Genomic DNA, 288,358 nt, shown 5'->3' with positions numbered 1-288,358 from the left:
CCATTTGCCTCTTTGGTAGGTACCCACCTGTTCACCTGTCTGTGGTTACCCTGCATCTTTCTATCTCTTCCCTCTCTAGTGTGCATTCTGGATCAGCTTTCTAAAAAGTTCGTCCCTTGCTTTGGAACAGCCTTTCACTGGAGGTGTTCTACTCTGTTGCCCATACAGAAAAGCTATGGCAGATCTATTTCAGTGGGCTTTCCAGGGCTAATGAGTAGGTGATCTGTGGACCAGGGAAATAGAAGAAGAATTGTTGTATAAGAAGCAACTAAGATATGACTGGCTTTTACAGTCACCAACAGTTGTTTTTAGGGTATATTGGTTCATATTGTATTTATTATATGGACTTAGTTTTAGTTGCCTTGAGATTGTTGACTCACAGTGCAATCCTATGGAGAGTTACTCCAGTCTAAGGCCATTGACTTCAATGGGCTTAGACTGGTGTAACTCTGCATAGGATTGCACTGTTAGTGTTTTAATTTTTAGTTGCCTTGAGATTGTTGACTTAGTGTTTTAATTTTTGTGACCCACCTTCCTCCCCCCACTCCCCAATTTTGTTGTGGGAAAGGTGGGCTTATGAATAGTTTACTAAATAAATGGACCCTGTGTGTGTTGGCAGGAGTAATGCGATATTTCAGAGAATATGTTGAGGCACTGGTGCCTTCTGTCGTGAGGCTTGAGGAGGTGTTTCATGAGTAAGTCGCACAGTTCCCTGCTGACTTTTTGAATCTGAAATAAGGAATGAGGAGTCCATCACTAGAAGGCCCTTTACTGCTCAATTGCACCCTCTGTTTATGGTTAGGGAGGAATTAGACCGCTAGGGTCACACGTTTTTGAGATCTTAGGAGTCTGCTGCTTTACCTACTCCACGTAAAACTTGAATTTGTTGTACTTGAGCGAAATACCTCCTTACTATAACCTATACGTTCTGATTTAGCCACAATTTCTAGATCCTTGAGTCAGGCAAAAAGCTTATGATTCTTTGTTGCTTTTGTACAAACTATGCCTACATTAGCTAACACTGAAGATCTGGTAACGGGCATCACAAAGGAGCCACTTCTCAGTGTTGTGGGCCTGTCTCTGTTGGGGTGTTTGTAATATACTTCACCTCCAGAGGCTATTGCAGCAGTGTGAAACCTGCTGTTTTCATCTGCCAAAACTAAAATCCTGCCCTCAGTTCTCCATGCATACCCCAGTCTGCAGAACACATAAGATGTCTACCAGGAGAGGGGGGCATACCTTGAAGTATCTGTAGCAGAGGAATAACAATTCAGCTATACAGCTGCTGCTAGCCAACTTGGCTAGCCTACTCTTCCCAGTTACAAGCATAGCTTTACCTTCCACCCTATTCATTTTCATCTGTAAAATGAGGGATTGGCTTACATGTCGTTGTAGTTGTTATCAGGCATGGAGATACACGGAAATTTTATCTAGAACATTTTCTTGTTTAATGTTTTATATTTGTTTTCTTGTTCCTCCTGTTCAGATAATTTTTTTCCTATTCAGTTACACACCTCCACTCGAACCTTCTTTTCTACCCAAGCATGATGACATTTGCAGGAACTGGATCATTCACACACATTCACTGTCCACTTTCATACAGAGAGCAAAATTGCTCAGAGTACAGGGAGATGTGAATTGTCAGATGAGTATTTTTCTCCTTGGTCCTAAAGCAGGCAGATCCGGGGGGGGGGGGGGGGAATGTCTAATTCTAAGGAAAACTGTGGAAGGGGATCCTCCTGTTACAGAACATGTTCACTCACACCAACAAACACCCCCCTTTTCTTCAGGTGAATAGAGGTTGCCTGTAATTTTTCCCTAGCAATCTAAAAGTAGTGGGAGGGGGGGGAATAAAGGATTTTTATGAAGGAAAAGGTAAGAGGGCTTATTTTTGTCAGTGAAGTAAGCGAAGAACAGGGAGTCATTCCAGGAATTAATCATAAGGTATGAGTTGGTGATTTCTTGGAGCAAGGAGAAAGCTGGGGAAGGGGGCAAGGAAAAGCAGGGACCCTGGTATCAGATAGTCTAAGCAGAGAGGCCAGAATGTCCAGTCAGGAGCCCAACAGCAACATCACAAACAGGAATCTGTGGGCCAACCAAGAACTGAAAAGGTAAATTCATAGAGTTTAGACACAAGTTAAGCAATCCAGCGGTCATCTTGTAGGTGCCTAGTTGATAATGGAAATCCATGTTAGGTCTGAAGAGAGCACTAAATAGGTATGACTTAGCCAAATCCTTAAGACTTTTGGTTTTAGCCTTACATCTACTACCTCTTCTCTATTCACTTCCATAGAAGAGGTACGTGAGTACTGTGTATGCAGAACATATTCTACCACTAAAGTATGTGAGGAAGCCTTTAGGGGGAAAAAACCTATACATTTTAGTTGCTTTTTGTTTGCAAATGAATACCTAGGTCAGCAAAGTTAATTTAATTTTGGTTTGCTTATTTCCAATGATTCTGAAGGCAGCTGTTTGTTCCGTTCCAGATGACCAAGCTGGGACACACTAAAAGGCTTGCTTTGCAAGAAGAAACATAATTCTTAGATGGAAAGATGTTTCTAGGATCTTCCAATAGGCTAAGGACCAAACATTCCAGCAACCAAGCTACAAGATAGTCTGGGTTGCATGAGCATCTCAGTACAAATGTCTGGTTTGGGTTGTTTTGAGATCAAAACCTTTGCAGAGGCCTTGAGAAGGCCGAAGTGAAGCATTTTTTCTCTCATGAATTGCCTTCTCAAAGAGCTCTTTGTATCTGATAGAATATTGAAACAGGACAAAGAGCATCGCAAAAGACGGTGACCTTTCTCCTGAGTTAATATTTAATCAGGCACTTGACCTCCTGGATTACAAATTAACAGTAATTGAGCCCCAAAAGGTTTTCATTTTCTTAATAGATTTCCCTCCTTTAGAACATGTTACTAGAAAAGGATGTGTTGTTTTTAATATAGGCAAAATACAGTGTAAAATTGACTCCCCCATGTCTTCTTACCATTTTCCCTTTATAAATATCACTCATCTACTTTGACTTGCTCCCTAGCTAGATTTTAAAATTTAAGCAGAATTTTGGGCTCCAGCAGAGCCATCCTGTGGTCCTGCTGTGCTGGTCATCAGTGTGGCACAATGGAAATCCTGAGCACTCCAAACTGCATAGATTAAAGAGAAACGATAGTTGCTTAAACTAGAGCTAAGATGGTAACGCGGGCAGGCACAGAAGAATGGTGTCTAAGAATGGTACACCTGTAAGAAGCCATTAGACAGATGAGATGTTGTGTTTCAGTGATATTCCTTTTCCCTATGTTCAATACATGTTTTTATCTAAATTGATTATAATACTCCACAGTAGCAGCAATTTCTGATCCAAATTATTTAATTAGCAATTGTGCAGTCTGTGCCTTAAAAGCAATTGTGTGCCTTAAAAGGAGTGAGGTGCAAAGGAGGAGTCTTGGATGACACCAATTCATGTTTAACCCCAACACAAAAACACGCATCCACACAGATGTAATGCTTTGGTATTGTATTGTATGAAAACAAGAAGTGATACAACATCAATGTTCTAGCATTTCTGCATCCTTGCAAACAGCAGTGTGTTCGGTGAGGGGCCGTGGCTCAGTGGTAGAGCATTTGCTTGGCAAGCCCAGTTTCAATCCCCAGCATCTCCAGGTAAAAAGATCAGATAGTAGGTGATGTGAAAGACCTCATCCTAAGAGGAGAGCTGCTGCCAATCCGAGTAGACAATACTGATCTTGATGGACCAGCGTCTGATTCACTGTAATGCAGCTTCATGTGTTCAGTCTTTGCAGTAGAGTGCGGAAAACATTATCATGATAACACACCACACACTCCTTGAATGACAGCCAGTGTTGTAGTTAAACTGTTGGTCTAGGGAGACCTGTGTTTATATCCCCATTCAGCCATGAAAGCTTGCTGGGAGATCTTCAACCATTCACTCCTTCTGAAAATAACCTGCATCAGGGGGGTGTTGCAGAATGAAATGGGAAAAGACGGACTATGTAAGCCACCTTTTGTTCCTTGAAGATCATAGCAGGATAGACAAAAACAAACACCATGTTACTGCCCCAGTTGAGAGACAAGGTCAGATACAGACTGCAGCGCTCGTGCTTCTTCCTCTGCTTTATATTTGGGGGGCTGAAGAAATCCAATTTACAAGGTATGCAAAGCCACTGTCAATATTTATTGCAGTAAATGAGATTCTAGAGATCATAGATTTTAACATGATTTACCCATTTTTCCCCAGTGCTCTTGACTGAGCTATTGAAGGAAGGCTGTGAAAGTAGTATTTCTTTTCGCATATGTATCCCATTCATATACAAACTGGGACTGGCCAGACTTACTTTGTAAAATGTAAAAGGAATTTGGGACATTGACCTCTCTCCATCCTCTGCACCTGACTTTTACCTTCCCTTGGTGGGGTTCTCCAACCTGTTCATTCCAGGCTTATCTCTGGGAATACAACCCAAAAGGAGGGGAGCAGCCAGAGTTACCGACTGCAGGAAGTTAAGGTGGGAGGTTTCAGTGTCATTTATTGATCACTTGCATTTCTCAGTAGCTCTGTGACCACTATTTGTCTGATGTCCATTTGTCTCTGGTCAAATTACTGTGGGATTCAAGAGAGTTTTGCCCATTATAAAACTTCCTTTCAGCAACCTCTCCTAACATTTTCCTTCTCAGCAGCTCCTCTTTTCTATTTCTTTCACAAGTACCCACCCAAATATTAAGTCTTTTAGTTAGGTGCACTTAACGATTGTTGACTTGCTCTTTGGCAGCATATAGAATTTCCTCACTGCATTAAGAGTTAGTGTAGTTCTTTGATGCCTTCTGATTGATTCCGTGTTCTTAGTGACACATCAACATTTGATGATCTTCACATGTTCTTGCTGCTTGTTCAGATTATCGGGTTGTGTGTTTTCTTAATTAGTACATGCTATTTTGACTAGACATTTGACATCATCACCAGGTGACGCTGTGCTGGCTGGAAGTTCAGAATCATGGTGTGTTTTTGTGCTTCCAAAAAGTACATGTTTGCTGTACCCCAGCAGTGTGTTTCCAGGTCTTTTACTGCTTTTCTCCCTCCCCCATCAATGATTTATGGCTGGTTTCAGCTTTGAAGTTACAACCAAAGAGAAAATCAGGAATTGTGTACTGCCACATGCAAGGCCTGCTTAGCATCTTTTTATTGTTTGCACGTACAGTTCTCTGCCATTGCGTTTGTTATATTAACCACATGTATAATGCACAAAAAAGGAGAGCCATATCTTTGCAACAACAAATCTCCCATTCGCCTGGTGAAAGCTTGTTGTTTTCCTTTGACAAGGCAAAAGAAGTTGAGGCATAGATGCTTCTGAGTTTCAGAGCTTTCCATCATCTGTCACACTAGTTTCCAAACTCTCTATCTGCTGGAAACAATTTCTACATCGATTGGTCTGCCGTGGAACCCGTGTATCTATGTTAGAGAGCCACTGCCCGTTGCAGAGGATTCTGCCCATTGCAAAGAATTCTAGGATGTACACACCATTCGCAGGGCATTTTGAGCCTAATGTATTGGGCCTAATGCATTGTCCCAGTTGAAGTGAGAGAATACTTAGAACACTCCAACATTTCCCTAAGACTGCACATCGCAGAACAAGATCAGTAGTGGTAGATAAACTGTATCCCAGGGCAAAGCTACATATAAAGAACTATCCTAAGCAGGTCTACTCTGAATCCTACTCAGGAGTATTCAGTGGTGCTCAGTCTCAGGAAAGTGTTCTTAGGACTGCACTGATAATGTGGGAATGCAAAAATACAAGCGGAGAACCACAAATGACGGTAAGAACAATTAGATAATTAACAATAATATATTACACCATGTAAGTGAATCCAGTAAACAAGTAGGATAATAACTGAAAACACCACAGTCAAGAAATAGTTAACAAACAAATCCAATGTGGCTAATATCGGTATGAAATGAAATGACCAGTACTCAAAAATTCCTGGTGCAAGAAAATACGAGAAAGTCCAAATGAAGGAAGATATCCAACAGATAAATAGTTAAGTAAGGCAATTCGGTTATATGAACATTTCTGTTAACAATTTCTTTCTTCCTCGTTCTGTTTTATTCTTTTAGGTGGTTCAGTGGAAATCAGGACGCCCAGAGGATGCAGCCCACCTGCCCTTATATTACATGGTGTAATATATTATTGTTAATTATTTAATTGTTCTTGCCTTCATTTGTGGTTCTCCACTCGTATTTTTGCATTGTACTGTTTGAAGGCGCCTCCCCGTCCCCTTTTTTTCAGTCTGATAATGTGGGAAAGCAATAATTAAGTTTTACAGCACTTTTATTTTTACTTTTAAAGGGGCTATTTGCAGGCTCCACCAAACAATTCAGTCATTGTTTTCTATGGGAAAATCATTTTGGGGGCTCTGGTGGGCGGGGGGGGAGTAAATTTTTCAACCCAGAGACACAAAATATGGACAGAACCTACTCCTGACTGTTCTCTACAGTCTCCCCATGTTTCATGAAGATTGGACTCCCGTAGCCAATTTTATGGGCCCCCCCAAAAAGGTGCCCCACCCACTTGTCATTATTCTCTTTGGTGAAAAATATCTGGGGGGGAGTATCTGGGGAGCTGGGAGTGGCATTTTTAAGTCAAACTCCACCAAATTTATAGGGGGCCTACTATGGACTGCCTTTAAATATCCCTCCAGGTTTCAGGAAGATTGGACCCTGGGGGTAAATTCTATGGTCCCCTGAACAAGGTGCCCCCAGCCACTCCATTGTTTCCTAAGGGGGGGAAAATCAAAGCTGACTCCCATTGCAGAAACACACTGGGGAAAGGCTGCCATGGCCAAGGCACACTCCGAAATGCAAACTGAGCTCATCCCAGAGAAAGCCCAACAGAACCAAACTGAAGCACGGGAATGGAATCTCCCCAGAACCAAAGTGAAGCAAGGGGGCCAACACCACACTAGAGAATCACACATTTTTCACCCAAACCAAACTGAAGCAAGGAACACTGTAGCAACTTAGCCCAATAGAGCCAGTGTCATTCGCAGCAGCCAGGCACTGTGTTCAGCCAGTGGAGAAACACCACATAAAAGAAGCACCAAGCACTACTAGCCACAAGCACAAAGTATTCTCTTGCTTCAGTTTGCTTACGTTGAGCTACATTGCAACAATGTCCCTTTCTTCAGTTTGGTTTGGGTGAAATGGATGTGATTCTTTTGTGTGATAACCCACAGATATTTTTCTCATAGGAAATAGTGGAAAGTGGGGGGCACCTTCTTTAGGGGCCCGTAAAATGGGTCCCCGGAGTCCAATCTTCACAAAGCTGGGGAGCTCTTTAGGGGACAGTCAGGAGTAGCTTCCCTCCAAACTTGATGATGTTTGGTTGAAAAATGACCCCTCCCCAGCCCACTGAATAGAAAAAAGGAAACAATGGCAGAATTTTCCCACAGAAAAGAATGGCAGAATTTTACCAAAATTTTTCAAGAAACAGGTGAATTGAATTAGAGAATCCATTCTGAATTCAGGGAATTCTGAATTTTTTTTCTCAGATTCAGTAAAAAAAATAGATTTACCAAAATGCCCTTACTTTCTACTGGACTTGAGTACAGCAGACAGTAGAAGGGAAAGAAGTAAATGGCCCTGGCATATACTCTTTGCACAGCAAATTTTTCCTAGGCAACTTCCATTAAAATGAATGGAACATGCACAGGAACACAACAATGCAATCCTAAGTGCAAACCATGACCAGGAAGATTCTACCTACTACCCAAAATCCACAAACCAGGTAACCCAGGACGCCCCATTGTTTCAGGAATAGGCACTATCACAGTAGGAGTCTCAGGATACATGGACTCTATCCTCAGGCCCTATGCCACCAGCACACCCAGCTATTTACGGAACACCACTGACTTCCTCAGGAAAATACAGTCCATTGACAACCTACCAGATGACACCATCCTAGCAACCATGGATGTGGAGGCTCTGTACACCAATATCCCACATGCAGATGGACTGCAAGCCATCAGGAATATTATCCTGCACAAAACCACAGAACATCTCACCACTGAACTTTGCCACTCCGTACTCACTCACAATTACTTCGAATTTGGTGACAGCTTATATCTACAGGTTAATGGCACAGCTATGGGCACATGCATGACACCATAATATGCTAACATATTCATGGCAGACTTGGAGCAACGCTTACTCAGCTCCCATCCACTGAAACCACTACTATACTTAAGATTCTTGGATGACATCTTCATCATTTGGACCCATAGGAAGGAAGCCCTTGAGAGATTTCATCAGGACTTCAACAACTTTCACCCTACTATCAACCTGAGCCTGGACCACTCTATACAACAGGTACACTTCCTGGACACCACTGTACAACTACATAATGGACGGATAAGTACCACCTTATACCGGAAACCCACAGACCGATACTCATATCTACATGCCTCCAGCTACCACCCTAAACATACCACTCGGTCAATTGTCTACAGCCAAGCCTTACTTTACAATCGTATCTGCTCCAATGTTCTTGATCGGGACTCCCACTTAAGAGATTTACAACAAGCATTTTTGGGACTACAGTACCCACCGAATGAAGTGAGGAAACAAATCGACAGGGCCAGACTAGTACTCAGAAACAGACTGCTCCAGGACAAACCTAAAGGAACTAACAACAGAACACCACTGGTTGTCACCTATAGTTCCCAGCTCAAACCCATCCAATGTATCATCAGTGATCTACAACCCATCCTGGAAAATGATGCCTCTCTCTCAGAAGCCCTGGGTGGAAGACCTCTCCTTGCCTACAAAAAGCCCCCCAACCTGAAATGACTTCTCACTTACAATCATGAATCAGCTAGCAGAGTCACCAGCACAGGTACCAGGCCCTGCAACAGACCCAGATGCCATCTCTGCCTTTATATCTACCCAGGAAATACAATTACAGGACCCAATGGCGTCAACTACACTGTCTGTGGCTCTTACAACTGCTCATCCTCCAATGTGATATATGCCCTCATGTGCCAACAATGTCCATCTGCTCTGTACATTGGACAAACCAGCCAATCTCTGTGCAAAAGAATAAATGGACACAAACCTGACATTAGAAATGACAACATCCAGAAACCAGTGGGAGAACACTTCAATTTACCAGGACATTCCATCAAGGACTTAAAGGTCACTGTAGTTCAACAGAAACCTTTCAAAAACAAAATCCAATGGGAAGCTGCTGAATTGGAATTCATATGTAAATTTGACTCAGTCAGGCTGGAATTGAATAGAGACTATGAATGGTTATCTCATTATCAGAAGTAACTGACTTCCTTAACAGAAGCAAACTGATCTCCATATCAGAAGCTACTGTTTGCATCTACTTCGCCCTCCCCTCTCCACCTATATATCTGACCAGTTTCTTCTTGCCCTCCATGCATCTGACGAAGAGAACTGTGATTCTCAAAAGCTTATGCTACAATAAAGTTGGTTAGTCTTAAAGGTGCTACTGGACTCTTTTTGATTTTGCTACTACAGACTAACACAGCTAACTCCTCTGCATCCTAAGAAGAGTTACACCCTTTTACGTCTATTGAAGTCAATGGCCTTCTAAGGGTTGGGGTTCAAATCTAAATTGGAACGTACTATATAAACCAGCAACAGACCAACTTCGACAATTCTGTGCATGATTTCATATTGTAAAACTGTGCAGACCAGATTTATTAATATGTTTAGCTGGTATATTCCTCTGTCTATCAATATATATTATTACTTCTGAAACCTTTTTAAAAAACTGGTGTTACACATGGAAATTCACTTTTCCTAGGTGCTTGTCTATAGACAGACAACTTTAAGAATGATTTGAATTGAAAGAGCTTAAATCTATAAGGAAGACTGAAATCAAAGTAACTTAAGTGGTGTTTAAGTTTGGGATGCCTTTGCCTAATCTCCTTTTCATAAGGACCATGAAAAGTTTGTTCTAAAAGGTAGGACTTTAATTCTAAGAAACTTGGTTTGTTTCTATATGCCTCTTTTTATTTGAAAGTAAAATATACTCACTGCCATCATATCCCTCTGTGCATTTCAGCTGCACATAGAATAGTTACAATCCATAACATGAACAAAATCCGCATTCATATCATACAAACCAGTAAGTTCCTCATAATGCAGAAAGATGCTGCTATGCTCAAACAAGGCAGATATTGCATCTCTGAATGACTATTACACATTCTGGATACCCCACGTCCAAACTGCTTATACAGACCTCTGAGACAAACCAGGCTTAAATGGATCATTAGACTGTTTTAAGAAAAGAAATAACCTCCAGTTCTGAAAAAGTAATAAAAATTGACTCCTTTGTGTTTCCTTATTGTGTTTTCCCAGGCAAATTTGTCTTTGACAGCCCATCTATGTCCTTTCAAACAGATCCATAACTCTTCAAATAACCCACCTCATTTCCTCCTCAATCTCTCTCTCCTCCTTTCCCCTCAATCCTTCTCTGTCTCCCTTTTTAATGCCCACATCTCCACTATCAGGAACAAATATGATTTCTGATTGAACATCACTTTATTTGCCAGTTCTGTGGTCTTTTCTTATCTTGTTCCACACTTCTCAGGCTTTGTGGTTAAATTATGTATTAAGGTCAATGTCAAAACACGGAAGATCTGTAATCTACAGGGAGCTCCCTTTTATTCGTTATTACAGTGAAGGCTGCGCACAACTGTCAGGGAGCTTGGGATGTGCTCGGCATGGAGGCATGCTACACAGCAGGGCTCTACAAAGCCTCTCTCCTTGTTCTCCCAGGACGAACCCTTGATAGATTTACCCAGATAACCCATCTCACTTTAAAGCTCTCGTGCCTCTGCTTCAATCTGAAAGCTGTCAAGTGCACCTATATAGTAATGTCATAAATCAAACGTAAAATGTGTACACTAGAGACATTGCGAGTGTCATGTATTCACTTGTACTTTGAGATTTTCTAAAGTAAAATGGTGTCAGAAGAAAGAAGGCTGGGAAGGAGGGCGTCTTTTCTCTCCCCCCTTTAAAAAACACCAGACTGTTTGAAAAGGTTCACTGTAAACTTTCTTTTTATTGAAAGGGGGGGGGGGCTAGTAGCTATAAATTTTCATTTGTCTTAAATTAAGCAGCTATTTAGTAAACAGAAAAAGAGAGATCTCTAAATCCTGTGATTTAATGCAAGACTGTGTATTGATTTTATTTCTTTGGTTTTCTTCCTGACAAGCATTTGTCAACATGGATTTGTATTAGTTCCCAGGTTTGTTTATTAAAGACACATCTTTTTTTTTTCGTGCACCAGAAACAAAGAGGATACCTAAAACAAGACACCAGGCAGGGCAAGCCAGAAGCCCTGGCTTGGGAATGTGCTAAAATAAAATTTCCTTTAGCCACAATTCAAGGGAACTTTTATTTTGTATTGCCAGAAAAGGATGCTCAGTGCTTCAGAACAGGAGGTTGCTGTGGATTTTTTTCCTAATGTTCCTCTATGTAATATCTAATCTGTTTCATAACCAAATAGCTCAGGGCAAAGCTATGTATGATGCTGCAGTTCAGATTATCTTGACTTAGTATTGCCACAAGACTGCTAAAACGTAGTATTTAAAATTTCATGCAGAGAACAATTCTAAGCATTTTTAATTTCAGTAAATGATTATATTTTTTCCACATTACTAATAATTCTATAGGCGGCACACCTGGCTAAAATTAGTTACAATTGTCTCCTGTGAAATCACCACTTAAATCCTAACTTTAGTTGAAGTGTATCTAACAATGTTCCAGGAAGGCAGTTCACACATCCATCTGCAAGTCATCAAATAATGCATGCATGTGTAAACAAGCCATTGTTTTTTGTTATATTTTATTTATTTACTTAATGTGTTTTTAGGCTGAGCTCTCTACCAACACAGTTGGGACACAAGGTAGAATGGATAAAACAACAATAACAACAATCAATATAGCAAGCAGAACTAATATATCAAAATCTATACTATCTATAAAAGTATGGTGCAATTTAAACAGTAGTCTGTTGATTACCGTTCTCAGAACCCAGAAAAAAGTTCTTGGGGAAGATATTCTCCTGTGTCCCTAAAAGTGCCTGATCCTTTGTAAGTCTACTAAGTGAAATCCACGGAGTTCAATTAAAGTTCCTCGGGAGTATAGTTAGGAACGGATCATAACCCAAATAAACCCCCATGTTACAGGCACACGATTACAACTTATTCACGCACTCAAGGATGGCAGAACTCTCTTCTTGTTATTTTGGCTGTGAACCATGACAACAGAACGGGAAAATAAAACCAACCACAAATCATCAAGAACAAAACGCCTAGGGCTATCCCTGCTCCCCACACATTAAAAACAAGATTAATTCTCCATTAAGTGTTTCCCAGATGTTTGATTGTCTTCTACGAAATATGGAGCCCATCAAACCTGATTCTCTGTTGAGCTCCAGTTCAATATGAGGAAACTGGAAACAAAAGGCACAGATGTACTTTTCCAGAGTTGTGTCTGGGTTCCCGTTTTGTTAAGTCATATGGGGGAGACAAATGCTTGAACAGCAGCTTTCTCTGCCCACTGCTGCCCGGATTCTTCTTTCATGTATTACGAGGGGGAAAGTCACAGGCCAATCATCCTCACTTCAAGTAATCCAACCTATTGTGTTCCCATCACAAATTCTATTTTCTGTGATAAAAAACCCTAAAAACAGCTGGAAGACACAAGTGAAAGCAGCAATAAGTATCTGCTGTACAAAGCTGACCAGGCACTTCTAATATAAGGAAAAGAGCTAAAATATTTTTAAGCAAAAGAATGAAATCAGAAAGATATGGCTAGATGGATGAAACTTGTATTTTTAAAAGCTTGACAGAAATATTTAAATAAGTACACAGATAAAGCTGATAACTGGAACTGAAACTTCATTTTGTTATTTTTTAATTATAAGTATATTGATTCCATTTTCTCTACACAAGAGAGGCTGGTTATTACATGTGAGGCAGGTTTACATGTGACTATATCAGGATTCTGATGTATCTTGAGTGCTGGTCATGCAAGAAAGCTGAGTCACAACTGGATTCCAATCTTCCTACACTTTCTAATGCACATGTGATTTCAGTCTGATAGATCTCAATTTTCTGCCCAAGAAGCATCATAATGGGATTTTTTTTAAAAAAAATTCTAAAAGCATGCTTTTTTAGAAAGTTTCCTCAGCCTTTTCTTCTTTAAGGGTATACAGTCACACTTTTGTAAGCAATATGAGTTGATTAGAAAATTAGAATATATACACAATGTTGTTTTTTTAGAAAATATTCCACAGTGTTATGCAGTATTCATATTTTCCACTTTAAATTTATTTTGGATATTGTTGTACTTAAAAGTGCTAATTGTGAAGAAAAGGACCCAAAACACACTCCACTTTCCACAGATCGGTGCAGACAGTGTGTGAGTTTAGGACTTTCTTGAGCTGCACCATTTTAGATTCGTAGGATGCTCATGTTGTCGGCTTCACTGATACTCTGCTTTGCATATCTGCTTGCACTTCACAAGTGAAAAGCCATGGCGCATCTGAAGCAACCCATTTGAAGAGCCACAAAAATATCTTCTGACGACCAGGCCTAATTAATGCCTCTACAATGACCTCTACATCCAGCCCATATCAAAAATATTACAGCTGAGCTGATTCAACATGAACTTGGGATCAGGAAAGACTTGGTACTAATGAATACTAATGAAGAGTAATTACTGGAACTCTGCCACTGAAACCCATGGCAGAAGCATATGGTAATTGGATTAATACAACAATTTGCAGAACTTCATGCTACAAAAAACTCAATCAAAAGCAGGAAGAATCACAATAACTCATATGATGATCCTATTTGTATTTATTTCTCACCCCCCCCTTCAGTCCTGGCCCAGGCAGAGTTCTACAAACAGTGCCAACCAACAGGTGTTCAATAGCATAAACAGTGGCATAACTATAGCATAAAACAAAGTTTTCCTGATGCTGCCCGTCATATATACTCATGCATGAGCTTAGCCTAAACAGAAAATAAACCGGAACATTATGAATTAGATGAATGGTCATGGTGCATCAAAGGCTTGTTCAGCACTTTACAACAGTTATTAAATTCTGACAAATACTGAAGATGGAGCCTTTGTTAAAAAAAACACGGAAATGCATTAATGGCCTCTTCACACATGTTGGCTGCAATCTTAAGAACACTTCCCTGGGACTAAAGCCCAATGAGTAAAATAGGACTTGGAGTAGAACTATTAAGGATTGACCCCAGCAAGCACTGAGAAAAAGTTGCAGGACTGAGCCATTAATTAAATCACAGTGCAATCCCAAGAACAGTTTACTGGGAATACGCCCAACTGAGTAGACTGGAGCAAAATTCTGAGTAGACATGTTTAGGATTGCTCCCGTGGTTAAGTTTCTTGAATGTCCCAGAAAAAGCTTGTCTAAATGTTATGTCTTGAGTCCTTCTACAGAGCAGTTTATCCCAGCTGTTCATGTAACTGCTGAGTCACTGTTTCAAATATGGAATGCTGAAAACCCTTCATAGCATTCTATGACCCTCGGGGTCTACTTCCAGTTCCTCCAAAGGCTTTGCTCCAAATTTATCAGCAGAACAATCCCCATAGCACACATAAGCAAGGCTTTATTTCAGAAGATATGCACTGGTACAGAGTGTGAGCAGTCCGCCTAGCTCTCCGGCATTATGATTAGCAAAATCATATGTGCTGCAAGCCGCAGTAGAAAGCCACCCACCTAAGCAAAATGTTGCCGGCTTCCGCCCGGAATACTAAAACATGAATGGAATGCCAAGTGATTAGGTGTGATTGGTTCCTGCCCTCCCTGCTGCGGACGTGCAAGACTCTGTCCTGACCAGAAAGGTGCTTGAAAGATTTTCCTTTACAACACCCTTTGTACATTCCACCTTCCTTTATCCCATAGATCAGAATCCCAGCTCAAATCTATCCAGCAATCAAGGGCCATCTGATAAGTTTAAACTCTTCCTGGGAAACCTTAATCTAAACTTTAAATTCTTTATCCAGCCCCGGAGACACTTAATTAAAACTACAGTTTCATTGTCCAGCACCAGGAACAACTAATCTAAACCTCTCCAGCTCACATTGTCACACCTCAGAATGCAATCAAGGCCTTGCAATCCCTTAATCTATCCCAGGAGATAACTATTAAGGCCATTGTCAGGCTGAAGTCACATTCCAGCCCCAGGGTTCATTTTGCCCTATGCTTGGGCTTTGCCCCAGCCAGAGTTGGCGGGTTTACTTGGATCCAAGTGCCATACCCTCAGAATTCCTCTGAGCTTCCTGGCAGACATCGTCACACCTCAGAATGCGACATTTGAGCCTCCGCAGACCTCTCTACTCCTCTGAAGTTTATTACCCAAACCCTACAACCTATATTCAATTTCCTCACTGCTTTTCCTAGGACTCTGGCATGCCTGTGATTTTAATATATTTGCCTCTTGCTGTGTGTGTGAATTTCCTCTTTAAATAAAATATTTTTTGCTTTGGAAAGAACACCAATCTAGTCAGTTTCCTCAGGGAAGGAACCTGATACACTTTGGTGGAGGATCTCGCTTATTACCTCCTCTTGCAGATTTCTCCTTGTTTGCTAATTCCCTCTACTCACAAGGAGACCCATCTAGGTAACACAGAGTACTGGCACCTCTTTATGGAGTGCCGGTACCTCTTGAGCATTCGGGACTCGGGCAGAGAAGGGAAACGTTGCCTCTTTTTTGTTTTTTAGGGAAAAAGCACTGCAGATAGTATCTTAGTCCTTCCTTGAGTCTTTTCCTCCTCCCCCCACCCCCACTTAGCTTTCAGAACACTAAGGTCCTTCCCAGGGGGAAAGGACTATAGCACTCATTCAGCAATAGGGACTAAGATGTTGGGAATGGGAGGAGAGGGGAAGGAGTTTTTTTTCAAAATCCTGTAATCAGTTTTGAGGAATTTATGATTCTACAACAGAATATAAATATGATAATAAATGTAAATATACAAAAAAGAAAATCCCAATCCTAAATATGTTTATTTGAAATCACCACTGAATTCAGTATGGCTAAAAGCCACTTTTAGACCTATACATGGATCAGTTCATGTGCAAATGCTTTTCTCATATGTTGTTTTTATTATTGTTTTAGTTCTGGTTGAACAATCCACTGATCTGTTCTTTTTGCTCAGAGTTTCTTTCTGGCATAAGAGATGTAGGAAGGATTTTAAAAATGTAATGAAGGGGATGTTGGGAAGATATATTTTCTATTTTGTACACTTTGTCATATATAATAATCTTTGATTCATATAACTATATTTAATCCCTTTTTTACTTTTTGTACCCTCCTATACTGTTACTTTGTTTTCTTGTCTGAGGGTAAAGAAGGGTAGGGGGCAAGGCAACAAAATCAGACCCACATGTAACTGGAATGAAAACTGGCCACAACTTAATCGACTACAGCATGAAGGAGCACTGGCGATGCATGTAGGTCGGATCCAAAACATCAGCTGACCCGCCTGCCAGCCAATGACCCTCACCCCCCCAGACGACAGCTGAAGAAGTGACATTAAGGGGGAGATCACATGGGTGTACACCCCTGTGTGATTCCCCTGCCACCTGGGAGTGAGTATGCCCTGGCAGCCCCTGAGCTGGGCATGCACCTCCATAACTCACTCCCAAGATTCCATAAGGGAATCCCCTTAATGGGGAGCCTGGGTGCGCAGGTCCTGCCTTCCCTCCAAAGGAGATCCGATCCAATGACAAACCACCTGACAAAGTTGTGACAAAGAAAAACAACTAACATGAAAACAGGGAGAGGTGGGAGGGTTTTTATTGGCAAGAGCAAAGTATGGAGGAGTGGGGCCCACAGCTCCATAAATACCAGGCTGCTGGACCAGAGGGAGAACTGCCTCTCTGAGGTCCAGAGCCAGGCCCTGTCCCCAACCAGCTCACCCTAGCCACTCCTGATTGGTCAGCCAGGGATTTGAACTAATTGGTTAAGGGCTCACCCAAGGATGCCAGGCAAGCCCTCCAACATGGCGGCTGCCATGTTCCGTCCCCCTCTCCACTCGATGGCAGCAACCTGGCCCCCAGGTAAGTCTGGTGGTCAATATTTCTATTTTGCCAGACATTTGTCAGCTGTTGAAAGAAGGATTTTATCATTGTTTTGATGTTTATTTCTTACACTTTATAGTTTTACTTCTTTGATTTTGATGCTGTTGAATTGGAAGTTGAAGTTTTTATGCTGTATTTTTATATGTTTAATTTTTATTCTGCTGCATTTATCTTATTAGGTTACTTTTGTATGTTTTTACTGTTTTGTGTTTTGTAAGCTCTCTGTAATTAACTAATGGTCTGCTTTTAATTGATGTGGAATATAAAATTTTACATAAACAAAAAATATATTTATTTTTGTAGAACAGTCCTGAGCTGGTCAGATATCACAAGTCTGTCCTTTCTGCTGCTGTTTTGGAATCTTAACTAACCATGGAAATCGAGATCTGGCAGTGGCCTGATGTGCATCTACAGTACTACACGTAAGAAGATTGTGCAGGGGAAAGGGGATTTGAATGTATAATGGGAAGGCAGACAATTACCACAGCATCAGTGTGATGCTGTGAGGGTAGAAGTGGAAGAGTTAGAAGGTCAGCAATCATGGCTGAATCCACACTCAGAGCCAAGCTACAAGTGACGCCTAACACAGGTTGGACTCTTGTCAGCTTCCCTCAAGTTTTGATGGGAAATGTAGGCATCCTGGTCTTGCAGATGTAATGGAGAGCCAAGCTGTAAAACCAGGACGCCTACATTTCCCATCAAAACTTGAGGTAAGCTGACAAGTGTCCAACCTGTGTGAGGCGTCACTTGTAGCTTGGCTGTCACTGGCACAGTGCTAAACAGGCAGAGTGAGAGCGTCTTTCTGGCACGTTTTATGATGTCATCGCCCCATGATGCCGCTCTCATGGCGCAATGACATCATAAAACACGCCAGAAAGACACTCTCACTCTGCCTGTTTAGCACTGTGCCAGTGAGTGTGGATTCAGCCCATATATAGCTTCTCTCTGGGATGTTGCAGAAGTGACAAAAATGAGAAGTGGAGACTACAGGCTCCATAACTTCCTTTCCCCCATACTTGGTGTAGTGGTTAAGAGCAGCAGGACTCTAATCTGGAGAGCCAGGCTTGATTCCCCACTCCTCCACTTGAAGCCAGCTGGGTGACCTTGGGTCAGTCACAGCTCTTTCAGAGCTCTCTCAGCCCCACCCACCTCACAGGGGTGATTGTACCACGACTCTTGCCATCACCGGAACTGTGTCATTAGCATAACTGATTTGCATACGCCACAAACCCCTGACACCACTTATTCTGGCTGTTTTGAGCCCAATCCTGGCCATTCAGGGCGGAAGTTGGGCCCAAAATGGCAAAAAGGGGCTGAAAATGGCTGAAAAGGGGCCCAGAATGGTCAGGATCAGCCCGCTGCTGAACAGGAGCGTGATCCACCACCCGTCAGAGGCCCGATCCAGGCCATTTTGGCCCCAATCCAGGCTGTAATGGACCCAAAATGGCCGAGAGTCAGGTGGGCGGGGCCACCTGACATGTGACCTCTTTGGGGAACTTCTGGAACTGCGTTCCTGTGCGTTCCCCCTCGAAATGAGCCCTGAATGTCATTATTATATAATTATTATTATATATTATATATAATTGAATGTTATTATTATAATTACTATTCATTTTATCCATAACTGATTTTAGGTATCTCTTCTGGAGCACAGCCTGACCCTGCAGTCCTTCTAGGAAACATACACAAAATCATTGTTGGATGACAGATCAGTACAAAGAGCTGGAAACAAAAGGCAATAGCACATCCTTTTTACTTGCCCCGTCCCATTCATTTGCCATGTTAAAAGGGCTGCATCACCCCATTCCTTTCAGCTGATGTTAATCACATAATGGGATGAATGCAAGATGGCATTGCTCTGCTAGATCAATGCCATCCTTTGAAATTAACGGAGTTATTCACCATCTCTGTCTCTATAATGTGCACGCACACTTTGGCAGGTGCTTGTAGTTCGAGTCAGAATGACCCATGTTGTTGCCAGATGCAGAAAAATACCCTTGACTACATGCCAGCTATCAACTATATTAAACTAATCTAAAACAAATACAATCTAATATGTCCCTTCAAGTGCCAACTTTAAGATTCTCTCTTGTCTGTGTCAAAAAGTGTCTGTTTCTTTCGTTCCCCTGCTAGATTCTCAGGCCACCATTTCCATCTCAAATACAGAGCCCTGATGGTCTTTCTCTTTCAAGTATTTACTGTGATCCCTCTGGCTGCAGTGTTTACTAAAACAGGTGTTCATTTTTCTTCAGAGCAGAATTTTAATCAAGTGTTGTTCTTTCTTTCTTTTACTCTAAAAGTAATTGAGCAATCAATTCAATTAAAATGTCTTGGCCCAAACCAAGGCTACTTCTGGAAAACCTCTTTGTCTCTTTAATCAGTGGTTGCAAAGCTGAAAAAACAAGTACACCATCTCTCTCTGATACTCTTTATTCATTTACAAAAGACAAAGCTCTCATATCACATAATAAAAGAACCATTAAGTCAAGTAGTTATGTAACTGGGCACCCTGTGATGCTACTTTTTCAGAATCAAAAATACTATCATGGGCATGGAATAAATATTTCTGTAGATTCAATATTATCAATCAGGTCTTTCCCATAATCTGATAGAAGAGAGTATCACATAGCCTCCAAACACAATAAAATTAATGTGATTGGAGATGGGGAACATATGGAGTCTTGCATGTAATCCATGTCTATTCAAGTCTATTCTGAGCTAACCTACATCTGTTGATCAATATTCTGCTGCTGTGAATTCAGCCTGTTGCAACTGCTGTAGAATTTATATCACCTGGGACTCTTATAACTGTCGTTATTTTGAACAGAGTCTTTGTAGACAGAATCAAAAAGAGTCCAGTAGCACCTTTAAGACTAACCAATTTTATTGTAGCATAAGCTTTCGAGAATCAAGTTCTCTTCGTCAGATGCCTGATACAGATACTGGCCAAATACAGAAGAGCAGGAGAGAGAAGAGAACTTGATTCTCAAAAGCTTATGCTACAATAAAATTGGTTAGTCTTAAAGGTGCTACTGGACTCTTTTTGATTTTGCTACCACAGACTAACACGGCTAACTCCTCTGCGTTTGTAGACAGAGAAAGGAAGTCCCTTTCCGAAACTATTGCTAAACTAAGAGAAAATTTACTTAATGCAACTTAATTATACCAAGCATACTTTAAATATCCTACCATGGTCAGGGTGTTATAAAGGGATATAAAGAAAGAGAGGCTTCCAAAAAGGATTTTTAAAAAATACCCCTAAGACAGTGATTCCTAAACATGGAATAGATGAGACAAAGGCTGTTTCCACATGCAGTTAAAGCGATGGGCTACTTACTGAATGCTGGCGGGGGGTGTTGCACAGATTCCAGGTGCCTCCGATTTCAAAGTGGACGCAGGCAGTTTCACTTTCGTTTGTTCAGCGTCTTTTGTGAGAACAGGATTTCCCACTCTTTCCTGTGCCGGGTAAAGGACGCTGAACAAACGAAAGCCAAATTGCCTGCTTCCATTTTGAAATTGGAGGTGTCTAGAATCTGTGGGAGGAGAACGCCAGCATTCAGTAAGTAGCCCGTCGCTTTAACAGCATGTGGAAACGGCCATAATTCACCCCAAGCACATAATTCTCTCATTGGAATGTAGTAGAATTCCCCATCCTTAGAATGGTTCTGTGTGGGCTGCTGTTCGGGGTATACTTCTGAACTGGGTGTGCCAGAGAAGGAAGAGATGTAACCTTAGAGGGTGAATACCTCTAGCATCTCTTCACATTGGGTGTAATTGGATAATTCATTCCCTCTAGATGGAGACAGAAGAATTGTGAGGGGCCCTCACAGGCTTATATGAAGAAGGCTAGTCACTCACAGAAGCCTTTAACAATTCACATTTATGTGTTTCTCATCGCATATGCATGGTTATCTCACCAACACTCATAGTCTGCCCTAAGAAATTCCTTGATCCTAAGAAAATATTCTGTATAAAGAAACTCAAAGTAAATACAAACCTCTCGGGGCTTTCCACACAGGCAACAACTTGAGTGTTTTGGGGTCTCCACTTAAAGACAACTAAGTATTTGACATCCTTGCTACAGTCACAGCATGATTTACTTGCCTACAGCAGATGAGAGATTATTCCCCTATCATCTCTCATCTATCAGATTACTACAATGGCTCCCACAGAAAGCCTCGCTGAAGATGGTAGCAAAGAAGATCTTTCCTTAGATTCCCCTCCTCTTAACAGCTGGCAGCTTGTCCTGAAAATCCTCTCCCATGTCAGGGGACCATCATGAAAAAAAGGCACAAGGGGCTGCAGTGAGAAGAGGGAACTGGATCTTCCTTCTCGTCTTTTTGCTGGTAAATTCTCAAAATATGTAGAAAAATGTAGGAGGAGGTGTTTCATTCAGGGCCTTTTGTTTATGAAGCCCCTCCCCCAGTCCTCAAATATACTTTTCAGAACAAGCCACAGACTGTTGCCAGGGGAGGGGTGATAAAGAAAGCTCCATTCTGTCTTCTTCCATGAATTTTTTTTTTACATGATCCAGGCCATTGTATCTGTCATATTATTATACTTTGAGATAGGAGAAAAAGGCCGCTGCATAAGATTCAAATTTCTAGCCTCTCCAGTTAAAGGATCTTAGGTGGCAGATGTTCAAGAAAGATCTTTCTTTGCCTGAAACCCTGATGAACCTCTGCCAGTCAGTGGAAAATATTGAACTCAACAGACTAATGATCTGACTTGGTGGAAGGCAGCTTCACATGTTCTTATTATGACTAGTTATATCATAGAATATTTATTTAGTGCAATCATTTTGCTTAGTCACCTTGAGCATGAACATGGAGAGATGGAATGCACACCAGCTTCTAAATTAGTAAACAAAACCTAACTGCAAGACATATTTGTTACCCATATTCTTCATCTAAGGATCAGTGACTTTCTAGCATCCCATTATCCATAACATGCTCTGGAGCTTGCCATCAAATCTGTTTTAGCATCACACAGTAAAATCCTCAGACTTGGGAAATCTATTCATATCATAACCACAAGATGTGATTAGAAAGACAACTAAAACTGTCATGGCAGCTGAACCAAGTTCAAATAAGAGGGCAGAAGGAAAATTGCACCACAGTTAATATGAAGGACAACCTGCTGTGGTAAAGCAAGCAGGCAATGAATAACTGTTATCATCAGAACCATGTGAGTAAGCTGACAGAAACATCTGAAAGGACACTCCTCCATTGTTAGAAACATGGTGCATTCATCAAGGCCCTAGAAGGGAATGAGGAAATGGCTGTAATAGAAAATCCTACTGTCCTGAACAAGAACTCCGTGTGTAGCTATTAATGAACTTCAACTGTTTCCAATTATGGATCTTGCCTATGAAATATTTGCTCCCAACACAGCACAATAGCACCCGGATTTTCATAGGCAACCTCCCTCATGCTCCCACCCGACTATTGACATTTTGTATCTCTTAACACATTCCCATTGCCTCTTAAATCTGCCAAAAAGGCCATTTTATAGAGTGTGAGTGGCTAAAGGGATGCCTCAACAATGGAAAGATGTCAGCAGAGGTGATGGCATCACCAGGTCCATCGAGGTATATATTTTTTAAAAAAAACCTATTCTTCCAAGGAAGTAAAATTATGCTGAGGGATTGCAAGGACTATTGATAAATTGCCCTTCCGAGGTGAGCTATAACACAGAACATGCATGCAGAGGAGAGATGATGGATGAATGATGAAGAGATAAAGAAAATTAACCATGTTTTCAATGAATGCCAAATTCCAAAAATGGATGGGTTTATTCAGATACTGAAGACACTGGGGTAAAGGGCAGCATATTCATGGCTAGGATACAATAAAACCCTTTCAAGGGCTGTGGTGTAAGATGCAAAGAAATCTTTCCTCTTAAATCTGTCAGAGAACTAGTGCTTAAAGAGGACACATCTGCAAGTCCATCAGTCTATGACTGTATGTTCTCTTTCTTCCCAGCAGAGACAGAGAGAGTTCAGCTGGATCAGTACAATGTAATAGCAACTTGCAGGAAGGAAGGTAGCAAGCAGCAAAAGCTTTAAGCTATAATTTCAGTTTACTCGTATGCTTATGCTTACCCAGGGTATCCAACACTCTTCTGGCTTTGGGGACGGGGGGCGGGGGGGGGGAGAAGGTTTGATATGCAAGTGGTGAGTACTTGGGGCTTGACTAGAGTGAGGAGTGAAGAACCTTTTCGTTGTTGCAATGGGCCTTAGATAAGAAGAGGGTGGGATTTAGGCAACATCCTTGATGCTCCTTCTCCTTTCACAGAAAGAACTCTGCAGCCTGTCATGTAATCAAGCAGATCCTACTTGTCCTTTCTGCATGAAAGCCTTACAAAAGCCTCTTCTCTCCAGGAACTCCTCCTCCTGAAGGGCCACCCTCTGTTCTTGCTTGGTGTTTTGCCATGGCATCCCCTCTCAAAACATGGAATTGCAATCCTAATGCCAGCATGCCTGTTGCCCTGATGATCCAATACTGGCATTGGCTTCTAGCTCTACCCCACTCAGGCCCCTTGAGCTTGCTTGACTTGGTACTATCTCCTTGACCTGAGGATCTGTTGTGCTAGATGGGAGTGATCACTCATGCATAATGCTAATAGCAAAATGTGCATACAGGCCAAAATAACAGACTGAATCCTCCATAAGCAATATACCTCTTTCCCTCCTAATGTTACAGTACCATCTATGGCAAGGGAACCAAAAAGTAGACTCTTGAGTTTATATTCTGAACATCTCTATTGGACATAGACATATGAATTGCTGAACAACATTTGAATTTTTCCTGCTGCATTGATATAAAGGGTGATCTTGGGTTATGGAAGAAATGATAAATAAACATATGAGGACCTCTTGGCTGGCATATTTTTTAACGCAGTATCCTTTTATAATGCGCCTTTATGTTGATCACTCTTTGCCAGAGACAAAGGTAAATAGGCTGAAAAGGTCGTCACTGACTTCAGTAAAGCTTTCTATGGTCATGTGCAAGAATCTAAAGCAGGTGAAGTTGAAAATCTAGATAGGAGGACAGCTGAGCCAAACCCTTAATGGCTCAGTAGGTACTTCAGACATTCAGAGAGAGAGGCTGAGCTTAAAATGCCTACACAGAAAATGGCAGATGCAGAAATTCATTAATGCAGAAAAGGTCTCAGTTTTTACAAGAAACCACAGGGCAAGAATAAGGCACTATCCAACACCACTTTTACCACTACTATATAGTAGTTTGACCTAGACTGCAGTGTTTTTGTTATCTTTTCTGCTACTGTTGGCAGTCTAGATCTGAGTCCTGTGGCTGGTCTACTTTCTCCTCCTTCTCCTCCTCCTCCCCCTGCCCATATTCTGGGTTTTAGGTTTCACTAGCGTGTAGCTACACTAGCATGTAGCTCACCAACTTCACCAATGATGTGTGTTTGTGTGGCTAACCCACATTATCCTAAGTCTGTTTGTGCCCACAAGACAGTGCAACTCATAGGACTGGTCTGTACAAAACAATCTTGAAGTAGTAGTATGAATAAATGTCATCAGGCCTCTAGGATCACTGTTATTCTATATGGTGAAAATTTTAAAAGTTTTCTTACTGTGTAGCTTGTGCTAGATTGATCAAAGGAAATGAAAAATCCTTTATTTGATTTCATAGTTCCAACAGACACACTGCTGTAATGAGAAATACATTTCACAATTGGTTGTCTGAATTATCTAACATAATTACAGTTTCCTATTTGTTAGTTACCTCATTATCTTACTCATAATGACTCTGAATCATTGCTGCAAATGGTATTTCAGAAATCCTTGGTCCACCATGGAAAGTTTTGAATAGCATTCCTTCCCTTTAAGTCCTTTTGAATACTATTTTGATTAATAGTTACCCTGTCCTCATTTAAACATGTTAAAACACTCACCTCTTCTGATTAGCACAGTCTGCCATGCAAATCCTTTGTGTTGGGGTTTCTAATGATTTATACTGCGTCGCATTCAGATCCTAACGTGTGCCTACTTTTTTCCTACTGAGCTCATTTTGTCTTTGACGGTCAGCCTCTCATATGCATTTGGTGTCAAGTGCCACCGAATGAAGCAGCCACAGAGATGCCTCCATTCCCCATTGCTCATCATTTTTGGAGGCGTTATGGACTTGGTCCTTTCAAGTTCAAGGCAAAACCATAGCTAATTAGCCACAGTTAGAATTGAAAACATTGTGTGAAATAAAGAATTCTTTTTCTGACAAGATGGCCATTATGGAGATGGAAGAGCCAAAGAAAAGAAAATGAGACCACTCTGAGCTACGGCAGAACACAGCCCATCTGTGGGTCAAGTGGCCACAGGACAGTTACAACATCAATCCGTATGGATAAAACCATTGCTAGCCTGGAATATAAAATGGCCTTGGATGCCTCATAATTCCAAGTGAACTAGAATAGGGTTGATCATATAATCAGGATAACCAGCACTACTGTGCTGCGTGACTCTACAGCACTGTTTTTGAATGTGGGAGATTCAAGCTCAAAGTTTTGTGACTTATGATGGTCCCTGTAACCATTGGACAAGTCATTCTCTGTCTGTCTGTCTGTCTGTCTGTCTTCTAGGCTTAGCATAAATAAAATGAGACTTGTGAATTACTTGGTATCCTGGAAACTGTGTTGAAAATAATAAAAACTGAATAGTTCATGGCAGAATGGGGAAATATTTCCAATTCAAAGTTGCAAGCCTTCATTTTTCTGGGATTCTGATTTGGTTTTCTGAGGGCCCAGGAGTGCAGCAGACTTTCCTACACCTAATAAAGCACCTTCAGTTATGTTTATCATGCCTTTCCTTGAATCTTCTGGGTGAGACTCCAATATGTCCCCAAGCAGATTGTTCTGTAGCAAGCCCGCTCGTTTATATATTTATTTTTGTTGGTTTTGTTACTCCCATTTGTATCCCTTTCCTCTGAGTAGCAAGTTTGGAATTATCTTATTTTATCTTCACAACAATCTATGAAGTATGTTGAGAGTGTGATCTGACAGACAGATAGCTCCATGGTTGGATGGGGGTTAAAACTTAGATTCTTCCCAATCTAAACCTAATGTTCTATACATTACATCATACTGTTTCTAATTTCAATGAATATTTTATATTGGCCTGGATTTAGACAATATGTTTTAAAGAACTGGAAGACTGCTTGGGAAACTGGAGGTTTGTGACCTCACAAGAGGTGCTAAGTAATTGGTTCCAGCCAAACCACCAAAGCTACCCTAAGACATCCATAGGATCTTTACACTTTCCCCTCCTGTTCCCCCATCAATTCTCTTCCTGGGGATCAGAGAATCTGTGGGAGTGAGTTACAGGGAAGTGTCTGCAGTAGGGTGGGGAAAATGCTGGCAATCACTTCTCCTATTCCAAAAATGGGAATTACATCCTGTTAGAGAAACTGCATGGTTTGGTATATGCTATTTCAACTGAGCATGGCGAAGAGGCTTCCAACCCACCATCTAATATTACATCTTTTTTCACTCTGATGACTATCTATGGCAAACATGTAGTGCAGATGCATGGGGATCTTGGTCGTGTAAACACTCAATGCTTCTTTCCCATTAAAATGCCTGATGGAAGGTGTTCTTTCATCTGGCATTTGATACGCAAATGTACTTCCACATTCTCAGTTGGATGGAGATTTTTCAAGTTCAGCCCTAATTTATTTATCTTAAAACCAGCAATGTACTATAATTTTACAATAAAGGCCTCCCAATCAAAGCTTACCTTATCCAGAGGTAATTAATACAAAGATTGTTGAATTAAAGATGTGAGTCTTGACACTTTGGCAGGGGGTAAGGGACATGGTCTCAAAGGCCCAAATTATGCCTGAAACAGACCAATTAACACCATGTATCTTCTTTTATGTTAACTTCAATTAAGGTTTCTTAAAATTTTTGAAGTTATTTTCTTCTTTACAGACTAAGAATGTCAGAAATGTACATCAAAGAAAAACGCTTCAGCACGAACACCATAGGTAACGCTCATTTGCACACAAATCTGCATATTGCAAAGGAGTTCAGAGCCCATTTTGCATGCATTATTGCAAGATGGAAGTCAATGATGTAAAAAACTTAAAAGATAACAACTATGCAAAAGGGTAGCACGCATTCAATTCTGTTTACAAAATGAACTTCCAAAAAGAAAGGCAGACTCAGAATTCAGGTTCCAAGAAGCAAACCTACAAGGAGACAGACAGACAGACAGACAGACAGACAGACAGACAGACAGACAGACAGACAGACAGACAGACAGACAGACAGACAGACAGACAGACAGACAGACAGATAGATAGATAGATAGATAGATAGATAGATAGATAGATAGATAGATAGATAGATAGATAGATAGATAGATAGATAGAGAGGCAGGCAGGCAGGCAGGCAGGCAGGCAGGCAGGCAGGCAGGCAGGCAGGCACATTTCCTTCATTAATTCATTCATAGGTAGGTAGGTAGGTATCAATTTGCTGTTTGGGACTCCTGTGTGCTTGAAACTCTTGTGCAAAAAATTTAAAGTGCATTATCTATATTATAGATTTATACTGGGATAATAGCCTTCCTTCTCCTTGGATGCTGTGATTTTGAGAGAGAGAATAGAGAATTCTCAGCACCTCTTTAAACTACAATTCCCAAGATTCTTTGTATGAATCATGACCACTAAATTGGCAGAATAGCAGCATAGATCTGCCTTCTGAGATCATGTATCAATGCCCTTGTACCTTGAAAATTCTATCTGAGGACAAATCACACCAATTATCAGGTTCTGTATGACAGGAAATGTGTACTTATGCTCATTAAACTGAGTGAATGGCTTTGATTATCTAGCTGTCTGTGAGTAGCATCAGTTTGCCTTTTTTGCAATTTTTTCCAAACAAATTCTGGCACATAGCTGGTCAAATGTAGGAGTGTCATATGTTGTCATTCACTAAATGAGAGCAGGACTTTGCAAGTTTTACTACTAACTTTATACCTGTATCACTACAGCTTCCCATTAGCCCGCTCACAAAAATTACTAATCACACAATTCAGCCACCTTGCCAAAAAAGGAAAAAGCTAAATCAGCTAAAACTGCAAGAGCTCAACTTCCATCTGCTGAAGCTCATTTTTAAAGATGTCAATCTTTTTCTACAAGACCAACTATGATAAACCTAATCTTTGATCAACAGTTCTGAAAACATTGGACCTTGGCCAGACTTCATCTATTGCTCAGCTTAGGCTCCATTCTATCCTGCCATGAAACTTCTGAAGAACTGCAAATACCACTGGAAAGATATTAAGTCCACAAGCATTACAGTCTAAACCTCCCTATCTTTCCAGCTGAGCTAAGCAATAAGCTAAATGCTCCCCCTTTCAAAAAAAGACATCATTCAGGAATCACTGTTTCCACACTCTGGGATATACCTAGAGTTCCCAAAAAACGGAGAAATGTTGAACCAGAACAAAGAGAAACGGCTAAATTTCTTAAATATGGGTCACATTAACTCTGACCTATTTTATCTGTTTGAACAATTTATATAATGCCTTTCTATTGTAAAGAGATACACTGCCAGGCAGTATCTATGGATTAAATGCTTTTCTATTCTGAATAGATACATAACCAGGTGGTATCCCAGCCAAATATGTCACAAAGATGTATTTATTTGTTTGTCAGTGTAAGTATCTATATACCACTTTTCTTCCTAGAATAGACAAGGTTGCCCACCAGAGTTCTAGCCCCATTGCTCAAGCCCCCACCCTCTCAGTGGAGCATTGGAAGAAAACTGGCAGGGGCAGGGGGGATGACAATGTTGCATGATGCCAGGAGTACCTGCAAGTGACCTTGTGGCATCACACTATGTTATTTCCCCAGTCCCCACCATTTCAAAGGATCCCACCTCTTCAACACTTCTGGCTAACTACCCTACTCCACCAGAGGGACCCTCAACAGAAGGACCTGAAGAGATTATAATTGCTACATGTGCCACCATTTTCCAATTTTTTTAAAAAAAAATGTTGCCAAATAGGCCACAGTGCCGCAATGAAAGTATTACACTTCTATTTACATTACTCTGAGTATCTAACTCAAGAAAGAAGGTTTAGTTGGAATGCCAGCAGTTGGTATGCAGTTCTAGAGTTTGAGCTAGACACAAGCATTAGAATAACAGTGCAATCCTAAGAATAATTACTCCAATCTAAGCCCGTTGATTGTAAGGCCGTAGAACTGTGTTATTAGCATCTGAGTGGTTAATGTGAGAGCCTAAGATCTTGGTCAAGGGACTAGCATGAAGAGAGGAATAGCTCAATTTTAGGGAATAGAGGACTGAAAGGAATCAGACAGAAGCTACAACAAGACGTAGTGCATGCTATCTCTCAGCAAAAAAGGCCAGGCTCCTAAGATGGTTTGATAATCCTCTAGTAGCAAATTTCAAGACAAATAAAAGAACAGTAAAGTCTGTTGTCACAGTGAATTCCTTGCTTTTAGCTCACGCCCAGCAATTCCAGTCCTCTAAATGTACAAAAACTATTCCCATGAGCAGAATTCCAGGTACCCAAAAATTCTAGGGTACCTCCTTTTAGAGGAGAAACATGTATGCAGTCCATCAGCTTGTTGACAGTCACATATCCATTCAAAAGGACACAATAATAGCCTTCTGATCTTTATTTGCCACCCAAGGGCAATAAAAAAATTCATGTTGGAGATCATGGATTGCCATCGTTGCATAAGTAAATTACACTATATGCAGAACATATCATATGGAAAACTGGATTAGATCTAGAAGAAGGGGGAGTGCAGATTGGTGAGAGGAACATTAACAGTTTGAGATATGCAGGTGACATTACATTACTGGCAGAAAATAATGGAGACTAATTAGTGACTACTGATGAAGGTTAAAAGAGAAACTGACAAAGCAGGATTGCAGCTGAACATCAAGAAGACAAACTACCAAAGAATTACACAAGGTTGACAATGAAGACATTGAAATTGTTAGAGTTCTGTACCTTAGTTCAATCGTCAACCAAAACAGAGACTGCAATCAAGAAATCAGAAGGAGACTGAGATTCGGAAAGGTAGTCATGAATAAACTAGAAAAGATCCGTAAGTGTAAGGAAGTGTTTCTGGAGACCAAGATCAAGATAATTGTTACTATAGTATTCCACCTTACTACATATAAGTTGGACAATGAAGTTGATTCATTTGAAATGTGGTATTGGAGGAGAGTTTTATGGATACTGTAGATCACCAAAAAGACAAGTGGATTCTATATAATATCAAGCCTGAATTCTCCCTAGTGTTAAGGTCAGAACTGCCCCCATTGGTTATGGCTATGCCACGAAACCCTTCTCTGAATATGCTTCCAGCACTAAAACTACTGCCCAAGTAGGCAGAAAACAAAGAAGCCGCTGCCCAAGCAAGCAGAAAACATAGAAGTTGCTGCCCAAACAGGCAAGCTAGATCCCGCCTGGGAGATGGAACGTGTAAACATGGGGAGAACAGGTGAGGCCAGCTCGTCCCCCACCCCCAGTGAGGACTATGTCCCCTGCAAATTTGGTGGGTATTGGACATTGGGAAGGTCAGTTTGTGGGGTGTTTAAAGGGCCCTGCCTTGCATGTGGCAGGAAAGGGCCCTTTAAACTATCAGCTGGCAGGTGGGAGGGGCCACAAACAACGAACATGCTTGTGAACAGAGTCATGTTCATTACTGTTCGTTCATTGTTCGTGGATGGCAACGAACAATGAGCAGCTTGTTCGGGTTTTTTCCCGTTCGTGCCCATGTCTAGCCACCCATGCTGTTGTTAATGTATAAAAGGGTAAAAAGACCCAGTGTTTTAAAACCACTTTACCACACTAATAATACTGTGGGAAACAAAATGGAATGGGGTTGAAGGGTTAAATCCTGTTCCCATGTAGTCCAATCCAAATCATGGCTGTGCATTCCACTTATAGACCAAGATCTGTGATCTTTGCTTTGGCCCACAGTTCTTAAAAAAAATCAAAGGAGAGATGGACATTAAAAATGAAACCCAGTCAACAGAATCTGAGACAGTTACTGATCATATAATATGCTGTTCAAAATATGATAAGGCACAACTTGGTCCAGACCTGAAGAACTTGAATAAAAGTCAAAGGGCTTCTTTCATAGGGGGCTTGTATCAACATGACCCCTTTAATATTACTTGTGCGGTTTTTCCACCTCAAAAATTCTATCCAACTAATTAGCGTCAGGCAAGAAAGACATTGAGTTACTATGGGAAGGGGTGATGCTACTGGAATATCTCTGGGTAGTTGAAGCACAGCTTCCTGAAAGAGCTTCTTTGTCTATTTTGTCACAACCCCACTTCTAACACTGTGGAAGAAGCTATAGCCATTTGCAGAAATTATTTACATTTATCTAGAAATCCCACAATCCACGTATTTCAATGTATGTATATACATAGAGCTGCTATACTACATGGCTTTTCAAAAAGACTACTAGGAAAATATATATGATCAACAGCTGTTATCACTTCTAGTAAAATGGAACCTTCTTGTACAGAACTCTATCTATGAATATCAAAAGGGGATCATGCTTATCAGCTTAATGTGAACTTTCAAAGGTCTCCGGCTTGCTGACGTTGGACACCGAAAGCTGGATTAGTTTAGTAGCTCTTGTAGCAGTGAATGCCGCATGTCCAGTGTGTGTTATGTGAAGTACTTACATTATGTGAAGTACTTTCTTTTAAAATCAAGCATGTCCCCAAACCCAAATCACTCCCAAAATTCTGGTAGATAAATTATAATTACTGTTAGAATTTCAGGAGTGTTTGGAGGCATTTCAGATATTCCTGAGCTGACCTGGAACGACTAATATTGGGTTTTGTTTCATCTCAGGGATATCCAAATGCACAACCGTACAAGTCACAGTAATTAAATGAAGTCATTCAGGTTTTGAGGGGACATTTATGTCAGGTGACTAAACTGTCATTCTAGACTACGTACAGGTTTCCTGTGATGGTTTTGCCATATGTTTTAATAATAAAATTGCTGGCATCCACTATGACTTGGATGCCACAGGGGGTTGTTCAATTTACGGATACTACTGGTCTCCTCTTCATTGCACGACTTTTTAGTTGGTGAAGCCTGAAAACATAGACAAACACATCCAAGCTCAACCCTTGCCCACATGGCTGATAGTTTCTAGCTGAGATAAGTGGGTCAAGTGGGTCGGGAAGGTAATAAACACCTCTCTGTGGCAGTGGGTATTTCTGACCCCTTTGAAAGAAACAGTTGTCATGGGTATGCCAGAAATATTAGGCAGTATTTGCTGGATATGACCAAGAAGGTTATAGAGGATATCTCTGTACACAGAAAGAGAGCTAGCCTGACCTTTCAGATTAACATACCAAAAAAAGAGTGTAGTGACCTAGTATAGAATAGCCTTGGAGAGGGGCAAGAAACCAAGAACTTACACAATTATATGGCCTTGTTATTAGAAGCTATCTAACCCACAACAATAGATATTATGTGTTGAGGCTCAGGTGTAAAAGTGTCTGAGAATGGCAAGAATGCCTAACTTCACAGAAGTGAAAATATAGTTCAAAGATGGGGTGTATTAGTGGAGGGCTGAAAAATATTCACGTGTGAGAAAGTTGTAATCACTGTTTTTAAATAGACTTTGTTAAGATTAAAAGTAGCAAGAATGAACTAACAATTTTCATATATTTTAAGAAGACGTTTCAAGTATACCTAACCTTGTAAAGTGTTTGAAGTTATAAGATAATTAGCTAGCCAAGAATATGTACTCTTCTCTAGTGGGACAGTTAGCTATTGTTAACAGATAATTTAAAAAACCTATAAATATGAAATGTTGAATTGATTGGGAGTTTCTTCTTAAAATGGGATCTTTGCTTGGGATCTGCTAATCTTTGGGTAAGATACTTTTATGAACTCATATAATTGTTCTCCTTTAATTATCTATGTAACAGTAATTGATGGTATAATTTCCTGTTGATTTAGACAATGGCCGTCATCACACGGGCTTTTATTTAGCGCTAAAATGGAGCTATTTCCCAGCAAACACCCACCTTATTCCAACACTGTAGCGATTTTCTCTCTTCTGCTTTGTGCTTGATAGTCACGCTATTTTGTGCCTCAGTGTGAATGCCTCACATCGATGTATTTCGCCTCGCAACGTCCTATGCCCTCCCTTCAATCCCAGAATCCATTTCTTCCTGCGACTCCCCTTTTTTTATTTTATTATGTCCTTATAATGCCATAACGACATAACACAATGCAAACTTTCTGCTGAAGTAAAAATGACTCAATCGCCATGGCAGAGTCTTCAGCGATGGGGATCACGTCAGACAGGGAGTTTTCTGCGGGCAAAGGGCTATTTATATAATTTCAAAGTTGGAAAAACAAAAAGGTCGTAATGTTTTGCTCTAACGGAATGTTTATATGCTGTTATTCCGTTATAGCGGAATTAAACGCCAGAATAATAAAAAAAATGGGGAGGAGCTGCTTCTGCGCGGTTAGAGAGAACAGAACAGAGTGCTTCAGTGTGGACAGCTGGTGGCGCGAAGAGCCGTTAGGTGACCCAAAGAAACGTTACGGTGCCGATAACAGGTAGGACGCTATATGCTGTAAATTTAACGGAAGAGATGCCCGTGTGACGACGGCCAATGTTAAAAATGTACTAGTTACGTTTCAATAAAAGCTTATAATGGAAGCAGAGATTTGCTTATAGTGTTACTTGTGTACTGTACCCATTATGAACCTAAGACATTATTGAAGTGTACCTCTTGCCAGGAATTAAATGATTTGATATACAAAACCACACTAGACGCGTAAGACTTCTTAAGTGTACAGATTCATCTGAATTAGACCTCACAAGAACTATCCAGAATGCAGTCACACTACTCTTTCCTGAAGAAGGCATTCCTGGATCTGAATGACCCAAATAATCACTTCCTAGGGGGCCAACATTCTATTCTTAAACAAGGTGCTTGAGTGGGTGGAGAAGACACACAGCTTCAGGCAGTCTTGGAGGTGACAGATGCTCTAGATCCATTTTAATTCTGATTCAGACCTGGGTTTATGGAAACAACCTTGATCACCCTGACTAATGAAGTTTGCTGGGAGAATGACATTCCCTGTTGATTTTTCTGGACCTTTTAATGGCTTTGGATACAGAACCACAGAGTCTTTATGAACAGGCTGGCAGAATTGGGAGGGGGTGCACCATGCTTGCTCTTACTTGCCTGACCCATTCCAGAAGTGGATGCAGGGATAGGGACATATGCAAAAAAAAAAAAACCTGTTATAATTTTGGATCTGGGCTATGTGGGGGGTGTTTTTTTCCCATGATTGCTTATTTCCAGGTAGGACATGATGACTGATTTGGGATTCAAATCTGTGTGGTTTGGGGGGTTCTGGAGTTTACAATGGAGAATGTATATGAGGGTCTGGAGCAGCTGTTTATAGCAATAGCACCAAATTTGCACAGAACACAGTCTAATCTAATGATCCCCTAAATTTAAACAGATTGAAAAAAGGGGATAGATTTTAAAGACTCCCAAAGTATGAGCCTCTATGTACATGTGCACTTCTCTCTACTGATTCCTAAAATAGCAGTCAAATGGCAGCGTAGCAGGACAGCACCAGCCGTCCCCTAGCATATTTTTTAAAAAACATTTTGGGTTCATTTAATTTTCCTGCTCTTACAGTGACTGACTGACAATTTTTTTAAAGTACTTTTCCACTGAAAACTATATTTAACATTGCTCTTTGTCATGAGATCTCCTGTCCTTGATTGAGGAGCTAATCAAATGACATTCATAAGTATTTACAGTTCATTCCTGGGAACGTATATTCCCCAACTAAATTCATCAACTAACGTCCGGTGGATTTCATTAACAGACTACCCCTTTTGTGCAGCGCTAGAACAAATTTGGCATTCTCTTTCACACACCCCAGCAACTACCAATCAAGGTAATCAAACCTTTTGTTGGTCCCAGGAACTGGCTGTTGGAGTCTTTGTTCTAACAGCTAGGTGGGCCACCCCACCTCAGGGCACGTTTTACCCTATCAAGTAGGGACCCTGGCCCCATCTGAAGTGTGCACGCTTCCTGGCTGCTCCCTTAGGGTTGCTTCCGTAAGTCTCTCTCTCTCCATACACACTTATTGGATCCGTAGTGCTGCTTCCCTAAGGTTATTCCTAGCCTCTTCCTATCTTAGCCAAGAACGCTGGCATTTGAAGCTCTCCCTCCAGACTTCCCTGCTCTCCAGATAGGTAATTATCATCTTGCAATCCCTCAAATCTATTTCACCTTCACCACAGCTTTTTCTAGGCCTCCTGTGTGTTTGCGTGCAATCTTGTGTGTATGCATTTGGCCCTCGAATAAAACAATTATCCTTTAATTAAGAACACCGGCCTCATGTGTGTATCCTTGGCAAAGGACTCCATAAATTATTAGTGAGAAAGATCCCATGGTTACCAGCCTCTCGCATAGCTGTCTTCCTTGCTTGCTAATTCCCCCACTCTTATTTATTCGCAAGAAGACCACTCCAGGTAACAATCCTATCCTGAATGTTTGCCATTATTCTCTATTAGGGACTTTTTACAGAGGGGGTTACTATTATTCAAATAAATAACACCAAAATTGCCATAGAGCTAGCGCTGCTTATCAGCTAAAAAACTCCCACATTTCAAGATAATTAAACCAAGGGTCCAGTTATATGGATCCCCTGATTAAGGCATCCCCAGCCATTATCCTTGCAAAGAACTGCACCTCTTCTGTTATTTCCCAAAGGGGACTTTTTTCAGGAGGGCTGGAGTGGCTGTTTTTTCAACCAAATAACACCAAAATTGCCATGCATTTAGTTCTGCTGGTCCACTATAGATTCCCCGAGTTTCAAGAGAATTGGATCAAGGGGTCCAATTCTATGGGTCCCTGAAGAAGGTGCTCCCAGCCATCATACTTGCAAAGAGAAAAGTGCTCCACTCCCACAAAGAGGAAAGGAAGAAGAACTGTGGGTTTCAGTGGCTTGTCTCCAAAGGTGATTGTCTAGGAGCAATCTATGCTTGCCTCTTACAAGGATCCAATTGGAAGGGAGACATGCCACTGCCTAGGAAATCAGTAGAATCAAAGAAAAAAGAGAAACCTGCTGCAGTGCTGATGGTAAGCAAGCACCCAAACACACACAAAACCCCATGGATCTTGTGGGGGGGGGTTTGTAATACATAAGAATCCTGGATTTAGGTTACCAAGTCCCCCCTGCACAATCTTTCCCAGTGATTTCAAATGTTAATCAGCACAAGGGATGCTATAGCACAGTGGTTAAGTGGTTTGGCTGCGAATCAGCACTCTACTGGTTAGAATCCCAATACTGCCATGAACTCAGTAGGAGGCCTTGGGTAAGCCACTCCTCTCAGTCCCTGCTCCCCAGCTGTACTGTGGGGATAATAATAACACAAACTTGTTCACCACTCTGGGTGAGACACTAATCTGTCTAGAAGAGCGGTATATAAGCACAGTTGTTGTTGTTGTTGTTGTTGTTGTTGTTGTTGTTGTTGTTGTTGTTGTTGTTGTTGTTGTTGTTAAATAGAATCAGGCATGAGAGAGCCGGACTAGATGTCCCCAAGGAACATGTTCTGGTATCAGTCATCAAAATACGACTTAAATCACCTGAACGGGATGCCTCCAATAACCATCTCAGCAAGTCAAACTAGAAGGATATTATAATCAACTGGAATCAAAAGCTACTGAGAGGTCCAGGATGATCAACAGGTTGTACTTCTCTTGTTTCCCTCCTGAACAGGAAATTCATCAGCATGGCCAAGGTGTTTTCTGTTCCAAAACCAGGCTTGAAGTTGGATTGACCTTTCATCCAAGAAAGCCTGGAGTTGTATAGCCACAACATGCTCAAGTGCCTCATCCAAAAAGGGCATATTGCCCACTAGCTGATCACTCAGGTCACTATCATCATGTGTACCTCAATAATACTGTTAGAGGGCAATCCTGCACACAGAGATATTCATATTTTATTATAATATAGTACCTAGTTTATGTTTAAGTGCTAGATATCACATACATCATCATCTGCAGCATTGTACAATCCAGGAGCTTGCTTTTTACAGTTACTACATAGCAACTCGTTGGTCTATATGACCTATGGGGCATCCCAAATAGAAAAGTGCTGGCTAGCTTCAAAACCAAAATAAGTAATGTTCATAAGTGGAACTCAATTGTACTTCCAATTGGGTTGCACATTTTTTAAATAACAGAGTGCTTGAATTTAATAATATCTCTGTGTGTGTGCGTGCGTGCGCGTGCGTGTGGCATGTGTGTTTTTTCTTCTCCTGGAACTTTAATTCTGACAAATGGCTGCAAGTGCCAACCTATGCTTGTCATTAAAAAAGATCTATTGTCTACGATGCTTTCTTCAGTTGGGGTATATAGGCCTGTCAACATCAGCAACAGTTTGTATGTGTGAGCGCTCATACACACATGCACTTACCTCTGAGATCTGCAAGTTTCATTTTAAACTCACCAATATAATAAGACATGACACTCAGCACTATGGGAAATTCAATCATTTCTGACCCACTTGCATGCTTGGCTTGTCAAGGCCATGTGAATAAGGGATCAGCCAGCTTTTAACACTGCTGATGTGTGCAGTGCTAGGAGTAACAGCAGACACACTTTCACACACACAATTATAGCAAGCTATCAAACTAGCTTGCTAGAGAGCTGTAGAAGATTAAACTATTAATAAATAAAAACATAAGGAAGATCTCAACAAGACATGATCAAAATTCCACCCAGACCATCAGCAGCCAGCCATGTTCTTCAGAGAAATGCATAAGTAGTAAATTAAGACCACACCACAACCCTTTGCTCCCTAACCATTGATATTCAGAGGCAAATTGTCTCTGGACCTGGAGTTTCCAGTTATATACCAAAGGAAATAGTCACTGGTAGATTTATTTCTCTAATTCTGTTTCAGTGCCAGTTTTTAAGCCTTTGATAGGGCTAAAGAAATTATTATACCTGATCCCAAATCACGCCATTTACATTCCCAGACAACCAACAATGCTCAGAAAAAATGATGTAGGCTTGGCTTGGCTTGGCTAAAGGAGGTGGGGCCTAGGCTCTTGGGAAGAAAATGCTTCAAAGTCAGGAACGGGATGGCACATTTATTTTACTTCATTTATATGCTGCCTTTCTCTCCTCTGGGGACCTAAAGTGCCTTACATGGTTCTCCTCTCCTCCAATTATTCCTCACAACATCCCCGTGGAGTAGCTTAGGCTGAAACTGCATGACTGGCCCTGGGTCATTCAGTGAGCTTCCATGGCAGACTAAGGGCCAAGCTACACATGACGAATGACACTTGAACAGCAAGTGTATTTCTCCCTGTTCACTTGCCCTCCACTCAATCCACTTGCCATTCAAGTGTCATTTGTCATGTGTAGCTTGGCCCCGAGGATTTGAGCCTGGGTCTCCTAGATTCTAGTTTTGACACTCTAGCCACTACACCACACTGGCTCTCTCACACATTTTTGGTGCATGGACCTGGCTGATATAGAACTGATGCCTATACACTATGTTATATATATATTGTTGGATGTTGTAAAAAGTATTTTGTCAGTGCAGTCTATTCAGAACCCCAACCTTCACAAGTTTATACTATTTCCATACATTCCAACTTAGTTCTTCCGACTCAGTCCTTGCTCTACTTTGAGCCCAGGTAAACTACTCCTAAACATAAATCCTATGAATTAGAAGCTAAGCATGCAGCCCAGCAAAGTGCGGCAATATTTGTTCTTCATCTGGATTAAAATTAGAACCACGTAATATTTTCTCCCTAGAAATTTGAGTCAATATTTCACCTTCTTTATGCTTAGAAGGCAAAAGTAAACCTAATGCTTATAGACAACAAGGACAGCACATTTCCTGCAACTTCCCTATTTTCTTCCCATGTGGCCACTAGAGCACCTTTGTCTTCTGATGTTTTATTTGGATCTTGGGTATGCTAACCTGGAGCAGGTAACCCTCAAAGAGATAGCACAGAATAGTCCACCCCGCAAAACCTGCACAGACCACAGTGCTATGGTTGCAGCAGATGCACAGGAATTGTGGGCTGTATAACCTATATATGGAAAAGAGTTATCAGGGCCTGCAAAACTATTTTGAGTCCTCTTTCCTGCTTTTCTACCTGTGTACTTAGGCTTCGGGAGCCGCAGTGCAGATCTGCTCCTTGTTCATCTTGCCCATCAAACAGTTAAATGATGTGGAAATCACAGGTGCTAGGATGTTGCAATCTTAAAGCTTCCATTGTTTGGTCTCCTTCTCTGTTGAATTTTTTTTCTTACTTCTGTATATGCTGTGATCCTTGAAGTCTGGTGTAGAAGACAGCATTTTTAAAGCCAAGCAGCTCTCAGGTATCAGAGCTCTTTCGGGTGGGCTTTGAATGAACTAGCTCCACATCTTCCTGTACAGGTCAAAGTAAAACATCTTCCTTTCATTCTGACTATGTTTTTAAATAGAAATGTGAACCTAAGACCTCTTTTAAATGTTCTCGTATCTCCCCCGGATTGTAAAGATGTAAGGCACATATGAACGCTGCAGGAAAATGGCCACTGTCAAAGCTTATGAGTAAGACCTGCTGACATTTGAACAGTTGGCCGCTGATCGTCATTTGGGAATCTTTGCAGGTTACGTCCTCTCTGTAGAATTTACAGATGTTTACAGTGTAGACGAACACTTCTTTCTTCAGCATGAAGGATTTGTTTCATTTTCGCAAAAGACTTAGTAACTGTATGTTTTAAGAATGGGAGGAAATCCCTCTTTTGTCTCATGTAAAGCTTTTAAATCAATACAGAGGCAAACAGGAGAACATTGTCTGCAATCACGGCTCATGCTAGAGGTCTCCCATGACCACAAGCTGAATTAATGTAATGGCAACTAGAATATTGAGAGAGGAAAAATCATCCTCAGGATTTAAAAAACATTGTTGGGTGCCAACTCTACTACAAATTATTTATATACAGTCTAATGGTGGTTGGTCCAGAGATAGAAATCAAATTTGAATTCAACCACAGACGTTCAAATTCAGCTTTAATGGAGGTAAGATGATACATTTCTCAGAACAAAACTCAAATTGATTTTTCTTGCTCATGCAAACCCTTTTCATTGATGCTGGATGGGATGTGTCCAGAGGTTAACATTATAATCACAGCAATAATTTTATCAATCAGAAAGTACCAAAACGGCCACAGAAATTTCAGTCAGAGCAATTGGATTTCTATACAGCATAGAAAAGTGAGAGGGTAGCATCCCATCAGCAAAAACAAGTCAAGTCAATGATAGGTGAACAATGAAATGTATTAGAAAGAAGCTTCCAAGTTACTATACTCAAAGGAAAGGAAACAGAAATATGGCTGTTTACCTCTTGTAAAGAGCTCGGGATCACAAGCCAGTTTGCATTTGTTATTCTTTGCTGAATTTTTGCATGGCATACAAGGAATTTTGTGAATAAAATGGACATTCTAAACAGGCATTTGTCTTTTTAAATCTATGGATGTCATTCGGCAAAACCATTGCACTCTCTCCAGTTACTTTAATAATCCTCAACCCAATTCTGAAAATAACATTACATGGAAAAAATGAGTAATAAAGAAAAGCCCAACATCTCATGAGGAGCATAAAGCAGAATAAAAAGTTCATGGGTGATTTTTAAAAAATTAACTATTTATTTGTCACCTTCCTTGTAACCTGTATAGGATGAAAAAAATATTTGATTAAAGTGATTTTTATAGCACTCAAGACAACTATAATGCTGGACACAACAGACAGCTTAATTCCTGTGGGCTTCAATGACATTTAAACATTCTATGTATGGGATTGTATAACCACTGTATTTACATTGACTGAAAGCAAACATATTCTGATAGACAAGGAAGAAAGCATTTATTAATTAATCCACAATCTTGATCTTCAGGGATTTGTCCAGAAGCCTATCAGTAACACAGAGCCACACTGCACAACACATTCTGTCTTGCGACTTGCTTTTACAGTTGTTGATTTGGTTTCTTTTTGTTCATTTACTCGAGCATTTTTAATATTGAGAATGAAAATATTTTAGACAGCTGATGCACAGGCCATGCTAGGTTTACAGTCACACAGAATTCTCTATCAGACAGATTGGAATGGAAACTAAATTTCACTCAAATTTAATTAGTAACTTAGGTCTTGATCCCATGCACACTTACTTGGGAGTAAGCCCTAGTGAGTATATATGCATGGGACCAGGCTATAAATGGAGTTACGTTTCACAGCCAACTTATCTGACTAAATTGGCATGGTAAGAGCGTACATGAATTCATAACAATCTATAAGTTACCACATAAGCACAAAGCCATCAAATGAAATACGAGCAGCAGCTTAATGAGAATAAGCTGAGATGCAAGTTGTACAGGCAACGAAGCAACTGCATAATGCTTCAAGTTTAGTCAGTTTTCAGTGAGTTTTGAATCTTTTCCACTACACTTTTTAAAAAAGGATAGCACATTTGTGAACTGAACCCAAGCACAAATATCCAATGAGTAATAAGCAATATATTTTTCTCTAAAGACGGAAGCTATTTTATTACTTTTTGTGCTGCTCACAAACTCTCACAAGGTTCTTAGGAAACCCAGCTTTCATCTTAGAGATGCAAGTTTCTAATCCCTTTGATTGCAGAGAAAAGCGAGAAGAAAATGCAACAGCAGTGTTTATACCAAAATCTGTCGTTAAAACATAGCTTGTAGTTTCCTTTCCCGATTTTAAGTGCCACTGTACATGTGACAGGTTTTCACTCACAAGAAAAGCCTATTAAAACTGTAATGTTTTAAGTGTTGACACTTAAAAAAAATGCTAAGCACATAGTGATAAACACTATGTGTTTATCCCGTCTCATGGTTCGGAATGGTTTAAAACTGCTTCACATTTGACTGAAAATAAGCAGGGCTCTTGATAGATTCCAATGCGCCCCCCCCCCCTTCATGTGACAATTTTTAGCCATAGTCTTACCTTGGTCTAAGGTTGCCAAATGGGGGAGGGATTCCTGTCCCTATAACAGAAATTTAATGAGTAGAAATGGCCAGCTGAAGCTTTTTGTGGCATAAAGCTAGATAGCATCACCTGGTAATTGCTAGCAGATCAAACTGATATTAGTGGGGCCAGTTTAAAAACTGGCAACACTACCCTTATTCTCACAAGCACTGCAATGCTAGGGTAAGCCAAATTCATGCTAGACTTTCCGCAGATTCTTTCACCAGGCAACTAGTCAAAGGAAACTTGCAACAAAGCTGGTCTCTTGGGAAAGTGTCTTCCAGAGCTGATGTTGGGCTTTTCTGGTGCATGTGTGGCTGTGTGTATTATACATCTACACACTCAGCATGCATTTTCTTGCTTCCACATTAATAAATGTAAACTAAGATCACAGATTTTTAAAGATTATAATTTCCCTGCACCTCCTAAGAAGAGCTGCTGCTTCTACTCTCATGCCGCAAACAGCACAGATGGCATCACAGGAGTACAACATGTCCACCACATTCATACAACTTTTATGCAATTTTGTTAATTATGCATACATGAATGAATGCAAATGAGCTGCAGCCCTCCAGCTCTTGATATGTTACCTTGAAGCAGAATATAGTTCAGATTCAACATCCACCCGAAATCGGTACCCTAATTCTATTAACTGAACTGAAACTGATTGCCAACAAGTTACAATTTCCCAGTTAACTATCCTGCTACCCATTTATTAGCAGTTTGACTCACAAATCAAAATAGATCTCTGCAAACATAGTATTTTGAAGATATTTAAAATAATACAATGGACAGTCATTTCAGTAAATTGGCACAGATTCTTTTGATTGATTTGCCGATCTGGATTTTTTTAATGTCTATAGATAATTTTAAGCCACAACATCAGCCATAATCGTGGCTTGAAAGGGGAAACGTCCAATTAAAATCTGGTGGAGAAACTTGATGTTTTGAATCTGTAAGCAATTAAGTAATTAACCCAGTGAATAATCCCATTAATACTTCCAGTCCTAAAACTGGCTTGCAATACGCTATTGGTAGATTGCACTGCCATCTAGTGATCGTTACATAATGTTGCTTGGGCTCCCACCCACCCCCACTCCCAATCAAAGGCCATAGAAGCCTTTTAAAATAAAGGTGGCCAAAGTTTTGAAAAACAGGTTACACATACAAAAATGGCAATGGCTAAGCCTCCAAAGCACGCACCCAGATGCTCCTCTTAAGCTCAACAACAGCCCTGCCTTTCCCTCTGGAGCCTACAAGCCTTATGCTGCCCTCATCTGTGTCTTTTATTTTATCTTATACTCATTTGGCCACCAAATGCTTTTTCTAGTGCACATTTCCTCTTCCTTTTGGTCTTCCACAGACCTAGTACGTAGCTAGTGGGAAAGGTCAAGTCAGTGTACACCTAGTTCCTAGACACTATGAAGGAAGTTGGGAAGGGCTTGCTAACAGCAGCCAAGTTACATCTGGTCTAACTTTGTTTTCTCCTCTGCCTGCAGATACTTAAGTCTGGCGTGGACAGGGATTATCTGGTTTTGGATTTTTAGTGATAGTGACAAGCTTTCTATAAAGTCTTTTAATGCACAAAATACTTTTTAAAAATTTCATTTACAGTGCAATCCTAAACAGAGTTGCACTCTTCTAAGGTCACTGAAGGAAGTCACTATAATTCTTTTCAGGATTGAACAACTAATCCCACAATAACCTTGAGAAGTTAGAGTTGATTTAAACATTAAAAAATTCACATAGTGTAGTTCTCTGGATACACACCACTTCAAAATGCAGATGGAAGGATCCATATTAGAATTTTCCATTAACCTGTCAAAAACTACTACTTCTGGCAAGGAAGCATATCAGGAAGTGCTGTAGCCTAGACTTGCCACAGAGATACTTTTGTAATTTATTTACATGCAGGAATATTTGATTATACAACTCTCTTTCCACACACGCAATCAGCTTTCAGGTACAGAAGGGCAATACCACGATTCTTCAGAATACGCCGTTTAAGCCTCACAGGGAACATCTATTTCCTTTCTGGAGTGGGAGGGAGACATTTAATCATACAATTCCCTCTTCTGAACTCTCAAAAAGGAATATCATTTTTTTTCGAAATAATATATGAGAGGTACTGTGTTGCTTAGGCTACACAACTGAGTCACTGGCTGAGGTAGGATTTGAACATGGATTTCACCATATCAGAGTACAGCATTTGAGGAGGAGGGTGGCCATGAATCTGCATTTGAGGAGGAGGGTGGTCCCAGGTTCAAGCCTCAACATCTTCAGATCAAAGGATCGGGCTGTAAGCGATGTAAAAGACCTCAACCAAAGACCCCAGAGAGCTCCTGCCAATCAGAGTAGACCTTGTGGACCAACAGCCTGACTTGGTGTAAGACAGCTTCATGTGTTCATGTGCTTATTCATGTATTATTCCTGGATCCACACCACAGTCATTCAGTTCATCTTTAAGTTTGTTTTATATATTGATGTAACAAGTGCATCTCATTCCTTTCTCAGCTCATGTATCCTAATTTATTTATATATTGCTCTAATATGAGCAAATTAAATGATCTCCCAGAAGGAATTTTCATGAAGATTGTGTTTGTAGCAACATTAAAGAAATTTCCAAACTAAATAGCATTTTGAGTACAGCAAGCCATTTAATACACATCCTCTTTGTTAAAATTAAGCAATGTTAGCTTATCACTGAACAAGAAAAAAGAGAAACAATATCTGACTGTCAATTAACTCTACAGTATTTAATTTATTTATAATACACTTCATCTGTACCTCACCTTTCTCCCCAATGGGGAACCAAGGTAGCCTACATAATTCTCTCCATTTTATCCTCACAGCAACCCTGTGAGGTAGATTAGCCCGAGTCTGTGTAACTTGCCCAAGGTCACCCACCCAGCAAGCTTCCATGGCAGAGTGGGGATTCAGTTTGTGGATATCCTCCTGAAGCTCTTCACAGTTGGCCTTGGTTTTTGCCATTCTGAATAATTTTTTGTCATCTGCAAACTTGGCCCCTACACTGTTCACCACCAGTTCCAGATCATTTATTAACACATTAAATACTAGCACTAACCCCAATACCAACCCTTGCGGGACCCCACTGCTTATTTCCCTTCATCATGAGAAGAACTGTCCATTTATTCCTACTCTCTGCTTTCTTCGTTCAACCAATTTTTAATCCATAAAAGGACCCATCCTCTTATTCTGTGACTGCTAACTTTTTTGACTCTATGCCCTCTTTGATATACAATGCAGCACCTCCCCCATCACATCCCTCTAGGGTTGCCAGCCTCCAGGTGGTTACACAAAATGAAGGGGTAACAAGCTTCAAATGATACAACAACAAGAGCAGAAAAAAGCACGCCCCAGACGGAAAAATTACACATAAACCAATGTGAAAAATGTAATTACAATATTTCATCAAAGTTGTACATAATTATACAAAAACATTTAATATATCCCAAGGACGCACAGAGTCAGAATGATGTGCATATATATATCAACAGAGTCCAAAGGAAACCAGAGCAGTATTACTGAGAAGATAGTCCGTCCAATTGTAGTCAATAAACTTCCCAAGTACGTACAAATAAGATGAAAAACACTGTATATCCCGGGGCAATCACCCAGAAAACCGCTGAGGGTTAATGTGAGCTGCTGCGATAGAAAGGCAAAGCAACCGCTGAAGATGAACTTGAGCTGCTGCAAGGCAAGGCAAGGCGACGAGCGTCAGCCGGCCAAAAATTCTTTTTTTCTCTCGTTTCAGACCTGAGGGTCCTTCTTCAGGCCACCATATCTAAAAATAATATTAATATCAGACAAGGTTATCCCCGCTGTGCCCATGTAGGGGGCCCCGATAATTCCGCTAATACTTACATACAGAGTCATATGAGCAATTCATTTCCCAACAAGTCATATCCATGTATGTCAGAGTGAGGAGGGTGTGTCACACGACATAATTTATACAAAATTGAAAAGAACAATCAATTTAAAGCTGTAGGTGCATAATTAGAACCGATCATATTAAAGGTACAGACACATAATCATATACCTATACTGATTACAAGCAAATGCAAATAAATATATATACACCATTACAGTTAATCAATACAATAAGTAATATATTCTAATCCCATACCGGGGATGAAACAAAGAGAGCCAAGAACGGGAAGGGAGACAAGGACGGGAGGGGAGGGGAGGGGCGACAAAACCAGATCGCGCAGGGAAGAGGACCATCTAAAGAAAAGGGGAAAATTCTATATGATGATTAAGGCCCGCTGGCATTAGGGACCCGAGTCTAAGAATCCACCTGGTTTCAGATTGTAAAAGAAACCGGTTCCTGAAGCCAGGTTTCAAAACAACTTCTAGGACCGAAAAACGAAAGGGTCTGTCGCATAAATGCTGTGCCCTAAGATGTTCATAGAGAGGCAGATCCACTGTGTGGGCTCTGCATCTAGAGATGTGTTCCTGGATGCGGACTCGCAGCGGCCGGGAAGTGCAGCCAATATAAATTCGATTACAGTCACACATCAAAAGATAAACAACATTAGTGGTGCTACAAGTAGAAAAGGATCTAGAATACAGTTGTTTCCCGGTTAGAGGATGAGTGATCCTAGACAATTCCATGCTCAAGGAGCATACGCCGCAGTGACCACAGGGAAAATGACCCTGTGGTAAATTAGAGATCGGCTTCTTGCTGCTAAAGTCTGAGTGGACTAAAAGATCCTTTAAACTCTTTGTGCGTCGGTAGCCAATCTGTGGCAGATCACTACACCCAGGCAAATCCGATATGATATGCCAGTTTCTCCTGATCACGTTGGAGATGGCGCCCGATAAAGGTGAGTAATCTAGGGCCCAGGATATTTTACTCGAAAGGGGCTCCCGGCTACGGTACTCTAAAAGTTGGGACCGGGGAATGATGTCTGCTTTTTGACTCGCCCTGGTAATGACCCAAGAGGGGTAACCTCGCATGGCAAACGCTGAACTCATACGGGCTGCCTCCTGGCAGTAATCTTGCCAAAATGTCGCATTTCTCTTGGCGCGTAAGAACTGGCCCACCGGGATGTTTTTCTTTAAGACAGGTCGGTGATGAGATGTGTATTCAAGATAGGCCGACCTGTCTGTCGGTTTCCGATAGGGTTTAACCCCTAATGCACCGGTGGACCGTTTAAAAATAATAACATCGAGAAAAGGAATAGTATCCAGACTACTCTGATGTGTGAACTTAATATTAGGGTCCAGACCATTAGCCCACTTCATAAAGTCCATAATTGTATCAGAAGAACGCAGCATACAAAAAATGTCATCTATGTAGCGCCGATAACAAATAATATCTGAGTGGAAAGGATTGGCTGCCAAATCATAAATAAATTGTTCTTCTAAATGAGCCATATACAGTATCGCTATACTGGGGGCCGCAGGGCACCCCATAGCGACCCCCTTGACTTGATAAAAGAACTGTGAGTCAAATCTGAAATAGTTCTTCTCCATGATGATATCTAACAAATCAAGCAGTCCTCGTCTCAGGACTGGGACTGTCTCACTGAACAATTGATGAAACAAACAAAGTTGACTTTGCATGCCGCTTCTCTTATTGAATATAGCAAAGAGAACATCATCCCTAGGGGGCTTCGTATGCATAAGCCCCCGGGCATGTATAAGGAGGATGAGAATTTCAAAAAGAGATGGGCTTCAATACTTAATAAATGTTCTTTCGATCTTATGTTATTATTGATCGAACGTATAGCCCAGGAGAAGGACGAAGTGGAGATGGAGGTGGAAAATCTTAAGAAAGATCTACAGTCTAATTACAGTGAGGAAGAATTTAAAAATAGGACTAGTGAGATCAACAGATTAATTAAGGATAGTGAATTGAAGTTGAAGGATTTGAAAATGAGGAAACTTAGTAGGGATAAACGTGATTATTCTACTGGGAATGTGTACAACTGGAAGGAGCCCACCTTTAAGAAGCGAGTCACTTGGGCCGCGTCTACGTCCGGGGGCCATGATTTTGATACCACCGACCCCTCGGACACTGAACAGTCTGGGGACGAAGGGGGACGTACTCTGAGGAATAGAACAGTCCCTACCCAACAATCTCGACGTCCTTTTTTGTCCAGGGGTCGTCTGTCCCGCAGGGGGAGATACAAGACATAATTTTTAATTTGTCCTCTCATGTTCTGTCCCCTGTTGAACGTAACGTTTTGAACAAAGGCCTGGGCTATGTTCCGACCCCTCGATATAGCACTCTTAACACCCGCATTGACTTGTTTAAGCTCTTCAGACAGCTGAAATTAAAGAAATACTTTGGCAATTCTGGTCTGGATTCTTCATATGGACTTAAAAGTAAGTCCACCTTTATTCCTCTGGTATCGGATGTTCGGTTGGACACCTTTGAAAAACTAGTTGTTAAAGAGGTAGAGGAATTGGAAAGACGCGACTATCACCGGCGGTATAATCTTACGTCCCAAGAACTAGCAGCCTTACGCTCTTTACAGCGGGACTCGAATTTGATTATTAAACCTGCTGACAAAGGGGGAGGGATCGTTCTGCTCAACCGAGCAGACTACCAGAGGGAGGCTTTGCGACAATTGGCAGACAGGGACTTTTATCTCCCCATAGATCATGATCCGACAGATGAGATCCGACGGGTGGTCAAGATAGTAATTGACAACGCCCTAAGTAATAACTTTATAAGTCAGTCGATCCATCGTGCTTTACTTATCTCTGATCCTAGGGTGCCTGTCTTCTATTGCCTTCCTAAGATTCATAAATCCTTGACATCGCCCCCTGGCCGTCCGATCATTTCGGCTTGTAATTCCCTCCTCGAACCTCTAGCACTTTATTTAGACCAATTATTACAACCCTTTGTGGCTAATGTCAAATCTTTTATCAAAGATACTACTGATCTTATACATTTGGTTGAGGACATGGAAGTCCCAAAGGGAGCGGCATTACTAACTATGGATGTCCAAGCCCTGTATACCTCTATCCCCCATTCCGATGCGAGAACAGTTATAGAAGGGGTTTTGAATCAACGCATTCACCAATTTCCTCCCACTAGTTTCCTGCTTGATTTGTTAGATATCATCATGGAGAAGAACTATTTCAGATTTGACTCACAGTTCTTTTATCAAGTCAAGGGGGTCGCTATGGGGTGCCCTGCGGCCCCCAGTATAGCGATACTGTATATGGCTCATTTAGAAGAACAATTTATTTATGATTTGGCAGCCAATCCTTTCCACTCAGATATTATTTGTTATCGGCGCTACATAGATGACATTTTTTGTATGCTGCGTTCTTCTGATACAATTATGGACTTTATGAAGTGGGCTAATGGTCTGGACCCTAATATTAAGTTCACACATCAGAGTAGTCTGGATACTATTCCTTTTCTCGATGTTATTATTTTTAAACGGTCCACCGGTGCATTAGGGGTTAAACCCTATCGGAAACCGACAGACAGGTCGGCCTATCTTGAATACACATCTCATCACCGACCTGTCTTAAAGAAAAACATCCCGGTGGGCCAGTTCTTACGCGCCAAGAGAAATGCGACATTTTGGCAAGATTACTGCCAGGAGGCAGCCCGTATGAGTTCAGCGTTTGCCATGCGAGGTTACCCCTCTTGGGTCATTACCAGGGCGAGACAAAAAGCAGACATCATTCCCCGGTCCCAACTTTTAGAGTACCGTAGCCGGGAGCCCCTTTCGAGTAAAATATCCTGGGCCCTAGATTACTCACCTTTATCGGGCGCCATCTCCAACGTGATCAGGAGAAACTGGCATATCATATCGGATTTGCCTGGGTGTAGTGATCTGCCACAGATTGGCTACCGACGCACAAAGAGTTTAAAGGATCTTTTAGTCCACTCAGACTTTAGCAGCAAGAAGCCGATCTCTAATTTACCACAGGGTCATTTTCCCTGTGGTCACTGCGGCGTATGCTCCTTGAGCATGGAATTGTCTAGGATCACTCATCCTCTAACCGGGAAACAACTGTATTCTAGATCCTTTTCTACTTGTAGCACCACTAATGTTGTTTATCTTTTGATGTGTGACTGTAATCGAATTTATATTGGCTGCACTTCCCGGCCGCTGCGAGTCCGCATCCAGGAACACATCTCTTGATGCAGAGCCCACACAGTGGATCTGCCTCTCTATGAACATCTTAGGGCACAGCATTTATGCGACAGACCCTTTCGTTTTTCGGTCCTAGAAGTTGTTTTGAAACCTGGCTTCAGGAACCGGTTTCTTTTACAATCTGAAACCAGGTGGATTCTTAGACTCGGGTCCCTAATGCCAGCGGGCCTTAATCATCATATAGAATTTTCCCCTTTTCTTTAGATGGTCCTCTTCCCTGCGCGATCTGGTTTTGTCGCCCCTCCCCTCCCCTCCCGTCCTTGTCTCCCTTCCCGTTCTTGGCTCTCTTTGTTTCATCCCCGGTATGGGATTAGAATATATTACTTATTGTATTGATTAACTGTAATGGTGTATATATATTTATTTGCATTTGCTTGTAATCAGTATAGGTATATGATTATGTGTCTGTACCTTTAATATGATCGGTTCTAATTATGCACCTACAGCTTTAAATTGATTGTTCTTTTCAATTTTGTATAAATTATGTCGTGTGACACACCCTCCTCACTCTGACATACATGGATATGACTTGTTGGGAAATGAATTGCTCATATGACTCTGTAATGTAAGTATTAGCGGAATTATCGGGGCCCCCTACATGGGCACAGCGGGGATAACCTTGTCTGATATTAATATTATTTTTAGATATGGTGGCCTGAAGAAGGACCCTCAGGTCTGAAACGAGAGAAAAAAAGAATTTTTGGCCGGCTGACGCTCGTCGCCTTGCCTTGCCTTGCAGCAGCTCAAGTTCATCTTCAGCGGTTGCTTTGCCTTTCTATCGCAGCAGCTCACATTAACCCTCAGCGGTTTTCTGGGTGATTGCCCCGGGATATACAGTGTTTTTCATCTTATTTGTACGTACTTGGGAAGTTTATTGACTACAATTGGACGGACTATCTTCTCAGTAATACTGCTCTGGTTTCCTTTGGACTCTGTTGATATATATATGCACATCATTCTGACTCTGTGCGTCCTTGGGATATATTAAATGTTTTTGTATAATTATGTACAACTTTGATGAAATATTGTAATTACATTTTTCACATTGGTTTATGTGTAATTTTTCCGTCTGGGGCGTGCTTTTTTCTGCTCTTGTTGTTGTAGCCTCCAGGTGGTGGCTGGAGATCTGGAATTACAACTGATCTCCAGGCCACAGAGATCAATTCCCCTGGAGAAAATGGCTGCTTTGGAGGGTGGACTCTGCCATTATACCACCATTGAGGCCCCTCCCTAAATGCCACTCTTTCCAGCTCCACCCCCAAAATCTCCAGGAACTTCCCAACCTGGACCTGGCAACCCTACATCCCTCCCTGTTCGGCCTATAGAGCATATATCCAGGGGTGAGTGTATCCCTTTGATTTCTCCCATTTCACCATGTTTCCAAGACACCTGCTGTATCTAAACTGCCATTTAGCACCAAGCACTTCAGCTCCCCCCTCTTGGTTCGGAGCTTTCTAGCATTGGCATATAGACTAGACATGGGCACAAACCAAAAAAAATTATCGAACCAGAGGATCGTGGTTCGGTGCAGGCCATGATCCCAAATTCCCGAACAGCAACGAACATCTCCCATTCCCAAACCGAACCGGATCGTGGATCGTGGAAAACTGTGGATCGTGGAAAACTGGCACCAGAGGGAAGGACTAGAGCCCTAGCCCACCACTCCCACAGACCTGAACAGATCAGGCCCTGATCAATAATCAATGTGAGCCCTCAGCCGAGATGCCCACTGAGCTTGGCCCCAGAGCCAGGCAGCAGCCCTGGAACCAGAGGAGATAGATCCCTATCCCCCAAAGCCAAGCTCAATTGTACTCTCTCAGTCTCTCTCCCCAAAGCCTAGCAGATGGCAAGCAAGAGCTCTGTCCCACTCCACTGCTAGCAGAAAGTGAAACCCAGCCTGGAAGCCCATGGCTATTTATAAGCATGGGTCCCATTCAGCAACACAGGAGGTCTGTGTTTGGCCATCAGAGCTGCCTATCAGGGTTTGCCGGGATGAGATTGGAGTGCCCATGGCTACAGAACCCCCCCCCCTTCCCCTTTCCTCCCCTGGGTGTCTTCTCCCAACTTGTAACTGCTTTGCAGCTCCGTGGTTGGAAGGAAGCCCTGCTGATCAAGGAAAGCTGGGCTTCCATTTGGGTTTCCAGGGCAACAGAAGGAGGGCAGACAGAGCTCAGGCATTCCCCTGGCTCCATTGCCAGGGGAATAGATTGCTGGCGCCTGAGTGTTTGGCTTCCTGAACCGCGTCCGAACACCCCAAACCAGGCCTCTCCCAACCGCTGGTTCGTTGGCCATGGCCGATCATGATCTGCCGGGTCACGATCGTGCAATCGCCATTTTCGTGGGTTTTTGATGTTCGTAATGCGGTTCGTGCCCATCTCTAATAAAGACACCTGTAATGTGATTGCTGCTCCAACAGCCCTCATGGCCCCGGTCCCTTTTGTCTCCATATATGGCCCTCTGTCATCCTACTGTCCCTCCCAAGTTCTGTTGTGCTCCTAGCAATATCCCGAGTATTTACACTATCATCCCTTTGGACTGAATTGTCCCAGATCAGAGGCTCCCCAGCTCCTGTTGGCTATTCCCCAGGATTAATTTAAAAGTTGGTCTGCCCCCTTTTTGTATTAAGCACCAGGGCCAGATGTCACACAAGAAGCTGCTGTTTTGGCTTTTGTGACTTATTTCCAATCAACAGAAAACTACTCTCTGAGCTGCCATCTCCTGATGCAAAGGTGTACTAGTTTTAAAACAATTGGATACATTCCATCTGCAGCCAGTAATATAAACCAGAAAATTTTCTGATACCCTAAATACTGCGTGATCTGATTTGCCATATTTATTTTGACATTTTTAGTAAACAAATTTTAAAAATACCCTATGGCTCTTTAGAATGGGAAATTTTCTGCAGAAAAATAAAGCACAGGAATTTTTTGTGCATGCCTAATGAGATATCTCAGTACACATCATATCCTGCAAGCAGAATACACTGCTAGATAATAACTATTTAGCTAAAAAGTAAGTTAAAGCTGCCATAAGGCATATTTAGTGCAAAGGGGCACCTATCTTTTCCCATTAATATCAGTGGCACAGAAATAATATTTTCTAAGGCCTCGTGTTTAATTTTGAGTCAGATGTTGCATTATCCACCAGTATCAGAGCCATGCTACTTTATTTATTTAGGAGATTTATACCCCCACATTCTTGCTGTTTTTAAAAAGCATTCAAAATGCCTTTAGCATCACCACCCCATTCTGTGATTGTCCCAAATTCTCCTCAACAACCACTAGGTGGCACTCATTACCACATGCTGAATTGTTCAAAAAGATTCCTCCCCCTTTTCGTCAAAGAACAAACTTCCCCTTTCAAGCATAGTTGTTACAAAGGCAATGTAATGGCATTTAGATTCCTCTGCATAGATAGCAACAGTAGCTACTAATAAAACGCACATCCTGTAATCATAGGCATTGCCCAATCTACATAGACTTTATGAGAGTTATACATTGTAAAGGATATCAAAGGACATACTGCATGTTCTACTGACTATGTACTACTAGGGCTGCCAGCTCCAAGTTGGGAAATTCCTGGAGATCGGGGGGGGGGGGGGTGAAACCTGGAGAAAGTGGGGTTTGGGGAGGGAAAGAAACTTGGCATGGCATAATTCCATAGAGCCCACCCCACAAAGTAGGCATTTTCTCCAAGTGAATTGATCTCTGTGGCCTGGAGACCAGTTATAATTCCGGGAGATCCCCAGCCACTTCCTGGAGGCTGGCAACCCAATGTACTACTATGTTCAATTCTTTCATCAAATCCTTGGCTAAGAAATAGGGTTGCCAGGTGGCGCCTGCGGATCTCCTGGAATTATAACTGATCTCCAGACTACAGTGATCAGTTCCCCAGAGGAAATGGCAACTTCAGAGAGTGGACTCTATGGTATGCCATAGAGTTTAAAAGAAATATAAGTCCTAGAGTGGCATCATATCCCTACTAAGCATCTTCTCTTCCCAAGCCCTGCCCTCCTCAGGCTCCACCCCAAAATCTCCAGGAATTTCGCCAATCTGGAATTGGCAAGCTTAGTTGCTGCCTCAGCAAGTAGGTGCTGCTCACAAACCAGCAATTATGTGGTGATGGAGTCAGTGCACTTGTTCCCATTCTCCCTCTTTGCTGCTTCAGTCAATGCAAGGAGGTGCTGTGTGAACAAGGCTAGACTTTATGTGCATTACCTGTGAACAGGGTCCAGTATCTATAAGACAGCTTTATGTGTTCACATGTGCTCATAAGAAATTTGCTGGGTCACTTACATTTTGCCTTATCTATGATGGATTTTATTTTTACAGAAGCCTCAAGGCCTAGTTGACAGGCAAGCTGATAGAACTGGAGCAAAACTATTCTTGTTTTAACAGTGATGTGCATGTATGTAGCAAGCTAGCATAGCATGTAATTATATCTGCATAAATGAAAATGAATTTATAATGTGTTCAAGTGAATGTTCATAAATGTGCAAGCACATGGGCAAGTGGTATACATGCATACATTTTTCAGAACAAACATGATTTCAAAGTAGTAGCATCAAAACCTTAACGAGAAAAAAAGCAAGACCGCTACTTTCCCTTCAGATTGTAAAACAAAAGAAAAGTTTGAGATAAAGAGCAAAGACTCTTAGATCAGAAAAAGAAGCACACTTTGCAAGCCCTTTTAATAACTTTTCCTGCAATAAAAGGATTGAGCTTTGTCTCAAATTATTACCAAAGCACACTTTGTCCCAGCAAAAGGCAATTATATCATCCTGTCTATGAACACAAGCAATGCAATATAAGGTAATAAAAAGGAGGCACAATACGAAGTAAAATCCAGACATATTAAATTCCTTAATGAATATATAAAAGAAAAAAGAAAGAAGGAAATGTGGTTTGCTTTATTGAGAAAATCCCTTTTTATATTTTTAATCGATAATAAAGTTCAGACTTCCTGACTTGTGACTTGATTAAAACATCCTTTCTGCCCTGAAATCACTACTTTTACTTTTTAAAAGAGAGGTAATAAGTGCAGAATTTTATTGTTCTATTATGTAGACTAATAGCATCCTAGACAGACCATTCTCTGTGTGCAGAGTGAAGTCCCATTACAGACCATTCAGAAATAGAAGCTTTGTAATGTTGAAGAAGAAAGGATTTGCCTTTTCCACTAGAGTATATAAATGTGAAACAAAGATTTCCAAAGGCATGTGGGATAAGGAAATCCTGCAGGTAATTTAGAGATACATTGCTATTTTCATTGAAATTCTCATTTTTTAAGGAATTTTTATCGTAAATATTATAAACTATCCAGACTGATACAGATAATGGCTCTGCTAGCACAAGAATTGAGTAAATGTTTGTGATTTGGAATATGGATCTTTTCCATGTGTAGTTGTACATCCCTGTTCTCAGCTCTAAACAGAGAAAATGGACACAAAATTAACATTGTGCTCATTCTTTCTTTCAAAAACATGTACTGTGGGGAACATGAACTCACAGGGAAGCCAGCCTCCCACTCCACACTATTATTCTGCTACTATTGAACTGTTTCTAGAACTACACAATGGGAGTTTATTTTTTTTAAAAAAGAGAGAGAGCATGAGCCAAAAATCTAGATTAAAAATCCAATTCCATTTGAGAGGAATGCTCAGAGGAATTCTGAAGTAAACCACCACCCAGGCAAAGTTGAGAGCTGTCACTCTTAATTTTATGATCTAATTATCAAAAATGTCTATAACTGGCATCATGTTCGGTAATCCAAAACTAATCAGGCTCCCCAAATCCAGAACACATGCTTCAGTGTTTCTATCAAATGAAATATGTTCATATAGCACCCCAAACAACTCCTTCCTAAGTTCATTCAAAAACTTTTCAAAATAAAATAAATTCTCCATCAGCCTATTTAAGCACTATCTAATATGTTCATTTTTGTACCATCTGTACTTCATTTTATCCCAATTTTTTTATTATTTTGCACTTATTGTCTGTGAATATAGTGGCATATTGATAGTACATTTAAAAAATCGCTATTATTTCCTCAAGGATCCACACTTTCTTTTCTAAAGGTGAGGAAAGTTAAGGTGCAAGAGGTATGTGAGGTAGGCCCTGAATGTGCCCAGAAAAATTCTAAAAATTCTAGAAAAGCCCATCTGTTTCTGATTTGGATGTCAGCAAACTGCAGTGTTGTTGACCACATGAAGCTGCTTTATACCAAATCAGACCATGGTTCAGTATTGCCTACCATTACCGACAGAGGCTTTTCAGGGTCTCAGTCAAATCCTACAGTTAAGCTTGTCAGTTGCCTGCCTGTGGTGAGCAAACTCCCAGTGGTTTACCTTTCTGCCTGCTGATTCCTGGTGGCTGCCCCCAACCAACAGGCAATCCAGCAAACAGGCGGCATGTGTGCTCCCGGCCAGCACTCAATGACATCACTTCCAGAAGTGACATCATTGCGCTTGACATGGGATTGCTCCCACACATTGCACAGGGCTGATACTTCAACAATCAGCCTGCTTGGGGTGAAAATCAGCTCAGTGCAAGTGCTGGAGCACTCCTGAAGCCAACACGATGACGTCACTTCCAGAAATGACATCATCATGCACCACCTGGGAGCATGTGCATGAGAAGATTGCATCCTAGTAAGTACCGTTCCCCCTGCTGGTTGCCAGGGAGACCTAGCAACCATGCCTACAATAGTCACAAGAGTTTTCTGTTCAGCATTTAGCAAGGCTTTTGGTCATACCTGCTTTTTCCAAAGAACATCCTGATTTTTCAAGTTTCCGTCACTTACATACTGTGTCACTTGTACAAATCTGTACAAGCTACTCAACAACTGTGTACATCATTTAAAAAACACATCAGTTCAAACAAAAACTTACAACAATGTTCTTATCTACTAGGAACATACATCAGTGTGTGCATGCAGCAGATTTATTAAATGTCTTGTCCCTACACTACAGAATAAATTAACACCAATCTGAGATTCAAAAATTGCTCAATTCAGAAACCAGTAGGGGAACATTTCCATCTCCCAGTGCAATCTGCTGCTCAACTGAAAGTCATCATTCTTCAACAACAGAGTTTTCTACATGAGGCGTTAGTGTGAAACTGCTGAATGGAGGCTTATTAAAAAGTTGCATATCTTCTTTTCCCTTCCTATGTTCGATCAGGGACTTGTTATTTTTTATTTTGATGCTCTCTTTGCAAAATTTGGGACACCCTACCCTGACTGGTCTCCTTAGTTTTCTAGATTAGATTTGAATGTTACATTATAACATTTCACTCTGTACTTTATGCATTCATGGCCCTCTGACCCTGCTCCCCCCCCCCATACCTCCTACACAAAATGTTGGCATAGTGAAGAGATACTTGTTACATCTGAAGAAGTGGGCTCTAGTCCATAAACGTTTACGCTGGAAAAAATGTTAGTCTGTAAAGTGCCACAAGATTGCAGCCTAATGCTAAAGGTGTCGAGGAGGAGCAGCGGCGCAGCAAGAACAACCCAAGACACAGGACATGTGGAGAGGAAATGGCCACAACTTTATTGCAAACAGAGAACAGGAGCATTGGCAGTCATGTGGATCGGATCCCCCCAAAAGCATTGGCTGACCCGCCTGCCAGCCGATGACCCCTCCCCCCTCAGACCCGCGCTGAGGGGAGGCCCAAGGAGTGGCATTCAGAGGGGAGATCATATGGGTGTACACCCCTCCATGATCCCCCCTGCCACCTGGGAGTGAGTCCGCCCTGACAGCCCCTGAGATGGGCATGCACCTCCGTCCTCACCCCCAAGATCCCTTAAGGGGTTCCCCTTCCAGGGAATCAGGGCGGGCCCTGATTCCCCCAAAAGAGATCCGATCCAATGACCCACCGCCAAACAGTTGTGACAAAAGCAGAAAAACAAAACATTTAACAAAAAAAGGGGGGGCACGGAGGGTGGGATGTCGCGCGCCGAGCCCGAATGCGGAGGCAAGGGGCCGGCGGCCGCTTTTTATGCTGTTCTGCCGGACCTGAGGGAAGACTACCTCCCCTCAGTCTGGCAGAAGCCCCGCCCCGCTGCAGGCCAGGCGGCCCACCTGATTGGCCGCTGGCCATTTGAATCGATTGGCTGCTGGCCGGCCCGCACCACGCTGGGCCGTCCAGCATGGTGGCAGCCACGCCGGCCCTCCTCTCTACCCCGCGGCCGCAAACTACTCGCCCAGTAAGTCAGGAGTTCGCACTACTTGTTTTATTCGGACTTTGGTTTCAGTCTACACTGTGCATTTACAGTGCAATCCCAAACATGTGTACTCACAGAAGTCACACTGAGTACCATGGAACTTACTCCTTAGTAAGCATGTTTAGGATTGCAGCCTTTATTTGAAATGAACACTGGAGGAAGCTGTCTTCCTATTTTAACTTTTGTTCTAGCCTGCTAGCACTCTCCGATACAACCTAGAAGTTGTCGAAGGCTTTCACGGCTGGAGAACGATGGTTGTTGTGGATTTTCCGGACTGTATCACTGTGGTCTTGGCATTGTAGTTCCTGACGTTTCGCCAGCAGCTGTGACCGGGATCTTCAGAGGTGTAGCACCGAAAGACAGAGATCTTTCAGTGTCAAACCAGAGGTGCTACACCTCTGAAGATGCCAGTCACGGCTGCTGGTGAAACGTCAGGAACTAAAATGCCAAGACCACGGCAATACAGCCCGGAAAATCCACAACAACCAACCTAGAAGTTTCCCGCCATCTCCAGTCTGCATCTGATCTCCAAAGATTTACACTCCATAAAGCTCTGCTTTTTATCCATAAATGTTGTATGTAACCTATCTATATTTCTTAACGTTTTTCCCGCTGCATTTTTGACAGCCAGTTTTCAAGAATGAAGGCAGCATTCAAGTCAGAAAAGTCACAATGATATCAGCCCGAGAAGGATACGGTGATGCTGACTCATGAGTTTTATTCTACATGCTGTACCAAAGGTATCAAATCTAATTTAAATGCAAACTGGCTTTGTTGCTGTGGACTAGATAGCAAAAGGAGGCTCAGTAGCTGAGTCTTATGACTGTCAGAGAAATTGATTTAAAAGGTAAGTTACTGGCTTCTTAGTTTGATTTTCACTTTTTCTGCCCGTATCTCTCCAGCTTTATCCTACTAAGCAATCATTGGATCATCCCAAGATTATACAAGTTTCTAAACATTAAAGTAATTGCTATTATCTCAAGTATTTCTCTGTCATCAAGTTCCTTACAATAGTGATGATAATACCAACATCCTGAGAACAACGAACAACATTAAGATATTTAAAACATGTCCGCTAATTTGTCCAATAAAATATATATGACTTTAGGGAGAATCAACATAGTATTAAAGACTGTAACTATATCTAAATGCCATTTATTTACTTTATTTAAACCCAACCTTTCTTCCTAATGGTGACATAAAGCAGCTTACATCAGTCTCCACCATTTTTACCTCACAACCACCCAGTGAGAAAGGTTGGGCTAAGAGTATATGGGTGGCCGAAGGTCCCAAAGCAATCTTCCATGGCAGTGGGGATTCAAACCTGTCTTCCAGGTCCTAGGCTGACACTCTAACCACTGCACCACAATGTCTTTCATATCGATCTCTTTCCATGAATTATGGTTGTAAGGGTATTGTGAAAAAATGTCACGAGGAATATCACTTGGGAATGCAGTTAATGTGAAACTGAAGGGAACATTTTTCAATTTTACATTCAGCACTTTGGGATATCATTTATGAACATATGAATGCCCATAAATACATGACAGAAAGTAAAAGGGAACCAATTTTAAATTAAATATAAAGTCTAGTCAAATTAAGCTTTACAGATCTGGGACAAACCAAAACCCTAAGAACAGGAATTATGGATCAGGCCAAAGGCCCCTTTCTCATCTAGCAATCTGCTTCTGGGCAGGGATTTTTTTCAAGGGGAACGCAGGGGAATGGAGTTCCGGAACCTCTTGAAAATGGTCACATGGCTGGTGGTGCCGCCCCCTGATCTCCAGACAGAGGGGAATTTAGATTGCCCTCCGTGCCGCTGAACAGCGCGGAGAGCAATCTAATCTCCCCTCTGTCTGGAGATTAGGGGGTGGCGCCTCCAGCCATGTGACCATTTTCTCAGAGGGCAACCCACTGAGTTCCACCACCTCTTTTCCCAGAAAAAAAGCCTTGCTTCTGGGAATCTTATAGGTGGGGCACAAAGACAACAGGCTGTCTTCTGCTCCTTCCTAGGAACTCTCAAGATATTTGTAGAGAATGGCAGCTATCTATGGAACAAGTCATGTCTTTGTCTGGAACTTCTATTTTATTCCCTCAACAAAAATCCTAAAATTATATAGCAATTATTAATGCTATGATCATTTTTATTTCTCCCTTCAATTTCTGAACATTTTATTTCTTTATTTTAAAGATTAGTTTGCCATCTTTCTACCCTTGTCAACTTCCAAGGCAGCTCCCCATAAACAGTAAAACAATGGCATTAAAAACAAAAATAGCAACTCACCACACCATTATGACATACTAGCAACAGCATTGAAATGATCTTTTAAAACAAAAGCATGGGTTACATAAAATTAAGAATACCGGGGACTAAAAAGTCCACAAAGGCTCAAGTGAACATGACTTTGAAGCACCTGGATGGCAAAGAAGGCACAGAGCAATCATCTTCAAGAAGGAATTCTGTAAGCAGAGTACAGCCACTGAAAAGGTCTCTCCCAGGTAGACACATAACTTTCAAGACAAACAGAGGTTCCTGAAGAAAGGCCTCCAGCAATTATGGTTCATGCAAGAGAAGGCAGTCCTTCAGATACCTGGTCCCAGAACTTTTAGGGCAACAACAGCACTTTGAATTGTTCCAGGAAATGAACTCCAAACCAAAGGAGACCTTTCAGAACTAGGAAGAGCCAATATCCTTACTGCAGTCCCAGTCCGTAATCTGGTTGCCCTCATTTTTTACTTCATTTATACCCCACTTTCTCCCCAATGTGGATTTATTGAAGCTTTCAAGAGCTTCCCATTTTCCATTTTATCATGACAACCCGGAGAAGTAGGTGAGGCTGAGAGTAAACAACTGGCCCAAGGTCACCCAGTAAGCTTCCAGAGCAGAGTGGGGATTTGAAGCTGGGTCTCCCAAATCATAGTCTGACACTATAACCACTTAGGGCTGCCAGTCTCCAGGTGGTAGCTGGAGATCTCCTGGAATTACAACTGATCTCCAGGTGACAGATATCAGTTCCCCTGGAGAAAATGGCTGCTTTGGAGGTTGCACTCTGTAGAATTATACTCACTGAGGCCCCTCCCCTCCCGAAACTCCACCCTCTCCAGGCTCCACCCCTGAAATCTCCAGGAATTTCCCAACCCAGACCTGGCAACCCTATAACCACTATACCACACAGGTGTATTGGTGATGGTGATGAAGCCAGTCAACTGATCCAGGAGAAGGCATGTGATGTCATCTTTGGTCTTCCATGCTCCTCACACACAGGTTTTATATAGTTATGGTGACGAAAGAGGAGCCAGACCACTGATCAAGGAGCAGGTGTAAGATGGCACCTGTGCTTCTCCTTTCCTTGCTCTCAGTCAGAGGATTATACTTTCAACATTGATCATCAAACAAAATATTTTTCCCATAGAAGTTACTTAAGGCAGTTGTCATATTCTCAGAATGCATGCAGTGCTGCAAATTTTACCCAAAAATGTGCTTTTTGTGAAAAAATATTAGGTATGTGTTAATTTTTAGTTTCCCTTGTTTCTTACAGATTAGTAAATTCAGTAGCTCTGTATCTCTAATTTCATTATAACAGCTTAAAATGTTCGCTGATATATATTTTGTAGAAGTTTAAACTGCTTGACAAATAGTTCATTGTGTTCATGCAGCTTGCTGCTGCCACTTGTTTGGAAAAATGAAAGGCAAGTTGAAAAATGCACATTTTCTATCTTCATCTCTAATTGAATCCTCCTCTGACCCCTTTATTCCCCATGGCTGTATTTCAGGGTTTGATGATAAGAAAAAGAATTTTGTATTTGGATAATACAATTTTCTCACTTGCCTTCAGCGACCTTCAGCTCAATTTCTTCTCCCCAGAGACACTGTATATTATGGAATTGAACCAAATTCCTTATTCATAGAAAAAAGTTCCAATTTAATCTGAATATTCAGCATTTTACACTGGTCAGGGTGATGGATGGCATATTGAAATGCTTTTGGTTTAGGTAATCAAATGGTGGAATTCAAACTTGTATTGAAAAAAAAATAATGAAGTCTATTCAATATTCTCATAAGGTGCAAAAATGCACATTACACAGGGGAAGGGAAGCTTTTTCTTATTACCTTTCTGATAACATCTCCATTGCAGAAAAGTACAGGCAGGAATTAAGAATTTATGTGGGTTAGAACATTTGTATAGCAGCAGCAGCTGACAGTGTCAAGGAGGAGAATACATTTCAAATGAATATGTACTAAAACACTGGACATATATACTCTGGCAATGATAAAATATAGATCCCCCATAATGGCTTCACGTTTTCTTAAAAGACATTTGTATAAAAATTCTCTTTTGAGGGGACAGCAATAGCAGAGCTTTGAAAAACATAATGTATCCACAGCATTTTAAAATAAAACTTGGAAGAATAAATTCTGAAACTATACACATTGGGTACAAACAGGTCCTGTTCTGAAAATGCATCATGGGGTCCCAAACGGGATTGAAACTCCTACGAACTGCACAAAGGATCATGGCAGAGTTGAGTTGCCAGCCCCTCACAGGTCTTCCCAGAAGCGGCTTCATGTCATTGGTTGATTTTTTTTAGATCTTTCAGCCAGTTCCTAGAAAGGCACAACATCACTTCGGGTTTTCCCAGAAGGAATGTCACGCCATCAACCAAATGCCATATCGCCACAATCCTTATTGGATCTGCTCACAAGATTTGCATCAAAAATGCAAAGATACATGCACTCACTCAAAAATGACCTAATATTCTGGACATCTTTCTAAAGTGATTGCAGTATCTTTTAGCATAGAAAGGATTTCACAACTTGTGATGCTGCATTCATGGGAAATAGCCAAAGCCAACAACGATCTTCTTTTTTCAATCCTGCCTTTCCTCCAAGGAACTCAGGGTGGCCTACATGGGACTCTCGTCCCCCATTTTTATCCTCAAAACAATCCTATGGATAAATTATGCTGAGAGAGACTTAGTTACCTGCATCCAACAATCCACAACTTTCAACCTTTTCTCCAATTGTGTGGCTCTTTTCCCAGAGGTAGAGCTACTTAAGGTGGATGAAGGCTCCTTCATCTGGAGGAAAGCTCCAAACTATGCTGAGTGGAGTGGTAGGATCCAAGCCATTAACTCAGTGCCACCCAGTGAGCATCATGGCAACGTAAGAATTTGAATTTAGTCCCCATAATCTTAGTTCAGCATAGTTACCATTGCAACATAGTTCCCATCTGCTGGTTGAGCAGAGCCTAGATCTCTCACGTCAGAATCCAACAACATTATGACCACAATCCAACAGAGCAATCAGCATAAACTCAATTACAATAGATTTAAATTAATTGTGTGGGGAGTTGCATTATGGCTTCTCTATATGGTTCTCTACTGAAGGATACATATAATGGATTGTATTAGATTATGTGGTTGACAGGTTCATGTATAACATTTTCATGCATACATGTATGCCCATCAATGGTTAACAATGAAATATTTTTCCTCTCTTAGAGCAGAACTACAAGTGACAAAAGACACAGGTTGGACACTTGTCAGCTTCCCTCAAGTTTTGATGGGAAATATAGGCAGCTTGGCGGAATGTTGGACAAGTGACAGTTGAAGAGTCCATTGGACAGCAGTTAGAGAGCCAAGCTGCAAGACCAGGATGCCTATATTTCCCATCAAAACTTGAGGGAAGCTGACAAGTGTCCAACTTGTGCCTTTTGTCAGTTGTAGTTCCGCTCTCAGAAGTCCAGATCTTTGGTGGCATTCTACCCTTCTCCAGGGCTGATTCCAGACGGGCACAAATAAAGCGAGTGCTTTCGCTTTTTCAGCGACAGCACTCGTAAAAACCCGCAATTTCCCGTCCCGGCTTACCTGCAGTCCATGGCGCTCAGTTGCGCTATATAAGCGGACGGTGTGAACGCAGTATGGTGGGTTTGCACACTTCTGGACGCTTCGTCACCGCAGAGAGGCCCTCGCCTTTTTCTCTTTCCTTTGCCGGCCAGCCGGCAACAATATTCCCTTAATTTTTTTTTAAAACCGGGCGCCATTTGCACATCAAACTGTGCAAATGCGCACAAATGCACAAATGCACAAAAGCGCACAAACATCGACGCTGCGTATTTGCATACCTGCACGTTTGCGCATTTGCGCAAAACACGTAAAAAATTTTTTTTAAAAAAACGAAATGCGAACCAATGAAGGCCCCCGACGTCAACTGTGACAGGGAGGAAACAACCAATCCCGGGTACCTCAGTTGGCCGTGCGAACATCCGGAAGCGGGACGGCATGGCACGCTGCGAGACAAAACGGATGGAGACGAAAGTGAACGCGTGGCCGGTAAGCGATTATTTCCGCAGAAAAACCGCAATTTCTGGCCATCTGGAATCGGCCCAGGTTAGATCACAGGGTGATGGTGCCTGTCAGGTCATCTCTCTTGCTCAGCCTCCCAATCTCCTCTCTTCCAGCCCCACCCTTCTCACTTCCTTCTGATGCTCTGCCCCAAGGTAGGAGTCCTGCCAATATCAGTTCCTTGCCTTCCTTCACCCCACTTGTTTCTATTTCCAAATGGGCCAAGAAAGCCTGTACAATGCCAAGCCTTTGTGGTATCGCCACATCTGAGAGAAGACTGGCTGCTGGGACATAATTGCAAGACTGCCATGGGACTCTCAGAGAGTTGGTGGAGGCAGGTCCTTACCCCTGGGACCACCCAGGGTTCCTACCTCCTACCATATTTTTAAAAAAAAACTGTAAACACACAACAACCAATAATGCTGTGTAGATGGCAGTATGTATGTTGCTGATTAAGTTATATAAGAGTGAGCGTAGAGGCTAATGTGTTGGGCAAGGTTCTGGGAGACCTGAGTTCAAATCCTTGCTCAGTCATAAAGCTCAGTGGGTGATCTTGAGCCAGTCACTCTGTCAACCTAACCTACCTCATAGTAGAGCCAGAGGGAGGAGGGGCTGTTTAACCTTAATTTCCTTTGCCCAAAACTGCCCCTTCAGCTTCCTTCCTATCCTTGCAAGTGTTTTGCTATTTAACTGAAAAATTGTGAACCTAGTCACATAGTGTCATCTGCAGATTTACTCTGGTGCTTGGAATGCCACTGTAAGTGTACCATCTTCTGCAGGATGCTTTAGCAATAGGGAAAGCCACACCTGCTAAATTCTTCTTACCATGTGTACCTGGCAAAGATTTGGCCATCCTAATCACAAGCCTACTTCACTGCAGAGGCTAGGCATCCAGTAATGCTGAATCCAAAGTTTCCGCTGATGTACAACATGATGAGAAGCAAATTTCATGATGTATTCAACATGATGAGAAGCAAATTTGGTTTCATAGCAGTAAACAGGAAAAGAGAATTAATCACCTTTCAGACGCAGCATAAACATCCTTACACAAACCATCTAGGACTTGACCCTAGAGACTGCATTTTCTTCCCAGATTACCTTTGAATCTAGGTGTGTTACTGAGTGAAATTCTTCAGCAATATGGATACATCTCAGATCAGAAGATTAGGTTAATTCAGTGGAAAGTCACCTTTTAAAATCTATATGGCTGTGATTGTGATCAAGGCCAATACCCCTTCCACCCACTGTCCAAAATAAAAAAAAAACCCTGCATATACTTAATTCTGTGAAGTCCAAAGTCATTCAACTGTTTACCATTGCGATGATGGAGAAATGAATTATTCCAAACAGACAGCTGACAAACTGATTTTATGGGTGCACCTGGATTTGCAGCAACAACACATTTTAATTTTGTTTTTCTTCTTTATAAATATAAATGTTCTCATGTAGCAGTGACTGTTCACATAAAGCAATGACCTGAGGTGATGCATCAATCCATAAACACTCATTTTCTTAACCAGCAAAATTTGCTTTCAAGAGCAGTGCTCTAAATAGCTTCTAATCCAGCAAAGCAAACTGTCAAACAGCAAAAGTAATTCATAATTAAATCCAGAATCGTGATTTGCTTCAATAGTTTTGTTTCCAAGTAAATTACCCCATCTTTTTTCTCCTGAAATACCTAGCTGAGGACGACAGAATGGAATAAAGCGAAAGACTAGACAGAAAGGCTGATAAGAGTTGCATTTTTCCCAAGGTGGGAACTCGTGTAGTACTAAGTCAGCATTGTTCACATTTTTTGTCTGCATATGATGCTACTTCTGGAGGGCATATGATCTGTAGCTAACCATTCTAATTCTATTTTGGGTAGACAGCTGCAAGAGAGGCTAAAGTGGCATCGTTGGTTGATGTGGGTGGGTTCCCAAACTATTCCATTCACTCTGCCACCCGCAACCATGCTTAGAACATCCCACTGTCCTCAGCCCTCGATGGTAGAATTCCCAGATATTCTCCAAATATAAGGTGCTGAATTACATTGTCTTTTACATGGAGAGCTAAGCAACTGCAGTGTTCTGAATCTGTAGCTGGCCCTATAGCCTGAGGGGTGGGGGCTACAGAACTGTGGAATAAATGTGCCCCAGGTATTGCATGTAGATAAAAAACAGTGAAAGCTGCTCAAGTTAGTGAGAGGTTGTATACTGTAAGAACATGGTACTTTTTCAAGGCACTGTACAAATTCCTATCCTTATTGACAGCTGCCAAAACAAATTAAACACAGTCTAAGAAACATATAGACAGCAAATAAAATGCAGATTAATCTTAACCGCCATTAAAGACTTGTACAAACATCTTAGACTTGTACTGCAATTCTTAGGAGAGTTACATCCTTCTAAATCCAAGATGAGACTCTGTTTAGGACTGCACTGCTAACGTGGCATCTGGCCACACAGGTGAATAGGATTCAGGAGGTTTCAGAAGTGGGGTACCACTGCCAAGAAATTCCCAGCTCTAATAGCCAGCCCATTTTATTCCAGGAGGAGGGAAGTCTCAGCTGAAGATTTCAGCTGATGAACTGACTTGTATGGGAAAGCAATCTTTTAGAAATTTGTGTTCGCGTTTTAAATTGTTGTACGGCACTGAATGTTTGTGTAGTTCAGTGATTCCATGTTACACTCCTAGCAGCATCATAATTTGCTTTGCTGTGGTGTGATTCCATATTGCTAAAGAATTTATTTGATCGATCCAATCACAGTGATTATTTAATCAGTGGAATATCCTTGGTGAGACCATTAGGAGTTCATTCTCTAATAAGAGATGTGAAGGCCTGGAATGAAATGGGTTTTTTGCCTCCTCAGTTTTTTTTTGGGGGGGGGGATTTGGAGGGCCAAAAAACCCCTATGAAATATTTTCTCTTTAGCAACGAGGGTCATGCTTCTTAAGCAAGCTTTTACTCACTCAAAATTAGTAGCATGACATTTTGATATAATGCAATCTACAGCCTAATGATACACATAATAATTCCTATTAGAGATGTAGAGGTATAAGGAAAAATGAAAAATTGTAGAGTCTGTTCCCCCTCTCAGGATTTCCCCCTAGTTTTTTTGAAAAGGTTTTTCTCACCCAAATGTATAGCATGAACATTTTTATGTAAAATAGTCTACAGCATTAGATAAGAATTCCTTTGTATACTGTATGTATATTCAACATACCTTGAAGGATATGTTTACTGTTAAATTGTAAATAATTTTGGCAACAATAAATATACAATAATGTGTTTGACAACATTAAAGAGTTCCGCACTTTCAGTATTGCAATTAGGGTGCTTGGTTGCTGCTCTGGTGCGCCATGGATTTCTGCTGTCTGCTGCTGCCTGCCTGGGAAGACCGTCTTCTTGTCCTGTGGCTGGACATTTTCAGGACTAGAAGAATAGAAAGCAGTTCTGCTGCTCCCCCACTGTTACCTGAATTGGTCTTCTTGCAAATAAGAGAATTGTGGGGGAATTAGCAGCAAAGAAGAAGGCTATGTGAGAGGTGGTAACTACGGTATCTTTTCCACCAATTTTTATTAAAAGAGGAAACTGTACACACACATACAAGAGTAAATAGCAAAAATGGTTATATACATACACACACAGAGTCCTAGGAAGCTAGTCAGAAGTTGGAAGAGAGTGAAGGAGGGGAATTATATCTACCTATCCTGAAGAGTAGTCCAGTCAACGGAGGAAGAGAGTAGCTTCAAACAGCCAGCATCCTTGGCCAAGAGAGCAAGAGGCTTAGAGTAACCTCAAGGGATCAGCACTTTGGATCCAATAAGTGTGCACTACTTGATTTGAATGGGGCAAGGGCACTAGTCTTATAGGGTAAAACATGCCCTGAGGTGGGAGAGTCCTCCCATCCATTGGGACAAAGACTCCAACAGTCAGTTCCTGGGAATGACAAAGTTTGATTACCTTGATTACTTGCTGCAGGGATGTGTGAAAGAGAATGCAAAGTCTCTCCTGGAACTACACAAAAGGGACAGTTTGTTAATGGAGTCCACCGAAGCGAAGTTCATGAATTTAGTTGGGGAATGTACCTTTCCCTGGAATGAATTATAAGAGCCTATGAATGCTAATTGATTTTCTCCTCAATCATGGGCAGCAGATCTCATCATGGAAGGAGGGGAAAGGAATGTGTTAAGTGGGATGACTCTGAGAGGCCTTTGTTGCTCTGGATTCCTTTCGGAGCGGAGAGTACTGTAAACGAATCACCACTGGTCACTCTGCATTTACATTTGGCATTCCATTCATGCCTGGGTCTTCTGAGCGGGACTCAGCAACTGCTAACTGGAATTCCCCTGTTTGCAAACCAAACTACATTTTAATCCAGGGGCCTTGTGATTTTATATCACAGGTAGCTATATTAAATAGCTATTAAAGATGGCGGAGTCCGGGCCTACTGCTTACACCACCACTTCCTCTTTTGGGCAGTTTCTCTCCACAGCCACTCCTGAGATGTCCAAGGTGACGGTCATCAGGGAAGCACCAATGGGAACATGAGGTACATGACTCACACTTCAGCAGATGTAATGGCGAGGGACTAGCTATCTGAGCACTATGAGTCCTACTGCACCAGGAAAGCGATGGTGTGGCCAAACCTCTCTCTTCTAGCTCAGAGACTGCTCTCGTGCCCTCCAATGCACATGCAGAGTGACCATGTTTTATCCCAGACACAAAACCTTGTCAGCTTGCATGATTCACATCTGCTCCCCTGGATGCCAGCCCTGGACTTTGCTTGTGCCAACATCCTCTCAGCCTGTGCTGGAGAGTCAGGGAAAAACGCTTTCCCCAAAACTTGAAATTCAGAAGTAGAAAGAAACAGCAGGGACATTATCCAGCTTGACCGACACTATATAAAATTTACATTCCAAATTGTGTTTTTTTTAAAAAAAAAATCTTCGACTAAACCTGAGGTGCTGTGGACGGAGGGTGGGTGGGTGTTGGTGGAGCTCAGCATTTGTCAGCATAATTCTGTGCAGAAAATAAATACAATGCCAAAAATGTTGTCCTTCCCATTCTCATAAAGAACACACACATACCCCCACACACAAATATCATTTGAACAACAGATGTTAGAAAAGTAGATGATTATGTCAATGAATACAAGCAGAACCCACAGAGGCACCTAAAATGAAGCTCATGTATGCTTCTTTGCAGGGTGGGAGCGAACAGGAGAACCAATGATGAAGGGCAGCTGCAGCTTCTGAGGTTCCTCCTGACATTGGTTGTGTTGGACTTGCCACATTGGACTGTAGTTCTGCTGGGAGCCTCTGGTTTGACACAGGTTCTGTTGAGCTTCTTGGTTCTGTTTGCATTGGGAGACTTTTGGCCAGTGATTGCTCTTGTGCACTTTGCTATTGGCTTCTTTGCCCTGGAAAAAGCATGGAATTCTTTCCCAATAGAAAACAATGGAGACAAGAAGGATGGCTGGGTGAACCTTTTTCAGGGGTTAAACCCCTTGAAGCTGGGACCTTTGATCCAATTCACTTGCAACTTGGCGGGGAGGACTATGTTCCCTGAAATTTCAATGTCAGTTGCTTGAAAAACAGCCACTATAGCCCCCCAGAAAACAACCCCCTTAGGGAATGGTGGAAGTGCCACTGGATTCAAATCCAACAATAACATAAAATACAATAAAACTATATACAAGACATATAGTGGTAGGGGAGACTGCTGTTAACTCATAGCTGACTTATAGCGACTCCTGGTAAGATTTTCATGGTGAAAGACTAACAGAGGTGATTTGCCATTGCCTGCCTCTGCAATCCTGGTCTTCGTTGGAGGTCTCTTATCCAACTAAGGCTGACCCTGCTTGGCTTCTGAGAGCTGATGAGATCGGGCTCACCTGGGCTATTCAGGTCAGGGTATATAAGACAAGTAAAAATAACTAAGTGAAAATACATTCAAACTACATTAACATATATAATCTAAAATATATTATGCAACATGAAAAGGGATTTTATATAACATAAAAATATTTCTATATATTACATTTCTATTCTACTTTCCTCCCCTCAATGGGACACAAAAAAGATTATATACCTTTAAAAACAAATACAGTGTTACATTGGCAGAAAATATTAATAAAAGGAAATAAGCCACAGCCTTCACTCATGGGCTACCGTAGGCACAAGAGCTCTGCTCTGCAAGATCTCAAACTCAGGGCCTTCCTCACATCCTCCAAAAGCCCATCCCGCAGCACAGGGGCAGCCACCAAGAAAGTATGAGCCCAACTTGCAACAAGTTTGTACTGACCTAAGCAGGTGGACTGCTAATAATGCCTGGTCTGATGTTCAGAGTTGCCTTGTGGAGACATATGGGTGAAGACAGTGAGGGTCCGAGGTCAGGAAGGGCTTTAAATATTAATACCCCCCTTTACCCAGCCTCAGACAACCCCAAAGCTCAAGGGAAGTTCATTGTAGGTAAGCGTAAGTTGATGCACACTGGAACATAAAATCAGAGGCAGGCCGTGGCCTCTCTGACCAGTATATTGGCCCTCCGGGGCAAGTGGTTAGCCAGTGTTTGAAACAGCTACCTAGATTAGATGGACCATTGGTTTGATCCAGCAAGGTTCTCTAGAATAATTCTCTTTCAGTCTTACCAAAAAGTTCAAAGAAAGAAAAGCCCCATACCACTTCTGGGAGGCAGTTCCACACATATGGTGCAGCCAGTAATAAAGCCCAATCCCAGGGCATTGCAGAACATACCCTCTGCAAAAAAAGGATGGGGAAAGCAAAACTGCTGCATGGGAACATGCACGAAGAGAGAGTCTTTCTAGTATACAAGCCCTAAATCATAATAGGCTTTAAAGGCAATCACCAGCACCTTGAATAGAACCTGGAACTGACTAGGCAGCCAAACTGGAAACAGTTTAGATATCATCCATATCTAGCCCTTCATAACAAATAGGCTGCTGCTTTTTGCACCAAATGCAGTTTCCAGATTATCTTCAAGGATAGCCCCACGTAGACCATAGTACAGTAATCTAGCTTCAAGATTACTGAAACAAGTTTAGTGTATGTAGATCAGGTGTTTGCAAATAGGGAGCTGACTTCCTAACTCAATGAAGCTGGAAAAAAGCATTTTCCCAGTCCTACTCCGTTTCTCCAACAGGACTTGCATGCAGAGTCTTTCAGCAAAAGTTGCACATATCAGTGATAGGGAGGACAATCCACTTTCATAAAACACCAGTTCATCCAATCAAGAATCAGTTTCAATTTGCTTTCCCACTCAAATTTTGCTTCTCTACTCTTCAGGGTTCAGTCTGATGACTGTCTATTTTGAATGTTTTTGTGAGGGGAGTTTAGGGTTTTTTTTATTTGTAGAGGGGGAGGGATAGTAGAGATCCTCATCATTTGATAAGTTGTCCCTTTAGAAGGGAGGGTGCTTTAAATACCTAGAGTGCGCGAAACTGAATACTAATCATTTTTCATTGCAACAAAAAGCTAATTTTAAAAAACTCATGCAGATAAAAACATTGTCAAATTTGCTGGCTTTATTTGACTTAAAATTTTAGGCACTGCTTACTAAAATGATTTCTCCTCTCTGCATTTATGCTAAAGCACAACATAAATTTACAAGAAAGATTCCCCTTAATATTCTTTTTCTCCAGCCATGACATTTCTTTCCTTCACCTTGTATGTTTTCTCTCACTGGATATCCTCAATGCCACTTTCCAAGGATGTTATTTCAGTCCAGATCCAAAACTCTTGTTAGCTACTTTTCTGATCTCTATACTGCCATCTGTCTTCAATGTACTCACTGTAGCCACTGAGGAATGCTTCAAAGCTTTTCACAATGTCTACAGATTTCTTTGTTCCGTGGCTGTAAGTTGCTTCATACTCTTTTTAATCAACCCAAAAGTGTCATTAAAAAAAATTGTAAGACACTTCAAGCAGGATTCGGATGATGTGTCATAGAAATCTCGTAAAAAAAATTACACATTGCAGGAGCTCTACAGGTTCATCCCACTCCACTGCAGTAACATTTAAAAGTTTGCAACAATGTGGCAGGAGTGATTCTTTGGCTCCTTCTCACAAATTCTGAACAAAAAAAAAGCTCTAAGATGAAGCCCAAAAGGAAAACACACTGAAAAGTACCCCCATAGAACTTCTGCAAAATATGAAAGGTACATATTGTGGATATTTCACTAACAGCACACAACAGCAAGCATTCACCTCCACACAGGAAGATCCAGTTGTAATAAAGCAGTTGGAACCCAGCTGCAAACTCATTGCTGAGCTTGAGGAGGGGGCCAGGGAGGAGCCATTAAGCCCCAAGTGCAGAGGACTTTAGTGTTTACAGATGCTAGCGGCTCTGGCCACAGTAGAACAATACGTTCACCATCTCACACCTTGCTAGAATGTCATGTCAGGGTTGAAATCTGGCAACCTATTTACAATAGTTTAATCCAATGTCAAATTTCTTAGCTCAACATTTGGTAAATCCAGCTTAACAGCATTCGCAAGAGCTAATATTAATCAAAAGGGATGTTGCTAAATGCCACAATACATTTTCACACAGGTCAGTATCAGCCCCAACGCTTCCCAATATATTTAAATTGAAAATCCAGGTCAAGCAGTTATGCCCAGCCTGACTGAGCTCAGGAAGTCACTCCCTCCCTGTTCCTGGAAATTCATCCATGTTAAGGATGTTTCAGATACCAATGGCAGTTTTCTTTACTTGATTGCTGAACCAGACACATGCTCCAAATGTTTCATAGTAGTAGATAATGGAGATGTCATTGACTATAGATTTTGGTGTTTTGCTTGAATAGTGGCGCTTGCCCATCTACAATTGTGCTATTCTGCATTTTTATTGCAAATGCCAGGGCCCCTTCATAATCAAGTTCCACCTACATTTACTTTCCTAGAATACTGATGGTGGTAGAGAGAGTGACATGGGCAGGAATCGAAATACGCATCAAATTTTGTGATGAATCGGGCTGATACGTATTTTTTTTAATGCATTTCGTGGGGCCACAGTTTTCACGAAATTCACAACTTTTGGGGCCAATTCGATTGATTCATGAATGATTTGTGATGCCAGACAGGCCGGTGCCAATCCATTGATTCCCTAGGCAACATAGGCCCGGAGTATCTGCAGACCTTTTGTTGTCATTGGAAACCCCAATCTTAGCCCACATAACCTTGATAGGCAGTTCTCCCTGCCAACTGGAGAGCTTCCATTCTGCCCTATACAGCAAGGAGCAGGGGGGTTAATGCTCTAGGCAACTGAGGAGATGGGCCTTCTGTAGCCATGGGAACACCAATCTCATCCCTCCAAACCCTGTTAGGCAGGTCTGTCTGCCAACCAGAGACCTCCTGTTCTGCTCTATGTGAGCATTTCTTATATAAAGCACAGCTCTCTGCCTTGTGCTTTTCAGTTCCAGTAGACAGAAGGGAGATGGAGGACCTGTTGATGGGATTTGGAGTGAGAGAGTGGAATTGGGAGCTTTTGGCTGGATTTGCTGCTGCTTTAAATGAGACTGAAAAGCCTCTTCCTTATTTTCAGCTCTTGGCCTTGCTGGGAAGGTTGTTGGATGAGGGTGCCTTCTTTCTCCACCCCACCCCACCCCAGTATCAGGGCATTGCCTGGCTGGGACCTAGCTTGACTGAGGCCTACCATTTTTTTCTTTAATTTTCTTTGCTTATATTCTTATTTGGAGCATTTGTTCTTGCTGGCTTGTTGGGTGAGGGTGGGTGGAGGAGAGCCTGCTGAAGTCTCTCTGTGAGTTTGGCATCTCTGGGTATGAAGGAGGCCATTGAAGTGCCCTAGGTTCTGATGAATCACAAAACTAACAAATCGTTTTGTGAAACGGGACAATTTCATGAAAGTTCATGATTTGTGGAATGTGATGAAACACGAAACGCTCGTTTTGTTTTTTCCCATTTTGTGCCCATCTCTAGTGGAGAGTGCCATCAAGTCATAGTTGACTTATAGCAACCCCTGCTGGAGTTTTCAAGGCAAGAGACTAACACAGGTGGTTTGCCATTGCCTGCCTCTGCAACCCTGGTCTTCGTTGGAGGTCTCCCATCCAATTACTAACCAAGGCCAACTTTGCTTAGCTTCCAAGACCTAATGAAATCAGGCTTGCCTGAGCTAATCAGGTCAGGGCTCCTACAATGTTACTGTTTACAAAATAATTGCACTATAATATATATTATTTTGTATTTTAAAATATAACTATACGGGTATTTTTTAAAATCAAAGGCTGTAACAAGAAAGGGCAAAATCCTGCACTTCTGTTCACTTCTGCCACAGCATACAGTAGTGGATGAGGCACCAGTCTGCATGTTGAAGTGACAGAGCTATTACTGGCTCCCTAACACAGAATCCAATGGCCATTTGACCCTGACATGGCAAAAGTTTCAGGAAGCAGTAAGTATGGGGATTGCCTAGCATAATAATACTTAAGTACTTTGAATTGCACAAATAGTAACATAAGTCATCTTAGGAATTCTTACAGCAAGACTGTAAGATAGTGCAGTATTATGATGCCATTACTGCAGAAAGAGGAAAGCCTGAGATACTGATAGGCTTTAGGCAGTGATTTTCATATTTCAAGGTTTATTTCAGTGCAACCCTAAACAGAAATACATCTTTTTAAGTCCAATATAGAACTTAAAGTATACTGAAACAGAGCACAGGCAATTAAACATATTATACAATGACGAAACTACCCAATAGGAACATACTGACTGCAAGAGACACTACATAGTAGTACAGGCTACAGTCTCTATCCCTTTACTAATGCATCTCTCTGAACCATTTTGTTAGAGTACGACCATCCTACCACATTTTTTTTATATATATTTCAATTTATATACCGCCCATCCCCAGGGGCTCTGGGCGGTGAACAGTTAAAATCGATAAAAACAAGAACTAAAATCAATATACAAACAATAAAACAAATTAACAAAGTGCAATGGTGGGGAGAACCCTCCCCCACCCCAAAGGTGGGAGGCTCAGATTTGACTGAGATTTCATTGAATTCAAGAGTATATATTCCCAGGTGATGTAAGCAAATAACAGCCAACAACGAGCCTAAAGTGACTGCCAGAGTTTCCTTTTTGAAGCAAAGTAAGACTGGATCTGATAAATAATTTGAAGAACCTCTTGTGCACTGAGATCTCTAGAATGCTAATAGAATAATAAAGATTAAGGGGCAAACTACACATAATAAATTACTGAAGTTCACTACAGGGACTACCAGCCATACTGCAGCTGTGAGTACTCAGTGGCGACTCAATTTAGAAGCATCATTTTGATCGTGACTTAAGTGTTGGGGAGTGAAGCACCTGCCCTCCTCCTGAACCACAATGGCACACATGTCCCACTGAGAGGCTGCATGTGCAAGCACTTGATTAAGGCATGATTAAAGAAACAACTAAATAAATGAAACATAAATACAATTAATAACATATTTGTATTTTATTATTATTTATTTTATTTGCAACAGAAAAAAATCATAAATCTAAATAACAAATGGTTACATTCCTATGGCATCAGTCACTCCTTATCACCTCCAGCCCACTTAGAGCAGAACCACAAGTGACAAAAGGCACAGATTGGACACTTGTCAGCTTCCCTCAAGTTTTGATGGGAAATGTAGGCATCCTGGTCTCGCAGCTTCGCTCTCTGACTGCTGTCCAATGGACTTTTCAACTGTCACTTGTCCAACATTCCGCCAAGCTGCCTACATTTCCATCAAAACTTGAGGGAAGCATACAAGTGTCCAACCTGTGCCTTTTGTCACTTGTGGTTCTGCTCTTAGTTACAAGCTAAGCTTTCTATAATCCAAGGCAAGTTCCGGAAGCTCTGCAGCTGGGTGTTCTAGTTCCACAGCTTCAGTGTGGACCCTTCAGTTGCACAATGCAGGCAAAAATCGGTAATGGTGTGCCATACATCTTCAAGAGATACTTTCCTGCTCTTCCTACTGATAACTCACAGGCTTCCTCAGAACACAGTTTGAAAAACACTGGCTTGAACACTGTGTTCGTAGCTGAGGTGAGATCTGAACCATAGACTTTTGTTCTAAAGCTTATCTATGTGTTCTATGAACAGAATGCCAGATGTGTAATTTGATGTTAAAAGAAGCCATTTGCGTTATTGTATATGTCATTTATTTTCTTTCTTTTTTTAAAGTTTTAATAATTTTAATAACATTAACAGCTATCATCAAACTAAACAACAATATACTCAAATTAAAACCAAAGATGGATACAAGGTTGTCAGTATCAATACAAGAAACCATTAATACTTATTTTAAATATGTAACAAACAGAACAATCTTAACAGTAGAGATATTAATAGTAATATAACAATCTGCACAAAAGGTCACCACAAACCCCACGTTTCCATATCAATAACTTCTTGGTAAGGTAGCTTTGTCAAAAGTAGATCATTTTTAGAAAGAAATTCGAGGAAAGGCTCCCACTTAACATAAAAATTCGAAGTACCAGTGGGGTTTTTCTGTAGGTATAGCTTTTCTGTTATTTTTTCCATTATTAGAAAATCCCATATCTTGTTGAACCAGGTGTTAATTGTAGGAACTGATTGTGACTTCCAAAATGAAGCGAGTGAGGATTTAGCTGCATGAAATAGTATATTTAGATCGTCCCAATTATCCAAAAAAGAATTTCTGGTTTTAGAGGAATCTTATAAGAAGTTATAAGTTCTACTTGATATAAAATCTTTTCCCAAAATTCTTTTACATACTTGCAGTTCCACCAACAATGTACATAATTACCTAGTTCCCCACATTGTTTCCAACATAGGGGGGAACTTTTTGAATAGATTTTTGACAACTTATAGGGTGTGAGGTACCAGCAATTAATAATTTTGTATGATTGTAAATAAGGATTGATCACGTGTGTATTAAATGAATTAGAGACCCAAATTTGTTCCCAATCAGTATTTGAAATAGTGATTTCCCAATCTTTTTGCCATCTGAAATATAGATTGTCATTTATTTTCAATGGTTTTAATGTTTGCCACCCTGAGGAACCTTTTTGGGTGAAAAAGCAGCACAATGTTTATATAAACAAAATACTACACCACCCAGGTTTATAATGTTATGATAGATTCTACTCTGCTATAATGCTACTACAATTGCTGCAGCACCAGCGTCCTTGGTTATACTGATCTGTGGAATATATACCAGCGAGATATTATTCAAATGATCATCACTAGGTTTTACATTTAGTCCTGTAGGCTGGAACTTCACAGGACGAAAACTAAAGCACAAGAAAATATTAAACTATAATAATTAAATAGGAAAGGGGTCTCACAATTATATTGTACAATGCACACTAATTAGATGGATTGAGCTGTGCATCATACCCCATGCCCTATTTTATCTGATCCCACCTCTGCTCTCATTTGCCATCATATGCACTGCATTCTGTTCAATTTACAATCCCTATAGCAACTGCAGCAGCTGTTTACATGACAACACAATAGGAAAATATTTAACGTATTTTTAAACTTCACTTTAATGGAATTTAGCAGCTGGAAACACAAAGAAGAGCCAAAAGATTTCAACAGTTAATTCCGTTGTTAGTTATCAGCACACTCTTAAGGACCATGGACCAAAAACTGAGAACTAATATTACATGTGGAAATCTTTAGAACATGGAACTCTGTCGCTCAGCAAACCACAGAACGGGGAAACGTGTGTTGGGATGTCTTAATCTAATTTCCCCACACTCTATTACACACATGTTATACTGTTATCTATAGCACATCTGTGGTCCAACATTCATAAGCAGTCTTGATGCCTCACCAATGTTTACACCATTCTAGCAAACTATTCAGTCAATCTACTGCTTAGACTGGTAGTACACAGTCTGTGGTTCGTGGACTGCCACTTTCACAATTACTGTCACCCGAAAGCCACATTTACTTCCATCGCTGGCTTGAGGTCTGCATCTCAGAGAGACTCACAGCTTATCCCTTTCCTTCAGCAGTGGCTGTTTCAAGGTGGGAACCACTTGCTAACCACAAGCCCCATTGGGCAAAGGCCTTGCCTCCTTTCCTGAAACAAGGGACAGGTACCACATTGGGGAATAGTGCTCAGAAGAGCCACATGTGGCTTCCAAACCACTGAGTATCACTGGCCTAGACAGTTTGAAAACACTATTCAGACAGTGTTTCATAGTGGATAGAGCATCAGACTAGGGTCTGGGAGGACCAGGTTCTAATTTCCCACTCTGTCATGGAAGCTCACTTTGTGTCCTTGGGCCAGTCGCACCCTCTCAGACTAACCTATCTTATAGGGTTGTTGTGAGAAAAAAAGGGAGGAGGAGAGAACAATGTGAGCTGCTTTGGGGAGAAAGGCAGAGTATAAATTTTAAAAGTAAATAAATTTTCAGAAGGCATATAACACAAGGATTCTCAACAGCTTGAGAAAATATATACAATGAGGAACCAATTCTTTATCTGTTGCTTTTGAGTGTATTGGTGCCTATAAAATGTGGCTATAGGTGACTTGGATGTTATGTACAGACACTATAGAAATTCAGTCCTTCTGGATGGCTGCTGAATTTTTTAGGACATGTTAGGATTTTATGCAACCGAGTTTGGAAGAAGGACAGGAAAATGGGTGATAACCAAGGAACCTGATTATTTGGAGATGCTCCCTTAAAACCACTGTGTAAGATACCATGATCATCCAGTATGTTTTAATGTGCATTTCTTTGGACACATATATGACCAAAGGCTAAACACCAATGCAATGCCCTTGTAAACATTCCTAATTTATTTCTGTGATTTAAGATTTAAACTGCTATTGAGTAACTACATTGGCAACATCTGCTGCTGTTGTTGTTGTTGTTGTTAGTGTGGGAGATCATAAAACATCCCTGTGATTACTGGAGTGAACTTGCCCTGTTACCTGTGCTAGATTCCCTGATGCATCTCTAGATAAAATTCCATGTGCCAGTGCCTTCTCTTAGGACTGTTTGTATGGCACCAACTTTCTCCCAGAGTAGGTGCAGAAGGTGAAGAAGGCGAAACGTCAGGAACTACAATGCCAAGACCACGGCTATACAGCCCGGAAAATCCACAACAACTAACCTTATTAGATCAACAGCCACATGGGACAGCCCAGTTCCCTGAACTCTAAGACTAGAACAAAGAACCTTCTCTGCTTTGCAAAAGAAACACACATCAATAGTCTGTCAGGCCTGACATAGGAACAGAATCCCACACTGACTTAGGAAAGCCCACAATGCTTATCAGGTGCTTATTGCACCTGTGGAAAATCCTTTCATTTAAATGGCGCCAATAACAAGTCCTGCCTTACAACAGCCCCACCCACTTTCTGAAAAGTTGAGTGGGTGCCAGGGGAAGTAGTAGTGGACACTACAGCAACCATTGGCGCCACTTTAGAGAACCCTGCATTAAGCCTTTTCACCCAAACTGTTCTCCACAGCTAGGGAAAGAATGTCCCTTTACTTTCATTTAAGCCTTTCTGATTCCATTGCAGTCCAAATGGCTGTAACCTGTGAAAATATTGAGCATGTGCAATTAGTCTAAGGCTGTTCAGCAGCATCAACCAAAGCTGATTTGTACTTTTATCTTGCTGTCAGTGTGGTAGGAGTTATATGCTCATATGGGAGAAAGCGGTCCTTAAGGCATGCTGGTTGCAAGGTGCATAAGGCTTTAAAGTTCAATATCAGCAAACTAACATGGTCCTAGACAAATTGGAGGGACAGTATAGATGGAACAAACTGGAGTGATGCAGTCCCTACAACCCACTCTAGTCAACATTCTGACTGCAGCTGTAGCAACTGTAGCTTCTGGACAGTCTTCAAGGGCAGCCCATGAGATGTTACCAGCACAAAGACCACAGTGCCAAGATCTTTCTCGCCAAGAAAGGACTGTAGCTGACTCATGATCAGTGCTGGTGAAAAGTACCCCGAACCACCACTGCACCCCAGTTTATCCAACAGGAAGCTCAGGTCCCCAAACTAAGAACTGCTCCTTTGAACAGTTCCTAAGAACTGCAGCCCCATCCAGAACAGGAATTATCCCATTCCTCAATCAACTCTTTCCGCCCACCAATAGCACCTTCATTTTGAAGGCATTAAGTTTGTCATCCCTCAGCCATCCCAAAATTGCCTCCAGGCACCTGTTCATAATTTCCACACCATTCTTGGGATCTGCTGGAAGTAGGGTTGCCAAGTTTAGGTTAGAAAATTCCTGGAGATTTGGAGGATGGAGACTGGGAAGGGCGTGGTGTGAGGAGGGTTCAGTGGAATAAAATGCCATATAGTCCGCCTTCTAAAGCAGGCATTTTCCCCAGGAGAACATAGCAAAGTCAGCTGGAGATCAGTTGTAATTCTGGGAAATCTCCAGATCGCATTTGGAGGTTGGCAACCCTATCTGGAAGCACAAGATTGAGCTGAGTGTCATCTTCATATTGGTGGCAGCTCAGCACAAATCTCCAGACGACTTTTACCAGTGTCTTCTTGGAGATGTTAAAAAGCATAGGAGACAAGTGGGAACCTTGCAGAACCCCTAAGGCAAGAGACCAAGGGGCAGAGCAGTAGCTCCCCAGCAAAAAATTCTAAAACCTACCTTGAGTTAGGACTGAAACCACCGCTGAACAGTGCCTCCCTTGTCAACTGCGAAAAGCAATTTAGAAGGATGACATGCTCAATGGCATTAACAGCTGCCAAGGTCCAGCAGGCAGGGTATACATTTTGTAAATAAAGAAGAAATCAGAATTAATAGGACTGCATTCCCCTTGTCCCTTTAGTGCACTCAGGCAGGTGCACTGAGCACCAGATCGCGTAATTGTATGCAACATATTTAGACAACTAGCAACAAAATAAAGCAGAGCCCAGTGGCACTTGACAGACTAACAGAATTCATTCCAGCATAATCTTTTATGAGTCAGTTAGAGTTGCCGACCTCTAGGTGTGGATCTGGAGATTTCCCAAAATCATAACTCATTTTCAGACAAGAGATCAGTCCTCCTGAAGAAATGGCTGCTTTAAAAGTGCACTACATGGCATAATACCCTGCTGAGGATTAGTGCTACTACAGACTAACACGGCAAACTCCTTTGAACCTTTACACAAACTGATCCCCACATCAAAAGGAGCTGTTTGCATCTCCATATCAAAGGAGTTGTTTACATCCCTCCTCTCCTCCTCTCTCCTCCTCTATATTTGACCAGTTTCTCTTTTTGCCCTCCATGCATCTGACGAAGAGAACTGTGATTCTCGAAAGCTTATGCTACAATAAATTTGGTTAGTCTTAAAGGTGCTACTGGACTCTTTTTGATTCTGCTGAGGATTCTCCACTATCCAACTACATCCTCCCCAGGAATTTCACCCACCTGGAGTTGGCAACCCTAGTTCAGTTCCCCAAACGTATTAATGTTTACCGCAACTAATGAAGTGAGTTCTGACTCTGGTCCTAGAATAAACTTTAAGGGCTCCTATTTCACTTTTATATTCAACATGGTATTAAGAAATTAACTGTTTAGATATCGCAGAGGAGTAACCGTGCTAGCTGTTGGAAAATGGGAGGAAAAAAAATAACGAAGCATCTTAAAACCTAATAACCCTAGGGTTTCTAACCGGGCTAAGGAAAGCAGCTCGAAACCTTCCCACGTTAGCTGGATGACTGAAGGCGCCTGGACGGCCACTTTACGTTACTTTCACTGGAGAGCCAGTTTCCAGAGCCGAGGAACCAATCAGACTCCTTCTGCCCGCCCACTGCCCTGCCAATTGCGGCCAATCTCGTCGTGCTCCAGCTCCACCGCGGTAGTTTCAACTCCACCAATAGGTGTCATCACTACGCGATACGGAAGCGCGCGTGCGCGCGCACAAATCTCCGTAGCTCTAACTTCCTGGGTTTTTCCCCAGTCCAGTACGCATGCGTATAATATATACGCTTGCGCAAAGCTAAGACAAATATAAATATTTGCTTTGAAAAAAGGCTACGGAAGAGTAGGTGTGGGAGTGATCAGACCGGTTTGAGACTCTTTGTTTTGGGGGGTGGGCGGGATCCGCGCCTCAGAAACGGGCCAGGCCAGTAGGTTTCAGTTTGGGTTGCCTACTAGTTTTGAAAGGTGAGTGCAGCTGCTGGTCATGCTAAATTCTCCCGCCCGCTGACTCACCTGTCTCGTTGCACCTGTTCTCAGGCAAGGGAAGCGCCCATAACAACCGTTTTGCTGTTGGGAAAATAATGACGGGAATGAAGCATGTGTGTAGGCTGTGGTTTTATTCTTAGTGGCAGAAACTCCTGTGTAAGTCTGAGTGGGAGCGCTCTTATCGTGAGGACTCTGTAACATATCTTCTCTTGCTACGTTGTGAAGATGTCAGCAGCCCAGTGGGGGGTTGGTTGATGCCTGTGCAGAGGTTTATGAGTTTGTGGGGGGGGGGGTCATTTACCTTGCTGCCTTTAGTCTGCCTTCTTTAGTTCTAGGACAAGTTAAGTTCAACAAGTGAAGCCTTTGGTTTGCACTGAGAAAAAAGTCATTGCTGTTTGTCAGATAGCTATTAAAGACACCACTTGCAAAAGGGGGGCAATGTAAGGATAATACGTTTGGAAAACCTGGAGTTATTAGCTCCACCTGTGGAATTGGTTTTGTGTTCACTGACACAGTGAGGTGTACAAGATAACCTTCCTTTTATAGGTATTTCTGTGTTTTCTTATTCTGTGAGCTAAGTCTCGAGTCTGGTGTGCTTTGACAAAAAGTTCTGAGGAAAGACTGACTTGGGAAAATAGATTTTGACAGAAAGCCACTCTTAACCTCAGCTCTTCTTACTTAACTTTCTCCAAGGAAATAATAACCATTGGAGACTGACAGACGATTGTCATTGCTAGTGACTAAGGCCTGGCTTGTATGCCTTTTAATTCAAGTTACCCTGAATCCATTTGTGGGTCTGCTTACCAAACTGCTGACAAAGTTTGGTAAACATCCTCTGCTGGTAAACTGAAAGTTGAGTGGGGCTTAATAAGAGATGCCTTTTAGCTCTACACTCTTTCCTGTCTGGCCTCCAGCCCTAGAATTTGTGAAGCAATGAAGAACAGGGCCCTCCTTTTAATACTGAATAACTTCAGTTTATTTGCATACATTTAAGATTAGAGTCTACTTCGAACTTGCTGTATTACTTTCTTGCTCTATTGCTGGTTCTCTCCTTCTCTCTCTCAGAATCCCTCTACATAAGACATCTTACATGGGGACGCTCAAGTGACTTTCAGCGTGGTCTTATATTCAAGGGTACTCAGTCTCCCTAGCAGTGCATGTGTATCCACAATGGGAGAACAAGTGTAAGATCTTTCACTTGAGCATCCCCATATAAGATGTCTTGTATAGAGAGAGACTCAGTATTAAAACTTTTTAAAGAAAACATTATATTAATCCCATAAGGCACGTCAGTGTTATTCCCAGGTTTGAATGCCCACTCTGCCATGGAAGCTCACTAGGTGACCTTGGACCAGTCACAGTGTCTCAGCATAAGGTACCTGACTGGGTTGTTAAGACAAAATGGAGGCAAGGAGAATGATGTAAGCTGCTTTAGGTCCTCATGGAGAGAAAGGCAGGGTAAAAATGACACAAAAAAAATGAAAGTAGACTCTGTGCTACAGCAAATACAGTATTTGTTAGGGTCGCCAAGTTGTAGTTAGTTCAAAAGTTTATTTGTATAAAATACCTGTAAGTGTAGAATAGTAAGCTGCAGTACTGCAGCCCAAGCTCTGCTCACAACCTAAGTTCGATCCTGGCGGAAGCTGCATTAATATAAGCAACTCAAGGTTGACTCAGTCTTCCATCCTTCCGGGGTCAGTAAAATGAGTACCCAGTTTCCTGGAAGTAAAGTGTAGATGACTGGGGAAGGCAATGGCAAACCACCCCGTAACAAAAAGTCTGCCAAGAAAACATTGTGATGCGACATTCCCCCCCCCCCCCAATGGGTCAGTAATGACTCGGTGCTTGCACAGGAGAGGGGACTACCTTTACCAAATACACTGGGGTAGAGAGAACAAATCAGAAAATCAAACTAATAACGCAAAAACAAGATAAACAAGCAAAATGAGTACAAAAATACTGCAGGATCCAGCATCGGTGCTTTAACAGACAAAAAGGACAACCTAACAATCAATATCTCCAGTTTGGTATTGGTAACTAAATCAAAAACCTGATGAAAAAAGAAGTTTCATGACCATCATCCTAAAGGACAGATTAGGTGGCAGTAGGTGTCTCATAGGAGATTGAATTCTAAATTCAAACTCTGGCAGTGGCAAACAAAGCAGGGCCTCACCAGATAACCTCAGTGTCTAGGTAGGGTGTTGCCTGTATGCTCCTTTTCTTTGCAAAATCTGATTAACTGGACAGAGCTAATAAAATGAGAAATAATCAGAGTGAACAAAAAATTATCTATGTAGATACCAGTCCAAATCTGCATAGAATTGTTTAATGTATTTGCAAAGAATTTTTAGCATATTTTGTCTGCTTGCATAGTTGCAGAGAGAGAGAGAGAGAGAGAGAGAGAGATAATTAGCTTTAATTTTCTCTCACTCCAAAATTTGACCATAATGTTAAATATTTTTGCAGTCTTTTTTAATATATTTTGTCTTGATAATTTATTATCTGGGGTTTATTACAATCTTAGTGAGGCCTTCTAATAATTATGTTCTCAAATGAAATCTTTTTAACTAGAAATTTTATGTTGTAGGAAACTGGAAAACAGTTGGAATTGAATTGCTAACTGGGAATCTTTTGCTGAGGAAAAATGCCAGCTGTGAAAGTTTTGCAGCCTGTACTAAAAATGAAAGTGGATGAGCTCTTTTTGTGCTGGTTGAGTGAGACTGCAACACAGATGATGCTCAAGGACTATTTAAGAAGCATAACCAGTGAAGAGAAAATTGAAATTGGTTCTGGTGATGCTGGGGACAATAAACATATTTTTACTGAGATAAATTGTCTCTCCAAGCAGAGCATGTTAGGCAATTTGATGTCTCCTTTAATTCCTACAAGTCCTCCTGTTCTTTCTGCTGCTCTTCCATTGGGAACACCAACAAGCCCTCGAAGCTTTTCCAGTAGTCGAGGAGTTCGTAGACCTTCAAGTACCAGAATGGTAAGCGCTGTTACTATTATATCAACATAAGCAACAGATGGATTTTTGCATTGTAATATTAGCTGTTTTAATAGTTGAATATACCCCAACCTATTTTGAGCCTGTGGGCTTCTTTGGAATTTTGAGAGGGGGTGTTGAGTGCCTCTCCAAAATGTCTGCCACAGGAGGCAGAGCCAAACGTAATACCTTCCTCCTCACTGTGTAAAAGAATCACTGGAGGGTAATAAAGGGAAATAAAGGGGGTAGAGAGATTGAAGAATAAAACAATGGAAAGCCTGAAAGGAGGATCAAACCACAAGCATGGGTGCTTACCAGCCTTCCTGCTCGTCCAGTGGCTGCTCCTGTTACTGCAGCTGTGGAATAACAAGCCCTGCCTTACGATGGCCCTGCCCACTTCCTGAAAAACAGGTGCCATGGCACTTATGAGCATCATATTGAGGAACCCTGGTGTCTAATCTTCGTGAACAGAACATGGTCTTTCTTATCCTTGCTAAATGCTTAACCTAAAGCAAATCAGAAGCTTGTCCCTAGGTGCTATAGTTCGAAGAAATCTGCTCTTGCTTCAAAAACTTAACATTCCTTTTAAAAGTGATGTGATTTGAACTCATAAATCTAAGGAAACTTCCAGGCAGTTGCTTTGTCAAGTAATGGTAGAACAATAAAGGAAAAGGGTTTGAAAAGTATCTACTGGAGAAAAGCTGATGTTTAAATTTGGTGATCTTATCTAACCTCCAGCTGGTCCACTTTGCTCAGCAACTGTGTGCATCCTTGAATGGAACGCATAGTATGCGACTGCATATACTGAAGGAAAACATCACAGTAGTAACTAGCTGCTCCATCATACACCTTGCTATGTAAGCATTTAATTGTTTTAGCTGTGGATACTGGCCACTGTGTCAGTATAAAACATGCATATGCTTAAAATTTATGAGCTGGGATATTGTCCATTCCTTCCACTGATTATACTGGGAACTATCCAGGGGATTACTGGATCACTAATAGAAACTTGGTTCACCGTGAAACACATAACTGCACTCTCTAAGGCCTAGTCCCATACGGTAGTCTTCTGTCTCACTGATGAATTTTGAGCTGGGTAGAGCATTCCTTCAAACATGAGCTATTATGCAGCTTTTATAGTCTACAGTTGTCATCACTCCTTCCCTTGCATGGTACCTTCCATCATGTGTCAATATTCTTTTTGTCTGTTGTGATGTCATTGATGGTCCAGGGCCTCAGACATGGCTTCACAAATAATTTGTTTTAACTAGTGCTTCTAATGTTCACCAAGGGCTTTGTACTACCGTGTAGCAAATAGAATGTTTAGTTAGTGAATTTGAGCATTGGCAAGGTAATCTCTTGAGAGTGGGTCCGGATTAGTGTTTCCATGATTGAGGGGCTCATGGAATGGTCATACAAGTAAGTATACCAAAGTTCTCCAAGAATTACAGCAGGGAATGACTGCTTCAGCAGGCAGATTCTCTGGGATCATATCACTGAAGAATGGGGCAGATTGGCCATTATGGCCACTAAGACTTGTCTCTGTGGGCTAATACCTGCCCCCACAATGGCCCAGACCACTAACAGAAGGCTGGTGTCCAGCTTGCTTGACCCTGGCATGGGCGAAGCAGCACCCAACCAGCTGGTTAAAAAGGCTGCCTCTCTGTCCCCTTTCCCTTTTGGTGAATGGGACCCTTTTCCAAGGCCAATTTTTCCCTCTCAGTCTACCCTTGCTGCTGAGCTCACCCCCAAATTTCCAGGAATTTCTGGAGCCAGAGTTGACAACCTTGTGTACAAAGCAATAAAAATTATGCATGCTTTGAAAGGCTGTGTGCTTTGGTTGCAGATCTATTTGTGCAGTGCTTCAGTTGTAATACAATTACTAACTTCTTGAGTTCATTGACAGCATTGCACTTAGCGTTTTAGCTTTACTCTGATCTGTGTTTGGAAGAGAGAAAATAAAATTACTGGTATACAATGAAGTGGGGCGGAAAATGATCCAGAACTTTCTGATGTTATATTTTTCTGTGGAAAATTTTCTGCTTCACATATATAAATACAGTTTATTGTTAGTTGTCAGGGTTGTTGTGCTACAAATCAAGCATGTTAGATGGGCTAAATGTCGAATATGAAGCATGGACAAACCCCATTACTTGTACATGGTCCAGGCTTGTACATGGTGTAGTTTGCTTCTTTTGCTAATATTATTTAAATATTTCAATTATTTATTTAAATTGGAGTTGTAAAAGGCTATATGCATGATTTGGGTTGCTGGCCAGTGGCTGGCAACTGGTTGGAGTGGCAGGGGGGCAGAGATATGGGGGGTGCCATTGGGCAATGGTGTGACATCACTTCTAGGAAAAACTCAGATGTGATGGTAGGAATTGCTGGAAACTTATGGTAAAACCGGTGTTCTCTAGTGATTCCTAGACAGAATTGATGTAACTTCCAGTTTTCCTCCTGAAAATGACATCACACCATTTTCAAATGGCAGTTTTTCCAGGCAGCTGCAAGGGCAAGGGCAGGAAGCAGGAGCCACTGGGGAGAGGATTCCCCCAGCAAAAATCTGGCAAGTCTAGCATGAACTTTATGTTACAAAATTTTTGTTGCAAATTTTCCTGGAAAACTGAGATCACTGCTGCTATGTCTGAGTCTGGGCATTTTGCAGCCTGAATAATAGTGGTTGATGGCAAGCCTACCACATGGTAAGGGTTTCTGTCATATGATTGCTTGATTTCCCCCCCCCCCCCCGCCCCACACCCACCCACCCACCCACAAACACACACACACACACACACACACACACACACACTCAAGAAAAAGTTTGGTTCCATGACTTCAAAATTTCCAGAAACTTTGCATCTGTAGCTTAATAAAACATGCTTTTAGTAGGCCCAGATTGGGGGCAGCACCACTGTGGAACCAGGAATCTCTTTGCCTGACATTATGTCTAGTTGAGTAAAAGAACAGGGGACATCTGGAATAACCCTTGGAGAAGAGAGTTGGACATGCTTTTCAAGTTGGAGATGGGAAGGAGTGATCCATAAATAAGAATATTTAATGAAAGGACTTCTTTCTAACAGCTGTGGGAATGCATACCTGCCTTATGAATGATGGCTCATATGCACAGTTGCCTTCAAGGGCAAGCATCAAATGCCTCTTGTTAATCATCTTGTTAAAAATAGATCTCTTCATTTTATTCCCAGGGACATATGTTCTTCAAGTTCTAGTATATGTTCATACTAGAGAGGGAGGTCAACCTATGTAGGAAAAGATTCCTGGTAGTCACAAGAGCCTGGGAACTTTCTCCAAGTAGAGACTCCTTCTTTCTCCCTGATTTCCTCCCCCCCCCCCCCGCAGCCCACCCCACACTCCTGGAAGTCGGGGGCAGTATCCTGAGCATTTATTCACAAATTTGGCCTTGCATTTAAACACAAAAATGTCATGTTAGGATAGGGTGGCTCATTCCAAAATACCCTTAGGGAAATGACAACTGATACAGTTTTAAGAAAACATTACAAGTAGAAAGGGTGACAAGAAACCAAGAACTCTGCTCATGTTTTGTTTGTTTATTTTAAAATGCATAGCCCACTTTCCATGCATTCAAAGTAGAACAGTTTTATTTTGCATGGGAAATTTATGTGAATTTATTTTGCATGGAAAATTTATGGAAACATTTTGCTTAGTTTTATTCAGATGGAAAAGAAAGTTTTCAAAAACTGACAGTGAAAAAGATGTATAAATGCTGGAACAAATTTTGTTAGTCTTTAAGGACTAGTTTTATTTTGCTGCTACTAAAATAATAAGGCTACCTATCTGGAATTTGCATTCCAGGCATTTTATACTGTATTATAAAATACAATAAAAACTGAATCTACACCATTATGAATTATAAGATGTATAGTGATACTTTTTTTTACCTTATGTCCAATATATCTCCTAAGTTTATATTTTTGTCTTTAATATTTTATTGTTACCTGTGTTTAATGTGGTATTGTAAGCTCCCTTGAGCTTTTGAAAAGGCAGGATGTTTTTATTTAAAAAATAATTTTCAAAAAGCTGTGTATACAAACACCTGTTCTTCTGGCTTCAGAAAAGTCTCTGTAGTCATTCTGACATTGAAGAAAGAGGAATTAATCAAAGAGATTGATTAACAGTTGCAGAACAAGCTGAAATTAAAGGTGCAGGAGAAAGTCACCTTAAATGTGTCTTGGATTCATTTGGCTTCTACAGAAATTGACATTCTCTTGTCTAAACTGTTTCGGGGGAAGGACTATATTTTGTCATATGCTGAAGGCTGCCTTTACAAAATAGAGCTCTATAATAAAGTCAGCTCCACCTAACATTATGGGGCTGCCAAATTGTGGGGAATGCCTAGGCCATTCTATCTTGAAGTACTTTGTATGTAACTTGTAGATTCCCTCTCACTTGCGTTTCTAAAAACATACAATTTTTCTTATGTTTAAAAGTTTGTATTGGATGAGGCAATATACAATAATTGATTAATACATTAATCTTATCCTAATTAACCCTTCAACTTAGATATATACCCCACCATCCTCCCCCCCCCTTTTCTTTGTTGACTTCCAACAACACTCAACCCCCCCTTTTATTCATAGATATTATTACTACATTGTATTACTATTACTCTTACCCTGATAAAGATCTTAATATATTTTTCTTTCGTTAAAGTCTTTTTATATAAAATTTAAAATCCCTCCAAAGACCACAATTGTCCTTTAACATCGCATTTCTTTTCTAAATATTCCTTAAGCTTCTTCCAATCTTCCAAAAAAGTATCTGGATCTTGCTCATTCAGATTTCTCGTTATTTTATCCATTTCGGCCATGTACAACAGTTTCCTTGTCCATTCTTCAACATTCGGTATTTCTTTTTTTTCCCAATATTGAGCATATAAAATTCTTGCCGCTACTAACATATAATATAACAATGTCTTATCATTTCTATTGACCTCTTCTAAGTGTAAAGATAGTAATAGCATTTCAGGATTTTTAGCAACATTATATTGTAATATCAAAGACATTTCGGCACATATTTTAGACCAGAAGTCTCTAGCCTTTTGGCAAGTCCACCACATATGAAATAGAGAACCTTCATGCTCCTTACATTTCCAACATTTGTTTAATAACTGTTTGTTAGCTATGGCTAATTTTTTCGGTGTTAAATACCGTCTATACATCATTTTATATCCATTCTCTTTAATGCTGATACAAGTTGATATTTTTAAGGTATTTTTTCATAATTGTTCCCATGCTTCCATGGCTATCTCCTTGTTACAATTTATAGCCCACTTTACCATTTGAACCTTAACTGTTTCATCTTCTGTGAACCACTTCAATAGCAACTTATACATTTTGGATATTACCTTAGTATTATCTCCCAATAATATCTCTTCCAAATCTGAATTTTTGATTCTAAAACCTACCTTCCTTTGATCTGAGTCAAATAAGTCTTTTATTTGTCTATATCGTAACCTAAAAACATACAATTTTTCCATCTGAGTGAAACTGAGCAAAATATTACATTACTTGATAAATGTTTAATGTGGCTGATGGAGAATGAATTTAAAATTGCTTTGAAAGTAGTTCTGGTTTTGGCCCTATCTGTTGGTTCTGTTGCCAGGTACCCTCAAGGTAAAAGGGTCCAGGCGCCAGAGGGCAATAGATAGCCATCTGTGTGTGCGTGTGCGTGTGCTCATGCGCGCGCTGCATGCATCCACATCTCTGGTTGATTATGTCATTTCTGGTATAACCTGGAAGTGATGGGTTGTGCCAGGGACAATTCAGTAAAAATCAACCCAAAACATAATCACTTCCAGGTTGCAATGGAAATGATGTCATCAACTAGGGATGTGGATGCACATGTGTCCCTGGCCTGTGTCCTGGCCAGCCTTGCCCTATTTCCCTTTCATTCCCCCCCCCCACTTGCCAGGTGAACAGCTGTTGGGAGCAGGGGACCTCTGCCATAGCGGGGCCCATACCTTGGAAGGGCCCATACCTTGGCAAGCCTGTCTTTTGGGTATCTCCAGACTAAATATTATCATTACATAAAATGCTGGGTTTACTCATATTCTTCAATTCAGATGCTCCTGTCAGTTTTGCAATAGCAGATTTTGAAGCATATGCGTGGCTTTTAAGATGCTGACTGTAAGTTCCAAGTTTTCATTGCCTAAATTGTAGGAACATCATGGAAAGAGTAGGAAAGAACATACAGGAAACGTTCCTGAACCTATCATTAAAGTGAGGTTACTAAACTGAATCTTTGCAGGCCAAAACTGAATAAAAGTTTTTGTATGCAATGCTTATATTAAGGTGAAACCTGTGTGGCTTCTCACAAAAGATTGGAAGTTCTAAGTAGGTTTCAGCCCCATTCTAAGATTCCAACGCTGGTATATCACTGTTCTTGGAATGTTGTCAACACTTGCGGTCACTAACCTGTGCCCACTGTGCAGAAGAGATACAAGAGGAAAAAAAGACCTAACAGCAGGATGTGCAGAACATAGCTATTACACTAAAGTCTCCAGCAAACCTGCTGCAACCTATCAGTCATGGCACAGCATGCCTCTCCCCAATGACAGGCAGACAAGAAAGCAGCATCTAACTTATGAACACTAACCTAGCCCTACACGCCGCTAGATCAGGCTGCCGCTGCTCCTGTACACTACTGAACAAAAGAGTCTAAGACACAGAAGGAGCAAAAATGTCATGAACTTCTATAAAGATAGGTTCAAGTCCACGTCTGCAGCTAGTTCCCAGTAGCTGGTGCTTGAGGGAAATGAAAGTTGCAAACCCTCCTTCAGCTTGGAGGGGGGAGTCATGTCTAGTCTGGCTGTAAGAGAGACACAGTTGTGACATGATGCATACATTTTTTTTAAAACATCACCAACAAATACAACAGTACAGAATAAAAGTCGAATTATTGGTTTGCCAGCATTGACCCAAAGTTCTGCTGTAGCAGTGAACATCATACGGGCTCCCAGTCTGTATGTGATGATGTTGCAGTCTTTCTCTTCCATCTCCTCCTTGGAAATTCCCACCTGATGGAATGCTTGTGTGAGGGGATAGTCATTGAGACACTACATACCATACCTTTAGCACCAGAGCTGTGTCTTCACTGTCTGGAGGAGTTGCTTTGTAGAGTTATCATAAGTGTTTTACCAGCAGAAGCTTTATTCGCATAGTAACTTAGCACTGTGGTTGCGCTACCTGGTACATTGGCATGATACTGCACTGACAGTGCAGTGATATGCTGCCAGCAAGACTGCAAGGGGGACACCCCACCCCCTTTTTCCTTTTTGCACTGTGAATTTGCGTGTTGAGGGAGGGACATGGTTGAACTAGCATGGTGGTTTAGTGGCTGAGCTGCAAAAAACAAAAGAGGTTAATTGGTTGGTGACAATCCCCCACCTCCCAGAGCACCAAAAACCCTTGGGCCATCTCTGTTGCCTGTTACCAGAACTGCTCTTTATTATAATGGGGAATTAGCTATAGCAGTCTGTAACTTAAAATTAAGCGCGGATCATAACCTATGTATACGGAGGTCCCGATCCCAGACACTCTAGTGAAAAAGAGGCAGACTACAAATAAATTCCAAACACGTGTATTTAGTGTGGCGTAAGCCTAAACTTGCACAAGCATACAAGAGAACATACAAGATCTGAGAAATACAGAGTAGGAAATACAGAGACGTTCGCATTAGCTGGTTCCCAACGATGATAGGGGGAATACTCACTTATCCTGGAGCGAAGCAGAGATACAGCAGCGAGGGTGGCCCAATGCCAGCACTGGGACCACAGACGGACAGCAAGGAAGTCTGGATAGGAATGGCCTAAGCACCGAGTGGTCTGGGAGACCAGCTTAAATACCCCAAAACGTACCCTGGGGCTGGTGCTGTACTTGGTGGTTCTCACAGATTAAAACAAAGGGTCTAATGGGCTACTGAATGGCTTGGATGGGCCACTTTGGTAATCAGATTGTGATAAGTGACACCTCAGGAAGAGGGGACAAAAGAGGGAGGGGGGAAATCCAAGTGGGCTGAAAGGATGTTCCAGCGGACAGGGCTCGTCCTGATGTCATCAGCTTCTGGAATGCGGAGGTTTCTTTGAGATGCATTCTCTAAGTGCTTGGGATGGTCGGCACTTAGTTCTTCTCCGGGGCGGCTCCTAAGATATGCAGAGCGGGGCGAGGGGCTCTCGCTGCGGACGTGGTGTGCCCGCTTCGCCGAAATGGCTTCCCAAAGCAGTCTTCTTCCCAGGGTCTTCTGGCTGCCTGAGAACATGGATGCCGGCTGGGCATAGCTGGGGCTGGATAGCAGGCTGCCCGGTAGCGAGGGCAAGCTCGGCGACCGGCTCGCGGGAGGCTCCAGGCGGGAACTGACCAGGGAGCGCCTAGCCAGGCTCGCTGGAGGTTTCCCCGGCGGGCGCCCGGCTGCTAGCAGCGGCGTGGGCCCATATGAGGCAGGCTTCCATGGAGGCAGGGGGAGCAACACTTTAAAACACAGTCCAAAGCAGGGAACAGGCACGGTCCGTGGCAGATGGAAATGCAGGCACGGGGCACACTTGTAATAAAGTCCAAACACACACTGGGAATTCCAGATGCAGGTCAGGGCAGGGTTGCCCAGGAAAAGAGTCCTTTGTGCAGTTAACCAAACATGGAGTCAGTAAACTACACAGTCTATTACAGCAGCAGGGTACTTGACACGCAGGCAGGAAATTGACACGTGTATCAGGACACACACGTGCAAAGCAGTCTTTGGTGCAGCAGTGAAACAGCAATGCAGGAAACTTTAACACAGTTCATAGCAGGCTTTAAAGCAGGGGAGGGGGCCTACTTGGCAACATGCCCTGCGTTCCACTTTGATCCTAACACAACACTTCTTCTTACAAGTAAGCATTAAAGGAATACAAGGAACCTCTAATTTGGCTTTAATACATCCTTCTGTATTTAAGTACTTATTAAAGAGCAAAGGAGAGTCCAGATAATATTTATTAAAGTTCGCTTAGAATGCACCATAGACTTCAAAAATAAAGCTATACAGCTAAGTCAATCTGGTTCAGTCTGGTTCTTAGAGTTTTACTGTATTTGAATTTACTGGGAAGATACCTATAAAGTTAAACATAACATAAAATATAGCCATCCTTTTAAAGGGGTAGTAGTTTGCCAATATTTTACTTGCAAAACAATTATGGAACTGTAAACTTGTCACAGAAAAAGATTCATGGTTAACTTAGTACATAAAACTCTGACACTATTGCCTAAGAGTTGTGGTTCTGAGTTTCTCCAGCCTGTCTAACTTTGGGATAAGCAGTTGGAAGTGAATAGACTGTGTCATTCTGCAGTTGCATTGATGCTGCATTGTGGTGTTGATTACGCAAATGCTCTGTGCTCTAATTGGATTCTTACATCTTACTCGGTTTTATGGCCTAATGTTATCCTCCAACCTATATTTTCATTAGTATGTTTGGGTACAGATACATGATAATTCCTGCGAAGTTGAATATTTTGCTTTAGGCCTCGAGCCTGTGCATAGTCACTTGAGAACTGTGTGTTGCTGAACTCAGTGGGTCTTGCTTCTGAATATCACAAGCTGTTTATCTTGAAAAAGATCAGATTCTTTCTTCCACTCTTATTTTACCAAGTAGAATTGTAGAAAATGTCTGTTCTACAAGATTCTTGCATTATAAAGCATAGTTAAACTAAGAGAAACTTAATGTTGTCTGCTTAAAACCTGTAATAGTAAATCCCATTAAGAAAGCATAAATGCTGCGGAAATATAAATTACATCTTGCTAATCATAGCCTAGCGGGCAGTAAAGCAGCTGTGTCAAAATTACTCTTACTTTCCAAATTTAGCCTGCAGGCCACCAGTTCTAACTAGACTTAAGCTGAACGCATTCTGGAGAATTTTAGTTATCCATTGGCCTGCACGAAGGAATATCTTGTATAGAGTTGCTTGTGTTCCCTGAAAAGGGTTATGACCAGCACTGAAAACTGCTTTATAAAGCTTGTGTTCCTGTCGATCAATTTAATTGTATTAATATCATAACTTTTTATCCTCTTGGTTGTAATAGTTTCAGTACTTCAGCTAAGGGAAACAATTCTATTGGTTGGTATAATGTTATTAACTATACCTAACCTTTTGTGGAAGGTTTAGAAATGTTATTCCTTTCACATGCTTGAGTCCCATTCTGCAGTATTTTTGTTTTATAAGTGTATAAAGTGGGTTAACAGCTATGTACTGAGTAGAGATGAGAGTATGACAAATCCAAGGCCACATACCTAAACTGTATATTAAAATCTAAATTAAAAAGGGAGGTAGGATCTCGTTCACTCAGATGTGTAGCAAAACTAATTTAGGATCATGGGTTTTATACTCTGAGTTGCATCTTATAAAATCCTTATGAATCTTTTTGTGGAGTGTGGAACAGGGGACGGATTCTAAAGGAAGAAAATAATTTTACAGTTTGATGTCGATACACAAAAAGTGAAATTAAGATGTGGAACTACATATAGTTGCAGGATTACAAAGATATAACACTTTTCTGTAATACCTGCTTATACTATAGATCTCTACTTTTTCAGGCTGGTAGCTTCCTTTTCTGACATACAACAATTAAAGGGCTATGCAGGTTTGGAAAGCTTTAATCCCTCAATAGGACGCTTTGAGACTTGCACAGTAAGTGGCTTGTTACAAAAGAGAAGGAAGAGAGGAAACTGCAAAACCACTATGGCTGGCATTTTCGTGTTCCTCCCTGCTTGGTTTTTCTAAATTAGAAGCTTCTTTTATTGTTGGTTAGAGTGCCACTTTTATAACAGGCTTGTGTCGTTTCCATGCTATACCATTAAGACATTGGAATGCATGGAGTGAGGGGCCGGCTCCCAAATTGACTTTCCTGTCTGTGTTTGCAGTTCTAGCCAAGTTCCCTTTAATGTATGGAGCAGGCTATGTTGAACTGGATCTCAGAATAACACAGAAGTAAAACGCAGCTGCTGCTTTAAGTGGCACTGTGTGATAATAGGACTCTGCTATTTACTGGGACTCAAGTGCCAGGACTAGTGTGTGCTCAAGCATTATATGAAATCTGAAAGCATGAGGATAAAGGAGATTTCTTTACGGCAAGACCCCGATCTACGAAAGGAATTGGCATTGCTAGCTCGAGGATGTGATTTTGTTCTGCCTTCCAGATTCAAGAAGAGACTCAAAGCTTTCCAACAAATCCAGGTTTGTTTACTCTTATGCATTTGACTATGTGGCTTATGGAAAATGTTTTGAGGGGGGAAATTTCAGTGTTTCAGTGGAAAGTAGCCAGACATATCTTACTGCCCTGCCCTCTGAACTATGAAATTTTTTAGAAACCCAAAATTATATTTATTAAGCTAGTATTAGAAAACAACATATACGTGTACCTGAATGCAAATCTTACTTGAAGCTTGCATTTGTTCTTGCCTTTACTGTTAGCTATTGGTTTTCAGATGTGCTCCTCATTAGTGCTAGGTGTGTAAAAAGAGGATGAAAAACAATATAACTTTGGCCAAATATAGTTGTCCCTTTTATTAGCTTTTGAGTCATGCAAGTGTGTAGCTGAAAGTAAACTATTAAATAATACTGCATATTTCCCTAACTTGGCCACACTGTGTATTTTTAATTGTTGAAAAAAGGTTTATTTGTTTTTTAAGGGATGTTATAAGTGAGTAAATAAGTTTTTTGCAGGTGCAATCCTTTGTTGCAGAAACCATATCCTAGTAACTTTTCCTTTTTATAAGCATTTTTCACTGTATAGTATAGTAATCTGATCAGGAGAGACTTAATTTACTAGCTTGTTTGTGGGAAGATATAACATGCTGGCAGCCACTCTTTGTCTAATAGCCTTCTTGCTGGAATGTTCAAAACAGTTTCTATAAATACATGTGTGGGACAAATAATGTTAACATAAAGATAGGAACTGTGACACCGCAGTTGCATTGAGCAGTATTGGCAGAATGTCCTTCAAGATACAGTAATAGATATTTACCCTCTTATCTTCTGGGTCTTCCTTAACGACATGGGGCACAGGGAACAACTAAAACACTCAATAGATGGAGTTTGGCAGCAAACACCAGAAAATTGTGTGCAAAAGAGACAGGATTATAGAGTTTCAAAGAAACATTTCCTACTACTTCTTCTGTGAAAGGAGAAAGTAAAGCCATTTGGGGCCATTTAAACTTTTTAAAAAAACTCATTGATGGTGTTGAAACCATATGATTTTCTCAGGTTACTACTTCTGTTGTAAGGAAGTTGCCTTTTTCTAGTATTCATTTTCCAGTTTTGTCCATACATCAAGTATATAAACTGCTGTAGTTAGTGGAAGATGTTTTATGAAATGCTTCGTGGCAGCAGCTGGCAAGGCAGACAACTGCTACAAATCCATTGATGTTTAAAGGTCCATTGAGCAGAGCCCCCCCCCCCCAGCATTATCCCAAATCTGCTCTTCATGTTGCTGTTTGGCAGCTCTGGAGATAGGATGGATTAAGGATTGTGAAACCTGATTCTTGCTGGGGGGCACATAGTATTTGAGTGCATGTAGAGAGCAGGCCTCCTTCCCTGTGTGAACACACAACAACCATGTTGTTCTTGTTCTTGCCCAATGCATAGTTAACACTTCCCATTGCTGTCTACAGTTTACTTCTGGTAGGGCATGGATGCTGTAATAGTCTTTTGGTGGGGAGGAGTTGTGAAGGAACTGGTCGACAGCATTTGCACATGACATTAGACTGCTGGGGTTCAGGCACAGTGAGCTGGAAGGTTCTGGATATTCTCTATTGCAACGTTCTGGATATTCTCTATTGCAATTGTTTATTTTCTCTCTCTCTGATGTTGCACAAGTGTCTATCTTGTATGATATTTATATAATACATATAAATTCTTATAATAAATTTAGTAGGCTGTAATGTTGAATCAATCAGACTTTCTGGATATTGAGATTAGAGCTCTGGCCTGTCAACCTGATGACTTTGTAAGTGGATATAGAGAGACAGCGTATTGTACTGGTTAGAGTGTCAGATAGGATGTGAGAGACTCAGGTCTGAATCTCTACTCTGGCATGGATGCTTCTGGGTGACCTTGTGCCACTCACTCACTCACTCACTCACTCACTCACTCACTCACTCACTCACTCACTCACTCACTCACTCACTCACTCACTCACTCACAGAGTTTAACCTGCCTCGCAGGGTGGTTGTGAAGATAAAATAGAGGACAGAAGAACTTGCTTTGGGTCCCCCATTGGGGAGAAAGGCAGGGTACAAATGAAGTAAATAAATATGGTTGTGCCTCTTCATGTTCAGCCTGGTATTGTTTATTTCTAGCCAGACTAGCTGAGTCAAAGCTCATCCTTTTAAGAGACTGTGAGCCATTTTCTCTTCAGAGAGGCAGGTTATTACAGAATCCAAGTGAAGTGACCCTGCTTCGTGCCTTCACAAAACTTGCTTATCTGAGTACTTAGTTTTGTTTGGCATACCTCCACTAAGCTCTTACTGGTTTCCTCCCTGGTGTGTGTGTGTGTTCATGTTTTTAATGTATTTATGTGTGTCTTAAATGTTATTTTAATTTTTAAAATTATGGCAGTTTTTACACTGCTCACCGATGGTGCAAAATTCCCGGAACGACGTGCCTTCCTTGCGCGATTTCCTGTCATAACTCCAGTTATCACGGGAAATCACACCAGGAAGGCGCGTCATTCCAAGAGTTTTGCGCAATCGAGTAAGCAGTGTGAAAACAGCCTATATTTGCTGTTTGCCACTGTGGGGACCCTATATTGGGTGGAAAGGTGGCCTATAAATGCTTTAAATAAATAAATAGACAAGTATCTCAAACTGGAAGACAAAACAAATAAATGGGCAAGGGGGGGAAAGGCACAGCAAGTGAATTCCAGTAGCAACAGAGGAGGCACTTCATCTGGTTGGCCCCTGTGGTGAAAAAGATGCTATACCACTTGGATTGGATGTGATTTTTTTGTCCATGGTACTTGGCAATAGGACTTCCAAGTACAGAAAAAGTGTATATATTAGTTGCCGGGGCAAAATGGAAATATGAAAGACATAAAAAGTTACAATGTTTTTTACTGTACTTGATCAACAGTGAAGATTTTTTTAATGAAACAGAGCTGTAGCATACAACGCTGTTGCAATCTCGGTGTGCTCTTTGCACCTTTTTGCTTTGTCTGACCTCGTGCCTTGCATGGTTGCATACCTGCAGGAATAGTTAAAAAATTTAAATGATGTATCTAAGTTTTAGATCCTCTGCTTCTCCCTCCCTACAATACTTAGCTTTATCTTTCTCTATACATCTGTGGAAGAAAAACATCTGTATATTCAGTTACACAAATTTATAAATAATTTAAGAACAAGCTTCGTGAACAATCTCACAAAGAACAAGCTTTGTGAACAATCTCACAAAGGTACTTCCAATCCTTTCCTTCTTATTGAAGCTCCTCCTCCCCTAAAATGTTTTTATTGGAGAACATGGATTCTTTTAGAGCTGTAGAAAGAGCTACAGTAACCACATGCTGAAATGAATTCTGCTTAGGGCATATTTGTTTCTAGATACTGCCCAGGATAAATCAGTGAAATAAAAATTATATCCCAATGACAAAATGGTATATAGCATCCTCGTGGTAGGGAATCCGATCTTGTCCCTCCACAGTGTGGGTAGACTAGACTGCTCGTGCTTTAAGTGAGTCTATTTTACAATGTAGAAATAAAGCAGTATGCATTATAGATACTTTTCAAATGAATGCCCAGTCCCCACCTTACACTTCCAAGCTAGAAACATTATTTTAAAAGAAAATTTTAAGACCTAGATGTTGTGTTATAAACTGATGTCCTTGAACACAAACCCTTGACCTTTTATCTCTGAATTCTGGAAACTTTACAACAGTGAAAACTAGGGCAGTTGTTGCACTGGTGTAGAAGAAACATAATTGGCAAATTCCAGAACTTTTGGTCAAACAATCCCATCATTTTCTCCAGCTGCAAACCCGTTCCTTACTGTGACTGTTATTTAAACGAAATTAGTAATGGCTAATTATGTGTTTTCATTGATTGAGTTATTAAAATCTGTGAACTAGTGGTGCTTGGAGAATGCAGTGAATTTATAACATGAAGCATTAAAGGCAGCTGTGCCCCTTTTTGCTCATTGTTTTTCTGAATCTTTGGAGTAAGCAAGTGTATGGTGACAAATTTTGTTTTGGAACCCCAAAAGATGTTTACTGAAAGGCTGTTTATCTGCTGATAGCAGTGTTTGTATTTTGCCCAGCAGCTGGCGGTGTTGTTTAACTGTCACATGCCTAATGTATAAGGAGAATAGTATGTGTCATGAAGAAGGGACTGCTAAGTATAATCAACATTTCCTAACCCAAAAGACAGTTTTATGCTCAGTTGTGTACTATTTAGTTGCCGGAAAAAAATAATACAGGCTTTCAGGCACAAGTAGTACCAGTTTTTTTGCTTTAAAGTTGCAATGAAGTTACCTTGTTGCAAATTTAACTCTTGGTTTCCTACCTGACGTTTATGTGCAGGGCTGTGTAACAAGAAAAGCCACATTCTACAACTTGTATAAATTATGTTCTTGTTAGTCATCGGGTGAGGCTTTGAGAGACTCTGAGGCTGGATCACAACCACTAGAAACCCTGCTGAACATTCTTCTCCCGATTTAGCTTCAGAGACTTCATTAGGCACTGCCCACGTTGATGATGATCTTTCTTGCTTTGGTATATGAACCTCAGTGATTCATTATGCTTGCCTCCAATCTGAGGTGAGCATCAGGACCAGAGTTCTTCTCTGGTTCAGTTCATAATGCAAACCACAGGAAAATTCCTCTAATTTTCTCTCCCACGTATGTATTTAATGGTAGAGGCAGCTGCATCAGTAGTAGTAGAGATGATGGTGGAAGGGCATCTGGTGCTTGCTGGAACACTGCTGCAGTAGCTATGTGCCAGGAAGTCTGGAAAATGTAGTTCTCCCATACTGGTGTTCTTTGTATGAGAGGAGAGCTCTTGGGGAGAGATTGAGGTGCTCAGGGACTGGGAATAGATATTCAAATCCAATTAAACATTTGGTGATGCCACCAGGAATGCAAAATGAAACAGTGGTCAAGGTTTTTGTATAGTTGAGTTGAATTTCATTGGTTGAGTTGAATTTCCTTGGTAGCAGTGATGGAGTTTGTCTAATACGGGGGGTGGGGGACACATCTGAGGGGGAAAGAAGCTGACACTCCCCAAAATGTTGTATGTGTCACAGGTACCAATCTTTATGACAGGTGTGTCTCAAGTCAAAGTTGTGCTCATTAAGTATACCTTCTCTTCCTGCCTGTGCCTTGAGGGTAGCTTTGTGGACACTGCACATAATGCAGTACTACAGAGAGTATGGCACAGGAGTCAATAGTTTATGGAAGAAGCAAGTGAATAATCAGAACTCAGGGCTCTGCTCCTGCATATCTCTTCAGTTCTCTCTGATCTGCGGGTGCTGGAGAATGGTGGCACAGGTACTGAAATGCATACCCCAGGGGCACTGTCATATTAGCTTGGCTTGTGGCATATTTGCCAAAAAGGCTGGCAGTCCTGATTAGAAACTACAGCCTACAGCAAAGTTATATTAAAATGGAGGTAAACCAGTTCCTTTTTTGTTGTTCTGACAAGAACTTAATGCATTTAAAGTTAATACTGATTTGAGTCTTTCTGCATAAGTAGATAACCATCATTTCCCTAGAAACAAGCCCAATGACTTGGTTTGGGTATAAGAATTAGCTTTGTGAAAGTAGTTGAAGCCCGTTTATCAACTCTGACTGCTATGTGAGGTTGCTCATATGTGTGGTGCAGAGTGCCCTCATGTCATAGCTGACTTACGGCAACCCCAGGTGGGATTTTCATGGCAAGAGGCTAACAGAGGTTGTTTGCAATTGCCTGCCTCTGCAACCTTGGTCTTCATTGGAGGTCTCCCATCCAGTTACCAACCAAACTGACCCTGCTTAGCTTCTGAGATCTGATGAGATCAGGCTCACCTTGACTAGGGCCTTTCTGATACAGGAAATGAGTTATTCTTTACCTGAGTTATACATGAGTTATACATTCACTTTTAGAACAATGAAAATCCTTCTGCAACAGCGCCAGTTATGATACTTGGCTTCAGTGTAAATTCTGTGTATGTCTTTGCATAGGAATAAGTTGTGATAAGGAATTATTATCCCTATATGTTGATTGTTGTAAAAAAAAACATTCCTTGTTTCTTCACCATTATAAAATACTCTCTGCTTGTCAGTTCTCCAGTACATGCTTCTTTGGAACAGAGCAAATGATGTGGATGTGCTACATGTTTGCATAAGAATCTGAAGATAATTCTCTCTAGCTCTTTAGTTCTTCCTTTGTTGTTCAGGAATAGCATGAACATCACTTCAGCAGATCCTCTATATCATTCTTGTCTAATTCTCTCATTACAGTAGTGATATTGATGCAAAAGTCCCTTTTTGAAGCTTTTGCTGCAAGTGTTCAGCAGCCTCTCAGCTACTGTTTTCTAGCAAGACAGTAACTATTGTCTTACATTAAGCAATCCACAGTTCCTGTTTCATATTCAGAAACACATATATTGAGCTGGGAACTACATACAATGCATAAGCAATCATCTGACAAGTTCTGCATTATAGACAAGTTCTGCATCTGACAAGTTCTGCACTATACTAGATGCCTGGATGTGTGTTCGTCAAGTGTTGGGAGATACAATATTAGACAAGAAGCATAGTTTTAAAAGGCAGAGTTGGCAGAGATCACTCTGGAGGGGACAGATTGTCTCATAATCCTCCGCTGCCTCTGGCGTGCTGGCCTGTCTCCCCTTCCAGAGCTTTTACCCTGCTGCCCTTACTGCTTAGAACTTTGAATTAACCCACCTTCAGTAGGGCAAGTGCTCTGAAAGGGGAGATGCCAGAGGCGGCAGAGGGCTTATACTTAACACTTATACTTTGAAATCTTAGATAGAATTCTTCCTCAGGACAGTAATACTACAGTTAAGGCAAAAGAATCTTCTCCCTTCACTTTAAAAGGGAACCTGTCTGACCTTTCTTGTCAGACTCACTCACTCTAAAATCCTGTCAGAAACTGACTGCCCTTCAGACTGGTTCTAATTGACCAATCAGAGAAGAGGGAGCAGCCTGTCACTCAAGCTCTCCATTATAGGGGATACTTCCCCTTCCCCTCTCAACTCTCTGATTTTTCTGCTGTTAAGTGTAGTCCGTCACACTTGCACACTATGTTCTATGATATTTTTGGTGTTTCTAATGAACAGAAACTCCTAAGTTAGTATGGTCTTGTGGTTGGTGTTGGACTAGTCTCTGGGAGGCCCAGGTTTGAATCCCCACAGTGCCATGAAAGCTTGCTGACCTTTAGTTAGTCTCAGTCAATCTCTCCCTGTCTCTAGTCTACATGATAGAGAGCATTATTAGGATAAAATGGAAGAAAAGATATGATGTCAGTCACTTTGTGCACCCTGTGGGGAGATGAGCAGCATAAATATCTAAATAAATTTATGGTTGAACAATCTGTTGTTTTTTACTGCTGTAAACTTGGTTTTGGTGGATCCATAAGTTGCAGTCCCTCCCACCCGCGTGTCTGTGTCTGAGTCTGTGTTCAGACTCAATTTCCCACATAAGTGCTTATTAAAAGTTTTAGCTTTTTGGTGGTAGGCGAGTTCTGTGTGGGCTAGTAGTGATCTTTCTGGATAATTATCAGCATGTACAGATATAGAAAGTACACACATTTAAACAGTTCTTCTTACCTCATATGCCTGCCTTGCAGTACACCGAACCCAAAGTAAGTGGTCTGAAATGAATATTGCCTACATGTTAACTAGGATTTCTTAAATCCACAAAGCAGTATGAAAATTTGCCTGTTACTGTTCAATCTACTATAGAAGAATTATTCTTAGATAACATTTTTCATAGGATGTGAAAACTCAGCATTCCTAAGGATTGGTGTCACCGAATCACTGCATGTGAAAACAGGCTGGTGACCTTGTACAGTAAAGAAACATAATATAATCTTATAAGAACTTATTTTGAAGAACTTTGTAACTGGTTTTTCTTTTTTTATTTATAGTGTCATTTCCCCCAGTATATACCCAAAGCAGCTCACGTTATTCTCCTCCCCTCCATTTTCTCCTCACAGCAACCCTGTGAGGTAGGTTAGGTTGAATGTGAATAACTGGCCCAAAGTCACCAGCAAGCTTCCACAGCAGAGTAGGGATTTGAACGTGGGTCTCCTAGATCATAGTTGGACACTATTATACCATACCAGTGCATGACTTCAGGTGTTCTATGAAATTAAGTAGGATATTTGCTTAGAAATCTTTTTAAAAGAGAGAGAGAGAGAGCTCAGGTGGTTTTGTAATTGGTGTATAGGATTTGGACTAGGGAGACCTGTCTTCAAATCTCCTTTCAGACATTAAAGCTCACTGAATCACCTTGGATCTGTCACTATCTCTCAGTCATCTATCCACTTCCCCGGGAGGTTGTGAGGAGAAAGTAGGGCTGTTCCCATCTGGCACACTACCCTAAGCACTTTGAAATAGGAAATACATTTGAGGATTTTATATTATGTAGAATAATTAAAATAATTTAAGCTCTGTTAACTTTTTCCCTGCAGTTATAACCATTCAGGTTGGATAGGCAAGTTTTCAGTTGCCTTTTACAATTGATACTAAACAGATGCACATGAACACAGACCAAGAAGTAGTAAAAAAGGGAATAAGGAAGTTTAGTGTATCCCTAAGTCAGGTTACACCCTTTTAAATCCATTGAAGTCAATGGGCTTACAGGGTGTCACTATATTTATGATTGCTCTGTTACCTCAAACAGCATATACCCAATAAAAGGAAAAGAAAATTACTTTCTACCCTGCCAATGAGGACCCAAAACATCTCACGTCATTCTTCCCTCCTTCAGTTTATCCTCACAATAATCCTGTGAGGTGGGTTAGGATAAAAGACACTGACTGGTTCCAAGTTACCCAGCAAGCTTCCATGGCAAAGTGGGGATTTGAACCTAGTTCTCCAAAACTTCTAGTCTGACATGCTATGCTGGCTCTTTTAGGATTAGAATTACCACTTTCTGTCACGTCAAAGACACATGTGCATACCCACACCTCACTTCATCTTGCTTTTTTGAAATATCTGATGAATTTAGTAATTGTGTAATACACATACTACTCAGAATTTCCAGAAAATATCTTGTGACTGTTTACATACCAAATACTATGTTATTTTGTGATCGTCTTTAAAAATTATTTGAAGATCAGGATTGACTAAGGGTCAATATTTTGAAGGCTATCTGTTTTCCTACTCCTTTGCAATAGTATCAAAATGAAATCCGATTTATTTTAATAAAACAGTGGGTAAACAAAAATGCAAGTCCCCCAAAGTTAGTGCTTTATAAAGACAAATTATTTTAGTTCTGCTAGTGTAGCCCAGGGTATTGCAAGCAACTGGAAATTACAGTGGTGTTCTGTCACTTAAGTAAAACTGTTCATTATTTGCTTGTGATTACTTGGCAATGCTTGTTCCAATAATAGTAGATAACCTTTATGTGTAATTGCAGATGTTCTGTTAAATGTCTGTTTCTAAAAGTGTGTGAGGAGGTTACAAGCGTTAAACAGTGGTTTTGCTTATCATTAATGTAGCAAATGGTATATTCATTGTTAATTTGTTTAATTATGGATATAGCTTTTTCCCTTTAATTTGAGTTTTATTGAAACCATTGTATGAATGATGGAAAAATGGGGAAATTTTAATGTAGAGTTTCCAGGGAGAAAACTAGAAGTTTCTTTTAAAAATATATTTAATAGTATCTTATTTTGTCTGTTTAGGTTCAGTCAAAGAAAGAAGAACCACTAACACCAGCTTTAAGCCAAAACATTCCAACATTTTATTTCCCTCGAGGATGTCCACAAGAAAAAGTCAATATTGATGTGGTCATTGCAAAAGTAGAACAAACTTTCGCTCAGTTTCCAAATGAGAGAGCAGCATTAGAAGACATGGGGAAGGTTGCCAAGGTGACTGGTTTGCTTTATCTTCTTGGGTGCATATATGCAGGATATGAAATCCAGTAAGAATATCCGATGGATTTAAGGGTCCAGGAGCCAAGCTACAGGTGGCGCCTGACATGAGTTGGACATGTGTCAGTTTCCCACAAGTTGTGACGGGAAGTGTAGGCGTCCTGTCTGACTTGTAGCTTGGCTTTAACAGTTGATTTTGGTAGGATTCTGCTGGAACGGGCTGCTGGTCTGCACTGCCCACAGGCTAGACGGAATGCCCCACTACCCGAGAGAGGACCCCGCTGTGCAGCCCTCCCAGCTCCCCAGCTCAGGTGCCCGGGTGCTGGAGCATGGGCAGAGCCCCTCACCACAGAAACCGCCCCCTCTCCGCAGCCACAGCCCCATCCCACTGCTGCACCTCAGAGGTGTCTGCCGAGGGAGCGCGGGCAGCTGTGTCCCCGGCAGCGCTCTTGGCTCCTCTCGGCCCAACAGGGCAAGGTGGGCTCACGCTGCTGGCCAGGCCGTGGCCCAACATTACACAGGTCCAGGAGGAGGGGGATGAGGCAGACACTGAGTGAGCTGGGCCAGGGAAGGACAAGGCAGATGCCAGGCAATCCCACGCTGCCACCTCAGGCCACTAGAATCATACTCCTACTGCTTTTCTTGCCAGGAATGGTAAGAAAATGGCAACTTGACAAGCACTTAACTTAGATAGGGTTCTAAGCACAGCCTAATCCCCAGAGTCCCCACCCCCTTCAGGAAACAGGTAGCAAAGTTCAACAGCTTACTAGCTTCACGTGCTTCTCATAGTTATCTGAGTAAATCAGAACATCATCAAGATAAACAACCAGCCCTTTGTACAGGTACTTAAGTAGCACTTTGTTAATCAGGTTCATGAAAACTTCCGGCGCTCCTTGAAGCCCAAATGGCATACGTAAATACTCAAACTGCCCCAGGGGCATGTTGAAGGTGGTCTTCCATTCATCCCCCTTCTTTATACATATTCTAAAATAAGCATCTCTTAGATCCAGTTTGATGAAGATCTTCCCTTTGGCCACCACCCCAAGGAAGTCTCTAATGAGGGAAGAGGGTAGGCATTCAACATAGACGCTGCTTTTATCCTTCTATACTCAGTGCACAACCATAAGCCCCCATCCTTCTTGCAAAACAACACTGGGGCTGCATGGGAGGAGCTCGCAGGCTGGTGAAACCCCTCACCAGGTTCTTGTCAATGAACTTGCAAAACTCCCCACGGTCCGCCAGGCTTGCCCTTGGGAAGGGTTTGCCCGGGGATCAGTTCAATAGCGCAATCGGTAGCTCGGTGAGGGGGAGCTGATCAGCCTCCTCTTCCTCAAATATCTGACTCAGATCTTGGTACTCAGAGGGAATCTCTCTAATTTCCTCCTCTGTGAGGCGCACAGTCTCAGGTATCGGGGGGCGGGGGGTGGCACCCCACTTTGGATCCCACACATGTTTCTAACAATTCTCAGCTGAAAAAAACAATTGGCCCATTCTCCACTGAATGTATGGGTCATGATCATATAGCCAGCACCACAGGGAATTTGGTGGTAGGGCTTACTACAAAGGCTCTCTCTCCCCAATGACTCCCCATCCCCACTGGTGTTAGCTCAGCCTCATAAGTGGGAGGGATCCCCTTCATGAGGGTTCTGTCCATCAGCTCAAACCTGAGAGGCTTGGGTAGCTTCACCAGGTCGAGTACCAACCCTGTTACTAAAGCAGGGGCTGTTAGATCCCAGCTACACCCAGAGTCAATTAAGGCCCGGATCCTTATATGAGTCCCCCTCTTTGGGTTCACTAAGATGATAGGGATGAAAAACAAAGCTCCTGTTGGCCTCATCATTTGTGGTACCGGCTCCCCTGGGACCTGCTGGCCAGTGCCCTTCACAGTAGGTCTCCATTGTTTCCCACCAGTGGTGCCTCTTCTCCTTCGCTGCTAGTTGGGGTGCCATTTCTGCTCCAGCCCATCTGCTCCAGCCGCTGCAACTTCCTCATTGGGTCGCAGGGTCACTCCTCCCCGTTTAGAGTGGCTGGATGAGACTCGCTTAAATCCCCTTTTCTTCTCCTGGAGGGCCTTCTTCACTCCGGGGCATTCCGCTGCAAAGTGGCCAGCAACCCTGCATCTCAGGCACAGTCCTTGCTTCATCCTCCTCTCTTTTTCGGCCGGGGCTTTCAATTCTCTTGGATGCAGATCCTCTCTATTTCAGTATTCCACAGTCCCTCACGGTTGGCCCACCTAATGCTCACACGCCAACTGGATCCATCCTAGCAGAATGTGTGGGTTATCTTGGATCACAGCCTTGCCCACCAAGTCTGGATTCAAGCCAGCCCGGAAGAACTCCACCTTCATCGACTCATTTCAATCTCACACCTTGGCTGCATGTGCCCAGAAATCCACTGCAAACTCTCACACCAACTGATTCTCTTGTCTCATGCACTTCAGCTTGGTCCTTGCCCTCTATTCCTCGAGGGGGTTTTCATACTGTGCCTTGAGTGCATGCCGGAAGGCTCTCACACTGAAGTTCTGGCACTTTGGCTGTGTAGAGAGTAACATACCATTTTGCTGCTGCTCCCCCCAACCAGGAGCTCAGGTAACTCACCTGGCTGGCTTCATCAACAAGCAGTTAACGTATATAGGCTTCTAAGCACAGCCTAATCCCCAGAGTCCGCACCCACTTCAGGAAACAGGTAGCTAAGTTCAACAGATGAGCAGCAGGACAAAGCAGAGATGATGTGTTGGAACTTCAAGGCCATGAGGCACTGCTTCCCAGGCTAAAGAAAAAACACACAGATAACAGCAGAATAGCCCCTCCCGTGCAGACTTTCACATTCCAGTCAGAGAATAGCTTCGGCCCCTATCTTTTTTTTCATACGCTTTTTATTAATTTTTAAATAAAGATATATACACATAAACGTAACACCACGGGATAGTGGGAGTATCAAGAGAGATAATATAAAACAAAATTGCATACTTGGGTATTATATTCATTTTCCATCTCTACAATTTGTAACCTCTTTTCATTATTCTGGACCTAATTCTCCTTCAGCCCCTATCATCAGAGTCAAACAGTACAGCCTTGCAGAGTATGACAGGTGGCATTCTGACATCAGGTATATTCAGTGGGACTTACTCCCAGGAATGTTTCCGTTGACTTGCATTCTTACAGTGCAGTCCTGTGTAGAATTATTTTATTTATGTTATTTATAGAGCACCTTTCTCACTGAGACTCAAGGTGGATGACACAGTGTAAGTCAAATACAATCAACCACATGGGACTTAAGCAATAGAGTTTGGATTGCAGCAGTCTGAAAACAGATCTGAAATAAAGCATCAGCATTAACTTGACACATTAAACAATGCAGAAATTATGTAGTAGGATCATAAGTACATCAGCAGACAGTGCACAATAGTATAGACCACAGGCCCTAACCTTTTAACCATTTTGTTACAGTACTGTCCTGACAATCAGTGTAAAAAGGCCCTCTTGAATAATCAAGGTTTGCATAGTTTATTGTAGTAAACTACACTACAGACGCTACCCCTTTACCAAAGCATCTTTCTGAATCACTTTGTTACAATATAGCCCTAATTACCTGTACTCACGTACAGTAAGTCTGCATAGAATTGTACTATTAACATGAGAATTAGAAAGGTGAGGACTCTCAGATGAGTTGTTGGGTATGCATGATCTGTGTGATTAACTTCACCCATGCATAGTATATGGGATCTTTTCGTGTGCAAGTGACTCTATCATTCACTAGGGCAGAATAATGCTTCAAGGTATACACATAATATGTGCTGGCAGCATACTACTTGTACGGCCCATAATTTGCCACAATTGTATTTGCAAATTGTGTGTTACAGTAAGCATGTTCTGACTGGGTTGCTTCCACATTGTTTAATATGATATGTGATACTACTTATGTGTATTTCAACATTGTTTCAGATTTGTATAAGATTTCTGCTTGTATTCAAATTTCTACAACCTATACTATATTGTGTTGTTTATTGAATGTTCTAGCTGTTGATCTAATTGACTTCCATTGTGTAATCTGTCTTGAGTCCCAGTGAGAAAGGCAGCATGTAAATAATATTTTAAAAATTTTGAGGTTGTTCTAGTCAAAGGAAACAGGAAAATCCCTATTTTTTCAGTAGGTAAAGGTGCAAGCATGGGGGGACGTCACATCATGACGTTTTCTTGGCAGACTTTTTATGGGGTGGTTTGCCATTGCCTTCCCCAGTCATCTACACTTTACCTCCAGGAAACTGGGTACTCATTTTACCGACCTCGGAAGGATGGAAGGCTGAGTCAACCTTGAGCCGGCTACCTGAACCCATCTTCCGCCAGGATTGAACTCAGGTCGTGAGCAGAGCTTGGACTACAGTACTGCAGCTTTACCACTCTGTGCCACGGGGCTCTTCATTTTTTTTCAGTATTTACAGATAAAAAGTTCTGTATTGTCACAGTTAAAAGGAAATTTGCTGAGACAACTGACAAAATTTTTAAAAATCAGCATTACAAGAAAATGTGAAGAATTTGATTCTAAACATACAGCCTCTGGATCACATTATGCACTCACAGATTTAAATCCTGAAATGAGCATAATCCATGGAAGTTGTATAGGAGTTAACATCTTCTAGGATATCTGTTGCTCAGTAATTTTTATAGTTCAGTTTATTGCTTACAGTGAAAATAAAGCAAACAGGAAAATGGTTTTTTGTTGTTTTTCCAAAAATGGGAAGACTTATACATTCTTTTACGTATTCAATTTAGTTCTGAAAAACTAATCCTCAAATGTGTTATTCTTTCCCATAATTTTAGGCATGTGAATGCCCTCTCTATTGGAAGGGTCCCCTATTTTATTGTGCTGGAGGGGAACGAACAGGATTTGTATCAGTTCATAAATTTGTTGCAATGTGGCGAAAGTAAGTATGATTAATTTTAAGCAATATTATTTTGTCATGTTCTTAAATAGAATAATTGAAAAACTTTTTGGGAAGTTCAGCATTAGCTTAGGTAATACCTTACCATCTCTTTCCCCTCAACAAATATATTTTGGATTTAATTTAAAAAATTTCCCATGTTAATAATGTAGATCATTTATTTCAAAGTTAACTTGGGGGAAGGCAGGACAAGAAGGCAGAAATGTGGTCAAATCTTTATAAAGTAAAGTATCACTATAGGCTTCAACAGTTATGTTAAAGAATTATATAGAAGTTATGTTTAAAATTTTGGATTAGATGTTTGTTCCTGCTTATAAGAAAACATTGAGCTCATTTCCTGCTGTTAAGACATTTCTGTGTATACACTACTTATATTATACATTTCAGGATACTACAGACTTGTCATGATGCTGCTGCAAAGTTTGTTCATCTTTTAAAGAGTCCCGGTTGTAACTATTTGGTACAAGAAGACTTCATTCCACTTTTGCAGGTAAATTACCACTTATTGTCGAAGGCTTTCACGGCCGGAGAACGATGGTTGTTGTGGGTTTTCCGGGCTGTATTGCTGTGGTCTTGGCATTGTAGTTCCTGACGTTTCGCCAGCAGCTGTGGCTGGCATCTTCAGAGGTGTAGCACCAAAAGACAGAGATCTCTCAGTGTCACAGTGTGGACACTGTGACACTGTGACACTGAGAGATCTCTGTCTTTTGGTGCTACACCTCTGAAGATGCCAGCCACAGCTGCTGGCGAAACGTCAGGAACTACAATGCCAAGACCACGGCAATACAGCCCAGAAAACCCACAACAACCAAATTACCACTTACTTAATTAGTACCACGGAATCCCAGAGATTTCAGTTCATCGAGCTCCTTGAAATGGTACTTATTTATTGATGCACTCACGGAAGGACAGAAAAACTGAAACTCGATATATGTGCAATTCAAGACACATATATTATCAGTGTTGTTTATCTTATCCAAAACTTTGGTGTGAAAATTATTCCCACTTCCACAGCCCTTTGAACTCTCCTCATACCCTGTCCATCCTGATCTCACAAGCATTTGCCCCCAGCACTCCCCATCACTTCTTCCCTGCACTTTCTTTTTTAGAATTGATGTTCATTCTTTGACATTTGCAGCTGTTTCCAATGTAACTGGATCTTTGTGTATCATTTCTGAAATTTGTATTCCTATTTTCTTTCTGAAACTGAAGGACATACCTCTTGTTGACACATTAGCTATTTTGCTTGAAACATGTAATTGTCTTAAGCCAACATATTGTCTTTAGCATGGCATCTTATGATTTGGTTGTGATTAATGAAGGATTTGCATATTAAAATTGTGTCTACATGCATTCTGCATACGTTGATAATGAATACACCTACATGCCTGTAACCTTCATGCTTCTTTCTTAGGATGTTGTTAATAGTCACCCTAGTCTCGTCTTCTTAAAAGAAGCATCAGAATTTCATTCTCGGTACATTACCACAGTAAGTGATGTTTAAAAATGGCTTTCTCTGATAATGGCAGATCCGTGTATTCAAGTCAAAAGTAGAGAGTGATGGTGTCCAAGTTTAAAAGCAAGAGGAGCACCAAAGCACAGAGATCCTGCATATGGTTTGGTCTTTAACTCACTTCACTAGAGTGTTTAAAGTTTGTTGGGAGAAAAGAATAATATGCTGTACTAAAATCAGATTACTAAGAAACTGACATTGCAAACAATTAATAGTGTTTTTTTCAAATCTCAATCCTATTGCATTATTTGTGTAGAATAATGCATTACCTAATGAAGTCATTAGGCGTAGGAAATAGTATACTGCATTATACATTTTTTTGAAATTCATTGTGAGAGCTCAAATTGGTTTGCAGAAATTTTTATGAGTTAGTCTAAGAGACTTAAGGCAGCATGAATAGTGAATTGAATCTGGGCCTTCCCCAAGAAATCCAGAATTTTCAAGATTAGCAATAGAACAGTCCTATGTGCATCCTGCAATTCACTTGAATGTTCACTTGAACGTTCCTGCCTTCTTATAGAGACTATGTGTTCTCCCTGAACCTTGCCATCCTAAATTTCTGCTACTGGTATACACAGGCATGTGATTAATAATAATAATAACGTTTATATACCGCTCTTCTAGACAAATTACTGCCTCACCTATAGTGGTGAACAAGTTGGTGTTATTATCCCCACAATACAGCTGGGGAGCTGGGGCCGAGAGGAGTGGCTTACCCAAGGCCACTTACTGAGCTCATGGCAGTAGTGGGATTCGAACCAGTAGTGTGCTGATTCACAGCCAAACCATTGTGCTACAGCAGCTCTTAGTCAAGCTATTGTAGCACAGCAGCTACATTAGTCAAGCCACCCATTTCGAATTGAAATAGATATATTTTTACATGTGTCCCACTTTTTCAAGCAGATAGAATGTATTCTTTTGGGTCCCAGTAGGGACCCAACCACCGGCTCCCTCCTTCCAGCTAGGGGAGAAGCTTACCTCTGGTAATCCAAGATGAGTACGTGAAAAAAACATTTCCTGATGTTTATCAAGGAGATACCAGCAACCTGTACTTTTTGACATGTAGGATAGACTGATTCCCTAGTGATCAGAGGGAAATCCTACAAGGAATTGTGCCCATTTTGAATGGACAGAAAGGATGAAAGTCTTGGGAATAAATGACATGTTTACAACTGAGTGAAGAGTAGAAAATTAGCAGCCTGGAATGATTTAGTGTTAAAGAAATGCAGAGAGGCTATGCACAAAATAAATCTGAATACAGCAAGTAATTCTAGATTTAAGTTTGCAAACTTTTGAAAGTGAATGTAATTGGTGACCTATATATTTTTTTGCTGCAGGTAATACAGAGGATATTTTATACAGTAAATAGGTCCTGGTCAGGAAGAATCACTTGTAATGAGCTTAGAAAGAGCAGCTTTTTGCAGGTATGCTTTGTGTGCAACATTATGAGTTTAAAACAAACTTTATAGGTTATTCAAATGGGTGGTACTGAAATCAGTGGAGTCTGGAGTATTTTAAAGAATGCAGCTGTTATTTTAGGTACCTGTTTATTTTTGTGATATGATTCTAGCTGGATTTTTATGTTTTTGAGGAAAGTCTTCAGCTTTATCTTACGCCACATTGTGAGAGTCTGGTTGTAAGATCATAACTGTATAATTAAACCCACCATGAAAAAAAATATTTGTGTGTTCCTGGCCAAAGTAGCAAAGGAAAATAGCAGATGCCACAGCGATGATGGTCACGTTCAGAATAAACTGTCCATTTCCCATTATCTCTATTTTATTGTGTTTAGAATTTTACCTTGCTGGCTATTTTTAGCTTTGCTCAAATTTATCAGGGCACGTGCCACTTGAAGATAGTCAAAATTTAAGTAAATACTTCTTCCAGTGGTATTTACATAGGTTCCTAGAAGTCACTGATATTGATATTGCAGGCTGTCTGCGAATTAACTTAGGGCCAAATTAAACATGATGTCAAATTTGTGGCTGGCAGATTCATTGTCACCATTTAATTTTCTAAAAAATTCCAGTCTGGAGCCCCCCCCCCCCCCACACACACACCTTTTGAAGTGCCAGAACAGCCATGGAGGGTGTGCGCGGCTGTTTGGGCACTTGAAAAGGTGCAGAGGGTGAACAAGAGTGCCTCAGGCCCTCACAGCTTTTTAAAATTGCTTTAAAATAGCAGCATGAGTTGGACCTATGAGTGCCATCATGTCTAGTTTGGCCCTTAGTGGAGACCCACAATAAACTCCACTTGTATAAGACACTGAACTCTTCCTCTAAACTTCTGCTCTGACAGTTAGGATCCTACTTTCCTAATGGTACCTTCACTTTTGTATTTTTGTCAATAGAATGTGGCAATGCTGGAAGAGGAAGTTGATATTAACCAGCTGACAGAATATTTTTCTTATGAGCACTTCTATGTAATTTACTGCAAATTTTGGGAGCTGGATACAGACCATGACCTTTATATTGATCCAAAGGATTTAGCACAGCATAATGATCACGGTATGACAATGCAATTTAGTTGAATGGTATCAATAAGATCTGTAGTAGGTAAGGTAAAGGTAGTCCCTTGTGCAAGCACCGAGCAATACATTTCATTATTTTCAAATACATATGCATAAATGAATGTTCTGTATACTTGCGTTAAATATGAGAATAAACATGAGGAAAAAAATGTAAATTTCAAAATAAATGAGGATTCCTGAAGCTCACCTCTCTAGAGCTCTACTGAATATGTTGTTATATATTGTATATGCTATCATACAATAGAAAAAAAAATTGCTATGTTTTCTTGAATCCCTTGTCAATGGAGCTTACAGCAGAGGAGCTGATAAAAGGGCCAAGAAACATAGTTTGGGATTGTTTATTATTTTATTTTTATTTTATTAATTAGGATGTGAATGTCTGCAATTTAGAGCAATCTTTTCTTTGTTCAGTATATACTCTCTATCAAGTTTGGTATCCCGAATGGTTTACAATTTTGAATAGCCATTAAAACAGCTATTGTGCGACAGGTAACAGGAACATAATCATAAAAATCAACATTTCATAGTACTAAAATCAGCTAAATGCACTAAGAGCAGGAAGTACATAACAAGAAATGGGGCATCAACATGAGCAAAATGAACCAATCATCAATAAAATCAGTAGAATCCCTTTTTATTAGACTAACGCTTAACTTGATGCTGAGAGATCAGAGGGCTGGCTCAGTGCTGGGCAGAATGAAGTTCCATAATTGAAGGATGGAGAGGATGTTCCATAATTGAAGCACCACAGTAGAGGGAGAGTATCTTCTGTAGCCACCAACATTATTTGGGGAGAGAGGGTGGCAGCATAGAGTGGACCTTCTGAAAATAACTTTAAATAATGGGCAGGCACAGGGAAGTACCCTGGTTCCAAACTATGTAGGACTTTAAAGGTCACAGCTAGCACTTTGAGCTGGGCCAGGAGCAAACTGACAGCCAGTATGCCTTCCTTAAAATTGGCAAGAACTTCCTATCTTTAAGGTCAGTTGACAGTCTCACTGCTGCATTCTCTATCAACTGGAGTTTCCCAAGTATTTTCACAATATAAACTGCATGCAAAGGACAACCATGGCTGAATCCCATCCCTCAAGGAAGAGGCTTTATGCACAGGGTTTAATACTGTAAAGTGAATACATTAATATAAATAAGTTAAACTGAACTTAATGATTTTGCTTTTTCACAGCCATATCTAATCGGATGATAGAAAGGATTTTCTCAGGCGCTGTAACAAGGTGACTTTTTCTCTTATTACCTGCCAATCAATCATGAAGTATGATGCTTAAATTTAAAATCTACATAGAAGAGCTGAATTCCAGTAAAATGGAACTCCTGAGACTGAGTTCTATCTAACTGATTGCCCTAAACATAGGGGTATTTTAAAGACCAATGTAAGTTGACTGTAGTGTATGATGTTAAATAAAGCACCTACTTTGTAAAAGAGAATTTGAATACAAGGTCTCTCAGGTGAGAATTTACACGAGAAGTGCTATGGAAACATTTAGGGCATGTTTAAATGTGATATGCATTATCAAGTTTCATTGACTGCTGCCAGTTTTTCATATTTATGTAAATGACCTGTCCACAATTCAGTTGTGAAGCCCTGTGATGCCATTTCCAAGGGATAATGTCCACCTATTGATCATAGCTGGCAACAGGCCCAGGTAAAAGGTTCTGGATTTCAGCACCATGTAACAACTTATTCCACTAAACAGAGGTAGATCACCACTACCACCTCATCTTCCTCAGTCTTTCAATTGCCCTAGTAGACAATCAACAGAGAAGGGGGAAGGTAGAGCATATCTTTGTGTATACTCCTGCAGCAGCTGGAAAATCAGTATTTAAAAAACCTACTCTGCTGTAAAGGTCACAGGGTGGCCATGGGTCAATCAGTCTTTCTTAGCTTAACTTACCAGGGATGTTGTATCTTGCTCTTCCTCCAAGATCAGTCAGGTAAGAATAGATAAGGCTGCCTAATTTTAACTTTACAAGTAAGATAGATAAAGGTTCTGTGGTATTTTCAAAGTTTGATGTTATGTAGCTATTTCTTAGAATACTCTTGAAATTATTGCTTATGTGTATATCCTCCCCTCCCCACCTCCTCCCTTTTAAAAAATTACCTGCATATCTCAAAGGGGCAAGAAAGCACAAAAAGAAGGAAAAATCAGCTACGCAGATTTTGTGTGGTTTTTAATATCTGAAGAAGACAAAAAGACAGCAACCAGGTAAGACTAATTACTCTTTTGTGTAAAATTCAAACTTTTTATGTAAGATCACACAGACCAGATGAGTGCAGTCTTCTATTGCTGTCAAAGTTAGACAATGCTATATATTTTATTTTATAAATTTTTAATTCACTTCTTTTTTTTTTTGAAAAATTTTTTATTGGGTTAGAGCATTATTATTTTTACATTACATTCAATTTTCCCCTAATTTTTCGTTTCTAACCCCCTCCCTTTCCCCCCCTTTTGTTGACTTCCAACAGCTTTCCCACCCTCTGTCCCTTTTCCCTTACTTCTATAAAATTCATCTGTCTAAAACAAATATACATTCTCCATTATATTAAGCAGTACATCTTTAACTCCTTTACTTATTATACACCCAAACCGTACGTCTTTAGATAACCAATTTATCCCATTTTCCAGTTTTGAATATTTCTATATATCATAAACCTATACATCGTAAACCATAAAAATTTCCCACATTTAAATCAAACAATTTGATTTATTCTCTATATATTACTCATTTCATCTTTTTATGGTAATTCTATCTAACTTATCACATAATCAATCAATTTAACTCTTCTATGCATTCAGTTTGGTGCATATAAATCTTATCAAAGAAAGAAAATATTGTTAGTTACTCAATCCTCATGTTTAAACCTTATCATTAATTATTCTCTATCAATATTCTATCACTTAATCTTTACATATCTATATATATCTCGATCAATTAATCTAACTGCTTATAAATTCACATTTCTCTTCCTCCCCCGGTAAAGTCACCCCTCTCTTTTATACTTTTATTATACTTCAGTAGTTCTCAAACTGCCACAGTTTTCCTCCCACCTCCCATTTCTTCTCCAGATATTGTTTCAGCTTCTCCCAGTCTGTGTTAAACTGCCCTGAGTCCAGATCTCTCAGTTTTCTTGTCATCTTGTCCATTTCAGCCATGTACAGCAATTTGTAGATCCAATCTTCAATAGTTGGCACTTCTTGTACTTTCCATTTCTGCGCATACAAAAGTCTAGCTGCTGCAGTCATATAAAATATCATCGTCCTATGATGGGCTGGAATTCCCTCCATTCCCAAGTTTAGCAGCAGGAGTTCTGGGTTCTTATTTATTTGAAACTGTAAAATTTCACTCATTTCTCTTATTATTTCCCCCCAGAACTGCCTAGCTACCTCACACGACCACCACATATGATAGAGGGAGCCCTCATGTTTCTTACATTTCCAGCATTTGTTAGATGTATTCAAATTCCCTAGCGCAATCTTCTTTGGTGTCATGTACCAACGATAGATCATTTTGAAAATGTTCTCTTTAATATTAATACATGTCGTTGTCTTCATTGTAGTTTTCCACAAGTATTCCCATGCCTCCATTGTTATTTCTTTATTAAAGTTTATAGCCCATTTCACCATCTGTGTTTTAACTATCTCATCCTCAGTATACCATTTCAACAGTACTTGATATACCTTGGATATTCTTTTCTTGTCTTCTTTAAGAAGGGTCTGCTCTAGTTCCGAGTTCTCTGTTCGTATGCCCCCTTTTGCAAAGTCCGAGTTGTATAAGTCTCTAATCTGTCTATACTGAAACCAATCATAGTTAGGTGATAGTTCCTCTTGCGTCTTTATTCTAAGTTTAGATACTTCAATCTTAGTTATTTCTTTGTACGTTAAACATTGTTGTTCATTATCCACAGCTCTCGGATCTATCACCTCATATGGAACCACCCACAAGGGGGTTCCTTCTTGTAGGTAAGTTCTGTACTTCTTCCAGATTGTATATAGACTTCTCCTTACAAAATGATGCAGGAACATCGAGTTGACCTTTACTTTGTCATGCCATAGGTATGCGTGCCATCCAAAAATTTTTTTATATCCCTCTAGGGCTAATAGTTTCTTATTCTTTAATGTCATCCAGTCTTTTAGCCAAACTAGGCAGATTGCATCATGGTAAAGTCTCAGATTGGGCAGTTGCATTCCGCCTCTCTCCTTTGCATCTTGTAGAACTTTTACTTTCACTCGAGGCTTCTTGCCTGCCCAAACAAAATCTGATATTTTCCTCTGCCATTTTTCAAATTGTTTAGAGTCTCTGATGATTGGTATTGTCTGTAACAAAAACATTACTCTTGGTAACACGTTCATCTTAACTGCTGCAATCCTGCCCAACCATGACAAATTCAGTCTATTCCACTTGATCAAGTCTCTCTCTATCTGAGTCCATAATTTTTCATAATTATTCTTGAACAAATCTATATTTTTTGCAGTCAGCTCAACTCCCAAATATTTCACTTTACTAGTTACTTCACAGTCCGTTGTTTCCATTAACAATTGTTGTTTCTGCTTAGTCATGTTTTTACATAGTATCTTTGACTTCTTTTTGTTAATGAAGAAACCTGCCAAATCACCAAACTCCTTGATCTTATCTATCACTTTTGGCATGTTCTCCAATGGATCTTCTACAATTAACATTATGTCATCTGCAAATGCTCTAACCTTGTATGAATAGTCCTTTATTTTTATTCCTCGTATTTCCTCATCTTGTCGTATTTGTATCATCAGAATCTCCAATACTAAAATGAACAACAATGGAGATAACGGGCAACCTTGTCTTGTTCCTTTACTAATCGTCAATTTCTTGGTCAATTCATCATTCACTACAATTGCTGCAGTCTGGTCTCTATAAATTTCTTTAATTGCTCTGATGAATCTTTCTCCCAATTGTAGCTTTTCCATAGTGGCAAACAAAAAGTCCCAGTTTAAATTGTCAAACGCTTTTTCAGCGTCTACAAAGAAGAAACCAACCTCTTTATCACAACGCTTGTCATAGTATTCAATAGCATTGATCACTGTCCTTAAATTGTCTCTTATTTGTCTGTCCGGCAAAAAGCCTGCTTGTTCTTCCTCTATGACTTCCGAGAGCCACCCCTTCAGTCTCTCCGCCAATATCTTCGCAAAAATTTTGTAATCATTGTTAAGTAATGATATAGGCCTGTAATTTTTCACGTTAGTCAGATCTTGGCCCTCTTTTGGGATCAATGATATATTCGCTTCGCTCCAAGTGTCTGGAATTCTTTGATCCCTGAAAACTCCGTTCATCACCTCTTTTAGGAATGGTGCCAGTTCGTTGGCCATTGTCTTATAAAATTTAGCCGTAAGTCCATCTGGCCCTGGCGCCTTTCCTAGATTTGCGGATTGTATTGCCTTACTTATTTCTTCATCAGTTACTTCACTGTTCAACTTGTTTCTCCAAGCTTCCGAAATCTCTGGAAGTTTAGTTTTCTCCAAATATGATGCTATTGATTCTTTGGTTACTTCTTTTTTATTATACAGCTTCGCATAGAATTTATAGAAGGCTCTACTAATGGTAGTCTGCTCCAGGTACGTTTTATTTTCTTCACAGATTTTATTTATTATTTTCTTTTCCCTTTTCTTCTTCAATTGCCATGCCAAATATTTCCCAGGTTTATTAGCACCCTCAAAAGCTTTTTGATTCAGTCTTTTAAGGTTCCACTCCAATTCTTTATTACTCATTGCTGTTAACTGTTCTTGAAGAATTTTGATTTCCTGATGTATTTTCTTTTTCCCTGGTCTCTTTTTTAACTGTGCTTCTTTGGCCTTTATTTTCTCCTCAATCTCTTGTCTCTTCTCCTCTTTCTTTTTCCTTGCTCTGCCATTTAAGTCCATTAGTATGCCCCTTACAACCGCCTTGTACGCGTCCCAAACTTTACTGGTTGGTACTTCTTTATTCACGTTGTATTGTATAAAAAACTTAGTCTCTCTTCTCAATGTTTCCATATTCTCACTTTCCTGTAACAAGTCCTCATTTATTCTCCAGGCTTTCCTTTTTCTCCTTTTTCCAAATTTCCACATAATTGGGTTGTGATCTGAGCCTACCATCGGCATTATTTCTACCTCCTTAGTCCATAACGCTAAGTCCTTTGAGGCCCAGATCATATCAGTTCTTGATAATGTAAGATGCCTTGCAGAATAAAAAGTAAACTGTCTGGTTTTAGGATATTCTCTCCTCCATACGTCTTCGAGAGTCTCTTGTTGAATCAACTCAAAAAAAAGCTTTGGCAATAGTCCTCTTTTCTTTTGTGCTTTTGTAGTCTTTTTGTCTAGTTCCAAATCTGTCACTCCATTGAAATCTCCAGCAAGAATTATCTGGTCATATACAAGATCGTCTAGGTGCTTCCTTAAGTCCTTAAAGAAGCTTTCCTTTGCACCGTTAGGTGCATAAAGTCCGACTACCAACACTCTCTTTAAATTCCAATTACATTCCACTACTACAAATCTAGCTTCCACATCTCTCATAACAAGTTTTGGCTGCAGCTCCTCTTTTATATACAACACCACTCCTCTTTTTTTTCTTGTTGGAAGCCGCTACAAATTCTTTGCCCAATTTTCCAGATTTTAAATATTTTACATCCTGTTTTCTAATATGGGTCTCCTGCAGACAAACAATATCACATTTTTGTTTTAATAGCCAATGAAAAATATTTTTTCTCTTATTCGGTGAGTTTAGTCCATTTACATTCCAAGATAATACTTTACACTCCATATTCATGGTTTTGTTGGTAAGTCTTTTTCATTGTCCTTGATAAATCTCTCCATCTCCCGCTCAGATCTGATGCGTTTTTTTGCCCCTCCAAACTCAAAGGACACTCCTTCCGGTAATTTTTAATTCACTTCTGATGTAATAGAATTGATATGTATATCAAGTAACATGCAGATTTTCTGGAATAGCAAGGGCGAGATCAGTCTAACCATGTATGTAATGCCCATATATGGCAGATTTCTAAAGAGCTCAGTAGTGCTGTTGCCCTCGACCCCATACCAAAAAATAAATAGTGCTTCAGGTTGCTGTAGAGTACCACTAGTGTTGATAAACCCAAAAGAAGATGAGTTTATACTCTGTAGTAACTGACATCTTAAGTTCTGAACCACTTGCAAATCTGTCCTTTGTTTTCCTATATGGAATGGATATGAATTTGAAGTGTGCGGTTGAATTATTTCATGATTCATTTCAGCATGGAATACTGGTTTCGCTGCATGGATCTTGATGGAGATGGCATATTGTCTATGTATGAACTGCAGTACTTTTATGAAGAGCAGTGTCAAAAACTGGACAATATGGCTATTGAACCTCTGCCATTTGAAGACTGTCTTTGCCAGATGCTTGATCTTGTGAAGCCAGAGTGCGAAGGTGATTAGTTCTTTTTATATCTTATCAACAGCTCTATGGAAATTTGTTTGTTACCAGAGAGAAGATAATGGAAACCGCTGTATGTTTGCCAATATGTTGGTTAAATGTTCAAGTTTTGGAGAATTTTTTAGAATGTTTTAGAATGTCATTTCCAAACAATCAGCAAAACATCTAGTAGTTATAGTGAGTCGAAAGTTTGCCAAACTGAGAATTTTTACTGTTCACCTAAGGAATGGAGATGGGAAGAAGTTTCAGAGAGAGCTCATACCACAGCTTTTAAAGGCAAAAGTTCATTTAGAATTCCCACCCCAGCACTAAAGTGGTCCCTGTGAATCTGCAAGTAATTGGAAAATCTGTAAACCCTACTAAATGCTCCAAAATACTTACGTTGCATTCCTAAACCTGTCATGTTTGAATTCTTATCTGTGTTCCTCCTTCCAGGGAAAATAACTCTTCGTGACTTAAAGAAGTGTAAGATGGCAAATGTGTTCTTTGATACCTTTTTCAATATTGACAAATATTTAGATCATGAGCAGAAGGATCAGTTTTCTATATTGCGGGTAAGCACTAATAAGATGGTTTTACAAAGCTTTCTTTCGTAATAAAGCTTGTAATTTTCAACAGTACTAAATATGTTTGATTTCCCTAGGGTGTTGAAAATGAAAACCAAGAAATGTCTGACTGGGAAAAATATGCTGCTGAAGAATATGATGTTTTGGTTGCAGAGGAAGCAGCTAGTGACCAGTGGAATGATTGGTAAGCATAGTTTGGGCCAGAATCCCTTTCAATTAGTGGGGCCAATTGACTGCCTACACAAGCAAAGGAATGAACCTTCACTTGATAACAAACATCTGAATAAACAAGACAGTACAGAAATATTTTGATTTAAGTTTCGCTCAAAATGGAGGTTGGCTGGTAATCCGCCTGTCATGTGCATTATGTTGTCAGTTGTTTTCTACTTAATCCTTTGTATTTATTTGTCATTGGCGTATTGAATATTATTAAATTTGCATGATTATTATATATTTCTCATATTGTGGGTTCAGGCGACGTTTTCAGCTTGTTGGTTATTTATTGATAGACATTCTTGTGCTTTTGTGCTGTTCTTACATTCCATGAGGGTGTTTCTTTTTGTTGTCTTTAATGTAAAAGACAACCTAAAATATGATCGCAAGTGGTTTTGGCTGTATGCTCCATATCCTTGGAACCCTGTCCAAATTTAGGTAGCCGGTATTCACTTTTTTCTTAAGCATGAATCTCTCCATCTAATTGCATTTTTAACTTATTTTGTGGGAACAGGTTTGGCTGTCCCTTCTTCTAGGTTACAGAAGTACAGACTATGTTCTGACTGCTCTAAAGCCGAGAGAAGTATGTTAATGAAACAGCTGCCACCATTTTTTATTCTTTCGGTTTGTAATACTAGGCACCAATTCTTTTTTTTAAAAAAAACTGATGGGTAGAATGCACTATAGCAGATTTAAATCGGTCTGTTCAAGAGTACTAGTGTGCAAGCTGTATGTATTGCTACCTTAATTTAGAAATAACAGTTATTTAATGTTGGTTCTCTATCTTATCAAGAGGCTGCTTTTATTGCCACACAGCAGATTTAGGCTAAAGTAGAAGTGACTAATTTGGGAGAAGAAAGCTTTTCCCTGTATTGCAACCAGACTCAGAAGTGGAAATTTGGTGTGAGGAGACACAAGCTGCCTCCATTATACATCAGGGGGAACAAGCTGTTCTGAATGCATTTAAAAGTCATCCAAGTACCAGAGTGGCTATGGCTTCTCATTCTGAGCTCCGTATCAAAAGTGATATATTGTATGGCCGAGAAACTACAAGATACTCCAGAAACCCCTTTATTATTATTATACTTTATTACCACTTTTCCCACCTTACTGCTATTGTGAGATGTTTTAGCAGGAAGGAAAAAAATAAGTGGTAATAAAATGGAATTCCTGTCCAGCCATGCCACTGATCTCCCCACATAGCCCCACATTTATGCTGCTGCCTTTATGTTAGAACTGAGATATCTTAAAGGCAGCAGCATAAATGTGGGGCTATGTAACGAGAACAGGACATGTTTCAGCAACCATACTAAATGTACATATTACAGGTCCATCCTTGTGTGTTTGTGTTCTGCTTCAGATGGTGACCGTGGCTCAGGCTTTGAACAGGAGCCACAAGCCATGGCCAGCACTGTCTGCAATCCAACTGGATTCCTATTTTGTTTTTCCTAGTTATGAACCAGAATTGAACCCTGGAGACCATCAGAAGACCAACGTTCTAAAATACCAGATGGAGAAAAGGCCTTTCTTTGACATGCCTTCACATTTGGCTGATGTGGACTTGGATGACTATGACTATGATGAAGACTTTGAATAAACTGTGCTCCCCAGTTTGAATAAGGACTGTCTGCAGCAGGTCTGCTGAATCCACAGAGAGCTTTGTTTCTGCGAGGGAGAAAGTAAACTTAGTTGTTTGGCTGCCAAGATTAATATTTTAATCATTTAGATAATATTTTGAAGAAAACAAAGTGAGTTTGTATGGAATGACACTTTTTGTATTTATTCAACAGATTGTTGATTGTAAAGTACTTAACTTATTTATAGAAAGATCATTCTTCCTTTAAGGAATTAGATTATCTTAGTGTTTAAAGTAAACTTTCTGGTTTGTTTTGTTTTTTACATGGTACTAGAATTCTTCCTAATTCCTTCCTGTATGTAATAGCTGAGGCTAGAATTATCGCTCTTGCAGCCTCTCAGCAGAAATCCAGTAACTTTGCCAGAATTCAGAGAGAAACGGGTCACAGCCAGGAGTGAAGATCATGGCTAATTTCTCAAGAGTCATTGCTTAGACAAGCTGGATAGACTGTACATGTGGCAAAATATGTCATGCTCCGAGAAAAAACTGTACCTTTCTTGCCTTTCTCCTCCTCTTGCTCCTTTTCGTTCTGTTCTCTTGATGCCCATTACAAAACTAGCTTTTATCTCTCACACGACTGCAGTGAATATTTTTATTCCCATGTCAAAGGAACCAATTTTTAAACATTATGTAAGTTTTACTTGATCTGTTATGTGCACTGACCTTGTGATGGGCATTTAGTGTGTTTCTTCAATGGTTAGCTATTGACACATTCCATAAATATTCATACCAGTGGTGTCAGAGCAGCTGAACGGTTTGATGCTTCACTTGCCTACATAAGGTGAGAGTGCTTACTGGACAAGCCTGATGTTGCTACTCCAAAATCATAATGGTTTGTAGTGCCTTAAATTATCCCAATATTCATCTGAAAAACTGCATATAAGCAAAACTCTTGATGTTAGATTGTCATGTAAAGAAAGAAAAGATGTAAGTTATTTTGGTTGCAGTGCAGATGCATTTAAAATACGTTGGTTATTTTCAAATAAAAAATTTTCATATACATAATCTGTCTCTTCAGTATTATCTGAAGCAAGTCTGCTTTCAAATACCTTTACTCCTAGAAATGGATTGGATTGTTAGAATGACTTCGAGAATTGTGATTGCTGGTGTCTATGCAATCCCTTTTATATAATACTACAGGTTGGATATGTAGCACTTGATAATGCCATCTTACCACAAGACAAATCTGTGAACATTGAATCTTCTACTGCCACCCTTAACATGCAGTGGCTAGATAATCATATTGATTGTGTGGGGTTTTTTTACTTTGGTTCCATGATTCTTCCAACAGGCACAGGAGCAAAATGAGCTTATCTTCTCCTTGATACTGTTCTTGGCCTTCTGAACAGCTATTATTTTTTCTACTAGGTAGAAAACAGAAACAGCCTCTATGTTTTCACCAGCAGGGCAAACTGCTGTGCCCAAGGGCCCATTTGAGCTTAAGAAATAGTGTGGGTGAAGCTGTTACCTGCATCCCTGACCTTACAACCATGTTCCAAATGGGAAGAATGAGCTCGGCTGTTCTTCAGCAATAAAAATGTGCAAGAGATTCTCTTCATGGACTCTTGCCCACATGCAAGCCCTATAATGAAGTGTGGTGGTAGATTATGCCAAGCTCTAGAGTATCCAATATGCTTTCCTTGTTACCTGGGCATCTTGAAACAAAGTGTAGTACAAGCCACGTGGGCCTAATAGGGCTTCTGAACTCTTGCAGCTGTGAGTTCAAAGTGGCAGCCCTGCTGACCAGTTACTTACTCTATAGCCTACATTTGTTTTGTACGGCTTTCCTTGTAAATTCTCTTTATAACAACACGGCACACTTTAGAAATTCAACCAAACTAAATTTGTCACTTATTTTATTTTGCAAACTCAGTAATATAAAAGTATGAAACTGGAATTTTATAGGTTTTGCAAGGATAATGGCAAACTCTCATTCTGGTGTCAACATTAAAGATTGTAATGATGCATATATGAAACAGGAAGTAAAAAATTGGTATTCTAATAGGGATTTTTTTCTCTTTCAAATCCATCCCCTAGTTCCTCTGAGACAAGTCTGGCAGAAATGTGGCTATTTAGTAAGAGCCCTACAGAGTGGAAGTTCCTTTATAATTTGCATAACATAATGGGTCTGGCTGAGTTCTGTAGCCTCGTCTATGGATAAAAATACTAGCAAATTTTTGGACAGTTTGATTCTTAAGTCATAATACTAAACAAGTAGCGAAGTCAGGTTTTAACACTGTGGATGAAGCCGTCGTCACTGTGGTCATTTGGTCTTTTCCAGACAGACTCGGTTGCATCTACCAGGTTACTTGGGAGTATGACTTGCTGTCCAAGGTACAGCGGATCACATCTTTCTGGTTCTCTTTGTTTTCATTCAGTTGGAAAAGGAGTGGTTTATGAACAGCTGTCCTGGCATCTCATGTCTCCTGTATATGCACAAATGTTAAAACAAGCCACTTGGCAGTTAAAATTATAAGTGTAGCTCAGACAACAAGTATTGGAAGCTTCCCCTTTATTCTGATGGTGGATCACCTACTCACCTCTGGTTGCAAAAGTGAAACCCTGTTCCAAAAGTCTGAAACGGATGACTAAAAGCAAAGCACCAGAACAACTTGAAAATTGTGTTGTGCCTGCAGTTTCTCTCTGGGCCCTAATACTCAAGCCAAGACCAAAGGCTACTTCAGGCTAGGAGCTGCCAGCCCCCCTCCCACTCAGAGTATCCTGGCTTGGATAGGAGTGGGTGGGTGGGAAAGGAAGCTTGGAGTAGAGAGAGACATTGGAGATCTCGATCCTACCTCTCAACCAAAACTACACTATCTGTTTCTGCTCCACTCCAGGCTTTTGCTCCCACCCCTTGGTAGATAACCCATGCAAAAATGGCCACTGTCACCATCTTGTCCTTAGGTCAGTTTTAAAGACATAACAGAAGCAAATTTAATAGAAGGGAATATCCAAGGTCCTTGGCCGGGCTTAAGAGAGACCCATTATCTGTTAAATGGACATCTTCTCTATATAAACATGAAATGATAGCAAGACCATCACAGCAAATTACAAAAATTTACAGCACCAGAACGACCTATCCAAACTCAGATTTGGTTTGAAACTCATAAACACTATGATATGTATCTTGAGGAGTCTTTGAATGACTTCCTTTCCACCTGCTAGTTAACAACCACCTCTCAACGCCTATTTGCAGTGCCTTGCAGAGGCAAAGCAGGAGCTGACTAGAGACAGGGCTTTTTCAATTATGGCACCTTTCCTTTGGAATGTCTTCCTCCCTGAGGCTTGTCTGGCACCCACCCTACTGTCTTTTAGGCGCCATGGCAAAACATTTCTTCTCATCCAGACTTTTAGATAACATTTTCTTTTTCAGTTGTTTTACTGTTTGCTTCTAGCTTGAAGACTGTTTTATGATTTGCTCAATGTTTCTTTTATGCTATTTTTAATACTGATCACTTATGCTGGATTTTATATAGTATTGTTTTTACCTTTGAGACAACTTGAACAAGTCACTGAAGAGGCAGCAAAATTCTCTAAAGAAGGCAGATTACACTTGTGAGAGTACTATCAATTCCTTCCTCCTCCGACCAGAATGTACTACTCAATATATCCAAAAGCCCCAGGTAAAGCCATCCTTACCTGGTCAGCACCAACTACATCAACATCAGTGTCTTCTGCAAGAATCTCTTCAACCTTGATTACAGGTTGACAGCTAAAATGAGAGGTAGATAGTTTAGCAGTTGACATTTTTGCAAAATAAACTTTATATCCCATTTCTTCATAAACAAATGCAATGATGTGTATGCTTTCATCTGGGACTTTTCACTCATTATCACTGAAGAGCAGGGCCCACCTCAGCTTAGATCACAAACTGTTCTGAAGCATGTTCACCCAGAAATTACTGGGCCTATAAACATTACCTAAGTCCTTTCTCACCTATTTTTTCTCTTAAGGTGTGCAGGACCAAGTGATGAAGGATATTCTTGGAGACAACTGTTGAGAGATTTTAGCCTTTTCCTGCTTCTTATTGCCAAGGAAGGGAGATGAGCTGGATAATGGATATCTGAAGTTCTGTTTGTTGTCTCAGTGTGATTGGTTTTGTGCAAACTTCCTGAAACACAATTAATGATAGTCTTCTTACTAGTTACGTCTTTATGTCATATTGCTGACTAGGGGTGTGCGCTTCGGGTATCCGATTTTGGTAAAATACCTGAATCGGGCCTGATTCAGAAAGCTTTGTTATTTCCAAATCCCAAAGCAAAGCTTCCCGAAGCATTCGTAAAGCTTCGGGAAGCTTCGGAGGTCCTGGGAGTTACGTTTAAAGGGCCCTTTTGCAAGCAGCAGGGCCCTTTAAACTTTACCATTCCCACCCTTTCTTCCCCACCCCCCACTTACCTGGTACCGGCTGGAGGAAGAGGCCCTCCTGCCTCCCCGCTGGTCTCCGGCGGTGGTGGCCCTCTGCTGGCCAGCCAAGCTGGCATGGTGCCGGCAGCAGGGAAGGCCCTCTCTGACGGACAGCTGTGCCAGCCGCGGAAGCAGCAGGGAAGGCCCTGTCTGCCAGCCAGCCACGCCGTCACAGCACCAGCAGCAAGGAAGGTCCTCTCTGCCGGACAGCTGCGCTGCCGCCGGCAGCAGCAGGGAAGGCCAGCTGGAGCCTGACTAGGTAAGTGGGGTGGTGATGGGAGTTTAAGGGTGGGGGTGGCCTCCCCCCTCCCTTGTCACTTCAGTACACTCCGAATCTTTATGGAGCATGCTGAAGTGACTTAGAAACCTGAATCCGAAGCGGCATGCCGCTTCAGATTTCAGGGTTTATTCCGAAGCTTTTTCCTGCTTCGGGTAAACCCAAAGCGGGAAACCCGAATATTTTTCGGGTGCACACCCCTATTGCTGACAGTACCATAAGGGCTTAGAATACTTATTTTCTAGGTAGCACATTCCAAGAGATATTGGCAAAGAAGTAACTTAGGTTGCTCCTCATCCTGGGGCACCCCATGCATTTCAGGTGCCCTATGCTAATATGCCCAAGCTGCCACTCCCTTCCCCTGTGAGAAGGCAGAAAAATGTTAGTTCTTCTCATCTCTCCCCCACTCCCCCCGCCACACACAAACACATTGTGGGGATGCAGCAAAACTGCCCAGCCTCCTTGGCCGCCCACCAGTGAGAAGCTGCCAGCCTCCTTGTCTTCTCCTGCCACACAAGTGTGGCTAAGATAAGAGGAATGAGCTGCTGCCCCTTATCCCCCCAACAGAGGAAGGAAGGGAAGTAGGAAGCAGGCTCCCTGCTAGCCACCCACAGGAACTGGGGATATCTCCCATGGCAGGCAATGGGACAGCTGGGGTGGGGCTGCATAGCATTTCTCTATTATTGGTCCCCTAGATAAATCAGCTTGGGGTAGACAGTCTTCCCCTGCAACCATCTATCCACGTGGAGCCACTAACAAAGCAAACAGCTGCACAAAGGATCATTTCAAGTTAGGAAAACTGCATAGGAAATAGTTCTTGCATGCTCGATTTGAATTAGGCCCATACACACAGGCAAAGTCCAGAATATGGACCATCCTGGGGAAAATGGAACTAGAGGTGTGCACCCCAAAAAACTGGTAAATCTGGTTTTGTATACTGGGGTCCCCAAATACCTCAGAATTCTGGGAATACCAAACCAATTCCCTAATTCAGGTCAGCTATATCAGAGAAATATGGTTTTATTTGGCCACTTCCCTATGGGGAAAACTCTCTGGGGGCTATCCGGGAGTATGGAGGTAGCATTTTTCAAGCAAATTCCACCAGATTTTCAAGGGTCCTACTCCTGACTGTCCTCTAAAGACCCCTGAGTTTTCGGAAGATTGGACTTCAAGGGTGAATTCTATGTGTGCCTCAGCCACTCCACTGTTTCCTATGGGAAAAAGTCAAGGCTGATTATCACTACAGAAACACACTGGAGCTAGACTGCCATAGCCAAGGCACACTCCCAAATGCAAGCTCATGCCAGAGAACGCCTAACAGAACCCAAGTGAAGCAAGGGAATGGAATCCCCTCAAAACCAAAGTGAAGCAAGGGGACCAAAATCACACCCATTTCACCCAAACCAAACTGAAGCAAGGGACACTGTTGCAACTTCTTAGCTCAACAGAACCCATGCCATTCATGGCAGCCCCAGCCATGTGGTCCTTGTAGCCTAGGGGTTACTTTAATTAGAGCAACTTCTGAGTAATGAAAAATACCCTGAACAATCCCACCGCCCAGCATGTTACAAAAAAAAATTCTGCCCTAGAAACAGAAGATGGACTAGAAAGAACAACAACAATTAAGCTATCAACTAAGCAGCACCAAGAAAAATAATATGAAATAAAGGCTTTCTAAAAAACAAAAAGCCCAGAGCAGTTCTTTTTGCTGGGTCTTTCGAGGGACGCCTGTGTTAATTTGCAGCAGCTGCCAAGCTACCTGTTTGAGACTCCTGTTATAGCCTAAGTGGGGTTGCCATTCTAGTGATAAGTGGTGGTCAAATCTATTGAGGAGGAGCCGTGGGTTTATCATCAGTGCTATGGAAGCATATATTGTCATAGGGGGTCAAACACCAAATTGTAAGACTGGTTTACCTTCAGAAAATTTCCTTTTAAAAGGTGTCTTAGCAGCGCTCACAGGTGGCCACTCATTTAAGCTACTGATAGCCGAACTCTCCTCATCTTCACTGGCTAGCAAAGAGGTTCTGTACCAACTCAGCGAATGCCAGGAATCTCCTCTAGAAAGTGCTGGATCGGGTAAATATCTTAGCAAGTAACTACACCTGGACATGAAAATGGAGGGTGGGGGAAATATACAACTGAAAGATCAGGTGCTTTTACCTGCAGGCTTTTCTCTATTTCACAACCAACACAGCCCAACAATTGACACAGAGAGGTCGTCCCCTGATTTAGGGAAAATTCTGCTCAGAACACTTTCAAGGAACCATGGCAAATGCATTTAGTCCACGTGTCAAAAGTGATAGCTTAGTACAGTATATTATTGTGGTAGTATTCAAACCATTTTTTCTCAGGGCTAGTATTACAATGATTAATTCTAAACAGTTACAACATCCCCTTATCATAACATGCACGCGCGCACATTTGCTCATCAGCATATGTGCAAATTGCCAAACTGATACGTACCAACATCCTTTCACATTGTATAAGTGGTTTGACCACCAGAGGAACATGCAAGGAGCAAGCAGCACGGCATTAAGTGCTATGCGTTATATATACTAGCATCAGAATGTTCTCAAGTAAATCCCAGAACGCTCCTTTCTGCGATCTGCCGCCTCTGCTGCAGAAGACCGGGAAGCAGTGAGGAACCAGGACAGCACCAAATGTCCCTGCAGGACTTTTGCTGTCGTTCATTTCAAGCATCAATATATAAACGACAAAAAATGGTAAGGGGAGCCAAGCTAAAGCTCATTCATGTCTCCTGTATTTATCATTTGTCTAACTTCAACACCACAGCATTGAATAGCATTGATTTTCCAGAAGCAATGAGCACCCCCAAGTGAAACTTACACAAGTCTTTTGTCAGGCTTTAGCAGTTTATTGGAGAATTCACTGAGAATCATCAGAAAGTTTAGATTGGGAGGTGGGCAATTCCCTTCCATTCCAGCAGCTCCTTGAAAGGCAAATTCAATACCTTCTCTTTTAGCAGAGGTAAAGAAGAACAGAATAAAAGCTTATAAGGAAGATAACATACCAATGGGATGGCAAAAGGACAATGTATACTTGGCACATACTTGTGTATCATGGCTACAGATTCCCGAGTTTTCACTTGGTCCCAACCAAACGTCAAAGAAAAGCGCCGTGCAAGCTCTTTAATGTTGTTAAAGGAGGCAGAGAAAGTGTCCGCGCTGCCACCGCCCTGACTTTCAACATGCTTCTGAAACAGCTGCAAACCACAGACATTGACATACAATTTTCCAGGCAATAAAAAAGCCCCAGGAGAACATACCTGCCATACTATTGGTAAATTCCTTGCACAGGATGCAGCTAAGCATACACTTATCCAGTAATCTGGTTATATATTTTAAGAATCCCACCAAGCTGAACAAGCATCTGAACACTGCAGCTGGAAATCAGTGGGAGGGAAGATCAGAATACACAGAAACCACAACACTGACACATTTAAATTCTCGGTTACTGCAAGGACAAGAAACCCTCTCTGTGCTCACTGAAATAAAGGGGTTAGGAAACACTTTTCTTCAGATCTGTGTAAAACAGTCTACACTATGCATGTTACATGTAAAAAGCCAGTGTGCTGTAGATTAGGACTCCAGGAGAACTAGATTAGGATCCAGGAGATCTGGGTTCAAATCCTCTCTGAGTCATGAAGGTCACTGTATGGGGGCCCTTCTCTCTTAGCTTACCCTACGTCACAGGGTTACTGTGACGATAAAGTGAAGGAGAAAATTATTTATGCTACTCTAAGTTCCTTGAAAGAACCACAGCATAAAAATATGTTACGTGCAAATGCATGTAATAGAAACACATGCATATAATAAAATACATCATGTAATAATAACTCTACTGCTGCTGCTTCAAGATAAAGAAGGTTGAAGAAGGCAAATTTGTAACAAACACTGGCTCTTTATGTAAGTTGACAGAAGCGACAAGCACCAAAGCAAAACTTTCATGCCCTTCCTTAATTGGGTTCTGTACCACAAACTGAAAAGCTGCTTTGGCAAGAAATAGCAGCCAATTATATACACTTCCATGTTCAGCCCAGAGAGAATTCTGACTGCTTCTCTGTGCACTGATGAGATAGATGAGACAGATAACATAATGCACATATATCACTCCATCTAATAGTAAAACTAGGAAGAGCCTCGTGGCGCAGAGTGGTAAGCCCAGTACTGCAGCCCAAGCTCCGCTCGTGACCTGAGTTCGATCCTGGCAGAAGCTGGGTTCAGGTAGCCGGCTCAAGGTTGACTCAGCCTTCCATCCTTCTGAGGTCGGTAAAATGAGTGCCCAGTGTCCTGGGGGTAAAGCGTAGATGACTGCGGAAGGCAATGGCAAACCACTCCGTAACAAAAAGTCTGCCAAGAAAACGTGATGTGATGTCCCCCAGTGGGTCAGTAATGACTCGGTGCTTGCACAGGGGGCTACCTTTACCTTTAATAGTAAAACTAGGTCAATTCTCTCATCATGAAAGCAGCAAAAACAAAATCAGAGACAACCCAGGGGTTACTATATACTAAGGGTATCCAGAAAAATATCCCTGGTGAGGCCTGAGTGTGCTTTAGTAGGCGCAGAATGCTGGCAGTGACTAAGAGCCAGTTAAAGAGCAAAAAAGCAGAAGGGCTGGATCACTGGATGGGAAGATCTGGGAGGTGAAGGAATTTGGTATGTTTAGATTTCTTTGTCTCCCCCTACCCTCTGGAGTTTCCTTGCAGACCTCTCAGCTTCTATCTTACTATGTCTTTTTATATATCTCTTGACAAATCTTTCCAGATTCACACTGATAACTATGATGATGTCGGGCCCTGGTGAAGGACTGGGGGTTGGGGGGGATACTTTTTATGAATTTTTTAAAAATTGCAACCAGATTGGGATAGGCTAGAAACATTCATTAACTAATGCAATTAGTAAGCCCATACTTACTCAGTGTCTCAGTTATTACTGCTTGCTTATGTAGACATTCAAGGACAGGCTGAAGAGAGCAAAGTAATAGGCCTGCTCCATTTTTACAAACAGATTGGTCAGGTGGGTTAGCATGCTTTGATCTGCAAGCTTTCAAGGTCAACCAACACCCCAAACTGGGCTGGTTGCCTATGTGATATGTAAACACAGGCTTCTGGCTATGTGAGCAGAGCGCAGCTCACTAAATGCTGCTGAGCCTCCTCTTATCTCATATTTCAGGGGATGGGTCGAAGATCTTCCTAAACTCTTGACGACGTGTGTGGAATCTGCTGGGTTCACGTATCAGCCATCCAAAGAGGCATGTGCTGAATGAAGCTAGCTGAACTTATAACAAGTTAGGCTAGCTGCGTGCAGTAAATATTACATTCAATGCAGCTTCCTGAGATGGGCAAGAGGGTAAAAGCTCCACCAATGAGGCCTCTGGGGCCTAGTTTACAGTAGCAAGACTGAATCTGAGCTGTGCCATGACGTGGTAGTGTACTTCTGACCCAAAAAAGATGCCTCCACACACACAAAAAAGCATCTACTTTTCTATTTGAAGAGATATTCTTGTTGTTTATTAGAGCACTCTGTCAAATGAGCTGCCACCTGCCATCTGATGTGATATAGCCCAGCCACATGTTTACCATCTCAGGGTGGACCAAACTACACAATCCATGGCAGATCCATGGCTGCATGTCTCAACGTTTTATTTAAAACATTCAAGAGGAGTTGAAGGTGAACCTGATTTGGATTAGGGCCTTGGAACTGGGGGAAGAGGACATTAATACTCCCCCCCCCCCCACATTCCATTGCCTCATCAGAACTTGCTCCCTGCCCGACACAGCTGCTGTGGGTAATAGTTTCACACTATCACAGCTAAATATTTATTTATTTACATTATTTGTAGTCTTCCTTTCTCACTGGGACTCAATGCTCATTAGTTACACTATGTGAGCCAGTACAGTCAATTTCAATAAACAATGCAACAGGGTATATACATGCAAGTGAGTAAAATTTCAAACCAACAGAAATCCAAAATAGAGAAATGGTTAAACAGAGCATAAGCAATTCTAATTTCAAACATATTAAATAATACAGAAACTACCCAGTAAAATCATACTTAGAGCAACAGACAGTACGTAGTAGCACAGTAGATAGTTCCTATCCCTTTACTTAAGCATCTCTTTGAGACCACTTCCTTGCAGTACAATAGTATTCCTCCCCACAGTTCCTGCAACCCCAAGAATGGTTTTTCTGGGGGTCAGAAGGGGCTGCAAAAATGGAGAGAAACACAAACTTTGTGGCCCATGCACAGAAAGTTGGATACAGGCTTAGGAGTATCATTTCTTTTGTTTTTAGTGAACATCTAGATTGTGATCTGCATCTGACACTACATTCCATGCATACAAGATATAATTAAACAGCCTAGCACAATACATTCAGCCATAGCAACATATTTGTATTTGGGGGGAAATTCAGAATTCCATTTTGTGGTTCATAACAAATTTCCTAAAAAGATAAAAACACAACTGAAGTCATCCATAATATTCTTACCTGCTGCAAACAAAGGATCAGTGTCTTTGCACTCTGAATTTTGTCATTGTGCCTGGTTCGACTCAAGGTTTCTTTAATTATATCTCCAAAATCATTGTAAGCCTGTTAAACAGCGAGGGAGAAAAAGTATTCTCAGCAATATCCATGAACATAAAATTCAAAAGCTATGTCTTGGAACAAATAAATACTAAAATACTAATGGCTACTTACAAAGGATTTTGATAGCGAGGGTGTTCCTAATAACCTTATTCATGGCAGTGGTATCAGAGAAGTGGTATTAAAACGGTTTTGATCTTTTTTAATCTGACCGTATACAGGAAATGTTTATTGATGATGTAACTTCAGCAGCATGGGAGCTCCACAGAACTCAGTATTGTTGCCAAGGTTATTTAAAATCTATGTAAGACCAGTGACTAAAATAATCCTAAACTCTGAATTGAGCAGCTATCAATATGCTGATGACATCCAGTTTATACACTGCATTAAATAAGCCTCCAGAAGCAGCTGTTACTGTACTAGGACAGTGTCTGGAAGTTATTGTCAAGTTATTGAGGAAGCTGAATCCTAATAAGACAGGGGTGATTGCATTTGGAAAAGCTAAGTTTTTGGAGGAAGTTATGCCTTGGATGGTGCAGCCCCATTGTTTACAGATTCCATTAGGAACTTGGGAGTTATGTTAGTTCCAGACATTTTGCTAGATGAGCGGGTTAAAACAGGTGGCAAAATTAGCCTTTTTCCAACTTCATATGACAATTCCAGAAAAAATGGGTAGCGTGGAAGCAATCAATATAGTGAGAAACTTCTTCAGCCCACTGTTCCAATTTTACTGCTTTTTACTTTCACACTATCATTAAAGGTGGTGTTAGCATGATATTTTTTAACTTAGCCTTCTCCTGCATAACATTCTGCATTGAATACACAATCTACCCATCTGTACTCATCACAAGTCATGTATAATATATGCCTGAGTATTCATAAGTCTCAGGTTCAATCAGACAACATGTTAAATATGAATTTGATTGGGGGAAACCCAATCTAACTTATGTGTAACATGTGACCCAGGACTCACCTTCAAATAGTAGGGGAGAGAGCCAAATTGTCTCCTGAGCATGGAGGAGCAGCAAGAAGGGCTTCATAATCCCCTCCTTCCCCCCTCCATGTCTTCACTAGCAGAAAAGGGCCGGGGACAGAGGAACTGTTTGTCTTACTGCCAGATCCACAGGTCTGAGGTTCCTCCTGCCACAAAATATGCTCGGAAGCTGATTTGCTCCACACACACTATTTTTAAGGTAAGTGCCAGGTCACACATTAAACGTAAATTGGGCTGGAGTTTCCCCAAATCCAACTCATTTTTAACATATCATCTAATCAGACCCTTATAATGATTGTACTTACAATAATTTATCCCATAGTTACATTCATAGCATTTGGAAGACTTCATGAGTAGAATTAGTAATTTACCTTCATATAATGTTTATAAATTTCAGCAGCTGCAGTCACCTCAATAACATTATAGATGATTAACTTGCAGTAAGAAGCTAGGAGGCATCGCTTCATGTGCAATGTATCCAATTTTTGGCCATTCCTTTTTCTGTCCTCCTCTTCCGCCAAGTCTATAGTGAGAATTTTGGTTATGTGGCATTTTAACACGTGCATAAGAATATAACCTTCATCTGAAAAACAGTATTCCAAAGCCATACCACTTGTACTCCTTTCTTTGTTTTTTAGATTGGAGTTGTTTCTCCTTCAAGTGTCATGGCAGTGCTAACTACCCTCTTGCTACTTTACATGGATTTCCAACGGCATGGAAGAATAAAAACAGGAGGCAAATGAATGGAGATGGAGCTCTTATGTATCAACAGATGGGAAATTAATCACATTTACATACTGCTTGATGGGGAAAAAAAGAGATCAGTGTTATAAAGCTCAGGGAACAGCAGCAAACTGTAGCTACTTTCTCGCTGAAGAATAATGCTGACCTTTGACTTTATCTTCTTCCTCTGTGAAAATGTGATCCTGAATGAACAGGAGCATTTTGGACTGAAGAGATGTAGTGGGAAAGTATTCCAAAAGCCCAAGAGTTCCATCATTACTTGCATCTTGATGACTCACAATCATCAGAAAGTCACAAAGCACCATAAAAGCCTACAATGACAGGCAATAAAAAGAAGTGAGGCACTTTGGACAATGCAGTCATAATGATGGGAGTAATTCTCCCCATCCTATTGATTACAAAATTGTTTTTCCCTGGTTTCCTGGGATCACCATCCCTAGAAAGCCAGAAAAATTCTTTTACCAAATCTAGACTAGGGGTGTGTGATGCAGCCCGGAAATACCGATTTTATATATCCAAAGAATAACTGAAATTATTCAGGTATATCTGGATATATTTGGATAAACAGGTTATTACCCCTTTCAAACTGCCACTCACCATATACCTCCCTATACAGGTTTGGGGTTTCATAGGCAGTTAAGGACAGTAATAATACATCACCTGTCTGACCTGGCCCTGCCTTTCTTCCTCCCCTTTATTCCCCTGCATCCTTATTGGTTGAACAGCAACCAATCCATTTTTTTCTTTATCTTTTTTAAAAACAATAATGTTGCAACATTTTTTTAAAAAAAAAACTTGCGTGGCAGGAAAAATCTACAATAAGGCTAACAGAAAAAAATGTGCAGAAAGCCCTGAAACCCTAATATTTTAAAGTTTCCCTCTGGAACACCTCAGACAAGCAACTCACAGAAATGTGATTATTGTTTGTTATCTGCTGTATGCTAACTTTAGCATTAAGAAGTAAATCATCTTCCGACCAACACAAGATACGTAGGATGACATTTTGTACAGGAATCTCTGTGTTTCCAGTATGTTTTAGTCCATTCTTTTTTGCCTTTTTTGCATTGGTGCTTAAAAAACCCTTGCAAGTGTCCTTAGTAGATCAACTGATTAAACTGACATGTCCTCTTTCCCCAGAAAGCCCAGAGCAGAAAGGGAGCATTTTTCTAGTGCAGGAGAAATAGGCACCACTTCAGTTTGTCTCCCCCAAATACGGAATTACAGAGGTCCAAAGAGGATCCAATCCTCACAGACTGAATACACAGAAAACGCTATGTAAATATGCATGCAAAAAGGACCTGAATCTGTGAATATACCTTTAAGAATAGATAATTATTTTTGAACCTACAAAGCTTAAGAACTATTCTGAAACCAATACACTTATGAAAACACTGCAGTCATCACACTTTTTTAAAAATATTTTCTACTTTTGTTTAAGCAAGAAAGATCCTTTTTTACCTCACGACCACCCTCATTCTGTTGAACTAACATCACTATCAAGCCTTCCTAGAATACCAGTTAAAAAGAAGGGATCTAAGGCAAAGCCTTTGGTGGCAGCAAAAACATTTTGGGAAGCAGCAATATACAACATACAAAAGAGGGAAGGTGTTCTCAAAGTATAAGCCTGAGTAAGGTAGAGAACACCTGAAACTCTGTGGATGTGGAATGTAAAGCATGGCCGTTTCCACACGGCTCACCTCTCTTCGTAATGTCCCGGTAGATCGCGCAAAAAATGCAGAAGATCGCATTTCCTCGTGTGAGATTTGCGCAACATCCCGTGACATCGCGCAGATCTCGCGCGAGAAAACGCAATCTTCCGCGTTTTTTGCACGATCTACCGGGATATTACGAAGAGAGGTAAGCCGTGTGGAAACGGCCAATGTTGACCAGGGCCCTCCTGAGGTAAAGGTTTAAGGGAACATGAGGAGGAACGGAGCTGAAGGTCCAAGGTTTAAAACAAACTAGTAATCATTATTACTAGAGTTGGGCACGAACTGAAATACGGACCACAGTTCGTTATGAACCGGGCCTCCAAAATGTCCTGTCATTAACACACTTGCTCAGATCCTGCAAACTGGAGGATGTGGCTTCTTTTATTGAATCAAGCCATCTCGTTTTAGGTCTTCCTCTTTTCTTGCTGCCGTCCACTTTTCCTAGCATTATTGACTTTTCCAGAGAATCTTGTCTTCTCATGATGTGACCTAAGTACAATAGCCTCAGGTTTTTTTCATTTTAGCTTCTAGGGAGAATTCAGGCTTCATTTGATCTAGTACCCACCTACTTGTCTTTTTGGCCATCCACGGTATCCGCAAAACTGTTCTCCAGCACCACATTTCAAATGCATCAATTTTCTTCCTGTCAGCTTTCTTCACTGTCCAACTTATATTTGTTGCATAAGAAAGTATTCAAAAATATGATCCCACCCCCACCTGCAGTCTGAAGTTGTTCAGTCATTTCTGCTACCTCAGCATACTATCTCCCTGATTCCTCTGCACATAACAGATCAGGTCACTGAATCTCTCAAAACAAAGCAGCATGCCTTTTTTGTGTCTGTACAACACTTATTTATATCATCCTTAAGACAGAATATAAATCCGAACAGAAAATTAAAATGAAAATGTTTGCAAAAATCTTACCTTCTCACGCACATCTCTATTACTGTGGCTGAAGAAGCATGCACAAACATGGCAGTAATACTTCAAATGTGTTCTCAAAACAAAGAGGTTTTCCTTTAAAAAGGGAGGTGGAGAGTCATATACTTGCATAAAATACTTCCCTGAATACTTACAATAGTTATTATTCTTAGTAAAAGTATATGCTTAAACAAATGGTTCCCAAAGTGAAAAGCATACCTCTATAGGAGTGGAAAGGTTAGGGAAGGCCCACAATAGCAATGCCAACTGCCTGCAGAAAAAATGTCCTGTCCCTTTAACAGAGGCTAGATGGGATGATATTAACCAGGTGATGTTATTTACCTCTGTCCCATGAAAACAACTGCCTATTTCTACACATTAAACCACTATTAAAGGGACAGGATAATTGCTCCAGGCCTGTTGGGAACACTAACCCAGAGCCCATGCCAAGAGTCCTCTTGGAATGTGTTGCTGATAGAGAACATTTTTGCTGACAGTTGTGGAAACAATGAGTTCCTCCTAAAAAGCACTAATCTCTGGGGTAAATTTACCACCTTTATTTGTCTTTGGTTAAAACTAGATGTTATCTCAGAAAACTTGTTTTGTCAACATAGTGAGAATGGGGGCAGCGAGATTAGAGAATGCTTATCCCATCTTAAACCCAGCAATTATCACCTGCAAATGACACTAAATGAAATCCTGAGATATTTTCCAAGTTAAGCTCAGTTGAAGATCTGGGCCCTAAGAGAGAGAAAATTGTCATAGGGAAGGCATTTCGAGAGGACAACTGGGAGATGGGGAAAGGGCAAAGCAGTTCCATCTTCTACACTAATTTTCCTTGCAAGTGCCTCCCAGCTGCTAATTTGTATTGTAAAGGGATTATGGGGATGAAGACCATTTGTTTCCCTTATAATACTTAACTTAGCAGCACTTAAACTGTAATTCTATCAAACTAAAGCAAAGTAAGTCTTTCCAAATGTGGAAATAGGTTGCAGGTAAATATCTGTAAAACTATATGAAACAGCACAATCTCATTCTTCTGCCCACCCAATTTGAATTGTGTGTGTTTCCACCCTCTCCCTTGCAAAGTAGTTTTCAATTCCTATAGTGGTGAGTACTGGGGCTATGACAGTTTACCATTGGTCTGAAAGTGCTATAGCTAGCATGAGGTTAGTCCAAGGTAAAGCCTGCACCATCAAGGACTTGATCCTAGATTAGAAGACGGAGGGCCAAACTAAATATCATGGCAGCCACAGTAGCACTAGGCCTTTGCAGCAATTTTTACAGGGCTAAATTCTCCTCTAAAAGAGTGTCAGTAGCTATTAGTTGGACCCAAGGCTGCCAATGACATCTTGTTTGGCTCTGATTTCTCATGTATCACCAGGACCTGGCTGGAAGTGGAATGTTTTCTCCCGAAGATGAAATAAGCTCTGGAGACTGATGTTGCGGTAGGATGCACAAGAACTTGCTTCAGATATTGCATTGTGACTCACATGCTGTGTTCTGATTCCCTGCTTCCAATATGAGTCACGGATGCATGTGCACTCCCTGCTGCTTTTGAAGGTCTCAACTGGCCAACAACAGAGAAGAACAGAGAAAAGGGAGCCCTGAGAATACATTTTTAGCATCTAGAGCTAACCTTGGAAGGAGGCTTCTTTGCCACAGAAGCTAGCTGCCAGAGAAGTGCAAAATAAGCACAGTGTAACGCAGGCAAAAGGATCTGCAAAATAAAGACAGGGTCAGCATACAATTACATAGAAGTATGAATTACAGAAGTTTAGTACGGCAATCGCCATGATGCACAACAGAGGATCCTCTCCCTGCCAAAAGAATAAATGATACACATCCAGTTAAATGTGGTTTCTGTCACTATATAAAGAATCTCTTTCAGTGAAATATTTGTATGAAATTCAGCTTAATGAGATGTAAAATAGTAAATTTTGTTTAGGATGCTTGAAACAAGGGTTGTTTTGAAGAGCTGAAATACTTTCTGGTTTACCTGAACAGGTAAGCAGCTGTGTTCCATCTCAAAAACAAGCAGCTCAGACATCTTGTCATAGAGATTCCACTTGGAGAGATCATGGGCACTGCAAGTCCAAAAGGAAAGGAAACATCACTCTGGGTACTTCCAAGTGGCCATGGCAAAGAAAGGCTTCCAACAAAAGGATTAACACAGCCAACCAACCCTATTTCCTCATTATAACTATTCTACCCTTATAAAAACGTTCACAACTACTCAAGAGAACTGGAAGGAGAAAGGCTATTAATCTTTACTGTGAAATATTTTGCTGGATGACTTTTTTAAAAAAATAATAACTTCTCCCAGGAAATCAAGTAGAAACAGACTAAATTTAACAGCCCCTAGACAGATACCAAAGACTTCTTTTCATATCACAAAAGGAAACAGAAGTTGAGTTTGTTTGAGGGTTTGTTTGAGAGGGGAGTGTTTCTAAGTCTCTTTTAATATTAAAAATCTGTATAAGAGATTTAATTTATTACAAGCAATGGCAATATTATTAATTCACAACAGAAGCCCTACCACAACCATCTGGTGCTATAATGTTAAAATGGAGGCAACAGTAGTGTACTTTTTCTAGTTTGCTATCTCTGCGACTCTGACAATGGAACATTTCTCAAAGAAGCATAAGCTAATTAGAAGATCCTGCCATGAACAGAAAACACGTTGCGTGCCATCTTGATAAGAACAGCATGGACATGGTTCCTGCTTTTACAGATTTTTGTCTCCTCCCTTCTTCTAGTGATAAAAACCAAAATGGAAGTATGAGAAACTCCCATGCAATCAAGCTCTTGATGTGGAGACACTAAAAATATACTAGAAATATGTTTTTAATTTCAGGACATTTATTCTCCAAATGTTAACTGTACATCTATTTTATACATTCTGATCATGTCTCAAAGGTTATTTTTTAAACTTTTGCTTACATTACATATAGTCTGCCTTTCTCTCTGAGATGCAAGGCAAATTACACAGTGTAAATCAATACAATTAAGAGGATGGGACATCCAATAAGCAATGTAATAGGATTAGGATTGCAGAAATCTACAAGCAAGCAGAAATCTGAGATAAGGCTGAAACAAAGCATAACAGTTAACATGACATGTTAAGGATGCAGAAATTACACAGTAGGATAATACATATGGAAACAGAGAGTACTTACTATACCCAGTCCACAGTCTCCCTTTTTAAAAGCATTTTTCAGTTATAGTGCAGCCCTGTTATCTGAGTGAGAATGTCCTCATGAATAATTCAGTTTTGCACAGTTTGCAGAATACCAGGACAGTAGGAGCCTTCCTGACTTTATCAGGCTGGCCATTCCACAGGTTGGGGGCCACTGCGGAGAATGCACATGTACAGGCAGGTGTTGATCTTGCCTGTTTGCAGGGTGGCACCTGCAGAAGACCCTGCTCAGGTAAGCAAAGCTGTCATGGTGCAGCATGGGGGAAAAGTCGTCCTACAGATATAAGGGTCCAAGACCATGAAGGGCTTTGTATGTGATAGCCAATACTTTGAACTGAACCCAGTAGCTGATGGCCATATATCCAGAGGAGTTAGCTGTGTTAAGTCTGTAGTCACAAAATAGTGAAGAGTCCAGTAGCACCTTTTAGACTAACCAACTTTATTGTAGCATAAGCTTTCGAGAATCACAGTTCTCTTCATCAGTAGCTGATGGGCAGCTGATGGAGTGACTGTAGAATGGGAGTAATATGCATGTTCCACTTAGCTCCTGAGAATAACTGAGCTGCAGCATTCTGCACCAACTGGAGTCTCTGAGGGGAAGACCTATGTAGAATGCCTTACAGTACTCTAGTCTCAATTTCAGCATGGCATGGATCCAGATGGCCAGATCAGCCAAGTCAAGGTAAGGACATTATCTGCTGGCCTAAGCTGAGTTGGAATAAGTTTTATTTGCAGCTGCATTAACTAGATTCTCCAGCAGACATGTTGGATCCCTAGGCTCTTAACCAAGTGAGCAAGGGTCAGGTGAATCTAGGGCCAGTTCCAAGTTGGGGGGGGCGGGCTGTGCACAGCATGTTCAGGGGCCCCCTATGCCCACTACTAGGTTCCCTTTCCCTCTCACAGGTCTTTACCTATATTTGGGTCCTTCCTTTGCCCACCATCTGCAGTCACATCTGCCAACAATGCTTGCACACCTTTTCTCAGATAATGCTGGCTGGTGTGTGCAGCTAGGAGTGCCACTGCTATGGTCACCAGGAATGTTGATGCTTTGTGCACCACCCACATGTCCTTCTCCAGCAACGCTAGACAACATACACAGGACTCACAAGCAGGCAGTGGAAGTGGGTGACTGCAGGCATCAAAGCAGATGCGTGAGTAGGGAGTCAGCAGGAGTGGGCAGGGAGATAAGCTTCAAAGCAGAAAACATCTCATTAAATTCTTCCACTTGTGAAGGTTTTGAAGTACCATCAAGGAATAGTCTGTCCACACTGGCTATCTCCCCACATCCCCCAACACAGACACAAACCTTGTGGTACATGATCTAGCAGTGACTGGTGACTGCCACTATGAATTAATAGCCCAGTCACCTATCATAGTGCTAATAACACCTTCAAAAATCCAGGCTATGCAATACACCCTATATATAAAATATTTCTTACACACAAGCAATTAAATTCAGCAGGTGCAATACATTTACATATATTTAAATTTATAGTAAAGACATGACCGAAGGGTGTTTGTGTATCACCTTACCCTGCCGCTGAACATCCCCTATAAAACAGGAACACCAGAAAAATTATAACATTCTCAAGACAGTACTGTCTACACTTCTTGTAAGAAAATTTTAGGGAGTACTTGCAGGGAGGAGGCAAGGAAAAGGAGTTTGTTGCCATCTTACAAAACAGACTTTAGTCTTTATTGAGCAAGAGCAATATGAATGTTGCAGCTCTTGGTCCAGCTAGCCTCAGCCACTTGGCCTCAAAGCAGCACATTATTCCCCCACATTCACACTGCTGCCAAGAACTAATGCCAAGAACTCTAGCTCAATTCTGCACAGTACATCAGCCTTACAAGTGGTTCAAGAGAATCAAATGGTAGAGATCACATGAGAAAATGAAAGCCCCTAGATAGGTCAATCAACATCATTAACCAATCTAGCTCCTGGGAAACCATCCCAATGACATCATTATATCAGAATTGCTAAGCAAAGAGGAGTCTTCAAAAAGCCACTCTCAAAAAAAGAACTATTACATACTCCATGGGACACATGATGTCCAGACTGCTCAGGAAAATTCTGGGGGGGGGGCTGCCTAGACCTGTCTCATGCAAAGGGGTTCAGTGGTCAAACACATGCTTTCATTTAGAAGGCCCCACTATAAATCCAAGATATCTACAGATATCTACAGTTAAAGGACCTCAAGAAGCAGATGCTGAGAAAAATCTTTTTTGTCAGATACCCTGAAAATTTACTGCCAGAGTAGGCAACAGTGAACCACATGGACCAATGGTTGAGTTCAGTATAAATAGCATCGTAATCCCACTTTACCAATATTATCTTGATCTGAGAGAGCCAAAAATAATCATGGGGGAACGAAGCCCAGTGCTGACTTGACCTAAGTTAGTAGCAGGAAGACAAGCTCAAAGCAGAAAACATCTCATTAAATTCTTCCTCGTGTGAAGGTTTTGGACTACCACCAAGGAATAGTCTGGCCACCCTGACTAGCTCCCAACACACATACACACACCTTGTGCTGTATGATCTAGCAGTGACTGGTAACTGCCACTATGAATTAATAGTCCAGTCGCCTAACATGGCGCTAATAATACCTTCAAAAATTCGGGATGTGCAATGGCTGAATACAATGGCTCTCTAAGGAGTCTCCAGCAAAATGAATGAGCAACATTTAAGAGAAGCTAATTCTTTCTAAGAAAATACATAGCTAATCATCAAAATCATACATTACAATTAAATACAGTTCCTGAGATAGCAGCCCATACCACCCACCCCTGCCAATGATGTGCAGGGGGGAAGGGAAGAGGAAGGAACAGCCATCTTGATCACACTATAACTCATGTGGGGGGGGGGGCTGAGATGACTATACAGCCCCTCCCCAACAGGAGATCGGTAGGGAAGCTCACTAGATCAATACAAGACCAGCCTCAACCATAGGCCTGGCAGAACATCTCTGCCTTACAGGCCTGCCGAAAGGATAAAAGATCTTGGAATCTAAGCCTTCTAGAAGAAATACACTAGTACTTTTGCCTATGTACTAATCCCAAACCAGTCTCAAGACTTCTGGTTCACCACTATATAGACTTATATTTGCAAAGACTTTTGAACAAAAAATCTCAAGTTCTTACATTTCCCTGTTGCTTTTACATTTTAATACAGTACATCCTTCTTCTGTTTTGGTTTTGTAAATAAAGCAACATTATCCTATCAGATCTTGTCCCATATAGTGTCAGGAAAGAAAGTTAATAACCAGCATAAAACAAATCTCACTTATGAAAAGCAGTTATTCTTCTCAAAGTGGAGTATATATGGTAAATTCCTTCTTCTTCTGCACAGACACCTTCTCCCTAAATCACAACACAAAAAGAGAGAAGAGAAAAAACTAAGCTGAGTTTAAGCCAGTGTCTATCATTTCCGTCTGTCAATAGACAGCAAGTGTCTATTTTGGGGGCAGGCATGCACCTTAATCATGGGAACCATTCTAAAGCCACATTTGAAAAAAACTGAGACAAGGTTCAAGGGACCTGCACCAGCCCTACATGCTTTCAATACACGCCCCCAGAAGCACACACTGACACACCATATAAGGGCTTCTCTCCAGCAAAAAGGTTACAGTGGCAATGGTTGCTGTTGCCTTCATGTAGGCAGTGAGGCCAGCTGCACACGTCTAAAGGAAATGTGAGTTGCCGTCTTGCAAATGGCCTCTTGCAATCTGCTGGATTGCCCATGCTGGGCTGCCTCTGCATTAATTTTATTCATTGGAAATAGTTTTGCAGCTCTGCTGTGTAAACAGTAGTTGTCCAACTGTATGGAAGACGCCTCCTTAGGGCAACATGGAAAGAAGCCAAGTGCCACAATCCTAAAGCTGGTTGTACATTCCTACCCTACCAACCAAGATGTGGTGTACTGAATACACACTGCAGAGAATCCTCAGTGGTGCATGCCGGATTGTGGAGAGTGACTGCATCCTCTTTGCTCTGGGTTCATTTGAGAAGGGAGCTCAGAAAGAGATGTGGCTTTGTTCTCATGTTTCCTTGGACATAGTTTTAGGAGTGGGTCAGAGAGATCCTGTTCTAATCTTCTAATGCTAGTGTTGGGATCAGCATCTGAATTCACAGAGCTTTACATGCAGCAGCAACAATATCCACATAACTGTAGATTTCTGTACACCTACCTGTGAAGTAGATGATCTGGTGCTGGGATGAGAGCACCAGAAAGAAAAATCAGTTTTAGAAGGAGGACACAGCATCCAAGAAGTTTGAAAATACTGCTATACAATCATGAACAGCAGGAGGAGAAGGGGCTGCAAATTATGTACATGGTAGAAACTCCCAAACTTTCTCTTATAATGTTTTCTTGGGGATCACAAATGTGTTCCTCTATTGATTCACAAGAGTCGTTCTAAGCCTGGAGATGGATGAGGGTCTCTGTCCCACTGCTGACTTTGGAGAAGCAACAAGATGACTCGCTTTCCTAGCACGGCATGACTGACACTCTAACCGCTATAAATGCTGCTGCTCTGAGCTCCTGCTTCCCTTTCAGTTCAGAGGCTGTAGTGTTAGCAGTGAATAGTGTCTCAGACTAGGACCTGAGTTCAAATCCTCTTTCAACTATAATCCTTCAGTCAGCCACTTTGTCTCAGTCTAATCCACTTCACAGGATTATTGTAATGATAAAAACGGAGAAGGGAATAAATATACACCACTCTGAACTCCCTGGAGGAAGGGCAGGATAAAAATGTACACGTTGCTATGACAAAACAGATAGCTTGCTCACATGTACTAGGCCTCAAAACTTAACATGAAATTACAGTCAAGGCTATTCCCCTTAGAAAGAGATGGGGAGTGGTCCTAAGCAGGTCTTCTCAGAAGTAAGTATGTTATTCACTTACTTCTAGGAAAGTGTTCTTAGGAGTGCTCGTGGCAGAATTTGGTTGACTTCCCTGCATAAACCGACTTAGATTGGTGCAGAATAATCAACTATCAAAATAAATGAGGGCTAATTTTGCCTTCTACATTTACTGTACTTCAGATGTCAATAAAAAAACCTATCAGCATGAACTCTTGTATGATGGAATGACATCTGTTAGCGATGGTACAGTGGATCAACTGTTGTTGAACTGAGTCTGCAGGCTATTCATACTTCCAACAGCTGCTCTTGTATTCTTAGAACAACGAAAACTTTTTCAACTATTTCTCCAGGCCCTACACACACGCACACAGTGTGATGTGAACACTACTATTAAGATATAAAAGCTTTACAAGATGTTTTAAAAAACAGGCTTCATGTGCAAAACAGTGGTGTGAGAAGATTTCTTATTGGCCCCAGCACAGAAAAAAAAAACATCTGTTTTATCTACAAAATAATCTGCACTTTAAATTAACTTTCTAGCTGTATCTCAGATAAATTTGTCAAATAACAGGCAGTCATCAGTTTAGAATGCAAACTTTAAACAGCTAGCAGCAGAATAATAGTCTTGAAACGTGAACAAGAATATTAAACATACAGAAATCATACTACACTCTGTTAGAAGACACGTTAAATTCTTTTCTTTTCTTACACCTCTGTTTTACCGAAAAAGAGTTTTTGCTACTTCAATAAAAAAACATGGAATTTTCTGAAATAGAAACACTATTGTTGGAGACTATTAAATCACACAGATACACAAATAAAACAATCATAAATCTGTGGACCCCTTGAACTCATAACAAATTTCCAACACTAATTTCACTCCTACAGAGGAACGAAGGTATATTCCATAATTAAATCAGCACGTGTTAAGTCCGTTTTACTATATGTAAGCATGTTCCTCACATAGTTTCCAAATACAATCCAGAGGTACAAAATGGCTGGAGCATCTGCAACTCAGCCCTCCTCAGGGCAACTCATCCACCTTCCTATGTCTTGATGTGACTAGCAGAACTCCACAAGTAGATCTACAGGTGAAGGTGAAAACGAGCAATAAGACCCTGTCGCCATCATCTACCATTATCATGAAACAATGTAAGTGACAATCAGGATCTCCTGGTTGCAATAATAGCAAACCTACTGTAGAGAGAGAGAGAGAGAGAGTGTGTGTCACATAGGCATATACCCTTAAAATGACTTCCCTATATTCCTGAAGCGCCTATGTATTTATTTATACACCACTTTTCCCCCCGCAGAGGATCCAAATCAACTTAAAACATTGTTCTCCCCTCTTCCATTTTATTCTCACAACAACACTGTGAGCTAGATTAGGCTGGCAGAGAATGACTGGTCCAGGTCACCCAGTACATTTTCATGGCAGAGTGACAATATGAAACTGTGTATCTCAGATCCTAGTTCGACACTCTAACCACTATAATAAGAATAATAATAACAATAACAATAATAGATTTATAAATCACCCTTCAGGATAACTCAACGCCCACTCAGAGCAGTTTACAAAGTATGTTATTATTATCCCCACAACAATCACCCTGTGAGGTGGGTGGGGCTGAGAGAGCTCCGGGAGAGCTGTGAATGTCCCAGGGTCACCCAGCTGGCTTCAAGTGGAGGAATGGGGAATCAAACCTGGCTCTCCAGATTAAAGCCCCGCCCCTCTTAACCACTACGCCATGCTAGTACTCTTCTTCTGCTTATATAAAAAGGGCATTTCAAATTATCCCCCCACCAAAACCCTTGTACTTAAATTTTGCTTTGGAAACTAAGTTTGTTAAAGCAGATCTTGCGCATACCTCTTTGAAAAACGTGCCCAAGAGTTGATTTAGAGTGTTCACCAACTGATCCACCAGTTCAGCTCTAGCAAGAGCCACTTTGTTACAGAAGGGAAGTTCTTCACTGCAAAGAATATGGTACAACCTGGAGCCAGCCTCCAGGACATCTATGTCACAATGGTCGATTACAATGGCTTTCACCTCTCTCAGCAATGCATCCAAGTGCTATGAGGAAGGCAAAAACATCATGAGTGCCACAAAGAATGCAGTATGATCCCAGGTGCAAATCCTTGTTCATACACAAACACACTTGTGTAGCCTGGAAAAATACGACTATTCTCATGGCCCACAACCTATCTGGGAATAACAGTCACCTATTTTGCAGAGAATGGTGAAATGTTGTCACATGGCCTTTGAGCACATGCACCCAAAAGCTTTCTATACCACCAGTGCTGAATTTTAACAAAAAGACACATATGTAGCAAACAGTCCCAGAGAAAAAGTGGTATGCAAAAGAAAGAGGCCATCTCCCGACCGGTCTATCATCCTTGAATCTGCTTTGCAAGTGGATCAGCACAGCTGTGACGTGGCTGAAGAAGCATACTCAAGACCAGCCCTGTGCTACCTGAACTCCACGAGAGCATGCTCCTAGGGGTCTGACTGATTATAAATCTGAACAGTTGTAATAAATGCATGAATGGCAGATTCAGGGCAGCTTCATCCCTCCATTACAAGACCACCCATCAGCTTGACAGGACCTATTCTGAAGTTTGGCCAAACACTCTCCCCTTCCCTATGAGGGTGTAGGCCTAGAGAACAAGTCCCATTGCAGGTAAGGCAATTCAGGCATCCTCCTCTTCCTGGTGTAGAGCCTTATGCCCCTGTATGGCAAAGCTGGCTACTAAGTATAGGAGCGACATATCTTAGGTCCTGCTGAGATTCTGCTTGCGGTGATAACAGTGTATCATGTGTGTATTCTGACAAACACAAAGAAAAAAGAAATATGGACCCAAGAGCAAGCATCCAAGCCTCAGGTTCCCATATAAACTTCTATATGGACCACCACCACACCAATACAAAACACAGATGGAGAGTCTCATCCCAAGCATTAATTATGAATGGGGGGAAAAGTGTATTTTATTTATGAAAAGGCATAAACAAACCACAGAGTGTTTTCCGCATGGTCAGTTTATAGTGATTCAGATTCCATTCTGCTTCTCTTGATCTCCAGAGCTTCACACAAGAAAAGGAGGCATGAGATGCAGAACTGAACTTTCCTCAGCTTTTCTCCAACGTTTTTCCCTGCACACATATGGCGACCTTTTTTTAAAGCTGCTGTTAAGTTGCCACTGGTGCATCTTATATGTGTGCAGAATTCATAGTCCTGTACTGCTTCCCCCCCGCCCCGTCCCTTTCCCTTTCCCTGGATGCTGACTAGTTGTCCACATGGTGGAAATCACTCCCTCCCTCCCCAGCTCTACACACTCTCCCTCTTTTTTTGTAAATGAGAGAAGGGTCATAATGCTGCACCATCAGTTCCCATATGGCTGTATTGTGAAATCGACTACAAATTTATAACCTTACAAACTGTGCCTACAAATTCCATTTTTCCCATATCAAGAAGACAAAAGAAATGACTACTGAGCAATTACACAATTTTAAAGCTGACAATGAGGAAATTGAAATTGGTCAAGATTTTCTCTTCCTTGGCTGAGTCACCAACCAAAAGGGAGACTGGAATGAAGAAATCAGAAGACTGAGACTTGGAAGGACAGCTGTGAGGGAGCTAGAGAAGATCCTTAAAGATCTTATCCAGTTTGCAGGATCCTTAAAGATAACGATGACTCTCTGGGAACCAAGATCAAGATAATCCAAACTATGGTATTCTCCATTACTATGTATGGATGTGAAAGTTGGACGATGAAGAAAGCTCACAGGAAGAAAATTGATTCATTTGAAATGTGGTGCTGGAGGCGAGTTTTGCGAATACCATGGATGACCAAAAAGACAGTAAGTGGGTACAAGATCAAATCAAGCCTGAATTCTCCCTAGAAGCTAAAATGACAAAACTAAGGCTATCATACTTTGGTCACATCATGAGAAGACAAGATGCTCTGGAAAAGTCAATAGTGTGAAGAAAAGTAGAAAGCAGTAGGAAAAGAGGAAAACCTAAAACGAGATGGCTTCACTCAATAAAAGCAGCCACATCCTCCAGTTTGCAGGATCTGAGCAAGTCTCTTAATGATAGGACATTTTGGAGGTATTTCCTTCATAGGGTTGCCATAGGTCGGAGGTGACCTGATGGAACATTACACACTCACATCTGACCAACTCTTTGGTATTAGAAGCCTGACCACAAATCCCAAGCAGCCAACCTCACCCCTCCTTTTAAATTTGGGGCAAGTCGCAATGCTGTGACATTCATGCATTCTGCCCCTTTAAGCAATGTCCGTCTCGTTCCCTGATGGCAATCCACAATCCCCACTGATCATTTCTTGGGTTTACTTTTTTATTTCCTTTCTTTATAACTGGGGCTCATGATCATGGTGATTTGGAAAATGGGGGTGGCTCGTCTCAAGAATCCCCCCTTCCCATCCCAGAACATGGCCATGTGATATGGGGAGGCCAATGAGAATGCTGTTTTGTTTGGGCAGCAACACTTGAACATTTTGCTGTAGCAGAGAGGTGCCATTTTGCACCAAGCAGTCACTTCAAACCACACCAGAGCAATCACAAAGAAAGGCAGTGGCTGCCATCTGCTAGTGAAACAAGAGCGAAAAGCTGCCGATTGCCTCTCTAGAATTCTAAAACCAAAATTGGTGGGCACGGGACTGTCCAATTAGCAAACACAGGGGCAGGGAGAGGGAGGGGGATGGTAGGCACAATGGGTTCCAACACTGCAACCTTATGACACATGCGTTAATTTTTTTTTTTAAAGCGATGTTGGCTGCAGCCCCCACAAAAGTTGGCTCCAAACAGATACATCTCAACATTTCTGGAATAAAAAAGCAGATGTCAAATTGCTTCAGAGTCGTGCAGTGCAGAATGTAGGGACACCAAGATGCTGCTGCACTGACTAGCACAAATACTCAGAAGCACCGGTTTAAAGTGGGCTATGTAGAAAGGGCCCATATTATGGCAACAGAATCAGGGGACCATTTTCCTATCAACTCTTGGGCCTTGTCCAGAGTTTATGATGCAAAAATCTAGATATTAAACGGCAATATACACAAAACCAGAACTGTGCTGCTCAAGAAGGAAGGTGTCAGAGCACTTTTTGGTGACTTCAGTTTAACCACATGTTTTATCACAGATATTTCTGCTCTTCCTACAAGGAGCTCAAGATGGTTTATTCATAGGATACCCATCTAGACACTGACCACAGCCAGACCTAGGGGTATGCACCAAGGAAAAATTCAGGGGAAAATTCAAGAAATTGATCCGGAATAACCCAAACCCCAAAGCAGCAAGTCGCTTCAGGATTCGGGACTTTAAATGGCTTCAGTATGCTCCATAAAGATTCGGAGCATACCGAAGTGAGGGGGGAAGCTTTGTCCCAGCCCCACCTCACCCCACTTAAGACACCCCACCACCACCACACTACTTACCTCACTCAGGACGGGAGGGACGCCCAGCTCAGAGGCGAAGAGGCCCTGAGTCGCCGCCTCCACCAGCACAGCGGCCAGCAGGGCAGCGGGGAAGGCCAGAGCCGGCACTTCCGCCACCCGCACCACCGCCTCCACCTCTGCAGCGACCAGCTGGGTGGCAGGAAAGGCTGCAGCTGGCTCCACCACCCGCACTATCACATTTGCAGCTGCCGGGAAGGCCCAGGTAAGTGGGATGGTGGGAGGGGGGCCCTTTTAAAAGGCCCCAAAGCTTCCCAAAGCAACCAGAAACACTTTGGGAAGCTTTGGTTTGGGCCCAATTCGGGAATTGGCCCCAATTCGGGAACCCTGAATCTTTATGGATTGGGTCCAATTTCAGCATTTTTCCCAAATTGGAAACCTGAAGCACATACCCCTAGCCAGACCTATTAAGTTTCACAGGCCTTTAGAACAGAGCTGCTAAATGCCTGGAAAAAAAAATCTTGTCCCATTGATAAAGGCTTAATGGGATGTTATTAAATAGATGATGTTACTTATCTTTATGCCATGAAAATCTTCACCTGCCCATATACACATATTAAGCCTCTATTAAAGGGGCAGGACATTTTTTTTCAGGCCTGTTGGTAACCCTGCTTCAGACCTATGCCCTAGGGCTCTAGAGCACCAATTTCTGTAGCACAATATTTGTTCTTGTTTACCAAAAAAAACCACCTGTTCTAGAATGTCAGGATGAACCATTCCTTTTTTCACAAAATTTCTACCATCTTATTTGTCAGACAAATTCTGTGTCTCACTCTCACATATACAATTTTTTCACCTTTTCCAGAGGTCCAGTACCATACAGAACTAAATCAAAATGCTGTGGAATTTTCAGGAGGTTTGTCACTTTTTCTGCATCTTTTGAATACTGCAAAGGAAAACAGGTTATGAGTGAACTGCTAAAATCAAATGAATTACTTAATATTCATTCAAACAGCTGCTATTTTACCTTTGCCAAGAGCTGAGGAAGCACCACAATAAAGTGTTCAGTAATTTTATTACTATCTTCCAGTTGTATCTTCTTCTCTTTGGTAGACAGAATCTGCAGATAAAACACTTTGTTCCTATTACAGCATAATGATGCTGTAGATTAGTATTTAAACTAGCTGTATTGTTAAAAGATGGTATAAGCAAAATATTAGGGTCTGAATGAATCAAATTTTGTAATTCCTTAATTAAAGGTTTGATTACAGGTTTCCTTTTTTAAAAAGAACATCAGCAGGGGAGAAGTCCTTCGTTTTGTAAACCAGATTTTGTGTGTGTGTGTGTCTGAAAGATACCCTAATGTAAGCAAAGGAATATGCAGATAAAAAAACTGGGCATTCCAGTCATATCAGTCCCTCATAAAAGAGTTCAGTACTGCCAGCCACTTTGAACAAACTATGTAGATCTCTTGGCTCTCGTAGTATCAAGATGTGCTTAAGGGTCTTACTACATGTGATGAGACCAGAAGTCCAGCTGTATTATTTGGCCCTAGGAAGCAACTGCAGGGAGGCCTGATGGGGATCAGATCACAGTGTTGGGAGTAGGGGCTTAACTCTCCCCTCAAGCAGCTTTCCCAACTGAAAACTGACCTCCTCCCAGCTGCTTTAAGTCATGATAAGGGAAAGAAGGGGAGGAACAATATGGTTACTCATCTTTTTACCCTGCCATGTCTTAAAGTAATCCATAGGGGCCGTGCTCAATTGAGAGCAGAGAATTAATAATAATAATAATAGTAACAACAACAACATTTGATTTATATATCACCCTTCAGGGCAACTGAACGCCCAATCAGAGCAGTTTACAAAGTATGTTATTATTATCCCCACAACCATCACATTGAGGTGAATGGGGCTGAGAGAACTCTGAGAAGCTGTGACTGACCCAAGGTCACTGTCCAGCTTCAAGTGGAGGAATGGGGAATCAAACCCAGTTCTCCAGATGAGTTCTGCCACTCTTAACCACTACACCAAACAACAGCTTTCTTCCACACTGAGGCCACCATTGGCATCAGCCCACACAAGTGGTTGTTTTGGAGTACAAATAATATGTCTAAATTTCCTGTCATAAAATACCAGTGTTCTTGTAGTTGAGCCCTAAAATAAGGACTGAATGTTGAAGAGAAGGATAGAATTTCTGGGTTCTGATGAACTAACTCACGCCTCCAAGAGGGTCATAATAATCATAACAAATTTAACGGAAATTATAAAGACCATTTTCTCTAACGCTCTTATTTTATAAATGGAAATTCTCGTTACATTAACTGAAGGGAATGCCTTTGTCCTGTAATGATGTTTCTGTTCTCCTATTGCAAAGAAGCCTAACGCGAAGATCACTGGGAAGAAAAGACAACCAATAAATGAGAGGAACATTATTCCCACTGACTTTCTTGGCGCCCCCTCTGCCCACAGGGGGATGACCTTCCACAGCTTCTCGAACAGTTGCTAAGATTATCTCAATGAGGGCACTCTCTTGGGCATCACTCAGTGCTGCAAGCAAAATGACACAGAGACTCTGCTCAATCTCTCTTAGAAAAGAAGTTAAGATCCTATGATGGTTAATCTGGAAACATCAGAAATTTCTCCAGACAAGAAGTTCTAATACATCCAGGAAAAGAAGGGTCAAATGAACAGATGGTTTTAAAAAATCAACACCTTATTAGCAAAGATAATCAGGATTTAGAAATCCCTGTGTATTTTAAGTTGTAAAAAAGCACAGTGAGCAAAAGTGGTTGAACAACTGAATCCTTCCTGTCTCACATATGGACAAGCTATCATACCTACCCATCCCACTGCAGACATACATGCAAGGTACCAGCTATTCTGAAGTAATAATCGTACAACGAAGGTGCTAGTGACAAATTTTATTGAGTGAGCTGCAGAGCGTAGCTCAGACTGGCAGGTTGAGTCTCTACTTCACCGTCTAAAAAAGACAGATATCATTTTAAAGTACTGCTTGACATTGACAAAGGATCCTTGTTACCGATACACTTGACCCTTCTCAACAAATCTCACTTGACTTCTCATCCAACCCAGGTCCACTGCATGATGGCAGCACCTCAACTGAAGGTGCTAAGCTTATTGGCCCACCTACCTTCTTTCTGATCATCAGCATTTTCCAGTAAGAGAGCTGTCATGCACTCCCAGTCTTTCAGTAGACTCATGGACCAATCCCACAGGCTGTCTACAACGTACGTGACATGACTATGAAGCTGGGGGGGAAAGTATGATATGGACTGTAAGAAATCACATGAGCTCCCATAGAATTCAAAGAAGCAATGTGACAAAGGTGAGGAAGGAAAAACATAACCACAGCTGGCCATGTTTCTGCTTTGTGTCTGACTTTGCCCATGCAGCACACATCCACTTTAACAGTGGGAACTGCTATAGGATCAACAGGCAACATTTTGCGTGGGTGCACAGCGCTACTCCACTTGTGCGTGCTGTTTTTGTGGCTTGCCTCCATCACATTAAGTTGTTGCCAACTGATGAGGAAAAAAACAGGGTGAGAGGTTAAATTAACCCTTGGTTAAATGAACCATTAATTGATTCTGATGATATAGTGAATCCAATGTCATTCTTTACTCACCAATAAATAGCATCTACTTTGCTGGCATATAGTTTATTATTATGAAAAATAGTAACATGAATCTTCATCTACAATCTATTTATCAAGCTGGAAAGCAGAACTTTAAATAGATCTCTAGATAAGCTTTCTCCGAACAAGAGAAATCAGATAGGATTTTTATGCTATTAATCTGTGCTTCTGATTGCTGCCCAAAGCCTTCTGAACAAAACTTTTTTACCCTGTACTGAATAATGTAACAACAGTGATAGGCAAGCACAAGTCCTTGCTATAACTTGGATTTTAGGCTATAGGCACACCAGTATAACAGCTATCTGTGTTCCTATTACACAACTGAGGTTCCCCGTTTGTTCCCTTAAGGATCCCTCTCCAATTTTAAAACTTTGCCTTCTAGTATACTTTACTAACACATTCTCTTAGAATATTATCACATTTATCATTTTTTCTCCAAACTCTCACACTTATTTCTTTACAGTGCAATCCTACATTTCAGCCATACCTTAAGCAGAATTACATCCTTCTAAATGCACTAACTTGAATGGATTTCAAAGGAAGTAACTAATTTTAGGACTGCACTCTGTATGATTCTGACTAAGGACTTAACTACAGCATTTCTCCAAAACATGCAAGGGCCAGGGACTCTGCACCAGCCTAACACCATGGGTACACCAGCATGAATGGGCAGCCAGGGGAGTGGAACTATGGCTTCCTCCCGCTCTCTCGTTAGTTGGTCCTAAAATGATACATGCCATAGGCATTTTTTTAAACCCTCTGCTTCATTCATCTGTTCATCCATCCATATTTGTATTACCTCACTCTCCAAAAAGAAAATTATTAATGTTTTCAGCTGGCTAGCATTGGGCTCCTGTTTTCCACTTCTTTTTGAGACTGCTTCCATTTCAGTTTCCTGGACAATCAGTCTGTCAATGAAAAACGTGCTCAGTTAAATGCGGGTCCCGAACATTCTGACATGGTGCCTTGCCAGGTTATTACAAATTCTAAAATGTTTTCTGGAAGGTCACTATTAACATTTTCAGCTGTTAGATGTACATGTTTCACAATAAGCAAACATCCAGAGCCCTTTATATGGAATTGAAGATCTAAAGAGATTCAACACAGTGAGAAAATAACATCAGGTATATATCGCTTTGAAAAGTATCTATTTTAAATAAAAGCTGAAAGTATATGCACATAGCAAAATAGTTTAAATTGTTATTTATTAACATGTGATTGAAATATTTATAGACCACCTTTCCCAGGATAAACTGAACCCAACCTTCGTTCAGATCAGAATCCAATGCCTGAAAATCCCAGCACAGACTCAAGTTTCATGCTGAGGTTGCTCAGTGTTAGGTTAGGGGCTCAGTAACTGGCTGACACTTGCTCAGTGGGTGCTAATTGTTAGAAAATGATCCCCTGATGGTTCTGTTAAGAAGCAGAAAGAGAAGCAGATCGAGGCTGTTACAAATTGGCTAGAACACGGTTACGTGCATTCTGTCTCCTGGAGATCTCCTGCCCTCTAGGAGCGCACCCTTGTCTCCATCTGTTCTTGTATATTTGTAAACAAAACACACCTGACAAAAGCACCATAAGATTCCAGTGCTCTCTCTCTTTCAAAGGAAAGCAAGCCCCACTGCTTTATATTGCATACAATTCTACAGCTAAATGCAGAACCTCAACGTTTCTTTCCAACTAGACGAAGCTTCTGGCAAAGAAGATAAGCGAGGAAACGACATCATCTTTGGCATGTCAAAACCCAGCAGTATGAGGTGGGAGAAAGGCAGTCCTTCGTTCAAATCCTACAGCCATCAACTCACTAGGTGGCTTGAGAAAAGTCCCTCACATAAAGCTGCCTTGTACTGAATCAGACTGCCAGCCTTTCAGGTTCAGGACTATGTACTGAGACTGGCAGCAACTCTCCAGAGCCTCAGGAAGAGGCCTTTCACATCACCTACTGCCAGATCCTTTAATTGGATATGTCAGGAATTGAAGCTGGGACTTTCTGAATGCAAAACAGATGCTCTACCACTGCGCCAAGGCCCCTCCCTGCCTTCACTCAGCTTCAGATTTAAGGATTACCGAGAGTCAAACTCGATGTTACTTTTTACCACAGGGACTTGCAGCCTTACTGCGGCTGCAAGTCTCCATGGCAACTCATGTATAAAAAGCAAAGATTTTGATCAAGACAATGGCACAGGGTGAGGAGGGGACTCCTACCTCCCGTGCTGTTTTCGGCAGCCCAAACAACCCAGGTGTTGCAGGGGTGGGCACTGTACAACCCATCAGGAAGTTGCATGGGCAAAGAATGGGCAAATCCACATTACTCATTCTAAGTCGCATGTTCCCCGCATTCCCCACGCAATCCCGAGTGCCAGTCACATTACCTCATTAAACAGACACATTTCATTCGCATTTCTCCTGAATATGTGGTCACAGGTTTTCAACGGGAGTTTCACGGTGGCCGTGAACGGGCCAATGCGCAATTTACGTGGTTTTTTTAAAAACCACCCCCCTTCCTGTCTCTCCGGCTGTTCCGAGAGTTCCTATTGGCTGATTCAACTTGCAAGTGCTCCGTAGCCTGCAAAAGACTGTTTTTGACTTCATAGCATTGGATTTATTGATTATGCTGTTTCTGAATCAAATCTGGTAGTTTGAAAAATCATTTTGGGGTGAATCCATCCTCAGAATGGACTCGCGAAACTTCCTTTTTAACTGTTTTTTATTTTTTTTATTTTATATTACTGTAATATCGAAATCACGAAATATCGAAATAATGACACTCCAAGGAAGTGAAACTTCAGTAAAATTCAGGCACTGAACTGCCCTGCATAGGAAATGCCCACGAAAGCTTCCCACATGCTTCCAAATTTCCAAAAAAGAAACGGGAGAGATCCATCAGTGCTGCCAGTGGGGGAAAGAGAGGCATCATTATCTTCAATGATGTTTCTTTATAAGGCAAGATCGAAATAATGGAAAAGTGTGCTCAAAATTTTTTTTAAAAAAATGGGCGGGAAAAAAAGCTCCCGCCCAAAAAAGCGGTTTTCGAGCGGCCGTGTGACCGGAGGGACGCGCGAGAAAGACGGATTGGAAGCAGGAATGTGAACGAAGAGGAAAAAATCGCGGACTGGAGGCAAACGGAAGATATCCGATAAACATGCGAGTAATGGGTGAATGTGGATTTGACCAATGCTTCCACTTGCAGCCTCCCTCTGTAAATGGTGCAGGGGAAGGCAGGCGCTCACTCCCCCCCCCCGCCATGCTACTACCACATTCAGAATCAAGCCCATTTGAGCATCTTATACACAGGTTGCCACAGGGACTTGCAGCCCCAGTATGGCTTCAAGTTCCCATGGTAAAGTCATGGAAAAAGTAACATCTCATTTAATCTGAAAAATGTATTTTATTTTTATTTTATTTACATTATTTATAGTCTAATTTTCTCACTGAGACTCAAGGCTGATTACACAGTGTGAGTCATACAGTCAATTTCAAACATTTCAATAAACAATGTAATAGGGTATATAAATGCAAATTTGCAGAGATTTAAAACTAACAAGAATCCAATACAGAGCTGAAGAAATGCTAAAACGGAGGATAAGCAATTCTGAGACTGGCATATTAAATAAGGCAGAAACTATCCAGTAGGATCATACTTACAGCAACAGACAGTGCCTAGCAGTAAAGTCTATAGTCCCTATCCCTTTACTTTGAGACCACTTGCTGACGGTACAGCCCTCCTATTAGAGTAAAAAGCTCCCTTGAATGATTCAGTTTTGCATAGTCTGCATAAATTCAGGAGAGTGGGAAATTTCCTGACCTTGTCAGGTAAGCCATTCCATACGGTGGAGGCCACCATAGAAAAATGCACATGTACAGCAGTTGTTGATTTTTAAATCAACATTATATAGATGCTAATGGTGTTATTCAGCCAATTGACTTTTGACAGGATTATTGAACAGGAATGAAATGGGCGGTGAAATAGTAGGGAACTCAAACAATACCTCATTCAAATGATGTCTCATGCACGAGAAGCACATCTGAAAAAAAATTCTAGCAACAGCACGAAAGTTTCGCTTTTCAATTCACACTGAATAATACACTGCAATGATACATTCAAACAGAAAGACCATTTGAGGTACCTTCCAATCCCTTTCTAATACATATCAACCAAGAAATGGGGAAAGATATATAGGGAAGAATTCATAATAGATGGAAATCTACCTGTTATTTTCTGATAAGCCTCTAAAGGGAAGTAATGAAACATATGGAAGACTGAACAGCTATTTAAAGAAACAGAACGTACTAGGAAAAAATCCAACGACCCATGGTGACCAAAGTTCAGGTACAAAGCCTATGATGGGCATGCGTGCCCTTGGACACACTCACACTGTTAGTACTTATAGTTGATGAAAAATGACCTTGATGCAACAGGGAAAGGATGGGACAAAGTTAATATAGAGGAAAAACAAAAAACACTTAAAAAACGGGATCGCCATGACTCATTTCCACATGGGAAATGATGACATGTGTAATGAGTAAGATAACCTGCCAGAGTTCCGTTGGCAGGCCATCCCATTATGGACTTGTGGAAGCGGCCTCCATGAATGCATCAGTTCCAGATGGATAGCTGTTTTAGTCTTTAGTTGCCTTGCCACAAAAACAAACAGGGGTCTTAAAGATCATTTTAATTCTACCATAAGCTGTTGTAAATAGGAACCCATCTCATTAGATGCACAAAGTGGATCCCCTTAGTTAGCAGTCACACAAGCACCTAGACAGAGTTACAAAGACAAAAGTTGTCAAGAGCAGAGTAAAAAGGCCAAGGAATGGAAGAAGTACAGGGTGTGATGTAATTACAGAAAATTCAAATGTACTCAAGGAAAGGACAGTGCCCATTCACAATGATCACATCCTAAAACGAGACACACACCAACACTGTCCCCATCTCCATTCACGCAACACAGTTAGAGGACCTAAAAACATCATCTGACCCATCTCATTCACATGCTCATCCTCCAATGTGGTATGTGCCATCATTTGTCAACAATACCTTTCTGCTTGCTACAGGAATGAATAGATCAGTGACTAAGGAGAAAACAAATCTGAATAAAGAACTCTAGTACACAGAAACGTGTGTCAGAATAAAAATTGCAGGATAAAGACTGAAATGGAGTTTGCGTGCAAGTATCAATACCAAACGGGTCGAGGTAATTTAAATCTTAGGTGCCACAAGATTCATGTTTATTTTTACATACGTGTAGAATCACTACATTTCCCTTTAAAATTCACACTAGAAGTACACAAGAAAGGACTGAGCTCTTGCTTGCGTGTATTTTAATGGTAAAGGAAGAAACTTTTTTACAAGCACATGTCTTACAAAGTAGCTGCATGACTCCCATTCCTACTTTTTAAAAAACATACACATAAAGTAAGTTTTTCTTGTAACTGCAGAAGTGATAGCAAAAACATCTCCTGTTCCGCATCAACTCGCAAGAACAAGGCTAGGCAAGATTTCCTGGGGACATAGGATGAAGCTTCAGGGCACAGAATGGTTTTATCTTGCACTTAACTTTTCATTCCAGATGAAACAGAATTGGGTTCCATTTGTGCCGATATTGGGTTTTCTTAGCACAGAAAACCCACAGTACTCATGCACCCACAGTACTCATGCACCAAAAAGGGATACACAAAGAAATCTTAAGATTGATCCTGACAGTATATATTTTACTTCATCACATACTGAGAAGCAATGGCATTAAAACTTGCACAGTCCTTATGCTACTCCATACACACTTGTGCATATGTAAGTATAAATCTCACTGTATGAAAAAGCAACAAGCATCAGTCCAGAGCACATTAAAAGAAAAAGAGAAACATGATGTATCACATTGCCGCAGCGTGCAAGACAGAATCTGAAGTTGAGAAGCAAACAAAGTAATACATAAAATGGAGGTACCTTTTATAAAGTAATTCTCCAGCTGCTACAGCCAGTGGACGATGGGTGGTGTAAACAAACTGGTATAAGGTTTCACAGTCTTCAGATGACAATGAATCTTCACAGTTCCTGTACAAAGACATAGTGTTAACTGTATTTTGTTGAAGAGGATATTGTTACATATGCTAAGCCTATAATGCCTTGGTTGGGACTTAATTTGTCACTGCCTTGCACTCCATTTGATATCTTTGCAAAATGAACACAGAAATGCCATTCAATTAAAATGGTAGCATTTTGATGGCACCAGCATTTATGCCAACATAAAATGAAAGGGAGTGGAAAGCTGATCCTCTGGGTATCAAGAACAATCTCGTAAGTGTTTGGTGATATCGACCAAGGTCACACGGCACAACAAATCTGTATGAGTCAGTGGCAGGCAAGGATTCGGCTTCTTCTTGTGCTCCTGCACTCCCTCCCACCTTCCCTCATACATCGACCACAACTGAAGGCTTCTTCGTTTGGGAAGTTCTCAGTCAAATGCCAATGTGCCATGATATCCAAATACAGGACACTCCACAAACTGGAGCTTGTTTCCTCCCAGGATTTAGAATCACAGATTATAGGGAAACACCAGTTGGCCCAAGTGCTCCATGCACAAAGAAAGGAAGTTGAGCGGGGGAGGGGGGCAATGAATGCATGAGCAGAGAGGCAAATGGAAGCTTGCCATAATATTTGAAATGATTCAGAACCCTAGAAAGGCATTAAATAAAAATATAACCTACAGACACTGAGAATACTATAAGCATTTGGGCACCATTTCACAGGTAACAGATGTGTGGAAGGGCCATCACAAGCAGGGGTGTCTACGCAGAACAGGTGCTTTCCAGATAGAAGGTCCAGGTTCTATCCCTGGTATTTGCCGTTAAATGACATTCGATAGGAGGGTTGGGAAAGAGAGTGTCTGCTCCCTGACCTTGGAAAGGTGCTGTTAGTCAAAATAAGCAGTAACGTATGGGTGAAGCAAATCAATACATGGTACAGTTTGCATATTTAAAAACTAACTAGCTAGTACATTATCCAAAAATTAAGTGAAACTTAGAGCCAAGCTACAAGTGACAAACTATACTTGCATGGAAAGTCACTTACAAGTGACAAATTACACTTGCACTTGATCAAGTGGAGCGCAAGTGAATGGCAAGTGAACATGGAGGAATACACTTGAGTCTGTTCAATTGCCAGGCAAGTGTAATTTGTCACTTGTAGCTTGGCTCTTAGAGTCGCTGAATTCATACCATGGGTCAAATTTGCTTTGAAAATAAAGTCTGTATTTCTCACAGTAAAGGAACACTTAAAGATCAATAATGAGCTTCAGATCAGATAATTCACGGCACAAGTTTTTAGTTTTATGTCAAGTTTCTACATTTATGAATTGCTAAAACTGCAAAATAATGGATCTGATAGCCTTCTGAGAATGCTGTGCCCCTCGTAAGGGGTGGTAGCTCCTTAGCCATAAACTCTGCCTTAATCATTTGCAAATGACCATCTACAAAGTCCACACTTGGCACCCTTAAATCCTATCCCCTGGCAGCTAATTAGCTTACAGAATGAGCATCTCACCAACAACTATTTGAATTGATATCCATGTTTATGTTGGTAGGGAGAGCTGCAGAGAAAAGTTCTTGAAAACCACTCTCCGGCTAAATCAAAAAGAGTCCAGTAGCACCTTTAAGACTAACCAATTTTATTGTAGCATAAGCTTTCGAGAATCAAGTTCTCTTCGTCAGATGCATGGTACAGAAAATGGTCAAATATAGAAGAGGAGGGAGGAGGAGGGGAGGAGAGAGAAGAGGCAATTAGGGCATGAGAGGGAGGGTGCAACCAAAACATTCCTTTGCTAGTAAATGTAAACATCTCCTTTTGGCGTTGGGGTCAGTTGGAGTTTGCCCTGTTAGTTTGTAGCAGCAAAACCAATTCCAATGCAGTATAAGCCTTCGATAACCACAGCTCTCCCCGTCAGATGCATCTGACAAAGAGAACTATGGTCCCCGAAAGCCCACGCCAGGTGTCACTGGGCTCCCCCAGACCCAGCCTCTGTAAAGGAAATCTGTTACCTGTGATAATGTGATAACCATTCATAGTCCCTATTCAGTCCCAGCTTGACAGTCAAATTTGCATATGAATTCCAATTAAGCAGCCTCCCGTTGGATTTTGTTTTTGAAAGGTTTCTGTTGAACTACAGTGACCTTTAAGTCTTTGACGGAATGTCCTGGTAGATGGAATGTCCTCCTCCTCCCTCCTCTTCTATATCTGACCAGTTTCTGTACCATGCATCTGAAAAAGAACTGTGATTCTCGAAAGCTTCTGCTACAATAAAGTTGGTTAGTCTTAAAGGTGCTACTGGACTCTTTTTGATTTTGCTACCACAGACTAACACGGCTAACTCCTCTGCATCTACTCTCCGGCTAAAGATCAGTTATTTGCTGTCCTTGTAAACAATGCTAGAATGGAGGGTTGGGAAGCACAAAGAGACCTGACAGGAACACATATTGCTGGCTAGTTGACTTTGAGACAAAAGGCAGCCACAGGAGAAAGAATGTAAGCTGATCATTATCACTCTGTCCATAATTCACAGGAAGCTGTCTATCTTTTTGTAATTAAAAATGCTCGCTCCTTGCTAAATTTCTCTTGGTGAAACATGAATTATTTTGAATTCAGCAGATGGTTTTTTTCTATGAAAAATATTTAAAGTGTCCTTCAGAAGTATAATGGCAACTGGATAATACATCTGACATTTCATTTCTGTATGTAAATACAATGTCATACTACTCAAATTAAAAAATACACAAAAGCAGCCAAAAATAATTTTTAAAAAAGACGAACTAACAGAAACAGAAACACTTTCAAGGGGACTATTTATGAAGGCTGCAATCCTAACCACACTTACAAGGAAATTCTACCAAACAAAGCGTGGCTTGTTTCCAAACCAGCAGACTTAGGCTTTCAGTGGCACACTCAGACAGCCCCTCCCCCCCAGCACTTTTTTAGTTACCAAAAAGCCTCTCCTCTGGCCATGCTGGGCTGCAGGACGGAACAGGAGATGAGAAAGTACTTTTAAAAGTAAGTCCCTGGTGACATATGTGTCACAAGTCGGGCTGGGGTTTTCCCTCAATCCAACTCACATTGGACGTCTTCTGTAATGAGACTCTTGTACAGCAAAGCATCAATTCAGCCATTTATATAATTGAATTAACACTATCATGAGAAGTTTATAAAATATTTGATTATGGAGATGCAATTCTCTAGATAGCACAAAAAGTTTTTCTAGTGCAGTAGTTCTTTTAGGATTTTGTTCCCAGCTCACAGCTGAGAAGCAAAGTTTGAACACACTTCACGTTTGGTGCAGTATTTAGCTCTAGATTTTGTCAAAGCAACTTCTCTGTTGACTGAGAACTCTGTTAGGTCCTACAGAACTTGTGGTTGACTTCTTGCCACCTGCTGTTTTGACTATTTCCATATTGCTTACAGTTCGCTACACCAAAACTTTACACCCCACCTACAAACTTTAATTGCATGGCCATGGGCCTTAATATGCTCTTTGCTGCATGAAAGAAATCTCTATTCTGTATGCACAAAAATAATGGATAAATATTTTCATAATTTTTGTAAAGACTAAAAATGTGCAATGCCAAAAAATACCGTCCTCCACATAACCCATTTTTTTCAAAAATCCCTCAGCATATAATGACTAGGAGCTGCATGGACTTTAGTAGGCAAACAACAGATCTCATAAAGGGACAGCAGTTGGTGTACTGGTCTCTGTGGAAAGTTCTCACACCCACATTTCACTATCAGTAAATAATCTGTATTCCTGATTTCTAAAGTCAGCCATCTAAGTTGAAAAGTACAAGTTCTCAGGAAATTTACAACATACTCCTGCTAGGCAATGTCACAGTGTGATAGTGCGCACTTCTTTCCCTTTGCCAGATGTGCATTGATACCAAGTAAAGAATATAATGAGTAAGCCATTTCCAAGGATCACTATTGGCACATTTCTAGCTGCATCCCCTCATACATACAGTAGCCTTATAATTTGGGGAAGGATAGGGGCTGTTAGATCAAAACTAGGGGTGTGCACTCGAAAAATATTCGGGTTTCCCCAAAAAAGTTTCAGAAAAAGCCCCAAAATCCGAAGCAGCATGCCACTTCGTGTCAGGCTATGGATGACAGGATATGGTAGACAGATCCCTGTACCATTGCAGCAAGAAGTCCAGGCTCTTGGTTAAATGGTTTTATTCAGAAATCAAATCATTTCCATATATATGTCCATAGGATTACTCAGAAGCAAGGTAAGCATCTAAGCAGTAAAAGCAAGAAATTGACAGGAATGGGAAGTTGTGGAAAAATCCTTCCTCTTAAGACATACATTTGCTCCTTCCCCCTCCCAACAATAAACATGATTTTGGCGGGCACTTTGTGTGAGAACATCTCGCATATTTGTACTATCAAGGTGAGTCACTGGAAAGCAAGACATAGCAATGAACAGGAGTGAGTAGTATACAAAGTCATGAGGACTGAAAGTTTCTACAGTTTGTTAGATAAACGCCTGCAATCATTCTGTGAAAGAGTTGAACAGAAGAAACATTTATGGCATTAGTAACAGGATATCAAGGTACAGCATGAACCAGCATGAGCACTGGCACGGATGGGGCTCAGACATGAGATTCTGCCCCCTTAAAGATTGCCCCCCTCCTCTCATGGGCCAGGTCTGGCAGGATAACGTTCAGGTTTCCAGAAGAAACCTGAGGAGGCCAGCAGGCAGGATTCAGGTTTCTAAATCGCTTCCAAATGCTCTCGAAAGATTTGGAGCATACTGAAGTAATGGGGGAGGAGGGAATCCCACCACCACCCTCAAACTCCCACCACCACCGACTTCCGGTTTGGGATTCATGGAGGTCTAACGCAGCTCCATTTGCGGAGCTGACCGGACTGCCGTTTTAAGCGGCCGGCGTGGTGAAAATAGCCCGCGGCCGACTGCTCTCAGGCGGAGAGCAGGCAAAGAACGCTCAAGACCCTAGGGTGAGTTAGATCTCGGACGAGGGGGGGCTCTGCGTAACGGGCCCCCTCCCGATCCTTGAGGTCCCACCCTGCGACGGGTCGGCTACAATCTCTGCGGCAGTTTTGGGGCCAACTCGGCTGGCATAAGACCTACATACCCAAGCTTCGATTGGGGGAAGAAGTAGAAAGGAGAACTTGAAATCGAAACAGCGATTACAACCCGAGGAAAGTGAAGGGAAGGTAAAGATCACTATCTTCTGATACGGGACAGATTGATAAAAACAGAGAGGAAAAAAAGTAGATTTTTAAACTGCAACAGACTAGCGAAAAGGAGGGGAAGCTTCGGCAGGAGTTGTATTTGAAAAGAGACTAAGTTTAAAGAAGTTATTAAAGAAATTGGACTATTGTTTTGAATACCTGTGGCTTTGGAGCTGTGAGAAAAAGACACCATCGCGAGATCTGCTGTGGGAGGACGGGAGACAGGAAGTGCGTAACAACAATAGAGCGGCTGGAGAGAAGCGGCCCTTGCTGGAGGGCAGGAAGAAGGGAATCGCCATCTTTGAGAGGGGAAGGGTCGCGGCCTCAGCGGAAAAGGAAGTAGGCCATATTGGATTACAAAATCATAGAGAGACCATAGAGAAAAGACGCCCGACATTTTGGACCCTTTAAAATTAATTTATGCAAGAAGACCGGGACATTTGAAATAAAAAAGATACCAAATTTAACGCCACGGAGCTAAGGAAGAGAGCAGACTCGTGGGAGCGAGCTAAAGCAAGCCCCACGATGTCGAAGAAAGAGTGGCAATCGGCAATAGAAAACCTGGATAAAAAACTTTTAGAGGTGATTAAAGAATTTAAAGACATGAAATTGGAGCTGATTAAAGAGGTTAAACAGACAGTAAAATCGGAGCTGTCAGAAGTAAAATCGGAGCTGTCAGAAGTGAAAAAAGGTATGGACACAATACGAAGTGAATTACAAGGGACGCAGCAGAGAGTTAAAACAGTAGAAGGAGCGATGGAGAACTTAGCAGATACGCAACAAACAGAGATGAGACTGATGAGGGGAAGGATGGCGGTTGCGGAAAGTAGACATATGGAGAAGCAGCTGAGATTTCGCGGTCTGCCGGAAATGGAAGGAAAGACAGCGCAAGAACAGATGACGGAGGTGTTAGCTGAATACCTGGGGAAGGAGGAGGAGGATGTTGTGGCTATCCTAGATGTGGCATATCGTGTGAATTCGAGAATTGCAACCCAGAGAAAAGTACCAAGAGACGTGATTGTACAATTTACAACAAGAAACATGAAAGAGAAGATTGTGACTAAACAGTTTCAAGATCCATTGGAGATCGATGGCAAGACAATTATTATAATGAAGGAATTACCCAGATCAGTGTTATTAGATCGGAAAAAATATAAAACGCTAATCCAGATGTTGAAGGACATGAAAATCAGGTACAGATCGGAGCTTCCAGAGGGTTTGTCCTTCGAATTTGGAGGTGCCAAAAAGCGTATCAGATCTGAGCGGGAGATGGAGCGATTTATAAGGGACAATGAAAAAGACTTACCAACAAGATTATGAACATGGAGTGTAAAGTATTATCTTGGAATGTAAATGGACTAAATTCACCGAACAAGCGAAAAAATATTTTTCACTGGCTACTAAAACAAAAATGCGATATTGTTTGTTTGCAAGAGACTCATATTCGAAAACAGGATGTAAAATATTTAAAACTGGGAAAATTGGGCAAAGACTTTGTAGCGGCCTCAAGTAAGAAAAAAAGAGGAGTGGTGTTGTATGTAAAAGAGGAGCTACAACCAAAATTTATAATGAAAGATGTGGAAGCCAGATTTGTAGCAGTGGAATGTACTTGGAATTTAAAGAGAGTGTTGGTAGTCGGAATCTATGCACCCAACGGTGCAAAAGAGAGCTTCTTTGAGGATTTGAGGAAGCATTTAGATGATCTTTCATATGACCAGATAATTCTTGCTGGAGACTTCAATGGAGTGACAGACTTGGAACTGGATAAAAAGACTACAATGGCACAAAAGAAAAGAGGACTATTACCAAAGCTCTTTTTTGAGTTGATTCAACAAGAGACTCTTGAAGATGTATGGAGGAGAGAATATCCTAAAAGTAGGCAGTTTACTTTTTATTCTGCAAGGCACTCCACACTATCAAGAATTGACATGATCTGGGCCTCAAAAGATTTGGCGTTATGGACTAAAGATGTAGAAATAATGCCGATGGTAGGCTCAGATCACAACCCAATTATGTGGAAGCTAGGGAAAAGGAGAAAAAGGAAAGCATGGAGAATAAATGAGGATTTGTTACAGGAAAAAGAGAATATGGAAATATTGAGAAGAGAGACAAAGTTTTTCATACAATACAACGTGAATAAAGAAGTACCAACTGATAAAGTTTGGGATGCTTATAAGGCGGTTATAAGGGGCATACTAATGGACTTAAATGGTAGAGCAAGAAAGAAGAAAGAGGAGAAGAGACAAGAGATTGAGGAGAAAATAAAAACTAAGGAAATACAGTTAAAAAAGAGACCAGGGAAAAAGAAATTATACCAGGAAATTAAAATATTGCAAGAACAGCTAACAGCAATGAGTAATAAAGAATTGGAGTGGAATCTCAAAAGGCTGAATCAGAAAGTGTTTGAGGGTGCAAATAAACCTGGGAAGTACCTGGCATGGCAACTGAAGAAGAGAAGGGAAAAGAAAACAATAAATAAAATTTGTGAAGATGACAAAACGTATTTGGAACAGAATACCATTAGTAGAGCCTTTTATAAATTCTACGCTAAACTGTATAATAAGAAAGAAGTAAATAAAGATTCAATAGCGTCATATCTGGAGAAAATGACACTTCCAGAAATCTCGGACGCTTGGAGAAATAAACTGAACAGTGAAGTAACGGATGAGGAAATAAATAAGGCAATACAATCTGCAAATCTAGGAAAGGCGCCAGGGCCAGATGGACTTACAGCTAAATTTTATAAGACTATGGCCAATGAGCTGGCACCATTTCTAAAGGAGGTGATCAATGGAGTTCTAAGGGATCAAAGGATTCCAGACACTTGGTCTGAAGCGAACATATCATTGATCCCAAAAGAGGGCCAAGACCTGACTAGTGTGAAAAATTACAGACCTATATCGTTACTCAACAATGACTATAAAATTTTTGCGAAGATACTGGCGGAGAGACTGAAGGGGTGGCTTTCGGAAGTTATAGAGGAGGAGCAAGCAGGCTTTCTGCCAGACAGACAAATAAGAGACAATTTAAGGACAGTGATTGATGCTATTGAATATTATGATAAGCGTTGTGATAAAGAGGTTGGTTTCTTCTTTGTTGACGCTGAAAAGGCATTTGACAATTTAAACTGGGACTTTATGTTTGCCACTATGGAAAAGCTACAATTAGGAGAAAGATTCATCAGAGCAATTAAGGAAATCTACAGAGACCAGACTGCAGCAATTGTGGTGAATGATGAATTGACTAAGAAATTGACTATAAGCAAAGGAACAAGACAAGGTTGCCCGTTGTCTCCACTGTTGTTCATTTTAGTATTGGAGATTCTGATGATACAAATACGACAAGATGAGGAAATTCGAGGAATAAAAATAAAGGACTATTCATACAAGGTCAGAGCATTTGCGGATGACATAATGTTAAATGTAGAGGACCCACTGGAGAACATGCCAAAAGTGATAGATAAGATCAAGGAGTTTGGAGACTTGGCAGGTTTCTTTATTAACAAAAAGAAGTCAAAGATACTATGCAAAAATATGACTAAGCAGAAACAACAATTGTTAATGGAAACAACGGACTGTGAAGTAACAAGTAAGGTGAAATATTTGGGAATTGAACTGACTGCAAAGAATATAGATTTGTTCAAGAATAATTATGAAAAACTATGGACTCAGATTGAGAGAGACTTGATTAAATGGAATAGGCTCAATCTGTCATGGTTGGGTAGGATTGCAGCAGTTAAAATGAATGTGTTACCAAGAGTGATGTTTTTGCTACAGACAATACCAATCATCAGAGACTCTAAACAATTTGAAAAATGGCAGAGGAAAATATCAGATTTTGTATGGGCAGGCAAGAAGCCTCGAGTGAAAATGAAAGTTTTACAAGATGCAAAGGAAAGAGGCGGAATGCAACTGCCCAACCTGAGACTTTACCACGATGCAATCTGCCTAGTTTGGCTGAAAGAGTGGATGACATTAAAGAACAAGAAACTATTAGCCCTAGAGGGATATAAAAAAATATTTGGATGGCATGCATACCTATGGCATGACAAAGTAAAGGTCAACTCGATGTTCCTGCACCATTTTGTACGGAGAAGTCTATACACAATCTGGAAGAAGTACAGAATTTACCTACAAGAAGGAACTCCTTGGTGGGTGGTTCCATATGAGGTGATAGACCCGAGAGCTGTTGATAACGAACGACAATGTTTAACTTACAAAGAAATAACTAAAATAGAAGCATCTAAACTTAGAATAAAGACGCAAGAGGAACTATCACCGAACTACGATTGGTTCCAGTATAGACAGATCAGAGATTTGTATAACTCGGACTCTGTAAAGGGAGGTATACGAATAGAGAATTCGGAACTAGAGCAGACCCTTCTTAAAGAGGACAAGAAAAGAATATCCAAGGTATACCAAGTACTGTTGAAATGGTATACTGAGGATGAGACAGTTAAAACACAAATGGTGAAATGGGCTATAAATTTTAACAAAGAGATAACAATGGAGGCATGGGAATACTTGTGGAAGACTACAATGAAGACAACGACATGTACAAATATTAAAGAGAATATCTACAAAATGATCTATCGTTGGTACATGACACCAAAGAAGATTGCGCTAGGGAATTTGAACACTTCTAATAAATGCTGGAAATGTAGGAAGCATGAGGGCTCCCTCTATCATATGTGGTGGTCGTGTGAGGTAGCTAGGCAGTACTGGGGGGAAATAATAAGAGAAATGAGTGAAATTTTACAATTTCAAATAAATAAGAACCCAGAACTCCTGCTACTAAACTTGGGAATGGAGGGAATTCCAGCCCATCATAGGACGTTGATATTTTATATGACAGCAGCAGCCAGACTTTTGTATGCGCAAAAATGGAAAGTACAAGAAGTGCCAACTATTGAAGATTGGATCTACAAATTGCTGTACATGGCAGAAATGGACAAGATGACAAGAAAACTGAGAAATCTGGACTCAGGGCAGTTTAACACAGACTGGGAGAAGCCGAAACAATATCTGGAGAAGAAATGGGAGGTGGGAGGAAAACTGTGGCAGTTTGAGAACTACTGAAGTACAATAAAATGTAGAGGGGGGTGACTTTACCGGGGGGAGAAGAGATAAATGTGAATTTATAAGCAGGTAGATTAATAGATTGACATATATATAGATAAATATAGGCTAATAAACAGAATATTGATAGAAAATAATTAATTATAACGATTAAATATAAGGATTGAGCAACCAATAATATTTTCTTTCTTTGATAAGATTTGTACAATGCATCAAACTGAATGTCTGAAGGTATAGAAGAGTCAAATTGATTGACTATGCGATGAGAGCTATATAGAATTATTATAAAAAGACAGAATGAGTAATATATAGAGAATAAGTCAAATTGTTTGATTTAAATGTGTAAGATTTATATGGTTTATGATATATAGAAATATTTAAAATTGGTAAATGGGATAAATTGTTTATCTAAGATGGAAATAAAGACTTACAGTTTGGGGTATATAATAATAAAAATAGTTAAGGATGTACTGCTTAGAATAATGGGGAATATATATTTGTTTTAGATAGAGGAATTTAATAGAAATAAGGGGAAAGGGACAAAGTGTTGGAAAACTGTTGGAAGTCAACAAAAGGGGGGGAAAGGGAGGGGGTTAGAAATGGAAAATGTGGGGAAAATTGAATGCAAATGTAAAAACAACGGATTCTAACCCAATAAAAAAATTTTCAAAAAAAACAAAAACAAAAACCTCCCACCACCACCTTTAAACCCCATCCCCCACCCCCCACCCCACTTACCTGGTCAGGCGGAAGGCTGGAGCAGCCTAATGTCGCGCTGGCCAACTGGCCAGCGGGGAAGGCCTTCCCTGCTGCACAGCTGCGGCCGGCACAGCTGGCCGGCAGAGAGGGCCTTCCCTGCCGCCGTCACCACACAGCCGCAGCCAGCGCAGCTTGCTGGCAGAGAGGGCCACTGCCACCGCTGCCACCACCGGAGGCCAGCGGGCAAGAGGGAGGCTGCCTCCTCCAGCACAGTGCCAGCGGTAAGTGGGGGTGGGGAGAAGTGGGGAGTGGGGTAGTGGGGTAAGGGTGGGAAATGGGTAAGCTTAAAGGGCCCTGCTGCTTGCGAAAGGGCCCTTTAAACTTAATCCCTGGAGGCCCTGAAGCTTCCCGAAGCATTATGAATGCTTCGGAAAGCTCTGCTTCGGGATTTCCAAATCAGGCCCGATTCGGGTATTTTACTTGAATCAGATACTCGAAGCACACACTCCTAATCAAAACTATACAATCCTCCAGTACCTGAAATACATAACATCTAATTCTGCATGCACACAAGAGAATTAAATGGTATGCAATTGGATACTCCCAGCCTAATAAAATACCCAATATTTTGGGTATTGGATTGTGTCAGCAATGTCCTCCTATCTCCCCAACACAATTCCTAAGTCTGATATTATTACTCTTGATAATATTGGGGTTCCTGTTGGGAAGGCAGGAGCAACTAGGGAAGAGGGAGCACTCTATAGCTTCTGAGTAGTGCATCATCCCTTTAAATTGTAAAAAGCCATTATTTCCTATGAAATATACCTGGCTTCCACAGGCTAAGTCTACCCCAGAGGAACTAATGGCCCTTTGCAATTGTAATGGAATGCCCAGGGCCTCCAGCAGGACACAGCATGGCCCCAGAGCTGCCAGCAGGGCTATAAACTGCCCAAAGATCACAGGTGAGTTTTTACCTGACAAATAAGTCAGAGGCCAATTTGAGACATTTTCCTATGGGCAGGAGACCAGGCTTCTAGACACCCAATTTTTTTCAGCCGTCAACAGTTGATTAGCAGTGCATTAGCCCTTTCAGATTTAAAGGGCTATTATTTCCTATAGGGTTGGCCTAACCACTGGAGATAATGGCCCTTTAAAATTTAAAGGACCAATGCATCACACCAATCAGTTGAGGACCCTTTCTCTCTCTCCCTCCCACAATTTAATCCCACATGGGAGATTCAGAAAGGGCATGACTAGTTTTAACAAAATATTGGGAGTATTGTTCCGACATTTTCAGAGCAACTTTCCAGAATAACAATACCCTCAGTATTTTATTAAAAACTGACCCTATCTCTATCAAGCTGTTACCTCAACTCAAAGGAATGAATGTGCCATCATTTTACAGCTTGAGTGAACTACTACAAAAATAAAAGTAAGAAGAATTATTTCTTTGGCTTCTGAAATACATAAAGTTATTTTTATCACTCATTCTGTTATTTCCCCGAAAAGTAAGATTGAGAAAGAAGTAGGAATCCTAACAGAAAAAAAAACTCTCTAGCTGTGAAAATAGAAACAGCAAGGCTAGAAGTCACCTTCAGCATACACAACTTGCCAATAGGGCCTGACTTTCCTAACTGTTTCATTTTTGAAGCAGGGAGAGACTCTCTCTTAAGTTTCTCTTTTAGCTCTCTCATTCGACACACAGTTTTACAGTTCTTTACTGGAGGTGCCAATATAAATACAAAGCAAATACCAGTATGCTATAATGTAAATACCAGTTAATGGGGTTTGTTTGGTCCTGACAGAAATCAATACCTACTGTGATTAAATTTCCAGAACAGTATCTTGTTCTATCTCAGAAATACTTGTTTTCTTTTGTATGCTGTGGGACAGTAATTATGCATTCAAGGAATACTTTACAGAGGGCGCTGCTTCAGCTGCAAATATACAGAATGCCAAGTGCTAGATAAAGGTTAAGCCAGAAGTGCCTGCCAGTATTTAGCCCTCTAAAAATAGGCCTGGCCTTCACATACCAATTCCATGTTATATTATTTTTCTCCACATTTCACTGTGACTAAGCATTAACACAGCATGTAGCACAGAAAAGAAGAGGGAATCCTCCAGGGATGCAACAAAAGCTTTTTGCTTCCTCCAGCTATATACATTGGTCATTGCTTTAATAGATTCTCATTTGTTTTGAGATTAACGGAATACGATGGTGAAAGGAATTCTGAGATCCTAGAATGTTCACTTGCTTGTCTGGAGTAATTTCCTTTTGTGAAGAATAAAGGGTATGTCCATGGTGTTATACCCATTATGACCATTGTAATGCACCTCCCCCTGGGAACGATGCAACCAATGTTTAATCCAAAAGAAAAAAGGAAGTTGATGAGAGAAGAGGACAACAGGTTCAGAGGATACGAGAAGGCTGAAAAAGATATGCCTTGGAAGAAAAATGAGAGCTATACTGTAGAACAGGAATGCAGTTTTAGAAGTGGAAGAGGGTAAGAGCCACATTTATCAACTGAGAGATCTAAGGACATCCAATCAGACTGAACTGAAAATAGGAATCCTTTTCCATAGGAGGCAGACAGCCATTCTTAGAGGCACTTGTTTGTAAACCCAACTAGGTCTCGGGGTAACAGAAAGAGGACTTCTTAACCAGCTTAAGACTACTAAACAAATCGCTTCCTCCCATCACCCAGTGAGGGCAAATCTGTGTCAAGTTCTGGCTTGTCTTGAATATAAGCAAAGTCATGGGTCACACAAACACAGAATCTAGAGTCCTGTGCAGCAACTTGAAGAAACTGGGAAATTCAGGACTTAGAATTGACCCATGCCCTATTTGAACTGGCCTCGGGACTGGCGCTGAAATGGGAGAGATGGGATATTTTTACAGTTATGATAGGGAGTCTCTGGATATGTGAGTCTTACACACAAAGGAGAGAATCCTGTCTGAGGCTAGGAAAAATGGTTCATTAATGTTCCAAAACACTAGAATACAAGTCTTCCAAGATATCTCTAAGGAGACACTACAATCAAGGAAAGATCTTAGACCAATCACCAATATGCTACACCAGGCAAACACCAAATATAGATGGACAGCATACACCAGGATTACAAAATCAAAAAGAGTCCAGTAGCACCTTTAAGACTAACCAATTTTATTGTAGCATAAGCTTTTGAGAATCAAGTTCTCTTCGTCAGATGCCTGATACAGAGACTGGTCAGTCTCTGATACAGAGTCTCTGATACAGAGTCTCTGATACAGAGACTGGTATTTGACCAGTCTCTGTATCAGGCATTTGACGAAGAGAACTTGATTCTCGAAAGCTTATGCTACAATAAAATTGGTTAGTCTTAAAGGTGCTACTGGACTCTTTTTGATTTTGCTACCACAGACTAACATGGCTAACTCCTCTGCATCTATGACCAGGATTACAGTGAGACATCAAGGAAAGTCACATCAAGCATTTGATATGGAATCTGGTCAACAACTTCTACAGACTTTAAATCTATCCCAGCCAGATTCCTCAACAGACAAGAAAAAACCTCAGAGAGCTTCCCCTAGTGGGAAAGGGAGCAAAATCCCAGTGAAGCAATATCCCTACAAGGACATTTCCACTGAGAAAATACAAAGAACTTTAACAACCTTGCAACATCTACCTGTGTACATCTAGAACAACCTATCACAGTTCCTGAAATCTTGAAGATCATTAAATCCCTGAAAATCAATAAACCACCAGAAAATGATGGCTTCCCTTCCGAATCCTATAAAAATATGCTCATACACTGACAAGCCATCTTGTATATACCTGCAACTTTATAATGGAGACAGGTCTACAGCAACATACATGGGCTGATTCAAACCTAATAGTACTTTTACCTAAAAGTACTTTAGTACTTTTGAAACAACCCCTCATCCTACAGACCAATAGCACTTCTGAACCAAGATGCAAAAATCTATACCGTAGTATTGGCAACAAGGCTAAACATGTATATAAAAAAACACATCCATATGGATCAAACAGGCTTTATGCCCAAGAGGCAACTTACTGATAACACTCGTAAAACCTTAAATATTATAAACTTTTGCAAATTTAAACAAAAACAAGCCCTTATCTTAGCACTAGACATTAAGAAAGCTTTTGAAAGTTTAGAAATCAAATTTTCACTCTCTCTACTTCAATCCATGGGCTTTGGACCCAAGTATCTTCTTGCTGTACATACATTATATGCCAACCCAAGAACACAATCAAAAAATTAATGGCTTAAAATCTCATCCTATTAAACTACACTGTGGTTAGGGTTGTCAAGTCCCCTGAGTCCCCTGGCAGGGGACTGAGACCCTGGTACTCACTCTCTGCTCTCTCTGGTGTCTTCTTGCACGTGTACAGCACACGCATGTTCCTGGCATGCGCAATGACATCACTTCCAGGAAGTGATGTCATCACACAGGTCAAAGGGCGGCCCAGCATGTGCTCCCATGCTCTCCAAAGGGCTGAACCCCCCCCTTACAGGCACGATTCGGCCCCAAACGGGCCCGTTGCAGGGCGCAGAAGCACGCCGTGACAAGGTTCAGGGGTGCTCCATGCTGCCCGGAGGCGCACTGCACCACCAGCGGGGCACCCCAGGGGGTGTGCCCCCCTGCTATTCAAGTAAGTGGAGTCGGGGGGGGAGGAGGTGGGAACAGGGGATCTCCCACCCCAGGCAGAGGATTGGCAGTCCTAACCATGGTACATGACAGGGCAGCCTTCTGTCCCTGCCACTTTGCACCATGGCTATTAAGCCATTGGCAATCAGTATCAGGCAGCATCTGGAAATTAAAGGAGTACAGATTGCCCACCAGGAATACAAACTGTGCCTGTTTGCAGATGATATGGTACTTTATTTAACTGACCCCGTATCACCCTTATCAAACCTTGAAAAAATACTGGAAGAATTAAGTCAAGTGTCAGGACTAGTAATAAACCCAACCAAATGTGAGGTATACCTAATATACCCAATAAATATGATTCCTGCTCAAGAAAAAAAAATTAGGAAATTTTATTCCTTTAGATGGGTCTCCAAATATTTAAACCATCTAGGGGGTAAAATCCCTATAGACCTTAAAGATTTAGTGAAATACAACCACAGGGCTCTAGCTCAATCTATAACAAATATATTAGATCAATGGAATGACACAGACCATACCCTATTGGATAGGATAAACAGTGTCAGAGCTATGGTTTTTCCAAAATCCTTATTTTATTTTAGATCAATTCCAATCCTCATCCCAGATAAGGAGATCCAATCCAATCCAAAGGTTTATTACCGTCACAAGACCAGCCAAGTAAAGTACAGATAAAAAGAGCAGTTTTTAAATACTTAAAATGGGTAAGCACATAAAAGATAAAATCATATATATACCAGTAAAACTCACTCACTTCATTAATTCACTTCCCAGAAATTGACATTTCCTTCGTCAAGTGATTCCCCTTTCTGAGTACTATCACACAGAATTTTGCAACTGCATAAGATACAGTTCTCTGGCTATCCTCTAAAAGATATACCCGAAGGGTTTCAGGACAAAAATCCATATAATACTCTAACGGTTTAAATCTATAGAGTGGTGGGATAATTAATTGGATATTGATAGAATTCGCAGTGCAAAAGTATGTGTGTGATATTTTTGACCACTTTATTTGAACAGGGACAACAACGCTGCTGCAAAGGCAGATGGGAGAATCTCCCATACAAAACTGCAGAGGGGAATGCATCAAATCGTGCTCTAGAGAAGGCCCATCTACATCTTTTGTTTCTAACGTCCAAAAGATATGGGGATATGGTGTAACTCAGTCCTTTTTTAAAGCTCTTATAGCTTAGAGGGAGCATTGCCTCATCATTTTGGGACTCTATATTAATTAGTCTTTGGGTGATTAAAGCTTTTGCTTTGTTGAGTCCCATATCAAACAGAGCTACCGGGTCCAAGCCAATCAATTTAATTTTATCAGCTATCTTTGAGCACCATGTAGGATAAGGGTCAGAAGCTAACAACAAGGGAATTATACCCTTTGGCTCAAGATGAATTCTTAGCCAGTAATAGATGACATGTTCCCAGATTTTTATTTCAACTCTGGACAAACCAGCTTCTTGCCTAAGAATGACATTAGGAGTACATCTAGGTGCACCAAATAGAGATCTGAGAAGATAAGGAGATCAAAAATTGGCAAAGGAAACTGTTGAAATTTATTTGGAATAATAAGAAACCTAGGATAGCGAGTAATATTTTGAAAAGACCACCCCAACTAGGAGGCCTGAACTTCCCATATTTGAAACAATGCTATGAAGCCTCGCAAATAAAAACATACTAACAATGTTAAGCCCCACCCAGGATATAGATTGGAAAAATACAGAACAAACATACACAACCCACAAACAATATACAAGCATGCATATGGAAAATTTAACAAGCTTTTACAGTGTAATAAAAATAAGGTACTATTGGAAAAACTAAAATTAGAGAGAAAAGCAAAAATAAAACTCCCCTATCTCCAATTAAAGCACCTTTTGGAAGATCCCAAAATCAAAGAGGCTTTAAGACACCCCAATACAGCTTTTGAAGATTTGATAAAACAAGAAGCAGGAATAAATATAATCTCCAAAATATGAGGTTTGGCTTTGGGTACTAGAAAGAGGGTCCCAGCCTTCTGGAAACCAGAAAGAGTAAGAAAATACTCAATGAAAATGTACTAGAATGTTTGAGAAAACCCTGGAACAAAAAGTCTCTCAACATAAAGATTCAAGTAACTATGAAGAGCTTAAGAAACTCTCTTTAGACTGAAATATATGAACTAAAGTCTGTGCATGTACTGATTTTACCTCAGAGCTGAGTTACCCCAGAAATGTACAACTCTTGATTTCACCTGACCTTTCCCTTTTACGTTAAATAAAATATTTTGTAGTTTTTCAATTTAAAAATGCTTCTAGTGCCATTTAAGTTGTTTAAGACAAAAAGGGGTAAGCGTCATAAGTATAATTAAAGATAAGTTAATAATTAATTAATCATCTCACTTAGATCGCTACATTATTTTTTCTGCTCCACAGGTCTGTGATACAAACACACCACTACGATAGAATACTTTCAAATAAGCTTCTATAATAAAAGCACAACGTGTTTCTGGACAATATTGACAAAGTGAAATATCACTTTTACCAGCCAAACTTCCTCCTTCCTTTGGTGTTTAATCCTTCTTCTATTTGTAGAGCTATGCCCACACCGACATTGCATTCTAGTGTTTCCTCTTCAGTTATATCTTAAAATTACCTAGTAATTAAGGAAGGTTTCTTTAATGTGTATTCTGAATTAGCTGAACTTTAGCACTACTCTTCTGGTGCTCAAAAGTTAACAGTATTCCAAAAGTATGCTAATTAACACTCTATGCTAAAAAAACATTTTTGAAAGACCAAATGAACATTAAGTCCCGACTCCCTACTTTATGCCAGCTTGTCTAATATGGAAAATCTGAGCTAAAATGAATAAAATTAAATAATGCAATGATGTACCATTATTCTCACTCACACACAAATTAAGTTGCAATAATGTAAAATAATAAAAACAGTGGTATAATAGCTTTTTATTGGGAATTTTCAATTTTATTCTGGATTTTTTCTAAGGACCAACACCACAGCTACCTAAAATGTTTGCCTAGGTGTAAACCGGGAAACAACTTGCAATGCAATCCTAAAAAGTTACACCCTGTACAGACTTCAAAGAATCAAGGATTCAGAAGGGTGTTCTTCTGTTTAGGATTACACTGATACTGGATCACAATCTGGTTATAAGTGTTTGTGACGGGATTTACTTTAATGAAAGGTTTCCACAGAGCAGCACTCAGAGTGTGGAAGGGAAGGGGTTAATAACTACCTGGAAGGAGAGACTGATTGATAGGCTGCTTCCTGCTCTCTCTGATTGGCAAGTCAGAATGACAGTTGGTGTTGACCTGGTTTTTCAGTTCAGTTAGCATTTTGAGTGGAGTAGAGAATGTGGAGTCAGACAAGGAGGATCAGACTGCGACCCCTCCGAAGAAAAAGAGAACGTGTGCCCTAACTGTGACAACATTATCTTAGAGGACTTTCAGTTGATAAGTCCAAGTCTAAAAGCCAGCATAAATTGAAACCCATTTACACAACCAAGATAGAACTGGGGGCGTGTTTCTGACAAAGTGAGTGGGTAGTAAGTGGAGACATCTGAGCAGACCTTTTCAGGATTGCTTTCATGTTTTTTCAGGGCTCTCTCTTTTTCTGAGTCAAATGCAACTCCCTTTCCTGCCTGCCCCCACAACAAAACGAAAACTTATGCGTAAAACAGGTTTGTTTGAACAGGGGGGGCAGGAATTCAGCCACTCATTCTGCCTGCCTGCTTCCACTGGGGTGATGGAGAAGATTGGCAGTGAGAATGCCCTGTTTTGCAGCAGAATACTGCGCATCAAAAGGAAGGATTTGGATTCACCCCTCATTGTGGGAACAAAACTATAGTGAACAAGGAAACATAGCAGCAACAAGAAACACCATGGTGCAAAGGTAATTGTTATTTGCACTATAGAAAAAGGTGAAGATGAAGCAGGCTTGTTTTTAATGTGGCTGCACTGCACTTGTTGGCACTCTCCTACTTAGGAATGCTTCGCTGCTGTTGCTCCACTTGCCAACACTCATCTTCTACAGGTCTGTTGTTTTTTGTGTGTGTATTATTGTTCTTGATATTGTTTAGACTAGTAGGGGGACTAACAGTTGATACTGTTTTTGGTTAAGCATGAAAACAGTTGCCCCAGAGCCTCATTTGTTTCCCCACCACCACCACCCTTGAAAAAGACAGCATGCATTTTTTCATGTGTGGCTAACACACATGCAAGGGACCAAAACTCATGAAAACCAAAAAACAAATGGATCAGTTCTGAGCCACTACCAGCCAACCCATAACAAAGTAGTAATGAAACTGAATTATTCCAGAACCCCCCACGAACCGAAACGGAAACATTCTTGGTGCACGCTGCTAATTGTCATATGTGCACTAGATTATAATACCCCATGTCACCTGGATATAGATGATTCTGCTGCTGCATAAAAGCTTTCAAGAGGCATGCAAAATATTTGTTCGATTCAGGATTCAGCAACAGAAGTAAAACCTCTAGGGGAAAAATGATGCAGACTTGCTAGGAATGCAGTTTGATGTTAAGAATCTCATCCTACATCTACCATTTTAAGATGATTAATGCTGAGGAATAACGAGAAAGGTTTACAAAATGAATTTTCCCATTATGCAGCTAAGCCCCTACTTTCCCAGCCTACCTCTTTCCAATACTTATACCAGATCCACAGGGCTCAGGACTTCAGAGCACCAGCTAGACAATCCCTGGACTGGCATCCCCTCTTGGGCCTGCACCACCACCCCCCGCTGAGTTTGTGATCCTGGGTAAAACTAGTGCTGGGTACTTCGTTGTTTGTCTTTCTGCTTTCCCACGGATGATCTTGTTCTTTAAAAAACCAGACACTTGGCCTGCAGTTTCCATTGTGCAGTAATAAGAGCAACACCGCAAATGATGAACAGCTGCAGTGCCAAGGCAACATTTGCCAGTTCAGATGTAGAACAAGAGTTACATTTAATGGTTTAGATCATCATTGTTATCGTAACAATGGGACATTACCCGTGCTAGCACCGGACTAGCGCAGAGATTCTGGCACTGTATTCTGTTCCACTATCTATGCATGAGGAAGAAGCAAACACACTTAAAAATGACACTAAGCTGTTGTTTGTCAGGGTCATCCGGTCTCCTATCGAAATAACTTGAAAAATGCTATCCTTTTACCTTCTCATATTTGGAGAGTGGGTGGGAATTATAGCATAGAACCACCTAGTATGTACACTGCATGGATGAACAACACAGTTGTTTACTCCTGGGGTGTCCACAGAAGTGGAATTCAGAAATTGCTCTCAGCTTGATGGCATGCAAAACAAGAAAAGGATTGGACTTTGCAAACTACAGAACACCACTTAGAGAAAGTCAGGCAACTTGGTCACATCCCTTTGTGGCATATGTGAAGTTAATACACTGAACAAAACTAATCATATTCTCAGAAAATGGGGTTCATTAACACATTATACCCCTGAAGAGGCAAGTTACTGTTTTTTTGTGGGGAGAGATGACAGTGATCACTGAGTCAAGGGAAGAGATTACGCCTCAGGTATACAAATTCACACATCCACGTGTGATATGGAAACATGGACAGCATTCAAATGAGCAGTCACCAGGCCAAAAACAGATAGGCCCACATTGGTTACCCCACTTTATCTTTAAAAAACAATCTACTCTGAGGAATTAAACAGGAATTAAAGTACATTGACATATATATGCACACTTGGCAGTGCAATGAAAGATATAGATTCTTCCCCAATTATCTGTAGGTCAGATAACTGTAAAGCAGAAGACTGAATTATAACTGCTTTGACGATGAGACCAAAACTAGACTAGGCCTGGGGCTGCTACACATTAGCGGGGGGAGGAGGAGACATAAGCAGCCACTTACAACAGTAGCCAGGCCTCCTCTAAAACATTTTACTTCTGGCTCCAGATTTGAACCGTATCTTTAACAAGGCTGTATTCATACAATCATGTTTCTAAAATGTTTTCTACCAAAGGTGACTATGGTGAGTTTCACATTGGGGTTTTGGTCACATGTGGCTTGCTTTTGCTGAGTCCTCCACATGATGTCCTGCTCATTCCAAGCACAGTTTATGGGGCTCCTGGGGCTTTTCTCTTTACGACAATGCAAAGGGGAAACCTCCTCGTGCTGTTCTAAAGGGGAAATGCTGGTGCGGCTGAGGGCAGAGTCTCCACAGTGGCAGGGATACATTTTTCTCTCCCCATCAATCCATTTCTTTAATACGCTTTTGTTCCTTTGGTTCCCTTTGACTGCTGCTCAGCTGTGAAGTGGGGAAAGGAGGGTTACCTAGTAGGCACACAACTGCTGTTGCTTTGGTACTTCTGCACCAATGCAATAAAATCCAAGGAGTGATGAAGGTGGGAGAGGACAGCAAATGGCCAAAAACCAGGCTTTGTGCAGAACCCCATCCCCACCCACCTCCACGGCACTTGGTACTGTTTCCACAGCAGGGGAACCGTTTTCAGTCTATGCTTGCACCAAGAGTTCAGACAGGCAACTTAGAGCCAAAACACACGTTAAGAAATACCTAGGTTCAGCACGTGTTCTCTTACCTCAAGGTTTGCCGGGATCTGTAGGCATCCTGGAAGCTTAAAGAGCTGTAGGCGTCCTGGAAGCTTAAAGTCCTGGAAGCTTAAAGGATCTGTAGGCATCCTGGAAGCTTAAAGGCGTCCTGGAAGCTTAAAGCTTAAAATACAGGCGCCTGTATTTCCCTTCCCCTTTTTGCTGCTCTGTAAATGCTAAACTTTAAGCTTCCAGAACGCCTACAGATCCCGGCAAACCTTGAGGTAAGAGAACACGTGCTGAACCTGGGTATTTCTTAACGTGTGTTTTGGCTCTTACTCCAAAAAGAATTCTAGATTGCGCTAGAACTTGTGTTTATTTTCTTCAAACAATGCTTATAAATGTAAGGTAGAGAGGGCTAATAAATGCAAGCCACATTATTTGCACATTTGAAAAGAAAAATATTACTAATACACACAATGCTTCACAAGATGTTATTGTATGAGCCCTTTCTTAATATTCTGCTACACCACATTAGGCTTTTGACTTTTATTTGATAAAACCCACATACTGATCTAAGGGTGCTTGCATGAGCGGCACGTCCCTGTAGTTACCATTTTGCAGCCATTAGGCATTAAAGTTACATGAAAAAGCTATTTACTGTGACATGAGCGTCAGGAGTTTCATGGCTTGAACTGCTACTTCATGGTCCTTGTCCAGAGTCATGGACATAATTCGATCCTAGTGGATGGAAAATAATAAAAAGCAGATGTAACACTTTCAGTTCTGAAAGGCTTTGCTTTACATCTAGGATCTGTGAAAGACTTTGAGGCTGTAAGTTTATAAAAGTAGGATAAAGTTCCAAGTAGATTCTGTAAAGAAACATTCATAGAAAAAAGAAGAATTACAAGGAATTTTTAAAAAGCTCGTTGTAGCATCTTATTTTAAAAGCATGTACAGCACTGTGTTTCATGACATACACCTCATGGCCCAGAATACACATTTTAGTTCAAGTGATGATGGCTACATTGCAGTGGATGGTTTGTAGCACCCCCTTCAGGTTTCCGTGTCAGATGTTCTTCACTTTTAAAGGGACCATAGAGCTCTCAAAGCAATGATTCCCAATGAGAGGAAACCCAGTACTGCAGAGGTCAAAGGATAAATAAAGGCAACTTATTTTAAGTGGTAGGACCACTTGCAAAGAAATCTCTAGTGTTTTATTTTACTAAGAGCTCAATAGCCTGCAGAGAACAAAGTTTAATTTCAAAATAAAAAATAATATACAAAATTGAATCTGAATGAGCACCAAAATGATAAGACAAGCCAGTGGCCTGGAGAAAGTACTTAAAGTGGCAGATCTTCTCCCATTTCCCAGCAGCCCCTTGAGATCTCCTCAAAGCAATGCAACGTAATCCTTGCAAACAACATGCCACCAGGATTGTCTTAGGGAGATGCCGAGAGAAGGGAAGAAAGGTCTGCTTCTGTGAGCACAGGCACTTTGGGGTTTCTAGATCCATCATATTTTATTGTATTGGTTTTCTCTAAAGCAAACAGGACTAGTATAAGACTCAAATATAAATATTTCTGTGGAATAAATGTACTTTCAACCACCAACAAGAGTCACAATTCATGTACGGAAAATCCACTATAAATTCTAGAATAGGATTTTTATCACAGCACACAGTGGACATTACCGTTATAAAACTTGGTCATATTCTCTACTATGAAATGGCAATTGGCTACGTGTGATTTACTTAGTAATTATAAATTATTTTTCTCCATTCAGTTACAAAAAAAAAAACATCACCTTCCACATTGTACAGATAAGCCTATGATTCAGGGCTGCCACAAAAGTTCTGTGAATGATGCCCATTTTTAAAAAAACCCAAAATTACAAGATCCACAGGGACCCTGTTTGAACTTTGAAGTAGGATTGTAGCTGCCATCCAACAAGACTGGCAAAACCAGCTGCAACGTAATTATCCAATGCAACTTGTATGTTTACAACATATACTGACAATAAAGTCCCTCCCACATACAGAAGTTACCTAAGGTCTGTTTTAGAATTGGAGTTGTCATAACTTTTTCCATGGCCAAGTCTTAGGATGTGTGCTAGGGATCTGCAATTTGATATACCTGGTTTAAAAAATATACCTGTTTGGTATTATTTGGGTATATCCAGATATCAATATTATTTGGGTATATCTGAATAAAACAGTACTTAGATTCCCAAATTGTACAGGTATTAGATTCCCAAATTACCCAGATCCAGAATTTGGGAATCACATTTTAAAAGTTGCAGCAGCTTGGTTTTTCCACCTTTGAAGGTTTTCTAGGCTATAGGAGGAGGGTGAAAGAGGCAGCATTACTGTGTGTGTGTGTGTGTGTGTGTCATTGGGCCAAACTACAAGTGACGAATGACACTTGAACAGCAAGCGTATTCCTTCCTGTTCACTTGCCCTCCACTTGCTCTCCACTCGATCCACTTGCTGTTCAAGTGTCATTTGTCACTTGTAGCTTGGCCCAGTGTTGTTTGTTTGCCATATGCCATTGCCAGGTTTGGCTGGTTGCCTTGGTACTACTGGCTTGCTAGTTTGGGCGCTGACACTCTCTGGTTTGTTATTGGTTTTGTTGGGCCTGCATTTGGCCTTGTGTTCTGCCTGGCATCTGTGAGTGATACTGGTTCAGTTGGGCTTGTAATAGTGTACCCTGCTTCAGTTTGGTTCTACTGGGATTCTCTGCTCGGATTCTGTGGTTTGATATTGGTTCTGTTGGGCTTTGTTGGTACTGCTTTTATTGAGAAGGTTGGTCAGTGTGGTTGCTCTCATGTGTTTGACTAAGGCTCTTTTTTAAGCCTCTTTTTAAAGCATCTATCTTTGGGGAAATAATTGGAACATCCCCCCCCCAATAATGGAGAGTGGCTGGGAATCACCTTTTGAGGGACCCATAGAACTAGACCCCTTAACTCAATCAATTCAAAACTTGGGGATTGTTTAGTGGACAGCCAGGACTAAGTTCCCTGCAATTTTGGGGCAGTGCACTTGAAAAACGGCCCCTCCAGCCCCCTGGAGATTCTACCATAGGGAATGATAGAGGTGAATATATTCGAAATTCTGAATAACATCCAAATCTGAATACTATACTGGTGTTTCTGGACCCGAATATTAGGAATACTAAATATATATAGCATTCTGGAAATTTGAATTCAAAAAAATACAAAAAAAAAATTGTGCACACTCTAATATGTGCTTAAGAACAGGCAACTACTAAATTTAAAGACTGACGCTTCTACCCACCAACTGTCTAACATTCTCCAATGAGCCTGGAGACATACTGGATCCCAGTTCAGTTTTAAGAATAATCAGCCTCCCTGACCGACCAACCAACCAATGTTTGAGAAATACTAATTTCAACTTACCTTGAACCTGCTAGTGAAGAGATCCAATTTAGAAACAAGCTCTTTTTGTTCATATATTCCCTGCAGTCCCTGAAGGCACTTTAACCGCACTTCAGGTTGCTGCAAGAAAGGAAAGAATACAGTAAAAGTTGCAAAGATTGCCAATAAGGTTTTTTTGACAAATCAGTATCACTCAACAGACAGAGAATATGGTGCCAGAATACCTAGAGCATACATACTCTTGTGAAAATTATTTAATTTTAGCAGCTTTTTTTAAAGAAGTGTTTAAAAATGTAATCTCACAATTGGTATCTGATGAAGAGAGCTTGATTCTTGAAAGCTTATACACTGTAAATCTTGATGGCCTTTAAGGTGCTACTCAACTCGAATCTTGCTAACCTCACAATTTCATTCATTTACTGCGAGTCATCTAACAGCCTCAATGTAGCACTCTGGGGGTATACTGTATTTACAATTCTTTAGGGCCATACAAAGCAGCAGTAGACAGTCCTTACATTTATTTAAACCAAAATCCAGTCCTTGTGAAAATAACTTCGCAAGTGTGGGTGTGTTTGTAATGCTTAAACAAATGACATCCTCTAATTCTGTCATTCATGCCCCCCATTCCAGATAACTCAAGCATTCAGTACAGCATTGTGTTTCAAAATAAAAAAGAAGATAAAGTCGGGGGGGGGGGGAGAAAGGGCTTATCATTTAATTCTATGAATGTTGATCTTCAAACAAAGGCACAACATCTCCATAACAATGTATAAATTTTTAAAAATCACTTTATTTTAACTAGTAGAAGTTCTACATTTCAAAAAGATATCAAAAAGAAAAACAAGAAAAAAAGAACTTACTTTATCATAGAGCATCCATCCGATATATTTCAAGTAACTATCATTTAAGAATGTACTGGGGTAAATTTTCATCCAGCTGCCCATTTCTTCAATACAAATAGCCCGAATTTCTGGAACAACATCCCTTTAAAATAACAAAAATGTACAGTATTTGTGACCCTCTGAGAACTGGTTCACACTGTCTATACAGCACGGAGTGTCCCACCTGCTTATCATATTGTATTTTTGCTCTGTGAATATCGTAGCTATTGATTATATTGTAGTCATTTGCAGTATGTATTCTGCCTTGGATCTCAGTGAGAAACTAACCAATAATGATGGTGGTGATGATATTTTGATGATATTTGTTACCACCTGATTAATCAACATTTGAAGACTAGCACCTACATGTGCGAACAATTTTTTTAAAAAAAATTTGAGGTGATGCTATATAAAAGTAGTGACTGTTCTGTAATGGTTTATTCACATAATGCAAATCATTTAATGCTGCAAGCCTCAAGCAATCAACATACATGTGTGAATCAGCACCAAGGCAAATATTTCCCATCATCAAATATATCCCTGTGGTGTCCAAGGTCGTATTAGAGATTCATTCCAAGAACATACACATTCTTACCGATAGCGCTGTAAAAAGGTTCCTTTGAATATAGCATTCATCATATTCTCTATCTCCAGATGTTTTTGTTCATACTGAAATAAGAAGAATTGAACAGTTCTCTTTACATCAACAAGGCAGATGCTGAACACCAACTCATTTTTCAAATGAAAGAAAAATCAAAAGTTGGGCAGGAAAAGGATGGAACAGAAGCTAATAATATTTTTCCTTTCTTCTGTAATTCATCGAGAATTATCTGCTTCATTATTGGTACTGATCCTATAGGGTCGTTCCTTAATTTTAGGTTGTAAAGGCACAGCAACATAACTCAACCTATTTTTTTCACAGCATTTTTTAAAATGCTATTACTTTCCGCTGTAGAATTCGTTTGGTGCCTCTTATGGTCACCAAAATTATGGTCATTGAATGGAAGTAGCCATTCATTCCAACAAACCCATCCATATCTTTCCAGAGTCACCACCTCAACACACATTTGACATATAGGTAGTGAACGTCCATGCCAAACACTAATCTCATGCTGAAAGTCCTGATTGACCCATGAATATTTAATTCATACTTCATATTCTGCTTTGCATTCTACTGCTACAATATGATTTGACAAGCAACATTATGTCAATTAGTTATTTAGAATTCATTTATACTGGGTGACTGAGAAACACTCATGAGCCATTTATAATCCCTTTCAATCTTTTATTACACAGACAAGAAACTGTTAACAGTGTAGCCTATAAAGATTTATCACTGTCTTAAATTAGCCTACAGAGACCTTAAAAATGGATGGATGGTGTATTCGGTTTGGGTTCTCTTGAAGTTAACTAGCTGGACAAAAAATGGAATTGATGATAACCCTTATCTTACTAGCACGTGTGCTATACTGATCACTTACACCAAATGAGGCCAAAGAGCCATACACTATTAGTGTCTGAACGGTTTTGGGATTTCATCCAGCCCAGCACACTGCTCAGTGCATAAATACACAATTGCAACAACCTCAGCTTTGGAAACCATCCGGCTTCTGCTTAATGATCTAGTGTAGGAGAGTTCACCACCTCTCAACACAGCCTGTTCTATTGTTGAACATATCTTGCCATTAGGAAGCTTTTCTTAATATTTAGCCAAAACATACTTCTTTGTAATTCAGATCTCATGGCACATCTAACACCTGACATAATCAACTCTCGAATCCAAAACAGAATAGGAAAGTGCAAGGATATCTTATATCTGTAGTTATCATAAATCTGCTTTCCATAAACTCATGGGGGATGAAGGTTTTGTCTCTGCTACCACACTAAGATCTGGAGGTATTTGGATAGCCAAGCTCAAAAAGAAGGCAGAAGCTGATTTGGGTCCACACACTCAAAATGCCTCTGGAGAACAAAAGGTCAGAAGTTATTTCAGCCTTACTCTCCAGCCCTTTACACTTGTTCGTGAAGGGAGAGATGCTAGCCATATAGCATGCATGGGGAGTAATGAGCCTTACTGTGAGCACTACACATTCTACAGGCTGAAAAAGATTTTCTATCATAGTCTTTAATGTTATTGTAGAATTAAATATAGTCAAGTCAGAACCACTTAGCGTCTACTGTAACTGATGCATAGTAAACTTAATATCACCACCTCAGATTTCCAATAGAGATGGGCACGAACAGCAATACGAACAAAAAAAAGCCATGAACAGCCCAATCTGCTGTTCGCGAACAAACTGTTCGCGAGGCCCCATTCTAAACGAACAGGTGGTCGTTGCAAGCCTCCTTCCTTGCTGTTTGTCAAGCCAGGCAGTCTGGCACCTGCAATCAATTCCCTTGGCAACTTAGGCAGGGATTGTCTGAACTCTGTCTGAACTCCTGCTGTTGCCCTGGAAACCCCAATCTAAGCCCAATTTAGCTTGATAGGCAGGTCTTCCTTTCAAGTGTGGAGCTCCAAATTTGTTACAAGGGAGGCTCCGGTTTTGCAGACAGTGGAGAGGGAGAGACAGTTGCTGTTGGCATTTTGATAGAGAGAGTGCATTGGAGCTTGAATTTTCTTTGTGTGTGGTGGGATAGGGATCTACCCCTTCAAGTTTCAGGGCTGCTGTCAGGCTCTGGGCCAAGCTATTATTTATTACTGTTCCCTTTCCTGCTGCCTGCTTAGGTAAGGTTTCTGGGAGTGGTGCCGTAGGGATCTGCCACTTCAAGTTCCAGGGCTGCTGCTAGGCTCTGCGGCCAAGCTATTATTTATTATTGGTACCTTTCCTCGTGCCTGCTCAGGTCAGGTTTCTGGGAGTGGTGCAGTAGGGATCTTGACTTGGATGATGGCTGGAGGAGAGCCTGCTGGCCCCCACGAACAGTCAACCACGAACATGTTCATGAACAGGGCCATGTTCATGGTTGTTCGTGAGTCCCTGTTCGTGGATGGCAATGAACAACGAACATCATGTTCGGGTTTTTTTCTGTTCGTGCCCATCTCTAATTTCCAAAGCCTAGTTGCTAACTACAGAATGGGACATCTATGAGACCATTATTTGTCTCCCAATAGAAATAGTTGTACCTCTTTTCTTTTTCTCTCTAGTTGGTCCAGTCTATAATTAGTCTTCTTGCCAGTAGTTCTGTTCTTCTCCACCTCATATAATCTTTCAAGGTTCCCTCTACTTGCATCTAGATTGAGAATTAGATGAGCAAGTGCTGTCAGAAGCTTCATAGCTGGAGGGGGGGGGAAACAATTCAAAGTCAAATCTGTAAACTCACAGCCAATTTTTTAAAAACTGTTTATACAAAGCAGTAATACAAAAAGAATACAAATATCTTATTAATGTTAAAACATAATAGATACCCTGTCATGTCATAAATTACATCAATATTCATGTGCCTAAAGGTTTAAACTAGAGATCAACTAAAAATATATATATGCTTTACTTGCATGGCATCTCCAGTATAGAAATGGAGAAATGACTTACATTTTTGACAGATTATGTCAAAACTGATATTACACTTTCACAGTTTTCCCTTAAATCCATGGAAATCAGACTGGAAATAACTCTTGTTCAGATTCAATCCCACTAAATTACTTAATAAAAATATATTTCTCACTGATAATTTAGAGACTAAAATTCAGAAAAGAATCAGCACGAGTTTATTGTGGCTGCTTCCACACTGGAACAATCTTCCACGTTGCTTTCATTGCTATGAATACATACGCATTCATAGCGGCAATAGAACATTCACACATTTCCCTTGCCTCAGCCCCCCACAACTACCATCCCTTCCCTGTAAGCAATCAGCTCTGGCCGCCACCATATTTAATATACAGGCCTATGATATAAAATCATAGGACCCCTGGATTAAATGCAGCTTGATCTGCAGCAGCAGAATTCCAGCAAGACAGTTGCTAAGAACCACCCAGAAGTTCAGGCATGAAAGGAATGTTCATGCTGAATGCAGAGGACTGGGGTGATTTGATTTACTGCCTTCCCAGCTATGGGTGTGAGATGTGGTAAGACAGGATCTCATTGAGTCTCCCCACTTAGCACATTCCAATACTGTCCTTCCATGATGGTATCAATCAACCAGCACCGATAAGTTTATTTTTCTCTGGGAACCTCTATTTCTCATATCTAAATTCATCAACTTAGCTCCAGTGGCCTTCATTAGCAAACTGCCCCTTTGTGAGGCAGCAGGAGAGACTTTGCATTTTCTTTCAAACACCCTGGCAGCAAGCAATCAAAGTAGTTCCCAGAGACTGACCCTTATGGTCTTTGTTCTGCTGGCTGAGGGGGCTCCTCAGCCTCAGGTCACATTTTGACCTATAAGAACCAGGTTTCTTGCCCCATTCAAACTGTGCACGCTGCGCTTTCAGATCTGAGTGTTGTACCCTCGTGGTCACTTCCCTAAATCTCTGTCTCCTGGCCAAGAACATGGGACGTTTAAAACTACTTTCTTCCTCTGTGGACCATGCTACTCTTCTGATCGGTAAATATACTTCCCCTCTCTTCACTCTATTCCATTTTCTGCCTAGCTTCCTAGGACTCTGTGTTTGTAACCTTTTTATTATTGCTCCTGTGTGTGTGCATTTTCCTCTTTTAATAAAACATTACTCTTTGAACCTAAAAGCACCAGTCTCGTACCTTGGGGAAAGGACCCTGTAAACATTGGTGGAATTTATCCCGCAGTTACCCCTCTTGTATAACTGTCTTCCTTGCCGCTAATTCCCTCTCACTCTCTTACTCACAAGGAGACCAATTCAGGTAACATCCCCACCATCAAAAATTTATAAAAAAACAATAATCACTAGATTGTTATGAAGTTACTGCACTGTAGCAGTCTATTACTACTACTACCCTGCTTCAATCACATTCCTCTGAATTATCCAGTATTCCTTTTTAAAAAGTAAGACTCCAGCCTTTTTCACTTTGGATTTGCATTAAACTTAATAATTAATTTTAGTTGCATACGAATTACATTCTACAGGAGGTATGTTCTGCACTGAAAATTCAGGAACATAGGTTTGCACAGACATATATAGATTACTGAACTGATTACAAATACTGCTGGTGATTTACAAAACCATGTTACACAACAGATTGCAGCACACGAACAATGAGCCCAGCTTCAAAAAACTTGACATGCTGTCATTTATCAATTTTACTAGGGAACCATCAAACTTTATTTTCTCTGATCTCATTGCAGATACCTGCTAAAGTGCTGGTGTGCCTGAATGCTCTGACCGTGGAATCTGCCAAACCCGTGAGCAAAGAGATGATGGTGTCCATCAAACAGCTGTCATAGAGGATACTGCACTGACACTGCTGGATCAGCACTGCAGTGAACTCACAAATATTAGCTTTGAACTTCTTCCAGTAGGACCCTGGTTTGATGAGTGGGTAGTCCTCATTGTCCTACATTAGGTGGAGGAGAAACAGCAGTGGTTTTGTCAACAGGAAAGCTTAAACAGAGAATTATGAGAAATGGAAGTGTGTTATGACAAATCCTTACCTACCTAAAACAAATAAAAACAATGAATTGTGCAATCTTATGGACCTCCTATGGATTCTAAGTCAATAGGCTTAGAAGGGTGTTTCTTAGGACTGAACTGCAAGACAACTATGAAGGTATTTGTTTCATGTACAAATACAATGCTGTACAAGAAGAAAACAGCAGTGTGCTACATTCTCTTTCGGCTAGTGAAGACTAAATCTCCCAATCACCCCAGTAGGCAGCTGCTCTTAATGCTGGCTTCTAGATACTGATACCACACAGAGCCAGCTATGTGGAGGCTAAAGGTGCTCACAAAACCTACACACATTGATTTTTAGTATATTTCCCTAAACAAGACTTATCAAACCTCACATATATAAAACTGTTTCTGCACATGACACTAGCGGCTGAAAGTTGGTACAAGGCATCAGTTGCCACATGGGGCGTATTTGTCATTAAATGGCACAGTAGCAAGGCAAGTGGTCCCAGCAGCAATAGCGGCAGGTGGCAGCAGGAGGCGGCAGGCACCTCCTCCTTTGATTCCAGCAGCTCAGTCCAAACCCAGAAACCTCTGTGCAGGGATCACTCACCTTGGATCCAGCCAGCAAAAGAACTGGGGTAGGATTACCTATTACCTTCTGCTCGCCATGGGCCCGCTCAGATTGGGGCCCCCTGGCAGCTGCATGGGAAGAAGCAATGAGAGAGCCTACACCAGCTGGATCCAAACTAGGCAGCCATCATGGCTCTGTCAGCAACATCAGAGGCAGCATGGCTTGTTCCTGGCTGCCAGTAGCCCTCCAGGGCTGTGATCTACCAGGAACAATGCCAACACCAAAACTGCAAAAGAGCTTTAGAGACAAAAGATTTTTTTAAAAAATATTTATCAATATAAAGCAATCCAAGGTATTTTTGTTGTTAATGGATCAAAAATAACTAATCAAATAATTAAATGAATTATTTTATTATAAGGCATCTGATGTTGCAACCCTACTGATGCTGATCAAGTCTGTGCCTGGATGTGAAACCGTATCAGGATCCTATCTGCACTACCTTGAATTCTGAGGAAGAAAGGCAAGATATGAATGAATGAAATTTACCATATCCACTGGCCAAGTGACAGTCAAAATCCAGGGATAAGCCATGAACTTTTTATACTGCAGTCCTGTTTCCTACAAGATAAAAAAATAAAAAGAATTTAGGCAACATCAGCTGATGTACTCTGAGAATGGTTAAGTCAAGGATGAGAAAGCTCCATGTACTCATCCTCAGCACATGGGCAAGACTATCCTCAGCAATAATCCAAGAATAATCTTTCTCAAGCTGAAGCTTTTTGTATGTACCAGAATGTCAGTGAAGGTTTGGATCAGAGTGGCTGCATGTTAACCTTTCAGTCCTTTGATACTAAATCAAATCTGGAACAAAGTCTTTTGATCTGCAAATTTCAGGTGGGTAGCCCATGTTGGTTTGCAGTAGAAAAGCAAGATTTGAGTCCAGTAGCACAAGATTTCAGAGAATACGTTTCCAAGAGTCCAAGTTCCCTTCCTGAAACTTTATATCCCAGTCAAAAGGTGGGAGGGTGTCGCAAAAAAAGGAGTAAGGATGCCAAGGTACAATGCACAATGTAATCAGCTTGATTAGAGAGGGATAGAAATGTGAGGGAAATTGAAAATGGAAATGAATGCTTCCAAAATGTTAACGAAAGAGTGTTCCTCTAGGAAAAGGAAACTGTTCTATGTTATACTTACTTCATCAAATGTCTCTGTCATTTTCTGCATCACATCACAGTTCTGCAAACTTTGGAACATTTCAGCAGTAACCATGCCTACAGGAGCAACGATGAAAATGAAGTACAGACGTTACAGAACTGGAAATAGGTATGACACCGAATAAAGAATTTTGACTTTAAAATAACATTTAAGCTGCAATGGCACATATTCAAAAGCTAGAAAGCTAAGTATAGTTGTTGGGGACTGTGGTTCAGTGGTGGGGCATCTACCTTGCCTGCAAAATGTCCCAGGTTCAATGCCCTGCATCTCCAGTTTACAAAAGGTTCAAAAAAGATGGGATACTGTATTTGTTTTTAAATTTATGCAAGTCCCACTGGTGAAGATATAAACAACTTTAAATAAATAGAATGAGACCTTGAAGATACCAGCTAGTCAGAGTAGATAACACTGACCTCAACAGACCAATGGTCTAACTCACTGTTAGGCAACGTCACTTGTTCATGTGCAAGTTTACTTTTTCTTTCTTTTTGTATTCCCTCTGTTCTAAATTTCTCCTCCAGTTTACTTATAAGAAAGATCTGACAACAATTTTATCAATTAATCAAAAGCGATTCATTCTGCAAAGCAACACAGTTGTGCAGTCTTCTAACCTTCAGCAGAATACACTAGTAAACGAGGACCTTCTCCCAGGACCTCTTCTCCAAGCACCTTACTGATCCCTCAGAGGTTGATATCTGAGGTTGCACAACCCATGGAAACAAAAATTCACTCATACTGAAGATCCACATGGGAGGAGGGGAGTCAGGCAAAGTCAGCCCTCCTCCCTCCTCTACTCTTGAAGCTCTGTGGCTGGAAGAGGCAGAATGGTCGAATTTAGCCCAATTCCCCCTTCTCACTGGAATCTCTGACCTGCATCAAAATCCACAAGTGCCCACGATCTCCAGTATCAGCTTTGCATGACTCAAAATGGGGGGCAGGGGCACAGGAAAGAGCTACATTCACCAGGGTGACACTGGCAGGGTTGCATACCACCCAATATTTCTAACTAATCACCCCTTATCAAATGAACTTTGTACATCATCCTTTGTGTAATTTAATTCTGTATTTGTTTCTTAAATAGAAGCTCCGAAAATTAATAAACTTGTGAACTTTCCATTTGTTTTCTTCTTTTCTGCAATCCCATTATTCAGAATCTGGGTTTTATCCACTTATTAGGAGAACATAAGCCATCTTCTGAATGGGAAAACTGTTAAAAGAATCAGCTTTGCTCCTAACAACTTTTGTACACTTTCCCTCAGAAGGAAACTGGCCAAAGGAAAAAAAATTACCTTGGCAGCCTGAGCACTGAATGAAGAAGTTGATGAGGTCGAGAAGAGCTACATCTCGGTTTTTCTTATAAGCTTCAACCCAGTCATCAACCACAGACTAAACCAGATTGCAAAAAAGCCAGAGATCAAAAATTAGAAACATACCAATAGTTAGCAGCCTCTCACTCTTTCACATATAAATATCTCATCAGTTCAGGAAGTTAATGTACCTGCATAGCTCTTTTGCCCATGCTAACCACTTCAAATAAGGTAACTGCTTCAACCACATCTCCGTTCTGTGGCTGGTTTGACCTTCTGCTACTGGAAGAGTTCCGTCTTCTGTTTTCACATTGCTTGCGGACTTTTCTTTTTCCTTTCTAAAGCAATAAAGATAAAATATATTCCTTGACAAACAACAACAAGCCAAGAAGCAAAGAACTGCATTCATTTGCTGGGTACATAAATCCCCTGAATGCAGTTTTAGAGGAAGAAACATGATGAGGGGCAGGTACTTGTAGCCTAGAAATATTTAGATGTTTAGCACAGAAGGATGAACATGGGTTGGATCCTGCAAGATGCTCCACTGGCAGAGGAGAGAAGAAAGGCACCTTTTGACTCTCCAAAAGGCATGATCCCAAAAGATCATGGGATCTAAGTAGATAGCAAGTCACACGGGATAGGCGCAGCAGTGAAGAGGTGAGATTGGGCAAGATCATTTCTCCTCCCTCTGCCAGCCTTTGGTATCCACATGTGTGAGAAAGACAGAACATCCCTTACAAATGCTCCAGGCACAGGAAAACCATAAAATCATAGAGATGAGAGAGATCCAATGGGCTATCTAGTCCAGTACCCTGTCCTAAAACTGGATATTCCTATATCAGGCCAATTCACTGGTGAATGTTAATTATAGTTAGCATTCACTGCTGAAGAGACTGAAAAGTGTAAAAATAAGTATCTGCTTTCAGACATTCACAAAATTCAGCTGGAATTGATGTTCATATGTGAACATCAACATTGGCCAGTTTTGTACATTCACTACAATAATAATAATAATTTGATTTATATACCACTCTTCAGGATGACAACATCCACTCAGAACGGTTTACAAAGTATGTTGTTATTATCCCCACAACAAACACCCTGTGACGTGGGTGGGACTGAGAGAGCTCAGGAGAGCTGTGACTGACCCAAGGTCACCCAGCTGACTTCAAGAGAAGTGGGGAATTAAACCCAGTTCTCCAGATTAGAGTCAAGCCACTACACAAAACTGGCTACAACAGATATGTCTTGTCATATGTGCAGAGCAATGAAACCTAGACAGACCCATTGGTCTTTCTCTTGTACAATTTATTCATTTATTAAACATAACAAACTTACAAAAGTCTTAACACTGCCATTTCTCAAACAGCTGCCATTTTGAGCAGTGGATTCAGGGACAATCTCCTCATGGATCCCATTTTCTCTGAGTCGTTAAAAGAATGACAAAGATATGAACAAAAGAAGTTTCATATTTTGAGGTGTGTATACTTAAAAGAACTAATACTCTAGTTCTGTTTGGAACATCAAATTACTAGTTAAACTGATTCAAACATCTAAAAGGAAATGTTGAATACTGGGGCAATTATTTTCTCAATCTAAAATTTCCTGCATCCATCAAACAGTGAAGCTCATTTTAATTAGCATGTTTAAACACAGCCACAGCCACAGCTACAGACAAGGGCTAGGCTCAAATACAACAAAACACCATTTTGTTACTATAAAGAACCTTGGTGGATCCTCAGACTTGCATGCTTCTTCCTTTCTTGTATGCAGCCAATAGTAGTAGTAGTAATAGTAGTAGTAGTAGTAACAACAACATTCGATTTATATACTGCCCTTCAGGACAACTTAATGCCCACTCAGAGCGGTTTACAAAGTATGTTATTATTGATGTATTGTCGAAGGCTTTCACGGCCGGAGAACGATGGTTGTTGTGGGTTTTCCGGGCTGTATTGCCGTGGTCTTGGCATTGTAGTTCCTGACGTTTCACCAGCAGCTGTGGCTGGCATCTTCAGAGGTGTAGCACCAAAAGACAGAGTGACACTGGAAGATCTCTGTCTTTTGGTGCTGCACTTCTGAAGATGCCAGCCACAGCTGCTGGCGAAACGTCAGGAACTACAATGCCAAGACCACAGCAATACAGCCCGGAAAACCCACAACAACCATATGTTATTATTATCCTCACGACAATCAACCTGTGAGGTGGGTGGGGCTGAGCAAGCTCCAAGAAGCTGTGACTGACCCAAGATCACCTAGCAGGCTTCAAGTGGGAGGAATCAAACTCAGTTTTCCAGATTAGGGTCCTGCTGCTCTTAACCACTACACCAAACTGGCAGCCAAGTCATTAGATGCTTCACTTCCACTGCAAACTACAATTTGCCAATACACTCCAAATGGCAAACTATGGTTTGAACTTTTTTTGCAAACCAAGATTTTGAACAATGGCCACGTTCAGATGTGAAAGAGGCTTGTCTGTGCCAGACATGAACACTGTTAGCTGCTGTGCTTGTGGGCTTCCTCTGCTCCCTCCTTACCTTGCATGTAGAGCCTTGAGCCAAACTTCAGTTCATGTGAGATGCAAGCACATTTTAGCAAACTGGAGCTTGCCCCCCTGGCCGAAGCCAGATTTTAAAACACCATGGAAAACTGGAGGTTAATCCAAGCCTTCCCAAACCCTGGAAGGTTTCAACCATACTTCATGTATAAGGGGAGGAAGGAAGGGGGAAAGAGCAAGGGTCCAGGGAAGCACAGCTATAAAGCAGTGTTCATACCTGATACAGACAAACTTCTTTTTTGTCGTGACATCTGAATGCAGCCAATGACGTGCACCCAGTATGGAATCCTGATTTACACGGAAAACAGAAAACATTGTTCACTTGTTCAGTCATATGCTTAAATATGGTTAGTCGTAAAAACAGAAACAGCTTATTCAATTGTCAGGGAAGGGGAAGCATGTAAGCCTGAAAATTCCACGGTTTTGCTGTTACATTATGTTGCAACCAAACCAACAAAGGTCAAAATTAGATATTTCAAAGGAGATGCATGAGCACTCTTCTAGACTTTTTTAAAAACTGAAATATGGCTGTGGAAAATTCTATTTCGAAGCAGAAGAAGAGCTATTTTCTGTCCAAAAAAATCCCCTCCCCAGCTGTTTCGTCACAAGTAAAGAGACGGGGAGGTCCCCTTCTCTTTTTTCCCCATGTACAACAACCAATATACATGAGTTTTTAACAGAAAAAAACAGTGGATTCCACTTTCACTCCCTCACTGCAGCCCCTCATGACTTCTTGTCATTTACAAGTTTTCTCAGTCAGGAAACTCTCCATATACTTCCTGTGTGATATCTAGTTTGGCACATGCCAAATCATCTCAATGAAGATCCTCTGAAATCTAGTGTATATTCATCTGCTCCTCCAAAAGTCTTTTCATCATCTCAATTACACAAATGTTGTAGAATCACTCAAAATAAAACAAAGATTTTTAAAACTCGCATTAACCTTCTATGCAATTTTTCCAAATTCTTCTTTAAGGTACAATGGACTTGTACAGTTCAGCTCATCTGTTCAGTCTTGTGCTGCTTTTTATAACACAAGAAATCACACATCCAGAGTCTGCCTCACCCAAAGTAACACAGATGTATATTAATTATAAAACTCGTTTTCACACTAGATTTTCCCACGCCTTCCCACATTCCACTTAGCAATTTACTTACTGAGCCTCCAGGCAATGTGCTTACATAATGTTGGTTGTTGAAATAAATTCAAAAGAAACAATAACAGATTTCATCCCTGGAATGTCTGGTTGCTCGTCTGGGAAAGATCTAGGACTGAGATCTTGAAATGCAACCCCCAATCACAACAGATATTACTGGCTTAATAGATTACTATAAAACATTATGTCCAGCCATTGTAGATATAAAATTAAAGATTCTTACATTAAACAGTTTCTATCTAATATTGCTATGCAATAGTTTTTAATGATGTTGTTTATTAGACATTACAGCAAAGACAGAAATTCTCAGGTTGGTCAAATTAACGTTGCATTTCCTATGCTCATTTAATTGGGAGTAAATCCTGTTGAACTTAGTGGAGCTTACATTGGATCAGGCTGTACTTATTACTATATATCATAAGGGTAAAATGCTGACGCTCCAATGGGGGTAACTGCCCATCCTTTGATTGGTTCTTGAACATGCAAATAAAGTGTGCATCCATGCAGAAGCAGGCACCCAAAACCTTTAGGACAAATCAGGCCTTTCCTAGCAACTTATATTCTCCCCGTGCCATCATTAACAATGCAATCCTAAACAGAGTCACATTCTTCTAAGCCCATGGGTTTAAGCTGCCTTAGAAGAGCATGACTGTGTACTGTGTATTGAGCCCACCTGAAAGGAGCAGAATATAAATTTAATAATAATAGTACTGTAAATGAGTGAGAAAGGAGGGGGGTTCAGATGAAACTTTAGAAGGCTTTCCAAATCAAATACAGCCTCCCCACTCCGAAGTCAAACAACTATTGTTTTGTTTATTTGTTTACAGTGTTTATAGACTACAGTTCAGCCACAGCAGCTCCCATACCATCAGGACAAGTGATCATTAAAAAGCACCACAACAAAAACTGAATAGCTCAGCTCGCTCTTATGTTGGCCTCAAAGTCAGGATTCTTAGAGGAAAAATGAGGGTAGAAAGGCCACATGAGCCAGATAAGCAGTGTCTGAATTCAGGGATCCTGCTAAACAATGGTTTGCACTAACTACAAAACCTAAATTACGATCTGAACTTACAAATGTGCAAGCAAGCCATGATTTAAGAGTTGCTCGTGGGCTTTCGTTTTCCAGCTGCTCAGCACATCCATCCCTATGCAGCAATTGCCTCTGGAGGCAGAACAGCAAACAGAACTGTAGTTCACCAATAAAAGATACCCTGCCATACCTATATAGCAAATAATGGGGTTCAAACCCACTGCAAGCCATAGCTTTCTGATTCTCTTTGCTCCTTAAGTAAGCAGACACTGTACAGATAGGCTGTATTATAAACAAGCTTACAAGACCATGGCCAATATTTAAATTGAACAACATTTTATGAAGTTTTAGAGGACCTCAGAAATATAAAAAAATAAGATAATTGCCACACTTGCATCTTAGGATGCCACTTTGTTTTTATATTTCTGAAGTGCTCAAGGGAGGGAGACATAAATTGTAGCTCAGTTCACACACCACACACAGCTCTTCCCTCCTGTCACTTATATTAAATGGGATGCCTACAAGGGGTGCGGGGGGGGGGTATTTGCAGAGCTCCTTTCTCCTCTAGACATTGTCCAAGCTGTGAAAAGGAAACTGCAATGAGAAGGACTGCAGTTCCTTTTCCTAAAAAGAACCAAGTATCAAAACTATGCATTGGAAAATGATGTGTATGCCCCTGCTGCTCACAAAGGAAGGAGGACCTTATTCTATACTGAAACAGGGGGAAGGAAGGGTTACACACACACTCAGCTGCCTCTCTGCTGAAAACCAGCCCTTTCCACTAGTGCTTTGGAGAGATGCAGCAGCCACTGGGTTATCGCTGCATACAGTCCAGTGTAACATATGGACTGACCTTAGGGCAAGGGGCCTAGACAGGTTCATACCATGTATGAAGAACCCACTGAGGCCGCTGCTGAAATATCTGGCATCACTCTTAACAAGTGTGTACAAATGTCTCTGGAAGCATGCATATATATGTGTGTAACATTTTTCTGATGTAGCCCATTAGCCTATTTAAAATTGGCAATGTGATTCCTAAACCAATATTTACACACAAATATATTATAGATATGCACACACCTCTGCAAAACACATATACCAACCCACTCCAAAACACAAGAAACACATGGCATACACTGTGCAATAAAAATACCACAATTGTTTTTGCACCCTGCTTTTTAGTTCTTACTTGTAGTTGGGAAGATTAACAATGGAATTGGGCTCAGCTATCATTGCCACTACATCCTCTCAGCAGCACAGAAAGCAAATTTTAGCCTGATCAGACACTTCAGCATGAAAATGAATAAAAGCTGTAGAGGTCCAAATTCATTTTCTTTAGCTCTCGTCAAGAGAAGCAAACTGCAAAACTGTACAAAATAAAAAGAAGCAACATTGGACAAATATCAAATCATAGCTATTAAAACATGTTATCAGAAGAAACTCTAAAACAAACACCATAATTTTGTTTTTTAGCAGCATGGCTGAGGTAGAAACCCAAGAGGCAGAACTTGTGAACAATCCTATCAATCACAATTGATAACCAGTGAAATGCCATTTTTGAAAGCACCAGTGTTCAAAATGCAGTAGGCAAGCTGTTGAGTTAGACAGAATTTTTTCTCAGGCTGGAAAAAATGGTTTGTCCAAAAAAAACCCCCTATATTTCCTTGTTTCAGAGAGTTTAGGGTAAGATATTTGGAGGAATCCTATTTTATTTGCAAAACAGCCTTGGGAGCTCTGTTTGGCTGAGAGATGTTAACTTTCTCAAGGCCACCTATCAAGCTTTATATCTGGGCAGGCAACTTGAATTGAGATATCCCAACCCAAGACCAGTACTCAATACACTACGCCACATGAGTTCTTAATGATTCTGAGCATAAGCATGTTGGGTTGAATTAATTTCTGTCTCTAACTTTAAAACTGAGAGTAGAAGTACTTGCAGAAATGAATTACGTCAAGTCTTTTCAGCACTGTGAAAGCCATTAAAGCCATAAACATAAAATATGTTAAAATCTAAAATCAGTTATGCTAAAAAATACACCAATGAGCATGAACAGAATAAAAACCAAACAGAAGTCCATTAATTTCCCCTCACATCAGATAACAAGTTACAAAGGATAGCAAACCATGGTAGTTCTTCTGCTAGTAAAGATGGGTATTAATTTCTGATATTATGCCAAGTACAAAAATCAGTAAAAAAATCTAATTGGTTGTTGATTCTGATTGCTCTAGCTTGGATACTATGCTCTTTAAGAGCTTCAGCTGGGAAGTGCTTCCCTTGTTCCTATTCTAACCTCCACTACTTCTTTTGAAAGGTGACCCAGCACATCTAAAAGATGCAGCATTGCAGATGTGGCCCCTTCTCATGTACAAAGGCACAGTTCACCCGTTTCACCTTTATGATGCCAAGCAGAAGATGCCAACAAGTGTTTGTTTTAAACTTCCAAGAAAAGAAGACCACACTAACAAGACCAGTGCACTGGTTAATTGCTTTCATGACTAGAAGTTCTTTCTGAAGTTGAATCTATATCTACCTTCCTTTAAACCGCTGTATTACAATGAAATAACACAAGGTATCAACATCTATGTGTAAATTTATCACAGAAAGCAGATTCAGTGTGAAAATATCTATAAGCCTTTGCCACAGAAACTGCTCATGAACGCAAATCCAAGGAGCGCCGCACGCAATCAAAACACAGAAGGAACATGAGGCTGTGGGGCCATGCATCCATGTGGCAAAGCGCACTGTAAGAGAAGTTGTGTTGCAGAAGCTACCAGGCGCACAGCATAAAACAGGCCTGGTCACCTTGGGGGAAATAAGCAGTGCCTCTGTGCCCTTAACAGTACATGGAGGGAGAAAATCACCGGGTGCAGATTTCGAGGGGGAGCAAAGACAGGTTCTCTCTTGAACGTCTGCCATGCAGCTGTCAAAATCGCCAAGAGCCTTGCAAGGAAAAAGGATCAGTCAGCACGAGGAAAGAGCGCACGGACAGGAAGGCTGCAACGTGAAGCTCAGTGTGAAGGAGGGAGGAGGAGGTACACGTATTAGTTGCCACGGAAGGAGAGCGCGGGAGAAAGCGAATGCAATGAAATGGGGCGCCCGCCGCATGCAGGGGAAGGATGGCAAATACAAGGGCGCAACAAGAGCAGCCGAAGCGCGGGGAGCTGAGGGTCTGCCTCACCCCAGCAGCAACATTCGGGCACCATCGCTGACCCCGCGGCCCGGGCCCGTCAAGAAGGGAGAGGTGCAACCGCGGCGTCAATCACAGCAGCCGGAGCCCCCAGCAGGCGGCCCTTCCCAGTCACGTGTCGCGGCTGGAGCCTGCGGTCTGTACAAAGGAGCGCTTCTGAAATCCTCCCCAGTTCCGTTTTTGCTCGGGACAAAAAGTGACGCCATAGGCAGAGCGCTGAAGCTTCTGGCGCCTGCGCCGTAGGTGAGGAAAAGGAGAGTAACTGTATCAGCTTTTATTGTAGCATAAGCTTTCGAGAATCAAGTTCTCTTCGTCAGATGCGTGATGACGAAGAGAACTTGATTCTCGAAAGCTTATGCTACAATAAAATTGGTTAGTCTTAAAGGTGCTACTGGACTCTTTTTGATTTTGCTACTACAGACTAACACGGCTAACTCCTCTGTATCAGCTTTTGTTTCTTATGGGACTTGTTTTGGGAGCGGACCGCGGTGCCCTGGGGGACTTAATGAATGTTACACGCACGAGTTGTTATGGGTTCTCGGTGGCGGCAACTGCTACTGCTGCGGCAGGGGGTCCGCGCTGCCTTCCCCTTTCAGCCCGTTTGTTCCGCGGTGCCTAGCCCGGCCAAGCTTTGGCACACCAGTGTGGTCAGCCGCCGCCTCTTGAATTGGGGTAATGGGCTTACTGGAGGAAGGCAGGGTAAGGGTGGCGGTAGATGGGGTGCAGGAGACGGCGAAGAAGACGAAGAGGAGGAGGAGGAAGAGGAGGGGGACGGAGAGCTTGAGGTCGTGGATGACGAGCTGCTGGAGTCGGCGCTGCCCCCTCTCCCACTTGGTGTCCAGAAGGTGTTTGTGGTACATCCAGCTGTGAAATGGGGGCCAGGCAAGGCTCGGCTAACGACAGGTGCGAGGCACACTGCCCGGCAGCAGCACGTGTCAGGATAATGCCGATGTTTATTGCCGTTTCTTATGAGGCTTCCCCATGTGGCAGCCACGACCTTAGCTGTGCTGCGTGTATGTTGCCGCCAGATGGCGAAATTGCTGCAGCTGAGCCTTGTGCAGTGGGTGACAAAACCATAAAGGGTTCCTGTTGATTTCTGCATATGATGCCGGCAAGCAGTTGCACAGATCCAAAGCACTTTTTGCTTGTGCAAAAAACTAGAAAAGAAAATCTTGATTTTTGCATTTGGACCCAAATTTATGAAGCAGATGTTTGTATGTCACAAAATGGTTTGTCTTGTATTCTGTTTTTCTGTATTTTCGTGGGAATTCTTCAGTTTCAGTGAATAGTGTCCAGAGGAGTTAATCGTGTTAGTCTGTAGTAGCAAAATCGGGGGTTCTGGGAAACTCTCAAGAGGGAAATGAGTATGAAACACACAAGATTCTTTGAAATAATGTTATTTTCAAGCACTATTGCTGAATATTTTCAAGAGGTGCCGGAACTCCGCTCTGCCGCGTTCCCCCTGAAAAAAAAGTCCTGAGCAAAATAGAAAAGAGTCCAGTAGCACCTTTAAGACTAACCAACTTTGCTGTAGCATAAGCTTTCGAGACTCACAGTTCTCTTCATCAGATGCATCTACTGGACTCTTTTCTATAGTGAATAGTGTGTTGCTTTTGGTTCTGAAAAGCCAAAGCAGCCTTTGTAGCCTTTTTATATTGATGCGCCCACCAAATGTATTGGCAGCCTTGAAATCCTTCTAGCAGGGATGAAGTAACCATTTAACTTACAGGGAAATTTCCTGGTGAGCCACTGCCCTGGAGCTGGAAGCTGTTGGCCAGGAGCAAAAACAACCAAGCTCTAGTAACTCTGCCAGAGCCTCAGGGGCATCCATGGCAATTATGTTTGGTTTCCTGCTCAGCTGCTACTTTTCAGGAGAAGCCATCAGTGTACTAATACCCATTGTTTGCACCACTGAGCTGAGGGACCCCTGAAGTGCTGGCATGTAGCGCCACAGGGGCCACTCAGCCTCACTTGTTCCAGGGCTATTTTCACTTATCAGTCCACTCCTGCCTTTTAACCACTTTCAAGGAGAAAGGTTTGAAACATTCATGAATGCTAATTTTCAAACATTAAAGCAATTTTCCTAGTATTACATCGCTCTTTGGGGAGAAATGTGAAACATCTGTAAATACATCAATAAATTTGATATTTTAATCTATATTGTACATTTCTTGTTGATTTAAAATATTATAGTGGTAAGTATTATAGTTTATATATGTACATTTGTAGTTACTGATGGATGGAAAAACCTGGTTACAAAATTCTACTATGCCAAAGTTTTTGGCTAGAGTTTTCTCTCTGACTTCAGAGGAGCTATTTTCAAGTACTAATTTAATCCGTTTTGTATTACAATGAGTGTTTATGGAAAAGTGTTATGTGATTAGGACTGTACTAATATATTTTGTTTTTACGATGTTACAGCTGAACTTCAGCTAGCTGAGGCTGTTGCACTCATAAACACCATTCAGAATTGGACAGTTTTAGATAAAATTATTCTTTCTACAAAAAACACTGACAAGCCTTTTATCTTCGGTAAAGGGAATTTCCAGCTTTTAACTGGTAAGAAGAAAATCCAGGTTCTGAAGCATTTTTCTCTTCTTTTAATTTGTGTTTGTGCATCATCAGGTTTCACTTTGCTCTGAGTAATCCTGTCATAGTTGATGTTAAAATAGACTTAACAATCTACATGGAATATCCACAAATTAAAATGCTTCACAGAAAGCTTTATTGTTCTGTGTAAATAATTAGCTGTGAAATGTGAATAAACCTAGCAGGTTTATGCTTGCCCATTAAGTATCTATAAACTAGAGGTTAGTTTAAATAGCTCACAAGACATGCTAAAGGAGTGACTTTTACTATTAGGTGAGAGAATGTATTCTGTTGGTTAGATGTTAGAGACTAGGCGATATCCTACCTCAGCTTAAGGAGACTACTTTCAGCCTAAGGGATTAATCTGTGAGTGACCCCATAAGTTGGAAGAAGTCTCCATAGCCTGGAGGAAGCCTTCAAATTTTGCTTCATGGAGTGGTAGGATACAGGCCACTGACTGTAGTGCCACCCTCAGATGCAGTCAAGGACTCTTGATCGTACAGTTGTGATTGTGGTTTCTGTCAGGAAAAGGCAAGGGCAGAGGACAGGGCACTTTCCATGGGTTTTTTGACCTTTGAGGGGGGGATTCATTGGGGCCAGGCCCAGCAGCAACCACCAGGAAACTTTATACTACAAGACTTACCTGATTCACCCAGGCCTGACTGCTTGCTACTGCTCAACAGCACCTCCCTCCCCCCAAAAAACCCAGTGTAGTGTTTAGAGCTTCAGAGAAGGATCTGGAAGACCCAGGTTCAAATCACCACTCTACTGTGGAAGCTCACTGGGTGACTTTGATCAAGTCACAAATTCACAGCCTAACCTACCTATCATGGTTGTTGTGAGGATAATATGGAGGCAAGGAGACTGAAGTAAGCTGATTTGGGTCAACTTAATGGAGAAAGGCAGTATATAAATGAAGTAAAATAATAAATATAGATGAAGATTAAGGGCAGATAAAAGATAAGTAGCTTAGTGGGTTTGAAGGAGAAAAGGATATAGGGAAAGGTGACCATATGGAGGAGGGAACCAAGAGGAGGAAAAGAGGAAATATTGTGAGGAAAGGGATCCAGGAAAAAGTTAATTAACCCCCACAAGTCTTTGCTGGTTCTCCACCTTGCAACTTGGCCCAGCTCAGCTGGCACCATGAAATAGGGCCATAGGAGAGAGCCTGACAGGAGGGAGGAAGGGTGATAATGGGAGCAGACAAAGATGAGTGAGAAGGAGAGAAGGAAGCAAGAAAAGGGGGAGAGGCTATGGGAGGCAAAGGAAAAAAAGAGGACATGGTAGTAGAGAGGGAAAGGAGATGCCCCTCGCAAGTCTTTGTGGGTTCCTGATTGTTTTACATAATTTCCACATTAAAGAAACATCATAAATGGAATTTCTCATTTTTATTATTGGGAGTTCACCAATAATAAAAAACAAACTCTTCACCCACTGGCAGAAGACAACAATAGAGTGAGACAGACAGATTTCCCTGGGGAAGAAGTTCCAAAGCTTTGGCACCACAAAACAGGAAGGCCCTTTCTCAAGTTGTCCCCATCTACTCTTAGATTGCAGTAGCACCCAAAACAGGGCCTCCAAACATGACTGGAGTGGATGGGTAAGTTCATATGAAAGTAGGCAGTCCCTCAGGTATGCTGGCCCAAGCCACGTAGGGCTTTAAAGCACCTTGAATTGGCCCAGAAGCAAATTGGGAGCCAGTGTAGATGGAATGAAACTGGAGTGATATGAATATGATAGCAAACTATTTACCTACATGGAGTTTTATTCAAGGAAACCAACTGTGAGGTAATTAAACATTATACAAGGTGGTATCATAGAATGTCTTGGTTGCACAAAACAAACATTAAAGATTAGGACTGAACCTGCAAAGGATGAAATATTAAGTGCAAACAATATGCTTGGAGAACCCCAGAGACTCAACCTTTGTGTTTGTAGATATTGTCCCTTGCAGTGAAATCATTGTATAGTTTTCCAAATGTTATTCATCAAAAAATACTTATTTCATAAACTGCAAGTATAATATTGTAGGCTGCAATCCTATATGCAGATCTACTTGAGTGTAGGCTCCGTTGAACTCATTGAGACTTACTTGCAAGTAAATAAGTTTAAGATTATGCTGATGTCAGGCTGTGTAAAATAACCAAACCAAATAAGAGATTTCTCTTGATTGTAATTGTTAAGAGAACTTTACCCTGCCTGAGCATGTGAATTGTCCCTAGGGATGAGCTTGATACAGTGTGTGCAAAGTAGTGTTTAGTAGAGGATACATACTCTATTTACGTCTGTCTATATCTTTCCTGTGATAAAAGAATGCAGTTTTTAAAATGTCGATGCTAATTGTTATAAAATAATATATTTTAGTAATTTTTTTTAGAGAAGATTAAAGAATTGCCACATGTATCAGCGGTCTTTGTGAATGTAGAAAGACTTTCTCTTCGCACTAAGGTAATTGCAAAACTTGATAGTAAAACAAGTCTACCTTTATGTTTTAGAGTTTGCATTTGTAATGTGTTTTTAAAGTATCCATGAAGTACACATGTGCCTAAATCTGCATGTTAGTGAAGCACTTGTAAATTAGCGAGCCAGTTCTAATTCTGGGTTATTATAAAATTGCTATCCAAGGAGTTTAGTGCTGCTGTCTGTTTGCATTGACTTGGAATAAGCCCAAATTAACGAAATGAATAATTATGCTTAGAACTGGACAATAAAAGAGTAATGAGCTTGATTACCTCGCAAGTAAGTTTATCCTAGGTTTGAGCCCATAAATGGAAAAACTGACTATACATCTGTGCTGCTATCTTTTTGCTCATGCCTTTTTAATGTACACACACACAGCTGGTCTAAAGCTCATCTGACAGCACCTTCAAATATTTTCTTGTGATGAGCAGGAAAATGCTCAATAGGATGCCTCATCTCATAGCAAGTACTTGTTATGCTGCAGAGGAGTAAGCTGATTGTGAGAAAGTAACCTTGGTTCTGATAAAGCAACTTTCAAGCTGTCTCATGGAAAAAGGGTTATAGGAAAGTTCTTTTCTGGCTTTTTCACTGGCAGAAGATATTCTGGCACATTTGTCATCAGATCATTAAGAAATTCCATGGATGGAAATTCCATGATGGTTAATAGACAATATACAAATCGTCCTTTTTTTTCTTATTTAAAGAAAGAATTAGAAGAAGCCTGGGAAGTGGAGATTTTTGACAGATATTCAGTTGTTCTTCATATTTTCCGGTGTAATGCTCGGACGAAGGCAGCAAAACTTCAGATAGCATTGGCTGAAATACCAGTTCTAAGGTAACAGAAGCAGTACAAATAGCATTTTAGTATCTCAGTAGAATAACGAAAGCAGTTCATACAAAATGCTGCATTCAAATATGAACAAACCACAGTCCATCATGTAAAGAAATCCTCAAGTTCATATGCTCCCTCCCTTCCTTTCCACACATGGATTCCCATGTGTGGAGCAGAAGTTCCTAATTTAGGACTTGTTCAGTCTAATCACAATTTGTTACGGGTTTTTAAACAAACTGTGGTTTGTTGTTGCCTAAAACAAACTCCAGTATTTTAAACCAGCCAGATTCAGAAGCCACAGCAGATAGTAATGAAGAATTCTGAAATCACAAAACAAATTGTGCTTTCTTCATTGTGCCTCAATACAGCCAGTGACTAGAACTGTGATGTGGTTCAGCTTGTTCTCTGGCACAGTAACTTTAACCGCATTATACAGTTTAAAATGTAATAGAATGTTTTGTTTAGTTCTTACCCACAGGCATACAAGTTAGTTTAACCTGCCTATTAAAGGAATGATCATAGAGAATAATTAATTTATCCCAAGCTGCTAGGTGCATCTTAAGTGTTCCTCTCTTTTGAATACAACAGTCATGGGGATAGGATACTGTTTACTTCTAATTTATTATCAGAAGGTGCACTGAAAATGAATTGTATGAACTGAAGGAGACATATGAATGACTGGGCCCCATGTAACATAGAACTTCATTTTCTCTCCGCACACTTGTTTGGAGTGCAAGACCAAAAGCTTCTCTCTATAATATGTAACTTTGCCTTCTGTCTTTTTAAGAGAATTTTATGTAGGCAACTAGGCATCTTTAGCTGAGCATCTAATTTTTTTTTTAATTTGGCCTGCCTGAATGTGTTGCTGCAGGAGGAGAGAATTGATTGCTTGCATAACTGAGACATGGTTGGAAGAAAATAACATGGTATTCCTGTGTAGAGGTGGGCATGAATCCAATTACGACCCAAAAAAACGCACAAACCAGTCCAGTTTGTGGTTTGCGAACCACGGATCATGGAAGCTCCTTTCTACGAACTTCCACAAACTGGTTACTGGTTCGGGTTCGTTTGGGTTGTATTGCAAAAGGGGCAGTTTAAATGGCCATTTCCCTGAGGAAATGGCCATTTAAACTTTTCCTGCAGCTTCCAAGCGGCAGGTCTCTTTAAACTATCAGCTAGCAGGCGGCAGGGGGGGATCCCTGATAGTTTAAAGGGACCTGCCACTTGCAAGCAGCAAGGACCCCGTTTGCAAGTGGCAGAGCCCTTTAAACGGCCCACAAACCCCAGCCCCAGCATTGCCCCAGCCCCACACTTACCTTGAGGACTCTTGCGGCCTGCGGCTTCCTCCCCCTCCTCCTGCGAGGGGTGACAAGGCTGTTTTCGGCGGCCTCCACCCCTGCACAGGCCCACAGAGGGACGGAGGAAGCCGAAAACGGCCTTCCTGCCCCTCGCTGGAGGAGAGGGAGAACCGCAGGGGAAGGTAAGGGTGGGGGCTAGAGTTTGGGCAGTTTAAAGGGCCCTGCCACCGGCAGAACCCTTTAAACTAGCAGCTGGCAGGTTGCGAGGGGAGGATCCTCCCAGCCGCCTGCCAGCTGATAGTTTAAAGGGACCTGCTGCTTGCAAGGCAGGAAAGAGCCTTTTAAACTGTTAAATGCCCCTTTCCCTGCCACTGCTAAGTGACCGGAAAGGGGTATTTAAACCCCATGAACCACAAACTGGTTCGTAACTAGGCCCAGTTCTGTGCCAGTTCATGGTTTTTGGTTCGTCAAAATCCACGAACCTCATGGTTCGTTTTTTTTTAGTTCATGCCCATGTCTGTTCCTGTGCCACCTAACTCCACCTGATTATCCAGTCCTCCACTAACGCCACACAACTGACAGGGGCAGTAGAGTTTCTATTATATTCCAGGAGGCATTCAATTTCCGCAGACTCCCCATACAAACTATAGCAGGTATTGACTATATGCTCCTTTACATTGGGAACTATAGATAGATTAGGTATTCTGCAGGTTGTACTGGCCACCTAGCTCCCCCACAAGCATTCTTTCTGAACTGGCAGTGGTGCTCTCAGATATGGTGCTGAGGACACCTAGACTGACAGTTCTGGGTGACTTCAGCATCCATACTGAATGTTCCACGTCAGGGTTGGCCCAGGACTTCATAGCTTCCTTAGTAGCCCTAGGCCTCTTCCAAATAGTGACATGCCCTATGCATGAAAAGGGCCACAGCTTGGACTTAATCTTTTGCTCTGTGCCTTTGAAGAAATGTCCTCTTTTGGAATTAGAGATCTGCCCTGAACCATGAACTAGTGAAGCCACAGGACAAAATTGCCCTGATACCCCACAAAATGAGAGGCCCAGCTAAAATGGTCTGCCAAGAAGGCTCTTGGATCCCTCTGGATTCCAGAATGCCCTGGGGGATTTTGAGATTCCAAACTCAGGCTCCATTGAGGCTGTGGTGGAAGCATGGAATTTAAAGCTGCTTGAAGCTATAGACAAGACTGCTTCACGCTGACCCCTGCCTCCCTCGCAGTGGAAACCAGCCCTGTGGTTCACCCCAGAGTTGGGTGATCTAAAAAGGACTGGGAGATACCTAGAAAGATGCTGTCAGAAAGCTTGTGCTGAAGCTGATAGAGCATGCTACAGGGCCCACTGGAAGACTTATGAAGCTGCGGTGATAGCAGCAAAGAAACTTTACTTTTCTGCATCCATTGCATCATCTAATTCACGTCCATCCCAACTGTTTAAGGTATCTCGACATCTTTTGACCCTAAATCAGAACCTTCACTGGTTCAAGAACAGACAATTAGCAGCAACACGTTTGCATAGTTTTTTGCTGATAAAATAGCTCAAACATGCTCTAATCTGGAAGCCGCATAATAAAAGTGAGGCAGAAGTAATGTTTAATACACTGTCTGGTCCATTTCTGACCATTTTGACCCAGTTACAGAGATGGATACCGACAGAATTCTGGCACGTGTGAAGGCCATTACTTGTACTCTAGATGCTGGTTCTAAAATCTTGTAAAGACAGCTGAAAGGAACCCTTGATGAGTGATTCTGCACACGTTGGATAATGCACTTCCAATCCTCTTTATAGATCATTTGGAACGGATTTTTTTGTGTGCAGAACAAAAAATCCACCTCAAACGATTGATAAAGTGCATTGAAAGTGCATTTATCCAACGTGTGTGGAATCAGCCGATATCTATCATAAATCAGTCATTAACTCAAGGTACCTCCTTCAGTCTCTCAAAGAGGTGGCCATCTGCCCACTACGTAAAAAACTATCCTTAAACAACAATTATCACCCAGTCTGTAATCTGCCCTTTCAGGGCAAAGTGGTAGAGAAAGCAGTAGCAAACCAACTCCCTCCCTTCTTGGACAACTCTTATGCCTTAGACCCTTTTCAGTCTGGTTTTAGGCCATACTATGGGATGGAGACAGCAGTGGTGGCTCTAGTTGATGACCTCCACCTGATTATAAACAAAGGCCATGCTTCATTGTTGTGCTTCCTGGATCTGTCTGCAGCCTTCGATACAGTAGACCATGCCATCCTGCTGAGGTGTTTGGAGGCAGAAGTAGACATCAGGGGATGTCCCTTGGACTGTTTTAAATCGTTCCTCATGGAACGGAATCCAGTGGTTCTGTTGGAGACCAGCTATCCTCTGTTTGGGAATTATCTTGTGGGGTGCCACAAGGCACAATATTATCCCCTATGTTTTTCAACCTCTATGTAAAGCCTTTAGGGGAACTCATCGGTAGCTATGGAATTGGATGCCATCAATGTGCAGATGATACCTAGCTCTATATCTCACTATCCAAATCCCCGATGATGTAGTAGAGATACTAAATCACTACTTGACAGCAGTTGTCAATTGGCTGAAAGCAAACAAATTGAAATTAAATCCAGACAAGATGGAAATGATGCTGGTTGGAGATCAGTAGAGATCTTGAAGTTCGTTGTGATTCCGACTTTTGATGGGGTTCAATTGACCCTTAAGAGCCTAAGGGTTATACTAGACGCAGCACTGCTGCTAGAGAAGCAAATAAATGCAGCTGTAAAAAAAAAGCCTTCTCCCAACTCATAGCCTGCAATATGGCCCCATACCCTGACACAGCTGATCTGGCCACCTGGATTTATGCCACAGTGACAATGAGACTAGAGTACTATAATGCGCTCGACATAGGTCTTCCTTCAAAGTTGACTCTTGAGACCCCAGCTGGTGCAGAATGCTTCAACTTGTTTACCCTCAGGAACTAGACAGAGCACGCCTATCACATTTTGCTGTCACTCCATTGGCTTCCCATCAGTTACTAGGCTCAATTCAAGGTCATGACTATCGCAATCAAAGCCCTTCGTGGCCTCGGCCCCTCATATTTGTGAGACCATCTCTTCGCCTGCATTCTGCCACAGCAGTTTCGCTCATCTGAACAGGGTCTTCTGCAGATACCACCCTGCAGTTGGGCAAAATCAACAGCTGCCTGCACATGTGCTTTCTCTGTGATGTCCCCCACCTTATGGCATGGCCTGCCTGAGGAGGTCGGAAAAGCTCCCACTCTCCTGCCTTTCCTCAAACTGTGCAAAACTGATTTATTCAGGAGGGTTTTCTACTCAGACTATAGGACTGTGTCATAAGAAATAGCTCAGAGGGATGCTTTGGTAGGGAGGGACAGGGACTATATGCTATGCTATTGTATACTGTAGGCTGATGCAGATATGTGCCACTAGGGAATTTCCACATTGCTTAACATGCCATGTAAATTAGTTATGAATTGTTACAGAAATATTTCATCTCTATGCTTGACTTTATGCTTACCTTCAAATTTCTGCTACTGTGCTTTGTGTCTGTGTTTACTGGATGTACTAACTGTTGTTCATTATTGTACCTGCTTGGTGAATGTCCTACCCGTTGATTGTATTGTGTTCCACTTGCACTATATAATCTGCCTTGGATCTCTGTGAGAAAGGTGGTCAATCAATAAAGACACCTCCTACATCACATTACCAGTTACAATGACATTTATTGTTCTTTTTAAAATGTATTAAAGTTACTGTCACAAAATGTTAAACTGGCGCAGTGTCTTTACTTTTGGGGTGTTTGTTATTGGTTTTGCAAACAATGAAATCTCTCATTAGGCCCTGGTTTAGAGTTGGACCCCAGCATATTTCATTATGTGTAAAAGTACCATTTGAAATAAGAGTCCTCATTCAATCAAACAAAAGTATGTTTTGGTATCACACAGCAAGACATTCAGTTGCTTTCAATACCTGGGTACAGACTTTAGCAAAATTGGGGCCATCATAGTTTAATGGTGAGATATTTTGTAATGCCTTGTAATGAAAAAATATTTTCTCTGTCCCTCACAGGACCAATGTGAGAAATGAGGTTGCTCAGCTGGATCAACAGAGAGGAGGATCAAGATACATTATGGGTTCAGGTAGAGTGCTCTTGTTGGAAATTCTCAGGTGGATTTTCTTACCCAGTCAAAGACCATTACTATTGTGATCAACTGAATGTTGAATCAAAGATATCACAAAGCCTTGTTTTCAGACTAAAGAGTTTGAAGCAAATATATCACAAAGACTTATTTTCAGACTAAGGAGTTTGCTTTAAAGAAGAAGAAGCCATGATAAACTTAGAGTTTTAGTATATCTCATTTTTCATACATTTTGTAATTTGAAATTCATCAGTTCTTAATCATACAACTTGTGCCATACATTATTTCAGATCTTCAACATGTAGCAGAGTCTTTCTGAGTCATGAATATTTATCAGTATGTTTAGCTTATACTTCAGTCACAAATACATTTTTTGGAACAAAGTTCCAGTTTTCACATACTATTTACATAATAGGAGGTGCCCTGTCAGTTCCTCTGAAGGTATAAATATGGGGAAAAATGAGTTGGAATTGGTTTTCTGAGATCTCTCAGGAAATGTGAGCTGGGAATGAAGGAACTGAACATGCTTTTCACTGATCTTTTCTGAAAAGTGCACATGAATCTCAGTAAATAAGCAGTGGAGTCGAAAGAACACTTTCTGGGAGTGAGCCCCCTGGAATACACCTGAGTAGGATTCTGAATACGCCTACTTAACATAACACTGTAAGTAACAGAAGTTGTCCCAGCTGCAGTAAATGGGTGTGGGCAGTCTATTTGCTATGACTTGATTTCAAACAAGAAATATTCTAACTTTTGTCTTTGTTTCATAAGTTGCTGGTTTTTCTATTTGTGCCATAGTTACCAATTACACAATTTAAATTATCATACTTAATAAGATGGAAATCTGGTCTGAAAACATCGTCATGATACATAACCAAAAATATTACATGACCATGAAATCAAGAAAGTGAAAACTGGAAACAGTTCAGGATATTTTGCAGAACTCTTTCATTTTTAGTGGTGGTGCAGTTTTTTTGCTTGTATGACCAAATGATTATTGCTTCATGCTTTTCAGGTGAAACATTCATGGAAATGCAACTTCGCCTCTTAAAAGAAAAAGAATTTAAAGTTCGAAGGGCCCTGGAGAAGCTTAGAAGAAAAAGATGCTTACTCAGAAGACAGCGAAGAAAGCGTGAATTTCCTATTATTTCAGTAATGGGCTACACTAATTGTGGTAGGTTACAAGACAAAATATTAAATGAGAAGTGTGTACTAGAATTCTCTTTTTAAATGAAAAGGCTTCCATATTTTACTTCCTGGACTTTAAACCTGCATATGTCAATGAAGACTTCCTAAGAATGTAGGAAGGGCTTTCTTGGTCTTTAATATAATGTCTTGTACTTCTAAAGTTCTGTTGTCTTGCTCCAAGGAAAATGTAAGGATAGTTAAACAGTCTGACAAAGTTAGGCTAGAATCCAAGGTATGACGTTCTTCTTGTATACTTGGGCTTTTCATCTTCTCTCTCTGGTGTCCCTTTAGTCCTTTGAAAAGTTACTCCTGAGAGTCCAGGACATGAAAAGCTGCATGGGAGTGGGAAATCAGCAATCCCTCCTCCCATTATATCCTCACAAGATCCCACTGGGATCTTTGGATCCCAATCATAGAAGCCAAGAGTAGAGAATGAAAAAATTTGAGGGCTTGTGAGCTGCTAAAAAGTAATGCCTTGGAACAAATGCCACGTATACCACAAATGGCTTCTTTACTACCAGCTGTTGCACCAGGCACCCCAAACTGTGCTTGCTCAACTCCAAAGCATCTAAAAATCCATTATGGGATTCTCTAATTCCTGAAAGGAAATTTTATAAAACAAGGGTGTGTGTTGCATGTACACTTTCAAATTTCAACCCTCAGTCAATCATAAACAATAGGTACTGAACATCTGTTCCTGTTCCAAGTTGAACAAACATGTCTTTGGCCATTAAGTAAGAACAAAGAACTATTTATGGGTACCCTGTCTCAGAATACATCTGAAAGAAGAGAACACAGAATTGTCTGCATGCTATTTTTTATCATACTTTGCCATTTGTATAAACTTCCTCCATTATAAAAATGTTAAATAAATTTCTGGTGTACCTTTTGTCATTAATAGGTTTAACTTTGTCAGTGTCAAACTGTGCCTCTGCCTTCTGGCTATGCTTTATGGGGGTGGGGGGGTTGATATGGGGGTGGGGGGGTTGATAATCTTTTTAAAAATAATTTTAAATAATTTCTTCTTTTTAAATATCAGTGTGGTGGCAGCCCACGTTTTCTCTTCTTTTGGCCTTTGACTGTACAGGAGTGCCAGAAATAGTTGCCGTAAAGCACTGTGTGCACCACTTGAGGCCACACATCTGTCCGTCGGTTCTTGAACTTTTGGGGTTGTTGCCCATGCTTTGAGTCTTGTTCCTGCTTTTCAAATCTATTTACAGGGAAAGCCAAAAACATGAAGACTGTCTGTTCTGTGAAGTATAGATCTCCAGATTGAATTCACACATAGCATAAGGCTTACACATACTTTGCAATTCATTAGCAGATGAAATAGGAATTTAGCATGGATAACAAACATGTCAGCTATCTTGGTTCTTCTGGTTTGTATCTCACATGGAAGAAGTAGCCATGGCCCTCAGGCGTGCAGCAAACTAGGAAGCTGCATATGCCTAACATCCTAGTAGAGGTGTTAAGCTCTGCCCACCACCCTGGGAGATACAGGGCAGCTCTCTTGGTGTTTAGGGTGTAGCTTCCTAAAATACACAGAAAGCACAATCGCTTGTATAGGTCTTTGCTTCTTGTGCTTTCTACTTGGACCAGCAGTAGTATTAACAACAGGCAGATGGATGCATTTGGGCTGCCACAAATCAAAGCAATAGCGGCTAAGAAAATCTTGAGGGCTGCATTTGCAGCTAAAGACAAAATTAGACAAGATGCAGGGAGATCCCCTGTGTGTTTTCTTTGGTTTATAACCATTTGGGTCAGAGTCACTTTCCTTTTTCCTCCATTTCCCCCCAATTTTCCATGCTTTTTTTAAAACTCTAAAAGCCCTCTGAACCGACTATTTGCCCTACTGGGAGAAACAAAAGCACAGCTTATAAGTTTTCTCCAGCAGAGCAAACTGCAGCTCCAGGGAGGTTCTTTAAATCCAGAATTTAGTGCATAGGGAAGGGATTAAACCCTTCTTTTGCCTGCACCATGGCCCCTGCAATTGTTATTTATGAATGTTTTTTACAAAGTTCTCTGGAGGTCAATTTGTGGAACTCTCAGCGAAGTCTTATCCTAAGATATGAATGCAGCCCCACAAAGAGCCTCTCCTTTGCTATCAATGCCTCTACCCACGGGGCATTGGTGAGTGGATGAAAGAGGCAGTACTCGTAGTGCTGTTGCTTCTGTGGCCCTAAGATGGGAAGAGAGGACTAGCAAACAGGGCGGCTGCATAGGAAGAGGAGAGATCTGCTGAACTTGTAGCATTCCCTACCATCAAAACCCATGGAAAGGCTCATAGACCCACTGACCTTAGTTGTTTTTACAGATGCAAATCTGTGTTTGCTTTTTTTAATAATTGGTTAGGGTGATGAGGAAGTGTCTGGCCAAGGAAACAAGGGGCCACTCCCTGACAGCTTATTTGCAATGCTGATGTTATGTGTGTGCAGGCATGTAGATGGCAAATATCACGGAGACGGAAATGCAGCTGCTAATCTGAGGGTGTGTTTGTGCTGCTAATCTCTGTATATCTTGTTACGTCTTTTCCGGTAGCAGTTCAGTTTATGTGAATCAAAGTATCTATTATTGCTTTGGCTTCTGTTAGGGAAAACTACTCTGATCAAGGCCCTTACCGGAGATTCAGCATTACAGCCACAAGATCGACTGTTTGCCACATTGGACATTACAGCTCATGCTGGCTATCTGCCATCACGCCTCACTGTTCTTTATGTTGATACTATTGGATTTCTCTCTCAATTGCCCCATGACCTTATTGAATCATTTTCAGCTACACTAGAAGATGTAGCTTGCTCGGTACGTACATGGATGAATTCTTAAAGCCATCTAACACACATCTTTGAGGGGATAACCTGCTCTTAGGGGGGTACAAAATATTGTGATACCAGTGCACAAAGCTCTTGCTTCTGAGTATCCATAACTTAAGTTTCAATTTGACATCCAAAAACAAAATGAGATGGTTTTATCCTCTATTTTGGTGACTCCATTATAGCAAACACTTCAGCACTGCTCTGTGCTGCTCTCTCTAATCACCTTCTTACACTTTACAGGTTTTCTTATCTGTTTATGTGGATAACCATTGTATGGTTATTTTTTGAAATGGAGTATTATCATGGTGCCATTTTGAAACAACTTTGAATGGACTTGTGCTAGTTATTACACTATCAATAACACAACATGACCAATGGTTATGTGTTGACTTCCAGAAAAAGACACTGATATTTTGAGCTATTTGCCACTAGAGATGGGCACGAACCAGAAAAAAAAAGAACCGTGCGATTCGTGGTTCATCGCATTTCACAAACGACGAACTATCACGAACCTGCCCCAGTTCACGAACCAGTTCATTTGGTTCGTGAAAACGTCACATCCAGGTCAGCAAATTGTCACTTCTGGGCCAGCAGAAGGCTACTTCCGGGTCAGCAGTAGGGCTGCAGGAAGTCCATCCCCTGTTGCCTAGGAAACTGATTGATCGGCGCCAGGCTGTCTGCAGTGATGAACCAAAAAACAAACCAAATGAACCAGCCTAAAGTTCATGACGGTTCATCAGAAATGGGCTCTGACGAACCACGAACCAGCCCGGTTCGTCATGAATTTTGGTTTGTATTTTGGTTCGTGCTCATCTCTATTTGTCAGTATCAGCCTTCCTGGACATTAGAAGCAAGGAAGCATGCTCACACACCCTCTCCTCACTATATTTCTATACATGGGAATGCCTCATAAGAGCAGTGTGATTTAAGAGCAAGAGTGAAAATGGTTTCCCTTTGTGTGCGAGTTGCAGAAGCTGTTAACAAGAGAACATTTTCAATAGCATTTTTCAGTTATTTTCCCTTTTGTTTAAAAACGACTCAAAGTTTTGAATAAGAAAGCAGAGTTTAATTTTACTTAGAATATATAATTAGTGTAAGTATGCAAGGGAGGAAAGTGGTTCCTACTTCCTAGTATGGAAAGGGGTTGTACTACAGACTATACATAATCTCCAACTTCAAGTTTAGTTTTAGCTTTCTGCCTTATCAGATAGCAGAGCAGAACATTTATTCTGCTTTCTTGCCTTTGTTTTAAATAATAACTTATGTGTTTCTGTTTGTTTCCTTTGCTAGGATTTAATTGTCCATGTGAGGGACGTTAGCCATCCAGAAAGTAACCTCCAGAAGGAGAGTGTGCTGTCAGTTCTCCAGAACCTCAGTCTTCCCAGCCAGCTAATAGAGTCAATTATTGAAGTTCACAACAAAGTAGATTTGATAGATAGGTAAGAGGTGGAATAGACCTTTTGAAATATCATTACATTCCATGTTTTAGCCTGTCCAGTCCACAAATATAATCAGATTAGAGTATTCAGGATAGTCTATGGAGCAGTAGCATTTGTGTCAGAATTCTTGGCTGTATTACTGACACAGTGTAGTGGTCCCATTAGGTTTCAGTGAAACAGAATTCCAACTTGTGTCTTAGTTTTAAGGCATTCCCATTCAGACAACCAAAACAGAATGAACGCAAAACAGTATCTATTTATCTATTAAAATATATCTACTCTGCCTTGCTCTTGTAATTCCAAAATTAAAAACATACTTTACAATTAAAATTCCATTAAACCAAACCAAGTATATGTCCACAACGTAAACTCATTAAAAGCCCTCGCAAATGAAACAGTCCGTATAGGCCTTATTATGGTCCAATGATTTCTTAAGAGTTCTAAACATACTAAAATGTTAGCTAAGTCATGACATCTTTGGCTTAACTGGTTTACGAATGGGCCTTTTTTCTTTATCTCTTAAAAAAGAATGGTTCACCTCATTTAGGTGTGCACTCAGAAAATAAGACAGGTCATAAAGTAATTTTATAAATGTGTACAATCTTTAAGGGAAGAGATAGAGGAGCTATTGTAGTAGAAGTGTTGTAAGAGAGAAGGAATGATTCAGGGTTATTGGTATTCAGTGTTGACAAAGAGCTAGAAGCACACAAGGTGAACGTACAGGAAGTTGAATTCATATATGAATTTTCCCACTCTTCTAACTGTCTCTGGAGCTCATGAATTATCCCAGATAGAAATTTCCTAAACCTAAATGCTAGAACAGTTTCCTAGAACAAGGCATTAACAATATGATCATCTGCAGGTCACAAAAAATGTCCTTTTTCAGAACTAGCAACAGAGCCCATTGTGTAAAAAAATACAACGGGTTCTAGCAGTGGGGCCTTGGGAGGGTCACACCTGTGCAGCCCTCCCAAAACCATGGAGGTAGCACGCCGATCCTTCCCGTTGCTTCCATGGCTGCAGAGGTGCAGCCCTCCCAAGGCTGCACACCAGGCTGCAGCATCACGCAGGGCCTTGTTACCACCTCTGCAGCTCAGCGTGCCTCCCTGTTGCCTCCGCAGTGGTGCAGCTCCCCCCCAAGGCTACATGCTGGGCTGCAACAGCAAGAAGGCCCTGTGTGATGCCTCCGAGGCACTGCGCACCTCCCTGTTGCCCTTGCAGCCACAGTAGCATAGCCCTCCCAAGGCTGCGCGCCAGGCTGCAGTATTGCACAGGGCCTTCTCGCTGCCTCCGCAGCACTGTGTGACAGGCCTCCCCGCTGCCACTGTGGCAGCAGGGCCACTCATCAGGCCGTGGTGCTGCGCTACCTCTGCGGCCCCTCAGAAGCCTGGCGCAGGTGGCAAGGAGGCCTGGCACTGCCCTACCAATACCCCACAGCAGTTGCGACAACTGATGACTCGCTTATTATCCTGGCGCAGGTGCACTCACAGACCCCTCAGTGCTCCTATGCCAGGATAAGTGAGTCGTCGGCAACACGGTTAGCCTTTATATTTTAAGAAGATTGGAGAAAAAGATGAAATGTTTGCTGTGATGTACAATTTTGAATTTGCAAGACATATAAACCCTTCCACCCTTAGGAATAACAGTTTATCACTACATTCCTGTTTTTCAACAAGTTGCTGCTTGCACTGAGGTTGCCTTTCTGTCTGCTGCTTTCTCCTAGCTATCATTCTACTGAACCAAATGCCATAGCCGTTTCTGCTCTCTTGGGGTATGGATTAGATGTCTTGAAAGAGGAAATTGAGAAGACAGTTTTGAAATTAACTGGGAAGAACATTCTCACAATTAAAGTCGATTTATCTGGACCTCAGCTCAGGTAAACAATATATACAACTGGCCAGGGAGGAAAAGAGGAAGGAAGGAAGACAATCAAGGTTCTGTTTCTCAGACACCATTCTGCTTGGCAGGGGGGAGCATGCATAAGCAAATGATTATCTGTCATGCTTAAGCCATTCTTGGATAACCGGAGATAATTGGACCTTGGAAATATTTAATATTTCTTGCATTGACTTCAGCATAGGCAACAAGACTCACATGAAGAAAGAGTCTCTAGTTGAGAAGGTTCTTTTTGCATATGTTTACATCCCTGCATCCTGATCAGGGTCTATATCCTTCTAAATGTCTAAATTTGGCACAGAATGCAACAGCCTACCTACTAGTTGGGTTGGTCTTGTGCAATGTTATTCCTTTTTTCTGCTAATTATAATGATCGTCAATTTGTTTCTAGGCTCAATTTAAAATGCTAGTTGACCTTTAAAGCCTTAAGTCAGGGGTCGTCAACTTTTTTGAGTTTGCAGGCACCTTTGGAATTCTGACATGGTGTGGACAACCTCAAAATGGCTGCTGCCACAGGAGACAGAGCCAACTATAAAATATCAGAGAATGAGGCTATGCATAATTCTAATAGTAACTCTTCCAACATTTCAAGTCATAAACTCTGTTTAATAGGATGCCTTTTAAAAGGAACATATTGTTTAAAAAGATCTTCTTGCATACACACAGTTTATCTTCAATCACGCAGTGAAGATCCTTGTGCTATGGTGGCAGCTGCTGTAAAAGCAATTTTTACAAAATCTACACACCCAATCAGATCTCCAGTGGCCAATCAGAAGCCCTGTTGGGCACAAGCCCCACCCGGCTTGCCCACTTTCTAAAAACACTTGCTGGGCCCCAGGAAAGGTGTCAGCTGGTGCCTTCTTTAAACTCTGAGGGACCAGGATTGTTAAGGGAGTCCTTACTCCTAAGCAAATCTACCTACACATCCAAATCTGTAACAGAGGCTGTTCTCTGGCAGAAAGTTGTTGATTGGTGAGGTGGAAGGCAGCTTCTTCTGTGGTGCCAAGACTATGGAACTCCTTCCCAGAGAAAGCCAGTCTTGCACCCTCCCTAACAACATCTTGATGGTAGTTCTCCTAAAATGAGAGAGTTCTCATTTTAGGAGAACTCTTGGACCTTCCACATATGTTCGAATGCTGCTACTTGTACTTCCAGTTCTCCTAATGTGCTGCAGTTTGGATTGTTGTTATTAGGAAGACATGTTTTACTGCTTTTTTCTGGCTCAGTAGCACATCTTATGTATTTGGTGTGAATTGTGTTTACAGGCATCCGATACCAGTCTATGTATTTGCTGTTTTTGTTTCTTGTTACATTTCCTGTTAAAACCACTCTGAGTGCTTTAGCAATTGAAAGGTAGGATCAAAATATTAAATGTAGCAATTCAGCCAAAAGGGGAATCAAAATATGCAGCTCGCATCACAAAAATTATCCCCCTCAAAAATATAACAAGCAGCATTGAATTCCTATCAGACATAGGCTGTTTTATCATTTCAGCTGGCTTTACAAAGAAGCAACAGTGCAAGAGATGGATGTTAATCCCGATGATGGCACAGCCAGTGTGAAGGTGATTATAAGTAACTCTGCCTTGGGCAGATACAAGAGACTGTTTCCCTTATCACATTGTTCTTCCATTGGAAAGAGGAATCCTGCCTAATAAGACAGCATTTTTTACAGGTAAAATGCAGAGTACTCCTCTAGAATACAGAGTTTCATCCTATTTCTGTTTTGAATCGGTCAGCACCTGCTTGTCATGGGAGGAAAACAACTTCTGTGCAAAATTTTTAATAAATTTCTGGTTGAAATTGCAGAAAAGAACCAACTAAATATGTTTTGCCCCAAAATATGGGATATTTCAGCTCAACCTGTAGTAAAAGTATCCAGTCTGTACAAAACGCCCACTTATTCTAATGGGTATCAATAATTTTTTCTCTGACTTCTTTCAATAGATAAGCAAAAGTAATTTATATGAGAAACTGAAAGCATGCCCGCTGCAAAAATGCTTAAGTACAATAAAAAGCTAAATATACTTCTTTCAGGATTTTTTGTATATAGATTTACTTATATATTTCATGACTGTGGCTTGCAATACCTGTTCCTACAGGCAGTACTGGGCTGGGCTCCTCTAGATACAGCTGGGTGAGCAAATGCATTAACTAAGCCAAATTCAGAATGCTAGCAGCAATTTCTATGACCCCCCCAGCACTCCCCACCCATGGCTTTATTGTAGAAATTGGTATGATTCACATATTACACATCCAGTTAGAATATACCTGGACTGCCTATGTGGATGAAAGTTGTATTATGTGAATCAGTCCTAAGAGCATAGTAACATAATAACAACATTCAATTTATATACCACCCTTCAGGACAACTTAATGCCCATTCAGAGAGGTTTACAAAGTATGTTACTATTATCCCCACAACAAAACACCCTGTGAGGTGGGTGGGGCCGAGAGAGCTCTGGAGAGCTGTGACTGACCGAAGGTCACCCAGCTGGTTTCAAGTGGATGAGTGGCGAATCAAACCCAGTTCTCCAGATTAGTCCCACGCTCTTAACCACTACACCAAACTGACTCTACACCAAAATACATTGGAATTTTTACTTGGTCTATTTACTGTTACAGTTCCTAGAGGGCAAGAAATATGATAGACTCTGAAGACAAGAAAAGCTCCAGTAGACTGGTTTGTGATTAAGCGCAATTGTGTTTGCAAGGTGCTGCTTAGCTGAGAAGCTTCTACTTGAAAGAACAGTTTCCCCTAGTTGTATGTGCACTGATCACAGCCTCAGACTGCACACAAGAATTGCGAATATACATTTCTAGTAGCTCTCCAGAACCAGGAGTGTTGCTTTCTATATCTAGCCAAAATTTTGCAGCTGTTATACTTCCTTTTTGTGTAATTTAATTTTAAACAATCTTTTTTTCTTCACGATTGGCAGCTATAAATGTTGGATTGGTCTACTCTACAGGCTTTATCTGTTTGCTGCATTATTCTTGAGTTGTAACAGATATCTTAGAAGTATCAGAGTATGCAACTATCTGCAAAAAAAAAAAAGCAAAATGCTTTTATATGCAAGTCATCACAGAAAGTGTGTGCAGTTTAAAAATAAGAGTAATGCAAACTGACTGCATGATTTTTGATTGCAACAAGGGTAGGGAATATGTAGCTGAATTGTGTTTTTAAAATGCTTTACACTTTCCCTAAGGAGATGACATTCAGAAGTTTCCGTGTGGATTCGTGATGCCTGGTTCAGCCTTATTCAGTTCAGTTGTACTGTTCCATCTGTTTTACATTTGCACAACAGCTGTTCCACCTCAGTATTTAAGGGCTGCTGCAATAAGGCTTAGGTCATTGGAAACTGCTTAGTGTAGCCACTCTCAGAGGTCAGTAAACATTTGCTATAGGTGGGACCAATTGAAAATGATGCTTGCACCATTCACAATACATCAGATCTACTTTTTCTGTCCTATATCCCAATGTAAAGGCCTTCCACAGCTGCATGAGGGGGAAAGGTCAGACTTGCTTGTGCCTTTAGGGGCTGCTGTTATAGAGCATTAACTATTGGTGAGGATGCTGTAGGGCCTTCCCACTAGGAACTTAAAAACCCCTGTGTGGGAATGGAACTGTGGCTTATACCAGTTCATCTAGCATGAGAGTGTCTGGGTATTGTTCTTCTTAATAAAACATGCCGTAAGGAAAAAGAGACAAAATAGCCAGACAGATTTAAAGAGAGAAATATTGGCAGGATTATTGGTTTTATTTTATGCATGCTATTTAAAAAATTACAAATACGGCAAATAAACTTCATAAACGAATACTATAGTTTACATCAAATCTCAAAGCATAGAGCAGTGGTTTTTGAAATAAGGATATGGATCCAGGAGATTATGGATTCAGCAGTGGAGGTGATGCTTCTCAGCTGGTCCTAGTCACTCAGTGTGGTATTCACAAACCCTCCCATTGACTCTCAGTGGAGAAAGAACTTCCCGAGAGTACCTTTTTTCAGGACAAGAAGATACACAACCAGCTGAACTGTTGTTTTATGCTTAAGAATGTCAAAATAGTGCACAGCAGGCACTCAAACATCTGCTATTGCATCTTCACTTGAAATGTTTATCTGAGAGACTCAACAGCAGTTCTAAGTCAAACTTATCCATTTAGGTTAATGTTGTGCTTCCAAGAGCAGCCAGGTAAGGTGCTTTCAGCAAGCTTGTGGGACATGAATACAACAGCTCTCCTCTTCATTATTTGTTCCTTTTTTCCTGCGGTTTATAAATACTGCCTCTGAATACAGATTTTTAATTTATCCATCATGGCTAAATAGCTATTGATGGAACTATCCTCAGATTTTCTTCATACCATTTACAGCCATCAAAACCCATGGCTATTGCTATATTTTGGGGGAGGAAATGAGCATTGTAAAAAGTTTTCATTTCCCCCCCTTTCCTGAATCTACTGATAAAGCAATTTAAGTAGATGGCTGCAGCTTGTAGCATTGTAAAAGAATTAAAAACATTCTCCACATCATACACACTTTATAAACCCCTAATATTTCTCCCCCACCCCCACCCCCACATTTGTTCTTATTTTCTGTTCTTTTTCAGTCAGTGCTACAGTATTCTTCCTGCACCCTAGATTTACATACACCATTACAATACTGGCCATGTTACTTGCAATCCCTGTTTCCAGTAATTAACAATGAACCATCTTTTTCACAGTTGCTACACAATGAATTGACACTTTTCTTGAAATATTTGTAAAAAAAATGTCCTGGTCATTCACTGCATGTTCTAGCCCCATCAGTATATATGTGGTCAGGATGATTTGCCCAGAGATCCTCATTTTTATACTTAGATAAATTGAGTCTGTTCTGCCCATTCACCTTAACTGAAATCCACAGAAGACTACTTCACAGTTTAGTTTGCATACATTTGATTTGGTGTAATCTGTAAATATAGCTATTTTGCTGTTCACTTGTATCTCACGGATTAAGTTAAATAGCCTTCCTCTCAATATATGGAGTTGTGGAAGCATTGTGAGAACTATATATTTACTCCATCTCTGTGCTTCCTGTTCTTTAGCCAATCCAAAAGAGAATTGCTGCCAAGTTTTTTCAGGAATTTTTGCTGAGGGACAAGGTAAAGATAGTCCCCTGCGCAAGCACCATGTCATTACTGACCCATGGGGGGACGTCGCATCACAACATTTTCTTGGCAGACTTTTTACAGGGTGGTTTGCCATTGCCTTCCCCAGTCATCTACACTTTACCCCCAGGAAATGGGTACTCATTTTACCGACCTCGGAAGGATGGAAGGCTGAGTCAACCTTGAGCCGGCTCCTTGAACCCAGCTTCCGCCAGGATCAAACTCAGGTCATGAGAAGAGCTTGGACTGCAGTACTGCAGCTTACCACTCTGTGCCACAGGGCTGAGGGACTACTTCAAAATATATGATGTCTCTACTAGATTATCAAAATACATATAGATATGGTTATGAATCCTAAAAAGTTGGTGAGGCATGACTTTGGTAAGCTGGGCTTCTTCATTTGTATGTTCAGCTTTAAGAATGTTGTCCATTATTTGCCCATGGTGAAAAATAGACTTGCTAATCCCCCCAGCTTACTTTCTTCTCACCTACCCATATCCCTTTCTAAAAATTCTATTACATTGGCTTCATTCTGCTCCTTTAGTAGAGGCTGATTTCTAAATCACTCCTTCCTTGTAAAACTCGTTTGCTTGGATGTTTCACAGCTGTAGTTTTCTTTCTGAACTGGGAGCATGCACAGCTCTAAACAGATGGCTGGCCCAGTCAGTTCTGATCATGTCAATCTTCTCTTTCTGAAAGAAAAATGTTTCAGGAAAGTAGCTGTGTATGTCTGCAGCAGAACAGCAAGTCCAGTAGCACCTTAAAGACCAACAAGATTTCTGCATATAAGCTTTCAAGAATCAAGTTCCCTTTTTCAGGAAAATTTTGTTGGTCTTTAAGGTACTTCTGAACTCAGATCTTGGAAGAAGAATGTATCCAGGCTTCCCCTTCTCTCAGAAGAGATAATCAGTGCAAGCAATTTAGTTGGCAGGAGCACATGGTCAGATTCTCTTACACAGGAGCAAGCACACGTCTTTGAAGAATGCTTAGATGACAAAAATATGACAAAAGTGAAAATGTGCTTGGTGTGTTTCTGCCGTGTCCTTACAGCACTGCTTCCCGGGAAAAAACGTACTTATCAGTGATGTCTCCAGAAAAACTCACGGACTCATAAATTCATCCTTAACTAGAGTTTTAGCCTTTGTTGTTGTAAACCACATCTTCACAGCATTCTAATGAGGAAGGTAAATAATGTCTTGCTTCAAAGCATATTTGGGGAGTCCTGTTTTGGAATAAGTTTTTCATTAAGCCCGATAACATTCTTCACGAAATTTTTTTTTTCTATGAAGTCTCCAGCAATTATATTGATGCAATCTTTCTCTGCTCCAGGATGCTGTTTCTTTATCCAGCGGTTTAGTAATGGAAGGGCATGGAGGGTCATTCTCTTTATAGAATCATGTAGATGTGCCAAAATGTACCCGAAATCTCCAGTAAGGTTGATTCCTGCAACAAATAATCCTCCTGTATGAAAACAAAACAGAGTCTATAATATGCCCTCCTATAAGCATAACTAGCAGTGCGTGTGGGTCAAAATACATGCTTAGTGTCTTTAAAAGCTAAATTCCAGGGACTTCCATCAGGACCTCTCCAAGGGCTTAATCCTTCCACTCTTGCATGGTACACCTATCAATCTCTTCTCCCTCTCCCACTCTTTCAAGTTTTGGAAGGAAAAAGATGCCCTCCATAGCCTCAACTCTAATTGAGGCCCCTATGCTGAAATTTAGCTCTCTTTTTTTTTTAAGGTGGTGAGAGATGCAAATTCTCCCAGCATGACCCTGTATTAACACAGCATGGAGTCTCGTGCCTTTATCTTGATTTAAAGATAAAGAAGCAAACTAGCCTTGTACTGCTGCATTTGCAACCCATGCACACTGAAAGCAGTCCACAGATACTTGCAAGTAATCTTGTGACAAAGCAGGCTGGAGTCACCAGTAGATTATCTTCTTCTCTTCTATATCAAGTGGCAGAGTGGAACACATCGTTGGGAGGAGATCCAACATGCATAAGTACAGCACCTTGCCACTTCAAACAGCAGATTAGGGTGCTAAATCGTTATTCTACTTGGCACTAAGCACCTTACCTGCGGGAACAACATTGTCCAAACACTGCATTGTCTTCTAGGTGCAAATCCAGCACTACACTACACCACACTGGCTCTCCAATATTGAATAACTGGTGTAAACACAACCCAGTAGAATCAGCTGTTCTCCTGTCTTTGTTTTTTTAATTTAGACCTTTGTAAAGAATAAAGAAATAGCATAAAATATCTCTGCAGAGCTAATGGAGGGTTGCTGAATCTCCCCAATCATTCCAGCAATGTCCAGTCAGTTCAAAAATAAAAATGAAGATTTTCAATTATATTTTTGTTCAATCAGTCTGCCAAAATTTGATCAGAATAAAATCAACCTTCATCTAAAGTTATATACTATATGGCTCTGATCAAGCCTTATGGGAATCCTTGTTTTTAGAGAGTCAAAACATGTAGCTCTTTGACAGTATAGAAAAAGAAAGTTAGGTAGAGTCTGGGCATATTATTTACAGAAACAACATGCAACAGATACCTGGGCGTCCACCACTTTTCTTCAGCTCCAAATATTGGATAAGTTTTTTGGCTGTGGTTTTATTTCCCCACCAGTATGGAATTGCGGGCCATAACTCAGAGTGCTTTACCACTTGTATAACGTCTTCATACGAGGCAATAACCTGATAGCCATGGGCCCACATATGCTGTAGTGTTGGAACCACCTGAAAGAGAGGGGTTGCACTGTATTTGTGTGATCACAGTCAATGAAAGATGTGTATCTTAAGTTCATACCAACTCTACAGAAACTCAAATGCTAAGGCATGCATCCTTTACTATATTTCTCTAACTGCTAATGCATGCATCCCTTATTACAATTCCCTACTGTATTTTAAAGTCTGTGCATGGAAGAGGCTAAACTGGGAAAAGGTACATGTCACTTGAATGCTAAGACTCATCCATAAGGCCATGGAATCATCATCATCATCATCATCATCATCATTAGGCTTTCTCACTGAGATCCAAGGCAAGTGAAAATACAATATAATCAACAGCTAGGTCATTCATTTACCTAAGTACAATAATGAACAACAGGACATTCAGAGAAACAGATACAATACAATCTAGATAGAAAGCCCTCCTGAATAATTCAGTTTTGCATAGTTTGCAGAAAGCCAGGAAAGTGGGGGCTTTTCTCAACACCTCAGGCAGGCCATTCCATAAGGTGGGGGCTACCACAGAAAAAGCATCTACAGTATGTGCCCAACTGCAGGGTGGTATCTTCAGAATACAGCTGAGCAAAGCTGCTGTGGTAAAACATAGGAGGATAGACTGTTGCACAGATACAAGGCCATGAAGGGCTTTGAATGTGATAGTCATGACTTTGAATTACACCCAGTAACTGATGGGAAGCCAATGAAATGACTACAGAATGGGAGTGGTATGCATGCTCTGTCTAGCTCCTGAGAGTAAATGAGCTGCAGCATTCTGCACCACTGAAGTCTCCGAGTAGACTTTGAGGGGAGACCAATGTAGCATGTGTTACAGTAGTTTAGTCTGATGTTACTCTGCCATGAATCCAGGTGGCCAGAATCTTCTCATATAGCTAGATTTTCTAAGTTCACAAATGGCCTTTACCGTTTGCTAGCCAGTTTCTACATACATATCTTTGTTTATATTTTTAAAAGCTGGTGTGAGGGGACAAAACCAGCCCTCCTTAGGTGAAGGGCTTCAGAATTTATTTTGTAAACTTTTTTTTATTTTCAAGCAAAAACAATTATTTCTATCTCCATTAACAATACGAGAAGAATTTGGGAAAGGGCGAGAAAAAGACTCATCAGAACGTCTTTCTGTATGCCTCCTATATAGTTTTTGTTCACAATTTCCCAAGAAAGACAACTAAACTTGAAATCCCTGAGTTCTATACATCTGCTGAGGCTGGGCAGCTCTACCATCCATACCTCAATACAAGTCTCTGTACTTCTAGATTATCAAGGCTGAACTGACTGTCATTCCCCAGTTAAGAGCTGAAAGATAAAGAAAAAAGAGCTCTGCTTTTTCTACACATACATTTCCAATTGCAACAAAATTCACAGAGCCTTGGCCTGTAGCTGATGCAATCTACAGAAATGGGTCTGGAGAATGACTGGCATTCCTTGAGTAAATTCTGCTGTTGTCATCACAACCAAATCATCATTAATGCCTTATTTTGGTCAAATACTGAATTTTCATAACAAATCCAAAAACATTTTAGATAGGGAAGAGTGGAGAGAGTTGTTCACTTTGGAAGTAGGTTATAAGTGTTTGTTTAAAGGTAGAGGTTTTGATGGTTAAATTATGTTGTTTAAGTTTTGAAAATCATTATGCTTAATAGCTGAATTCCTTTCCTTTAATGCAAAGGATTCATTCTATCAAGATGCAGAAAAATATCCAAAGTTGTAAAAAAAAGTAAATGGTATAGGAATTTAAAACCAAAGCATGATGCAGGTATTTAAATATCCAGGTAAGAGAACGCAATTGTTCCCATGTATTTTGGATCTTAATTTTGACAACACAGGCTTAACTTGTGTCGGGACTCACTCCTGAAATTCTATTTCAATACCAATGTTGACTCCTGGTATAGCAGAAATAACAAAAAAGATGAGCACCTCCATGCACAACAGGAGTGGTTTGCTAATGAGCCTGTCTCCACGCACCTGGGATTAAGGCACAGGGCAAATGAAATAGTATGCAGGGTAGCTTTTGCTCCAAAGAGGGTTTTTTTAGAAATTCAACACTGAGCATCTGATTCTGAATCATATTGCAGATTTTTAATTTTCTATTTGCAAAAAAAAGGATATTGACACTGAGATTAATCTGTACAGAATCCCATTCGTTTAGACCAAAAGTCCAGTCTGGTGGTAACCAGTACTGTTTACTTCAGTATAACATCCCAAACAGGCCAGCATAAGTAAGACATTTACAACTTTAAAATGTCAGAGCCAAGCATTCCAAAGAACTTACATTTCTAGGACACAGTTTGCAACTGAAGATCTTCTTTATACAGGACACCAAATGACAATGATGTTCCTCATCCAGTCCATCAAAGTTTCTGAAAGCAAGAATGAGGACCTCACAGGGATGGGCTTTCAACCATCGTAAAATATCCCACAGGACATCCTACAACAACCAATGCGAAACAGACAAAATAAATTGTTCTGTGCTGCTGGGAAATAGAAATATAGCCTGTAATCAGACAGCATCTCAAGGTACTGATTTGCTTACTATCTATCTAGGAATGTAGCATATGCAAGATGTTTCATATGGACCTGAACTATCTTAACAACATATTCTTTGCTATTTGGAAGTGAGTCTTCTGCATTAGCTCATTAATTAGTGCCAATTTCAGGTCTAAATTAACATGACTTTTGCATAACTGCTCAGAAGGTAGTGGGAAAATGTGACTCATTACAGGTAGCAGGGAGATATCGCTAGGATTGTTACCAAGGCATTTGTCATTAGACATGCTAGAATTCAGTGCTTCAGAGAGGAGAAAGACTTGCATTTAAATTCAGCATTTCTTACTGTTTTCTCTAAAAAAAGAACCTTTAGTGCTTTCCTGTATTATTTTCATCATTGTTTTAAGTACCCCACATAAAATAATCTGTACTCCACAAAGAACAGTTTAAGATTACTCCATGCCCTAAACAAAATCCCTGATGGTTATTCCAATTGTAAAGCAATGGGTTGAATCCAGTGACACCAGCAGAAATAAGCATAAATTTAGCACATTTCCACTTGTGCAGGCAATGCTTGCAATTATTTGCCTGATGCCTTTTGCAAGTAGAAATTCATGTTGGGATTCAATAAGTACATTTCTATTTGTGTATGAGCTCTAGCACACATGGAAATCTTCCTCTAGATACAATCCAGTGGTTATGCAGAAAGCTTAAAACGTAGAATGTGGAAGCCTGAATGAATCTCTGGGAGAAGGGGGACATGAATAGCCAAGCTTCACCCTTCCCTGTCCTTGATCATCACACGTCATATTATGTCCTTCTTTGCCCCCATGCCTTGCCTTTCCCATCCAAAGCAATCCTAAAAGAAAAATAGGGGGGCAGGCGTCCAGGCTTTTAGATCATTATCTGATTGGGTATATCTTATTAGGCCTCTTTGTAACAGCTATCTTAAATGTATGTAAGTTAAGGTTATTACCTAGGGTTGCCAGCCTCCAGGTGGTGGCTGGAGATCTCCCGGAATTACAACTGATCTCAGACTCCTGCAAAATCCTAATTTCCCAATTAGGATGATGTGAGCATTTGCCTGGATTTACAAAATGTGCTGGTATTACAACTACTCAGTTTCAGACTGTATAATTTAAAGATGTTTAAAGGGGAAAATCAAGATATGAAATTATATATATAATTTTATTAAATCAAAAACGGAATACAGAAAAGGTGAGAAAAAGGAACAAGCAGAACAAATATATAACTGTGTGCTACAAGGATTATTAGAATATAGAATACAAAATTCATAACCTTTATAAATATTAAAATATTGATTAGAGTAATAATTAAGCCTATTTAGTATATATTTTTCCAATTGAACCACCGAATTCAAACCTATTTCTACTCATTATATTAGTAATAATAAAAAGAGGAAAACAGAAATTATTACAGTAACACTGCTTATTACTTGATGTAGCTGGTTGTCATACCCTTTAGAAAATGAAAAAAGAAATCCTTATTTCCCCTCTACTTATCATTACCTGTCACTTATACTTTACTTAACAATAACAATGTTGACTTCTTACCCATATTTCAATATTATACAGCTTATTCTACCAAATATCTTTATATAACTAGTTATCCTACCATCAAATTATAAAATATATCAATATGCAATCATTTTCAAATTTACAGAACTGAGATTTCTTATAAAGTTTATCCTTCATAAGCGAAATATTTTGCCAATTTCTCTTCAAATTCTTTCATTGGCCTTCTACTTATGTAGTTTGTCAGTTTTGCCATCACCGCATATTCTGACATTTTGTTTCTGACATATTTCTGACATTCCCTGGTTGGACATTCTCCTTTCCATTTACTCACCATTATCACTTTTGCTGCCGTCAGCAGATACCGAAATAATTCATGCAATGTTCTATCGACATTATCTGGTATTCCCAACAACATAGTCTGGGGTTTCATGGAAAAATTAATTTTCAAAATCTTCTGAATCTCTGCATATATGTCTTTCCAAATTTTTTACTTTTTTTACATGTCCACCACATATGAAATAAAGAACCATCTACTTCCTTACACTTCCAACATGACCCTACATATTTCAGTATCTTTTGGCGTAATGTACCATTTAAAAAACATCTTGTACCAATTTTCTCTGTGTTTAGCTTGCCATAAATTTTATGCCCTTAGTTCATAAATTTTCCCATTGTTGGAATGTTATTTCATCTCCAAAATTTGTATTCATTTTATCATACAAGTTTTAACATATACTGTTTCTGTATCATATTGAAGTAGAAGTTTATAAATTTGGCCCAGAATATGATTCTTTTTCCACATGATTATCTTCTCAAAATCAGTAAAATCCCTCAATTGGCCTCTGTAATCCTTGAGAGCTTCCTTTAATCTGGAGATCGCCTGAATGTATATCAGCCATTGTATTTTCTTTCCTTTGTCACAAATTTCTTGCCATGATTTTATTTTTCCTTGAGAATTTATCATATCTTGGTAAGTTATAAAGTCTTTAACTTTTCTCTGATTCTTATCACAGAAGGTATCAATTGGTAACAGTATTGGTGATATCGGAGGGCTTATACTCATTCTTACTGAATCCCAAATTTTAATCAAGCTGCTTCTTATCACGACTTTTATGTTGTGTCCTTGCTCTTCTTTTCACCCAAAGGTAATTATGTAGCCCTTAATGTGGGATTAGCAAATTTTAGTAGTGACTTTGGATCTATTATGTAATCACGAAACTACACTAGTAAGAGACATAAAATGTATTCTTTGTGCATGTTTTAAAATAACTAGTCCCTGCCTGGGCTCTCTGGCTCCATGGGCCTCTCTGGGTGCACACTGGAAAAGGAGAATTTTTGGCCTTCAGGAAACATAGATAAATGGGCATTCCTGAGACACATCTACAGAGACAGAAATAAAGAAAAGAGTAGGGGTCTTCCTCCCCTTGGAAGAGGATACATGTAGCACAATTAATGAATTATGGAGTTTAGAGGAAATGTGAAATGACCATAAAGGGAAATTGATAAGAAGAATGTATGAGCAGGAATAGAATTGCAGATGCTGTCGCGAGACTGAGGAATGGACAATAGACAATCTAAAGGTGTAAAAGAGGTCAGGTGCTTTGTCTTGAATGTGACTTTCGTTTCTCCAATATAATGTAATGAGCTTTTAAAATAGCATGTGCTCCTTTGTTCTGGTGGTACACTCTGAGCTCACCTTGCAGCCTCTACCCATATTTGCAAATATACTTTGTTCTTTTGCATCTGTCCTTGTCTGTCTCATCTCTTTTGCTCAGCGAATTGGAGGAGCAAGGGGGAAAGAGGCACTTTTGTGCCACATTAACTTTGAAGCAAGAATTTCCATTGCTAAGATGAATAATTATGGTGACAGTGGGCAGCCTTGTCTAGTGGCCTTTTCGATTTGTAATTCTTCTGTTAATACCCTATTGATTAAAATCCTAGCCTTTTGCTTTGTATAGATTCCTTGTATCCAGTTCTCAAATTTTGGCCACAATTTAAATTCTGTACTACTTTTTGTAAGAAGGTCCAAGAGAGGTTGTCAAATGCTTTTTCACCGTCCAAAAAAAATAAATGCTGTCTTATATCCTTTCCCCCCATTAATTCCCATTTGCTAGGCATTTTCTAAGCTTTTCCGCCAGTATGGAAGTAAACAATTTGTAGCCCATATTTAATAATGAAATAGGTCTATATGATTGAGACACTATTGGGTCACATCCTTCTTTGTAGATCAATGTTAAATGGGCCTCTTGCCACGTTGAAGGTAAAATCTTACCTTCACTTATTTTATTCATCACTTTTTGAAGTGGCAGTATCAGTTTGTCTTCCAAGCATTATAATACATAGCTGCTAGCCCATCCGGGCCCGGAGCTTTATCTTTTTTCATTTTTCTTATTGCTCTTGTACAGTGATACTATGATTCATCACCTCCTTATCTTATAATTTAAACTTTGGAATTAGCATATCTTTAATATATCTTCCATTCCTTGTTCTTTAGGGATTTCTGTCTTGTATAATTTGGAAAAAAGGGAATAAATTGTTGATGTATTTCTTTCTCTATATGTGTAATTCCATCTGATTTTTTAACTCCTATTATCCTTCTTTCAGATTCTTCCCTTAAACAATGGGCCAGAAAGCGACTTGGTTTATTTGATTGTTCAAAATGTTTCTGCTTCATAAAACTTAATTTCTTCTGCATTTCTTCAACTTGTAGTAGATTCAGTTGATTTCTTAATTGCTTAATTTCAGCTAATGTCTTCTTAAGAGATTTTTTGTGCTATTATTCCAAGAGTTGAATTTTTTGTTGTAATTTCATTCGTTTTACTTTCTCCTTCCTTTTTTTGAAGTCAAAGCTATCAGGTTCCCTCTCATAAAAGCTTTGCTTGCTTCCTAAATTGTGATAATAGAGGTGCCATCGGTGCAGTTCAGTTTGAAAAACTCTTTTAAATCTTTCTTGCACTTCTTTAGAATAAAATATTATAATTCAGCCTCCATCTTCTTTCCTTAAATCCACTTTATTGCCACTCTATCAGTAAGAGATTATGATCTGCGTAAATTTTTGGTTGTATCGCTACCTTCTTTAAATTCATTAATGCAGTTTTTGATATCCAGCACATATCTATCCTAGAATATGTTTGATGCCTATCTGAGAAGAAGATATAATCATCAGATTTTTGGATTTATAACTCTTCAAGCGTCCACTAGATGGAACATTCCCATATAGTGGAAAAAATTCTTGGGTAATTTTAGTATCTATTGTCATCCCTGTATCATTTCAACAGACTATAAATTAATGGTATTGCCCAAAACTGAATTCTGAGACTGGCAGTCACATGCCACCACCACCCCAGAATCAGCTAGCCTAGTTCAAAATCCTGTTTAAACACAAAGGCCCATATTATATTTGTTAAACATTCTCAAATTATATTAATTGCATATCAGTTCAAGGCATGCTTTGCAGCAATGCTTCAAGATTATGAGATACCAATTAATAATTCTTCACAATGTAGGGCTAAATGACCATTGCATTACTCAATTATCTGTTCTAAAAAGTGTTATAGTGTAAGTCAAAAACAATTTTCTGAAACAGACGGTAATATATTGGGGAAAATACCATTAAATGGTATTTTAATGGTTAAAATACCATTAAATATAATACATTAAATGTAATGTGTTAAATGTAATATATTCAATTCATATAGTATGATCTAAAGCTCTTTGGGAGTTCCAGTATGCACAAGTAATTTTATCCACATTTGATCTTCACTTTTGCTATGGCGAATCCCTCCTCTGCATATGTGATGTGTTGCTAGAATCATTAAAAAAAAATTAGGAAGCCCATGCATTCATGGAACTCTGCATGCATGCCAGAGTACTCATCCATCCCACTTCAGCCTTATTCATGTATCAGCAAAGGAGTAATAGCCTATTCAAGAATGCTACCTGTAGTACGTTGCTCAAATTTTCTAAATGTGCCCAAAAGGGCTGTGAGTAAGAAGCATTTGGGAACAGAGAAGTTTTTGGTTTGGATTCTCTGAAAAGGATGGGCAAGTTAAGAGTCCAAGCCCCTTTTCTGGTCCATTAAAATCCCCTAACGGATACCTGTAAACTCAGAAACCTAATCTGACAATCCCTTCTCTGACAGGAACTGTAATTACATATCCCATTTTGTTTCAGTGAACATTATGTTGATCTGTGTTGATGTTTGTTCCTACAAAATTTCATGTTCCATTCTGTCATGGAAATATGGATTAGAGCACATCATACTTAGAGCTAAGCTACAAGTGACGCCTGACACAGGTTGGACACTTGTCAGCGTACCTCAAGTTTTGATGGGAAATGTAGATGTCCTGGTCTTGCAGCCTGGCTCTCCATTTAATTGAAGTTTACAGAACCCCCCCCCCCACACACACACAGCGGAAGGGAAGGGGGGCACCTGGCGAGAGCCCAATGCCTGCACTCCCCTCCCAACCGCGTGTTCTCCCTCCCATAGACTGCCGCTCTGTAAACTTCAATTAAATGGAGAGCCAAGCTTCAAGACCAGGATGCCTACATTTCCCATCAAAGCTTGAGGTAAGCTGACAAGTGTCCAACCTGTGTCAGGCGTCACTTGTAGCTTGGTTCTTAGTGATAGATTGTATTCTAGTGAACTCTATATGAACTTTACTGTAGTTTTTTTCTAGCATTATTGTGTAAGTATGCAGGTGCTCCTTCATCTTTGACAGCTGATTAAAAAAATGGACAGTATCAGATTAATGTTCTCTAATTGCAGAATGGACCAATGATGATCTGCTCACTTAAATTTCCCTGTCAACTTTATAGATTCATATATCTTATCTTGCAGCTGGACTTAGAGACACTTTTTGGGCTAGATAGAATGTCACATGATTGAAAATATGAATAATTAATTCAGTCTCAAACCAATAATAGTTTATCTTCGTTATCACATGAAAAAGATTTCTGCATAAGATAACATATAAAAGTGCTAACCCAGAGAGCAGATCAGAGGTTTGGCTGAAATATCTTTATATATATATATATATATATATATATATATATATATATATATATATATATATATATATATATATATATATTCTTTTTAACATCTAAAACAATAAACTACAAAAAACTACAATAGTACAAGGGAAGGGAAAGAAGGGAGAATAAGAAGAGGGGGAAGGGGGGGTGGAAAAAAGGGGAAGGCAACTTACAAACACTAAACACTACACTTCAATGCTTTCCCTTCATACTGCCATAATTAAAAAAATAGCTTAATAAAGTAATGATGGAATGGTTGATCTTACAAAATACAAATTACAATTCAAATTAAATCTTTTTTCCCCCTCTGGGCCTCGGACGCAGTTCTCTCTGAGCAGCTGCAGCCGCAGCGCTCGTTGCCTCCCCCCTCCTTTCAGGCTTTGAATCTTCTTCTTTTTGCTTGATGTCTGGCCCAAATTCTGGATTTTTGTCCACAAAATCCCTTAGCTGATCTTCTGAATTAATCTTGTAAGCTTGATCTTTATAACTAAACCCGATTCCTTCCGGAAATAGCCATTTGTACTTTATGTCACGTTCCCTCAAAAGAGCAGCCAGCTTTTTATACTTAAATCTTCTCTTCTGAACTAAAAATGGAACATCCTTCAGTATCTTGACTTTATTTCCCAGAAAGTCCAACTCCGCATTATATGAGTTATATAGGATATTGTCCCGGACCCTCCTGGATGAAAACTCAATAACGATCTCGCGAGGCAGCTGCCGCTTCATTGCATATTTTGAAGATGCCCAACGGACTCCCAAAATGGCGCTTTTTACTTCTTCTTTAGTTGCCCTCGCGGGTGACGCTAAAAGTTCCGAGGCAAGATCCCACAAATCCTCGTTTTCCTCCTCTTTAACATTCTGGAGACGCAAAATAGTCTGTGTTCGTTCCACTTGCAGCCCAATCAGCTGATTTTCCACCAACTTTAGCTCCTTGTTCGTTGCTCTCATAAGTGACGCATTTTCCCGAGCAGACTTCTCTGCCCCCCCCACTACTTCCTTGATGGCTTTCACATCGCTCTCAATTAAGCCCACCCTTTGATCTGTTTCATTCAGCTTGTCAACAAAGGGTTTTATGGCCTCAGTAACCGATCTTTTCACCAGTTCCTCGAGCGACTCGCCTCTTCCCTGCAGGGCAGCCGAAACTGACTTGCCCAAAGCAGGACTCTGTTTTTTTGCTGCCATTTTAGGGGGGGGGACGACCGCCAATCTTCCGAGACTCTGCGAGGGGGGAAAAATCCGAATCTTCTAAGCTTCAGATCCCACCACTCCTTCACATGCGCTTGTAGTAATAGAAGGGATTCGCTTACTTACAGGCTTCCACCTAATCCTGTTCTTTGCCGTTTTCCATGGCCCGGCAGCACACAAGGTGCCACACACATCTGCCGGCCTCCATAGGGACAAACGGGCAATTTACCCCCTGCCTTGATCTGCCAGAGGGCTCTTCCCATCGCGTCCCGGACCCAGACTCCCTCCCTGGGAGCCCTGGGGGCTAACCTTTGCAGATCAGCCGCCCGGTCAGGGTGCTCGGCCGCTTCTTCTCGGACCTGCCGAGAGGAGCGTCCGACATGGCCGCGAAAACGAAAACGAATCCGGTTTGGCTGAAATATCTTGAAGATCTAGGTGAGAAACTTACCTTTATAATGTGTGCTATAGGGACCTTAATGCATTTCATAGTAAAACGGATTGATTTAAACTTAGATTTAATTGAAAAATGTTAGGAAACTTAATTCTTGTTGCCTTTATCTATTCTATTTTTGTAGGTTTTATTTTAAAAAGCATTTATATTTTGATGTGTTGCTTTATTAAAAAGACTCAAGTTTATTTTAATAAAAATCATTAAATTCTAAAGAGGAGTCTCTGTGTCTTGGTGGGGAGAATATTGCAAGAAGGACCCTATAAATTATCTGCATTGACAGTTTCTCTAAAGGAGTGAAAGCTATTTTCAGGTTCCATTTCAAGATCAGGATTTAAGATAAAATCTTTAGACTAAGCAGTAGAAGCCTTAATGAGACATGGATAAGCAGTCCATAACAGTTCCGAGTTAATATGAAGCTGACTCGAGGACAGGCTTTTTCACTATTACCATGAAAGCTTTTGTTAAAACAAAAATTCAGATTGTTGGCAACCCAAAAGATCACAATCACAGCCATCAGGTCAATTAATGTCCCTGACAATACATCCTGAAATAATGGGTTGGTGTTGGTACTAATTAGTGGTGGGAGGAGGGAAGGGGGCATAGTATAGCCTGATATCATCAGATCTCTGAAGCTAAGCAGGGTCAGTACTTGGATGGACAACCACCAAAGAAGACTCTGAAGAGAAAGGCACTGGCAAACCACTTGTGCCTGTCACTTGCCTTGAAAGCCCCTTCCTGCAGTTTGCCATAAATTGGTTGTGACTTGACAGCATGTAAGTACACATGCACTAACTAGTAGAAGCCTTGAAAGTTGTAAATGGCTTTGGGAATAATGCATTATGGGGGGCATAAAAGGATTTCAGCCACCTCATCGGGCCACACCAAAATTCTGAATTGTGAAAAACTTGTTCCATCTGACATATAATTACCTCATTTTTCAGAAACAAGCAGACAGTCACTCCGGCAGGCAGCTGATGGGATAGGATGGATTCAAGCCTCTACATTTAGACTGGAGTAATTCTGCATAAATTGCATTCTAAATATGCTAGAATCCCATTTTTAACAATTCAGAAACCATTGTTCCAAGCTCTCTAAAACTAGGAGAATCCAAAGTAAACTAAACTTAAAGAACTAAAGAGAATCCCAATACGTTATGTATGTTTTTTACTTCATCCTTTAAAAAAAAAAAGCATGTGATTTTTTTGAGAGATTGATTCATATTTTGGACACTATGAGCTGTTAATGGTTGGGTTGCTATAATTGTTTCTTAGCCTCCTGATGGAACCTTAATAATCTTCAGACAGTAAAAAATATAAACTGGATGTCACATGGAATTGCTGAGGTATCCTGAGTCAACATCAACACTGCTGAATCTTTAATTAGTTTGGATCTCGTTAAATGGATGGCTAATGCTTCAAGCCTTAACACTATGAACCATGTATCATTCAACTTCATACTGCCATACTATGTTCGTTTCAGTGGCCCCAGTCTTTAAAAAAAAAAAATCAGCCACAACTGTTATTTTCAACATCCAAATGGAATATGTGTTAACCTCTTATTTATTGGTACATCTCTAGTTCTAAACTATTTATTCAACAGCATTCAAGCTGTATTTGCTTGGGAAGATTGTCTATTAGAGAGCAATGTTGCTTTGATGATAATAAACTCTCGTGGTATAATCTCTGTGCAATTTTCCTATGTAAGTACCACTGAACTGAACAAATGTCATACAAATGCACAGGGCTTTTTTCTGGGAAAAGAGGTGGTGGAACTCAAGACCGCACAATGATGTCACTTTGGGTCAGCTGGAACAGGGGGGGGAGAGTTTTTTAAAGTTTAAATTGCCCTCGGCAAAAATGGTCATATGGCCGGTGGCCCCACCCTCTGATCTCCAAACAGAGGGGAGTTTAGATTGCCCTCCACACCGCTCGGCGGCGCGGAGGGCAATCTAAGCTCCCCTCTGTCTGGAGATCAGGGGGCAGGGCCATTGGCCATGTGACTATTTTTAAGAGGTGCCAGAACTCCGTTCCACCATGTTCCCGCTGAAAAAAAGCCCTGCAAATGCACATTAATGTTCTTCAGCAGCCCAGTTTAATTTCACTTGTATAAGAGAACTTCACAGTGCTCTGCCCTGCATTTCCACACTGGAAAGAACTTAACTTCAATGTTTTACTCAAAAGATATTTGACAAAAAAAAAGTGTATTTCAGACCATACTTGTTTTCAGATAGCCAGCAGAGTGGATTATTTCTTGGCTTTAACAACTCCCAAAACCACCCAAAACCTCCAAAACCAACACGAAGGCAGAGCCAGCTTGGTGTAGTAGTTAAAGTTGTGCTAGCATCTTGGAGACATGGGTTCAAAGCCCCATTGTACAATGAAGGAAGCTAGACATCCTTAGACCAGAAGAAAAGAGCAGGAGTCCAGTAGCACCCATAAGACTAACAAAATTTCTAGTAGGGTATGAAGTTTCATGAGTCACAGCTGAATCAGATACCTGAAGAACTAAGTTGTGACTCATGAAACGTCATACCCTACCACAAATTTTGCATCTTATAGATGCTACCGGATGATTGCTCTTTTCTACTGCTACAGACAGACTTTCACAGCTACCCATCTTGATCCTTAAACCAGTCTCTCTCAGATTAACCTATCTCACCTTACAAGGCCATTTCAGGTTGGTGACCATGTTGGTCTACAGTAGATGAGCAAGATGTGAGTCCAGTAGCATCTTAAAGGCCAACAAAGAATTTCAAGTCAAGCTCCTTTCATCAGATACAAGCAGGAATGGAGATCTTTTTATCCCTGTCAGAAGATAGGAGGAGTGTTGCAAAAGTAAGATAGGTTGTGGAGGTACAATGTGAAATGTAATTAGCTTGATTAGAGCAGGGGGGAAATGCATAAAATAAGCATCTGCCATCATGAGAGAAGCTTCCTCTGTCCACATTCAACCCTGGTAGGTCCGCTGTTCTGAATTTGTGAATGAACTCAATTTGTGATTGAACTCAATTTTCTGCATTTCCTCCCTTGCTCTAATGAAGCTCATTGTATTTTACCTCCACATCCTTCTTTCCAACACCTTTCCCTCCTTCTGACAGGAATAAAAAGACTCAGATCTCCATTCCTACTTGTATCCAACAAAAAGAGTTTGACTTTCAAAAGCTTATACCCTGGAAACTCTTTGTCGGTCTTTAAAGTGTTATTGGATTCAAATCTTGCTTACCTCACAAGGTTGTTGTTGTGAAGATAAAACGAAAGAGTACACTATCCTGAGTTTCTTGTAGGATGAGTGGAATAAAAATATACTAAATAAAGCCTCCGCAAGCTGGATCCTGGAACTTAGGTATAAGGTCCCACTGGCAAGGATCGAAGCAGATCTATGACTCTTCTGATCTGCCTAAACTATACCAGGAATGTATTTCTGCAGAAATCACATATACATCACACCTTTCAGCACAGAATCTAGTCCACAAGTTAGCCACACTTGGGACACACTGAAACTTCAGCGAAAGCACTGGCTGCAGAATCTAGATGTATCCTGTAAACTGCCTCGAGAACTAAATATGGTGGAGAGGCAGTAATAAATAAGCAAAATAAAAAATAATAAAATCACACCTGATATTATATGGATGGTAATTATACATTAGCTACCAAAAAACAGTCTTAAAAGAAATTAACAATTTTGTTTTCATTAGAACTGGAAACTGTACCTCTACAACAGCTGTAGTATATAGCATATGAACAAAGTGCAAAGTCATAGAAGGGTCATCAGGCTTGTGAGCAATCCTAAAGTCAAAGTACCTAATTCCAGCATCCAGTTGTTCCAACACGGTCAGCTCCTATATAATTTAAAAAGAAAAATTGAATCTGGAATGTTTGCAAGGACAGTATGCTTAATTCTCTTTCTGCATTATTAGAATTAGTGGTTATTATTTCCAGTTAAGCAATAACAGTAAGGTCTTGCTTTTTCTGTTTGGATTACACTATCAGAAGACCAAGGAAGAAAGGAGGAGAAGGAGTGAATTCTAAAGGACTAATCCACACACAATAAACTGATTGTAAGAACTTTAACAAATACATAATAGCCCAATCTTATGAATGCCTGTAAAGTGCTCCTCGGGGAGTTGGCACTGGTGATATAACTAGGGAGCGGAAGACCATGGTAGGGAAGCGTCTCCAAGATATGGCAGCAATGATGGTGTGATTCTGGAAAGCTTGGAAGTTCTGTTACAAAGGCACTTTTCCATCACCGTTTAAGAAGGTTTGACCACAGGCACCTCACATCAAATATCAAATGTCTTAAGACCTGTCATTTGTAGTTCTCTTATTCACCATTTCTTCTCTTCCCTTTCTAATCCATGAGTATCATGAGATAAAATGCTCAAGCTCTGTTAAAATTTTATCAGTCTACTCTTTACTAGGTATATGAAAGTTGTTGACACCCGCGCTGGTGCAAAATCAAATACCAGAAACAAACCACAATCCACATAATAACTTTTATTAGGCCCAACCAAAATGACACAAAACAGCACGGAAGTTTTCAAGTTCTCCAGGACTCTTCCTCAAGCCAGATGCTATTTAAAAAATTTTAAAAGGTAGGGGGAGAAAAAGTGATGTTTCAGGCCATGATTTTAAAGGCCTTTTCTCACCAGCATTCCTGTGCCCAGTGTTGACAGGCAAACAGATAATTGTAGAAAGGATAGCCATGTTAGTCTATTGTAGCAAAATAAAACAAAAGTCCAATGAGTCCTTAAAAACTAACAATATTTTAATATGAGCTTTCATGAGTCATGTTCACTTCTTCATATATGGAATCAAACTGGAAATGTGGTTCCTAGGTTTTTATCTATGTTGGGTGGTCCATGATTGTTGGTCAGATGTGGTTTACACAAACCCTGCAACCAAATCCTGCAACAGACAATGTTGCCAACTTTGTCCTCACAATGTAACTTGGGTAATACTGTTACAAGACCTAATAACACAATCTATACTATCTTGGCCTCATCAACTTGCACATTTTCCAATTTAATATGCCATTCTGTACCAACAATACCTTTCTGTTGTCTACACTGGACAAACATGTCAGTCTCTGCATGAGAGAATCCATGAACACAAACCAGGCATAAGAAATCACAACACCCAGAAACGAGTGGGACACATTTTAATCTTCTTGGACATGCTATTACAGACTTGAAAGACACTGTTCTACAACAACTTCAAAGGACATATACAAAGTGAAAGATTTGAATTAGAAGTTATCAAGAAAGTAAACACTTTATGACATTCTGGCTTAAACAGAGACTTGAATTCACTACACTCTCTAATAGTTCCGCATGACCCACTTTATAGAAATTTTGATTTACTGTTCCTAACATGTTTTACCAGACTATAACTTTATACCAGTATCTCTAAATTTTCACTTAAAGTTATTACATTGCTTATTTGATCAAACTTCTGGCCTTCTCATCATCCATTGTTTGTAACTGCTATTCTGATTCACAGAGAGCTCACATTTTTATGTTTTATGACTGAATTCACACCTAAGCCATCTACCTTTATTTCCTCACAGAGATTTTACTCTTGAAAAGTTCATGAGGGAACTCTCTGCCTCAAGTCTTCCTTCCCCCATCTTGTAATGTCCTCCTCTTAAATAAATATTCCCAGTTTGCCTCCTTATCTGAAGAAATGAACATAATTCACAATATCTCATAAATGTTGTTAGACTTTAAGATGCCACTGGGCAAAAAGATATACATTGGTAGAGTCAGGTTGCACCTTAGTTCCTGTAGGAATAAAACACTGTGGCCTAATCTGAATGTACAGAGTGCTTGCAGAGTGAAAGGCTTGACACTTTGTATAGTTTATCTGTAGCTGCTGAACTAGCCCCTCCCTGCTGTGAGTGAAGATTCTGTTATGTGTCAGTTGTAAAATGTCTGTTATTGAAACTGTCTCTCTCTCCTGTACAAGACATGAACGTTTCTCTCAGTTTGTTGTTTATATTATTGTAAATTGCAACAAATTGTGTAGCAAATTCTTTAGTGAAATCTCCAAGCCCCCTTGTTGAAAACAAAGATTTAACGCTGTTTTCTGAATTGGTTCTATTTATGAAAGGATGTGAAAGTTGAACAGTGCTGACAGGAAGAAAATTTATTCTTTTAAAATGGGGTGCTGGAGGAGAGTTTTGTGGATGCCATGGATGGCCAAAAAGACAAATAAGTGGGTTCTAAATCAAATCAAGCCTGAATTCTCCCTAGAAGCTAAAATGACTAAACTGAGGCTATCGTACTTTGGTCACATCATGAGAAGACAAGACTGTCTGGAAAAGTTAATAATGCTAGGAAAAATTGAAGGCAGTAGGAAAAGAGGAAGACACACAAGGAAATGGCTTGACTCAATAAAGGAAGCCATGTCCTCCAGGCTGCAAGATCTGAGCAAATCTGTTAATGATACATTTTGGAAGTCTTTCACTCATAGGGTCGCCATAAGTTGGAAGTGACTTGACAGCACATAACACACACACTTTACAGGAATGATTAGACTCTAGCCACATTCTATACTGTTAAAAACAAGTTTCACGATAAGAAAGATCCAATAAATTAAAAAATGAAAAATGAAATATAAGTGGAAGATTTGTTTACCTGTGTTATACACCACCTCAAAATAATAGGGTGTATTATACAGTGCATATGTTTGTCCATAAGTTCCAACAACTTGGATTCATTTACGCTCACTGTTGATGTTTTATCAAAGCTATATGTCATAGCATCATGGCTCCCTAGCAATAGAGAACATGAAATTAAACTATTTAAAAATTAGTTTAATTTAAATCAAAATTCCAAGGTTTTGTCTGCCCTTTACATGCTGTTCTCTGCATTAAAAGCTCCTAGCCTACACACACTCATTTCATAAACATTCATCACACGTTATTCTGGTACCACCTCAGTACAAAGGACGATCTTCTTGTAACAGAATCATCAAAAGATTCACCAGCTTACATCTCAGGATGCAAAGCAGAAGGAGGCCTTTGAGTCAGAAGAATACAGGCCTTAAGGTCAGCAACATGGCAACTAATTTCAACAAATTCCTCACTTTAGACTCCTGGCCCTGTGGAGGCCTCCTCTGTTCTCAGTTGTCTCTCTCTCTTTCCTCACTCTGGCTCTCTCCTCTGCTGTCATCCTTTTGGTCTCTTGCTCTCTCATCAGGCTTCATCTAGAGATAATGAAGCCCTTGTGTTTATTGGGGGAGAACTCAAGAACTCTGTAGGATGTGTCCTCAAACAGCCCCATGGAGCTGCTATTAACTCTATTGTGTAAATGTAAAATCACATGTAAGTAATGTGATTTTTACAACAGAGCCAATCACAGTTCCATGGGACTATGGAAAACATAAAAACAGCGGCAGGCTAAAGTTGCTTCTCCCTGCTGTGTTCACAAACAGAAAAGAGCAAGTGGGCATCCAGCAGGCACAACATCCCCATCATATGTGTGATATAAAGCCCTCAAGTTCTTCCTCAAGAAACAGAAGAACTTTATAATTCGTGCATAGCCCTAAATACAGCAAGGTAAATCAGAACAGCTTTTTCACAGGTACAAAATGGAATTTGCTCATGTACAAGACAGACAACACAAGCTTTTACATAGCTTAGACTGTGAGAAATTCTTTGCAGTCCCCTAGATGAAAGCGCTCCACCTGCATAGTCCTTTGCAATCACATAGAGGCATAATCATGTGTTAGCCACTACAGCAGAAAAAGCAGGCAGATTGCAGCTCTCTAAGCAGTCACAATCAGTTACCAGTATTTGTAGCATTTTCATCTTTATAGCCGCTATGGAAGACGGAGCTTTTACCTAGAGGTAATGCAAGCTGAGCCAAGAGAACATGCTTGACAATATGATTCTGCTCATACTACCTTCTTTGCTCAGTATCCATGGCATAATGCTCAAGAAGCATGTTGAACACATTGTTGCCTTGCAAATTCTGCTCTGGTCTACTCAGTCATGTTGGGGCTTTGGATGCACAATGTAACTTGCAAGTGTCCAGCCTCACCAATTATTTTATTGCCAACAGAAAGGCAGAAAGTCATAAACAAGATCATCCAAACTAGTAAATGTGGAAAGCATCCCCAGGGACAATGTGTTGGCTTCTACTGGTCTGCAAAACTGGAAACCCTTCCTATTTTCCATGATAGCAAATAAACCTCTCTGGTATTCCACAGAGAGTCAAGAACCACTGAACCAACTCATGGAGCAAGGTGCCCATTCAGCTCAGCACGTCCACTAGGTGCCCATTCAGCTCAGCACATCCATACCCACAATGTGAATTGCCACTACCTCAGTCAGACAGTTTTCTGGCACAGTCTCGTCAAACCCACATTTTCCAGCTTGTTTATGAAAATGTGGTGGTATGGTCTGTCAAAACTTAATCCACCAACTCTTAGAGATAGTAGCGAATAGTTTTCATGCTCAGTGGTGCTGTCATGAATCCAATAATCTGATGTGGAGACTGGATTTCATTAAAAAGCATTTTCTGTTGGTTACTTCATTGCTACAGTAAGTGCCCTAGTATCAAGGAGAGCCATCTGTGTTTATCATTAGAGAGAGAGAAGAAAGACGGAAAGAAACCACGGGCATTGAATTCACACAACCCCATCACCTGTGTAATGATGCTGGGTACAGCATCTTGACTGGGAAAAACTGTATTAGAGCACAGTGGTGGTCTCAGTTTTCAGTTGTTTGTTTACTGTGATTACAGTAATTTTTGGCCATTCGGTTTCTGGGATTCTGTGTTGGCAGTCTATTTGCCAAAGCACTTGGCAATTTATCCTTTTTTCTGTTTTTTTCTCTATGCTAGAATCTGAGCCTATGGCCCTTTCCACACAGCCTTTGTAAACTAGTTTGGCTGCTGATTGCTAATAGATTTTTAAAAAAACTTTTCGGACAAAGTTGTGTCCTGTTTGCAATGCAGGGCTGATTTGGAGGTTATTTATATGTTTTTCCCATTATCAAGTTTTCAACATGTTTCCCATTTACTGAGGAGTACTGTTTGAAATGTCCAACAGCACTGTCTTTTTATTTTCTTGCTCGATTCCAGCATCATCTTTTTTTAAAAAATGTAAAAGCCCCGCTAGCCCAGAGGAGCAGGGGTAGCTAGCCACTTCCCATGCCAGAAAAAGTATTGATCTTTGAAATGGCCACAGCGATTCACATATGGTTCATAAATGGATATAAATGCAGTTTGAAACTGCCACATGCACACACCTAGTCAGGACAGCAACAGATAACCAGATTAAAACAGAAATGTAAAAGGGGCCTGTGCTCTCAGGTGAGGTGAAGGGTTTCTGGGCAGAAACCCTTCTGAAAACTACTAGAATTTTGCAGTACATGAGTTTGTTCCACCAGGTCCCATGTGTGCTTTGCTTCTTCTGGGGTGGTGACAAGACTGAAATATTCTCTCATAAAGGGCTTTTTCTTACTGTCACAATGTGGGGTTTGATATTTGAATTTTAGCCTCCGAAGTCACCTTTATCTTAGGTGCAGAGGAGTTAGCCGTGTTAGTCTGTAGTAGCAAAATGAAAAAGAGTACAGTAGCACATTTAAGAATAACCAACTTTATTGTAGCATAAGCTTTCGAGAATCACAGTTCTCTTCGTCAGATGCATTTTAAGGAATCCAGTAGGCTTCTTTGAATTACCTTTGGGGAGATCTTAGGCATTCCTTAATCACACTTCTTAGAATGATCCTGTCTTTTAGCATTTCTACACCCAGAACCATCACAGTCTCCCAAAGTTAGAGTGCTTGTCACTGTATGGTTGATGGAGACGTGGTGGGAAGGGATTTCTCCAATTTTTAGTATTTCTTCCTAATCTGACTTCCTTAAGGCAGGATTCCTTAACAGGCCTTACTTTCTTGATATGTGTTTAGCATACTATGCACAACATAAGATTGCAGCCTTTACTCAAACACAGCAAGCAGTGACAAGATGTTATCAGATGGCGTGATTTTACCTTTCCACCCTTTGAATGAGGTGCTTGGCAATGAAAATGTTAGTCAATGAGAAGGAAAGAAATGGTTCACTCATATGATATTCCTAGTTCTAGAAGTTTCTGCAATCTGGCCTGCTCTCATATATTTCCCATTCGTGGCACTGTCCAAAAGCCAATAAGAGAATTCTTCCCAAGTGGTAATTGCAAAGTAATGTTTAAACAGTATCTTAAAATATTAGATTTTTTTAAAAGTAAGTATTTACCTGGAAGTGACAGGTTGGAAAGAGGAACAGTCCAGAGACATTCTGGCAAGTGAGACATCCAATAAGCAAGTTCGTGGCACAGGGGAATGGGTTTCTTTGGACGATTCTTCATTTTCCTCTTTTGCCACATGTTCTAAAAAATAGGCTAAATGAAGAGTAGCAGTGAAACCTGATTTGCTGGTCCATATTTAACTCACCTTGTGAATTTAAAAAAAGCTCCCATGAAATCAATTAAAATCATTCTACTTGTATGTCTTGCATGCAGGATTTGAACTGAGCCCAAGGTCCACACTATATAGGAGAGACAAGATTGGATTCTCCCAACAACTGTGAACGTTAGAAGACAATTGGGTGGATTCTGGAAGTGGAAGAGCTTAATCCTGTCTCCATCACCATTTCGTCAATAGCATTTCTGAGACAGGATTTCTATCAAGGAAATCCAGCAACCACTGGTGAAGGGTCACGGCTCAGTGGTTGAGATTTCCATGAAGAAGATCTCTGGCTCAATCCCCAGTGTCTGCAGTAAAAGGATTAGGTAATGGATGATATGAAAAATCTGCACCTGAGACCTGGAGAGCCAGTCAAAATAGACTTTGATAGTACAAGGGTCTGGTTCACTGTAAGGCAAGTTCATTTGGGTTCACAACCCCTCCCCTGAGGCTGCTTTTTAGTTAGACAACACTAGAGATTGAAGGACAGTTCATAGCCAACAAGAGGCAATGAAGTTCCAATGGATTATGTTCCTGCTCTGTGCAAGAAAAAGGAAACAGATGGAGCTTACACCACTTCCTGAACTCACACATGACACCAAGCTTAAGCACCAAGGAAACATGGTACTCTAGGACTGTTACAGTGGCTGGAATAGTATGCAGCAGCATGCCATAGCTTCCATTTATAAGTTATTTAACAATTTGCTTGGCAAACAGGGAAGGGCTGGATAACTCTGACCAACAAGCAATCTTACAGTCTTTACCTGCACTAGCCCCAGTCATTGTTCACATCATGGCTTCTAAAGACAATTTATAGCACTGGGTTACCCATCTATAAGAGAAATATAATTACATATAGACTAGAGATGGGCATGAACTGAAATATGAACTAAAGTTCATGATGAACCAGGCCAGTTCGCGAACCGGCGGTTTGTCAGAGCCCATTTCTGATGAACCGCCACGAACTTTAGGCTGGTTTGTTTGGTTTGTTTTTTGGTTCATCACTGCAGACAGCCTGGCACCTATCAATCAGTTTCCTAGGCAACAGGGGATGGACTTCCTGCAGACCTTCTGCTGACCTGGAGGTGACAATTTGCTGACCTGGATGTGACGTTCTCATGAACCAAATGAACCGGTTCGCAAACTGGGGCAGTTCATGAATGGTTCCTGAAATGCGACGAACCACGAACTGCATGGTTTAGTTTTTTCCTGGTTCGTGCCCATCTCTAATATAGACTTCTCTTTTAGATGGATTGGTCAGAGAATCAGGGTTTCCCCCCCTTAATGAGTATTGCCTTTTCTAGATGCCTTGGAAATCAGGTGGAATGGTTCAAGCATACAGTATGATGGAGCCTGTTAGCCACCACACATTCAATAATCAATGAAAATCAGTGTCCTGAAAATACTGGCTGTGCTGTCCATTACTTATGGGAAACATTCAGACAACCTAGTTCTGATTCCCACTGCAAAATGTAGGAAAAGCAACCATGATAGCCTCAGTTGGGCAGAAAGGCAGAATATAAATGTTCTTAAGAAGAAGGAAAACTGGTTGTCTCAATATACATCTAATTTTTTAATGAAGGCAGATGAATCAATCACATTAGCATTTTCTTGTCCTGAGCAAGTGTACATCAGTTGTTTGGAATCAGTGTTGGGTTCTGCCTAAAATGTCTGTGTGCGCATAAGGATAATTTTCACCTGTTCCCCCCTCCTATGGAAGACCCCCTCCAAGGTATTCCTGGGGTCCCCCATCCCCCATGAGCACCAGGGCTGCAGTTGCAGAGGGAAGGTAGGAAGTCACGCTTCTATGGATGGAAGTCCTTCTGTCCAATTTAGGCTGGATTCCACCCTATACAAAGCACTGTAAAATGAATTTTTCTTTTAAAGTGCCTTAAAACATCTTTTAATTAAAAAAAAAAACACAGCTGGATTCATACAGAATCTGCAAATCAGGCTCTAATCAAATCAAGTAGGAAAAACCTAGTTCTCCAATACCAAAATATATTTTAAGAATCATTCAGATCCGATAGTCTTAGAAACTGATAGAAATATGGGCAGTTCAGGCATGTTCTATACATCTATCTGGGTTGCAAAAAATGTCCGATAGACAATCCCTATCTATCTTTCACTCTGTATATATTAGTTTGACAAGAGCAATCCATGTATATTGTATTCTTTTGAGCACAGCACAAATTAAGACTCGACATAAGCCAAAATCCTTCTGATCCCATATCAGGACTGAACACAGGAAAGCTTGACAGCTGCAGCCTTATCAGATGCCACTTTATTGACCTACTTCCATAAATCCATGCCTATCCTATTGTTTCTTAAATAGGTCAGTTTCTTTCCTACACTAGTCATCAGTGCAATAGTGCTGAAGCAGAGAGCTACAGCTCAGGTGTCAACAAGGATGAAGTGTACATAGAAAGTTACTTCTGCATAAGTATGGCTTTTCTGGATCATTCCCTGAGACCCAAGAATATGGGTTGGGGGAGGATGTCCCTGTATCTATAATCCATTGGGTGCATGAGCATGACAAGTACAATCCACTTCTGACTCAGAGACAGAGATGGAGGATCCAGGTGTCCTCTATTCCTATGCCACAGATGATAATCTGTTCTATTGCACATGTACATATAATGGGAAGTCCTCCTGTGAAGTAGCTGGCTGATTGCCTCTAGACCAGGTTTATCACATGGAAATGCCACTGCTGCCCACTTGAAGATGAACTCACTTCCACCTAAGGATGCTTAGGATCCATATTAACTCCGACGAGAAATCTCTCTCCTTTTCACACCAGAAAGCCAGAATGTAGCTCTCTTCTAGGCTTGCAAAATTAAATTCAGGAGGGAAATTAATAATTAAACACAACAATTTTTGATCCTAAAAGTCACTTTTCAAAAAGTTTCAAAAATCATCTTTATTTCGGTTTTCTTAACATAGTTTTCCATTTGATTTGTTTCTCGTGTCATTAGACTTCAGACCTCTCTGTAGAAGTGGCATGTACATATTGGAAATAAAAACTTGCACGTTAAGAGTCTCACTGTGGCTTCAGCAGGCAGAGAACATAAATCTGAGACATTTTGCCCCACTAGGTGGACTATTAGAGCAGCTTCCTTACAGTCAGTGACTTTGAATTCTAGGAAGTTAATTCAGTTTCTTTGATAATATATCTTCTGAGGACAGAGGAGATCCTGGGGCAAAAGCAGATGGATATGCATGAAGTTTGTTGAGATTTGCTTCTTACTTCATGCTACAGTTATTGCTGATTGTGTTTGGTCATTTGGACACATTAAAAACAGCTCTTCAAAAAAGTAATCTACAGTTCCATCAAGCAGAACTTGTTGTATTTCAGCTGTCTGAAGAACATTTGTTGAAACCAAATGTGTTTTACAAGTTGAACCTAAAGAGCAGAATTGCACAGGAATGCAGTCATTTTCCATAAACTTAATTATGTGATTTTATTAATAATTTGTTCTGAATGCCTGTGTTTTTAAGGTGGAGTTTTTAAGCAGTGTGCTAAGAAAACAAGGTATATAAAATCCTAGGTGGCATAACTGTGAGTTTTCTTTGGGGTCATGGCTATGGGCACTGTTCTGAATTGCCTCAAAATGGGCTTGTACTCACTTATAGGACATGAGTTTGAAGTGAGAAGAAGATTGCTAATACTCTGAACTCTGTACACTGCTCAGAAATCGAGTGCACAGCAACTGTTTTGTATTCTGCCCTGGCTCAGAGACTTCAACCATGCATTTACCAAATGAAAGCATCTGTGATGCCATAATTTAGTAAATTTCAGTACTGTCACCCTGGGAAACTTACTGTCCAGGGAAACTTAAATGTTCTGCTACAGGCTTTTCTGTGTTGCCTTTCTTAGTGTCAAATTTGTGACCATTAGTTTGTCCTATGCACCTGATATGTATATGTGCAGATCCTGAAGTAACTATCCTAAAAGTGAATTTCAAAAACAGGACACAGCAGGAGATCGCTGAGATACCACTATAATCACTGGCCAACTCCCACCTTTTCCTAGGTTTGGTCCAGCGCAGGAGTGCCCGGGCCCCCTAAATTTCCAGGGTGCCCCTCCCTAAATCCCTTATGGCCCCATTTCCATAGATAGTGGCAATGGAGGCCCTTCCCTGTGATATCACTGACTTCTCCCTAGGCTGTTACTGGGCCCCAATTCTTTTAAGGACCTAACATAGCAACATCTCTGGCCCAGCCCCAGCCCCAGCCCCACCAACAGGAAACTGGAAAATCAACATCTTTGCATATACATACTGGTTATCAAATTAATACCTGCCAGGAAAGCTTTATCCAGTCCCGGTACTCTGAGGACCTGCATGAAACACACATTGTCTCATTCACACTTTACATCTTAGGAATATATAAACAGATGTTTTAAGTGTACACATAAAAATGTAATTTATGAGCTGTTCCCATGTTTCTGTTTCCATATGCCTTAACAACACAGCTGTTCTTGGTAAAATATAAAAAAGATTCCCATAATTTCACAATCTCAGAAACTCTGCTAGATTTCCTCTATTCACCATCCTAGCCATCTTCACTGAGGAACTTATTTAGAGAAAAAAGTTACAGAAAGTTTTTGCTGTTGACTGTGAAGAAACAAAGCTTTCTCAATACAGACAGGCCTCCCAAAATATTATTATGCTAATTATACTAATATTATACTCCCACAAAAGTATAAATAATAAAAATATAAAATAAGTATAAGCCTCAAATCTTTACCAAACTATAAAGAAATACTATATTTACCAAAACCCCTGAATGTAAGAAGACCCACAACCACAAATGGTTGTTTAATATTATTATTATTATTATTATTATTATTATTATTATTATTATTATGCATAACTATAAGTTGTACACGAATTTAAGATGCTCTTCCTCTTTTTCTAGCTGGCACATGTGGGGAAAGAACATATTCTTCATTTCAAATAAATAGGGTGATCAGCTCTACCTTATTATTATTTTAAGCCCCGAGTTACATATCACTACCATACAGAAGTGTGTCGTGACCCATATTAAGCTGTGAAAACAAAAATTAATCGGCCACAGAGACAAATCAAATATTTTTTCTTCTTTTTCTGTTTTAAATGGCAGAAAACTGCAACAGATGGAGAGGAAAAAAACTGTTTTACCTGTTCCAGAAGGATACAAGAGAAAGAAGCAAAGCATTACATACCAGGAACCAAAATCAAAGTCACTGCTCCTTCTCAAAGCAAGCCATGCGATTTCTCAAAACTCAGATTTTGCAGCCCACAAACCTTTGATTTTCTCCGAAAGAAAAGTGTCCTTTTTGCTCACGCTTACAACGAGCATCTAAGAAGCGTTCAGACTTTCCCCATTAGAACGACAGGTTTCCGCATTCCGTATACACGAGTCCCCTCGCGCTCATACCCGTGCACCGAAGACCGGCAGCCTCAGGAAAGGAAAACAAACACACGCGAGGTATGATTTGCATCCACCCTCGGGATTGCTCGCCGTCGCAGACACTCCGCCTCCTGAGTCCGGCGACAGCTACGTTTGGCGCTAGGGGGCGGGGAGAAGGAAGAAGCAGACTCAGAAACTGCTTGGGATGTGAGTTCCTCGCCAGTGGGCAAATGCGTGCTCATTATTAAGGTGAAAGAATGGGGCAACGGGGGAAGAATAGTGGAACCAGAAGCTATGGAAAGTGGCAACGTTGTGCACACTTTCTTGTGAGTAGACTTCATTGGAATTCATTTGGTTGTGAGTACGTATGCATTGGGTTGAGCTGCATAACTACACAGCCATGCACGCTTACCTCAGATCACTTACTTCTGAGTCAAAAGTGGTGTGATAAAGGTATTACTCCTTTGGAATGCCCTCCCCCTTCAGGCTCACCTGACACCTATTTACCCGTCCTTTAGGTGGCCATCTAAAACATTTCTGACTTTTGGAGGTTTCTTCTTTTTAAGCTGTTTTTATGCTGTGCTTCAGGCCTCATTGTCCTCATTGTCCTCTACCAGGACATGAGCTGAAGACTTAAAGACTTAAAGATCACTGTAGTTCAACAGAAACCTTTCAAAAACAAAATCCAACGGGAAGCTGCTGAATTGGAATTCATATGTATATTTGACTCTTTCAAGCTGGGACTGAATAGGGACTATGAATGGTTATCTCATTATCAGAGTTAACTGATTTCCTTAAGAGAAACAAACTGATCTCCATATCAGAAGAAGTTGTTTGCATCTCCATATCAGAAGGAGCTGTTTGCATCTACTCCGCCCTCCCCTCTCCTCCTCTATATCTGACCAGTTTCTTTTTGCCCTCCATGCATCTGACGAAGAGAACTGTGATTCTCGAAAGCTTATGCTACAATAAAATTGGTTAGTCTTAAAGGTGCTACTGGACTCTTTTTGATTTTGCTACTACAGACTAACACGGCTAACTCCTCTGGATCTTCAGGCCTCAGGACTAAGAATATCACTGTAAACTGCTAAAAACCAGGGGTTTGTTTTCAGCTGGAACGTGAGTTTTCGAACCTCTTGAAAATGGTCACATGGCTGGTGGCCCCGCCCCCTGATCTCCAGACAGAGGGGAATTTAGATTGCCCTCTGCACCAAGGCGCGGTGACTATTTTCTCGGAAGGCAACCCACTGAGTTCCACCACCTCTTTTCCCAGAAAAAAAGCCCTGCTAAAAACTGTTTTACACTGCTTATGTCCCTGATTGTTTTTATGGCTAGTTTTTATGGCATGATTATATTATTTTATTGGACCTTTCTATTTTGGTCTCAAGAAGTGGTGTATATACATTTTGTAAGCTATCTGTAAATATTGCAAAACTTCAGGCTGATTGTCGACTGCAGAAATGAGTAGGAGGTGTTTTAGCACATTGTGGGAAACTTCCATGTCTGTAACTGATCATCTTAAAACGGAATGCAGGATGTGACTTAATTGGACTGGATGGTGGCCAGGTACAAGACTGGTTTTCAGGTAGCACCAAAGATAGCTGGAACAAAGAAGATGGGGGTAGTGCTGTTCTCATTTTGTAAATAGAAAAGCTACTAATTAATGAAATGGCCCTCTTGTCCTAGTGGGGCTTACAGGTCCCTTACAAGGCAGAGCAGAAAAGAATAATGCGATAGTGGAGATTAGAGACTGATTGAAAGAAAAGAGCCAAAGGAATTTGATATGGGTAGTATTACCTAGTAGGTGAAGAAAAGGCAGCTCCCCATAAGCAAAGTCCCATTTGATGATCTTATCCTTCTTGACACCTGTTTGTTTGTTTGTTTGTTTGTTTGTTTGTTTGTTTGTTTGTTTGTTTGTTTGTTTGTTTGTTTGTTTGTTTGTTTGTTTGTTTGTTTGTTTGTTTGTATTCCGCCTTTCTCACTGAGACTCAAGGCGGATTACGTAGTGTGAGATTAGTACAATCAGTGGCAAGGACAAGGGCAGGCATTTCTATACAGTGTCAAGAACATTTCCATAAACAATGTCATAGGGTAAATGAATACAAATTTACAAAGACATAGTATTAGCAAGGATCCAATATGGGGTTGAAGAATTGCTGAAACAGAACATAATCAATTCTAGGACTTACATTAAACAACATGAAGCACAGGTAGTATATAGTACATTTGTAAAGCAACAGATAATATGTAAGGCAACATAATGGTGAAATCTATGGTTCCTAATTCATTAGCGAAACATCTGGGACCCCTTTCCTACAATACCGCCCTCTTATCTGAGAAAAAGACCTTTTTGAATAATTTGGTTTTGCATTGTTTGCGGAAAGCCAGGAGTGTGGGGGCTCTCCTGACCTCCACGGGCAGGCAGTTCCATAGGGAAGGGGCCACCACCACAGAAAATAGACTGAGGTTGTAGGTAGCCATGTTGGTTCCAGAAAAATCCCCCAAAGTCACATAATACCATTTATTAGGACCAACCAAAATATCATAACAGCAAGCAAGTTTCTGAGTTCTCGAAAACTCTTGTATTGAACATCAGGCTGGATGTTCAATACAAAAACAAAAAAGGGATGTGAAGAAAAGGTGTTTCAGAGATATAGCAGACAGGCCCAAGTCAGTAGCTAGTAGAGCCTTCAAACAGAATATAAGGTGTGTTCACATATAATAGGATTAGATGGTGCTAGACACAAAACAGGTTTTCAAATTGGACCAAAGTCAGCTGTGTCAAAGAAGAGGGAAAATGGCAAACATGGTAAGGTAAACATCGTACGGTGTATGATGCACATCCGGTAACTAGCATCTTGAACCTATGCGTGCTTACTGAGAATTAAGTGCTAAAGAAACAAAAAAGATACCAGTGGTTTAGAAAGTAAGAAAATACCTGCTAGGGAAGAGCAAAGTTCCATCTAACCCAGCCTCTTGTTTTGAACAATGGCAAGGCAGGGCATGAAGATAATGGGCATGCTCTCTTGTTTGTCTCCCGTATCATTTGGAATTCAGAGGTATACTGGCAGTCATTGTGAAGGTTCCATTTAACTATTGAGGACAATAGGTGCTGAAAAGTAGGGGACTCACAAGGACTTGCAGGGGGCATTTCATTTTCCCCTCCCCGACTATTTCTTCTTTTCCTTCTCTGAAAGCTCTTATAATCTCTCCCCTTTCCCTGCTTCCTTTTCTGCTTCTCACCCACCAGTCAACCTACCTTTATTTCCACCACCACCACCCCATCTTCAGCTTTTCCTCCCTCCCTCCCCCTGGCATCCTCTTCCTGGGAGAAAACTACTCAGTTCCAGCTACTTCTGGTGCTTGTTGCCAAGGCAGTTGCAGGGCCAGGCTCAGTTGCATGGTAGGGAACCTGTAAGGACTTATGGGGTGTGCTTCAATTTCCCTTCCTTGCACTCTTTTCCTCCGCCTGGAAAGCCCCATATTCTCACATTTTTTTTCTTTTGTTTTCCTTCACACCCAATACACCAGCCATCCTTTTATCTGCCCTCTCAGCTTCAACTATATTCATTATTTATTTATTTCATTTATATCCCTCATTTCTCCACAATGGAGACCCAAAGCAACTTACAGCATTCTTCTTGCCTCCGTTTTATCCTCACAACAGCCTTGTGAGATAGGTTAAGCTGAATATGTGTAACTGACCCACAGTCACCCAGTGAGCTTCCGTGGCAGAATGGGCATTGGAACCAGGGTCTCCTAGTATGAAACTCTAACCCCTACACCACTCTGGCTTCTATGAGGTGGCTTCTGTAAACTAGTAGCATGCAGATGGGCTTGGGTGGGTCATGCAAGGCAGTTGGTAGTGCTACCAGGTCTGGCCCCATGAGTCCTCTCTCAAAAGCCAAACCAGTCCTGGAAAGTGCCCTTTTCCTGAGAGAAACCCAAGGCTGGATGCCTGGTAGCATTATTGTGGTTGACTTGTAGGCCACTTAAGATGTTCATTTCTTAAAGTTACAGGAGCTGTTTCTATTACTGCTATTACTGTTGTCAAATACCCTCCAATATTTTTTTTTTTAAGATTTCATATTTTTCTGCAAACCTGGGGCTTTTAATGGGCTTGTAGAACATTTAAGTTCTGGCTATTGCCACACTTTGTGACAGTGAATTCCAAACTGAAAACACCTGGCTTTCAGAGAGATGCTGGTGCAGAACATAGAGCCAAAACACACGAGAAGAAATACCTAGGTTCAGCACGTGTTCTCTTACCTCAAGGTTTGCCGGGATCTGTAGGCGTCCTGGAAGCTTAAAGTTTAGCATTTACAGAGCAGCAGGAAGGGAAATACAGGCGCCTGTATTTCCCTTCCCCTTCCTGCTGCTCTGTAAATGCTAAACTTGTTCTCTTACCTCAAGGTTTGTTGGGAAGTGTAGGTGTCTTGGCAGCTTAAAGTTTAGCATTTACAGAGCAGCAGGAAGGGGAAGGGAAATACAGGCGCCTGTATTTCCCTTCCTGCTGCTCTGTAAATGCTAAACTTTAAGCTTCCAGGACGCCTACAGATCCCGGCAAACCTTGAGGTAAGAGAACACGTGCTGAACCTAGGTATTTCTTCTCGTGTGTTTTGGCTTATAGTGGCTCAGTTAAGTTATGACAGATTCTGTGGATTGTGCTGGGTAAAGCAAATGGGAGTACTGTGGTTTTGCTAGTTCGGGTTTTTTGCACCAAGCCATTATTGTCACACACATACGATCTGAAGAGAAACCAGAATATTGTTAGTTTTAGGAAGGGGGTAGCTGTGCTGGTCTGCCATAGAACAGCAGGATTGGAGTCCAGTGGCACCTTAGAGACCAACAAGATTTTCTGTGTCTGATGAAGGCTCTCCAAAAGCTTACACCTTGGCTTCTAAGGTGCTGCCAGACTCCAATCCAAGGTATTATTATTGTCACATACGTGAGGAAGATGCATTTTGAAACTATAGGCACTACAAAGCAATTGGATCTCGCAAAATACACATGCACAAAAACCCATCCAAGGCCTTTACATAATATAAGGAATTTAATTAATTTTACTCAGAAGTGGAGAATGCCAAAATTCAAAATTCTGCTGGGGGCTTGGACCAGTAGCTGAATCACAGTCTGTGTCTAAAAAATGAAATCAAACATTCTTATGATTTTATCACAAGGCTCATGATGTCAGCTTTCAATTATAATTATAATTATGAGAAAGAAAAAAAAGTTCACCTAAGTTAGTTAACAGAGTCATAGTGGACTCTATACTAATGCTCCATGTAGCCAAGTTCTGAAAGCTAGTACTTTGGAAGAAGTCACAGAACAATTAAAGAGTGACTTATCCCTTGTTCATTTCTCACTTCCACAGTTAACTGAGGTGATCCTGACATACCTCAATGTTCAGCCCCAAGGCTATAGGAAGCCATTAAAAAACTGGAATGACAGGAAACCAGTTAGGAGGACTAATAAGGAAACATACATTAATGCGATGTAGTAGTGGGACAGTAAGTCCCTGATTCAGTTCTTGTCTCATGAGGGTGGCTTTAGGCAAATCAAGAAGAAACTGCAGGTAGCTGCTAGTCCAGGAAAGCTTATACCGAAATAAATCAGTGTTCATCTTTAAAGGGCCACATGGCTTCTGTTTATTTTAGCTGCAACAAACACAGCTACCCGAGTCGTTCAAGCCTTGGCCTTCTCCTCACACAGTGTGTAACATAGGAATAAATAATATTAGACAACCATACAGAGGTGTTAATTTTCCTGACATAGTATATCTGGAGTATACTTGATGGGGGTTGGGGAGCCTGTGTAAATGCCAAGTTTGGAGGAGTAATTGTATTAATCTGTTGCAGGAAAAATGTTCTGTGGCACTATAAAAAGTAATATATTTATTGTTGCATAAATGTTACAAACTGTTTTTGTAGGTAGGTAGATTGGTTAGCAGCACACTTCACAGCAACAAATTAAAGGAAAAGTAGCTCCATTTAAGTTGCATGGGCCTTATTGGCTGCAGAGGTTGCGGACTGCGCTGTCCCCTATGAATCAGCTCTTCCGTACAATAAAGATGAAGTGAAGGATGAACCTAGCAGTACTACAGAGGTAACTGCAAGCATATTTACAAAAAGCAAAACCATGGGGGGAAATGAAATGTTCAAAACAGTTTTGGGATTGAGATCTTCAACAGCAAACTAGAGAGAAGTGGACAAAATAGAAGCAAATTTCTAAAGCAGCCAGTAAAATGGCTCACTGGTTAATCCTCATAATGTTGAAGGAAATTATTTAAATTTGTGCTCTATTAATCATAAAGACACCTGCCCTGCAACTTAAAATGGGCTAGAGTTTAGTGTTTAAACCAGTTTCCTATCTGAAAAGCATGCATGCTAGAATCCCAGGCTAAAACTATAGCAATTAATTCTGCAAGCTTATTAACACAATTTATGTGCTTGTTAATTATTCAGGGGACAGAAGCCATTTCAGGCAGCTGGTTGAAAGGAAGTTTCATGCCTTGCACCATGCACCAAACTCAGCATGGATCAGTTATTGACACAAGATCACAGTTGCTCAAAATGCAGTCATTGTAATCAAATGTCAAAACTGATCCATCTTGTTCTGCACATAGCATAATCTAAAAACATACCTGCTCCGTAAAGCACAGGAATTAAGACTGTAAATCTACCTTCCTGCATTGCAATCAATTGATTCAGAAACTTGACACAAACACGTTTTTAAGACTGCATTCCCCCCACTCCCCGCAATACATAGACATAAGCAACAGGAGAAAAGCTAAAAAGTGCTTTAAGGGCCACATGTGAATTCACTCTCATTCAGCTGGTTTACCAAAGATGGAAGTAGCTGGATTTTTCCACTGCCAGAAGGCACTGAATGGTTGTGTGAACTCACCTCTTAATCTTAAGTAAAAATTCATTTGTAATGTATAATTATAACGTGAAACATTCAGTTATGTGAACCTGGCTATTGCTGATATAGAGAAGGACAAAGACACAAAGGAAAATGGGAATCATGTTCAGCCATCCAAACTCAAACTTAGTATGTATTGTCGAAGGCTTTCACGGCCGGAGAACGATGGTTGTTGGGGGTTTTCCGGGCTGTCTTGCCGTGGTCTTGGCATTGTAGTTCCTGACGTTTCGCCAGCAGCTGTGGCTGGCATCTTCAGAGGTGTAGCACCAAAAGACAGAGATCTCTCAGATCTCTGTCTTTTGGTGCTACACCTCTGAAGATGCCAGCCACAGCTGCTGGCGAAACGTCAGGAACTACAATGCCAAGACCACGGCAAGACAGCCCGGAAAACCCCCAACAACCATCAAACTTAGTAGCTTCACCCTTTACTAATTCCTATCATTCTCTCCCATTCACTTGCTCCCACAAACAACTTTATTGTATATATAAACTTTAAATTAGAACAGAGCATACAGGCAACCAAAGAGAGCATTGATTGATTCCAGAGGATAAAAACCGATACAATTTTACTATGTGAAACTTCTGATAGTGAAAAAGTAGGTAAGCTTTTGAGAAATTTATTTACTACAATGTAACAGATGTTGTCAAATACCTCTTAAGTAATTAATAGCATTTTATATCTTCTGAGCTTAACATTTTACACAGCTAAGCTTGTCTCCATCCTTTGTGGTGTTTTTTCACCTATGTCTGTTTTGCTTTGCTTGCAGGGTTGTCAACCCTTGCAGGGCCCCAACCCTTGGAAGGCACCAATCTGGCAAGGGGTGGGGCCCAGTTAGGGATGGGGTCTTGCCCAGGGCCCACCCACCAAGGGACAGCACCAGTCCAGGGCCCACCCAGCATAAACTTGCTGCAAAGCTGAGCAGGGCTGAAAGCAGCCCACTTGCTACACACACAGACACACTTCCCTCATGATAGAAATGACTGAGATAATTTTGGGTGACATTGGACTCCTCAGTCTCCCCCGTAGTGCTCCAAGTTGCTCCAGTCATGAGGGAAACAAGCAGGGAGGGTTTGAAAAGCCTTTGTCCCTGTTGCTGGTTCAGCCTTTCCCCCTACCTTCCTCAACTGACAACTGGCCAGATGGGGGGAAGGGTGTGCATGTCATACTCGTTGAAAACTAGTCAGTTGGCAACCCTGTTTCCTTGTCAGTTTTATTGCAAGAAAATGCTTTACCCTAAATTTTCTCTTAATAAGATATTTTGTACTTTGGTACAGACTACATTACTAAGGTTTTTTTCATATTTCAAAAGTATCTTCTATCTTTAAAATATGGCTGAAAGGGGAAATCAAATTAAAACACAGAGTGCTCTAAATAAAATCCCTTTTCAAAGTGATTATTAGATCTTTAAGACCTTAAACTCAGAAAGGAGACCGTGTCTGGAGATGGTTTATACAAATAACTGATTCTGTCCTGTTTTAACCAGCATCTACACAGAAAACAGTTAACTTCTATTTAGAATAAAACCAGTTGAATTAAAAGACTAATCTGAGTTAGCCTAACATAAAACCTGGAATGGACTATGATGCCACAAGAAGGCAATCAACTCATAAAGGGCCTCTGTTTGGGGAGAATGAAGCCAAAATAGATTTACTAACAATGTTTTGTTTTGTAATTCAAAGCATTTATAGAAGGCTGCATATCTGAGAGCGGGAATGCTATTTAGTTTCTCTTTACCCCTCCAGTCCTATTTCTGTTTAAAGCCACACATTTCTAAAGCTACCCTTTCACCTGCAGGGAGGAAATTGTGTCTTTTCCCTCTGTGAACAGAAAAGAGGATTGGGGAAAATAGCTCTGGAGAAGAGTTCCACAGTGCCATATTCTGTTATTCCTTCTATCAAATATACCCATTCTCTTATTCTCCACTTCCTTTTATCTAACCAGTTTCTGATCCATGAGAAGTCCCTTTCTTTTATGATTATCCCACATCTTCTAACTTTACTCAGGAACCTTTGGGACTTTTTTTCAAAAGATTTCTGAAAGCCCCAAAATATAAATGTAATCAAGAATCATCCTTGTCCTCTTTTATTAACCTTCTCAATGAACCCTATAAAAGTTGGCTTTTTATAGGAGCCATGCTGAGTCAAATAGGCCTAATTTGTCTGTGTCCTCAGTAACTCTGTTTTTAATAAGTGTTTCCACCAGTTTACTCAGAACAGACATTAGGGCAGCCCAATACGGCAGTGCCAAACACCAGTCAGTCACCAGTGTCAAAGCAGAGCAACTCGTCCATTCCCTATGGACATTCCTTAGAGGGAAACAGTAACACTCTCCTCTCTATGAGGCACAGACAGGATAGCAAACACGCTGGAGTCCATAGTAACCCCAGCAACACCCATAGTTCCTACATAGTTTATATCCCAGAATAGCCATATCCTACCAGGTCTGTGAAATTCTCTCTGGATCTATGTACTCATTTAACACCAAGTCCTTCAGCTCACCTGTCTTAGCTCAGAGACTTCTAGCATTTGGCTAGGAACTCTCTGTGTGCCTTTTTTCAGCCTAATGCCTCTGCTCCAAGACCCTGATTCTCTTTGACAGCAGAGGTGCTGTCACCCTAGGAGTAGGACAGCTTTATCAAGTCCTTGAAAATCTCATCTACATATTTCTCTGCCTATCTCGGCTTCTCCAGCTTGGGAACATAAGCCTCAAGGATACAAACTCATTCCCTGAGAGCCAAGAAATTGTACCAAGGATGTGACCGGCAAACTGATCATCGTATATGAGAGAGTCTGCAATATGCAAGATAGTTGCCATTCCGTTAATGGCTTTCTACATTTATTTAAAGCCTTTTAACTTGAAGTGAAGGTTTTTTTGTAGCTGTGTAGTTAATGAGAACACAGATCAGTATGAGGGTTGCCAGCCTCCAAGTGGTCACAGATCTTCCACGGAGGAAACTGACAGTCTGCAGACGTTTAGTAATTAAAGTGCACCGTGCTAAATTTCTCTACCAATCATTATTATTCAAATAACAGGCAAAGTTATTCATAAAAATACAGCAATAAATAGAACATCAAAAGCTGTACAAAATCAATGCCCGCATATCAACATCAGCATATTAATAACAAATCAATAACCATGCATTGTTCACATCCAAAGTTCCTCTCTAAGATGATGTCCAAAAGATTCATTAAGAATAGAATGGGGGAAATATTGTTAGCAATAAATGCCTGCTCCACTACTAACCAAGCATCTTCATGTGGAATAGAGATATACAGTGTGGTTACATCCATAGTAGCCAGCGCTGCGTTGGGTGGAATATCCACATTCTCTACCATTTTGATGAAATCCCTGGTATCCTGTATGTAAGAGGATGATTTCTTTACCAGAGGCTGTAGAAAGTACCTCTACCAGGTCTCTTAGAAGTAGGAATGTTCCGTATGAAAATAGGGTGTTTTTTAGGTTGCGGCTTCTGATCCGCAACCTAAATCTATCAATCTATCAATCTATCACATAGAACTTTGAACGATATAGAAAAGCAGGTCATTAACAAGGGCTTAGGATTTGTACCCATGCCATGGTACAATGCATAAAAGACCTGCATTGATATGTTCAAACTGACTCGGACGTTAAAATTTTTTTAAAAAATTGGCAATGTTACCGACATAGATTGTTCCAACAAGCTGTCTTTTAGGTATATGTCTTCATTTATCCCTAATATCGTTGATGCAAGCATAGTTTCATCTGAGTGGGAGACATCTTAGCACTTGAAAAGACTAAACACAAAAGGTGGGATAATCTCTCCAGACAAGAGAGAATAGCTCTAAAGAATCTTGCAGACAATTCGAGTATAATAATAAAGCCTGCTGATAAAGTCGGTGGAATAGGGATACTGAATACTAGTGACTACCTCTCTTGAGGTTCACCAGCAATTACAGGACATTACCAGCTATAAGCCTATATTTAGAGAGACCACCACCCATATAGAAAAAGTAATAAGAATGCTAGTTGATGAGGCTTTGGGAGCAGGTGATATCACACCAGCCACCCACAGATTCCTTATTAATAAATACCCGAGAGTCCCAACATTCAATATCCTTCCTAAGATTCACAAGGAGGGCTTTCTGCTGAAGAGGAAGCCAATAGATTCAGGCTCAAATTCAATTTTAGAACCCTTGGCACAGTACCTGAACTACTTCTTGCAGCCCCTGGTAAAGAAATCATCCTCCTACATACAGGATACCAGGGATTTCATCAAAATGGTAGAGAATGTGGATATTCCACCCAATGCGCAGTGGTTACTAAGGATGTAACTGCATTGTATATCTCCATTCCACATGAAGATGCTTGGTTAGTAGTGGAGGAGATTACTAACATTACTAACAATATTTCTCCTGTTCCATTCCTTTTTTTTAAGTTTTTTTTTATTTTTTAATATCTAACATAAAAAAACTACAGAAGACTACAAAAGTATAAAGGGGAGGGGGGGAAAAAGGGGGGGAAGGGAGAACTGGGAAAAGGGAAAATCAACATACAAACAACAAACACTACACTACATGTCTTGTATTCCCTTCATACTGCAATTTTTCTTAAAAGTTAACTTTCTAATATGCTATCAGATTGGTAGGTCTTATACAATACAGATTATATTCAGGATCAGGACTTCTTTCCCCCCCCCCTTGCGTCTCGGTCTCAATTCTCTCCACGCAGCTGGAGCAGCTGCGCCCGCTCTTTCCTCCCCCCCCCCCCACTTTCCCCTTCAGACTTCGAACTTTCTTCCTGCTGAAACTCCTGATGGTTGAACAAAAGTCTGTCAGCTGCGCGTCCGATGTAATCTTGTAAATTTGATCCTTATATCTGAACCAGACGCCTTCTGGAAACAGCCACTTATATTTTATATCACATTTCCTCAAGAAAGCCACAAGTCCTTTATACTTGAATCTTCTTTTACGAGCCAAAAATGGAACATCCTTCAATATTTTAACCTTATTGCCCAAATAATCCAAGTCCACATTATACGAATTGTCTAAAATGGTGTCCCGAATCTTCTTAGATGAAAAGTCAATAATAATCTCGCGAGGCAGCTGCCGCTTCATTGCATACTTTGAAGATGTCCGCCGGACTTCCAAAATATCGTTTTTTATCTCTTCTTTAGTTGCCTTTGCGAATGGCGCCAAAAGTCCAGACACCAAATCTTTTAAATTTTCACTTTGCTCTTCTTTTACATTTTGAAGACGCAATACCATTTGGGCACGGTCCACTTGTTATCCTATTATTTGATTCTCCAAAAGCTTCACTTTCTTACTTGTTGCTTTCATGAGTACTGCGTTCTCGTGCACAGACTGCTCTGCTCCGGTCGCTGTTTCTTTAATGGCTTTCACCTCGCTCTCCACTGAATCAACCTTTTGCCCCATTTCATTCAGTTTCGCTACAAAGGGCTGCACAGCATCGAAAACTGCTCGTCTCACCAACTCTTCCAAAGTTTCCCCCTTCCCCTGTAACGTCGCCATCACCGATTTACTCATCGCTGGGCTCTGCTTTCTCGTTGCCATCTTAGGGGGGGGGCGCCAACTAAGTTCCGAAACTCGGTGCAGGGGAAGAAGTCTGCGCCTTTTTAGCTTCAATTCCCACCGATCCTTCGCATACGCTTAAAAATCAGAAGGGATTCGCTTACTTACAGGTCTTCACCTTAAATCTGCTTATTGCCGTTCTCCATGGCCCGGCAGCACACGAGGTGCTGCGCAAGTCTGCCGGCCTCCGTTGGAGCAAGCGGGCAATTTACCCCCTGCATTACTTCCAGAGGGTTCTTCCCGCGGCGCCCCGGATCCAGGCTCCCTCACTGGGAGTCCTGGAGGTTAACCCTCGCGGGTCAACCGCCCAGTCAGGCTGCTCAGACAGTTCCCCCTGGACCTGTGGAGAGGAACGTCCGACATGGCTGGGAAAACGAAACCGAAATCTCTCCTGTTCCATTCCTAATGAATCTTTTGGACATCATCTTAGAGAAGAACTTTGGATGTGAACAATGTATGGTAATTGATTTGTTATTAATACGCTGATGTTGATATGTGGGCATTCTATTATCTATTTATTGCTGTATTTATTGATGAATGAGCATGATGCACTTTGCCTGTTATTTGAATTAATAATGACGATTGGTAGAAAAATTTAGCACAGTGCACTTTAATTGCAGATTATCAATTTCCTCTGCGGAAGATCTGTCATCTTCTATTGTTACTTGAATTCCGCAGTGCCTTTAATTTTTCTGTAAACCTTCAGGTGATGGCTGGAGATCTCCCAGAATTACAACTGATCTCCAGGCCACATAGATCAGTTCACCTGGAGAAAATGGCTGCTTTGGAGGGTATAATTCCATTTCTATGGAATTATACCATGCCGAGGTCCTTTCCCTCACCAAACCCTGCTGTCTCCAGGCTTCACCCACCAAATCTCCAGGGATTTCCCAAGTTGAAGTTGGCAACCCTACTAATTAAACTGGCTTTCTTACCTTGTTGCTAAACTCAAACTTGCAAATTTACTTGTCTCTTACTCAATATCACATGTTTTGTCTCTGACTCTTCTTGTGCTCATAGAGCCCTAAATATATAGGTATGGCAATGCCCCATCCTCCTATTGAAGCCAGTTACAGTAGTTGAGCCTTGAAATAAAAGAGCTTGTTAAACCACATTGTGAACTGCATTGTAAAACAGAGTGGTATGAGTCAGCTGCTATGTGATTAAACTCGAAGAGGGAGTTTAAAGCGGGGGGGGGGGGTTAGGGGATGAAAGGAGTCATCTGAGATTCTTCAGGGAGCAGAAATCTACCCTGCTTTGAAGGTTTTAAATTAAACCAGTGTTTCTCTTAACCTTTCATCTATGCATTCTTTTATTTTCTTCATTTATACCCCAACTTTCTCCTCAGTGAGGTCCCAACGTGGCTTACATTTTTATAACAATTCTGTGGTGGTAGTCATTTTTTAAAAAATGTGTATATGTCACCTTTCCCATATTTCACAATGGTAAAAAAGGCAGATTAAAATTAATTTTTTAAAAAAAAAATTCCAAAGTCTCCGCTGCCATAGCTATATAACTTTCCTCTTAGGAAATTAACTGCAAAAATACCCACATAAAGAGAACAGTCTTTTGTTTTTATGGAAGGAAGACAACATAGGGACTTTCTGCAGCACCTAGGGAGGGTGTTCCATAAAGCTGGAGCTGCCACCAATCCTAGGATGCGGCCAACTTAAGGCTACCGGTTTTGGAACGGAAAATTCTTGGAGATTTGAAGAGTGAATCAAGGAAAGGGATGGCATGGAATCCATCCTCCAAAGCAATCATTTTCTCCAGGGGAACTGATTTCTGTTGTCTGGAGACCAGTTGTAATTCTGGGAGAAATCCAGACCCCACCTGGAGATTGGCAACCAAGGAAGGAGGAGTTGGGCCCAGGCCAGGGGCCAGGTATTTGGGGAACTTTTTTTCCAGACAATCCCCCTAAATACTGGATTGACCAGGCCTAAACCAGACACCTGGCAACCATATTGGAAACCCTAGGGCAACCAGACAGTGGGGGATTGCACTGAGAAAATTTTCATTATAATTTCTGATCCACACTTCAGGGAAATTTTTTACCATTGTTGCTTCTTTCTGGGTAGGATATTATTGGTTTGAGAGTTAAATTAAATCCATTGGTTTTTTCCCCTTCAGGACCATTATCTTCAATGGAGAATCTATTCAAGGAACTAGTGCAAAAGATAATGGCACCAAATTTGCACAGAACATCATCCTCCCTTTAATCTAAAAACCTCCTAAGTTTCAAGCAGACTGAATCAAGGGGGTTTATTTTTCAGACCCCCAAATTAGGTCCCTCTCCATGCAGCTGCACTTATCTCAACTGATTTCTAAAATGGTGGCAGCCTAGCAGGAGAGCTCCAGATTAGGCAACCCATAAAGGAGTGGGGAAGGAGAATGGCAGCTCTCTGAAGTTTGGGATTGACTGGGAATATAGATTTAAAAGAATGTACATTCTGTTTAAAATGCTATCTTCTTTCTCACATGAATTTCAAATGTAGGAAAAGCAAAAAAGCACTTTTAGTGGCAGTTTGATCATTCTTATATTGTACGTTGCATTAAGTTGTCCTGAAGGGTGGTATATAAATCGAATGACATTGTTGTTGTTGTTACTGCTGCTACTCCCCCATTTCCTTCTGTCATGCTAGTTTGAAAGCACAGGCTCATGAATGATCATGCTAGGCCCTCCCGCCTGTCCTGAAGCACCTCTTTCCCCTCATTTTTCCCTCCAAATTGTAATGTTGCAGTGCAGCATGGCTCAGCAGGGAAAGCAGGGAGCCCTTTAAAGGGCTGGGGTGTGGTGGTGTGCCTAGCCTGCTCCCCATTTTTTCACCCTGAGATTCCCTGGCCTTCAAAGGTTTTTTTATTCTCTTGATTAAGGCAGAGATTTCTCAAGGTGCCTCCAAGAGGAAGTAGCTTATCTGCCTGAATACTTCCAAGGAACATAAATCAAGAATCTTTTGTATGACCCTTCAAAGATTCTCACACCCAGGCCCATGAGTAATGAGCCAAGTTTGCAGGATAATAACCATGTCTCCGAAAATCGGCCTTACAATACAAGCTTCCCAAGTGATTCAAACATAACCCAAGAAAGCACCATCCACCCATCCCTGGCCAGTGTTGGCAGGTATGAGTCATCATGCCTGCCACCCATCCTAAACCAATTATCTGTAACTAGAGCCATATCCTGTCTACACATGTCACCCTGCTACTCTTCTCTGGTAAACCCCTCCCCACAATAGAAGGTTTTAACTGTTTATGACAGCTTGGGTTATATGACCCTCACACCAATGGGATGTTGGTTCCTAAAGTAGCTCAGTCAGAGTGAAACCCAATGGGTGAATCCTGCTGTTTTGGCCCAGTATCATCATGGATCCTAATTCTGCACCAAATTCAGCCAATAACAGTGCTTCCTCTGTTTGTGCCCAGGTAAGTCCAGGTGCATAAGAATGACGTGTTGAAGATCCCTTAATTTTTGTAATTGGCTCTGCTCCTGAGCCTTCTTCTCGTGCTGAAACCACAAGCTCCTCCCTCCTCTTCCATAGCCATTGGATGTGGAAATCATTGGACCCTCTTTGTCAAAACAATCAGAGTATATTTTCCCTTTCTCTCATTGTACTTTCCTTCTTGAATAGGCCCTCAATGTCTGTCTATCTGTTCCTCTGCTCTTACCTTTTCCCTCTGTCTCCTGATCTCACAGCTAGCCTAATAGTCAACTGGCCTTCCCCATGGTATGCTCTCTTGGCTGAGACCTCCTTCTCTTTTTATACCAAAAACCCTTTCCTGCTTATCCCATTGCACCTTTTGGTCCCCTTTGAGAACAGCTCATCACCTCTTTTTTCTGTTTGATTTCTCAGGACTAGTTACATGGGAGGAACACAATCTAGACTGAATGTAACTTTATTTGGATATTTAGCCTAAAGTAATACAATGGAACACTATAGTTGTGCAAACTGAATGGTTTTTATTAGATTGCCATTTGCAAATTGCTGCTCTGTTGTTACCATTTAATAGGTTTTTTTGCTTCTCTCCCCCCTTCTATTCTGTATATTGATTAGGTCAGTAAAGTTTCTTTCTGGGTATCCCACCTTTCCCTTACTGGGAGATTTATTGTGCTAATACTGGGAGTTGTGTATAAACAAACTGCAACCATCCCTTTTTATTCTGGGACTCATGTTTTAGTTGTTCACATCTAGGAGATGTTCTTCACATGACAAACCAGATACTGGGACTTATTTGGGTAACAGCATGTGGCAGCAGCCTTCCCCACACTATTTTGAAAGGGGAGCTTAGCTCCACCACCCCATAGTGGTGACAGAGCGTGTCTGTGTGGACACTCCTGCACAGCCATTCCAAATATTCTCCTTCAATCCAGAGAAAAACAGGTTTATTTTTTTCATCAGATTTAAGGGGGAAAGCCCCAGGAACACCACTGCTCATGTTCAGATTGTGCAAATAATGTGGACATTCCTTTTTCATACAAGGGCTTCCTGTTGTCCATGCAGGAGGTGGGGATCTCTGTGAGGAAGCTACTGCTGTAACCATATTACATATAAAGACATGTAACAAAATGAGGTTTTGGTTAAATAGCAAACAGTAATGTTAAAAAGGCAATAGGGGAATGGATTGGCTTTGCTTGCCTGTGATTGGTTGAGTTGGTAAGGTGTGTGCCCAATTGGTAGAAGTTTGAAAATTCTAAGGCAGAGGAGGGTCAGTTAAAAGTCCCCTTTTGGGCAAAGACAGACAGTGAAGGAAAAACACTTTTAAGTAAATAAGTCCTGGAAAGGTTCAGTTACCAGAGCACCTAAGGAAAGTGTTTGTGGTGGATACAAATATAACAGAAATTGAGACTGTTGTATCTGAACAAGATATTTTTAGTAATTAGAGTAAGTGCTGTGGGTTTTGTTTATTATGTTATTTTCCTTGGTTTACTCATTTTAAGCTGAAATGTATTCTATTATTTAATTCTTGACTCATCCATTTCTTTAATCAATCCCTATGTCCAATCCTCAACTATATTAATTCTCATGCTATAGTAATAAATCCCAAGGCATACTCAAGGGTACATTTGACGTAAGGAAGAGAAACTGGGGATGAAGATGGATCCTACTGCTATCCTACCACTCCAGAGTGCAAAGTTTGAAGCATTTTTTGAGCTTCAAGAGCCTTCCTCCAACTCTTGCATTGGAGAAAGAGACACCTAATTTGGAGGAAGGTTCCTTGAAGAATGGTTGTGTCTACACTGGTATCCTGAATAACCTGTGTGTCATTAGGTTTGCTAGCAAAGGGCTGACAACCCCTGGAAATTTTTGCATGTGGACATTTGCATTGCATGATACCAAGCTGGAAATGATGTCATGTGTCAACATGACACTTTAGCAACCCCCTCAAACTCTGGCCCTTTTCACACTGCTTACCTGCTGCTGGAACGTCGCAAAATATCACGCAAAAAACGTGGAAGATAGCATCTTCTCGCGAGAGTTTTGCACGACATCGCGCAAAACTCTCCGCGAGAAGACGCTATCTTCTGCGGTTTTTGGATGATATTTCACGGCAGCAGGTAAGCAGTGTGAAAAGGGCCTCTGTGGTAAAATCATAGAAATTTGGGGGATTGATAAGAGTGCTGTGGTGGCACATGACAGTTCTTCTGATTTCATGACTGGAAGTGACATTGGTAAAGAAGAGGGGCCACACCAAGTCAAATGAAGAAGAAACAGCAAATGGTGCAAGGAAAATATTGAGTAACCCCTACACATTTCACCTCAGCTTTATCAGGGGGAACTTCAGATACGGAATAAACATCTAAAAGAATCTTGAAGATCCCCCTGACGAAGTTGAGGCAAAACGTGTAGGATATTTTCCTTGCACCATTTGCTGTTTCTTCTTCATTAGAAGTGACATTGCAATATTGCCAGAATAACACTTCTCCCCCAAAGTCTCTGAAGTGGCTGAGGGTCGGAAGTCTCCCATTATAGCAGGACACCCAGCCTCCTTCTGTGTCACAGACAGGAACCTCCCTTTTAGCAGTGGTTCTAAAACTATTTTCAGGGAAACCCAGAAGATTATTTAGTTCTCCATAAGAAGACTCTGTTAAGGTAGAAAAAGTTCCCCCACAGGCATCTTTCCACTATTACAACAATTTCTTGCACCATGCAGTCATAGAAAAACATGTTCTAGTAGTTCACACATATACACAAGGTGTGAGGTTCCACAAGCCTGGGCAGTTCCTTAGATGATCTTGAATAGGTGCCCTAAAATTAGTTGCCAGAACCCTCTGTAATATGTAGAAGATGCAGAGCAATTTCTTGGCAGTGGAACTGATGAGTTCTCTTAAAGAAGTACATATGAAATGTACACATGAAAGCGGGCAATTGTAGAAATGTTTCCTAATGAAATTTCCCAATGCGGAAGTAGAGAATAGTTATTACTAATGCACACCTACATAGTTATATCTTGTGATTTTAAGACATGCATGACCTTGGGTAATCCACACAGTTTATTCTGCTTGATTAGTACTAAAGGTTACAATTAGGCCCATGGACAGAAAGGGATGCTGCCTTTGCCAATAGCTAAATTTTATTCCAAAAAGTTTTACCTTGAGTGATGTGTTCCAAGATTATTTATAATATTCTTGAGGTGTTACCTGGATGGGACTCCTTGCAAGTAAAGGGGGGAATTAGTGGCAAGGAATGGGCTATACGAGAGGGGTAACAGCGGGATCTCCATCAGTATTTACAGAGTCCCCTCCCCAAGGCAACAGATGAGACCAGTGATCTTAAATAAGAGTATTTTTATTTAAAAAGGAAAATGCACACACACAAGAAATAAGGCACAGTTTCACAAGCACACAGAGACCTAGGAAATTAGCCAGAAGTTTGGAATAGAGCGAGGGATTTTGGGGTATATTTACCTATCCACAGAGAGAGAAGAGTAGAACAGAGTCCATGATGGAAGAGAGCTTCAAACGTCCTGCATCTGCGGCCAGGGAGGGCTCACAGAGAAAGACTCTGAGGGCACTACGCTTGGATAAGCATGTACAATTTGAATGAGTCAAAGCCCTGGTTTTTATAGGGCAAATCATGTCCTGAGGCTGGGGAGCCCCCTCAGCTGTTGTGACAAAGACCATAAGGTCATCTCCTGGGAATGATAAAGGTTTGATTACCTTTGATCGGTGCTGCCGGGATATGACAAAAGAAATGCAGAGTATCTCCTGGTGCTTCACAAAGAAGCAGTTTGCTAATTAATATTCCCGGAGCTGAGTTGATGAATTTAGAAGTTTTGATAAAAGTTTCCCAAGGAGTGTCGAACTTATCAGGGCTGATTGATGGCTCTCAATCTTAGGGTGGGGATTCAATCACGGAAGGAGGGGATATCGGAATGTGCTAATTGGGGTGACTCAACAAGACTTTTTTTGTCATGGCTGCACATCCACAGCAGGAGAGGCAGTAAACTAATCATCTCGGTCCTCAGCAATTTGCATGAACATTCCATTCATGGCTTAATCTCCCGGGTGCGACTCAGCAACGCTCTGCCCAGCTGGCTGGAATTTCCCTGATGCAGATCAGGCTGTATTAATCCAGGGGCCCTGTGATTTTTATATCACAGGCAGCTATTAAACATGGTGGAGGACAGGGCCAATTGCTTACAGTGGGACCAGAAACATAGTTTCATGTGTGACAAACAAAATGTCTCTGCTTATCCATAGAACTATAGCAGCATTGTGGGGACTTCCGGCTTGGGATCCATGGAGGTCTGAAGCAGCTCCATTTGCGGAGCTGACCGGACTGCCGTTTTAAGCGGCCGGCGGGGTGAAAATAGCCCGCGGCCGACTGCTCTCAGGCGGAGAGCAGGCAAAGAACGCTCAAGACCCTAGGGTGAGTTAGATCTCGGACGAGGGGGGGCTCTGTGCAACGGGTCCCCTCCCGATCCTTGAGGTCCCACCCTGCGACGGGTCGGCTACAATCTCTGCGGCAGTTTTGGGGCCAATTCGGCTGGCATAAGACCTACATACCCAAGCTTCGATTGGGGAAAGAAGTGGAGAGGAGAAGTTAAAATCGAAACAGCGATTACAACCCGAGAAAAGTGAAGGAGAAGGTAAAGATCACTATCTTCTGATACGGGACAGATTGATAAAAACAGAGAGGAAAAAAAGTAGATTTTTAAACTGCAACAGATTAATGAAAAGGAGGGGAAGATTCGGCATGAGTTGTATTTGAAAAGAGACTAAGTTTAAAGAAGTTATTAAAGAAATTGGACTATTGTTTTGAATACCTGTGGTTATGGAGCTGTGAGAAAAAGACACCATCGCGAGATCTGCTGTGGGAAGACGGGAGACAGGAAGTGCGTAACAACAATAGAGTGGCAGGAGAGAAGCGGCCCTTGCTGGAGGGCAGGAAGAAGGGAATCGCCATTTTTGAAAAGGGAAAGGTCGCGGCTTCAGCGGAAAAGGAAGTAGGCCATCTTGGATTACAAAATTATAGAGAGACCATAGAGAAAAGACGCCCGACATTTTGGACTCCTTAAAAACTAATTTATGCAAGAAGACCGGGACATTTGAAATAAAAAAGGTACTAAATTTAACGCCACGGAGTTAAGGAAGAGAGCGGACTCGTGGGAGCGAGCTAAAGCAAGCCCCACGATGTCGAAAAAAGAGTGGCAATCGGCAATAGAAAACCTGGATAAAAAACTTTTAGAGGTGATTAAAGAATTTAAGGACATGAAATTGGAGCTGATCAAAGAGGTTAAACAGACAGTAAAGTCGGAGCTGTCAGAAGTAAAATCGGAGTTGTCAGAAGTGAAGAAGGGTATGGAAACAATACAAAATGAATTACAAGGAACGCAGCAGAGAGTTAAAACAGTAGAAGGAGCGATGGGGAACTTAGCAGACACGCAACAAACAGAGATGAGACTGATGAGGGGAAGGATGGCGGTTGCGGAAAGTAGACATATGGAGAAGCAGCTCAGATTTCGCGGTCTGCCGGAGATAGAAGGAAAGACAGCGCAAGAACAGATGACTGAGGTGTTAGCTGAATACCTGGGGAAGGAGGAGGAGGAAGTTGTGGCTATCCTTGATGTGGCATATCGTGTGAATTCGAGAATTGCAACCCAGAGGAAAGTACCAAGAGATGTGATTGTGCAATTTACAACACGAAACATGAAAGAGAAGATTGTGACTAAACAGTTTCAAGATCCATTGGAGATCGATGGCAAGACAATTATCATAATGAAGGAATTACCCAGATCAGTGTTATTAGATCGGAAAAAATATAAAGCGCTAATCCAGATGTTGAAGGACATGAAAATCAGGTACAGATGGGAGCTTCCAGAAGGTTTGTCCTTTGAATTTGGAGGTGCCAAAAAGCGCATCAGATCTGAGCGGGAGATGGAGCGATTTATAAGGGACAATGAAAAAGACTTACCAACAAGATTATGAGTATGGAGTGTAAAGTATTATCTTGGAACATAAATGGACTAAACTCACCGAATAAGAGGAAAAATATTTTCCACTGGCTATTAAAACAAAAATGTGACATTGTTTGCTTGCAAGAGACTCATATTCGAAAGCAGGATGTAAAATATTTAAAACTGGGAAAATTGGGCAAGGAATTTGTAGCGGCCTCAAGCAAGAAAAAAAGAGGAGTGGTGTTGTATGTAAAAGAGGAGCTACAGCCAAAATTTGTAATGAAAGATGTGGAAGCCAGATTTGTAGCAGTGGAATGTACTTGGAATTTAAAGAGAGTGTTGGTAGTCGGAGTTTATGCACCTAATGGTGCAAAAGAAAGCTTCTTTGAGGATTTGAGGAAGCATTTAGACGATCTTTCATATGACCAGATAATTCTTGCTGGAGACTTCAATGGAGTGACAGACTTGGAATTAGATAAAAAGACAACAACAGCACAAAAGAAAAGAGGATTATTACCAAAGCTCTTTTTTGAGTTGATTCAACAAGAGACTCTCGAAGATGTATGGAGGAGAGAATATCCTAAAAGCAGACAGTTTACTTTTTATTCTGCAAGGCACTCTACATTATCAAGAATTGATATGATCTGGGCCTCAAAAGACTTAGCGTTATGGACTAAGGAGGTAGAAATAATGCCGATGGTAGGCTCAGATCACAACCCAATTATGTGGAAATTAGGGAAAAGGAGAAAAAGGAAAGCATGGAGAATAAATGAGGACTTGCTACAAGAAGGAGAGAACATGGAGATATTGAGAAGAGAGACAAAGTTCTTCATACAATACAACGTGAATAAAGAAGTACCAACTGACAAAGTTTGGGATGCTTATAAGGCGGTCATAAGGGGCATACTAATGGACTTAAATGGTAGAGCAAGAAAGAAGAAAGAGGAGAAAAGACAAGAGATTGAGGGGAAAATAAAAGCCAAAGAAACACAGCTAAAAAAGAGACCAGGGAAAAAGAAATTATACCAGGAAATTAAAATACTTCAAGAACAGCTAACAGCAATGAGTAATAAAGAACTGGAGTGGAACCTTAAAAGATTGAATCAGAAAGCATTTGAAGGTGCAAATAAACCTGGGAAGTACCTGGCATGGCAATTGAAGAAGAGAAGGGAAAAGAAAATAATAAACAAAATTTGTGAAGACAACAAAACGTATTTGGAACAGACTACCATTAGTAGAGCCTTTTATAAATTCTACGCTAAGTTATACAATAAGAAAGAAGTAAATAAAGAATCAATAGCGTCATATTTGGAGAAAACAAAACTTCCAGAAATCTCGGAAGTTTGGAGAAATAAATTGAACAGTGAAGTAACGGACGAGGAAATAAGTAAGGCAATACAATCTGCAAATCTAGGAAAGGCGCCAGGGCCAGATGGACTTACGGCTAAATTTTATAAGACAATGGCCAATGAACTGGCACCATTCCTAAAAGAGGTGATCAATGGAGTTCTAAGGGATCAAAGGATTTCAGACACCTGGAGTGAAGCGAACATATCATTGATCCCAAAAGAGGGCCAAGACTTGACTAATGTGAAAAACTACAGACCTATATCGTTACTTAATAATGACTATAAAATTTTTGCGAAGATATTGGCGGAGAGACTGAAGGGGTGGCTCTCGGAGGTTATAGAAGAGGAACAAGCAGGTTTTTTGCCAGACAGACAAATAAGAGACAATTTAAGGACAGTGATTAATGCTATTGAATATTATGATAAGCGTTGTGACAAAGAGGTTGGTTTCTTCTTTGTTGACGCTGAAAAGGCGTTTGACAATTTAAACTGGGACTTTATGTTTGCCACTATGGAAAAGCTACAATTGGGAGAAAGATTCATCAGAGCAATTAAGGAAATCTACAGAGACCAGACTGCAGCAATTGTGGTGAATGATGAAGTGACCAAGAAATTGACTATAAGTAAAGGAACAAGACAAGGTTGCCCATTGTCTCCACTGTTGTTCATTCTAGTATTGGAGATCCTGATGATACAAATACGACAAGATGAAGAAATTCGAGGAATAAAAATAAAGGACTATTCATATAAGGTCAGAGCATTTGCGGATGATATAATGTTAATTGTAGAGGACCCATTGGAGAACATGCCAAAAGTGATAGATAAGATTAAGGAGTTTGGAGACTTGGCAGGTTTCTATATCAATAAAAAGAAGTCAAAGATACTATGTAAAAATATGACTAAGCAGAAACAACAATTGTTAATGGAAATAACGGACTGTGAAGTAACAAGTAAGGTGAAATATTTGGGAATTGAACTGACTGCAAAGAGTATAGATTTGTTTAAAAATAATTATGAAAAACTATGGACTCAGATAGAGAGAGACTTGATTAAATGGAACAGGTTGAATCTGTCATGGTTGGGTAGGATCGCAGCAGTTAAGATGAATGTGTTACCAAGAGTAATGTTTTTGCTACAGACAATACCAATCATCAGAGACTCTAAACAATTTGAAAAATGGCAGAGGAAAATATCAGATTTTGTATGGGCAGGCAAGAAGCCTCGAGTGAAAATGAAAGTTTTACAAGACGCAAAAGAAAGAGGCGGAATGCAACTGCCCAACCTGAGACTTTACCACGATGCCTAGTGTGGTTGAAAGAGTGGATGACGCTAAAGAACAAGAAATTACTAGCCCTAGAGGGATATAAAAAAATATTTGGATGGCATGCATACCTATGGCATGATAAAGTAAAGGTGAACTCGATGTTCCTGCACCATTATATACGGAGAAGTTTATATACAATCTGGAAGAAGTACAGAATTTATCTACAAGAAGGAACTCCTTTGTGGGTAGTTCCATATGAGGTGATAGATCCGAGAGCTGCTGATAATGAGCAACAATGTTTAACTTATAAAGAAATAACTAGAACTGAAGCATCTAAACTCAAAATGAAGACGCAGGAGGAACTATCACCTTATTATGACTGGTTCCAGTATAGACAGATCAGAGACTTATACAATTCGGACTCTGTAAAGGGAGGTATACGAATAGAGAACTCGGAACTAGAGCAGACCCTTTTTAAAGAGGACAAGAAAAGAATATCTAAGGTATATCAAGTACTGTTGAAATGGTATACTGAAGATGAGATAGTAAAAACACAAATGGTGAAATGGGCTATAAATTTTAATAAAGAAATAACAATGGAGGCATGGGAATACTTGTGGAAGACTACAATGAAGACAACGACATGTACTAGCATTAAAGAGAACATTTACAAAATGATCTATCGTTGGTACATGACACCAAAGAAGATTGCGCTAGGGAATTTGAACACTTCTAATAAATGCTGGAAATGTAGGAAGCATGAGGGCTCCCTCTATCATATGTGGTAGTCGTGCGAGATAGCTAGGCAGTACTGGGGGGAAATAATAAGAGAAATGAGTGAAATTTTACAATTTCAAATTAATAAGAACCCAGAACTCCTGCTACTAAACTTGGGAATGGAGGGAATTCCAGCCCATCATAGGACATTGATATTTTATATGACAGCAGCAGCCAGACTTTTGTATGCGCAAAAATGGAAAGTACAAGAAGTGCCAACTATTGAAGATTGGATCTACAAATTGCTGTACATGGCAGAAATGGACAAGATGACAAGAAAACTGAGAAATCTGGACTCAGGGCAGTTTAACACAGACTGGGAGAAGCTGAAACAATATCTGGAGAAGAAATGGGAGGTGGGAGGAGAACTGTGGCAGTTTGAGAACTACTGAAGTATAATAAAATGCAGAGGGGGGTGACTTTACCGGGGGGGAGAAGAGACAAACATGAATCTCTAGGCAGTTAGATTAATAGACTGACACATATTTGGATACATATAGATCAATAAACAGAATATTGATAGAAAATAATTAACCATAAGGGCTAATTGTAAGGATTGATTAACTAATAATGTTTTCTTTTTGGTATAAGGCACCAAACTGAATATGTTTATTTGAAGATATATATGAGTCAAATTGATTGATTATGTGATGATAGTTATATAGAATTATTATTGAAGGGGAATAGAAATATTAAAGTAATTAAATATAACTAAAATAGAAAGATGAGGATAGAATGAGTAACATATAGAACATAAGTCAAATTGTTTGATTTAAATGAAAATATGATTACATGGCTCATGATCTATAGAAATATTTGAAATCAGAATTATGGAAAATGGGATAAATTGTTTATCCAATATGGAAATAATGACTCATAGTTTGGGTATAGAGTATTAAAATATAGTTAAGAATGTATTGCCTAGAATAAATGTAAGATTATATATTTGTTAGATAGAGGAATCTAAAAAGAGCAAAGGAAAAGGGACAAAGGGTTGGAAAACTGTTGGAAGTCAACAAAAAAGGGGGGGAAAGGGAGGGGGTTAGAAATGGAAAACGGGAGAATTGATTGTAATGTATAAATAATTGAGCCTAACCCAATAAAAAAATTTTCAAAAAAAAAAAGAACTATAGCAGCATTGTGTTGTATCTGACATGTACTCTTTTTACAACCTTTAGAAAGAAGTTTTAATAAATATTTCTGTAATCCTTTAGAGGCATTTAGATTGATGTTGAAGAAATCTCTTCATTTTCGAAAATCCAAAGATGTTTTGCCCGGAGTTCAATGCTTTGAGGAAGCTTCCCTCCCCCCACTTCCCACCAGCTTGGCTCTGAAATTTTGGGAAAGATTGCAATAAAACCTGGATGCTTCCTCTGTGAGTGGGAAAATTCAGGTTTTCCAGCCCATGTGGCAGCCATTTTCACTGACCCTGTCCCCATGGCAGCCATTTCCTCCCTGTCCAGCACTATAATATTATTACATTAGTACAGCTTGGTATAGTGGGTTCTCTGAATTCTCAGCTTTATTTTTTTTCATTAGTAAATCTCTAGCCCATTCCCTTTTGGAGATATAAGGAAAAAGACATATCTTTGCAAGGGAAGAGGTTAGAGTCTTGCTTTTTTAAATGAAAGCTGAGAATTCAAAGAACCTGGTACACTTAAAATTATTAATATAATGATATTCTAGTGATACAATGATATTCTAGTGCTGATTTTTTTTAAAAATAGCAAAAGCCCTGGTGGCCTGGGGCAATAGCAACTTCTACGGGACTGGGGCAGGGAAACTTGCCACGTGGAAGCCCCATTGTTGCTGCGCTTTATCTGCAGCTGTACCACCAATGGGGAAATCATAAAATCCCAGCCCCATGTAGAACCCACCTATGGCCGTACCAAGTGATGTGTTCCTATGCTTTGGAAGGTGCTTAGAAATTAGATAAGTATCCATTCTCCTCTATTTTAATATAGAGGGAGAGATGAGATGATAGACAACACACTAATTATACAGAGAAGGAATGAACATGAAATAGCTAAATTCTAACTCCCTATGTTTCTCCACAGCAGCTTCGCTCATCTGAACAGAGACTCCTGCAGGTGCCAGGCTGCACACGGGTGAAGTCAGCAGCAGCCCGTACACAG

At 40.8% G+C, this 288,358-nt stretch overlaps 4 protein-coding genes across 9 annotated transcripts; 2 read left to right on the top strand and 2 right to left on the bottom strand.

The window, feature by feature from the left end:
- Positions 1 to 82,995: 82,995 nt before the first annotated feature.
- PPP2R3B (protein phosphatase 2 regulatory subunit B''beta) lies at positions 82,996 to 127,025 on the top strand. 3 transcript variants are annotated; one of them, XM_054974663.1, is made up of 14 exons: positions 82,996 to 83,086; positions 85,695 to 86,096; positions 106,995 to 107,180; positions 112,004 to 112,107; positions 112,513 to 112,615; positions 113,540 to 113,614; positions 114,976 to 115,062; positions 115,989 to 116,145; positions 117,352 to 117,400; positions 118,301 to 118,390; positions 123,424 to 123,599; positions 124,041 to 124,159; positions 124,249 to 124,355; positions 125,837 to 127,025. In XM_054974663.1, the coding sequence occupies exons 2-14, from the start codon at positions 85,752 to 85,754 to the stop codon at positions 125,979 to 125,981; spliced, it is 1,743 nt and encodes a 580-aa protein (XP_054830638.1). In that variant the 5' UTR covers positions 82,996 to 83,086; positions 85,695 to 85,751; the 3' UTR covers positions 125,982 to 127,025. The 3 variants fall into 3 exon arrangements, with proteins under 3 accessions (XP_054830638.1, XP_054830639.1, XP_054830640.1); XM_054974664.1 differs by lacking the exon at positions 82,996 to 83,086 and adding an exon at positions 83,181 to 83,263; XM_054974665.1 differs by lacking the exons at positions 82,996 to 83,086; positions 85,695 to 86,096 and adding an exon at positions 97,004 to 97,333.
- Positions 127,026 to 127,859: 834 nt separating this feature from the next.
- On the bottom strand, positions 127,860 to 208,070 carry LOC129326580 (cohesin subunit SA-2-like). Its single transcript, XM_054974797.1, has 33 exons — positions 207,842 to 208,070; positions 205,852 to 206,029; positions 201,260 to 201,344; positions 200,113 to 200,259; positions 199,904 to 200,000; positions 198,594 to 198,670; positions 197,946 to 198,017; positions 196,565 to 196,769; positions 194,426 to 194,577; positions 191,900 to 191,973; positions 191,284 to 191,407; positions 190,445 to 190,543; positions 187,688 to 187,767; positions 164,756 to 164,863; positions 159,611 to 159,719; positions 158,308 to 158,425; positions 157,600 to 157,703; positions 156,182 to 156,274; positions 156,011 to 156,100; positions 151,610 to 151,813; positions 148,161 to 148,237; positions 143,678 to 143,765; positions 143,318 to 143,398; positions 141,682 to 141,774; positions 139,191 to 139,356; positions 138,673 to 138,824; positions 137,212 to 137,313; positions 133,773 to 133,924; positions 133,549 to 133,677; positions 132,616 to 132,803; positions 129,957 to 130,131; positions 129,660 to 129,732; positions 127,860 to 128,446 (listed from the first exon to the last, which is right to left on the bottom strand). The coding sequence occupies exons 2-33, from the start codon at positions 205,893 to 205,895 to the stop codon at positions 128,438 to 128,440; spliced, it is 3,567 nt and encodes a 1,188-aa protein (XP_054830772.1). The 5' UTR covers positions 205,896 to 206,029; positions 207,842 to 208,070; the 3' UTR covers positions 127,860 to 128,437.
- A 309-nt stretch (positions 208,071 to 208,379) lies between these two features.
- On the top strand, positions 208,380 to 228,509 carry GTPBP6 (GTP binding protein 6 (putative)). Of its 2 annotated transcripts, none has more exons than XM_054974799.1 (10): positions 208,380 to 208,522; positions 210,272 to 210,409; positions 212,817 to 212,887; positions 213,604 to 213,734; positions 219,100 to 219,170; positions 220,186 to 220,344; positions 222,949 to 223,157; positions 224,462 to 224,610; positions 226,334 to 226,486; positions 228,001 to 228,509. In XM_054974799.1, the coding sequence occupies exons 1-10, from the start codon at positions 208,381 to 208,383 to the stop codon at positions 228,158 to 228,160; spliced, it is 1,383 nt and encodes a 460-aa protein (XP_054830774.1). In that variant the 5' UTR covers position 208,380; the 3' UTR covers positions 228,161 to 228,509. The 2 variants fall into 2 exon arrangements, with proteins under 2 accessions (XP_054830774.1, XP_054830773.1); XM_054974798.1 differs by having other exon boundaries at positions 208,380 to 208,753.
- Positions 228,510 to 232,638: 4,129 nt separating this feature from the next.
- PLCXD1 (phosphatidylinositol specific phospholipase C X domain containing 1) lies at positions 232,639 to 260,873 on the bottom strand. 3 transcript variants are annotated; one of them, XM_054973922.1, is made up of 7 exons: positions 260,840 to 260,873; positions 255,343 to 255,487; positions 251,737 to 251,873; positions 248,809 to 248,937; positions 236,674 to 236,829; positions 234,212 to 234,395; positions 232,639 to 233,111 (listed from the first exon to the last, which is right to left on the bottom strand). In XM_054973922.1, exons 2-7 carry the CDS (start codon positions 255,470 to 255,472, stop codon positions 232,852 to 232,854), a joined length of 996 nt encoding a protein of 331 aa, XP_054829897.1. In that variant the 5' UTR covers positions 255,473 to 255,487; positions 260,840 to 260,873; the 3' UTR covers positions 232,639 to 232,851. The 3 variants fall into 3 exon arrangements, with proteins under 3 accessions (XP_054829897.1, XP_054829896.1, XP_054829898.1); XM_054973921.1 differs by lacking the exon at positions 260,840 to 260,873 and having other exon boundaries at positions 255,343 to 256,035; XM_054973923.1 differs by lacking the exon at positions 260,840 to 260,873 and having other exon boundaries at positions 232,639 to 233,093; positions 255,343 to 256,035.
- Positions 260,874 to 288,358: the final 27,485 nt, after the last annotated feature.

This window comes from Eublepharis macularius, chromosome 3, assembly GCF_028583425.1.
Source record: "Eublepharis macularius isolate TG4126 chromosome 3, MPM_Emac_v1.0, whole genome shotgun sequence".
Classification (NCBI taxonomy): domain Eukaryota; kingdom Metazoa; phylum Chordata; class Lepidosauria; order Squamata; family Eublepharidae; genus Eublepharis; species Eublepharis macularius.
Note: the sequence above shows the minus strand (reverse complement) of the source record. Positions and strands in the feature narration are given on the sequence as shown.

Excerpts from the sequence above, each read along its gene's own strand:
- LOC129326580 (XM_054974797.1), bottom strand. The coding sequence starts at position 205,895 with ATGATAGCTGAGCCCAATTCCATTGTTAATCTTCCCAACTACAA. Across the intron at positions 133,678-133,772 it reads TCTGTAGCCATGATACACAA|AGAAGGTATTGAATTTGCCT; the intron begins GTATGTGCCAAG and ends CTCTGCTAAAAG. Across the intron at positions 129,733-129,956 it reads CACCTTAAGAGAAAAAATAG|CTGTCAACCTGTAATCAAGG; the intron begins GTGAGAAAGGAC and ends CTCTCATTTTAG.
- PPP2R3B (XM_054974663.1), top strand. The coding sequence starts at position 85,752 with ATGCCAGCTGTGAAAGTTTTGCAGCCTGTACTAAAAATGAAAGTGGAT. Across the intron at positions 112,108-112,512 it reads TTTGTTGCAATGTGGCGAAA|GATACTACAGACTTGTCATG; the intron begins GTAAGTATGATT and ends TATACATTTCAG. Across the intron at positions 116,146-117,351 it reads AGCACAGCATAATGATCACG|CCATATCTAATCGGATGATA; the intron begins GTATGACAATGC and ends GCTTTTTCACAG.
- GTPBP6 (XM_054974798.1), top strand. The coding sequence starts at position 208,381 with ATGGGTTCTCGGTGGCGGCAACTGCTACTGCTGCGGCAGGGGGTCCGC. Across the intron at positions 213,735-219,099 it reads GCTGAAATACCAGTTCTAAG|GACCAATGTGAGAAATGAGG; the intron begins GTAACAGAAGCA and ends TGTCCCTCACAG. Across the intron at positions 219,171-220,185 it reads AAGATACATTATGGGTTCAG|GTGAAACATTCATGGAAATG; the intron begins GTAGAGTGCTCT and ends CATGCTTTTCAG.
- PLCXD1 (XM_054973922.1), bottom strand. The coding sequence starts at position 255,472 with ATGTGGCAAAAGAGGAAAATGAAGAATCGTCCAAAGAAACCCATTCCC. Across the intron at positions 251,874-255,342 it reads TTCCAACCTGTCACTTCCAG|GGAGCCATGATGCTATGACA; the intron begins GTAAATACTTAC and ends CTCTATTGCTAG. Across the intron at positions 234,396-236,673 it reads GCAAACTGTGTCCTAGAAAT|GTGGTTCCAACACTACAGCA; the intron begins GTAAGTTCTTTG and ends CCTCTCTTTCAG.